We start from the raw sequence: 288,358 nt of genomic DNA, 5'->3' as shown, positions 1-288,358 counted from the left end.
TCAGATTTTTTTTTCTGTCATGGCAACATCCCTATTGTGCCGCTCCTCCTGTGTGCCACACCGCCTTGTTACCCTCGTGTGGAATCCTCTTGATTTCCAGCTGTTCCTAGTCTTGTCCAATCGAGTCTGTGTATTTAAGTGCTTCCCAGTTAATCTTTTCCCCAGTCTTGTCATTAAAGTCTTATAGTCTCTGTGCCCCCGATTGTATTCTCCCTCTAATAAACCCCGAGTTTACCCCTTATACTTGGACTCTCATGCTTCCCTTCCCATCGTGCCTCCTGACAAGATGGACAGAAAGGCTTTGATAAACCATACAATAAATGTCAGCCTTACTCAGAGGAATCCTTAGCTTACCCTTAATAGCAGCCTGAGTCGCCCAAACCTGAATCCATCTTCCAACACTACTGTATCTATAAGGTGTTCATTGTGTAGTACAGAAATGGTTTGGAATTCAGTGTTTGCCAGGATGACCTCTGTGATCATCCACTACCTACAGTACTATACCAATACAGACCAGTATAGGTGCTAGGATTTATCTGGGACCTCTGCTAAGACCTGCTGGTAACACTTTACTTGAGGGGACACAAATAACTTAGTTACTTAGTGACTACTCAACAACAAATCATGAATTAATAGGGTTCCTGCATGAAATACGTGAGCCGCCATGGTTGATTAATGACAAACACAGGATCAGTACATAACTAACACTCATTCACTGGGTAATTGATATATTATGTAAGCTTGTACAGCTACATTATTCATGTCTCCTCAAATAAAATGTTACCTGTTTGTCTCAAGCCGCCCTAGCAGGACCAGAATTCTCCAGGAATCATAGCTCTTAACTTCTCCAGTGCAACAACAGAGAGGTGGATGTATATATTGATCAGTTTAATGAAACTGCTCAGTCATTTGAACATACCTGATTACATATTTCAGGGTGACGTAGAAGGTCAATGGGCAGAACTGTATCTTCATAATTCAAGGGCTGTGGATTTGATTCCTGCCCCTATGTGAGATTTCCATGTTCCCTCTCTTCCCAAATCCAGAAATGTGTAGTTGGTCAAATAGGTGTTTTTAATTTAAATGGACTGGCATCTCATCCAGCATGCGCCCAGTGCACCCTAGGGTATGCTCCAAGCTCACTGTGGTCCTGTCCTGGATAAGTGGTCTGGATAGATAATAATTATTTACTTTACTGTTATTAAAATATGCATAGCTGAGTAATACTCAGATATGATAAATAATTCAAAAATTGACAAATTAATGAATGAAAAAAAATTTAACATACCAAAAGTTGACAAAAATATGGCCTATTTTTATTTGTACATAATATAATCCATTACACACACACACACACACACACACACACACATAAAGCTTTATTTTGTAAAAATATATGTGGAAAGAGTTATTAGGGAGCTCTAAATAAAAACATCATTCTTAATTATTCATTCATGCGAATCGTATAGTACAGCTATTTTTAAAAGTCATTAAACAAAAACCATGTACTGAAGAATAGTGAAGGGTGGGTTCATTAGTGGTACCACGATGAAGTTGCCACTTTCTTTCTGCGTAGCCTAACATTGTTGGAAACAAACGTGCATTTGTTCGGCCTGATCGTGGAGGAAGCTTGGTCGGGGGTGGGGGCGGCAGTGGACCGGACTGGAGCGGTAGATATGCAAAGACAAAGCCGTCTATTGGCTGCAGCTGTCTGGTACCCAGAGAGGAGGATGGATGGAGCTGAGACCAGGGGGATGTAACAAGGAGTGGAAGAGCTCCTAGGCTGGTGTGATACGGCACTGCGAGGATGTGATCTCATTAGTACGGGCTTTATGTAAACCTCCAACCCCCAGCAGCTTGACATTAAAAAAAAAAAAAGTTGGCAGAGTGGAGGATGATTCACCGACAAGCTATATTATCCCAGGTAGGTTGCGTTTCTTTGTGGACGGTGGACGTGGGAGGTGCTTCCGTGCGGCGGAGGGGCACTTCTTCGGTCGGTGATGGAGCGGAGCAAGGGGACGCCGTGTTGCGGCAGACGCAATGGGGTCCTGTGCATGGCTTAGCGCTCCGCGATGCGGAAAACGACACGTCCGTGGCCGCGTTTGAGGCATGCATGTGGCGCCGCCTCACCGCGCAGGGCCGACGGAGGCTGCCGATGGAGGTTCTTTGTGTCAGGGGCTTCCCTCGGCTCTAGCTAATCCCGGTCGGCCCTTTCTGTCTCAGCGAGAGCACCTATTACGGGCGACGCCAAAAAGCCCAGATCGAAAGGGGCTGAGTGGATCGATTATTATGAAACCGAGGTGAATTCCAGTTTGAGAGCAAATGACGAAGGAATGCGTCCGATGAGTGATCATGCTTGCATGTCGCATCGGTAGTGAATAGTAGGAATAATAATTCACATGGTGCATTGTTTTCAAAATAGAAAGCAGCATGCACTCATCTCGTTATCACCAACGATCAGTCAGGCCTTATTTGCGTGTATATTTGCGTGTGTGTCTGTGCGTTTGTTTTCGTGTGTGTATGTCTGTTGTTACATCTGTACTTTTTTTGATCTGCAGCACTCCCCAGGGACTATAGGCTAGCCACAACTTTAGATCGTTCAAAGTTTCCTAGCATGAAACATACTAACCGCGAATGTTTTGTAAATAAGTTGTGCAGTTGTTTTTTTACGGGATGCAAACATCCTTTATTTTATGCATGGCGATATACAAACTTTCATGTATAGGCATAGATTATATTATATGCTACTTTGAGATATTGTATGGAGTTATTGAATCTTATTTTTTTGTACGTTGCTTAGTAATGCTATCAATATCCCGGAAATGGTTTTCTTAAGTGTTTAACTGTCTTATTTCCTAAATCATTTACATAAGGTAATATCCTATTTTGGACTTGTAAACTCATCAGTCGTTGATTTAAAAACAGTGAGTCATTGTGCCGAACATGTCGTAGTGTGACGCAGAGGAAATTTTGTCAGGCGAGGCTTAAACTATACACTAAATTGTTATCAGTTTAGACTACTCAGTCTGTAAGTTGCGGACAGTCAGGACACCCAGAAGCAGGGGGGTGGTATTGACCATTGGCTCTTCTGTCACCGTCTGTCATTGCAGCATTTAATTGCATCGATGCATAATTTAAATTACACTGGATGTAAATGACTGAAAAAAGGCACATTGAACCTCGATATGTATGGGGGATCTATGTAAGGCAGAGACGTGAATTATGGTTGTAATGATTAAGGCCAAGGTGCCGATATATATATGCCGGTATAGTAACGCTGACTACATACCTCGCGTGACACAGTGTTAAATTTTTAACATAATTTACAAAATCTGTCCTGGGCAACAGCGTTAATACAGCACTGAGCAAATGGACAGAGGTAAGAAATGAGAACTCTGCGAGTTGCATTTTGTATAAAGTTAAACGCGCTTCCCAAATTTTCAAAGCTTATATTTTACGCTGTGACCTCAATAATGATGGGTTAGTTAAAGAGGTTCTTCCAGTCAAGAAATGGTATGGTAATTACTCTGACAGAATTACTTCTATGCAAGCACTCAGTGTATGCAGTGTAACCCAGACTTGTAACTTGTGAACAGAAGTAACGTTAAAATGAAATTCTACTGACCTGTTATTCAGTAAATCCTGCTAATCATTATGAGTTTTCAAAGCACAGTGTAATGATGTGATCTATTTATCACTCCTCAAACTAGACTTACAAAACGAGGCTCAATGTCATTTAGTTCAGTTTATTCCAGTCAAATACTTGCATTATAAATCAGAACAGCGTCAGTCCTGTACATTTTATAGTGTAGAAAAAAACATCTGAATTTTCCTGACAAGAAATGTATTCATCTGTCCTGAAACTCATTTCTGTCCAATAATACCCCTGTGTCATGGAGTTAACCTTTATTTTTGGCTGCTTTTCCTGTGCTTGTACAAGTCAAGCAGGTCTTTAATGTCATTTTTAACCAGACACAGTTAGTACAGTACACAGTTAAAAACGAAATAGCATTTCTCTCTGACCAAGCCACTACATAAATTAACACAAGACTAACACACAACCTATCAACGTAGAGCACAGTGTGCAATCTGTGCAAACGCTGCAGGACAGTGCAAGAAAGAGCAGGACTGCTGACATCGACAAGCACAAACAGGGCAGTAAAGCCAATGCTGTTACCTGTACATGTGTGGATGGTGTGTGTGGAGTCCGTGATACACGACATTCCTCCCACAGTCCAAAGACATGCAGTTGGGCCAAATGGCATCTCAGCACTGCTGCTGTTGTGTGATTGTGAGTTTGCATGTGTTTTTTCTCTACGATGAACTGGCATCCCATTCAGGATGTACCCATAGTGTCCTGTGCTGCAAAATATAGCACCCTCCCCCCACCCGCAACCCTGACCAGGATAATCGGCTGAAAGATATACAGGCCAACATTATCATTCAATTTGTTCCCGATAGTCAGTTTGACTTGGATAGTCTGGGGCTGTCATTGTGATCAGCTAAAACACAGCAACATTAAGATCTTTCTGTCAAATAGTTAAGATAATATCGGCCAGCAGCATTTTGCTGTAGAAAATTAGATTTTTGTTTTCCCAGTCTAATGAAAATACATTAGGCTTTAATATATTTCACAATTCTTGCCCAAGCTCAGTGTAAAATGCCGAATGTGCTTTTTTCTTCTGATATTGCAGATTAAGAATTCTCTGTAACTAATGCAGGTGTCAACTAAAATTGAATTAGGGTGGCGTCTGATTCAGTTTGGCCTTATTAACCTTATGTGATATTTATAATGAAAGTAATTTTCCCTCTGTAATAGGTGTATCATTACCTGACCCAGAGTAATTAGGTGATTGCACTGTCATATTTCTCTGCCACGCCGTGACACTTTGGAGATGATTCTGAATGGCTACACTGTCATGCATATTTAGTGCAGGAATTTCAGTCCACGTTGTTCCTGTGACACTGGATTTAGCCTCGGGGACCTTGAGGATGGAAATTCTCGCACAGTGGTGGTCCAGGGCTCTGAGATGTTACCTGTGTATTACTTGTAGGGCTTTGTTAATGATACATCCGACTTTGATGCTCAGATAGTCCCAGAGGCAGCTCACGCAGGTGTGACACGTGGACATTTTCCCCACATCAACACATCAGAAAACCCAGTTTTAAAACAAATTTTAATGCTTGTGGTTGAAATTCATGCAAGTAGTAGATCATTGTTCCCTGAGATCTTCAAGGATTTCGGAGTGAGCTATAGTAAGATTCTGTACTTGCTCTGCACTCTGGGAAATTTCAGTAAAGACCCATCCCTGTCGACCTCAGATCGGGTACCTCATAATGTACCAGAATGCTTTAATGTGTGCATATAAGGCTGGACATATATTCAGAACTTGTATCAAAACATCACAAAATATTTATTGTTTTGATTTGGGATATCTTTAAGATAAAGTCCTTGAAAGAAAAAGGGTTTTGGTGCACAGAATCAGTATTGTTAGTGATAAATGCCTGTTGCGCTTTCATGATATTTTAACGATAATCCCTTCTGAATTTGGGGGGCATAGGAAGAGGGGATATGTGTAAGTTCCTCAGCATCCAGGATGTCACACTGACATTGTATGGGGGGGGGGTCACATTAATGATTCTGGACTGAAGGATCCAACTGACAAGCTACTTGAACCACCAACTTGAACAAGCCCTGGAAGTCGCTATTTGCTTTGGTGCCAGGAGGCCTGTTGGCAGTCAGGTTCGGCCTGAGGGGGAGTTGGGGGCGGCTGGGTTCTGTAATAGGGGAGCGATCTGTCACAGTATAGCAGGTATGAATGGATGATGGGATCATTCAGGTTTCTGCGTGTCTTTGAATGCTGACTATTAGTTTGGCTTTAATGGTCAGATTAACAGGTAGTAGTAATACACCCTATGTAGAATTGAAAATATAGTACTATGGCCATGTTAAGCTTGGCTAATAAAATGTACTAACAATTGATGTATGATGTTAGTAATTTGTTTAAGCAGCACGGTTATGGATTTGGAATATAAATCTGTATAAAACAGCTTTCAGAGAATTAAATTTCAAAAAAAGACTAGAAATTGTAGTACCTTGAATGCATAAATTAAAAATAACCAATTATTTATGCTGTTTAATGAAAACTCTATAGGGAATAGGCCAACAAATTATACTGATTGGAGAAGTAATTTTCTTATTTTTGATACTCTGCTTTAGGTAATTTGTTTAGATGAAGCATGTGTTACATCATTATATGGGGTTTTAGTTTGTTTGCTTTCGTTTGAACATTTAGCCTGTAACCTCACTGATATCAAAGCCGAGTTTCTGTATGTTTCCGAAAATTGCTTAAGGCTTGAGTTCTTCACACAAGGAGGAGAAAACATTTGGGAGTTAACAGGGAGAACATCCTCTCTTATACTGCAGTGACAACGTAGATAGAATAAGACAAACTTCCGAAACTTGTAGCGTACAATGAGTTTAGCTAGTAAGTGTGTTGCTGTCGCTATATTTTGATATGTATTTAATGGCAGAGAGAGTGCTTGCATTGGGTGGATAGACCCAGTACACATGATTTGCAGAACAATGGTCCTGGTTATGAGTGGGTGGCCTAATTAGTCAACAGTGGACAGTAATGGTGTTAGCAATGACAGGCTTTGGGACAAAGGTGGGACAGAGGATGAGACAAAGGACAGTGAGCGTCAGTCGGATCATAGACAGGATGGACTAAGGGGACCATTACTGCGCCTGGCTGAACGGCTCAGAGATCATTCTGGCAGATGGACTGAGCAATGGGACGGCATAGAGGTCAGAGGTCAAAAAGTCAAACAAAAGCTGTCAAGAAGAACAGAGCAGATGTCCTATGGCGATGTGGGTTTGTCACACAATGAAAGAGAGGGAGGTTCCCCCTTTGTGGGACATTTGTAAAAACGTGTCTTTCTCAGCTATTTTCCTTTTCCTGATTATGGGTAGTTCATGGAAATCTAGGATGGAAGACCATATTTTTTTCCGGTAGATTAATCAAAACTATTTTGCAATTGGAGGCAGTGTTATATACTTAAAAGATCCTGAAAAGAGTCAATAGAACTTTTCATTGTTTTGTTTAGTTTCTTTTGTTGTTTGTTTGTCTGCTTGTATGTTTGTAGGAGCTGAATTCCAGAGAGCACATTGGATGTGTAATACTTGTACATGAATAATGATGTAATAATCTGTGGATATTTATAGGGAAGCTTGCAGGAATATAGAAATAGACACTCTAAGGGTGTCTTGCTGAAAACGAGAGCATCTTCCAACAATAGTAGACTTTTTTGATCCTTGTAGATTTGTGGAGCACAACAATGTGGGAAAAAATGATATAATACCTCTGCCCACAGAAACACTTCTCTTGAAATTGAGCCAGTTTGTTTCAGGTAGTTTAAGAAGAACACATTACGTTTATTGCCAGAATCGCAGGACAGCGTGTTATTATAGTAAGTGAGTATCATACCTTCAGTGAAATACAACAAGACTGTCATATCAATTTTTGGAACAATAAGAAACAAACACTTGAAAGGAAAACACAGCAGCATTAAACAGAAACAGTATCTGTAATGAGCAGTGTGGCGATTACAGCGTTGTGGAGCACGGTGTTAATGTCTCTGTGTACGTTTGACTGCATGCACCATCAGAAAGAAAAGGGCAACCAGCCAGGGTCTCCATGTGGGCACAGCTGCCCCAAATATCCAGCAGGCGTACATGCCGAAAAGGAAGGAAACTCGTACATTTTCCTACGAAGCGCCTCTTACCATGAATCTTTGTGATTTTCTATATATATATATATTTGTGTGTGTGTGTGTGTGTGTGTGTGAGAGAGAGAGAGAGACATCTCCGCCTGGGTCACATGTGTGTGGAGTTTGCATGTTCTCCCCATGTCGTCGTGGGGTTTCCTCCGGGTACTCTGGGTTCCCCCCACAGTCCAAAAACATGCTGAGGCTAATTGGACTTGCTAAATTGCCCATAGGAGTGCATGTGTGAGTGAATGGTGTGTGAGTGTGCACTGCGATGGGCTGGCCTCCCATCCTGGGTTGTTCCCTGCCTTGTGCCCATTTCTTCCGGGATAGGCTCCGGACCCCCCGCGACCCAGTAGGATAAGCAGTTTGGAAAATGGATGGATGGAGGGATATATATATTTTTGTTTTTCAATTTTTACATACATTTTTTTTCACATGAATCTTTCATAGGTATGTATCTATGTTGGAGGTGATGTTACACAAGAATAGTGTTTCATGTTAGTTGTTTATTGAGGCCAGCTTGAAGTGTTAACAGATGCAAGTGTTTTTTATACAGGGTTATTTGTGACCATACCAGTAAGTCTCCTTTAGCGAGCCGGAATTCATTTCTGTCATTTTACCGCTCCTCTAGAAGGCTCTCCCGATCTTTTTAGGTCCGGCCCGTACTCTCCCCTCTGTTCCAGGCTTCGAATAATGCTTGAATTTGACTCGTAACGTCAGTTAAATGAGTCAGCGAGGCTTTCCTAATGGAATGCAACATGATATATTATTAGTGCGTAGCCAGATGGGGAACATCTCTGTGTCCCTGAGGGTTAGAGTGGGACTGAAATGGATGGAAACATTGTGAAACATCAGGATGCTAAAAGACCTTCTCCTCTCGGCTGTGTCATCACTTTAAAAGGCAGTTCCTCTGTCCAGACATGGTTAAAATGTAAAGGCATCCAGTTGTCTACAGATGGCCTTGGTTCCACTAAAACCTAATCAGCAGTTTAAATTACGTTCCGCTACATTACTGTGTTTTATGGGACTTCCTGTTCACAGCCTGAACACCTCTCCTCTGCCCTTATAAGAAATACATCAATTTTATTGGCTGATGGCAGAGAGGGATTCTATATTGTGCCCAATCACATTCCTGTTTTTTACACTTATACAGGCACCACAAATCAGCTGTGCGATTTTTCTCTATTTAAATGGATTGTAAACATCTACATTAATTTGTTAGTCTAGCGGACAAGTTAGTCAGGTCCTGCTCAATCAGAAAGCTAAGAAGAAGATTTCAGGCTATTTTTAGGATTTTAGGACATATGTTAATAACTTCTGATGTTGTTTTCAAATAGTCATAATGTAAGCAATCTTTTGTAAAGTAACGTCCTCACGTTTCAGTGATAAAAGACAGAAAGGCATTATTAAACTGAAAGTACTGGATGCAAGCAGCTAGATGATTGTCTGACTTCTCTTGTGATATATATATTTTTTTAAGAATTCACTTTATGTTTACTCTCGTGGGACAGAGCAAACACATCTCCTCCCAGCCTTACGTGAAGCGCTCTGCCTTCTTACCACATTGAAGGTCTTGTTTCTTTGTGACTAATTCCTCAGTAAATGAGAAGGACGCGTAAGTGCTATCTTCTGCTGGCCAGAAGATAGGGAGTCGGTTTGTTGACAGTGGCTGTTTGAACACTTCCTGAATTGGAATCTTCTGCCGAATTCCTGCGATGTTCTGGGTAAATATACACTTAGCTGGTGCAATAAAAGGAGCCCAGTCTTTGTGGGTGATTCACCTCTGAAGCGAGATATAAAGTAAGGATATATAAAATAACAAATCAGAGGGAATTAATGAAATATTCAGGGACTCAGGCTGACATTGTCTGAGCTTCCGTCATGCCAATGGAGTGTATAACGGGAGAATGAGCTTCTGATGGCTTTCACCGGTGTTAACAGACATCTTCTTGTATTTAAATCAGATTTTCTACAAAAAAAAAGTCAAAAGAGAGTTTCAGGATTTGGCTTAGGGTTTATTTCCCCTGCAGTGTGCACGTTTGGAAGTGTTCGACTGATATTTTCGCCTGTGGTTGTAGGTAGATCCCTTCGCGTTGGTGTGTATGTGTGCATGTTCATGGTGCTTGATAGCATGTAGAGCTGAGGGTGGGGGGGATTTCCACCCGCTACATATCCGCGTCACACTCTTTGGAGCCTTGATTCCCGCTGTGCTCATGCGAGCTCTAACGTAATTAGAATCCTGCCCCTTTAATTGTTCCCCGCCGTCTTGATAGCACGTGCAGAATCTCTTTGTGAGATGGTATGTCATCCTTTTTGGAACAACCCAGGATGGGGGGGCAGCCCATCGCAGGGCACACTCACACACCATTCACTCACACACCATTCACTCACACACTATTCACTCACACACCATTCACGCACACGGGCAATTTAGCAACTCTAATTAGCCTCAGCATATTTTTGGACTGTGGGGGGAAACCGGAGTACCCGGAGGAAACCCCACGACGACATGGGGAGAACATGCAAACTCCACACACGTGTGACGGAGGCAGAGACTCGAACCCGGGTCCCAGAGGTGTGAGGCAACAGTGCTAACCACTGCACCACCATGCCGCCCCTTATTTTCTATAATTCAATTATTTTTTTTATTCCACCTAATTCTAACCACATGCCTCAGTGGTTACTGTAAATAAGCTTTAGGCATTTTATACGAAAGCACAATATGCATATAATTAAATATTCATTTTACAATATAATAGAGAATTGCCCAAATATATTCAGCACTGCAGAAAATATATAGTACGCATACATACATTTATTTTGCCATGCAGTCTTATTCAAATGCAGGCTTTGCTTGGCTCTAATGATAGCAGCAAGTACAATCTTAAGAAAAAAGATAAGAAATTTGTCAGGACAGTCACATAATAACTTGCATTGAGCACCTGCAAGCTTCTAGGAAGGAAATGGTAACAGGGATTTCCTGTAGTTATACGGACATTCGGGTTAAGAAGTTCAAACAGGAAAACTGTTTCTTTTTTGTATTTCTAATGTCTTTCTAATGGGATTATACCCATAAAAGAGGCATTTGGGGGAAATACTGAGAGGAAATGCATGTCCTAGTGTGAGATTCCCCTAATGATTCAGTTTTCGATGTTAAAATGAGTAATGCTTCGCTGTCTGAAACAGATTTTATGCAAATCATCCTGCTATGTTTAGACTTTCCAAGACATATTCCAACAAATACCATTCCATCCATCAATTTATCTTCCCACGGCTTGTTCAGTACAGGGTCACAGTGATGCTGGAGCCTATTTAGGGCAGCAGGGGGCACTAGGCAGAGGGCACCCAGAGTGGGATGCCAATTGAGTTACCTTCCAAAGATATTATACTGGCTACTGTGTAAAACCTGATATATGCAATATAATTAGCTACCCTTTTGTTCTTCCTATTCAGTGTGGACCTTTTCCCTTTATTGTAATAGAAATTTCTGACAAGTTCTTAATGCAGCCTTAATTATTCAGTGCCTGTAAATCTGAGTGAAACCAAATCTATCCATTACTGTGTAATCCAGTCCACTCCGTGTGACTCACTTCCATTTTGTTTTTTTGCTGGTGTTCCATATCTTTTAAAGCAAAAAGACTAACAAAAATAATTTATTTATTCAATAGTTTATACTTGCTTGTGGGAATTTTACTTAGACAAAAATGTTCTGAAGGTAGAATAAAAAATAATTGGTTCAGAAAGATAACCAATCATACTGTAGAGGAGGTGGGTCCAAGACATCTGATTAGTTGGCCCCGCCTCCTCTAGTTGCTTAGCCCCACCTCCTCTACAATCTGATTGGTTATCTTTCTGAATCAATCATTTTTCAATTCTGCCTTTAGAACATTTTTATGTAATTAAAACTCCCATGAGCTTTATACTTATTCGTAGATGTCAGTGTTTTTATGTAAAGTCAGTCTGTTAAAGCATCGGGTGCCAGTTGTAAAACAGGCACAAGTGAAAGAGTCAGTAGTTTATGTGGAATTTAATTAGAATTATTACTTAGTTGTAATGTTGTCACAACATATTAAAGTTTACTTGGAAGTTTTGGTGGTTTGAAATTTAAGGGCGGGCCAAAATTGACAGACCTGTGATTTTAACAGCAAACAGCAAAGTCTGCCATCCTGATAACATCGATTACGGTAAACTCGCTATGTGTGGGCTCTGATGAACCTGGTAAGATGTTCCCCTGACAGCTCTGTGTGAGCATGTCGAGCCAGAAGATAATTACGGTCCGCAGCTGCTGGTGGAGGGACGACATTGCAGTGTAGGCAATCTGCAGGATCTGGACGTGGCGTCTGTGTTCTGAGAGAGACCAGAGCTGTGTTGACAAGAATCATTAATCTGTGTACAGGCTCACTCACTGGATTAGGAGTATCGGCATTTTGGGCAGATTGATGTTACTGATGTTTTCTGTTATTCTAGATTATTATAAACCTCCCCAGAGTGAAATATTTAATAATATGACCTCATGACTTTATCAGGGGTACCGAAGCTTATATGAATATCCATAAATAAGAACTAAAAAAGTTTTTTCTTAGCGGTAAACGAGCTGGCTAGCAACACGAAACTTCAATACAATAAGCCATAAGGTGTAGTTCTCACACAGTGCTACAGTCACTGAAAGGCCAGCACTACAGTTCAGCTGATATCTGCTGTACAACACTGAGTCTCTGCAGAAGAAGATGATGGATAGGGGGCAAACAAGACCCCAAAAGCTTCAAAGGTCAGCTAACAGTAATACCGTGAAGTAGATGGTTTTGCAGCTGTGTCGAGTCAGGTGTCGAGGAGTCATCAAACACAGGAGGGGGATGCACCTGAATATCACCTGGAGATCTTATGGCTTAGAGAAGACATCTGCCCGCTGCTGAAATTACCTTCAAAAAATACAGCAGATTGCAAGGTGTAGACAAGGGTGATTAATGGACCTACTTTAAGTGTTACAGGTCTTCTCAGAGGGGGAAACTTTTCACCTGAGTTCTTTGGACTGGATTCTGGAACCTGGCGGATATTTCGGGATGCCCTGATCCGGGGGAGTAGGGCTGGAAAACGGTAACCTGAGCCGCTCTGAGATCCCCCAGAAGCCTTTGAAGCCTCTGCTGATGTCCCTCAAGTCTTCAGAAGGCCTTGGCTGATTCTGCCTGTCATATCCCGTAGCGTCTCCATATTTCACGTCGAACGGTATCACAGTAAGAAACGAGCATTATGTCTGTATTCATACAATCTTTTATGCAATTCTTAAAGAATTAGGTTACGCTTACGTAACACAATGCGGGATGTATATATACTGGTGAGTTCCCAAGGTATGGAAGTCTCCACGGTGGGATTAGATATTTAATGAAGGCAGTAAATCGATTCCTAGGAAGCCTTCAGTTAACTTATTGATCGGGCCATCTGTTTGTTCATTCAGACTTTATCAGACCTTGTTACTGGATTTAGCAAGTCTTTTGGTTATGAGGTATCAGTGGCATCAGTTGAAAAGGCCATATATAGTAATAGATTTGACATGGAGATCCTTCTGGAAAGAATATGGTGATGTTCTCTGCTGAGGTTTATCAGACGGTAGTATGTTGGCCTCTGGCCTGTACAGCATAAAGCACAACATCACATTAATTCCATTCTGAAGTAAATAGTGTTAGGTGGCTTGGTCCTGCAGTCTTGTTCTCCAGTTATTGTTTAGCTAGTGAGCTACGAATTAGCGACTCAGAAATGTCCCGAGCTGTTGATGATTCAGAAATGCACGCGGAGCAGCCTTGCAGTAGCGATGACAGAGGAACGGTTTTGCTGTGAATGCAAGGTGAGTAGCAGAGACAGGCATGCAGCGTAAGGATTATTGAAGCTGTCGGGTCGCCCTGCCTCTTCTGGCTGCGATCTGAACCCGTATGACTGGCATGGCAGCTGATCCACCTGATGTCGGTAAGAGCGGCTTGGGAGAGACCCTGCTGTGACACGGAGCTCTTCGCCAGCACATTCGCTGCCTCGTTGTGCTGGGCGGCACCTTGTAATCCTACAGCAGTTATGTCATAAGGCATGCTACTCTTCTGCTTGACTTCTGCTTGAATGTCGAATTGCCGTCAAGTTCTTTAGTCTTTTCAGGCTATACTTAAGGCTGCTTTGGGGTGTCCTCATTATGGCTGTCCGTAATCTTTTGTAATAAGGCTGAGAACGAGGGACAGGGGGGCTTCTCCATTGTTTGGCTCCATTAGGCTCATTTGTTTGGGGGTGGCTGTCAAAGACTCAGGCCGCCAGTTTACATAAGATGCCAAAAACATGTTTTCGCATTGAAAACCCAATGAGCTGTGGGCTTCGTATGAGGGCTGATAGGCTGATTAACTCATGTAGTGTTCAGCCTAAGAGCGAATCAGGATCGAAATGATGCAGACCTGCATGGATCTTACCTTAAACGAGCATATTCACAAGACAAATGCCATCTAAGTAAATGAATATGTATCTCAATTATTCCAATTGCAATTATTTGGTTTTTTCTTGTAGAGGCAACACTGAGTCTAAGTGATGTTGGGGGTGAAATCCTACCTTCTGTGTGTGTGGAGTTTGCATGTTCTCCCCACGTCATGTATATTTTCTGCCAGGTACTGTGGTTTTCTTCCACAGTCCAGAAACATGCATATTGGGTACTGGTATCTCTGAATTGCCCATAGTGTAAACCTGTGTGTTTGTGCCCTGTGATTGACTGGCAGCCCATCCAGAGTGTACAGTAGCCCATCCTGTGCTGCTTGGGATAGGTTTTAGGTCCCCTTCGACCAGCATCAGTTAACTGCTTAGGAGATGGATGGATGGATGGATGGATGGAAGAATGGATTTCTATTTACATATCAGCTTCAGACAGTCTAGACTTTAAGTACTTCGCAAAGTATCAGCAAACTAGAAATCATGCAGGTCAGATAAATTTAATTTGTTAATGAGATCTACCATGATAATCATGCAAATGCAGGCAAACGAGAAAATAATTAAAAGAGTCCAGCAGGGTTTCTTCTGCTTTTTGAAGTATGAGGTGACGCCGACCTGGACATTGGTTTGCACGTCACAGTGAGGCTTATTATGCATGTTATGAAACTGTTTTCTGTCTGTCCAGCCACGCTCTGCTTTTCCCTGTCTGTTTGAGTGTGTGTGTGTGTGTGTGTGTGTGTGTGTGTGTGCGTGCGTGTGTATGTGTGTTTTTTATGCTGTCTTCACTTCTTTTGCAGGATTTTTACTTTGGCCAACATGAGATCATCAGACGATGCACATGCCACCAGCCTGTCTCCATGTATGTCCCTTTTCTTTTGATATCTTCATGCTTTGTCGTCTATGATGAAGATACCAATGAAAAAAAAAGCATTTAGCCATCCATCCGAAACATCAAAAACAGTCATGACGTCTTAAATGTATTTAAAGGAAATGACAGAGTGGTAACATCTGTCGGCCATTTAACTGTAAAGCATGACAAATTTCTGGTATGTTAAGAATGATTGCTACATTAATTCCTCTTATTTGTGAGCTTTACTGCCAGAACTGTCTTGACCTCTGGTTGAAGTTTAATCTCCAATTAGCCCATGAATTGCAGAAAGAGCATTGTTTCAGTGACAAGTATCTCCCCGGTCTTAACCACATTGGAATAATGCTGTTCGCTTTTCCTCAGGAATTGAAGTGCTTTCAGTTGACGAGTCATTATGCTACTGCACCTGTGTAGTGTTAAGGTCAGTGTCCGTCTCCTGTATAATAACAGCTGCTTGTCTCATCATCAGACTCCATCAATGCCATTCATATAAATGTTTGTGACTATTTGCACCATGACCTTACCCTGATCTCAGCCAAAGACGTTGCTTTTCCTGTTTGTGATTGCCCCCTTCCTGCGACTAAGTTTTTACGTCAAATGTCTCTTCGTTCCAGTAGGGCTACCTACAAGCTTCAGCGCTTTAGCGTCCTAATCTCCCTAACATAGCCATGTCCCTCGGAGAGCTGTTAAAAAGGGCCCTCCAGGTCCAGCTGTGAAGATCTCCCTGACTGCCAAGCTTGTGTGACATCCTATATCCACCTCAAAGTTGTCATTCAACATCAAAGTTAATAATTCATAACTGAAAAACACACATAAGGGTAATGCTAAAATGGTATTATTGGTGCTGCATTAAAGTCATGGATATTTCACAAAACCTGAATTAGGATCCCAGCATACATCGACCAGACTTTTCAAGTAGAACATTACATGAGGTACATGACCAGGGAAAATATATGGGTGGTCGACAGCTGACAATGGAACTCATAAAATAGATGGCTAAAAGTATCTGGACACCAGCTTGTCCAACATGTCATATTGAAATCAAGGGTATTGATATGAAGTTGGTCGGCTCCTTGTAGCTATAATAGCCCCTGCTCTTTTGGGAAAGCTTCCCCTTAGAGACTGGTGGGATTTGCTGCCATTCAGACTGGGTATTGATATCTTTCTGTTTGTGTGGCCTATTGTTTTGCAACCACACTTCCTCATAGATGTTCCATCTTCACAATCACTTCACTAGTGGTTGACCTGCAGCTGCAAAGGGGGGACCAGCTCCTTACTGATGCCTATGGATTTAGAATGGGACGCCATAGAAGCTCCTTTAGGTGCAATGGCCACATGTCCCAATGATTTTTTCATATAGTGTATGTAATTCACTACAGTCACCTTTGTGTTGGTTTTTATCACTCAGGATTCATTCACATCTTGCACCGGCAGTTCATGGTTTTTCCCTCCTCGGTCCACTCTCACTAGGTACTCACCAAGGCTCACTGTCAGCACCCCACAGGGCTTTCTGAGATGCTCTGACCTAGTCATCTGACCATGATGATTTCGTCTTTATTAAAGTCTTTCAGATATTTACCTCGTCTCATTTCTTCTGCATTCAGCATGTCAACTACATGTACCAGATGTTAGTCTACCATCTAACATATCACAGACTTTGACACACACTACTACCCTACTATATAGATAACATTATTGGCTTTACCTGGGAGTGTCCTTTGTGTTTTTGGCTCATTGGTGTTTGTAATGTATGCAAATACACCTTAGAAGAAGAAAATCATATTTAAATGCATAGAGTTGGGGGCTTGAATTCTGCTTCTATTCTTTCTGTGTGGAGTTTGTATGTTTGCATGGGTGTTCTGTAGGATTTACCCTACAAGCTCGCAGATGTGCGGTTAGCCGTCTCTGAATTGCCCATGATGTGTGCCCTGCAAAGGGTTGGCCTCCCATCCAGGGTGTTGCCATGCTGCTCGGGATCATAAGCCCACCTGTGGTCCTATACTAGGTCTATGTAGAGTAAAATTCCTCCTACCAGTGCCTCACATTTAAAAGTAGTTATTGAAGAATGTTTCAGCAGTGTTACCATATGGCCTGATGAACTGTAGCCTCCACTGTATTTTGTCAGCTACAACAGTGGCTGTCTTGGCTAAGCAAATCAAAGTGTATTATGGAGGATTGAGCTTCAGTCCCCAGGCAGTGTGAAAGTAACCCAGAGTAAAACTGGATTTGGAGATTGAAATCACTTAGTCTGCTGATTCTTAAACTCCCATCTTATGAAAATAATTCACAGGGGTGATGTACAAGACCCCCTCCCCCAGTCGCAGATCAGTAAGAAGCCTACTGATTAGTTTTTTTTTTACTGATTCAAGAAATGCTTAAAGGCACAGACAGTGCTACACCACTAATATTTGTTAATAAATGCTTAAAGGCACAGACAGTGCTACACCACTAATATATGTTAATAAATGCTTAAAGGCACAGACAGTGCTACACCACTAATATTTGTTAATAAATGCTTAAAGGCACAGACAGTGCTGCACCACTAATATTTGTTAATAAATGCTTAAAGGCACAGACAGTGCTACACCACTAATATTTGTTAATAAATGCTTAAAGGCACAGAAAGTGCTACACCACTAATATTTGTTAATAAATGCTTATTGTTGTGCTGCTCAGTCTTAATGTAACGAATGTTAACCAATACCTAGCTTATAATAGCTCATAAAATTAGAATATGCTAGTTTATATAAAGACAGTCGTCGTGTGATGTAAGGATTCTCAACCTTTTGATGTCTGTGGTTTATGTCGTACCAAAAATTTCACGGGGTGGTAAAACGAGGGCCGGTGAAATTTGCCAAGGGGGGCACGCAATATGCATGGAAATGTGGGAAAGATCTCCTATTTTTGTAGTTAAACATGGGACAGGGCATTTTATTTTTCAGTACCACACAATCCCATAATATACAGGACAGGAGGTAACTCTACCCCAATTGAAACTGGTCCACGGACTGGTACTGGTCTGTAGACTGGGAGTTGGGTGCCTCTACTGTAGCAGATAAGTGGTTGTGGAAGATGGATGGATTTGTATTTACTGTGAAATTGAACGAAAAAAGCGCATTGAAAAAAGAGATGGATTGATGGATGGACGGATGGTTTATGTTTTTTCTTTTTTGGTCCTTCATGAATTTTTCAAATATATTTATAAATATGGCCCAAGCGTTTCAGCACTGAATAATTGATGAGAGGTTGACAGGACACCTCCCTGACTGTTTGCCTTGAAAAGGAAGAAGTTTATTCTGAGTGACTTTATGAAAACAACGCAGTATGACGTCACAAGATGACATTCACTTCGCTGAGCTCCAGTAGGCTCTTCTACTAATAAAACAAATAGCGCATCTATGGAGAGGCTGATATTAAGATGTCAGGACTTAAAGGAGCTCTCCAGGTTGCTCCAGGTAGGTCTCTTATTGCACAAACACTCAGGTTTGAAACCTATAATACCTATAATATTATATACAGATGTTGGTCCTTGGGCTTTCAGACAGACTATTGCAAACGACTTGGTGATGTCAGTGATTATGCATTTGAAACCATCCATGCATCCATCCAAACATCTTCCATAAGCACCATGTCGCGGTCAGCCTGCAACCAGTCCCAGGAAGCACAGAGAACAACGAAATAGGGCACCCTGGATGGGGTGCCATTCAAAGCCTTCTAGGTGCTACTTTTTCGTTTCATTTACATGAAGTATAGATTTACCTTCGAATGAAAGCTTCCTATAAATGCTCTTCCATCCACAAATGGGCACAATGTCCACATTACTTTCTGAAACCAACCATGGTTTGGAAATTAATGCAAAGTAACTCTCATTAGCAAGTTATGGCATCTAGAGAAAGGTAATGCAGTTCCCTCGGTTGTTGCTTTGTCCAGTTGTTTTAGCTGACATTAGAACAGTATGCCGGGTTGCTGGTTCAGACAGTAACATTATGGGATCTTCTTACTTGAACAATTCTCATAGAAAGTGGCAAAATAGGATGGATTGCTATGTTTATGCAGTGAACAGTATAAGCAATATAGAAGTATGTAAGCACGGCTCAAAATCAGAGACAGTGATTTTCTTACTGGAAGAGTTTTCAGACCTCAAAGGAGAGAAGATTGTGTTTTCCCTTCTATTGGGAATCCAAACAACCTTTAAGTAACACTGAAACCATTTGCATTGACCTTTAACACAATTCATGTTCTTAGGCAGAATATACTTCTCGAATGTTTTTAATATTTATTCATAAACCTTGCCCACACATCACATGTGGATCGCTGGTTCTGGGTGGATTTTTTCTTGTAGTTTGGATGAATTCTGCTAAGGATAGACATCCCACCCCCCACCCCCCCTTTCATTGTGTAATGCTAGCAACTGTAGGCTCAGCCAGTTACCGTGTCCAAAACCTTTCTGGAAGACTGGAAGAGTTTGTTCTGGGCCGACTCATTGCTCATCTAGATGACTTATAATGCGCGAGTTGCACTGTTGCCTCGCCCCTCTACATGTCTGCCATTTGCATGTTCTCCCCATGTCGTGCAGGTCTCCCAAGGTATGTCTCTGAATTTCCCTTAGTGTATGCTGGGGTGAGACCTGTGAGGGACTGGCTTGTATCCCAGCCTTCTGCCCTATGATGCCCGAAATAGGCCCCAGACTCTCCTGTGTCCCTGACCCAAATAAGTAGTTTGACGACAGATACTATGCAAATTTAATGTTTCCTGAAAAATAGCATTTTTGCACATTTCATTTATAAAACATTTTAGTTTACTGAAATACAGATCTTACGAAGCACTTCAGATGCTCAGCCCCCAGCTGAAAGCCAATTGGTCCCCAGAGTCAGCCCTCCCTGTTGCTCACCAATTCAAACCATATCATTGACTAATGACAAGGTTGGCCCCTCTCTAAGAATTATGGTCGTTAAAAACGAATAGAGCTGCCCCTGCCCCTACTGATACATGCTTAGCTAAGCATATCATACCTTTCCTCTCTTTTGTTTGACGTTGTATTATTTTGTTATCTTACGTTACAGAGAAGAAAATTGACTTATTTTCTAATGTGTTGTTCCTGTCGGTTTCAATTATGGCAGCTGCTTGCTCTTGTTGAGTGGAGGTAGGTGGGATAGGCACAGTCGGGGTCATGGAGCTTAATAAGTGACAGTAAACGAATCCAAACACAGGCGAGACAGTCATTTATCTGGGTTTATTGTGCTGTGCTAATGAAAGTTTATGGGGGAAGGCTAAATTCGTCCTGAGGGTCATGTGACGCTTCCTCCCGCCTCTCTTTGTGCGTATCTTTCTGGCGCCATGCCCCGTCCTGCAATCTCGTGGCTGCGTCTTTCCCTTCATTTGCATTTTCATTTTTTCGATTCCGCCAGTGCTGGAGGCCTCCAAGCAAAACCTGTCACCTTGTCGGCCATGTGTCATGAATTTACATGGCTGTTTCAAGTTTATAAGAGCATGTGCCGTACAGGAACCCCCCCCCCCCCCCATCAGCATCTGCCGCAATTTGGCACTCTTCCAAGCTGCTGGGTGCCTGGCTTAATCTTTTTGAGGCTGTTGAATGAGAACCCACATTATGGACAGCTAAGACGGTCTGTAACCCTTTCCGAGAATATAACCGAATGTAAACTCCTAGAACTGCCCGGACGCCGAGTGACACTTGCTTCGCTGAGCAAATTGTATCTTTCCTGTCTTATTGTTTCTGACTGTTTTACGTTGTATAATAATACATTATGCCTAGTGTTCGATGTCTGGTTACCTATTATACAGAATGTATTCATTAGACAGGACAGTTATCTGCGTATCCTGGGCTGCATCATTCATTATTTCATAGTTAGACCATGAGTAGCCTGACATGTGAGCACTGGTCCCATGACAGCTTATCATTTTGGGCCCCCAACGCAGACCAGTCCAATCATGTTCAAAATTTAGGGCCCTGACATTCAGGAATCCCCGTGGAATCATCCTAACCCCCCCCCTTCCACTTAATTGTAGCCCTGATTCCATTTTGCCTGACCTGCGACTCCTTCCCCATGGTCTCTACCCAGAACTTGTACCAGAACAGGTTCCTGGGTCTGGCGGCTATGGCGTCCCCCACGCGGGGCTCCCAGAATCGGAGGCGCTGCAAGGAGCCGGCGCGCTACAGCTACAGCACCCAGCAGTACCACAACGGCGAAGCCCACGGCGGTGGGGCCGCTCTGCCGCGCTCCACCAGCGACGCCGACCTGGTGACCTGCGACAGCCGCTCCACCCTCACGGTCAGCAGCTCCGTCTGCACCATCGGCCAATCGCAGGACATCGTGCTCTGCTGGGACATCAAGGAGGAGGTGGATGCCGGTGACTGGATCGGCATGTACCTCATCGGTAAGCCAGCGGATCATGGCCGGCTTTGCAGCAGATTCACTTGAAAAGTAAGACCCCTGGGGGTGGATTAATGCACAGGCTTAGGCTGTGGTCTGGGGCCATCGCAAAACCAGTGGACCCCTTTCCTTATGAAAGATGGATCGGTTATTTAAGTACTACATATTTATTGTCATTCTTGTAAGTGCATTTGTTGGCTTACTATGAACACCTTAATTTGTATTTGAGATCTTTTTTGGTTAATTTGTATTTACCGGTAGCCAGAAGGACAAGAAGAGTAAGATTTTCTTTGCATACTAGAACTGCCTGTTTACCGTGCATATGACATACGTGGGAGTTTTCCTTATGCAAAATTGAGGGCAAAAAGAAAAATGATTGGTTCAGAGAGATAACCAGTCAGATTGTAGAGGAGGCAGATTCAAGCAACTAGAGGAGGCAGGGCCAAGACATTGGATTGATGCTTCCTCTAGTCACATGGACCTACCTGTATCTCTTTCAAGCAATCATTATTCCTTCTGCCCTGTAAACATTTCTGTGTAAGTAAAACTCCCACGAGCACATGACAATAAATTCTTGAATCTTGAAATCGGCAACATTTGTGCTGATGTCACCCTAGGACCCCCAGATAAGTTAATCCGCCCCTGAAGATGCCGAAGAAAAGGCACAAAAAACTAGAGTGTGTACATTATAGTAGTCCTCCCCATCTATAATCTATTTGACTGTTCTCAAGCAGATTAAGGTCAGTGTAGTTTTCCTCATTAGTGTACCCCTGTCTGGCTCATATCGTGCGTTTTGTTGGAGCCCTTTCCCCACCGCAGATTCAGCTTTGAGTCTGTCCCTGCTGTTTCTGTGTGAACCGTTTGTAGCTAATGAGCATCCTTCCTGGTGGTAACGCCACACTCCAGCAACAGTGATAATAGTCCGGGGTGAGAAGGAGCTTCCTTGATGTTCCCCGTCTTCGAGTCATTAGTTATCTGAGCCTCAGCATGACAGCGGTTCTGCAGAAGACCTGGGTGTATTTCGGAGGCATCTGCAACATTAGTGCCTCTGAGTTTATTTTTCATATTAGCCACGGACTGCATTCCCTTTTTATCGCCAGGCTTTAATATTCTGAGTGTCTCCTCAAATGAGAAACAAAAATAGACAATTAAAAGCACAAGGCAGACAGATGGGGGCTCTGAGTCAGTGTGTGTGTGTGTGTGTGTGTGTGTGTGTCCTGCTTTCCAGATGAGGTTCTGTCAGAGAACTTTCTGGACTACAAGAACCGTGGGGTGAACGGCTCCCACAGGGGCCAGATCGTGTGGAGGATCGATTCCTGCTCCTACTTCTCAGAGCGTAAGTGGTCACGTCACAGCTTGTGTGAAATCCCCGGTGCCGCATGGTTCTGGTTTGTTAACATGCCATCTCTTGGCTGCTTTCTGTGCTTTACAGCGCAAAGTGAGGGTGAAATACTCAAAGGAGAGCGTGCTATATAAACAGCCTTCTGGCTGAATCAAGTGAAACTGACAGTCAGTCTAGTGTCCTCCACTCCTTTGTTTTCACCTAAACACAGATCTCCCTGGTTCTAGCTTCGATTATATCTAGCCACCTTTCAGTCATATTTAAATATGAAGTATGCCCTTGTGAAAAATTGATTAAAACAAGTTGCAGACAGACTGACCGCAGTTAAGAAGTTAAGAATATTAATTCATATTTATCACCGTGCGTCTTGATTTAGGACCTGGTGGATTGATAAAAATTGTATGGAAATAACCCAGAATGGGGAGTCAATCCATCACAGTCTCTGCCCTGTTGGCTGTGCAGACTGTCAGGTCCCTGGCCATTGCATGCATCTGTGTGTGACAACTTGTTTCAGTTATTTTGCACAAGGGTGTGTTGTGTGTTTATGTTCTAGGATATTTCCATGAGAAGGCGCAGTGGATTTCTGGGTAGCCTGGTGACCTTACACTTCTAGGGTTGATGATGTTTGCAGTTCTCATGGTCTTCCCATGTCATGCAGATTTCCTGTACAGTCCAAAGACGGATGTATTGTGTGATTGTGCTGAGTTAGTGCCCTGTGATGGACTGGCACCCCATGCAGGCTTTTCCCTAGCCCTGTGTAATGTGCTGCCTGCCATTGGCGACTGGAGTCGCCATAACCCTGACCAGCAAACTTAATTGGTTTTGCGGGTTTCCTCCGGATGGTCTGACCTCCATCCACCTTCCAAAAATATGATGGGCGTGTCCCGTGCTGCCTGGCATCCCATCCCGGGTGTGCCCCGTGCTGCCTGGCATCCCATCCTGGGTCTGCCCCGTGCTGCCTGGCATCCCAGCCCGGGTGTGCCCCGTGCTGCCTGGCATCCCATCCTGGGCGTGCCCCGTGCTGCCTGGCATCCCATCCCGGGTGTGCCCCGTGCTGCCTGGCATCCCATCCCGGGTCTGCCCCGTGCTGCCTGGCATCCCATCCCGGGTCTGCCCCGTGCTGCCTGGCATCCCATCCCGGGTGTGCCCCGTGCTGCCTGGCATCCCATCCCGGGTCTGCCCCGTGCTGCCTGGCATCCCATCCCGGGTCTGCCCCGTGCTGCCTGGCATCCCAGCCCGGTGTGTCTCCCTAGTAATGGGTCGTTGCCCCATCCTTGGTTATTAACTGCTTTGTGCCCGTAGCTTATAGAACTGGGTGAAGACCCCTGTAACCCTATGTATGAGAAGCAGGTATAGAAGATGGATGGATGGATATTTTGTTTCACAAAGTCATTTAAAATATATGTGACGCGAGTCAGTTTTCAGTTACACTTCAATGTGTACTGGTATGTGTCCTGTGTGTCCAAAATAGCCTGAAATTATTTCAGCCTCACCACGTGAACCAGTATGGCGATAGAATAAGAAACATTGCCCAAATTTCAGTGTGCGTGCTCAGAAATACTACCAGTGATCCCAGCTCACCAGGCTGCAGGTACAGGTGACTGTCAGAAGTTGTAAAAGCTTCTTAGACTTTCATATTTTATTTATATCCTGTATAAAATCATTCCTTGTTTCCCTAGATGTGATGCAAGATGAATAAGATGAATAAGACCTAACAACAGATTCCCCCGAAAGTCTCCTTGCTTAGATCCATAAAACCCCAAAGCATGCTGGGTAGGGTAAAATTCCATCAGAGCCTCAGCCTTGAAAATGTACTAGAAGGATCTGTATTGTCCCTGTTTTTTTTGGTCAGATTTTCCAGCGAGAGCTTAAATATATATTTGTGCAAGTATTGTGGCAAATCTGACTAACAAATTTAATTAACCTGACCCTCAGGATCTCTAGTTTGCCTAAACTTTGTAAAGTGCTGGGAATGTAGAGTGTCTTGAGCTAATATTGAAATAAATAATACCATCCATCCACACATCCATCTCTAATGTGGTTATTCCCTGGAGATTTGAAGCCTATTCCAGGCACCATAGGGCACAAGACGGGGATATATCTTAGAGAGAAGGCCAATCTGTCACAGGGCACACACAGCCACACTACAGGTGATTCAGAGATGCCCGTGTGTCGAATGCAATAGTGGAGTTTACGGTACGCTATGAATAAATCATTAAACTTGGTCAAAGATGTTTGCATGAAACATGTCTCCGGGAGTTTCGGTGCGTAAGTGAGCTGTCTCAGGAGGACAATGGCATTTCTCTCAGACGGGTCCCCGTTTGTAATGTGACAGTATGCCGGCTTTGGGTTATTCTGAGAGACGGAGAAACTGGAGCAGTCAGGATCGCAGCTTCCTTGAGCCTCCCCAGAATGGTTACATGTCTATTTTTGCAACTCCATGAGTTTTATTTAGCATATGGAGTTCACACTAGAATTCTGTACTAAAAACACCCACATCCCTATCAACAGGATCTATTCAGGATACGGATATTCGTTTCTGTGATCCGGAAGCTGGCTTTATTTTTCACTTCCACTGCAGAGGTTAGCATTTGCCAGCTGGACCAATACTAATAATGAGTATTTTTTGTTGGTGAGAGGTTTCTTTAAAGAAAAATGTATCCCTCCATTTTCTGTAATGACTTTTTTAATACAAGCTCGAGGCAAGCTTTGAGCATGGATGAGGAAATACAGGGGACAGGACAGGGGACACCCCAGAAAGGAGGGCACCCATACAGAACCAGAGGGAGCTGCCGTAAGCATCCCTAAATCATTGGTCTTTGGTCACTAAGAGGGGAACCCAAGAGAGGGTAGGAGAAAGCATTGAGCCCCGCAGCCCTAGAGGTGTTAGCTTACAACACTGCCCTCTGTAATGGCCCACTGCCCAATGGCCAAGTAAAAGTCAGCCACCACACTTTATCCAGGTATATGTGTTACATATTAGTGCACATCTTTGTGTATCCTCCTCCCAGCCTATAGGTTGCTCTCCAAGCACAGGTTTTTTCCACCTAAAGCACTATAGAGGTTGCTGGGAGACCGTTTATGATGTAATCATAATAATGATATGATGTAATCATAAATACTTTTTTCACCCTTTTGCATTGGTTCTCTGTTTTAAGATTAAGATGGACATTATTGATCCCAGGGGGACATTTTGGAATGTTCTCCCTTTCATAACCAGTAGGACTAGAACTTACTAGTTACTGTAATAGTAGTTTTTCCAATGAAAGGACCATCGAGCACCCAAGACCACTGGCCTCTCCTGGGAAATCGCACTCCAATCCATTTCCTCGCTGTTGCGCCTTTGTCATCCCGAACCACTTGTCACATCCTGGAAGCGAATCGGACACCTCTGGCTAAATCTGATTCTTCTTTCTCACGCACGTTTTCCAGCAGAAACGAAGATCTGCTTTAAGTATTACCACGGGGTTAGCGGAGCTCTGAGAGCGACCACACCCAGCGTGACGGTGAAGAACGTCGCCACGCCGGTGAGTATCACCCCCCACCCCCCAGACGTAACTTTCTGGAAGCCAAACAACCTGTCATCGCTGCTTCATATTTTGAAGAATGAACTGTGTATTCACTGGAATCCACCTGTTAAAACTGTCTAATGTTGAGATGAAAGACGAAATAACTGATAAAATTTTGTGTTGGTAGCCGAGTGCTTTACTTAAAACACATTTTGGTAGCATAATACCTGAGGACCTTGGCTTGTAATTCCTTCCATTTTTTGTTCAAGCCCCAACCTTGTAGGACTGTACTATTATGTTTAAGTATAAAATTCCATTTAACTAAAGTGTTTGCTAAGTGCATTGATTATCACATTAGTCATCTGGAGGAAGTTCCTGAACTCAGGGCCTTTTAAGAGGTGACTAGCAGACGAAGGCTATTGATTGGTGATCCTGGCTATCTGCAGCTGACCAGGAGGATTCCCAGAACTCTGGAGTCTGGTGAAAGATTTACATGAATTGCTCCTTGTTTTTAGGTACTTGGTTTTGGGAAGGTTGTTTTTTGTAGGTTTTTTAGGTTTCAACCAGTTTCCCCCTGGTTGAAAATGTGGATCCTAGTGGGAGAGTTCCTCTGGGTCAGGTTCACTTTACTGTATGATCTCATTGCTCTTGATCAGCTTATTCCAGGCTTAAGGTAAATGAGCTGTGAATTGCCTCTTGTTCTTTCAGTTCAGAACATAAGAGTGGTCTACTGTGGAGAATATAGTCTGGAAGTTGCTGGTGTGTAGTTTTGTAGTATCAGATTGTATCTGGGAGAAATGTCAGGGCCATATTAATAGTGATGTACTCTTTGCCTCAGCCACCTGACTCAGTCCCAATTGAGATTCAAGTTCAACAAACAGAGACCACCTTCTTTTGGCTTATTAATGTCACTCTTAAGCGGATACCTAAGGCTCTTGTTTCTAACTGCTCAAGAGTGGCTGTTTACCTCTAGCAGCTGAATAATATGTGTTTCCAGGGGTCAGCTCTGATTGGCTACCTCTGCTGTGTCTCAGTCAGCCAATGCAGAAAATGAGTCAGTGGTTTGAGTTGCTGTTGCTTTTCAACGGTGAATGTACCAAAAACATTCAATTTGTAATTTTAGCACAGAGGTTTAGACATTTTTAATCATATATATAAATTTGTTAGTTTAAGTATTTAATTTTGCTCTTAAATTTTCTCATGTTCTGGTGGCATGGTGGCTTAATGGGTAGCAATGTTGCTTCACACCTCTGGGGTTGTGGGTTTGAATCCGAACTCTGCTCTGTGTTTGGGGAGCTTACATGTTCTCCCTGTATAATGTGGATTCTCCAGCTTCCTCCCACTGCTGAACAAGCCCACTGTGTGTGTGTGTGCACCCCATAATGAACTGGACTGTGTCCCAGACTACCTAGAACAGGCTCCACCCCATTGACCCTGACCAAGTTAAGACATTCTTTCACTCTGAAGTGGCTGTATTTCAGATAGCACGCATGGTTGGACATTTATAGGAGTTATATCTTGCAGTGCACGTGAGAGCCTGTTTTGTCGACTCTATAACCACAAGTAGGTAAAACTGGTATACATGAGATGCTAATCAGTAAGAACTACACAACAACAACTTTTGAGATTCAAGAACCTAATGTCTTACTCCCCTCTCTAGATGCTTAGTGCTTATAGAGGTGATCACTGCTATAATATTCCTGAGAGCCCACAACAAACAACCAAATAAATGAATGTAAGTGTGGCCTAACATGCTAACATCAGGGGAATGAGTGTGAATTAGAACAAATGGAATGTACCATGAGAATCAGGGGGTTGGGGGGGGGTGTATTTGCATTCTGATATTGGGTTCCGTGTCCCCTCTGTAATAGACAAGCCTTAGGGTAAATCCTTAGCTCCAGGTGTTTGTCTGTATTTATAGTATATTTGTGCTTGCACTGCCTGAGCTTGAAGCCAATTTGTTAAATCTTAAGATGGAATTTCAAATACTGTACCTTTGTTGGTTTTATATTGTGTTATCATAGAGCAACGGTTTTATACAGTTTCACCGTTTTAGGTGTTTCTCTTCCTCTCAGACAATAAGATATGCATCCAGATACTTAGGTTATGATACGGCATAAAAATACAGATGAAGTAAACTTAAGAAATAGACATGCGTCTATTCAACAGTTATTCTTTCACGATCTGATGAAAATATCATTCAGTTCAGATCTGATTGTATGCAATATAGATTTAACATGTTTTGAAGTATCCTATGTTTGAAGTAACCATCTGAGACTGTAGGTAACTGAAGTCAATCATAATATCTTAACATGAAAAGGTATTACCTAAAATATGCAGTAATAGTACCAACACTGCATCAGTACAGCTCTGTCAGTTTTTGGCCAGTTTCCTTCTAAATTTGAGTTGTTCTGAACTGATGTCATCACCTCAGGGGCACTTTGACCAGATTTTTGAATCGGTCCGCTTTTTCGTTACACAAATAATTATTCTAATGTTTTATCAGAATGTCACATAGCTATCAAAGACACACATGTGCTTAGAACTCTCGTTGATTGCATATCTGTGTTGATGCTTAACACGCATATTACTTGCAGTTATGATTTCACAGGAGGCGTGTCGGCGTGGGTATCTTAGCCCTTAGCACGCACTGGAGCACCTCTGACTGATTCTGTCTAGTCAGCTTAAGAGGGAAATTCCCGCATCCTGCAGCTTCCCTGGGAAAGTGCCCCGTCTTCCCAGGGCTTCCCTCTTCTGAACGATGGCTTGAGATGCTCCCGGTGGGAAATAGCTGCTTTATTTTTATTTGTTGGTTTCTTTTTATTGAATTTTGTTGAGAAATATTGTGAAATATTGTGAAATATTACTAATAAGATAAAGATAACAGAAACTTTAACTTTCTCCGAGGGAGAAATTCAATATTTCACACCCGACATAATAAATATAGTATAATAAATTAATAAATTGTAATGAATTACCATAATGAAATGCATCAGGAAAGTGAGTAACAGTATTATATGCTATATAAGCACAGATTGCGATTCTATGTGTGTCTTTTAATGTGTATGTGTTCAAAGCCCCCGTCTGACCGTCCCCAGTCTTGCCACATGACTTTGCCCCCCCCCCCCCAGCTGGGCATTTGGATCAGTGTGGAATCTACACTGTTCTGCTTTAGAGCTTGTTGTATGGACATTGTCCACCCCCCGCCCCCAACAGGAATGGTACACTCCAGAAGGGCTTCGCTTTTCCGCTTCCAATAGGTTCCTCCTTTGTTGAGTGGATCATAAGTAATGAACTAGGGCTGTTATGCAGATGCAGATCAGTCTGATCACTTAATTATACCTGTTTGATTTTACTCCTGCATTATTTAGGGGGTGTTGTGTATGGAGGAGGGACATTTTTGTTACTTTTTTTTTCCTAAATAGCCATAATCCGTCAGAGTAAAAATGTAAATTAAATGGAGAGATGGAAAAGCAATGTGTAAATTAGTCATAAGAACATAAGAAATTTACAAACGAGCGGAGGCCTTTCGGCCCATCAAGCTTGTTTGGGGAAAACTTAACTAATAGCTCAGAGTTGTTAAAATCGTATCTAGCTCTGATTTAAAGGAACCCTGGGTTTTACACTAGCAGGAAGACTATTCCATACTCTAACCACGCTACCTCAAATTTATTTTAAAATGTTCTCCCGCTAATTTCCACTTATGGCCACGAGTTCTAATATTGAAATAGTCATTTCATTTAGCCAGTGAACAGCATCCCAACCTGTTAGAATCTTATACACCTAGTCCATCTGTAAATTTAAATTATGCAAGGTGCCACCTTAAAGACCACCTAAAGCAGTGTATTGCTTCATTGTCTGTGTGCTTGTCTCTCCTGGGCTAAGAAACCTGTGTTCTGCGTGGACCACCCTTGCAGAATTAAATTTGAAGTGGTCTGTAGTTCTGTGAAAATCAGCTGATGGAATGTGATATTATTATCTGGTAAATAACAGCTCTTCCCTGAACGCACGTCAGTTTAAAATGTATTTATTATAATTTTTTTTTTTTTTAATCAAACGCATAAATTAATGTTGTCAAAAGAAATCACAGAAGCATTTCTATCTCTGCGCTTTGCATAAACATCACGCATGTGTGCTGGGTTCTTTGGATACACCGTATTTTGGCATTTAATCAGGAAGGTAATTCGAAAGCGGAGATGGTTTATTTTGCAGTGAGAGGGCTGAATTGTGAGTGTTCTGTCCAGGGCCAACCCAGCCGCTTTTGGGGCCCTAATCAAAATTTGATTAACCTACTTGCCATATTCCTTCCCATTCAGACAGGGTGACCAGATAGGCTGCCCCCTAGTGGCTGCTGGACCCTTCGCATCCTCTTAGTTCCTTATGCCTTTCGCCAGGCCTTGCTCAGTCACCCACTCCCTCTTGGATGCAGAATCCCCTGTAGGAATATCTGTGTTGGACATTCAGAAGAGAAGGCAAAGGTGGAGCTGTGACATAGTTTAGTTGTGCTGTCCTTCCTTTGGGGGGTCACACTACAGAACTAGGTGGTGTACAAACTCAACGCTCTCAAGGTTAGCCTGCTCACATTGGATCAGAAACAGTATCCATCTTCTGGGAAGACAGAAGATTCCTGGACAATCAATCAATAGCCCCATGGATCGGGCTGTTAGCCGAGGCCCCAAGACGCAGCGTTTAACGAAGATAATGGTTTTCATAAGTAGCCAGTCACAGGATGTGGGGGGTGGAGCAGAGCGGATGCCACTGATTGGTCTGTCGGTGTCTCCTTTGGTCTCTCTCTCCCCTCCTGCCTCATCACGCCCTTTACGGCCCACTCAGGTGCTGAAGCCTGTGACCAGCGGGGATGTCCCATCCAACCACGGCAGCCGCAGACTCATCAGCTTCTCCCTGTCAGGTGAGCACCCATCCCGCCTCACTCTTCACACTTCCGTCTGGGTCCTCTACAAGGTTCCAGGTTGTGCTGCTCCAAGGCTATTTCTCAGAGCAGGGGTGTCGAACTTAAGTAACTGGTAACTTAAGTAGCCCCGGGGGATTGTACAATTAGTCATCTGGGGGATCTCATCGTATTTGCAAATTAGTATAAATTAGCAGAATGAATCTTTTTTTTCTTAAGAAAATGATTGATTGGCGGGCAGGATTTTTTAATGATTACAAAACATGTCGTGGGCTGGACCAAGCACTAGGCTGATATTTTGAGACCGTTCCCTTGCAAGCTGCTCTGTGTCCATGGTTGCCCTGTGCTTACTGCTGTGTGTTATCTGTGTGTAGTTCCTGTGCATATGCTACGTTTCTTAGACGATGTAGGAGACTAAAAGGAATGAGCGGTGATGATTTACTTTGGTATTTTCAAAGCAAAAAAGCAAGATCTGCCCATTTTTATTTGTTATGTAGTTTATTTCATCATCCATCTTTCTGTAACTATCTATTTTGTTTTTTTGTAGCTCATAGTTTGCATCAGTGAATCAGTGCTGAGAGACCTATATAAAAATTATTTTTGGCATTAAGATTATGCCATGAAAATGTTTCCTCCTAAGTTTACAGCTATTAATTTAAGGGAATGATTAAACACATGTGGCATTATCTGTTGCTGGGGGTGTACGAAATGGACACTAATGGCTTCAGAAAGGCTTCTGAAAAGCATTAGGATCGCAATAGGTGATGTAAGATTTAATCGGTGTCACGTCAACATTGAATGCGGCTGCAGGCTTTTCTCTGCTTCTCGGGTTTAAGTTGTGCTATTTGTTGTGCTCTGTTTCTAAGGCAGTGTCGTATCGTTACCATGGTATTCTCCCGGGGGGGTGGGGGGGGGCACTCTGTAAAACTTCACGCCCCCAGCCACAGATGGAAGCTTGGTGTTTCCACATACTGCGTCAAAAGAGCAACTTATTTTCGTCGCACCTTCACAGGATTGACGGACACTCAGATGCTCTTCTCAGTTATAAACATTTGCTAAAACCCCATACTGTGCATTTCTCACTTGACCATCATTATAGTAAAGGAAAAGCATCTCAGATTCATAGTCTGGGGTATAAACAGAGGTGTGGCCACAAGGGCATTGATCCCAGCTGGAACCTGATTGGCTTCCTCCCCTGTCATTCAGTGATTCAAAACATATCATTGGCTAATGATAATAAGAATCTCTGTATGAATTCTGACCCCCCTTGTGCCCCACACCATAAAACATCCTAGATTCACCCCTGTTCATAGTTACTTATGGCTGCCAACCAGCGTTTACAGAGAGGAGGGACACTCACTCCTATATAGTGCTGCCACCTGAAAATGCAGCATAACTGAATCATTTGTTCCTCTCAGCTACCTCTGTTTGCAGTTTAATGAGGGAAACAGTGGAAAGGCGACAAGGGGAGAGTGGCTGTACCACAGGCGATGTGTCGGCCATTTCTCGTGATTAGTCAAGGTTGCTTGTCTGAGTGTGGTGAATTTACAAGCCTTGGGGTGTTTGGCCTTCCTAGCCTGCATACCAAGGTGCTCTAACAAGCACTCCTGTGTTTTCTTTCCTGATTTCACCCTCTAGTGGTCACCTACCTGTCCTTTGCCATCTCTTTTAGTTGATGAGTTTCTGGGAAATTAAGAGGATGCATCTTTCCTATCAGCAATTGTTATGCCAGCCTGTCAGCAACAATTTACCAATCAGCTCCATGACCAACCACCCTCAACCAATCAGCTCCATGACCACCACCCTCAACCAATCAGGTCCATGCTCCATTCTCCCACATTGCGTACATCTTCATAAAAAAAAATGTTTGTGGGCAGCTTAGTGATTCATATGTCCCCTTGAAAACTTTTGATCTGCTCCCTGTCCCACCATCAGTCACATGGTCAGGAACACAGAAGGAATCATAACCCAGAACACGATTTCTGTGCTTTCAAGTGCAGCATTTGCCAAAAAAACAAGTTTAATTACAGCACTTACGGCCTAGAAGTAGATGAAAAACCCAATGTTATCTAGACTGAAGTTTATCTGCAGGTGATTAATGTTAAATACTCTCCCAGTTCATTTATAATTCAAAAACAAGAAAAACAGTCTTATTATGAATTATGATGAAAGGCAGCTCTCTGAATTTTACATTTTTTTGCAAACAAAATGTGGTGTAAGGTATTCCTTCAAATGAATTTTTAAACGGCGCTGAAAGTGGCTCTGTCTCTGCTCGGCTGTTTGATGAACTGGCCGGCGTGCTCAGAATTCAGCATGTTCAGGATCCTCCGTGCCAGGCCGTTTCTGAGCGGGCTTCGGTGCGATCAGACAGAGGCCAAGCGGCGTCCCATAGCTGCTAGAATTCCGAACTTCAATAGACGTGCCCATGATGCTGGGCTCCTTTCTTTGTGGCTTCCTAGGCCGGCTTATTTGGGAAAGGCTCCTTGGTAGCTCACTGGGTAGCACGTTCACTGCTGTGGGGCTGCAGGTGTTTCTCACTCTTCACTATGTGTATAGGGCTTTCATGTTCCAAGTCATAGGGTGCTTCACTTTCCCCCAGATTAGGGGGATAGGCACCTGGGATAGGCACCTGGGATGGACTCCTGGGATAGGCACCTGGGATAGGCTCCAGGTGCAGTGTGACCCTATACCTTGTAAACAATCATGGAAATTGGATCTGCTTCCCCCTATTCCTGCATCCACCCTCCCCTCGGCCCATGTGGCACGAGAGCAGAGAAGTGTGAGCCTTTTACTGTACATGTCTTGGGGGGGCAGCATTTTATAAGAGAGGTCGTAGTACATGTCAAAGCTCTGTTCATGCTACTTGCTATGTCCATTGATGCAGGAAGCCTGTATTGTACCACTGCACAGCGACGTGACATCTGACTGCTTTTCATTATGTCCTAGGATGCCTTAGTTACCTTTACTTGTCTTTCCTTTTTTCCCACTACTTAGCAGTGTTTCTCAGGTCTTGATATAAGCCCCATTTTTTATTTCCTTTTTACAGATCATCTCCAGATGTTAGGGTGAGGCTCGTGAGCTATCACAGTAATACGGCAGTAATACGGCATATCGTGATATTTTTTTTCAGAAAATTTTATCGCCAAGATTTATAAATATCATGATAGCATTGTTTTTTGAATATACCATCAGAGTTTCATTTTCCGTGGTGTAATTTTTGGGCAGTATGATGGAATGAAAAATTTGATACCACCCAAGCCTATTTTTCATATATTACTTATTTTTCATATATTTCATATACTACGATGGATGTGTCCTCGGTTAACTTACAACTTCCAGGTTTCTATTTTTACTTACAATTTCATTGTTTTGGTAAAAAACATCCCTGTTAGTGCAGTATCTGGTTTTTCCTCCTGGGGGGGCGGCAACGTACTCATCCGGGGGAATGGCTCTCATATTTGTGGAGTGTAGCAGTTATGAGAACGATGTAAGGGCTTGTCTTTTCAGTGTTTGCGTTCCCCCGACCTGCCCCGCCTCCTAATGCACCATCAGGTCATGCTGAGACCTTCTGCTCTCTGTCCTCTGTCCAGATCTCCAGGCGGTCGGGCTGAAGAAGGGCATGTTCTTCAACCCCGACCCATACCTGAAGATCTCCGTGCAGCCTGGCAAGCACAGCATCTTCCCCTCCCTGCCCCATCACGGTCAGGAGAAGAGGTCGGGGGTGGCCTGCAACACCATCAACCCTGTGTGGCAACGGGAGGTGGGTGTTCACCTGTCATTCGTGCTTTGCTCAATCTCTGGCACTGTATCGGAATGTCGCCTGCATCACATACACACTTCCGGTGCATAATAATTACACAGCTGCTGCTTAATCATCTCCTCTCTGCTGTCCGTGCGCGTAAAACCATCCGTGGGTCTCGCCGGTTCCTCCCGCGTTCGCATCAAAGTGTTTTTGTGCTGCACTGCAGTGAAATTTAATCAGCCGAGACGCCCACACCTTTCCAGGGGACCAGAGAGCACTGAATGAAATCCGCATCCCAGGGAGTTTTCCAGACTGGCGTGCTGCCTCCATGCGTGACGGATGGAGTCGGCACTGAGCCCGCCGCCGTGCGGTGTCCACGAGTAAAGAAAAATCGCACTCTGTCGACCATTCTTTGACCCCAGCAGGTTTATGCAGATAACAAAATGGACATCAAGCAGTGAATGATGCCCGGGTCACGGGTGACTAGTCTGTGAGTGGCTTGTCGATACTGGGGAGGGTCTTCTCCAAGTGGCCCCACCTGCCTCCCTCATTGGACATCGGCCTATTTGACTCACACTTTAGGAACTAAGTGCTTTGAGATTTCAGTAAGCAGAGTGCTGCCCCAAGGATAATAGGAGTATGCAGCAGATTTCCCACGTCAGGTCCATTAATGCGAGAGCTTAGTTGGTTTTGAAAAAGATTACAGTATGAATCCAGAACTGAATGCTAAACATATCAGTTATTAGATATCAGCTTAATAATTTATATATTGTTACCATATTGTAAAGCCTGCATGTAAATTATTGTTGTTGTTGTTGTTGTCATCTTTGCTATGGTTGCTGAGTGGCTAGCAGAGTAGCCTCAGAAGTTTAGAGTTTGGGGTGTAAATAGTGTGTAATAGTGGGTGTGCTTCTATCAGCATAAGAACTACTAGCTCAACTACTAAGGTTAAGACGAGTTCTGCTCTTGCTTCTGCTACAACCCTAAGATTACTTTCTGTTCCTTTGTATGTAGACTTAAGACTTATGATGCTACCTTGACCTCCATTCTAGTGATATTCACAGTAATGGATATCCGTTGCAGTTGCGTGAATTTTTAGCGTGCCTGGGCTTCGTGCAGCAAGCTAGGATGTTGTCTTCTCACTGCATGGAAGGGGTCTGCAGGCAGAAGGCCCACCTGGCATGATGGCATCATCGGCTTTCCGGCAGAGTCACGGGTGGCAGGCCGTGTGAAAGGTGGTAGGAGCAAGGTCTTTATGAAGGTGAATGTGGTGAATAAAGTCCAGCTTGTTCACATGGGCAGTCGTGCACTTGCGATGCAGCCTGGGGGGGGGGGGGTGTAAATATCGTACCTGCCATTGGAGGAATGCAGTTTGGGATTTGGATTGTGTGCAAGCCCTTGGTAGAGCTTTCATATCCACACACCGTCTCGCAAAGGTTGCTTTAAAAAATACCGCAAGTGCGAGGTACTTCAGATGCCTCGCTGGGTAGCTGAAGTTCTCGTCAAGCTGATTGCCCGGGGGTGTCTCCGAGGGCAGTGAGCGAGTGAAGAATCCGAGAAGTTTGAGCTTGCCGTGGGAGGCAGAGTTGTTTTTCCTGTGAAGACTAAAAGTAGATGCATCGTTGCCTGTCATCGAATACGGGACCGCCTGATCTCGGGGCGAATGGTTTCACCGCACGCTGAATGACACGTACGCTGTTTACAACCAGAAAAACACACCCCCCGTCCCCAAATGCCACACACAGGGACATCTCAGAATTATACTGCTGTGGCTTCCTCTTCATTATCACATAGCAACAGATGATAATAAATTCATGTGGTTTAGAGCTGGACCTAAAGTCAGGATGTGTGGAACATAAATAATTAACTTTCCAAAAACGCTGCAAAATGGTGAACAGCGGGTGTTCGGATGGTGAGAGTGGGCTGGTGTGTACATCTGTATTTGACGGCGAGGTGTGTCTTTAGCTGACTCACATAAAAGGGGAAACCATAAAGCTTTATAAGGAATTTGGTGCAGCATAAGAATTAGGGCCTCTGGAGTGTGGGATCAGGACAGAAAACCCACAAGGTAGTCAGCGTTCCATAAAGGTAAAATAAATCCAGCCTCATTTATAACACACAGGTTCATAAATAGCTCAGGGGGACTGAGGTCAAAGGTCACCCTCTATTACTCCAGCATTGTTACATTCTGTCCTATGCATGCCTATACATAATTTTTATGTATGTTTATGGTTTATGCTAAATAGGTGCATTCTGTTTATCTAGAATTGAAGTGTTACTTTGCAATTCTAAATAGCTTCATTTAGTAACAGGACACAGCTATATAGGGACCAGCTTTTATTAGTTTTTGAATGGATTCTTATATAATTAGAATTCATTTTTAACTTTGTGCCGGTCGGTGAGAGAATAGCCTATTGGCATGCAGAAACAAAGTGTCCCGGGTTCAGTGTCTGAATTGATCAATTCCTCTGTCCCTCTTTGTCGTTACTGGCTGTTATCCTCAGGATCGTACCTCATAATAATCCCTCAAAGTAGGCGGTCATTTGGATTTGTCTCAGGTCCCCCGACGGTACCCGCAGTTTAACGAGGAGATGACAGCGAGACAGAGGCGACTGGCACTGCCCTCCTGGGCCGGCTATGTGGATAGGGTTAGTCACATTTCGGTCGTCCTGGGTTGACTGTTTGTTCAGGAAAACAATACCGGCCATAAGCCCTAACGGCTTTAGACATCTGAGCTTAGCTAGTTTAGTTTACATTAGTTTAATTGATGGAAAAATAATATTTGCAGTGGGTACACTGCCAGTGAGAAGGGACCAGAGAGCAATATAAGGCCGTTAAGGCACCCTTTCGGGGCACTTTCTGGGGACCTGCCTGTTATTGTCATCATATGAGAAAGATCCTAGTGTATTTGCATGGTTCCTTCTTGTCTTGCGGTGTCTCCAAAGGAATATTCCAGGCACCTGGAAGGCAAGGGTACAGTCATGTAGCCACATAATAAAATGGTGGGTTTGAACTCCTACACCCCCCCCCCTCCCCGAGATTTTTTAAAATTACCTATCAGGCGTACGGTCAGGTAGTAAAATTTCATGTTTAAACCTACCTCCAAATTTGCTTCAGTCCTCTGTTCGATGAAATCTACAGAGGGGGAACCCTCCCCACCCCCACCCCTAATGGGCAAAATCTACCAAGGGGAACTGTCGGTAGGGTTACCAGACCCATCACAATATTTATTCCTGGGTACGGACCTGAAGAGGTGGTGCTGGGGAACAGGCTAGCTTCCATTACTCGAGACTTCAATAAGAAACACCTCCCCTCCCTGGCCCTGCATTTACTGCCTTCCATCTCAGGTCACCTTGACTCTTCATACTGTCCATTCACCCAAGAAGCATTTCAACGAGACACATTGGAGTGCACAATGTACCGGAGGACTCTGAAGCAATGCCTGTCCAGGGTTTTGTCATGTAAGCCTCCTCACGACACGGTGTTGATGTCCCAAGGTAGGAAAGGAATTGCAAGTCTTTCTTTCTGTTACTGGTGGTATCACAGAGGGTGATAGTGGGTTGTGGATTCGAATCCCACAGATAGATGTGTTGTGTCTTAACCAATCTGTTCTGGCTTTATAATATGAGCACTGGTAAAATAGTGAGCAATTTCAAGCTTTTTCGAATAAACCTATTTAAAACACTTACAGTGTAATGTTTTGACCTCAGGCAGAGTTAGTCAGACAGGCTGCAGAAGTTGTGAAAGGAGTTATGTCTCCACGGCAACCGCCTCCAGATAATGGCACAGTGATGCAGAGTCGTAGGGAGTACCATCCTGGCACCGCCTCCAGGGTCCCTCCATCGGGCTTGTGCAGAGAGCTGTGAGCCCCCCCCCCCCCTTGGCGGTGCTCAGAGTGGACACGCCCTTTGATTGTCACAGCCCAGGATCATTGGAGTCGGCCCCAGCATCTGGCCTCAAGCAAAGAGCAAACGTTGTCGGATTTATGGCCTTAGTTTGTAAGCCATAAAACTAAATGAAAAACATATATCAATGTAAGCAACAGTAGGCTTAGTCTCAAGAACCAGAATATTAGTGGTAATTATAATTCATAGAAAATATATGAATGGGCCAGGCTCTAATGGTTGTGATAATGATGATGTTAAATTATATATTTTCTACAGCTATAGAGCATTACTTTTAGTGGAATTCCATTGATCAGGATAAGTGTTTAGGAGTATATATGGATGCTAGGGCATAGGAGAATGATTTATAATGGGGGGGACACAACTTAATAAATTCAAATGCAGAGGTATATCTTTGGGGGAAACAAATGAAGCCAAAATAAATATCTGGGGGTATTCTTCCCTCCCGGTGTCTGCGGGTGGAATTACTGGAGGGACGTATAACCCCCAATATTTACTTTGGCCAGGTAATCCCCAATAGTACCAGGATTTGAAACCAGATGAAATCCAAACTAAAAATGCAGTATTTCACACCAGTGAGAGCAACCCTTTTCTCGGTTTTCCAGTTGTAAAACGCCCTCCCCCTCATGTTCTGGATGCTTCTCTCTCTCGCACTTGGGGCAACCAGACATCTGGCAGCTACGAGAGATCGGCAGCAGTGTGTTTGTGCCAGTGATGCCCAGGTTACCCTAACTCTGCCACACTCTCTAGGCAGTACTTTGACATCGCATCCTGCTGCTTAAAACTGCCTTCCTGTCTTAAAGCACAACTGATGGATGTTCCATCAAACGCATTAGGAATGTTGAGTTTTCCCGGGGTTCTGTTCCGCTTGAGTCTCTGCATAACATTCGCAGCCTCCCGCATATTAAACACCGCCGGTTCCCTCAAGGAGCTCGTCCCCCCTCCCTCACTACCGCTCCACACTCTCCCTGCCGTTCAGCTTTTCACATCCATACGTTTCATACGGGAGACGGAAACAGCCCTAATGGAGCGCGTGCCGTTTCACGTTGACCTTCCTGCTGCCAGAACACCTATGAAATATTCATCAGCAGAGGGTGCCAGAGTGCCTCTGGTGTAGGAACACATTCTCTGATCTCTCTCACCCGCAGAATGCTGGTTCTATCCCTCGGCTGACTTCTCTTGGGGCGGAGCTTATTCTGGGGGGAGGTCCCGCTAACCCCCCCCCACACACACACAGCTGTGCCCACCTTTCCCACATTTGTGGTCATTTTTCAGTTCCCAGATGGCCAATTCATGGCTTCGTCATCTTCCAATGGGCTGCTAAGACTGTGCAGTATTCTGGCTGTATTTTGTGTGTAGTTCAGCACTGTATTTGTGACCAGAAGGTTATTGATTCAAATCGCAATGTTGCCTCGGTGATTTAAACTGTTAGGCCCTGGAGCAAGTCCGTTAACCCCCAATTGCCCCAGGGACTGACCCTGTATGTCTCTGTGGATGAGAGTGTCTATTAAGTAAATAAAACATATGCATGAGGAAATGGAGTTGCGGTAGGAAGTGAAACTCAGGTTGGATAATGGATCTGCTTCATGGTCGCTGTTATTGGGAATAACGCAGGTAAGTGATGGACAGCAGCCATTAGTGTAAGAGCGCTTTTAACGAGAGATCAACATGAATATTTAAATTTGAATCCATGTAATGGTGCTGAACTCAAAATAGCTGCAGGTTATGGAGAAAGCTGAAGCAGACATTTACATCGAGAAAATATAGCAGTGAAGAGAAGAAAAATATCTTTTAATGGAAAATAAATGTGTGAAAGGTGCACATATTGGCGTTTTTAGAGGCTTAGAAGGGCAGAGGGTGAGGTTTGTCTGCAGTCTTTCTGGGTTCCGACCCGGCCCGGCCTGGCCAGCTGCTGTCCCTCTGAAACCCTCACATGATTTAAGGCAGTCTGTCCTGCCTGCGGGCTGCTACATTTCCCCTAATCCCTTTTCCTGGTTCAGTAAGGAGTATTTCCTGGAATTGTCAGACATTGCAGTGGTGTCAGATTTATAGTCCAGTTAGAGGCTCTGTCTGCCTTGGCGTGTATGCTGGACGGGAATGACTTGGGGGGGGGGGGTGTCTTTCAGCTGCTCTCTAGAGCATCTCCTTCAGCCGTGGCTCATTTGGGTGCCACTGCGATCCCCCCCGCCTGGCCTGGCAGGAGGACCATCTCATCACTCTCAGTCCACGTGAGGGTGCAGTACATTTACTGCTGTGCTGGGAACAGACTGTTACTGTACTTTAAGTCAAGTTGTTGGTCCCACAGCCATGTTGGTAAGGCAAGTATTGATGTACAGGAGTCCAGGTACATTCTTGGGTGAGGGGCCGCTCAGCTTGGGCTCCATCTCAAGGGCTCAAACACGGGGCAGGTGGGGGTGGAGGATGCCTTTGGAAAAGTGGAACTAATAAATTTGCTCGCAGTACAACCCTTTTCAGGGGCACCCCCATGTTTTGTGCTACGCATGAAGCAAACATGAGCAACACATACAAGTGCAGGACATGGGTGTATGTGTGATGCCCATGTGCATGTGATATAGAAGCATGTTGCATTGTGTTGCACTATGTAGAGGTGATTGGATCTCTGCTTCAGAATATGAGGGGTGGCACAGCTTAGGTTAGGGTTTTCACTCTTTCCTGAAGACTGAGAGGGATATAAAATGCCAGGAGAACCAGGAAGCCATTTTATTACAGACACTCTGGCATCGTACTCTATCGGTGTATATTCATGGTCCAGGGAGACTGGAATATTGAGAAGCTTTTTCTGGGTCTCTGTTTGTCAAGATTAACACAAGTTTCTCCCTCTGGGCACTGCGGAGAAGCAGGTGGAATGTGAAGTGTCTGTTGAAGGGTCTATTTTATCACGTTTGTCCGTGAACAGCGTTTGAGTGCGTGTGGATAAGGTGAATCTTCAGGCCATTTTTGGATGCTAATGCCTGTTTCCATGGTGCACTTGGGCTATAGTCTTCTATGTATACGCCTCCACCCTGTCATTGTTGTACTTTTAGCATAAAGGATCCAGAGATGAGAATCGCCGGGGGACCACAGAAGCGTTTGGCAGTGTACATTTTTACATTTACATTTTTCCTAATTTAGCCGTCACTTTTGTCCAAAGCGATGTACAAGCCAAGCATATAGCACAGGACAAACTTAAGGCTGTCAAGGAGTCAGCCAGGTATGACTGCGGCGGGGTTGAGCTTGCAGTGAATGCCCAGGTATGAGGGTGAGCAGTATTGGAGCAGGAGTTGCATGATGTCTTCCAAAAGATAAGCTAATAAGACAATTCAAGGACCAGTGTATTTGTAAGCAATGATTGGTCTTATCTATCGAGGAATCACATCATCACATATAAACCATACAGTATGAAACTATACGGCACGATTGTCGCCCAGTGCACAAAGCAAGGTCCATAAAGATATGGTTGGGTCAGACTGGGGTGGAAGAACTTAACTAATCGTCACAGAGCACCTCTGGGATGAACTAGGATGGAGGTTGAGAGACATGCCTTCACATCTAACATCAGTGCCTGACCTCACAAATGCTCTTCTGGATGAATGGGCAAAAATTCCCACAGACACACTCCAAAACCTTGTGGAAAGTGTCACCAGAAGAGTGGCAGCTGTTATAGCTGCAAAGGGGGGATCGACTCCATATTGATGCCTATGGATTTAGAATGGGATGTCATAAAAGTTCCTGTAGGTATACTGGCCAGGTGTCCCAGTACTTTTGTTCATGTAGTCTATGTATGTAAACTTATTTTAATATGCTTTTATTTCACGTTCCAGTTTTCAGCCAACATGAAATCACAGGGCTGTGAAAGTTTGTTTTAAGCAAAGAAATCTCATCACATCAGTTCACAGCGAGTGTTTATTTTAATTTTTCCCATGTCTGTACGGGATGCTGGGTGTTTAATCCCACCGCGCGTCTCGTGGAGGATTGCACCGTGGCATGACATTCGCTGAGAAGGCTCTTGTCGTGATGCTTATCAAATCGCCGTGTGTCTGACGTTTCTACAAGCGGATGTTGGATTTATGAGGCCGGCATTGTCAGGGACAGGGTCACGGCAGCGGTGAGGGGCCGGACTGGGGATTTTGGGACCTTTCGGAGCAGAGGCTGCATTTCACACAGTGACCCTGCGCTGCTGCCTGATGTCTGATTTGATTTGCAATGATCCGTTTTATCATCCGTCTCTTCAGTCCTGCGTTACATATTCAACACAAGCTAAAACTGGAATCCCTGTAAGTTTCTCTGGTCCCGTGACTCCAAATTTGTCCTGTAATATTTTAAATAAGAAAGGAATATATATTAATAATGTTGTGTTACCTTTGAGATGTAGTTATAGGCTCTGTCAGTGAAGATGTTATACATTTTTCAACAGCTTTTCTGGTTGTACAGTAGGAGATGAAATGGATTATGCATTAAGTGACAGTGAGTGACGATTGATGGAATGAACCTCTCACCATTGTTACCACGCATCCTTTAGCACAAATAACCCAGGTCTTATTTGTACACCCGTGCATTTCATTGGGCAAAGGAAGAACAAGGACAGGAGGAGGATATTCCAAGCTGGTATACCTGTCTGCTTGCCCCCCCCCCCCTCCAGTTAGTGGATCCTCCCAGGAGTAGACAGAGGGGCGTGCTGTGCTATTCTTGGCCATACCATGTTACTGGATGAGGAAATTTGGAGGTGATTTGTCAGTTGTGTTTACTGACTTTAAAGATTTCACAGATGTTATTTAAGGGTTGAGGACCTTCAGCCTTACTTGAGTCTCACGGTGACATCATTCCCAGGGCCCTGTTTTCCCAAAAGCCCATCCTGCCATGGTCAAGCATTGGATCAGACAGGGGACCTTTAAGCACCTTGGACAGCAGTAACCATGGGTCTGGTGTCTCAGTACCGTGGACAGCGGCTGGAGTAGGCTGGATGTAGCAGCCAGCAGAGAGCTTATCTGCCATGCCTCTCACGTTGGCCACTTCCCCTAGGCGGGGCAAGCGAGGCTTTCCTCACACTGTTATCCCCTTACTGGGATTTACCAAACAAAACAGAAAGTCCCCATGTTATCAGCTGACCATTTGGCTCCTCCCTCTCCGGCAGCGCTTCAGCTTCGTGTCCCTACCTACGGACGTTCTGGAGATCGAGGTGAAGGACAAGTTCGCCAAGAGCCGGCCTATCATCAAGCGCTTCCTGGGCAAGCTGTCAGTGCCGGTGCAGCGTCTGCTGGAGAAGCACGCCATCGGGTGGGAGTGGGCGGAGCCAGGGCCGGGGGGTAGGGGGAACACTGGGTGCATTGGGAGGGAGTAGGTGGAACCTGGGGCGGGGGGAGCTCTGGGTGCATTAGGTGGGAGTGGGTGGAGCCGGGACCAGGGGGTAGGGGGAACTTTAGGTGCATTGGGAAGGAGTGGGTGGAGCCAGAGCTGGTGGGAGGAGGGACTCTGGATACTTTGGGTGGGAGTGGGTGTGGCCTGGGGGGGGGGGGCGTAACTCTGGGTATATTGTGTAGGAGTGGGCAGGGCTAGGGTGGCTCATGTATTATGTGAAGTGGGCAGAGCCTGAGCCAGAGGGTGAGGGGAAGTTCTGACTGGGCAGGGCCAGGGTAAGGGGCTCTCAAGGCATTGGGGTGGAACCGGGTCTCAGGATGCATGCTCTAATCGGCTTAGAAGCTGTAATATTGGCCTGTGCTCGAGCTCCAAGCACAGCTTCAATTAGAAGTAATTAACCAGTCTGAGGCTCTGCAAGGTGGCTTTTTTCCTGTTAATGCTAATTATCTCTGCTGAGAATCACAGTTATTCACTTATATTGTTTTTTAAACTGTTTGGATGCACGGTAAGGAGACTGTGGGAAGGTCAGAGAGATATGTGTATGACTGACTGTCTGTCTCCATAACACCCACCCCCCCCCAGGGACCGCGTGGTGAGCTACACCCTCGGCCGGAGACTGCCAACGGACCACGTCAGCGGGCAGCTGCAGTTCCGCTTCGAGCTGACCTCCCCCATCCACCCAGGTCTCGGACATCACATTCTTATGAGATGGGGGTGCAGCCTTATTGGGGTGGAGACATGGAAAAAATGTGAAGATTTACTGAGAATCTCTGTAGGTCAGAGGCATTTGCGTGCTGCCCCCCTGTTGGCCACAAACAGTCACTGCACTAGGAGGCCCCAAGGTGCCTTTTTTAGTGGGACCCCAATAAGAGCAACCCCAACCCAGTAGGGGCTGCATCTCACGCTGAGATTACGATAGATGTAAAAGATATTCATATCTAGTGGCCTTCAGTGAGGGCTGTTTTGGAGCGATAAACACAAGCGCAGAAAGAGCTTTTTTTAGTGATGATATGTCACGCTGTTCGCATTTTTAGCACAAAATTCACATTAAATTTAGTTTCTCGCAACACAGTGTTCTTTGTTTTGGAAAAAAAATTATGCCTGTTTTGCTATTAAGTAAACCAGTGTCCTCAAGTCATATTCATGTTTAATATATTCATGTCTTAAAGAATGTTGACCACGCATGAATAAATTAATGGGTAATAGGAATATGATAAAATGAAATGGCTTGTTAGGATAATGAGTCACTGAGTGTATGTTGGATTGCATGTGGCAGACATTAATAAATGTTCATCATCTTTCAGTGTCTGAGTGCCTTTAGGTAAACTGTCCTCCTCTCTGGCAGATGACGAGGAGGTGTCTGTCTGCTCGGAGCCCGACTGTGCGGTTCCCTCAGGCGAGCAGGTGGAGGAGCATGCGGAGGAGCAGGTGGAGGTCCCGGCAGAGGCCGATGAGCACCCAGCCAGTGATGTGCTGAGCCTGGACCCCGAGATACCTGATCCCCCTGCCAACGAAGTCACTTTACACGTCGGTACCACCATCCCACCTCCGGATACTCTGCCGGAGGAGGTCGGCCCTGTGGGGCCCGCTGAAGAGGATGTGGCCCCAGAGGACACCCCTCCGGAGGAGGTACAGAAGGAAGGAGGAAGCGATATGGAGGCTGAGGCCCTGTTATCACCAACTCCACAGAATGAGGAGGATGATCAGGAACCAGTCAGACAATCAGAGGAGTCAGGAGAGGTGGGGTCTACGGAGCAGGGGTCAGAGGTCATCTCAGACCCCCTGGCTGAGGACACTAGCACGGGAGCCGAGGTGCAGGAGACCAATGAGTGTACGACAGCTGGACCAGTCTCTGAACTCGTGACTGAGGGGGACGAGGATGGGGAGCAGAGCTCCCCTCGCATGCGGGACACCCCTAAGCGTAAGAGCCGGCCGTGCTCACTCCCGGTGTCGGAGCTGGAGACGGTGATTGCCTCATCCTGTGGGGAGCCTGAGACGCCGCGCACCCACTACATTCGCATCCACCGGCTGCTCTACAGCCTGCCCTCTGCCCAGTGTGACATGGAGGCCCCCGAGGATGGCACCGAGCTGGGCCCTGAGGAGCCCACGCTGAGGCCTGACGCGGACGAGGAGGACGGAGGCTCAGAGGCCACGGATGTTGCGGAGGCACCCTGCGGAAAGGGACTTCCCCGGAGTCTGTCCGTCAAGCAGCTGTCAGAGCTGCTGGAGAGCGAGGGTGAGGGCACCTCCCCCAGGCTGTTGCGGGATAGCGAGTGTGAGTTCTGCGACACCTCCTACAGCACCTCCTGTTACAGCACCTCCTGCTACAGCACCTCCTGCTACAGTCCATCATGCCACGAGGTTCGCGGTCACTCCTGTGGACATCCGCGCTTCTCCTCGGCGGACAGCGCCCGCCTCTCTGAGAGCAACGTATTTTCCTCGCAGGACGAGGAGGATGAGAGCAGCGCTTTTGAGTCGGTGGCCGACTCACAGAGTCCGGGGGGGCTAGGGGACAGGGCCCCCTGCCGGCGGAGGGAGCTAGGCTCAACTGACAGCTATCCCAGGAGCGGCACGGAAAATGGGGAGTCGCCTGTGGCCGGGCCCAGCAGTCAGATAGAAGGTGAGCCTGTGTGTGTGCATGTAACAAAAGTGATAAAAATAGTTAAGCTCCCAGAAGTAGTGGTTTGATTTGGATGTAATTTGCTACACATGCACACCAGCGATGGCTATGTAAATAATTCGATTTGCAAGGAGCTGGCACGTCTAGACACAGGGGATGCCTCGTAGACGCATTAGACAGCACTTGATGGAGTTTGATAGTGGTCGCATTACGAGTTTGCCGGAGGCCAGGTGGTTGGATCATGGAATTGCCCAGCATGTGGGGCATGCAGGTGTCACAGTCATCCGCCGCTGGAATCAGTGGGCATGTCAGGGCACGCATTCACACTGTGAAAGGTCCAGTAGCCCCAGACAGATCATACCAAGGGAGGATCATCGTATTGTGCACCAAGAATTACAGATCCCTAAGACATGTACCTGCCATCCAGACACAGGTATTGGACTCTCTACAACACGCCTGGCATCAAGCAAACTACGGGTTGTCCGTCCCATGCGTAGGCTACCGTTAACCAGCACAGGGAAGGAGTTTGGAGTGGTTTCCGTAACTGGGTGGCATGGACTGATGACCTGTGGCGTTGTATCATGTTCAGTGATGAATCTCTGTTGTGCATTACCACAGATGACTGTCGTGTGCGCATATGGCGCCACTGAGGGGAGAGGACCAATCCTGTCAATGTTGTGGAAAGACACACTGGTGTTATTCCTGGTATCATGATGTGGGGAGCCATAGGGTATGACATCATGGTGTGGGGAGCCATAGGGTATGACATCATGGTGTTGGAAGCCATAGGGTATGACATCATGGTGTTGGGAGCCATAGGATATGACATCATGGTGTGGGGAGCCATAGGGTATGGCATCATGGTGTTGGGAGCCATAGGGTATGACATCATGATGTGGGGAGCCATAGGGTATGACATCATGGTGTGGGGAGCCATAGGGTATGACTTCAGGTCATCTCTTGCAGTGATCTGGGGAACCCTGACGGCATAGCACTATGCCAGTGACATCCTGCGTCCGCATGTCTTACCCCACCTGTGGGCCGACTTGCCGCAGGAGAGGATACAATGGCTCTACGACTCCCTTCCACACCGTATCGCTGCATTTACCCAGGCCTGGCTGCATATCGCACCCTACTGACATGGGACCAGCAGTGTGCCCATACTGCCATCTCTGATATTATAATCATTGCAATTCAGTCACAGACCTTTCATCACATGCACATGCATTTCATTTCCACCACTCCGTCTGGGTGCTTAACGCTATCACTGAGTATATATTATATCCATCCTTCTATGATCTAGCCATTTATCCGACAGACAGTCATGATGAGCTTGCTGCCTGTCCCAGGAAGCACAGGGCACAAGGCAGGGGACACCCTACATCGGATGCCGACAGCAGCCATGTCTAACACCACTCATTTGCATGTCTCCTGTTGGCCACAAACAGTCACTACACTGGTGAGACAGGGGTGTCCCAAGGTGGGTTTTTGAATTGGGCCCAAGAAACAACACACCCAGTCTTGGATGTCAGTGTGTTAGGTTAGATCACCTTAGACTAGATGAAACTTTATTTTCATTGCGCTGAGTACAGGTACACAGCCAAATAAATTCCACTATTGCAGGCCACACACACACACTATACTCAATCTAGTAACAATATACCCTGAGGCACAGCACAAATGGGAAGAGAACATGCTCACTGCCCAAACATGTGTTAATTTAGCAGGTGATTTCATCCAGAGCAACCTACAATTGGGAACGCAGGGTCAGTCAGTTCCTGGAGCAGTTGTGGGTTAGGGGTCTTACTCAAGGGCCCAGTGGTGAAATCACTCTGGTAACTACAGTCACTGGAACAAAGAATTTAAACATCTTGCTGTCCTGTCCTCTGATTTTCTATTAAGAGCCCTGATGATTTTTCTCCCGTCTGTTTTTTTACACACAAAAAAAATATCTTTATAAATGGAGACAGAACATTGTGAAGCCCCGTTCGTTCACTGCAAGTGGGTCATGAAGGGCAGGGACCTCATCTCTTGTCGTGGCACCGGAGAGAAGCAATTAGTAAAGAAGCTCGCAGGCTGGCGGTCTCTTCCTGGCAGACGTGTGGCTGACTTCTGTCACCTTGCGCTGATTGAATCCTCAAACTCCCTGACCCATTTCATATGAAATGACCAATATCTGCACCGTGTATTACATGTATTATTGTTAATGAAATCTAAAATGAACAAAATAGGTTAAAATACGAGGTAAGACAAGCATTTGAGTGAGGTCTTTGGTGTACAGCTGCAAGGAAGGACTCCTACCCCGAAAATGCTCTTTAAGTACTTTTTAAGTTAAGTGACACTCTTATTTTTGATGTACGCAACTCAGTGGCATTACCAGGATGCCAGTATATCCAGTCCAGGGTGGCAGGGATGCACTGGACACAAAGCACGTGCCAGTCCATAACAGGGCACACACACAGTCATACACTGTAAAACTGAACCAAATTAGCAACTTACAAATGGAAGGAAGAATAGATATAAAAAGTTAAGACAGGTAAAAGACTTGGGGGAGGCGGGTGAATCGATCATCGCTGTGGAGTTTATTACCCCCCAGCAGCCGCTCTCGGCTCTGTCTCCATGGCAGCATCTACGAATTGCCGCACTTATCTGGCTACTGCCTTAGTTGGTTTGTTAGTTTTGAGTGTTTTTCTCCCAATACATAGAAGAAAAAACCAGGGTCACGTTTCATCTTCATGACCACTTTGGAAATTTTCAGTGGAAATACAAAGCCAATGGACTTTAAAAGGGTGGTTTCATGTTTTAAATGAACTTTAATCTTTTCAGAGGACGTTATGTCTTTGTTCAAGCTATTTGTCTTGATAAATTATATGAAGGAATATATACACCGACAATGTTTTGGCTCATGGGTGTATTTACACCAGGCAGAGATGGATAGTTCAGGTCCAGAAATGACAACTCCAGACCAAGGTTTTGTTTCAGCCAAGCATTTGAGTACTCTGACTGTAACTCTTTACATTCAATTGGTTGGTTGAAATAAAACCTTGGTCTGGAGTTGTCGTTTCTGTACCTGAACTTTCCACCTCTGATGCCAGGGGAATGCAGGTAAAATTCACGTTAGGTCTAGTGCTTGCGGTAATGGTAATATTTGCCAACAGGGGTGGGGGTGACTTTGAAATTTATGGTTTGACAGTGGGGAGGACCCGTCGTTACATTTGCTGACCAAGTGGGGTGGGGGGGTTGCAGCAGTAGCATTTTTCTTCTTGGCAGGATATTTTACCGCTCCTGAATAGTGGAACAACTTTACATTGTCTTTAATTCCCTGTGGACGGGGACGGAGTATTTTCTGGGACTTTGCACATTATTCTTGGATGTCAGTGAGCTGTTGCTTAGCTCTTCGGATTCAAAACGTTCTTGTTCCAGGTTAGGGCCAGAGTCCGCCGGTTGGTGACCACAGATATGTCCGGGTAAGTAGTGAGTGGGGTAGGGAAGTAAGGAAATATGGATGGATGGAGGAGAGCTACCTGTTAGGATGTCATGATGACAGACCTGGGGGGGTTTCAGCTCCTGTTCCTACAAGTCACATTGTATGCAGCCTGCATCTCCAACAAACATCATCATTAGTACTAATTGGAAAACTTACACCATGAAAATAAGTGCTGCTTTTGCAAAAGTAAGTTAAAGATGTTTTTTATGAAAACCAGTGAAAACTTGACAGAGAATGGTGACTGAAATAGTGACTGAAAATGGTTCAGTCATGTGAGTTTAAATATGTGAAGCAGATGTGGTGTGGAAGGTCTGCCGGGGAGAAAGTTTCCCTCATTTTTGGGGTTTTCAGGGGCTGGATAATACCGAGAGCCACACAACATGAAAGAACCTGAGCTGTCAGAGAGTAAAGGCGTAGGAGTAAGCAGCAGGAGTCAAAGAGTAAAGTGAGCAGTGGAAGGAGTCAGGGAGCAAAGCGAGCAGTGGCAGGAGTCAGGGAGCAAAACGAGCAGTGGCAGGACTCAGGGAACAAAGTGATCAGCAGCAGGAGTCAAAGAGTAAAGTGAGCAGTGGAAGGAGTCACGGAGCACAGCGAGCAGTGGCGGGAGTCAAGGAGCAAAGCGAGCAGCGGCAGGATTCAGGGAACAAAGTGATCAGCAGCAGGAGTCAAAGAGTAAAGTGAGCAGTGGAAGGAGTCAAGGAGCACAGCGAGCAGTGGCGGGAGTCAGGGAGCACAGCGAGCAGCAACGGGAGTCAGGGAGCAAAGTGAGCAGCGGCAGGAGTCATGGAACAAAGCAAGCAACGGCGCAAGTCAGGGATCAAAGCAAGTAGCAGCAGCGTCAGGGACCAAAGTGAGCAATGGAAGGAGTCAGGGAGCAAAGCGAGCCACAGCCGGAGTTTGGAGGGTGCCCCAAAAGAGACAGCCATGCCCACCCCATTCCGAAATATGGCTACATCTCTAACGAATGGCTTGAAGCAGCTCCTTCATGACAGCTGGCACACGGGCCTGCAAACAGCGCTTCCTGCGCAGATGAGATTGTTTCCCATGTACACTGTCCTAATTAACACTTCCAAGGCATTTTTGAGAGAGTTATGGGACATTGCAAGGAAGCCAAACCTTCTGGCTGTCGCTGGAAACAGGTTGCATGATAATATATTTAAAACCACGAACCAGTAAATGGAGATGTTTGGTGGTCAGACTAAAAATGTTGGGCTTGAAGCCCACTTGCACGTATACTATGAAAGAGCCCTTTTTACATCTTAACCAGCTGGATGTAGTTTTAGCTCCCTTACTGCTGCATTTTCCCCACTGGACCTCACAGCCCTGCAGTCCCCTCTGCTGATCACAGCACTAATCCAAGAGCTAATCCAGCTGCTATAGGTTTTACTCCAAGTGCAGATCTAGGCCCTGATCCAGGCATTGAGCTGACTGTTGCCCCCAGTATTGATCCAAGTGTCACTCCAATTTCTGATCCAAATAGTGATATAAAGTCTGATCCTGGTTTCGATCCCAATGTTCATCTGACTGTTAATCCTGGCAGGGTTCCAGAGGGGGATTTATCTCGGGGGATTTAAAACCATAATGTATCACACCACCATATTTGAATTTGGGCAGCATTCACTCTGGAAGTGAGTCCTGCTCAGGTATCTGTTCATGCCTAAGAGGTAAATGAGCATAAGGTCCCCTTAAACTAATTTTTGGAAGGATGCAGCATTCGTTCATTCATCCTGAACAGGTGATTTCTCTTCTGATTTTGGTTTATTTACACATAATCTCGTTGGCACTGAAACAGCACCATGTGTGATCCTATGGGTTAGAGATCTGTGCTTGTGACCAGAAGGTTGCTGGTTCAAATCCTGCGGTTGGTGATGTTACCATTAGGCTCTTGAACAAGAGCCTTAACCCCATTTGCTGCAGGGACTGTCTGAGCTTTTATTCTTAATTATGCTTTCGATAAAAGCATTAGCCAGTTAACTAAATGCATGGTAGTAAATGAGCACCTATCCTATAGTATATTCTGCTGGCTCTGTTGTATCTTGTCATGTGAGCCATGCTGTATTTTTCTATCCTGAATTGCCTGACCACTTGCTGGTGTTTCTCTCGTTCCTGCAGGCAGTTGTCCCCTCCCATGTAGCCACCCTGCTGTCAGTCAGCTTCCCACGCTGCGACCAGATTCTCACCACTACCCCATGGTCGACGAGCCACTGCCACCAAGTAAGCGTTGCCATGCCGCCATCAACAAAGATGCGTTTAAGTGATGTCACAGTGGTGTCACAGTGATGTCACAGTGATGTTACAGTGGTGTTTCGAAATTTTGACTCTCCTCTTCTTTCACATATTTTTGAACTTTGGATCTTTCCAAAGGCCTTCTAAAGACTTATTAAAAGTTTGTTATTGGGAAGGGGAGGGGGGTGTTCTGATGCTCAAACCTCTGAATCACCGACTTGTCACATTTCACTTCATCCCTTGACTGCGGACGATGGTGTTAGTCATTGTTTTCATAAGTATTGCATAGTAATAACAGTATTCAACCTATAGTGTTATGCTGAACTGTGATATAAGCATATCTGAGAGAAAAAAAATCTCTGCATTGCAGTACCAATTATGATTCATTTCTTCATATTTACAACTCAGGTTTACAGCATTTAAAAAGCAAGGAAATACAGAACAACATGTAATACATGTCTTCCAACCATTTTCTATAATGACTTATACAGTACAGAGTTACAGTGAGCTTGGAGCCTATCCTGAGACACCCTGGATGGCCTGCCAGTCCATCACAGGACGCAAGGCAGGGGACACCCTGGATGTGATGGCAGTCCATCACAGGGCACATGGCAGGGGACACCCTGGATGGCATTAATATTTTCAAATTAGGTTTAGATGCTTGAGATATGTAGTTACGGGTGCGAGTGAATTCGGCAAGTGATATATTCTTAAATGATTTAGGGAGTGTGCGACTATCCCCTAGTGAGAGAGAGAAGGTGAAGGACTCTATAACATGAGCCATCCTCGGGTGTCTCAGGCTCTGACATGACATGCCGTTTATTCAGAGTGAGGAATTCAGCTTTCAGCATTATTGTAGATAAGGACCATTAGACAAGCGCTTTCTGAAGTCCCGTTGCCCGGATCCCTCTCCGGAGCCCGTCCTCTCTGGATGAGTTGGACTTGGCCTATCTATCACATCTGGGACCTGGGTTCTCAGTTTCCATGGTGACAGGCAGTTGAGAGGCAGAACAGGGGCCGCGGTCTAAATATATAACAAGTGGACTCAGGATCGATTCCGGCAACGAGTGGGACGGGGCCATCCCGGACCTGACCTCTACATGGGCCGTAAGCCATTTAGCGATCGTTTGGCACCCCTCGTTTAACCGTTTGGACCATCTCGCATCAGAAGCGGAGTGCGGGGGAGCGATGGGCTTTTTTTTTGTTATAACTATGAATCTGGCATCCAGTCAAAGGGCTAAAAATAAAGAACCAACCGACAGCAGCATCCTGAGGACACTGACAGCTGCTGACCGCAGAGAAAGGGAAAGGCTCACTGCCGCGGCTTTTTTTAGGGGAAATTACGGGCCTGTGCTGTAAGTGCTTATAAATCCTGAATGAATCATGAGGGGAAGTCGACCCGTCTTCCTTTGGTGCTTGACAGATTGTCCCTTTCAGTGCACCCCTGTGAGGGCATTCGACTTTATGCCACGATGCACATGCCCCCCATTTCCCATCATCCTCTGCATCTCCTATACAATCAATCACCACATCATTGCAGTATTTCGTTTCTTGGGAATCTGAGATCGCAGAGATCATCACGACAGAGCGCTGCCTCTTCATCCACTTCCCCCAACCCTCAACAGTCACACCACCCAGCAACACTACCGGCCACATTAAACGTCCAGCAAATTGAAGGCCATTGGTTTGGGTTCAGCATTGTTGGAGACGAAATTAGCCCCAAACCCTTGCTGGCCCCCTCAAAACACATACTACTCCCACAATAGAAGTAGGGACATTTCCCTATCGTCCCAAATCTAAGCCCTTGGGCAAATGCATCTTTTATTGGCTGGCTAATAATGATGGCCATTTACATCCTGCCTGTCTACAATCCCCCAGCCTCCTGAAGACCCCCGTTCATAGCCAGATTAGACCACACTAATTGTGCATTTCTATATATGGACTCATTCTTGCTCCGCGTGTCGAATATTGAAACGTCCGGCCGAAGACAGCATCTCTGTGTGGCTTAGGGGAACAAAATGGAACTGAATGGAGTTTCTGATCGCCACTGAGCTCTTCTTCATGCCTGACATAAGAAGTTAATGCCGTTTTTTTTTTCCGGAGTCCGGTAGAAAGGAAGCTTTCAGAAAGAACAATACGTCCTCCCTGCATGATGTAGAGGAAAATACAGAAGCACTTTTAAAACTACGTTTTGGCAATTTCTGATTCCGACAAACTTTTTCCCCACCGGCCGTAATAAATGGAGGCATTGCGGGGGAGTTCGTAACCTTGTTTCTTAGTTCTAAGAGCCATTTCTCCTCCTCCTCGTACCAGCTACGCGTCAGATTTTTAATGGAGCATCCAGGCACCCCGTGGTGTCTTGGGCTTCTAACCCAATTTGGCACAACCCAACGGGGTTCTCTTTTTGCGGGTGAGCCTTCCAACGGTTTTCAGGACACATGCTAGTGGCGACCAGGCTGGGGATCGACAGTCAGGAAAGGCGGCCTGGCGCTGTGTTACATTTAACATTTGCATTTGGATAATGGCAGACCTGCAGTGGGTTGGCACCCCATCCTGGGTTGGTCTCTGCCTTTGCCCTGTAGGGTTTGGACCGCTGTGACACTGAATAGGAAAAGCAGGTACAGAAGATGGATGGACGGATGGAGAAAGGCAGACATCTTTACATTTAGATGAAAGCTTTTGTCCAAAGTAACATACATTTTTAAGAAGGCAGGGTCAGCCGGTGCCTGGAGTAATTGGGGGTTAAGTAGAGCAGGCTGCAGTAGTAGCCAGAATGTGTCTAGGGGCCCTGAATTATCTGCATTGTGAATAAAGTGAAATGATCATCAGTTTCCTTGATAGGGGGGGCCACTCAAGTAATGCTCTACTCAGGACCCTGGCAAACACAGAGCCACCCCTGCGGTGACATCATTCTGTCGAGTTTGGGATTTGAACTACCAACCTTCCAATTACAAGCACATCATGCTTAACCTGCTGAACCACACATTCGCCCTGGCACCATTGTGCTGAAATCCTGAAGTAAATATCCAATTGTATAAGTAGATTTTTAGTGGAATATCCTCTGTATGGTTAGTTGTTTACTAACTATACTCTGTGTGTTTCCTTTAACTCCATGTTGGCAATGTCCCCAATTAGGTCCAGAAGTTTGATTCTTTTATTTTAAAGTTTCATTTTTGCCTACACAGGACATCTTACCAGAATAATTCACAGTTTTGAGCAAGGGTACCACAGCAAAACCAACATGAGAATCTGAACCAGCTACCATCAAGTTGCTGGCACATTCTTTAACTGCCGCACTGCCTAGCTACTGCATCGGTGTGATGTGCGTTGCAGACTGTTGACCCTCACTGGGATCTCGTACCCTGTCCTGTTCCTGCAGACTGGGAGGCTCGGATCGACAGCCACGGGCGCGTGTTCTACGTGGACCACATCAACCGCACCACCACCTGGCAGCACCCCAGCATGGCCGGCCAGTCCAACAGCATCCAGAGATCCGGCTCCGTGCAGCAGATGGAGCAGCTCAACAGGAGGTAAGGAGGTGGAGATGAACGCAAGGGGGAGCCACAAGAAGCTGAGGGCAAAGTTCTCAGGTGCTGCTGCAGGGTCAAGGCTGATGCCTGTAGGGTTTCCTTTAAGAGAAACCTTAAGACCCATCTGTTCCATGAATTCCTCTACTAACCTAATTGTTTGTTGAATGTTTCTTGAATTGCATTTACTGGTACTTGAGTCTTATTAAGTTCTTACATTGTTAAAGGTTACGTAAAGTTGTGTAGTTGCTTTGTAGCTCCTGCTCCAGTACTGCTTACACTCGTACCTGGGTGTTCATTGTGAGCTCAGCCTAGCTACACTCTGCCTACCTCGTACGCTGCTTTGGACATAAGCGTCTGCGAAATATGTAAATGCAATGTTAGCTCAGTGTTGTGTTGCTGTCGATAGCATAACCCTTCACTCTGTCTGTGAAATTATTTGCTGCTATAGCCGTTCAACCAAAATCTAATAGGGCCACTGATAGGGTGGCTCAGTCGGTAGCAGCATTGCCTCACACTCTGTGTGTAGAGTTTGCATGTTCTCCCTGCGTGGCATCAGGTTCTCCTACAGTCAGTTACGCTAATTGTTAAATTGCCAATAGTGTGTATGTGCTCTGCCATGAACTAGCATGCTGTCCAGTGCGTACCGCTGACTTATGCCCTAGGATGGCTGCGATACAGTTCAGGGTAAAAGGTTGCAAGAGGAATGCTTCCTTAATACTTGTATGAAATGTAGCAGTCATGGTTGTGCATATCCATTTCGAATGTTTGTTAGTCTTGAATATCCAGCAGAATAGGTGTTGATTTATAACGTATGTAAAGACTAATATCCATCCATCCATTTTCCAAACCACTTATTTCCTGGGTCGCGGGGGGTCCGGAGCCTATCCCAGAAGCTGTGGGCACAAGACAGGGAACAACCCAGAACGGGGGGCCAGCCCATCACAGAAGACTAATATTTAAACTAATTTATTTATTTTGTGCATTTAATACAAATACATACACAAATCAGCCATAACATTAAAACCATGACAGGTGAAGACAATAACATTGATTATCTTGTTATAATTGCACCTGTCAAGGGTGCCATTATACATTATGCATTTGAACAGTCAGTTCTTGAAGTTGATGTGTTGGAAGCACTTTATCGTGTAAAGATCTGAGGGCCTTTGCCAAGGGCCAAATTGTAATGGCCAAACCACTGGGTCAGAACATGTCCGAAACAGCAGGTCTTGTGGGGTTTCCGATATGCAGCGGTCAGTACCGACCAAAAGTGGTCCAAGGAAGGCCAACCAGTGAACCAACAATGGGGTCATGGGCACTTAAGGCTCACTGACGCACTTGAGAAGTGAAAGCTAGCCTGCCTGCTCTAATCCTACAGGAGAGCTACTGTAGCAGAAATTGCTGAAAAAAGTTAATGCTGGCTATGATAGAAAGGTGTTAAAACACAGTCCATCACAGCTTATTGCATATGGGGCTGCATAGCCACAGATCGGTCAGAGTGCGCATGCTGACCCCTGTCTACTGCTGTAAGCACCCACGACAGGCATGGGAGCGTCAGAACTGGACCATGGAGCGATGGAAGAAGGTGACCTCGTCTGATGAGTCACGTTTTCTGTTACATGATGTGGATGGTCAGATGTATATGCATCGTTTACCTGGGGAAGAGATGGCACCAGGATGCACTATGGGAAGAAGGCAAGCTGCTGGAGGCTGTATGATGCTCTGGGCAATGTTCTGCTGGGAAACCCTCGATCCTGGCATTCATGCAGATATTACTTTGACACGTACCACCTACCTAAATTGTTGCAGACAAGAACACTCCTTCATGGGAACAGTACTCCCTGTTATCCACCCTGCTGCACTGCAAAAATTGTTCAGGGATGGTTTGAGGAACATTAAAAAGAATTCTAGGTATTGACTTTGCCTACAAATTCCCTATATTTCAGTCTGACTGTGTCAGATGTGCTGGACAAACAAGCCCAATCCATGGAGGCCCCACCTCACAACTTGCACGACTTAACGGATCTGCTGCTAATGTCTTGGTGCCAGATACCACAGGACACCTTCAGTGGTCGTGTGGAGTCCATGCCTTGTCAGAGCTGTTTTGATGGCATGAGGGGGAGCTACAGAATATTTGGCTGGTGGTTTTAATGTTATGGCTGATTGTTGTAAATAGCAGTAGTTCACAAATCTTCAATGAGTACAACAAAATAATGGGGTTGTACTGCCATCTTTAGGTTGCTTGTGAGAATGCAACCTGTTCTACAAACATTTTTTTTTCTTTGCCATGGAAAGTTTAATATTGATTTTTCTTTTATGTTTTAGGGGAGTATTTTTCAAATCTTTAATATTTCAGCTGTCTCGTTCACCAGCATTACCTTCTCCGTCAAGCACGGCGGTAACTGGATCGCTCGAGCTGCCGAAATTGGGTTGGTAATATGCTTCCCCTAAGATGCTCTTCTCCCGGGCTGTCGGTAACCTTGAGATTAGATAACACAGCACAACAGCCCAGACAGCGCAATATTGTTTTTTTAGGAGGCAATAGAAAGTTTAAGCAGAAAATATAATATTTATAATACGAAGCAGCATTTATTAGCAGTTGGGTGATTTTTGAATTCCCATGATGCACCTCTGTGACCTTCTCTGCACATCAGCCCTACTGAATTTGACAATATTATGACTTCTGCGAGCCCCTCCCTTGGTGGTATGGTCATGTGATCTGCTCGATAAAATAAATTCTTAAAATATCATCCTGCTGGGGGGAAATGCTGCTGTTGCTGCTGTTGTTCAGCTGGGCATTCCCAAAAAAAAGTTACCCTTCATTTGTTTTTGGCAGCATTTTTCAGTGTTTTTTTAGGCTAGGATTTCTTAAGAGAAGGTTGACTTAAGACAGCAGAGTTTGGCAGAAAGGGGCCAAGAGCGCCCCCTGATGCCTATCGAGTGGCTGACCTTGAGGAAATCGCCCATGCTTGAACGTGCTTGACGCCTCCCAGGGTCACTGTGCTATGCACAGCATGCTTCCCCATGACATACTAACCACTGCCAGAAATGTACCAAGGTCTTTTTCATGGAATATACTAAAATGAGAACCTTGGTAATCAGTGAATTACTGTATGTTTTCAGTCAGTGTTCAGTCAGAATCTGCTGTTCATCTGAACTTTTAACCGACAGACCATCTAACTTATTTTTAGCTTATTATTATTTTCCTGTTTATTCAGTTCCGCTGTATTTGTTCCGCCCCTAATGCTGGTGTATTAACTGTTTACATGCACAAGTGCGGCATGGGTGTGTGCATGCATCCGTGTGTGTGTATGTGTGTGTGTGTGTGTGTGTGCGTGTGTGTGCATGTGTGTGTGTGTGTGGGTGGTCCAGGTACACCTTACCTTGTGGGGACCAAATGTCCTCACTATGTGATGGAATCCCAGGGCAGCATGGTGGCGCTGTGGTTAAAACTGTTACCTCACAACTCAGGGTTTCAGTCTCCGCCATGACTCCATGTGTGTGGAGTTTGCACGTCCTCCCCATCTGGTTGTGGGGTTTCCTCCGGGTACTCCGGTTTCCCCCCACAGTCCAAAAACATGCTGAGGTTAACTGGAGTTACCAAACGTGTGTGCCCAATGATGGGTTGGTGTCCCATCTTGGCTTGTTCCCTACCTTCCAACTGCAGTCTCCAGGATAGACTCCGGACCCCTTGCAACCCTAGGACAAGTGAATACTGAAAATGGATGGATGGAATTACTAGCCACTGAACCTTCTGGAAAGCACAGCATTCAGATAGAGGACAGTCTTGTCTTATGTGCCTCATTCTTAATTTCTTAAGCGGGAAGGAACACTCCAGAGTCTTGTGTAGGATCTGTAGGAAGGTCTACACTGGAACACTAAATAAAGCTGTCTCCCTGAGCAGGTACCAGAACATCCAAAGGACCATGGCCACAGAGGACGAAACGAACGGGAGGCGGCTGGAGCGAATAGGCAGCTCCGATGCCGAGAATGACTCTCCACCACAGGTCAATGGTATGTCAATACCACCCCGGGGTGCTTGCAAATAGCTTGACAAGAACATAGAACATTTCACTAACAAAACAAAGGCCATGAGTTTGAATCCCAAGGAACATGTATAAAAAAATTGAAATCTCACTCCTATTAATCTCGAGGAGCTTTGGCTAAAAGTTCTGCTATATGTAAATTTCCCATAATGCCTTTCTGTTGTTTTTGTTTGATCTCTGGCACCTGCTTGCCAAATGAAATAGTCCACTAGAGTTTCAGTCTTTAATGTAGAACCTGCAAATATTGTATACATTAGTCAAAAAGTAAAAATCAGCCAAAAGCAATGATTAAACATTAATCAAACATTATTCATTATGAAGAAATTGTAATTTTGATGAGCTGTGTGATGGGCTTTTGACCTCTCCATCACTCCTCATGGCTATAGAGCTCAGAAGAGAAGGCCCCACGTCCCCAGTCAGCAGCCAGAAGGTCAGCCTGCTTCTCCAGTGTCCAGCAGTCAAGTTCATTGCCCACCCAGAGTTCTTCAATGTGCTCCATGCTAATCACGTGAGTATCCTGTGCAATAGGCCAGTCTCTGGCATGGGAGGGGGACACTTATTAGTTTCTATGTCTCTCCAGCCTGCCATCACCTTCAAGGCAGAGAGAAACATCCATCCTCCATAACCATGTCCCAGGAAATACCTGGGCTTAGGGCACATTCATGCCTTTATTTTAATATGCTTTTATTAAGGACTCTATAGTGAAACTATTCTGCCAGTGCTGGGATTTAAACCAACAACCTTCTGTTTACCGACACAGCATCCTAACTTGCTAAGCCACACAGCTCTCTAATGCCCACACTTATAGTCCCACATTGTGGGCATTTTGTCTCACTTCCCTGTGGGAGTTTGCTGCATGTTTCCATTTGCAACTGCCTGACGAGGTTGAGGACTGTGAGCCTTAAAGAACACGCAGTGCATGTTGTCATCCACACTCTCGGTGTAGGTTCACAAACATCCCTCTCCCTTTAAGAAAGTGTGTCCAAGTAGGTAAGCAGGTAATCTGATTCCGCCTCCCACATCAGCCAATCAATGACCTGATAGAGCTTCCTGTGAAACATATTTGCTACCCTTGTTTATGTCTGTTAATTTATTAAGTTCTATTAATCTGTGTATATTTTCTGAAATAATTGCATAGCCAATGCTTAAAAATTGAATTGACTAGTCACTGAAGCATTTTAAGTCAAAAACCTAATTTCCGTAAATGCACCAATCAGTGATTTTACTTGAATTTGTCACCAAGTGCTTTACTGAGGTTTAAAGGTGGTTTTAAGGTGGAATAGAAACTCTAAAGACTGTTTCTCTTGGTTCAGGCTCATTAATTTTTCTCCTGCCCCCCATCCACACCAGGGCGCCTACCGCACGTTCACCAACAGCACCTGCCTGAAGCACATGATCCTGAAAATCCGGAGGGACACGCGCAACTTTGAGCGCTACCAGCACAACCGTGACCTGGTGGCCTTCCTCAACAAGTTCGCTGACACACAGTTGGAGCTGCCGCGAGGCTGGGAGATCAAAAGCGACCAGCAGGGCAAGGTAGAGGCTCCCAGCGGAACACGCCGGCTGACACACCGGCACATGTTCATTGATATACATTTAAAGAGGGATTTTATTTATGTGGTAGTTTCTGCTTCAGGGACAGTCACATAGAATTAGAGCGAGGAAGGTTCATATGGAGGAGACCTATCGGGACAGGGGTTAAGATCCTGTGCCTATGAGCAGAAGGTTGATGGTTGAAATCCCAGGATTAGCACAGTGATCTCACAACTGAGCTCCCAATCAAGGCCCTCAACCCCCAAATTCTGGGCCCTCTAGCAAAGTGTGTCCTTGGGGGGCCACACAATTTTGACCCCCCAGAGGGTATAAAGTGCTAGGCCCCTTGAAGCTGCCAGGGTATCCATGGCCCTCCCCTGACACTAAGGATTTTTCTACCCCACTTTCTATTTAGATAGATAGACAGAGAGACAGACAGACCGGCAGGCAGACAGGCAGGCAGGCAGACAGACAGACAGACCTTCAGCTCCCACTTTCACAAAGGCACCTGGAACCTCCTGCTCATCTGCACAGGCCAAGGGGCCCAAGATACGTGCGAAAAAGCCGAGCTTTAGCACAAAAAACCTGAATGTTCACCCCTGAAGACATGTAATTAAAAAGAGGATTTGTTTTCTTGAAGAAGTGGCTTGAGGCTTTAGTAGCACGAAAAGTATGCAAAATGTAAAGAGCGAGAGCCGGTTTACAATGTGTGTTTTTCCAAGATGTGCTGGTGTTTGAACTTCCCATCCCTGCAGTTCTTCTTCGTGGACCACAACAGCCGGGCAACGACCTTCATCGACCCCAGGATCCCACTGCAGGACGGGCGCCTACCCAACCATCTCACCCACAAGCAGCACCTGCAGCGCCTGCGCAGCTACAGCGCGGGGGAGGTGAGCAGTGGGCGGGGCAGCCCGAGCAGGGCTGCAGACTGCTGCGTGCAGCTGAGGCAGTGCTGCGCTTTTCCCTGCAGGGGGCATGCTGCATCAGCTTTGGTGCAGCTGCATGGCATAGCTCAGATCCTGTTAACCATCCTGCATCGTCCTCATGTGTCTTTCAGCATGAGGACCTGCTAGGCAATGCTAACATAAATAAGCCCGGAGAGCCAAAGTCTGTGGACCCAACAAACTCACCTGAACCTCCAGCTCCAGATTCCTTAGGGCCTTCAGATTCCGGAATATTCTCTCAGGAACGAGGCGTCCCCTTTGCCGCCTGACTGACATGCCCCTTTGGTTCTCAGGCCTCTGAGGTATCCCGGAGTCGAGGTGCCGCCCTGCTGGTGAGGCCCGGGAACAGCCTGGTGGCGGCCATCCGGAACCAGCACCATCAGGACCCGGTGCCGCTGGGTGTGTACCAGATATGAGAAGCTCATCCACAAAATCGCGGTGTGAGATTCATGATGCACACGCCTGGGAATGTGCTTCACAGTGTTTAAGTGAATCATTCTAGATGTTTCTCCACCCATCTGGCAGCCACATATCCGGTACGGCGGTGAGGGGGGGGGTGCCTTACGTATGCTATGTACGCACACACTGAAGTATATTATATGCTGTGGCCAATTTAAAGGCCTCGGTCACTCTAACAGCGTTTTATGGACTGAGCGAGGAAACCTACACAAACTGGAGAGAATAAGAAAGTTCTACACGCATGGAGGAGGTGGGGCGGGTTTGTTGTTTCTTGGGCCCCAAAGTCACCCCCCCTACTCCAGTGTGCTGACTGCTTGTGGCCAACAGGGGGAGACTGGTGTTCCCAGCAGGCGTGAGGACAATGCAGCTCACTGACTGCGCCACCGTTTTGGGTCTATTTTTGTGAAAGTAGTTTTATATTCAATTTTTTATATTTTAAAATATATACATTAAAAATCTAATCTAATCTAGGATTTTCCTCTAGTATCAACAAAGTGAATTCTAATTATAATTAAATTATTTAATTTAATTACATTATTTGCAAAAAAAAACAAATGCACACACACAGAGGATAAATGTGTAATCAGTGATTATGTGTTTTTGTTTTTTTTTTAACATTTCTGTTTGTCTTATTTATCCAGTTTACTGTCTACCTTTTCGCAAGCGCCCCCCCCTGCCCCCCACACCCACCCCCACGCCACCAGGCTGATCACACCCCTCAGCTATTCCAGCTATGTGCCGGGGATATTCCCCAAACACGGCATCCGGTGCACGGAATCCCCTCCGCCGAGGGGGGAGGCATGTGTGACTCCGGCCCGAAACCCGAGAGGCCTGCTTTTAAAGGGATCTCCTAATTACACCACCAGCGGAGCCGGTACCAGCCGGCCCACAAAGGGAGGTTTATCAAGCCCCCTCGGCTGTGGCCTCCTAGGGCAGGCTGTAATTACACAGCACAGGAGCTTAGAGATGGACAGGCCCTTCTCACTGAAGACTCTTTCAAATCGAACTTGAGCTCAGTGAAGTTCTATCTGTCTGGGTGTAAATGCAAGTGATAATAATACTGTAGTCTCTCGTCATTTCTGCACTTTATGTTGTTATTCTTACATAGTCTCTTTATAATTCATCTTTTATACTCTGACTAACTCAATATATGTTTAGTTTTATGTATAGTTGACTTCTTTTGTATATTGTTTGCATCATTTACATGATTTACTTCTGTTGCATTGCATTGGCTTTGGAAGTCACCAGCGTAATCTCATTGTGTGTAACAATGAATCTAGACCATTCTGAAGTATTCGAGATTCTGGCAGGATTTGTTCTTAAATGCCATTTTTGGCTGACAGAGAATTGCCTTCACCCCAGAAAGGTCAACTGTGCTGTCTCGTCACCTCAGGGCTTCCCTGCACAGTGATCACTGGTTGCCTTCATCACTCTTAAGGAGAGATGTAAATTTGAGGTCCCGAAAGTGAAAATCCAGACAACAATTTTGTTTCATCCAACCAGTTAGCATAAGGAGTCACATTCACAGAGAACTCGACAGGCTGTTTGAAACAAAATCTTGGTCTGGATTTTTGCTTTCTGAACCTGAAACTTACACCTCTGCTCTTGAGTGAGATGTTTCCTTACGCTGCTGAAAATATGGAAAGCCGTATTATAGATTTTGACCCCCCCCACCCCTTTCCCATGGTGTGTGGCTTGCGTGACTTAGTGGATTAGGCTTCTGCGCCTGTGATCAGAACGTTGCCAGTTTGAATCCTGTCCACAGCTAGACAGTTTCGTCTCTGTTGGTCCCTTGAGTACTTAACTCTCCAATATGCTCCAGGAGTGCTGGACAAATGGCCTGACCCTCCCCTCTAGCCCAAAGTCTCTCTAACCTGTATATACGTGTATGTACGTCTCAAAGGAGAGCTGGATGGGATATGTGAGAACTGACACATTCCAGGGTACCTGCGCAAAACAAATAATGCATTGTTTCATTTTCATTTCAGCATACAATGACAAGATCGTGGCATTCCTCCGGCAGCCGAACATCTTCGACATGCTTCAGGAACGGCAGCCCAGCTTGAGCAGAAACCACACGCTGAGGTACAGCTCTAACTGGGCCCTTAGCTTTCCCTCTGGTGTACCCCAACCCAGGCCAGTGATGGAGATGTTTTTACCCCGAGTCGGGGTCACTTTGCGGCCGACAGTCGCAATATCTTTGCATGCAGCAGAGAAACACTCAAGACATGTGGTTCATATTCGGAGGGCGGCCCCGCTGTGCGGAAGCTCGATTGTTATCCCCACATCTTTCCACAGCTAAGTATTTATTGTGAACTCTACGCTGCTCAAAGAGAGGGCCTAATTCGGCAGGGTGACATGTTTCATGAGCACCTCAAGACCTCGCTGTTTCGACAACTCCTACATGTCAGAGATAAGGCTCTGAAGAATGGTGTCGCACAAGGGTTTAATTGACCAAAGAGAGGTAATCTTGTTTCCCCGGTCCTCAGGGAGAAGATCCATTACATCAGGACAGAAGGCACCCAGGGAGTCGAGAAGCTGTCGTGTGATGCAGACTTGGTGATGTTGTTGAGGTATGAGCATTATGTTGTCTCTGGTTCACTCGCCGTAGGCCCAACCCTCGCTAAAACAACACTTGTGCGCGTGGGTTGGGATGTTGGTGCTCTTTGGACCCAACGCAACTCCCTGAGGGCATACAGGTCCTGGGAGGAATGCTGCATAGCAACTGTTGGGGGGAAAATATCTGGTCGAGCTGCTCTGTTGTCGTTGCCAGATTAAATCAAACACCAAGATGCACAAGCAGAGCTAGTCCTGGGATTTGACCTGGAAGGCTTCTGGTCAGAACTTCAGGGCTTAAATCATTGTGCTACCTGTATGGTTATTGACAATGAACTTATTAAGCATATGCTCAACAATAATAAAGCAACATAGAATTGAAGCAATTGGAGGTTCAGGGTCTTACTTAGGGGCCCATCAGTGAAATAACTCAGCTGACCCTTCCATTCACAAGCACAGCATCCTGACCTGCTGAGCTGCACACCATACACCTTCCATGGAGTCCCATCCAATGTCCAGCACTATGATGGAAACTGAGAAGGTCTCATTTTTTAGCACCGCATAATTGTGTGTCTCCTAAACAGTGACCCTAGAACACGTTCGTTCTCCCCCCATAGCCTGTTTGAGGAGGACATTATGTCCTACATCCCACCACATTCCTTCCACCCTGGGTACAGCTTCTCGCCCCGATGCTCACCAGGATCCTCGCCCCAGAGCTCCCCAGGTACGCTACCCCGAGTCACAGCACTCCATTGTCTGATTGCTGAAGGGACCAGCCAGAAAAGCCCCCCCCCCCCCCCCCCCCATTTGCTGGTTTTGGTGTTTGTTTAGAAAAAGATGTTGATTGCTAAAATTTGCAGTTATTGTGTCACCATGGTTACATATTTCAAATAAAAAGAATAATGATAATAATAATACTTCAAGTGGTAAAATACTTTTAAGTTTTAATGCCTTCAGGCATAACTTTGAATCCTTTATACTTATAATGGAGTACTTTCAAAAGGTGGCTAATATATAGCAGCACACTAAAAAGCCCTATCTAAGAATCTGTATGTGCTGCATTTGTAGTGTTCTTTTGAATGTTTCTGTGAAAGTTTGTTTGTTTTGCACTCTGTTCTTTGTCTTCTAAGATAAGCCGTGTCTGATAGGCCCGATAAAACGTACAAGGATGTCAAACACGTCACCATGTTAGCACCATTTGAACGTTATATTTACTCTAAGTTAAATACGTAAAATCAGAGACGGTGCCACAAGGCATACTCCTGTTTTAGTTTCTGTTTACTCATTGTATCTGAAGCGCTTTGTTTAGCAGTTAGCACGTCCGCTAATCTCGGGCTGTTCGTTTCCACATTTTGCTTTCCCTTTGGATCAGCTTGACCCAGAAACGGAGCAAAGGCACCGTTCTGCTGGTTTTTTTTTTGCCTGTTTAATGGAGGTTAATGATGCATAGCCGGTTCTCATTCCCACCCCCTGCCATGCCACATCTGTCAGATGTTCCCAGCTTGGTTTCGGGTGAAAGCTCTAGCTTGACGTTGAAGGGCGGGGGCGCGCCACACCCTGCCAGAGGCCTCCGATTCGGCCCTGGCAGGCCCCGGTAATCCCCCACACGTCGGAAACCCTAATGGGACTCTTTGTGCTTGTTTTGGCAGCCCTACAGAGAGCCCGCGCCCCAGCCCCCTACCGAAGAGACTTTGAGGCGAAGCTTCGCAACTTCTACAGGAAACTGGAGGCCAAGGGCTATGGACAGGGGCCAGGAAAAATCAAGTAAATGTAGAGAGCAGATGTATGCCACTGATGTGTACAGTGTGTGAGGGAGAGTGGGATGCTAATGCTAACGGCTATGGAACTGGACCCAATCTCTGTTCCAGCATGTTCTGCCTCTTAATGGGTTATATTGATGAAAACCGCAAACCAAGACTTCTGATTTGTTGGGGGGGGTGGTGGTGGTTAAAAACCTCCTTCTCCCTCCTTTATTTTGATCAATTCAATGGCTGCTTGGTCCTTAGTAGATACTCCTCCGCTCAAGTGTTTTTGGCCTTGCTGTGTCACAGGCTGCTCATCCGCAGAGAGCACCTCCTGGAGGGTACCTTCAACCAGGTCATGACCTACTCGCGTAAAGAGCTGCAGAGGAACAAGCTTTACATCACCTTCGTGGGAGAGGAAGGGTACGGGGCCAAGACGCCGTTTAGCAGCGTGGATTTGAAGCAGGAGGCTTGCATGGGGCATTACCGAAAAAGCCCTTGTTTTTGCTACTATTTGGTTTTGCTTGGCTTATTATTATAGGAGAATGCGATTCAGAAAATGAATGAATGAATTTGTTACTATCTATGTTGATATTCCAGTGGCAGGGTCAGAATCCAAAGGCTGCTTTAAATCTCTCTGTAAGAATCAGTGTGACCTTGAATTTAAAAATGCTGAATATAAAACTGTAGCTTTACTGTATTTCACCCTTTAAGATGCTGGTTTGTTTCATTCTACATCATGAGCTCAAACTCCAGCAAGTGTGCTGGGATCAGCAGCGCATTCTCTCTGTTAAACGTCTCCTGCTTTGCACTTGCTGCCAGCACCTGACCCCCTCCCTGACTTCTGTGACCTCTCCCAGCCTCGACTACAGTGGCCCTTCCAGGGAGTTCTTCTTCCTGCTGTCCCAGGAGCTCTTCAACCCCTACTATGGCCTTTTTGAGTACTCAGCCAACGACACGTACACGGTGCAGATAAGCCCCATGTCGGCGTTCGTCGAGAATCACTTGGAGTGGTAAGGGCCTCGCCTCGGCTGTGTGTTTGGCGATAAATCAGTCACGCAAGGCTGCGACCTGCCCCGGCCAAATGCAGCCACCTACTCCAGCCCCACAGAGCATATCTGGGCTATTCTGATAGGGCCTCATTATTGTTATAATAAGTGCAACCACTCTCAGCTCTCCATTGTCCCAGCTATTTGCCTGTACCAGCAACAAACGACCAGTGTATCATGTTCTTTGACTGGATCTGTTCCATTTTGACCACCTGGCAATATTGTCAAGTCATGTTAATTTTCAAACCAGGCTTTATTGTCTTACCTCCCATATGCAGGTATACTGTACTGTGGCACAAAATAACGTCCTCCCAGGACCACGGTGTGACATGCAGTGACAAGGGAAGGGTTTTCTCAGTAATTAACGTGCAAAGGACAGTGTGAAACGTGGTAGAAAAGCAGCAGTATGACGGAGTGGAATAAATATCTAAAACAAGTTTGGTGCCATGTGTCTTAGGAATGAGAAGTATCTCCAAAGCTGGGCTGTTTGGGGAGCTCTCACCTGCGAAACCGGCCCTGCATGACGCCAGCCCAAACGCCGCCCCAGGGCTGAGATCCCTTCGTTATTCTGTAACCTGAGAGCGTGATTCTAAACACGGCTCTACCTGTATTTATCCGTATCGGCCTTGGCCGCTGTACAATACTGGTGATACTCCCTGTGCCTGACGGGACAGAATCGACCTTTACCGTGAGTGTCCTTCCCCGTCTGGAAGACGTGACGCGGCCCATTCGGTCACGCAGCCGGGTGCCCCGTAATCCCATTGGTCCTTTTCAGACGATGTTTTTACGATGTCTGCCTCGAAATATTTCCATGTACCCTGTTGTAACCCTGAAATGTATATGATTAAGTATCCGACATCATCACCCATGTATTTACACTTAATTTCTGTGTGTAGCCAACTTAAATTATCCTTAATATATGAAAAATATACAGAATGCTGAAAATCTGCCTGAAAATATTATGGTCTATCAACTACAGGTTTATTAATTTTGGATGTAGTTAATACTCTGTCATTTATAATTCCATCCATCTACCTTCCAACCACATCTCCAGTGCAGGGTCTCCGTGGGGCCTGTGGCCTATCCCAGGCAGCATGGGGCATGAACCAGGGTATGCCAGTCTGTCGTAGGACGTAAAATTTGAGCTTGAATTTCCAGTACTTTAAAGGTTTCGTTATCACCCTCTCTGTCACAGCCTCATTGTTGAAGAATGACCCTACAAAACATTGCTCTCTCAACTTTCAATCCCCATACTGTCCTTGGGTATCATGCTTCTGAACCACCGTAGAAAAACAGAGAATTTTAATGCAATTAAAATTCTGTCACTTGGTTACAGCCAGATCTGTGCATGTCTTATTGTATAACCATGCAAATGTACAGTAATATATAACTACAGAAGTGTTTACTTATAAAAAAAAAAATAAAAAATCTGTAACATTTGGAAATGATTAAATTATCATTAGTGTTTACAGGTATGTTGATATGTTGATATGAAGATTAATACTGGTGAACTGGTGAAGATCAGAAAACAAGTTATTTTGGATGCAAAATGACGGCTATGCAAGCAGAATTAGATTTATGTGAGGTTCTGGAAAGGAAGGAGATCAGAGTCCAGCCCACTAGCTTGGCTGCTTCAATCAAGGCCATTAATTAGGAGGCTGTGTTACAAAAGCAGGCAACAATGACCCCATTGATGGCTCTCGGTGTTACAGCTCCGAAGGTTGACATTCTCAGTCCCTGCCATCACTTTTTCCATATTTTGGTTTTCTTTTTTTCTTTCTGTCGTATCTTGTATATATGAACATTTCTATAACAACAATACCACACGCAATGAAAGACTTTGGATTGCATTTATCCAAAAATGTAGCATTTAAATAGCTGCTCAAAACGAAGCTTATCAGGCCCTGAGAGCCGCGTTTGTAGAAGAATTCCTTCTGTTGGAAGCCCCATCTCCCGAGGACCTGTAGGTGGTGTAGTGGTTAAGTAATCGCAAGCGATTCCGCAAGTTTCCTTGCAATTATGAACTTGGGCAGAAGGAATAACATCTGAAATGTTTCTGCAAACATCCGAATGTTTGTATGTGTGTGTGTATGGCGAGTTTGTAATCTGGATTACAGTTTAGTAATGGAATGAATGTGTTTCCCTGGTGTCCTATGCAGGGATTTTCCATCCAGAGAGTCAGTCTCGGGCCTGTACTTCCTGGGAGAAACTCTAGGCTCTTCATTACCTTGTACTGGATATGGAGCTATGAAAACTGGATGGATGGATGGATGGATGCTTTCTCCAGCATAGAAATCCCAGTTTAGCAGCTGTTTGTAATTGCAAATTTTATGTTTTAAACTCTAACAGAGTAATATTAAGAGTTTTGTGACTTTTGGAGAGTACCTTTTTACAAAGCTTGTGTTGACATGATTTTAATGCCCTTAGTGAAAGTCCTGACAGATTTATGAATCTCGTTGTTTTAAATCATGATGTGAACCATGGCTGTATCCTTGGGTCGTATGTCCAGTCCAACAAGTGATGGTAAAACGACGGTGGTTTTCCGTGAATTGAGGTGGCAAAGGCTACAGGCTTGTGTGAAGTATTTTCCCATCAGCTGGCTAGTTATGAGAGCTGTTAAGTCTGGGACATTGTGCTAGGGGCGCGGCTTTGCTAATTTGCTAGCTCAGATGCAGATATGCAAGGCATGCTGAATGTGTCCCTTGAAGGGCACGAGTGTTAAGTCGTATAGGTCCGGGGTTGTTCAGGACATTGGGTTGATGCCCAGTTGGGCTGAAACTGTAATGTCAGCCCAGAGGATTCAGCCACAGAGGTGTAATTTCTCATGGTGTCATCTGAGAAGTTGTCTCACTCTCTTGTGAACCTACTGTTTGTCTATCTGGACCACGCACCTCAACCAGAAATGGTTTAGTGTTACTGGACCTGTTTTTTCTCAGTCACTGAGAATGTCAGACATCAGTACAAAATGTTAGAGAGGAGGTGTACCACTTTATTTGGGTGGCCCTCACCAGTGTAACCGGTCCTCCACCAGGACAGGTCAGACTTCGCCTCAGGACTGAGAGATCCCCCATGCCTTCGTTTGTCTGCAACCTGAGAAAATTATTCTAAACGTGGCTCTGCCTGTATTTATCCACGGTGGCAGCCTGGATCGCAGAATCTGCTGTGTGGTCCCGGCAATCCTCCCTGTGTCTGACAAAATCAACCTTTACCGTGAGAGTCCTTCCCAGTCAGGAAGGCGTGACAGGACCCACTCCATCATGCAGCCTAGGCAGGACTCTCACACATCTGCTCTGATACTCCCTTTGATTCCCATGAAACCTTGTGAGATGACAATGATTTTTCATCTCCCGAGTAGCACAAACAATTTTTCTGGTTTTAACCTTGAAATGTATGTCATTTGATGACTTTATCTCACATGGTCATGTATGTATTTATACTTGATTCTTATCTGAAGACCAATGCAGTCCTCAGAGACGTCCAAACAGTCCGTATTTTTGCTCCCTCTGCAATTTTGCGTAATTATAAAGCCATGTTAAAGAGTTAGAGGTTTGCTCATCCAACCATAGAACTTCACATTGGATGGTCGGCAGTCAAGCGGTACCTTCTGTCGTCGTCTCTGTCTTCCTAAGGTTCCGGTTCAGCGGCCGTATTCTGGGCCTGGCGTTGATTCACCAGTACCTGCTGGACGCCTTCTTCACCCGGCCTTTCTACAAGGCTCTGCTCAGGCTGTGAGTGAACTTTTCTTCATGGTGCCAGCCTAGTAGGATGTAGATGATGTTCTCTGAGGGTGTATGTGACACTTGAAGGAAAACCCAATTATCATTCAATTAAATGTTCTGATATTAAGTAGTTCTGATGTTTTCAATGCATTACAGCCCAACTGACCTGAGTGATCTTGAATACCTGGACGAGGAGTTCCACCAAAGTTTACAATGGATGAAAGATAATGACATCACAGACATTCTAGATCTGACTTTCACTGTGAACGAAGAGGTCTTCGGTCAGGTAGGATTCTAGCTGTCACAGAACCACGGGCCTGGTGTGACATGATTAGTGCAGTTATCCCCTCACTCGCTTTTGCGGGATCCGACAGACATTAATGAACTGGCCCCAGCAGAAGAACAAGGCATTAAGTTTCAAGCACAGGGGTAGGTATATAAGAACGGGTGATGTAATTCTGATGTCATTTCCTGTGGTAGGTTACAGAGCGGGAGCTGAAGTCGGGTGGGGCTAACATCCAGGTGACAGAGAAAAACAAGAAGGAATACATAGAGCGGATGGTGAAATGGAGAGTGGAGCGGGGCGTGGTTCAGCAGACAGAAGCGCTCGTCCGAGGCTTCTACGAGGTGCCATGTGACCTGTCATCACCCATATCGTGATTCAGTCACTGCTGGAAACAATGACGTAGTGAGTTACCACACTGAACCCTTATTATTTTTCACCGTAGGTGGTGGATTCCCGGCTGGTGTCGGTGTTCGATGCCAGGGAGCTGGAGCTGGTCATCGCCGGTACGGCGGAGATCGACCTGAACGACTGGAGGAGCAACACGGAATACAGAGGAGGTACATGCATGTAGCTGTCTGAGAAGCAGACTAGAAGAAACATCAACTGAGTATTTGTCTTGGACCATGGAGCAAAGTCTTTTAACCACTATGTTACTCTAGAGCTAAACCTTACAAGACAACTCAACATCACTGATGTGAAATAACTGTTATCCGAACGTAAGAAAGTCGGTAAATCAGAAAAATCTCAGTGATCATAAAGTCAACGAATATGAAATAAGTATTAGCTGCCCTTATTACAGGCCATTACATCATAGGCAAGTATTCTATGTTACAAGTGTAGAGATTTTAATACAGATTACATATACAGAACATGTAAACTTCGGAACTTTTACATTCTAATTCTTGTCAAAGAGTGAACAATATATTGGAAGCACTGCATGAAAAATTACATATGCTTTGAAATAAATCATGCTGACAAAGGTGAGTCATATTAGGTTGAATGCCTATTAGCAGCATGTGTCAGCTGTAAGAGAAATCTGGCAATTAACACTTTGACATGTGAGTTTTAGGTGAGTTCCGATGAGGGAAAGCCGTCCAAGACGGAATTCCAGGTTCATCAGTCACAAAAATAGCCATATGACTTGTAAACGGTTTCAAAAGTCTCAAAGTCATATGTCAAACATGGATAAGCTGAATCACCAGAGGCACAGTTATAGCAAATGGAAGCTCAGTGGCAGAGATAGACAGACGCCTAACAGGTTGGTCGCCACCACAGAACTGAATCAGCAACTGTGTGACCCAGTCTAAGCAAAAACTGCTCATCGTGAGTCTGAGAAAGATGGAATTTATGGCAGGGTTGTTATTAGGAGATTACTGGTATTCAAGGCTGGTGTGCAAAGACACATAACCTGCTGTAAGTAGCAAGAAACTTGGACCCTTGAGCAATGGAATAAAAGTCTGTGGAGTCATCTTTCACCTGGGATGGGTTTACGTTTAGAGAAAGTCAAAGGATGCCTTCAGCCCTCGATGCCTTGATGAAGTATGGACAGCCATCATGGTTGTACCATATGCTTCAAACACTGTTGTCATAATAATAATGACACTTTACTGGACACCATGGGGAAATCCTCTTTTATCACTTACCCCATCTTGCTTTGCAAGTAGACAGAGCTGGGGGCTAAGGGCCTTGCTCAAAGGCCCATGAACATGTGACTAGTCTGCTGAATCCAGGCTTAGCCTGTTGAACCACGAAGATACACCCATGTACGCCATTGAACTAATTCAGTTGTGGCTGCATGAACATTAGAATGAAGTCAGATACCTTCCCTGGCTTCCCCAGCCATGAGATTTATAGATTTCCTGCTCCTTCATCCCTCAAACATCTGGAGACTATTCTTCTTGATGAATGCTCTTGTATCCCACAGCACACAGTTCTTGTATGACATCATTCCATGAAAGACTGAAGCTGTCCTTTAGCGTCACCCTAAGTTCCATTGGATCCTAGATATCGCTATGCTGTTAGTAGTTTGTCCTATTTTGTCCACTTCCTGTATGTCCATAAGTATAATCTTCTATAAAGCCTAAATTGTCTTGCCAGTCACTGGTTCAGGGTCAGGGGTTCAAGGAGTCATGTGTGCTTTTTTTTTTCTTTTAAAATTTAGTTTTAAAGTGATATAATTTTCTGCTTGGTTGGAGCAGGTCAAACGCCATCCCAAAACCTACAGTGGACGACCATTTGCTACATATGTAATGTGAGATGTCATTGTGGCCCCCAAAACAAATACCAATTTGTCTAAATGGGGCCAGCAATTAAAGAATCAGTGACAGGCTGTCTTGGTTAATGTTCACGGCCATTGCTAAAAGCTATGTTTTCATAGCTGCTCTGACATTCACTATTTATGTGGTATTATTTATGGGCACTTATCCAGCCGTTCTCTAGCCATCTCCATCTGGATGACACAGTGGTCTGTTGTTCTAGAAGACTGCAGTGCCAGTGTTAGCTTCACCAGTGCACCCTGCATCAAATCAGAAGCATTTTTCAAAATCTGTAGGACTTCCTGATTAGGACAGCATAAAATTCTCGGAGGATGAGGCTCAGGCCTGGCAGGACCATGCAAAGTTGGCAAGGATCCACTTATCTCCCCCCTCCAGGCTACCATGACGGACATATCGTTATCCGGTGGTTCTGGGCTGCGGTGGAGCGCTTCAACAACGAGCAGAGACTGCGTCTGCTGCAGTTCGTGACGGGCACATCCAGCGTGCCATACGAGGGCTTCGCCGCACTTCGCGGGAGCAACGGCATGCGGCGGTTCTGTATCGAGAAGTGGGGCAAGGTCTCCTCCCTGCCCAGGTGAGCTAACTGCTACATCACTGGCAGGCCACACCCACAGCAGAGATGAAACACAATGACTAATAATCCCCTAAGTATGGAGTGGTGCAGGTGTCTCAGAGGGCTTTTACTGGACTGTCGAGCGGCGTGAGGCTTTGCAGCTTAGCACTCTGTGAGCCAAAGTAAGTGATGTCACCGTTGGGCCATTGAGGCCCTTCACACCAGTTGCTCCAGGGACTGGTTGACCCTGCTTTTTGTGTCTTCCATGGGATAAAAGTGTCTACTCTATGAATAAATGTGACAATAACCTGGGCAGTCCAGTGACGAGTCATTGTGGGTTCTTCTCAGCTAAATTGTTGTTGGTAGTGGATTTATGTTAATGTTCCACCTTTTTGGTCTGGGTGGCAACTTCCTCAGAGCAGTTAGGACTATTGGGTGTGCGACTTGAAATCCTGCCTCCATGCTGTGTGCAGTTTGCATGTTTGTGTGGGTTTCCTCGCACAATCCTAAAATATGAAGTATGGAGAATCAGTGACTAAATTGCCCATAGGGGGTGACTGTATGTGTAAGTGTGTGTACTGTGATGGATTAGCATCCCGTCCAGGGTGTCCCCTGCCTGGGATAGCCCCCAAACTCACTATATAACATACCTACTTAATTATATATACAACTACCGAATTATGACAGTCATACATTCATATTACTGAGCTATATCTGTTAGCTTTCACGTTTTCAGCAATATTACTGCTGAAAAGTCTTTTTTCTTTGGTGGAAGTTCAGACACTGGGCCTTCAGTTCAGAGCTCCCTGATCTGCTGTCATGGTAACCACAACCATGTGCTGTAGGTTTGGCCTCTGCCAGATGGTTGGGATAAGCGTGCAAGTCTATCATTAAGCACATGACCCTGCTCGGGTCAGTCATGTGACTGCCTCGGTCTGGCTCTGCCTTCTCAATACGCAGAGGTTTTCCACCAGACAGATGGTCATGTGCATGTAAATTTGTTGCAGATGCTTCTTTTTCAGTTGATTTTGTTTGAATACTGTTAAATGTAGCTACTGTATTGTACATCAAGACGTCTTTACGAATCACATCATTTACAATATTTACATTATTACTTGTACATTACAGTTTTTTTATACCTTCCGTTAAAGGCCTAAATTATTTTCAGCTGATTAACAGGAACGCGCAGGAAATCTCATGGTAATGTTTCTGTAGTGCAGTCCAAGCTCCCAAGTGCGATAGATGAGCTACTTTATTTATGCATGCTGCAGTTTCAAAACTAATGGCAGCAAGAAACTGGTAGCCCTCCTGTTCTAAGAGGAAGTGAATAATATGCAAAATGTGTCTGTCGTCACCATGGGGACCCATGGGGAGATAAACAAGCAGGTGACACTGGTCGGGATTCACACGCAGATGAACCATGGCCTGGCCCCGTGTCCCGGGAGCAAACTGCACCTGAGATCCCAGACACAGTGCTTGCAAATGCATAGTTTGTGAGCCCCCCCCCCAGGGGCAAACAAATCAAAAGGTTCTCTCAGCAGTTTCCGTAGTAATAACTGTCTCAGTCATTGCCGGATGTTTCGCATTCCTCAGATTCCACTCAGATTTGAGTTTCTGTTACAGACTTGCAATAGAATAATATATGAGCAGCTGCTGATTGACGGGCTATTTCCGGCCCATGAAGAGTGCTCTTCTAGTCCTCCAACACAGATCTGCTCTGTTCCAGGGCACACACATGCTTCAACCGTCTGGATCTCCCTTCATATCCCTCCTACACGATGCTGTATGAGAAGCTGTTGATCGCCGTGGAGGAAACCAGCACTTTTGGTCTAGAATGATGACCCCAAGCGACCCGTCCAGGTGACGGCAAAGCCATTTGACATCTTTCTGAAATGAATGTGACTTTTTAATGGACCTGCATGTGCACTCATAAAATCCAATGTATGCAAAGTCTGTATCAGGTCACTGCCAGGCTTCTACTAATGTAACGCCTTTATGCGAGTGCAGTATACCAAGCCCCGCCCCCTGCAGTGATGTCACCAAGGACCCCTCCCCCATCTCAGGGGTCCCCTCATCTCAGTCATTGCAGAAGAATGTTCCATGACTGCAGACCAAACAGGACTTTCCAGTGTCTGTATATATATTTTTGTACAGAATGATGACAGCTTTATTTGCTAAATAATTACTCTATTTATACCATAGTAAACATTTTAACGCCCGTTTTTCACCAAGTACGTCTATGCTATATTGAGAATGGAGCTATGGCAAGGCAACATATGTAGCATACACTCATGTAGTGGTTATACCATGGAGGATTCACTAAAAGGCACTATGGATGACACCTCGGATGGTATTTTGGGGGAATCACTAGAGGACGCCTTGGATGGTACCTTGAACGGTCCATAAGGGCTTTCCTAGTGTCTTTCTCCAGACTGTTGCCTTAGATATACCATGCCAAGATGGTTCCCCTCAATGGTTCTCCCAGTTCTAGAAATGCACACATGTGATGGAGTAGAAGAGCTGGGAGTATGAGGAATCTGTAGAAACGTAAGGGTTTGAGGGCGACACAGCTGAACATGAAGTCTGTACATTTTAATTCTATGCCAGTGTGACATTTTTCCTCTCAATAATTATACTTAAGTGTTTGTTTAACCGCAGAGAGACTGGGGTGTAGAAACTGGTCGATCTCCATTCTACTTTTACTCATAATTTATAGTATGATATAAAAACCTAAGTGGCCCATTTGCAATATGCTCATTATAACATCTTACCTGTTTGCATTTGTTAATGCAATATGTTTACATTTATAAATCGAATTTCTTACTTATATCTGCACACGTGGTAGGGTCTAAGGGGACAACTGAAAAGTGTGCGGTATTCACACGGTGTTAAGAAACAGAGGAAACAAAATCCAATCAAATGTCTGCATGGGAAGCTGTAATAAGTGCTAATCCTCTGTCGTGCTTTATAATAAAAATTATTACTTTTTTATAAAAGCATTTGGTGTAATTATAAATGTTTACATTTTCCTATTTTCTATAATCTTTTTGATGTTAAAGGTAACGTAATAATAAGGGTTCTTATTTTTAGAAACACGTTTGCAGTCGGGATAATAATTTTGAATGTGTGATTTTGTAAAGTTTTGTTTTTTTATATGACTGTCAATTGTACAAAGTGTAACATTGAAAGGGAAGGTTTCTGTTAATTTTTATCATTGTAATGGTAAGAGGCAAAAATTCCACCATAGATTACTTTTGCCATAAATCTATAACCTCATCATTCCCATGAAAAAAAATGAATGGGTAAATTGTAAGTAGTACCACTGACAAGAACTGAAGTAAAAATGTAATTTATAACCTGCATTCACTACTGTACTTGTGTATAGGTTCTTTCTGTGAACAAAGAGAAAATACACAGATCTCTGGCTCAACATACACGCTATAGCCTGGAGAATTCTCTGTCTCTACCCCTGCCAAGTGTTTTGGCTCTACATAACACACTATGACCTACAGGATTTTCTTACCTTACACAACACACACCAGTCCAATTCTTTGATTCTGCATGACCTGCAGTTATCTGACTTTACGTGATACACTATGACCGGAGGAGTTCTCTTAATCTATATGACACACACACATGTGCAGAGTGCTTCATCTCTATGTGACACACTATGACTCGCAGAGTTCTCTTGATCTATGTAACATACACATGCAGAGTTCTTTGGTTCCACCTGCACACGATGACCTGCTGAGTGTTCTGATTCTGTTAAAGTGTTCCACTGTGAATTTACTTGCTTTTTTGACTTGTTCTTGCAAGTCAATTTCCTCCAGCAATTCAAAACAGTGCTGTTAATATTCCATCATATATAGCCATCTTCCTGGTAAAGACACTTTCTAAATGTCAGAGCATGACCAAGCACAACTACCATCTACTCGTTCAGCCGTTTTGTGTTTAGACTCGGAATGCTGTGTTCTCACTTCTGTCTAATTTTAACCTGTGTTGCCTGTTTGTTCCTGCTGTACTTTGAATTCTCACTCACGCTCTTTGCTGATGTATACAGATCATAACTGCTGGTTTCCAGTGTCTTGTTCAAGACGCTGTGATTGAAATTGCTTTCTGTAAATAGTAAACAAACTATGATTGCATCAGCTGGAGGGAAATATATGATCAAAATTGCTAAAACTGAAGGTAATTGAAATGAATGTAAATTTTTCTTTACAGCCTGCAGCTCATGTACATTAATAATGGGGCACAAATTGACTAATAAAACTGAACTGAGACCTTTATTGTAATAGTACTATTTATTGGAAGACATATTTAATCAATGCTGATTCAAAAGTTTAATCAGAATATGCAGTAACAGTTATGGTCAGAAAGTATTCTCTCTCTATGTATTGTTAAGTTTTCTAAGTGAACATTTTGTTTGTTTAAATTGATATATGTGCCCCCATCTCATATTGTATGAATAATATCCTCCAAAAGGCATGATTTGTTGTTGTACTTTTAAGAGAAATGTGAACCATTTTTTTGACAGAATGAAGAATATGTTTCAAACAATATATTCCTTCCAAGTGAACATGACAAAAAGAAGAATAAGAGACAGTGATGTTCTGGTGTGTTTATTGTATCCCACAATCCTTTGCTCTCTACTTCTGTTCCTTATTTTACATATCTGATCTTTCTGCTGGAAAAACTCTTGTCAAAGTTGTTTTCATATAAAGGCTGGTTTGCTTTGATTCAACAACAGGTCACATTTCCTCAGGCTGTGCTTCCTGTCTTACCGTTACTGTAGATGAATGTCAATAAACACACACTTGCACACGCTTGCTTTGCTATTTACAGTTTGTGCCAGGTTGGGTCTTTGAGTAGATCTTGGCATTTTGGATGCAGCATATAAATTGCTGTGACATATAAAAATGAGAAACGAAACAGTCACTCGGAGAAACAGAATGAGGATGTTTGCTCTGTCGAAGTACCAGCTGATAACATGCAAAGGCTGATGCATTAAGGCTGCTGACCAGGCCATACAGCGTTATGCAATCAGCACATTTTGGGGACATTAATGCAAACTGCTTTCAGACTTTGGGGGGTGGGGGGGTAACAGCTATTTGGGAAACTGTGACAGTAGCAAATTCTACAAGTTTTAGATACTGATGCATGGGAAGAAACCCCCTTTTTTAGATTTAGATGGTAAAGCTCAATCGTTAATATTACCTGTATCATTTAACTATGTTCCAAACCCAGTACATGTTACAACAACAGAAGGACTACTGGTTTGATGCTGGAAGAGGATTATGGAACCTGATTCATGTTGTATTATAATGGAGGTGTTCCTTGGTAGCCTAGGGCTTATAGCATTGCAGTTAGGAAATTTCTCAGAATCATTCTTTAAAATGTTACGCTATATAACTTTTGTATATACTGGCAATGTGTGGGGATATGCTGCAAATACTGTAAGAGGTACTGTGTATGATCATAATGCTTCTTGTAGAGGATCCAGCTTGTCAGGGGAATGGTTAAGATGGTATTCATTAGTGTGGAAGATGGCAATACCTTCTTTTTAAATTCAATAAAATTTGTTTTAATAATTTGTTTGGAACCAGCAGCTCCTGTAGTGGTTAAAGTCCTGGGTGTTTTTTTTTTACTAAAACGCTAAAGGTTCAAATGATTAACTGAACTGCCGTTCTTTTCAGTTTAACACAAGGTAGTAAATAACTACCGAACCAAACTATATCTTGCTTGGTAAGGGGCTCAAAATGTGATCTTGGGGGTTCGAGGTAACTTTTTTAGGAGATGTATTAACGAAGCTTCGTTTTTATCGTTTTGAAAATGTAGGAAAATTACTAACTAAAATTCTCACATCAGCAACAGAGGGTTGCGTGTCTGAGTCCCACATGCTGGGGAAGTAATTATAATGCGCCTCTTCACATCAACAAAAAACAATAAATATACTTTTAAAATACTGTTACAAAAGGGTACTCGTAAATATGCCAAGCACGTTTAAAGTAAACAAAAACACATTAAAGTAATTACTGTCAGACAACTGCTAAAGCAATTACTTATAAATGCCGACAACACTCCCGAACACCGCCAGCGAACAGTAATATTAATATTCTCAGTTTCCGCAGTATCGCGTCAAAGCCTAACCAATCAGGCAGAGCGGAAGGGGGCGCCGGAGTTTAGTTTCGTTTGGCTAAGTAACTTGTCAATCATCAGTGGCTGCCGGAGCCCTGCCCCCTCCAGCCGGATGAGTTGTCAATCAGACAAGTTACCACGGCGACCGGAGGTTCAGTTTGAAAGTGGCCGTTAATGAACCTCACCCTCAATAGGACGGATAAAGCGCGTTTAGACCGTGTGACAACCGAAGGAGTAGTTAGAGGACCGAAAACAAACTTTTTCTTATCTTTGTAATTAGCCGGTCTGCCTCAAACTTGCTCTTGGGAGGTGTCATTGACGGCTGGAAGTTTAATTCTTTTTCCTAAGAGATTCGACAGTCATGTCCGCGCGTTTAGACGTAGTTAGCCGCGTCGAGTGCTGATGTGCTTGCGAGCTAGCCAGCAAGTCGGACAGCAGTGAGTTAAAGCGCGGTTATCCGCGGTCGGTTATTGGACCGGCTGGCATAAACCATCGTAGGCAGCCAGCGAGAGCAGACGGAGGACCGCGATGATCCCCGAATGTCCACGGAGCGCTGAGAGCCGAAGCCGAACGAGGTGCTATGGGCAGGTCGTGGAAGCGAACCAGAGCCGCAGCGGCTTGCTGTCGGACATCAGGACTCCCATCAAGACCGATGCCTTCCACGACCACTACAGCCTTATCCCCGGTCGAGAGCTGGGCAGGTAAACCGGCTGATCATTTTTACTCCAACTGTGACATATACTAATACATTTCCATTTAACTTGCCCGCTTTTAGGTATTTCGTTCTGTCTGTGTCAGTTGCTTAGTCTTGGTTGGTTTGTAGTCGCCACTTCTACCAAAGTTTTGAGTGTTGTCGGCATTAAGATAAAGAATATGCTCTTTTAGCAGAACTACAGTTTTCCTTGCCGTGTACCCAAAGTCTTTCCAAATGGGTCACCCTCAGAGGCGAAGGCGGTCTCGGGGGATTGTAATTACAGTATTTTTACAAGATTGCATTTAAGGTTCTTTCCCTGGTTTTAGCCCTGTAAAAACAGTCCTACTGCATCTACGTAATTTCTCTGTTTATGGAAAAACCCGTTTTATTCAACTTCAGTAGCCGAAAGCCTGGTGAGATTCTGTTATGAATTGCCGCATAATATAAATGTATTGTTTATTGCGACTTGTCGATTTATAGTGATGTTGGAATACTGATATTCCACATTGGCAATATATATTATTAAACTTTCATATTCCGTTGCCCTCTTTAAACGGAGGCTCCACATACGGGTGAAGTATGTTAAGACGGTGTTGTATTTTGGAAAGCACACAGTAACAGTTTTTTTTATTTATTAAAAGGGACTTTTAGATGAAAATTTCCTGAAGGCCCTGTAAAAAACCATTTATCATATGGGGATTTTCTTTGACTAACCAGTGTTTAGGCATATTAAATGAAATGAACTGATCAGGTATTAGTCACACTATGAGGTAGGAGTGTTATTAGGTCTTTTGATTTTGTGTCTGAAATTAAGAGTCTTTTAAAGGCAGCCATATCCATACCAAATTTAAACAAGGGGAAACTGGCAGCTTATTGACACATACTGCTGTTTCCAAAAAGCATTATTTTGGGACTAACAATGTAGTCATGAGAGAATTAAAACTAACCATCCACTTTTTGTTAGACTAGCAGGTGGGTTGTTTACTACCCCACTAGTGCTCTATTCTCGAAGGTCAGCTTGATAGAGGTGTTATCTAACCTGTTCTTTTCAGTGGTGAAATTTTAATGATTTTAGTTTTGGTCTTCAGTTTGATTGGGGGTTAGTGTTTGCAGTTTAATAATATGCCATAAATGATTTAAATAAATAAATTTGTTTACTTGTGCATTTTGATTTTTGAATCTTCTCAGATGTTTTGCCTTTGGTCAGCTCCTGTAGACTTGTGCGTTCAGATGTCATATGCACAATACATAAATAATTGAAGAGTGCCTGCCACCTTTAGTTAAAGCTTCTTTGGCCTGAAGGTATTTCCAGGATCCTGTTTTAGAAGGGATTCATCAATCGTTTTGCAGCATAAAAGGACAAAGACAGTCGAGCTTTTTAGTTCAATGGACTTAAACTTCTGCTAATCGCAATATGAATATGAATGCTGGCCATGTCATCCAGATGAGCATATATTTTTCTTTCCAGTGTTAATTTTTAATGTAAGATCCAGTCTCTTAAAAATTCTGCCATAGTGATGGTGTTATTTGTTTAAGAGCAAGATGAAGACAGATCCAACATAAAATCATGTCTGCCATGTTTCTGAAAGACAACCATGTGTGTAGGCCATGAACAAGCATTGATGTTGTGATGCCTTGTTTCATGCTCAGCTTTGTGCTGTGACCTGATTTTCAGCATGAACCACATGGTATATTTCATACTTAACTCTTATTATGATAATTATTATTGAAGTTATTGGAGGGGGGGGGGGGTCTTGAAACGTTGCTGTGGCCTCAGCATTTATGGTTTAATGATCCTGACAAATTATGGGCTTGCTTTTAGCACTGGTCGCATTTGATGTCTGCCAGTTTTAGTGATTACATGTTAGGTTTAGAAGGGTGATTGTAGCAGTCAGCAGTTACTGAGAACCCATGGGCTGTAATTTATTACATTTGATGAGCTACCTGTCTGGTTGGGCACTATTATTGCAAAACAGTATAGCACCTTGATTGCCGCACAGAGAAATTACTGCAGGGGGATGATTGTGAACTCAGATCTGACCTCAGTGGATGCTGGTTCTTTGAATAATTTTAAAAATCAAGTCTGGATTTTGACTCATAGAGGGTGGTTTGATTGCAGCTATATAGCATTCCAATGTGCATGCCATTGGCATCATTCATCCACTAATTTAGACAATAGGGTAAAGCAAGCTGTGGGTTATATGAGCAGGTATGATATTTCCAGGTAATGAGAGCTGCATTTTCTTAATTAGTGCAGTGTGAAACTGCGTACTAAATACAGCCTCTTTCCAAGATAACTGCTGTAGGTAAATGGTTTGGTCGTTGCAGTGCATACAAGGAAGCTGTTCTAGTTTAGTGTTGCTCATAATCCATATTTATTAAATAACTTCTTAGGTTTAACCTGCAGCCGTGTCAGTGTATAAATAGCCAAATTAATTTTCTCTTCTCCTTTTTAGGCTGTGGTATGAGAAGCTACTCTGACAGTTTCCTAATGAGAACTGTATAATGATCGAAGTATAAAACCTATTTTTACATTATGGGTTAAATGCACTGGCTAAATGGGGTTTTATCGACTGAGCTGACAAAGATGCCTTCACACTTCTCACCAAGAAGAACGAGAGATCAGAAACAGGATAAATGACACTTAATAAGGTTTTGTGTTTTTATTTTTTGTCTGGGGAGTGAGGGTTCTTCAGTCCTGTAACTTGCATGACATAATATATAGCTAATTTTGCTGAATCCAGTGGTCCTTGTTTTGGACAAAGAAATAAATTGTGGTCGGGTCTGCCCCAAACTCAGCACTGAAACATCTAACAATAAACACTGACTAGGATGACTGGGTTTGGTTTTACAGCAAATAATGCCATAATTACCTTTTTAAATATATGTAAACAAAACTATTCACTATATTTTACAATATGTGAATGTTTTTATGCTTCTTGTTTGACCTGGAGCTAGTTGTGTGAAATTCTAAAGAACTTGATCATCTTAAAGTTTATTTAATTGGGTCATTCCATGTCAAATCATCACATTTTCGGACCTCAGCGTCACAGATTTTAATGAAACTCGCCATGCTGATTTGGTCACATGAGTAACTCATGAAATTGAAATTGGGAGTGTCTGGGATCAATATTGAGGGAGATTTAAGCAAACAAAGATTCAACTTTTTTTTTTTTTTTGGGGGGGGGGGGGGGGGGCATGATTTTGACTGGCTATATTTACCTTGATGTAAGCTGCACAGAAGTGGTTCTTATATTGTTAAAATATTAACAAATTCAATAACAAAAACCTATATTTAAAAATTGATCAATTTCTTTACTGAAATTAGCTCATAATATCATGACGATCTCTAGAAAATTTGGTCTTTGGTTTTTAAGTTGTTGTTTAGTTGGTCCAGCTATTGAAAAGGCCCACATGGCTAGTAAATATGGCTAATAAATGCCCTGCATTCATTTATTCATTCTTTGATGCAGCTATTGTGTCTTTGCTTGAAATTGTCTATGTCCGCCCTGTTGCTGTCACAGGTTCTACTAAAAAACAAATCCTGATGATTCATAACAAGTCTATCAGGATGGCATGGGAATGAATAGGATGGAGATGGTCCATGAAGATGTAAAAAGTTCAGTCTCATCTCCCCAGTGCTGGGCAGTAGTTTCTTCAACACAGTCTAGCCACCAATTATCATCATATGTAGCCACGACATAACCTTTGATTCTTGCAAAGACGAGTGATTCCCTCAGTGTGCACTTATACTGGACCGATTTGCACACCTCACTCACCATCATGTGGAGGCTTTTCAAAAGTATGGCAAGTACAGGTATCTGCAATGACATTAATGAAGCTTCCATTAAATTTCATTGTAGCATATTTGTAACCTTGAGTAATCTTATTACTTACACCTGTGCTTGTTATACTATTTCATGTCAGTTTGGCTGCCATTAAAAAGGACCATTAGTGATATGAAACCATTTGATGCTATGTTTACGTCAAGATATCATCAACACCTTAAAAACCCGAGACCAAATTTTTTGGAGATGTGGAGATGTTCACAATATTATGATCTAGCTTTTGTAAAAAGTTTATCAATTTTGAGAAATAGGTTTTTTTGGTTTATTAAAATGTTTAATATTTTGATCCCAGACACGTCTAATTTCAGTTTCTCATGTGACCAAATCAGCATGCCAAGTTTCATTGAGTTTCATTGAGGTCCGAAAGTGTGATGATTTGACATAGAATGACCCAATTTTATCAGGTGCCAACGTATACATAGAATGGACTGGGTCCCTGAGAAGTTGTTGAGGACCATTAAAACAAGAATCTTTAATTATGCATTGCTTTTGCAGAGCCCCTGTCATAGAGGACAGGAGTTTTCTAGGTTGAAATATCCCATGTAGAATATTTGTAAGACTCTCTGAGTTGTTTATGGCAGTAGATGGTTTGTAATTAGATTTTCTTCATAGCGGAATGGTACCATGTTGCTGAGCTCTTTTTTTGTGTTTTGTATTGATTTCATGTATTTTATGTGCAAATTAATTTATACATTTTGGGGAAGCAAGAAGCTGTGACTTTAAAAATTTATGTCAGTTCCATTAAGACTTGTTTCCAAGCATCACCTGGTACTTGTTTGCAAGAGGGTTGTGAAACAGACTTTGACTGGGTAATCAGCACAGTTAGCAAACATGGAAGAGTCATGCGAAAGCAGGTTAATACCCCAGGAACATTCCGTACAACACCCACTGTGTGCGTAGTGTCGCGTCTGATCACTGCAATATATATTATAGACTTATGGACGTCTGTGTAATTGCAAGATGTGTCCAACTTAATGTATCTGTAGGCACTCTTGCCATGAGGTAATTGTATATTGTTTGAAACCAGTATCTGTATGTAATGCAGTGGGCACAGCCAATAGTACCTTTGTGAAGCAGAAAAGAAAGACAGGTTATGTAACTTTTGGGAATTAAGAACATAATTACAACCAAATGCTTTAATTTGCTAGTCTGAATCAGACGGTCTTCGCTTACCTAAAACACAATTTGCTGTCCATATGCATCTGTTGAAATATACTGGGTTTTTTCGAACTATTACCACGTGGGTCCCCACAGACAATTCCAGTCAGGTGTTGGCTAGTTCCTGTTCCCTTCAGCACTTTTGTTGTTTGTTGATGCATAGAACATTGTCAGGGGCATTTTAATGAAGGCCTGGTACTATATGAAAGTCTGTTTTTGTAGATGTGTTTTGAAATTGTGATGGTAAATGATTCCTTTTGTTTCATTATTTTATTATAAACAAACATTAGCTGCTAACTCTGAAGATGTATTGAACTGTTTATCAGTCTTACATCCCACTTTGCTAGTTATCTTAGTTCATCCTGTCCTTTTAGGTTGCATAGTTGGTAATCTGAAACTGAAATGGTTCCTCATAGGATGTGCATACCACGGCTAACAGCAGTTGTAGCTTTTATCATGTCATCGGCTTAAAACTTCTCCCTCTCTTTCCTCTGGTTTTCCGCTTAGCATGGGATGGGTGTTGAGAGGTTGTTGGATGTTCTGTATGGTACTTCCCAGCCTCCCCCTTAACAGAAAGGAGCCCTGTGTTTCCTGGTCAAGCAGGATACCATGACATCACCATTCCGCTTTTCAATTAGTTTGTGCCTGTGCCCGGACGGCGATGGCGTCCGCTACGTGCCGGGCCTGCCTCTGTGTTTTTTTTGTCAGTCCCCTTTGCCTTCCTCACCAAAGGCTTTGGTTACAGCAGGTGACACCAAGGTAATGTGCTCCCTCTTATTCACATTCATTCAGACCAGTGGGGCGGTCCTGTTATCTTAGACGAATTCATTTAAGCTAGTGGGCAACTCAAAGATGACTGCATGATTCTTTAAAGTAGCACAAGAAAATAACTTGCTCAACGCAAAAGTGGTTTCAACTTTTTAAAGGTAGCACAGATATGGCTATGAATATAAATTCTAGATAGAGTACAACATTGTAGCTCTATCTGGTCTTGTTTGTTTAGGCGAAAGGCTATCAAAGTAGTTTAACATTGATTGGCCATTTAACTTTCCCACAAAGGTCTGTATGGTTTTCATCCTGAAATAGGGGGGTTTCCTGTGCCTTTGACCATGGGAATGAATGGCCTTGGCTAAGTCACATGTCTTTGGGCATTATTGTCTGACGTCATAGGCACGCAGAGTAAACAGGCCCTCACTTTCAGCCAAGGGGCTGTGTGTTTAAAGAGCTCTCTCTTCTAAGGCCTGGGGGTTTTCTACTCCAAAGGGCATGTAGTTTTCATTTTCCTAACACAGTAGTAACTGGTCCATTTCTGACAGGTGTAAATGGTCCTCTGCAGTTACAAGCTACTGATACATTCCTTCATGCTGAACAAAGCCCATATTTCACTTTTTGAAAACTTTGCATCCTTCTGTTATGAGGTTCATCATTTTTCGTCTTTTGGGAGCTCAGTATCCATGTTTTGGTTTTTTTTTTTGACATTTAATTCTGTGTATCTTCACAGGATGACCAGAAAAGTCTGCTTTAACCTCCTTGTTTTGTGTTGGGGTTATTTTAGCCTTCTGTTCATGCTTCGTTCCATACATAGTCCAGCCGTGTTCCAGCTGCTTTGCAACAGAGGACTGCTTAGAGAGGGGTCCCTGGACCTGAAGGAAAGGCTTTTAGTGGGCTCCCCCTGGTGAGATTTCTTAGAGATTGCAGTTCAGTTCATCGCCATTGTCTCTTGCTTACGCTTGATGTGGATGACCATAGTTTCTCTGGCATTAATTTGCACCTCTTTGTAGAGACTGTTTTAGAAGTGGTAGGTTACACAATATAAGACACATGCGTTATGGAATGAGGTCATGTGACTCAGAGGGCTATTTCCATTAGTGCTGGATCAGTATATCAGTGATGGATCGGTGATATTTATCAAAGCTTTTGTGTGAATAGCATGGGAAGAAAATAACCCTGGACATCGAGGTATCCCCAGGTAGCCTGGAAATGCTAATGAGTGTACATTGCAGTGTCATTGTTGAGACAGTTCAAGTCCACAGAATAGTGTTTGTAAGACACCTGTGATTAAGCAGCCCAGTATTTGGTGTCTATGTTTGTTGTGCAAATGTGTTAAGAGAAAATCTGCCACTTTCTAAACTTGATTTGAATTTGTTAGTTATTGCTGGTGAGATTGTGTTTATGAAAATTGCAATCTCACATCGTAAATTTTCTTGAGTCTAAGATATCAGAGAACCAAAGGCAATTGCTGTAATAATTTTAGCACGTAGCGCGCATAATTTGGGTCTATGCACTGATATTGAGTGTACAAGAACATATCTTTCACTAGCCTGTAGGAGCATCTCATTTGTTCCTTGCATTCTAGAAGAATAGCCAGTACTCATCGATAGGCCCTATTTCTTTAATTGAAATAGGTTCTTTCGGCTTTCTTTATATTTGGGCAATGACGTAACAATCAGTACTTTATAATGTGTTTCTTTGCTGGAGAGGCATGTTGGACTTTGTAAATACTTTATGGTGTCATCTAGGCTTTTTCTGTACAATAAAACTGCACCACGCGTGACATGGAAAGGCTTTAAAAGGGGATTTTCAAATCCATACACGCTATTGACTGGAACAAGAATTAACTTGAAATCATAGAGTTTTTGACCAGATGGCTGTTATACTTCTGGACATGTTAAGAATTTCAGAAGAGTCACTGTAATACCGGAGTGATGGTGTGCCCCCCCCCCCCCCCCCCCAAAAAAAAAAAAAGAGGTGGGCTGCTTTTGGCAAGTACACAATGACTGAGAAAGGCCAATTTGCCTCAATTTTAGGAAATACATTTTCTAGCTGGATGTCTGTACAGTTTTAAATCTATTAATTCCAGTTATTCTGGAGCAGGAAGCTTTCAGCAGAGCAGTTTATTAATAAAAAGGAAATAATTAACTGACAATGAGTACAGATATGGAAAGAAATGCCCCTGCACACACAATCTCAACTGTTTTCAAGTGAACATGCTGTATAGCTGTATTGGATGTCTGTTTTGCTCTTATTTACTTTTGAAAGGGCCATAAAAGAAAAGTCGCCTGCTTCCATTTGCACTGCTGCTCTCTGACATTGCCTATAAATTGCTGTTTATCACCACACGTGAAACTTCAGTCCCACCTCTCATTCTTGTGAAGCCACTAGCTTAGACACTTTTAAACTCCGGCAGTGTAAAAAGACAAGCCCTGCCTGAATAATATAGCTGGTTGCAATCTATAGCCCCCCAGGAATCACCTTAAAATTGGTAATTTGGTATTAAAATCTAATGTCATATTTGATTGCAAACGCTATGTAACATCTAACATCTGTATAACTACTGCATAATTGATATGGTAAAAATAAAATGTTGCTGTTTCTCAAATCTAATCGCAGATTTTCTTTAGCTGAATCTCTTACAATACTTAGTTTGAATAGTGTTTAAATTACAGATACTCAAAAATGTTTATTTTAATGGTAGTCCTAAACTAAATCAGATACAGTGTTGGCCTGAGTGTGTGTAGGTTAAGGTTTAATGTAGTCGTGAAATATTATTTTCTGTACTTCTTTGTAAATTATATTGCATTTAAGATATTCTAAACCGCTCCAACGTGTAATTTAGCAGCTGGCTAAATCTTCATTTATGTGACTCGACAAACTTCCCTGAGAATTAGACTGAAGGCATTTGCACTGGGAGTAACTAAAGACTGATGTTTACACTGAAGTTGATGAGCATTACTCAGGAGCAGACCACAGACTGGATTGCATTCTACATCCTTGCCTCATTTATGAATATATTAACATTAGTTTTCTTGTGTGTTCCTTCACATCTTTATGGTTGTAAAAGCCTTGTGGTGATCATAAATTTAGATGACCGAAAATGGACCATGTGAAAACTGGTGATACGTTATTCGATGGCTAAGTGTCCTTGTATATAAGGCATCTTTACATTTGTATCAGAACCTTACAAGTTATGTAGATCTGAATTAACTGAGTTGCCATGGAGTTCCATACAGGTGTTAAATTTTCCACTAATTGAATTTTCCATATTCCACAAGTAGTGCTGTAGTGCTCATCCATGGAGTCTTTAATATCAGTGTTAGGCCTGTCACGATAAGATTTTGCTGGACGATTAATTGTCCCAGGAATTATTGTGATAACCGATAATATTGCCGTTGTGAGACAATTTTCAACTGATGTAATAATAATGGCATATTAATACAAGTACACCCTTTCTACGATCAAACTTTAATTTCTAAAGAACATTTAATACTGAGACTGGAAGACTTTTTTAATATTCAAAATAAATAAACAAAACAACCAGAAACAATAAATAAAATGGATTACGAAGTCTCTAAACAAAATCGCCCTTAAAATATTAAACATTAGGCTCAGACAGGGAAAACAGGCAAAACTGCCAGTTAGGACCTTTGTAAACAAAAAGTGCGAACTAACAACAAAACACTCCATATGAATAAAAGCAGGTGCCTCAACAGGCCATATGCAAATCTGTAGCTACTATAGTCTGGCAAATTCCGAGCAAGAAATATAACTTATTGCAGATAATCATATTCATATGATTTATTGCCACATTTTACTTTACCGCTTATAGTGAACACGTCAGCCTGGGCGAAATTGATTATTATAATCGGATGATCCTCATAACTGATTTTTTTCTTCTTAATGCCTCAGTCTAACGCCAGCCACAAAGCTGAACGAATAAGACTCCCCTTCATATCCGTGGATGTAAGACAAGGCAAACGGCTTAAAGCCCTTCTCTAATTTTCTCGTTGGTACTTTGGAAAAGGATTTACAAAAGCAATGTACATCGTTGATCATAAGTTTGGGCACGTCCTGTAAACGGCATGTATAAACCAATGCCATTTTTCACAGACCGGAAAAAAGCGAGCCGCATTTCCATGAAAGCAGAAGCTGACGTACAAAGAGTCCACTGACACGAGAGTTCACGCCTCATTACTAATGATGTGTCGTTCGCAAACAAGATGGCTCCTGTTCAAGAGCCGTTTTATTAATCTTTATAGAATTGTTCGGGTTTTTGAGCTGCCTAAACATTAAGGACGACAGTGGCTGGAACACGTTTTCCAAAAAATCTCGCTTACGAGAAGCCGTCTTATTTTTAACATGCTCTAATCAGGTCACGCTAATCAGCATCAGGTTAAACGAAGAGAGGGGCGGGTTATTTAAAAAGAGCCGCTTAGGAGCCGAAAGAGCCGGCTCTTCTAGGTGAGCTGAGCCAAATGAGCCAGTTTGCTAAAAAGAGCCGATATTCCCATTTGGTAGAGAGAGACACGAGGAAAACAAACAAGCATGCAAATGAAAATTATCAGCCGGAAAAATTATCTACCTCATTTTAATTATCGTGCAATTAATTGATTTACCGTTTATCGTGACAGGCCTAATCAGTGTTTTATTTTGCCTGCGGACACCACACACATCAAGTAAAACATGCCTTGGGCCACACAGGGAGGTACCACCTGAACTCATGTGCATAATGCACCCTCCAGCAGCCTGGTGACACGCACCTTTTCTTTCATCTCTGTGAAGGTTCTCTGACTTTAATGGGCATTATCTGTTAAGGTAGGCATTTAAAAGAAACATTTGATACTAGACAGGATTAGTTTAGTGTAGTCTCTCATGTTTCTGTTCTTTATAAAATTTGCCCAGTTTTTCAGTCAGAACCATGACTGATACACTCAGCTTTGTATTACTTGCACTGAGGGTCCGGTGTGATGTGGCATGTGTTGTGATAGTGTGTAGTGCACTTTGTATATGCACTTAGTTTATCTACACCCCTATAAGCTGCTCATCTCAAATGAGATCCTGTTTCGGCAGGTCAGCTGTATGTGGTGGTCAATGACACTGGGCTCTGTCATTTTTAGCCTGCCTTAGTGCATCTTTCAGAGGTAAGGAGACAATGTTGGTTCCGTTTAAAAATAGAGGATGTGGAGTCCCAAAGCAACTTGAGACTGTGAATGTGGCAGCCCTGTCCCACATTCTAGCACCTCTGTCCTCTTGGCCCACAGACAGTCAGCCAGTATGTTCATGTTCCTGCTGCTCTCTAATGCCTAAACCTCCAATTCAGATATGGATGAAAGCTTTCATGCTGCTTTCTTTCCCACCTCAAGATGTGCTGTTGGTTGTGGTGGATGTGGAAATGGAGCTGGCAAGCTGTAACAATCAAGATGGAAGAAAAGCTCTGAGCTAGAACTACGAGGACCCTAGAGATGTTTCTGCGGGGTATATCTCTCAAAACACACACACCCCATGGTGCCGTCACTGTGCATCAACATCTCCCTGCCTTTGCAGTGATTCTGTAGACCTAACTCTCTGGATTACTTAATTCACCATCAAAGAGCTTCCACCCTCACCCTAGACATTGGCAATTCATGATTGCCCACCTGTGTGACCCTCAAAGCCAAGCAGGGGTCAAGGTTGGTGTGCTGTGTTTGAAAAGGTTGCTGAGTACCAGTGACCTAGGGGGCAGCTAAATGAAGTGTGAGGATATCTGGGTACAGACAGCGGGTGCTTGAGTAACATAAATATCTATCAGTCTTTCATAATCACCACAACGTTATCACTAAGTTGTTGTTATTGTGAGCACTCCAAATGAAAGCAATAAAAATGGAGGGTAAAATACAGGCTTCTGAATTTGTAACTGGTCATCAAAATTTCATTGCTGGTTACCTGGGGACTGTGGCCTGTTAGCATTGCTGTCGTGGACCGACAGACAGTTTGCTAACTAAATGAAAGGGTGTGTCACATTCTGGGCAAGAACATACTCATATGCACGCCATGGCCAGTTAACGTGTGTGCGTTTGTGTGTGCGTTTGTGTGTGCATTTGTGTGTTAGGGTACAGCGGACCATAATGCGGGGTTCGAGCTGGGGTTTGGGCACCACAAATTCCCTCACACTAGTCTGGCCCATTAAAGTGGGTCACCACACAAAGCAGGCATTTGTATGGGCCCAAAGGCCAGCCTGGTTTAGGGGATGACTTCATCTCTTAGAAATGTAGGCAGACAAAGAGATGTTCGGCTCTCATGAGAGTGCTGCTGGTCCCCTCCCCCTCTCAGTCGCGCAGCACAAGCCCCCAGGCCCCCCGCCCCATGTGTGGCGAGAATTCTGCAGACCGCCTCTGTGTGAGCATTTGTGTGTTTGTGTCTCGTGGTGGGGGAGTGACTTCAAGGGCAGCTCTGAGACTTCAGCTTTGGTAGCCTGTCAGGCGGACATTATTGAATTCCATCTATTTTTGTTTCATTTTCTTGTTGAACTAGTTTGCTTTTCTTGTGCTTGTGAAAGAAGTTTAATGCAGTAAATTTTGGTGATCCTCTGTACTGATTGCAGTAGTTATAATTTTTTTTATTTTGCATCTTTAGAATTTTTTTTTAAGAACCACATAAGGCCTTATAATATTAAATGTAAAGCTAAAACTCTTTGGTGAAGCACTATTTTCAGTTAATTGGCTTCCTTTCTGGTCCTTGAATGCATGGAAAGTGGGGCTCAGTCTTTCTCAAATTTGGTGAATAAGTAACTTTCTTTCTTTGTTCATGCAGGGGGAAGTTTGCTGTTGTGAAGAAGTATGTGGAAAAATGCACAGGAAAGGTGTATGCCGCCAAGTTCATGAGAAAGAGGAGGAAGGGCCAGGACTGCAGGCTAGAGATCATCCATGAGATCGCCGTCCTGGAGTTGGCCACTTCCTGCCCATGGGTTGTGGATCTACACGAGGTTTACGAGACGGCCAGTGAGATGATCCTGGTGCTGGAGTTGTGAGTACATGTTCCGCACATCCACATCACGAATTGTAAAGTCATGAGAAAAGGCAGAAATCCTCCAGAAGCATACTCCCACTTGGATTGATGTCCTGTTGCTTTCTGTGTTGGTTTGCTGGCACACATGTTTTCCTGTTGGAATCTCATCTATTGCGAGTCATTGCCATTCCCGGATGGCGCTGGTATACCAGCTCTGATGCCCCCTGGCAGATACTTCCGAGACCGTGGGATAGTTCGGTACATGCTGGCAGCAGATGTGGAGGATGTGTGTTCCCTGCCTTACATGGGGGAGGGCTTCGCGCAGCATGGCGGCATCACACCTTGTGTCGTGTTTCCAGCCATGTCACCAGCGGCCTTTCCAGTTTTCATCTGTGAATGAAGTTTGGGTGTGTTTCTTCAGTTCTCCACACATCCTGTGTTGCAGGGTGTCATTTTCTCAGTGATCTGAGCCGCAGCCACTCAAACCCTCTGAGATGTAAAAGGACAAATTGCCAAAGCTGCACCTGGTGTCATGTTTCCCCATACAAAGGGGATATGACTGGCTTTATAGCTACTGTGCTGCGTTTATGGCTGTTCAGGCAAACCGGGAAAAGCACCAGTAACAATATATTGCATCTGTAGTCACGTGAGAACCATGTGTGCAATGAAGCACCTAAATTTGTGTCGACAGAGCAAAGTCTTCCAGGCTCAGAGGGCAACTGTCCGGCTGTTGTTGACAGGTGCTAAGACACTTTGCATTCTGATCCTTTGGAGAGGGTTGCACAGTGTGAGAGAAGCTATTGCATCTGGTCCCTCAAGACAAGAGGAACCGAGGCAGGAGAACATGAGGGTGGGACTTAATCACGCTTCAGCCTGCTGGCATTCATGCTCTGTCTGTAGAATCATCTCTCTCCCCCTACTGGCCCCCTTCCAGGGAATTGAGTACAGTAACGTGTGGCTAAGTCATGTAGAGGATTTCGGCCCATAATGTGTGGACAGTATATGCAGAAAGACCATTCTTTTTCAAATTTAATGGATCATGAAAGGAATTCTCAATGACCCTGCGTGTCTGGTTAGGGCAAGCTTCAAAACTAGCAAAAATCACTAACAGCTACAGTGCTGTTTTCTCTAGGTTTTCCAGTTTCCCCTCTCAGTCCCAGAACATGCTAAGGTGAATTGGAGTTGTTAAATCGGCTGAATGTGTGTATGTGAATGTTGGGTCTGCTGGGCCCTGGATTCTCCCCTGCATTGCACCAATAGCTTCTGGGATGGGCTTCACGTTCCAGCAACCTTGCATGGGACAAGCAGGTATGAAAAATGCATGGATGTATGTCTCAAAATATTGATGAATTAAAGCTTTTAATAGCAAAAGCAATTCAACCAGGTGGCCTCTTGCAGCTCCATGTCATACATATGTACAGGATACTACTGGGTTGAATGTTCCCTGGTCAGAAAAGTAATCATATTACGGTTAGGCCCTTAAGCAAGGCCTCTAATCCCAATTTCTCCAGGGATGCTGGTTGACCCCAAGCTTTGCGCATCATGCTCTTTTACATCGCTTTCGACAAAACTGACTGCTAAATAAATGTAACTATCCAATGAAAGAGGGGAAGAACACTGAAGCTGATGACAGCAAAATCCAGGATAACGACAGTCTAACATCTCCTTTCACTCTGACTGAAAGGGATTTACCTTAGACAGAAATGATGAAAAACGTAAAGTCCTACTGCTATTCCCACAATGGTGGTTTGTACATCCTGCAGCAATCAATATATGAGGGATCAATAAACTGTATGGGCTTTGGTTGGGACTCAAGTTAGTTAGCATCTCAGACAGAGGAAACCAGTTGTTTTGTGGTCAATAAAATTAATTTGTTGCTGGGTCAAATCCCAAGAGAACCATGCTTTAGAGGGAAGGTTTAATTTGGTTAAGACAGTAGATAGTAATTTGAATGATTTAATCACATAAAAAATAACATTGTATTATTGAAGACATACGTTTCAATCAGTGGGGCAAAATTTAAAGTAAATAGATGGAAGGTATAAGCCACAAAATTAAACGTTAATGTCTGCCAGCCAAGACCAGCATTGTCCTGAAGCCTGTGTTACTGTTCCAGCCATTCATTTTAGACAAACTGCCTATAATTAAAGTCTAATGAGGATCAAGCAGCACATTAGCTGATTAATTTCTCTAACAGATTAGCCTCCTAAGCCAAGACAGCTTTATTGGAATCCACCCGAATGCATTTACGTAAACAAAGCGAGATCTCAAAATAGACTTGGACACTTCAGTGGGGCTGTTGCGTCTCTGTGTTGTCAGAATGCCGAGGCTGAATACTGAGGAAAATGCATTGTTCTGTTTATTGGACTTTTAATAGCTATTCAAATTTTAGGTATAAGGTCCAGAATTTGTCTTGTATTACTTGTATGTAAGTGTGGAGGTCAGCTGAAGAGTTTAAGCTCAAAATGTAAGGGAGCTATATGTTTTCTGTATTAATGTAGTTTCTTTTGTGGGGAATCCCTGGGCGTGGTTCTGGTGGCTGCCATCAACTCACTGATGGGAAAAAGATGGTAGGTTAGAGCGAGTCTCAAAGAGAGGGTCTTTCTCATGCGGAAGCTGTGGTATGCTAAGCGGTGCCCCAGGCCAGACTGCCCCGTGGTGTAATGGAAATGAGGGCGGATCGCGGAAACTCCTGTCTGCGCAGCACCATGAAAGCGTCCGCACAGCTATGGGGGGGCACAGTGTTATTCTGCGGCCGCACGTGAGCCCAGAGGACTGCAGCGGCTGACCCAATACATCGGAGGTGGAGAAAGGAAGGGGAAATGAAGCGGAGTGAGGGGGTTTTCTTCAACTACACTGTGATTCATTACAGATCCTGAGGGGGACACCCCTGTCAGCAGTCCTTACAGAGCTCCCTGGTGCCCGTCACGCACTACATAGGCTCCATTAGTCTCCTCTGTTAAAGCCTTTTTTGTTTGCGGCATCTTCAGTCTCTTAGTAGCCGCTGCTGACCAGCGGGATGCGGGAGGACGGGACGTCGGTTGGCTAAATCAGTCTCCGCAAAAGACCCTGATGAATCGCTTCCTCTGTTGGCCCAGAAATGGAAGTCCTGCAGTGTAGGATGATTTAATTGAGGATGTCATGTGAAACCACTGAAGTCCCCCACCCACTGCCAAGGCTAGAAGAGTGAAAGTTAGTACTGACACAGCTGCTCCAGTTAAACTGCAAAGAGGGCTTCAGTTTAATAAGGTGTAAGGTTCAGTGTTTCCGCTGTTCTCTCTATCATATATCTGAAATATAATAAAGTGTGTTGATCTTTATGGTGTACTTTACTGTAAGTCGTAAACCCTCTGGGATGTTTCATAAGCTTTTAAACCCAGCCTTGCCTTTTCTGCACACATGCCCAGTAAAAAACCTCTAAGTCACACATGACCTTGAAACGTACAGTATGCTTCAGCGGCTAAGGGAGGCCATGCTAGGAGAATAATAGACCCCTCCTTCCCCATGCTATGACAAGTTACAGTGCCACGGGCCCCTTCTCAGGGTCACCAGAAGGTTTTCATTTTCAACTTGTTCCCCCCTCCCCTGTCAGTTATAGGTTGTATCTTAGTCCGATGGTGGTAACTGGTCTTGAAAGCTAAGGGGTGTGACCATAAAGTAAAAACAGACAATACTAATGGGTCTAAGAGAATTGAGAGCACTTGAGAGAGCCAGTGCTAGGCTTGTTTTTTTGTGTTTTTAAATTTAATACCTGGAGTTTGTGGTTTGCTTCCGCAAAGTCTCTGCTTCTGTCCTCCTCTTTCCATTCTGTACAATCTGTACAAACCTGGCAGCGCTCGGCTATAATTACAGCTGTCCAGTGCAGAAAGAGAAACGTCCACATTTTCCTTCGTCCCAAGACTGTACGGAGAGGTACGGGGCGCCCTGACCATGAGCCATTTTCCAAGAGGGTGGCTGACACCCTGCAAACTTTCCAGGCTGTTGGTGTCTGCATGAACTCACATTTATTCAGAGAGCAGTGTCATTTCTGGTATTGTGGGGACCAGATCCTCAGGAGGTGCTTGGAGGTTTTAACTCTAACATTCTGTGAGCTGGGTTGCCATGTTGTGCCTGGCATAAATTCGTATGGTACTGGAATGTGATTTAAAAGGGTAGTGAAGCACCACCTCCGAATGAAAAGACCTTCGTCAAGTCACTGAGAAGCAAAAACTAACATGGCAATAAAATATTTTCCCAAGCCATCCTCATGTGCTTCTTCTCCCTGTGTAATTAGTGAGTGACCGCAGCAGTTGGAGTAAGCCAACAGACAGCTGAAACACACAAGGCTTTCCATTCTGGTGATCTCACTTGTCTGTCACCATACAGACACCTAGTGGTTATGTGGGAAACTGCATGTGATTTCCAAACTGCCATTTTACAGAAATTTCTTGGTGAATATATGGTCAATTGAATGTAGCATGAATCTCATTCATAGGTTTTTAAAACTTATAAAATCCCATTTTTTTTCACAAGCCCAGGAGACAGTTAGGCTCCAGTTGAACCAGGATGCGGTGCCCTTTGCACACCACCTGTCTGTCTGCCAGTCAACCACATGCACACTATCTCCGCTCCAAACTCTGTCAGACAGACTGTCATTTGCACAAGTATGTTACTGTGTGTATTTAAATAAAGATGGGAGGCTCATCCCCAACCTCACCCCACTGAAATACCACTTAGGAACCGGTCTGTGTGGCAAACCAGATTGGGGATTGGCAGCAGTAACGCTGACCCTAGATAACCTGGAGCGTAAACCCCCATCCCACCGCGGCAGTGACTCCAGCCCACACCATAAACAGTTTGGCTCTGAGCTTCTTTATTTTCCCTCGGCACCAAGCTTCCAGCTGGCTTTTAGAATGGCAGGAAGTGACCCTGTTCACCCTGTCTGCACAATCCATCCTTTTAATGTTTCCTAATCCCTATTGGGAATCCTGCCTAATCAGAGCAGGCAAGCACCTGCTTTTTCAGACATTTCTGTCATATTTAGTATGATTTTTATTATTATTATTGCAAGAAATGGAGGACTTGCAAGCTTTACACAAGTTTTAAGGGTTTGAAAATGACCACAAAACAATTATTAAAATGTTTAGCTGGTTCCTGTGATTTTTAGGATGTTCAGGAAGATTGAGATTAGTTTTTAAGTGTTTAGTGATAATCGGACTGCAAATTTCTTACCCTTTTCAAAGGGGGAAGAGGATTGGTCGGGGAAGTGAAAGTGCCAGCACTCTCAAAGTCACCTGCCATCTGCAAGCAAACTTGTGAACTGGTGGATGTGAAAAGGGAAATGCTGTCCATCATCATCCATCTGCTTTGATATTGAGAACTAATGACATACCCCCTTGTATCACTTGGTAGTGGCTCGGGGTGTGTTTGGAATGGGAAGACCATCTCTTAACCCGGCACCTATATAATCCGGATTACCCCACCATTCATGACCCCTTAGTCCCCTTCCCCTTCCCCACCCTGGACATTCAGAACTCAATGAGTGATTTTATAAATATTGAGCTTCTGTAATAGGTTCGGAGTCCACACAAGCCGCTGGTTTCTTTCTGTCTGGTGTACTGATGTAGTGTGTGTGTCTGTGTGTTTGCACACAGTGCTGCCGGGGGAGAAATATTTAACCAGTGCGTTGCCGAGCGGGATGAAGCCTTCAAGCCGGAGGACGTGAGGAGGCTGATGAGGCAGATTTTGGAGGGTATCGCCTACCTTCACAAGAACAGTGTGGTGCACTTGGACCTCAAGGTTAGTGGGTGTAGCCTCTAACACACAGGGATCTTCTACTAGTTAGAAATGTTGGGCCACCTAAAAGAGAGGGATTAGTCTTTGTGCAAAACTCTTACTGAGCTCTCTTAGAGGAACAGATGTTAAGAGAGTTTTGTACACTTATTACAAATCAACAATGCTGTATATTTTTTCTGAAATCCGTCTCATCGTTCTTCAGCCCCAGAATATCCTTCTGACCAGCGATTCTCCCATTGGAGACATAAAGATAGTGGATTTTGGGCTGTCACGCATGGTGAGCAGCAACCAGGAGCTGCGGGAAATCATGGGCACCCCAGAGTACGTGGGTGAGTTGGTGCTTACTCAATCCAGGAAAAGGGGCATGTTCTAATGACACAAGTCCCGCTGTGTGGGCTTTGTCTGATTTTAGTACATGACTGTTCTAGGGCTTTGCAGTTTTATAATTTTGTTTTAAAATGTAATGACCTTTTTCTGTTTATAGCTCCAGAGATTCTAAATTATGAGCCAATAAGCACAGCAACAGACATGTGGTAAGACCAGCATTTGGATACATATTTTTCCTAACTCCTGTGTCGAATGCTAATTAAAACCTCTGGAAGCCGACATGTAATTATAGCCAAATTGTTACTTTCTAATCAGTCATTCCTTGAATGTTTTTGCAGTAGTAACATTTGCCACGCACACGTGAGAGTGTTTGGGGTTCCCCGTTATGGTCTTTCTGCAGTTTCCCAACCTGTCATCATATTCTCATAATTTTCATCATATCCTCATAATAGATCATGACCCTGGCAGTTATTAGCTTGCAGCTGCTTCACAACATCCATCCATCCATCTATCTATAAGCACTGATCCAGTGCTTACAGTCACAGTGGATGAGGCACACATGCCCTGGATAACATAGAGACACCAGTTCATCTAGTGATGTGCAGACATAGGGAGAACATGCAAATTCTATACATGCAGGATTGTAAATTTTAAATTACAATTTGATTTTATAAAGCTAAAAAGATGTGCCTTATTTGTGGTCTCCAGATGAGGGATTTAGTATTATGCCGTATTAATACATGGCTGCACCGTGGCATCATTCTTTAAATAATGTGTTTCTGGTGCCCTGAGCCTCACTTCCGCTGCATCCCCGTGCCTCGATTGACCTCTGGCCTGATGCGGGACGTGCATCCCTCTCCCCCATCAGGAGTATCGGCGTGCTGGCTTACGTGATGCTGACAGGAACCTCTCCCTTCCTTGGTGACGACAAGCAGGAGACCTTTCTCAACATCTCTCAGATCAACATCAGCTATTCGACAGAGGAGCTACAGGGCATTGAGCAACCTGCAGTTGACTTCATGAAGTCCCTGCTCATCAAAGAGCCGCAGTAAGTCAGCCAAGGGATGACGTCCATCGGGATGCGCTGCTTCAACCTCTCAGTATTAGCCTGCAGAGTAACAGGGAGACTGAAGCAGTTTCCTTAGTGGATCTCGCACTGTAGCAGCACAGGACTGTATGTGTACTTGTGCAATTGGTCATTTTGATCCAACAGTAGAGTCTGGTGAGCAGCTAATCCTGCAGTACTGTGATGCTGTTCTGATGTGTAATTTGTGCAACGATCTGGACCTCACACACTCTTTCACACACTTATACAGTACCGTGCAAAAGTCTTGGGCAGTCAAAATAGATGTAAATTAATCTGTGTAGTAAGTGTCACAAAAATACGAAAATACAGTTTAACATTAAAACGGGTAACAGCAACACAATAAAAGCTAACAAGTGTTTCTTCTGTTGTTCGGAAAGTTATTGCTAAGCTTCCCCAGCCATTCCGTGTATTCCTTGCATTTCACCGGCAGCACAATTAATTTCCCTCTGGGATAAATAAAGTTAATCTAAGCTAACTTAACTAGTTAACTCAATGAGACATTGATTAGCTAAATTTATAAGGTGTGTTAGTTGTCAGTTGCTATTGAACAGTTGCTGCTTAAACTGGGGTAACTTTTTAGGAGATTTTTGAAATGGCTAATATGCTTTGACAAACATCATAGTTTTACACCAACGTTAAGATCACTTACACTTTTTCTTTGACTGCCGTAGACTTTTGCCCCATACTGCATGTACACATGGTCACTCATGCTAATGACCCAGACAAACTGACTAATCGTGTCCACAGGCAGCGCGCCACTGCAGAGGAGTGCCTTCAACACCCCTGGCTCCAGCCGCCCCCTCCCCCAAAGGAGGCAGAAGGGGCAGGTGACACTGCATCTGGGCAGGCCTGCCCCGTGCCACTCACCATCAGTGAGTCAGGCGAAGGCCAGGAGGGCCCCGTGTCAGAGGAGCTCATCGTCATGGCCGCCTATACGCTGGGACAGTGCCGGCAGTCGGAGAAAGAGAGCATAACCCCCGACCCCAAGGCGGTCTCCAAGCGCTTCAAGTTTGAGGAGCCCTTTGGGACCCTGCAGGAGGTGCCCGGGGAGTTCATCTTCTGAAGGGTCCTTTCGACCCACCTTGCCGTCCAGACTGAAGCCAAACCACCTTTTTCTTCATTTTTTTATTTGTGCTGCTTTAATTCTGCTGGATAAGTCAGAGCTGAGCCACGTGGGGCAGTGACGTCGTTTCTTCCATTGGCGTCTGGGGCTCCGCTCGTGGGCTAAGGCACGAGAGAGCAGGCCGGCGCCTTCCCTTTCGTTTGTTTCGTTTGCCATTTGCAAAAGTGAACTGTTTTTCTTTTGTTATTTACCAGTACAGAATTGATTTAAGGGATGTGTGGGGAGATAAATATGTATATAAAACAAAATGCTAATATTGTTTTAAAAGTAAGTTTAAATAAAACAGTTTAAAAAAGCCATTGCACAATTTAGACCCTAAACTTGTAGATCCATGTTTACGGTCAGCTCTTGGGTTTATATCTGTGAAGCAATAATTATATTCACCATATACTTTACTTTTTATGCTGAGTAAAGCTTTTAGCTGTCCTGTCAACTGGATCCTGTTAATCCGAGTTTGTCTCCATTTAACTACATCTTTTTATGGAACAGATTTGAACATGAATACCTTTGAATCCACAAATAAATGTTCCCAGCAACCCAGGGATCTTTCTTGGTTATAAGATTTTTTTTTTCGCTTACCCACAACACTGTGAAGCTTTTGCGTGAAATGTTTAAAGAAACCGAATAGTGTTTGCCAAAGCACAAAAACCAGCAATACATCAGGGATATTTGATTATAATGTTTTGTAATTGCATACTGGCACAGTAAATCTGAACAGCTAATGTGGAATTGAATGTTAATAAATTAGAAATATTGCTATTTAGTTGCTTGGCTAATACTTATACCCAAAGTGTCTCTTTCCTTTTCTGTTGATACAGCTGGGTTTTGTTAACCTGAGCATTTAAGAGTAAATTTCCTGCTTAAGTGGGACTTCAGCTGCCAGCTTTCTGGTTTATCCTCTTTTAGTAAAATCCTTCAAACCTGATAAAATTGCAATTTGCCTGTGTACCTTTTAACGGGATCTTGGTTTATTGAAAGAATAGATGTCAGAATGTTTTGACGTTTTCTTTGATGCCCTGCCTCTCCCAAGTGTCTCCAGCGATATTGTAAGGTGAGAAATGTCACCTCCAGGGTGACCTTAATCTTCACACTTAGTGCCTGATATCCATAGCAGCCTTCCTGCGTGTCTAATCAGGCACTGACTCGCAGAGTGTACGTCAGGAGGTTACCTTCAGATGTCCTGCTGTCGGCCCGGGGAGTTCGGCTGCCTCCCTCTGTCCCTGCAGGGCCTTCTCAGGTGTCCTGTCAGATCAGCACAGACGTGTAAATATGGTGGGAGGTGTGGGTGGCACCCTGGGGAAATGCGATGTTCACAAGTGTGGCATTCTGCTCAGGGACAGCCAGCCTTTCTTTGATACCAACCACGATCTGATGTGCATTGCTTAGTAAGAAAAACAGCTGAAATTGGTTATCTTTATGGAACCCTGTCCCCCCTACTGTGTAAAGCATTTTCCCGCAGTAAATGGACAAACTGTCCAATCAAAAAGTGTCTGTAGCTATAGCACAAAGCCACAAATGTGATTCAGAGGTTGCTGATGATTGTGATAGATGCATCATCTGTACCCTGTACGCTATAATGGCCTTACTCTGACTTTGTTTTATAATGACGGTGTTTTCATCATGGGCTCAAACATTCTGACTTTCTGTGTGCCACAATGCTGGTTACTACTGTACCTCTACTGATTATCTCCCTGTATGCAAAGCAACTCATGTTTTGGAAACACTGTTTAATTCATACATATGAAGAACAGTGTGGGTCTTTCTGACGGTCTGATTTCAATGTGGCTTGCAGCTGACTTTATAATTTGCATGTGAATTGAGGATACAGCACCTCCCTGTGTTACCGTTGGATGCTGGAAATAAAGCCCTCCACCATGACATCACAGAAAAGCTGATCCAGCATGCAAGAGTCTGATTAATAGCAAGGTAAACTAATCACCACTGAAATCCTCTTCCAGCTATATTCAGCATTTTCTATTCTGTTTATGTATTTTTAACTTGATACGCCCCCCCCCCCATTATTACTCCATACACTGCAGCTGGTGTTGAGATTACAGGTGCAGGAAAGAATGCATTGATGCTGCTGTTTTGGGCGGCTTTGGGAGCTGCAAGGTCATGTTCCAGGAAATGACCCCAGCCACAGGCTCCACCATGTCACACATGCCCTCAAATGAGACCTTGAATGGTCTACTGTCCTCTGCAGCCTTGTGCCTCCAGTCTCCTCTGATCGTTGGCTTTCGTTAACATAGTTATTCTCTCATTTTCTTCCAGGCTTTGTCTGCTGTTCTATACAAAAATAATTATATTCAACAAAAACTAAAAACTCATCCCTTTTGAGCTGAGACTGGGTGTTTTTCAAGCCATCTGCACTACTGTACTTGCATGCATCCATCCATCTTCCAAACCACTTATCCTACTGGATCACGGGACTACTTACAACATAGATTAAATAAAGTAACGGCCGTGTTTAATGTTCTCCAGTAAACTGCATAGTAGGCATTTGATGTCAGGTTTAGATAAAAACCATCTGTTAAGCAACAAAGCGATACTGATGGATTGCAGTATTTGCAGTTCGTTGGTGAATCAGACTGAATATGAAGACTTAATATTAATGTCCTAGTGTGAAAGTACAACTTCTAAGCATTTTCATGATTCTATTACCATGGGTTTCTAGTATTTTTAAAAGAAATCTTATAAGAATGAACAAATTATATCAATGTTAATATCCAGGCAAAGAGAATCCAGATATTGATCTTTATATATTATAAATATATTGGATATTTCTAAGCTGACCTGGATGATGGAAATTTAACTGAAGCGCTAGTGCCATCTAGTGTAGAAGATTTGTTATACACCTATTTCACATAAATGACATGCCGTGGAAATCCTGCCCTCACAACACAGGTCGAGTTTGCACACTCTTCCTGTGCTGCATGGGTTTATTGTGGATTTTCCAGTTTTTTTTCCTCAGTCTCAAAACATACATTCAGGCTATGTCTCTAAATTGGCCAAAGTGTGTGTATGTGGATCATGTATATATTGCATTGTGGGGACCAAATGACCCCACACTGTGATGATTATCTGTTCTTTTGACATTGTGGGGACCATTTTTGTCAGCCTGTTGACCAAATTTGACAACCCTGCACTATGCACTGGCTTAATGGTTGGAGGATGGAGGGAAGTACAGTATTATTGCTTCATAACAATCTGTTTTTGTAGCATTTTTTAATTTGTCTGACATTGTCGTATGACTATAATTGTGGCCTAATTTGCTCATCCTCCCTCTGACTGCTTTGTTTTAATGACCCTTTAATCCTTTAATGTATTGGGATTGAAGACAGACAGAGCTAGCTGTTCAGTTCAGTACAGTACGGGGGTGGGGGGGGGGCACTGGGAAGGGTGCCCATGGCAGGAAGGTGCCCTGGCCAGACGGAATATTGATGGTTTTTGGTGGTTCTCATATGTGTAGCTCAATTGGGCTAAGCCTGTATACCTGTGTTTGGAAGATTGGTTATTCTCCCTTGAACCGGCATAGGTCCCTTAACCCCCAGCTCGAGTGGCACTGCACACTGGCTGACCCTGTGCTGCCACCCCAAGCTTACTCTCACCTGTATATGCGTCTCATGAAGAGCAAGACGGGGTAGGCTAAAAGAGAATTTCCCCATTAATAAAACATTAATCTCTATTCAATTCAGGGTTTGAAATCGGTGTAGTGGGCCTTGCGAATCACTCCCCAGTTTAAGGCAATAAGAGCATATAAAATAACCAATAGGAAGTGGGTCATACCATTTTGTTAACGGTCGGAACCAATACCCATTGTATCACACTCATTATTCAAGATAATCTCTACCACCCATAGTTATCCAAATCATGTACAATATTTTAGGCAATTGTATGTATTTTTAAGGGTAGGTTATCGACTTATTAGCTATTAATTAGCAACAGCACCCAGCTTCTTATTTCTTTGTCACATCAGATGTTGTAGACAGACGGTTTGGTTTATCATCCATTGTCCATTGTTCTCAATATACACAAGGTATGACGATGTATCCTTAAATATAACTCAAGTGCACATTTAACTCAAATGGTACGTAGTAAGGCACAGTGAATGGAAAAGTAGAACTTAGAGATTATTGGTATTTTGTTAAAGTTAATGTTCTATGTGTCCTATTTCCTATTTTTGAATATCCTGGTTGATTCTCCCAGTATTAATTATTATGCAGTAGATTGAGTGTTGTTTCTAAATTTGGTCTTTTGTGTCCTTGCCTATCCTCCCGTGGGCATAGCATAGTAATGGGTCATGCCGCCCACACCCCAGTGGCGTGAAAAGCTTCAGCAAACGATGAACGGCAGATGAGAGACAGACGGGCAGAAGGAAGGATCTCCACAGGGGAGCTCAGTATGAGCATGTGCCATGGAGGCTGCTCGGCTGGGCTCGCGGGGGGGAGAGACTGGCGCTCTCGCTGACAGAGCATTTTATAGCTCAGACAGAGAGTGACTGAACACCCGCTTGAGTCGTTCAAAGCAGGCTGGGATTGAGCAGCAGGCCACATGGAGGACAGGCCCCTTGGGGAGGATCATTAAAGGGTTAGGGAAGTGTGTTTCCCTTTCCATAACCAGGGCGAGGATACAGCAACCTACACGTCATTCATTCTCCTTCTGATGTGACAGACGAGCTCCTTGGATGTTCTCCGCCTAACCATTTTCACCTCCATACTAGCAATGAGCGACGAAGCTGTTTGCTTGCCACCAATGCTGCAGTCCTGGGGGTGAAAGCCACCGTGTAGTTAGCGGGTAGCTATGGGGTTAAAGACATGCAGTCCAGTGAATACTGAGTACAGTTCTCTAAATACGCATGAAAGGTTTAGTGTGGTAACAGGTGGCAAAGAAGCTGCGCCCATGTAATGAGAGAACACAGCATATCCCATAATGCAGTTCAGCTGCTCTTATTCCTGTTTTAGATTTAATTTACCTGACTGATGATTTTCTATCATCCACTCGACAGGTGCAAAGTTCAGGTCCAGAAAGTAAAAGTCCAGACCAAAATTTTGTTTCAACCAACTACTTGAATCTAAAGAGTCACAGTCATATGGTACCCAACTAGTTGGTTGGAACAGAATCATGGTCTGGATTTTTCTTTTCTGGTCCTGAATTTTCCAGTCCCAACTCCTGCCCTGTGACACATAGCTGCAAAGTATTTTTCAGTTCACTTTCGACCAATTTGCCTCTCATCTTTCCATATCGGGAATAGCCTAAAATACACAAATCCCATGCTACTTCGTTTTTCTCCTCATCCACTTTCAAAGCACCCTCGCAATTACGCGTTTCCTTGGAGGAATGCAATACGCTCCGAAGCTAAATGTGAAAACTAAGCTGTAATAAGCTTCTCTCTGTGACCGTGACATACCTCTCTTTCAGTTGCCCTGCTCCTTCAGACCTTTCATGTGCTCCACAACTGCTAAAGTTTTGAATTTCCTGAATCATGTCTTGAAATGTGAGTTTGCCTCTTCTTCTATCACTATGTTTATATACGCTCTGGGGACAGAAACCCTCTCTCTATAATGGGACCCAGATACTTAGCTAATGCTAATCCCTTCCCCACAGGCTTACAGATGCCCCCCATTTATTGTAGCTCTGTATACTATGTAATATATCCCTTGTGTAATACATTTTTGCAACCTTGGCAATGTATTAAAAGCTTACCATCACATCCCTAACCAGAGAGAGACACTGTTTCCACCTGGTTAAATAATTTAGTATGGAGAAAAGTGCCGTATTCTTCCTCGTGGAGAAAATTGGATAGTTTTCACTAATCCCATCTTGTTCTTCATGAGACACAGAGACATGTGCATGTACAGGTGAGAGAAAGTTTTGGGATCAGAGTTTTCCAGCATCTAGTACCTCTGAAGAAGCTGGGCTCAAGGACCTAGCAGTGATAGGATTATTCTGCTGGTTATGGGATTCAAACCTGCAACCATCCAGACATAAGCACATTGCCCTAAACACTAGCTACTATGAAATTTATTTCTGTACCCTTGTGCAGAAAAAATGTTGTTTAAGTCAGTGTTCATTCTCAATGTTTCTTTTAATACAGAGACGTTTTATATTTGTATATGTTTATATTAATAGGGAAATCCATACTCTTACAGTGATGTCAGCCTTTGGGTGTGTTTGGGTTTCAGCATTTAGTTTTTGGCTGTTCTGACCCGTGACATCTGTCAGTATGAGAGCAGTGAGCATGACTGCTCATCCTCTATTTGTACGCTCTGACTGGGAGAATTTTCTGCGCATATTTTCCTAGCATATGTGTGCAGGGTCTCCAACGGAGCGGCGGCAGAGGCCGTCCTCGTTCATTACCGCCACGACGGGAGATGCCGTGATTAATTCCGATGGAAAGCCGCAGCCCCTGGGCTGTCGTATCTGGTGGGCGAGGCCCGTTTATTAATAGAGTTTATGCCAGGGATGAATTGATGTGATGGACCGCTTGACAGGGGGACGTCTGTCAGAGCTCCCGGGACACCCGCTGCCCCCAGAACCAGCTCGTACATCACTGTGCGGCAGCCACAAGCCATCGATCTGGGCCCGTTTGCAGCAAGCTGCCAGAAGAAAGAGGTTCAGTCAGCGTTGAAGCGGACACCACCACTGGCCTGTGGCAGGAATCAGGGGGCGCTACCGAGGCATGGATATCCTGGCAGATTCAGGGGCCCAGAACTTCATAGGGGCCTTTGAATGCATAAATTTATATGTAAAATTTGGCAAGGGGTGGGGGGTTAAGGTGACATTTTATCAGAGGGTCCAGAACTTCTAACTACGCTCCTGTTTGTCAGCCACCACTGATGTTGTGCTATTCGAATGCAGTACGTTTCCTCTGACATTAACACCAGCCTAAAGAGTTTATTAATTTAAAAATTGAAAGTAACATGATGAATGCAGAGTGGTTAATGAATGATTATCCCTTTTTGTTCCCTTTATCACCAGTGTGCATAGCCTCCTTTGTGCCTGACAACATTGCTATGTCACTAAGCCATATTGTCCATTCTGACCATTTGACCTACTAATGGTAAACTGAAAAAAGCCCCAGTATATGCAACAATCGGCATTAGTGAGAATTATATGTAAATACAAGGTGTTCTGAATATATCTGTTTGGTACAGTTTTCTGGGAGTGACCTTCCTTCATGAGCTTTGGTTGAGATATGATCTGTGTTAGAACTGAGTGTTTGAAACAAGGCCTTTATTGATATTTACTGACACCGTTGACTTGGTGACAAAATAATGGATAAAAGATCTGATTAGGTAAAATCTCATGTCTTTAGAAATTTGGCTTTACAAATCATACAGTAGGGGACAGAAGACTATAAAGAAGCGGACTGGCATTATGGCATTCCAGTGTATTAATGAGTGGGTAACTGGAGAGCAGACCTGTTTGGTGCACTGAAGTTGACTATATGCTCACAAATGTGTGAAATGTTAGAAATGTGTAAAAAGATTGCTTGACTGTTACCTGTTTAAAAGATTTCAAGTAGCGAAGAGCCTGAAGAAAACTGAAACAGGTAATATAGACTCGTCTCCAACAATCCGACAACTGGAGAAAGTTTTCGAGAATTCTCCACCTGTGGTAAGTATTTCATTCTTCTGAGCAGACATAATTAATATATAAATCAAACCATTTTGTGTGTAATATTCCCCATTTAACCAAAGATAATCCCTTCTATAACATCCATCCATCCATTTTCCAAACTGCTTATCCTACTGGGTCGCAGGGGGTCCGGAGCCTATCCCGGAAGCAATGGGCACGAGGCAGGGAACAACCCAGGATGGGGGGCCAGCCCATTGCAGGGCACACTTACTCCAATTAGCCTCAGCATGTTTTTGGACTGTGGGGGGGAAACCCCACGATGACATGGGGAGAACATGCAAACTCCGCACACATGTGACCCAGGCAGAGACTCGAACCCGGGTCCCAGAGGTGTGAGGCAACAATGCTAACCACTGCACCACCATGCTGCCCCCCCTTCTATAACATGTACCTAATATATATGAAGACTTTGAAAAGCCTACCCCATAATTTACTGGTAAGCTGTCATTTTACCAACCATTTCTTTGCCTTTCTCCCTTCCCATACATAATTTTTGTCTTTGGTTTGGTTTTATCTAGAGGAACTAAAAATGCCGTTGTTATATTCATCATAAATATTTATATTCTAGCCATTAGTACCAAAAGAACCAATGTCTGCCTATTTAGCTCATTACAAATTACAGAAGCATCACTTCTCATGTCTGTTTCTTCAAAAAAAAATGTTGTATAAGTTTTACCATATAGGGCTCCACTTGGCAAAGAAAGCACTTGTTCTTGTCAAAGGTAACCTGGAGGAGGGAACGATAATTGGTAAAGACTTGGGGGAATTATGGCGTCTCTGCCAGTCTCAGGACAGAGGATAGGATTTAAACATAATGGTGTTACATTGTCAGCACAGACCGAAGGAGAGTAAGTGGGTTTCTCGGTACATGGCATTCCAATGTATTAATTCCCCAAGTATCCAACATGAGGCTTGAGCTTCTGACTTTGCCCTGAGCAGCTGCCTGTTACAGCAGCTCCGTGATTCTGCATAGTGAAGGTGACTAAGTAGGGGCGGTCCAATGCCCCCGCAGATTACTGCCTAGTAGCGTTTTTACTCAAGGACCACCTGTACCCTCCGCAGTTTGCCTACCAGCTCTATATGAGGGTAAATGATTTACTGAGCTAAAGACTCCACAGAGCAGAGAGTGCTTTCGGGATCATGGGAAAATCAGCTACCCACATCTAACATGATTTCTAAGAGAAAGCTCGGTTTCCCGGAGAAGATGCCTGACCTGGATGGTGCGGGTTGCGTTGGCAACAACCGCTTTTGGCGATAAACATGTAGGGGCATAATGTGTAGCAGGATGTGTGTCTGGTACCTTTCTAAATCATGGGCAGGGGTGCTGTAAGGGGGGACGATTTTAAGGTCCCCTGATTGACAGGGGCCCTAAAAATTTGAGACACCATATGATTAATCTAGGCTGGGGGCCCAATGTGTTGTGCTTTCATGGGGCCCAAAATCTCTAGTGACAACCCTGCATATATCCTTTTTAAGCCTTAGCCTAGACATGTTGATAACTAGGCTATCTCAACTCATCCAAAAAGACTGGTTATTTATGTAGCTTATTCATTAGCTTGTCTAACCTAAGTAATTTTCTGTTCAATTCGGCTTTACTAGATTAATTGCTCCAGTCAAAGCCTAATGCTTTACATTTATCAATGTTTGTCCTCAGTTGATTTATTGATTGAAGTATAACTGATGTTTCACGTAGACATTAAATTACGTAGTGGGTGTGTCTTATAACGTGACGTTACTATCAAGTGAGCGTGTCTTTTGTTGGCCTTTGGTAGTAGTAAAGGCTATATGACTTTTACACTATAGATATTTTAGGTTCTTATTCAAATAAGCCGACAATACCTTGTCTGTCATTGTTCTGCAGCAAGTAAAAAGTACATTTGAATAAAAGGTTATAAAATTCAATTAAAAATTATGCTTGCTGAGCGTCATATATATTTGGTTTCGTTCGAGAAAACGGTGAACGTAGAGGATGGATACAAGAACATTTCGTCACCAGTCCGGCAGGGGGCAATGGCGACCCATTTTTTTTATTGCCTCGTTGAAAGGAGTTAATTTCCACTTCCAGGACATTCACCTGAATCACCACGCGGGACTCGTTTTGTGGAACAATGTCTTGTTTCTTTATGATCATCTAGAGTTACGGTGTTGTGCTATTTGTAACTTAGGATTTGGTTAATGTTTTTAAGAGGACCAAATTCAGCATTACAGCGGATATCCGTGTGCCTGCTGAACTGTTATAACTTTCATTGGCACAGATTCATGGTGTATTGTGTAGTTTTAGCTCTCCGAAATGGGATGCGCACCAAAATGCATCCTATGCTGCAACGCGTTATATTGGTGTTTCCGGACATCTGTCCTCAAATCCAATTCAGATCGAATATACGTGACGTGAAACCGAAGCCTGAACAAGTAAATTTGTTCATCACCTATCCCAACTAGAGTGATCGGTGATGTAAGTTTCAGTCGAATGGGGTTGAAATGCGCATTACTAGAACAAAAGACTAATTTGATTAAATATTCTCGAATAACATGTTTACAGATATGAGTGTGCTTCTTTTATCTTTAGGTGTCGCGTAAGATTGTTCTATCAAAACTGCTTTATAGGATACGTGTTTTGCCGTTTTCAATCACATTGGCCTTTGGACTGGATTGACTTCTTTGGTTTCCATATTATCAATATTTTATTGATCAGTCTATTTGTGCGATTTGTAAGGGCAGGTTGGTATATAAATAAAGGTAATGTAATGCAAACAGTGGAGCAGACGCATTGTTCTGATTGTTCATGTAGGCCTGTTTAGCCTTCGGCTAGCATTTCTTTCTTTGGGGTATAGCTTGTTTGGAGTGTAGTTTATATAAAATACGTAGATCACATTAAAACCGGTGTTGTAGTAATAAGTCCAAGGGGGTTGAACATTGCTGTCAGTTTTGGGATGGTTAGTGTGAATTTAGCGGCATTTAACATCATGGTGCAGATTTGATTCCCCAAAATCATTTTTGCTTTACCCATGCATAGTAGAAGACCCACGAGTATAGAGTAAAATTGAAATGCAATATGCATTTAAAAAATTAGTTGAGAACATAGGCATACATAATCAAACATACAACTTGAAATAAGAAAAAAAGTGTTTACGGAGGTATAATTCTGTAACGTCAATATAAATTTCAAAGATAATCCGGTGCATGTTCCCAGATAGTTGAATTATTCCTGCAAATTTGGTTTCAGGTTCCATGCCTAGAGGTTTGTTAATAATGGTTATATTACGTGAGACTACTGAATGGAGCTGCATATATGTTGCTGGTTCAAAATAGTTGATTTTCACAATGTTAGCCTCACCCTAAAACTTTGCTCCACTACCTAAACCGCCTGTCGTTCTTACAAAAGCGCTTGATCTTAAAAATGGTGCTAAGTGCACCTTAAAAAACAATCTCATTTCTGGTGGTTTCATTTGACGCATGTTCGATTTACGCAGGAAGTAGCATTCAAAAAAAGACTTTGAGGTAGTCGATTTACATCAGAAGAGCTGCCTGTTAGTCAAAGAGAGTACCCCTTATATGGATAATGATGACGCAAGAGAAGACTCCGTTACGTGTTAGATTCTTGTATTCACATAATGTTCTGCATACATAATTTTGCTGACAGTATTACAGTATTTAGACACTCATATTTGATGTGCATGTCATCTTACCTCATTCTGGCATTGTTTAATTGTACCACTGTGATTATTCATACATACTTGTGTTCTCCTTCTTTGCATTGCCATGGAAACCAGTATTATTCTCTCCCATAAAAGCTGTCTTGTCTCTGTCTAAAGACTGAAATGGTCAGCCTGATGGATTGCAAACTGCAGTCTAATTTACTTTAAAAAGATCAAATTTACGAAAAGTGTATCACAAAATATAGGAATCATTTTGATTTCTTCAACAAATTCGCATTTCACATCCCTAAGGGGAAAGTGTTTTGTTTTGTCCTGAACAAAACTTGTATTCATTGTGATACATTGGGGGTGTATCTTTTTTTTTCGATTGTTTATCGTGTGCTAGAGTGATGTGCTTTATCCTACCCTCTTGGTGAACCAGGACAAGCATTAGGATGAATCATGCATTATCATAATAACAAAGGTAAAGCACCGGAACCCCATATGGTTTTGTGAACACACACACATGCATTTAAATAGCTGCAAAAAAACAGTATAATGAATTATTTATTTACTGCATATTTTTAAAGGTAAACCCAGAGCTTGTATTGCGTATTCATGGTTATAGTAGGTTGTTGGGGGAAAGGTAGTACAAAGATGTAGAACAGGACAATGGAGAGGGACAAGGCCCCTTTAGAAGCAGCAAATTTAGCAGTCTTTTAAATAAACAAACAAAACCTTAATCAAGAACTCCACCAAGCAGCACCCAAGAGCGTGATACATCTAGAACATGCATTCTCTACTCTGAGCGTATATAAACCCTGTCCACACAATTAGGGAACATGGAGTCAGCTGGCGTTTATGAATGATTCACCTGTGGGCCCAGACTTGGTCAGTTGAAATACCAGAACCAGCATGTGCCTCACACAGACTTACAATGGACCTTTATAAATAAATGGCTGCATTCCCTTGCATTTCAAATTCTCCGCCTCTCCTCCGCACAATATGCTGCTTTTTAAGTATTTGTCTTTAAATATAGAATAAGCCAGATTGCCTAACTGTTATTTTTCAGCTCAGATCTTGAAGAAAAACAAACATATTGTACCGAGGTTTGCTGGGGCCCGTTTGGGGGGGTTTAAAGAGCCACACATCTCGACGACGTTGATGAGGGCTGGTTATTTAATGATTAACAGCCAACTGAATAAATAACGTGACTGTTGTATAAAGACTTTCCCCAAAACAGGGTAATTCCAAGGCGATTGGATTTCTATCTACTTTCACGGATAACTGAGCATGGTTTGTGACGGATCAAAGGTGGTTTCTGGGGGCCTCTAAAACCATTGATTCTCTGTATTGGGATGTTAGAAAGCAGTGGGCTTGTTTTGATCATGGCACCTCACAGGACCACACTGCTGGGTCTTTCAATGAAAAAATGAGATGGGCTGGCACCCCATTATCACTGTACTCTGCTGGGATAGCCTGGAGATCACTGGGGTGGGGGGGGGCATTTTTCTTAGGATTCCCCTAAGAAGGCTCTGGAGGGCCTGGTCCGTCGTCTGTTCACATGCATTGACAGCACGAACAGAAGGAAGCCTTTGAGTCTGTAAAAACAAACAGGGCCCTACAATAGGGGGCGAGATTAAAATATGTAATAACTGTTTTCAGAAGTTAAAATATGGCAAGTACAGAAGTGTTACTCGTCTAATTTGTGGCCCACATGGATGGCTACATGCGGCGTGAATTTAATAAAGGCATTATACTGTGAAGCAGCGCTTCCCATTCCTGTCAGCTTTCAAATACATTTGTACAGTGCCAAGCCTGTTCAGTGCTTTACCATTTCTTTGTGTAGCTGCGGTGCATATTAATAACTTGTGATGTTATATATGTTCATATGGGCTTAGTACATTGATAACATATTGATAATGTACTGTGTATTGATTCCATATATGCAATTTCAAAAAAATCTTGTATTCACTCCCACAAAATTGAAGAGCAATTTAGGATGTGGGGCAAGCAGATTTATCAGCATCTTGTGTAAATTAGGAACCCCGTCAACCTTTAAGATAAAAAATATTTTTTGCATCAAACAGTTATTTCATTCTAAACATTATATCTCTTGAATATAATAAATCAAATGTAATAAGTCACTTATATAAAATGTCTACCATATTGTGTGCTAATCATCTAAGCATGTAGTGTAGTGTAGTGTACTGTAGTATAGTATAGTTTCTGTATTTTTCTCCTAACATTATTCTCCTAGCATTATAGTCTTTCTTCATCCAGGTGGAGGTCATTCAGCAGCTAATGAGTCTGCAAAATACAGTCTAATATCTCTAAAAGAGGCAATCTTCAAGCACGGCAACACATACCTACTGTGTAAGTGCTATATAAAGGGCCACTGCTTTTCATTGTCTTGGCAGAGTTTAATCCAAAGAGTATAAATCACCATCAACACCTGCAAGAGCGATGATATTCTGTCAAGAAGAGCATACCAACAGAAAACAAGTACTTTTACAGCTGAAACTCTTGGCCGATGGATTTCTTTGGTCTGGATGAATATTTTCCAAAGTGAAAAAATATTGCCCTGTCAATGAAATATATGAGGGTTATGACATTGTGTTCCGGGGGTCAGTCTGCACGCTCTCTGTTTCTAAGATTTGTTATATTTTAATACTGTACTACAAAAGCCTTTTCATCTTCTCTAAGTCGCAGTTAAGAAACGTCCCATTTCATTTTTTCTTCCTCATTCTTTTAATGCCTGAGTCACTGTACGGGTGATTTGCGAAGCACAACATTTCCTGATAGTCTCACCAGGAACAGGAACATGCTAATTTGACACATTATAATGAGTCTGGCCTATTGCTCGATGTTTCGAATGCAGCAGGAGCGTCTTATGAAACAGCAGCTCCAGTCGTGCTGATTTTCGGACTGACGGCACAATTTACTGAATTCTGGGGTTCCAGCAGATGTAATAACTGACAGGCTTTGAATTTGAAAAAAAGAGCGAGTAAATGGAAAATGAATCGATGTGGCAACGTCTTTTAGTTTCACGACATCTGCCTCTTGCTGCGCATGTGTCTGCAAGTTGAGGAAACATCAATGGCCTTTCTGAAGTTTGTTTTCTATGAGACATTGATGAGAACAGAAGTGTCATCCTCTCCGCTCCCGGTTTTCATCCCTCACGCACTGCACAGGCTGCAGCAGTCATCACGCCAGCGATCAGCAACCTGGCTCCCAGGATTCCTGTGAGTGTTTGGTGCATTTCGTGTGCTTTTCCGTTGAGGCGGTCGTGGCAGACATTGCATCATACCAAATGCAGCAAAAAACAAATGATATATGCAAAAGATGATGTCTACAGTAGAACTACCAAGTGCATCAAAACCGATGGTGTTACAATGTCACCTGATGAAGTAAATAAATATATATACAAACACATACATATACACACACCCCACGCAAAGTCACAGTTACATGCATACATACATGCACACACAGAGGGTCCAGGTGAGTGTATTGGCTGGTTTTGATTAATGCTGGGTTACAATCCCTCCATCCCCTCATAATTTATGCCTGTGTGTGTGTGTGTGTGTGTGTGTGTGTGTGTGTGTGTGTGTGTGTGTACATGTATGTACATGTATTTAGTTAACTCTTAAGTGGTCCTTAATCAGCAGAACCTATAACCTGACCCTCCCCAGTCCTAGGCAATGGCCTTATTAGAAAATAATTTTTCCATTACAGACCAAAACTCCTGCTTCCAATAGAGTTCTGCAGTGTTTGAGTATATTCCCTGCTGGCTCATATGATATGTTAGCTTTTTGAAGACACTCTCCTTGTTAAGTCTTTTACGTTATGAATTTTATGATGTTGGCCTCTCCGTGGTCTCCTTGGATGCACTGTTTCTTAGTAATGACTGAAGACTGCATGTGTAACTATGCTTCCCTCACCCTGGACCTGTAGCCAGTCAGGCCCATGTGACTGATGTGTTAGGAAAATGGGAAGGCAAACTGAAACACGGACTGCCTTAGCGCAGGGTCAGCACCATTAAACAGGAGGACTCACATGGTGTCGTTTCTGACCCAGTTTTTAATCAACCAATCAATTGACCTCTAACGAACTGTCGATTGAACTAATCGCATGATTCAGGTCACTTCAAATTGCCATGTTGATTAATTTATTTCATGTCTGAAACATGACATATACATATTGTTATTATTTACATTAGTTGTTTAACAAATGAACGTAATAATGACTAATGGTACAAAATGCTGATGGGTTGGCGCCCCATCCTGGGTTATTTCCTACCTCCGGCAGCTTACGGGATAGGTGCTGGATACTCACTGACCCTACATAGGACAAGTATGGATAAGATTAGTTCTAAGATTAGTCTGAATAATTATTAATGTTACTATGGAAGAGCTCTGTGAGTATCAGGACATTAAACTTAGTTTCCTCCACCACTATAACAGGTTATAGTTAGCAAAACACTAAATTCCATTTGCTATCCTGATACAAAAGAAAAAAATTCAGCATTTTTTTTTTTAATTGACAGAACGCCCCAGTCCTGGCAAATTATTTAAAACTGCATCATTTTCCCCCCTACTCTAACTGTGCCCCCTCAGAATTTTGGCTTGCATGACACCCCAGTGTAGCATTGACCTTTTTTCCTGTTTTCCCAAAAACTACATTCTTCTTTGTAGTGTTTTTATTGGCGAGTTTAAGAACCAATACAGAAAGAGTGACCCAAAAGAGAGACTTGGGAAAACCCTGGATCAGACATACAATGGAGGATCCACAACCTAAAACCGGTGTGGAGGCGAGTATCTGTCCGTGGTGCTGAGTTCAGGTTTACTGGGTTTCTGTTGAATGGACCGTTCAGATGGCTACTCTTCCTCTGGCTGATTCCTATCATGGCCCGGAGATGAAACCCGAAAGGGATCTGCTGGTGGTTTAGGGGCAGAGGTGTGTGTGTGTGTCGGGGTGTGGGGTATATGCAGGTATACCGCTTCTAAAAAAGCTGATTACTGTATACCCACCTAATAATTACCAGAAGTGGGTACACGCCATTATACGGCAAAACAATATATCTACCTACCAAGACAGCACTACACCACACAGGTAAGGTTTATAAGAGTTGCCTAATATATGTTTTATATTTTTAAACAACCTCAACAGTAATCAGGGTCTAATTTTCCTAACAGGGGTTGAAGGTATCTGTGCTTGTCCTATGGTCACGGGCATCTCATGTGTGGCAAAAAATCATTTTAGTTATTTAAACATTTTCAATATGCATGCTTTCCTTGTCTCCACGTTGCTTTATCAAATGGAAGCCTTTTTGTTTAAAAAATAAAGAAATCAGCATTAATCGTATATATTAAACCACTTTCAACATACCGTACACCTGTGCACCAAAATAACCTAATACTGCTGAATCTTTTGCCCATTGTTTTTGTCGCATATTTCATCCCCCCAAGAGAAATTTCTCATACAGATTCATGACATATGGGTAACACTCGTCCTTATGATGTTTGCCAGTTGTATCAGATTTCCTGTTTGGGTACTGAGAACACTATTCGTTGTTTTATCATTGGTATAAAAACTCCATCTATTCAGATTTATATATAATATTTATATATATTTATATATGTCGTGCGGTGTTACTTTAACGCCCTAACCCATCTCCCGGTATCGCCCATGCAGTGCCCACCTTTTCCTTATTGGCATGATCTCCCTGGCCGCTGACACGCTCATTGCGCCCCAATGCACACACCCATGGAGTTCCCGATGAGTTCACCTTCGCCTTGTCACCCCCCTGTCCCTTGACTGAAATCTCGCTGCTCTTCTTTCCGATTTTTACCCATAATTTTCAACGAAATCGAGCACGGACTAATAAACCATTGATCGATATTTCCCCTTTATCTTCTTTGTCTTTGTGCGGACGGGAGGCTATGAACAATCCTTTCGGTTTTATACCCTAAGAGAGCACCCTGCCGACGTCCGTAGATACGGTAGAGGCAGAAGCAATCAGGCATTACGGTGATATTTAACAGAAAGGTAATCTTCAACATCTACTATCCGCCCGATCACCGGCTGTTTTAGACAAGCCCAACATGAACGGATAGGCGCGGATTCACCGTCCGTGTGCTGCGCCTTTTGGGGAGATGAAATCAACATTGTGACACACACGTACTTGTGTCTCTTTCGGCGGAGTTGAGGAATAATAACAGACATGAAAAACCAAATGTGTGGAATTATTTTATCTGTTTGGCTGTTATCGGAGGTAAGTTACACATTTACTTTTTTAGAAGATGTTTCTAGCCGTATTACCCAGCTGTGCATTTTACTCTAATCCATAATCTAAATCTAAATGTATAATTATACAATACATGCATGCATGTCTCTGTCGTATGCTGTGCATCGTATGCTGTGTATCGATGCACTTGCTTTTTGGTTTTTGTTTGTTATACAAGCCGTGCTCCATATCCCGCTATAAGCTTTTGGCCAAATGTATAACAAGACATGATCCGTATTGTGCAATGATTGTCTTTATACTTTTCTTTCTACAGGCGGTAGGCTATGCTCAATTCCCTTTGTTCATCAGGCAATGAAACTCTTTACAGTGTAAAGAAAATAAATTCAATACATGACTGACAATTGCTTTTTCGTGGAGCATTGAGATTAAACAGCAGACCACAACAGCAGCATTTAAGAGAAACAAAACAGTGAATCTGAGAAATTGCGTAAAGTTCCGTGAAACTCTCTCTGGCGTATCATTAAAACATAATAAGAAAAAGACCCCAAACTGCAATAAAGTTACCGTTCAGGTTATTTGTCACTTATTTCCCAACGGGCACAATGAACTGTGTTGCCTATTGGTCTCGTACAGTCGATATAGTGCGGAGTGGAGATGCAGTCGGAAGATGTCATGTACATTATGTGCAGTCTTGCTTTGTAACCATCCTTAATTTCATTACGACATTACGATCCGCTTAAGACACGCTTATGGTGATCTCTAAGTGGCCGGCTTGCATTTCATTTTAAAATTCCGTATGAAGATCACATATTTGTCATTTACCAAATAAGAATTATTCTCACATTTCCTTTCCCGTATACGTTTTTATACAGTATATCATTCTCATGACTTCATTCACTTCCCTTCCTTCCCTTGATCTACCAAAAACATAGGAAACAAAAATGCCATCAGCCTCTTAACAAAAGAAAATATAGAGCTGCCACAAGATATGAATACAAGTCAATTATTAGACGGGACAACACAGAAAATGCGTACATTTTCCAGTACAGTATTTGGAAGATGAGGAGTCTGGGCGTTGAAGTTGTGCGGTACTCTCACTGTTTAGCTTACCATGAAATGTACTATTAAAATGGGTTCAGGCAGATAAATTATTAATCATTTAACAGGATAGTTATTATTGTCTTAGTTACAGTTCTCGGTAAAAAACATTATGCATAGATACGCGCGCTAATCTTTCTATATTTGTCTTTGTAACCGAACAACTTCTGCCAGGATGAACAGAGCGGTGTATAGTTTTGTTTTCACACTCCCAGCTTCTTCAAGGATACGTCGCTGTTAAGGCAGCTATATTAAGGTCTTGTTATTTACCGTGTTTGTGGAGGTGTAGTTTTCAAGATGAGTTGTTTAAAGCTTCCTCTCATATATTATCTCTGCTTGAAATAAAAGGTGGGTCTTTAACAATGTAACATTAAGTACTTTAGTCTTTTTTTGATACTGCTCAATGGCGTTTCTACTTATCTGTCTTGCCTTACTGCTATTAATAATCCTGCTGTTACTTTTCCTGCTTGCACCTTTCCCATTCTACAATGGTACACCTTAGACTGGTCAATTACAGGGCTCTCACAGTGGTCAGGTGAAGCATACCAATTCTCCTAACTGGATGTTTATAGCAGGAAACCTTGCAGGGTATAAGGAGAGCATGCAAGTTCCACACACTCAGAGCAAATGTAGGATCCGAACTCACAGCCCTGGAAGTGTGTGGCAGGTGTTAACCCACAGTGCTACCAGTGTTTGACAAAGGCAAAATTAAAACATTATCTCAGGCAAATTGTTTCGTTGTGTTCTCTTTGGGGTTTTTTTTTTCAGTTTCCATTGAAATTCTTCTTTATATGTGCTCCAAATATAGCACCAAATGCTATATGCAGAGCAAGGACTATCAGGAGCTGCTGTTTCTAAGTCTGCTGCCAGGTGTGGTTTTAGAAGAGTGGTGGGTAACTGAATGAAGATTTGGTCTGATCATGAAATAATTGTTCTAATGAAAGCAAAAGACCTCCTAAATTGTGGTGTCCTATAGTGTGTCCAAAGACGGCCTCACATCCCCCACTGAAGGAGTACCCTGGCTTGTTCCCTGAGATTCCCACAGACCGATTTACCCTGCATTGGACAGGAGGTTATGGAAAATGCATACTGGAGATGACTACTGTTTGTAAAAGGCTTTCAAGAGAGGTGTCTTCTGACCCCGGCTGTGAGTTTATAAATTACGCTTCGCGGCGTTTGATGTTTTCTGGAAAAGGCTAAGAATCCCCATGCAGTTTTGCAGCGTTGTTGCTCTGGACCCTGGAGCTTAAGCAGACTGGATAGTGCCATAGGGGCAGGAAGCACATGTTTATTTAATAGGCTGCACGACATAATCATTTTTGTGCAAGGGCAAATGTGGGGTTTCATCACGCTATCTGGACAGTGCTGGACAATGTTAGAATTAAAAGTCAAACCCACAAAACTGATACAAACTAGGCTTAGCTTCCTGTGCTCTGTGATTATCACTATATGAGCTAACAGAAACCCAATAGTCTATATTGTTACAAACAGGCATCGGTCTTAGGTAGAAACAAAGCATACACTCCATAAAGCAGCCCTTAGGAAAGGTCTGTGTGGTTCCCAGCCTTGTCTTCTTTCTACTGCAAATCCTTCCATTCCATTTATGGAAGAAACAGGAAGTACATTTGGACATTAAGTTACTAAAGAGAGCTATGCATGCGGTTGCACTAATGGGAATTTCGATTGTTGCACCGTTGAGGTCGTATGGAACCTACTGTAAATACTTTTTAAAAGCATCCTGTCAATAGACTGTGTGAAAAACACAGTGTCTTAGTAATCTCCAGTTTCTGCTGCAGTCAATATTCTACCAGCCAACAAACATCAACCGTCATTGTTGAATTATCATTACCGAAACACCGATGTTAAGTTCATCAGGCTGACGCCTTGTTAGTAGCAGTAGCTCATGTTTACCCTAGTGTCCTGCAACGTCTGTGCTCTTCTCTGAATGGTGGCGCGTGCCGCTAGCAGCAGCTTGCTTTGTTTACATGTGTGTGTGTGTCCGTTACGGATACAGTCGACCTGCTCTGTCTCATTATCTTGAAAACCTCAATCTGTAACTCAGTCAGAAAGCATAGCAACTATAGATCAGGGTTGATACAGGACTTGCACCATATGAATTAAATTAATTTGTTGGCTAAATGAGCAGAAATTACATGAGTTTTTACATACACTTCTGTTTATGGACAGTTAAATCATTGCAGCTACATTAATTTCTAAAATGATCTTACATCATTCTTCAGTCTAACTGCCTCATTACTGGAGCGAGCAGCAACTTTTGAACTTCTGTTAGCAGTTTTCTTGGGAGTCCCACTGTGTTTTAACATTTGACAAATTCATTGATCAATTCCTCCTAATATGCCGCCTTTGCCTACTCGGGCTGGATTGTTCAGATAATAATCTACCACAGAACTGACGGAGGTAGGCGGATGGCAGTGAATGTGGGAGTTGTGTAAATTTTTGAGCATGGCTCAAGATTCGGGCATTGTTTGTTTGTTTGTTTGTTTGTTTGTTTGTTTGTTTAGAAACATGGCATTGACATCTCTCTGTTTCCCTGACATTTTCCATGACGTATGAGTGCCATGAAGTGTCTATCACACGCACAGCATACGTAAATAGGCCTATCTAATGACAATCGAAGTTAGTTTTGTATGTCTAATTCAGAAACGGCTTTTTGTTTCGGTAAATCTATTCAGTCTGTTGCGAACCGACTTTCTTTCTACTTTAAATTTCCTCCTAATCTGTTTAGAAGGATTGTGTACCAGTTAGCTAAGGATGAGCGAGTATGCTGGGATATGAATGATAGCTAGTTATTAAGGCATGGCTTGGGTACTGAAGCTGAGTTTTCTCATGCTTCCCGTAACCCACATCACCCCTGTCTGACGCCTATAGCCACGGCTCCACTCGAGTGAATTACTGTTTCCCTGGTAGACCGCCTTGTCACGCACGTGCAACGCTCCACATGAAGATGCTAGTATGCCTGGCTGTTCTAGAGTGAACTGGATAACGATCCTTCCGGGATTATCAAAATCCGTAGGCGGGGTCACCATCCCTGTGGCCTGGACCATTGGTTCAGTATTGTTGCTGAAGGACATTGTAGCGTGAAATGAAATCGTGGCACTGAAATGAATCTGCTGGCTGCCAAACTGAAATGCTTCGCTTCAGCACTTGAGTAATGAAAGCCAAATCAGATTAAATACATTGATTTAAATGCTGTTATCTGAATAGACAAGATGTCGCTCTGAAAAAGACATTTAACAGACAAAGATGTTATTTTTGTTCTGGATTTGAAGCGTTGCGACAGCCTCTTCCATAATCCCTACTTTCTCCATCCTCCATATGGATACTTGTGTGCGTGTCTGTGTTCGTACGTGTGTTATTGTGAGATCCAGTCGGTAATCTGGTATGATTTTAATATGTTTATTTGCAGCAATCATATGAGTTTGGTAATTATGTATTACTATCTGTACTTAAAAAGAGTGTTTTGATTGCTAATTATAAAATACATTATTAAGAGTCGTAAGTCTGATTGCGTGATTGGCGCTCTCTGGGTTGAGTTGTGGGGCGTTTAATATAGCTTGAAAAGTGGCTTATCATGATTGAAGAGGAGCCTGAAATCAGTTACTGGCAAATTTAATTTCAACACAGTTCACTGCACTCAGAAGATGTATATATGGTTATTATAGCTCCAAAATTGATATTTGGTCATTAAACGACACCTTGACTACTACTTGAATGCTACGAATTGACAGGAATATATATGTGTATATATATATATATATATATATATATATATATATATATAAGATATGAAATGATATACTTTTATGATGACCTTTCTTCATCTGTCGGATGGAATCTGTTCTGATATATAGATATATAATATAGATAGATAGATAGATAGATAGATAGATAGATAGATAGATAAATGTAAGGATATATTTTTATGATGACAGTGTAAACCCAGATTATTTGTCTCATGGTGACACAATGACCAGTTCTCCTTGCCTCCAGCGGGGGGCACTCTGGCTCAGCATCTGCACCCACTGCCTCCCATTGTTCATTCTTCCAGCGGCAGCTCAGGGGGACTGGTGTCCCTTTGTCGTCTCCTGCGTGTGTCCCGCTCTGGCGGTGACAACCTGTGCGCGTCTTCGGCGCCCACCACTTGTAAACAAAGCCGGCACCATTGTGCCCGAGCCAGCCATGACGGAGAGGTCCCCCCCCACTGTGGCTGTCGACGAGGGAACATGTCATCTGACGTGATGACCTTTCTCCATCTGTCGGATGGAATCTGCATCTGGCGTCTTGGCTGATGATGAGGCGTGGAGGTGTGATGTCTACGCTTCTCCAGGGAGCCATGTGCATTTATGTTGTTGTGAGATGTGGAATTGCACATATATATATATATATATATATATATATATATATATATATATATATATAGTGGTATATATCGTGCTTCTGCTGGCAGAAGGCTACACTGTAAGGCAGGCTACTTCCAAGAACAAAGAGAAGCAGGAGACACTGGGAATGACCAAAAACCAGTCAGGTAGAGGGCAAAAGCAACATTCTAGTGCCACAGGTGACCGTTAACTTATCAGACACTGCCTCATGAATCGGAGGATGACCTCAAGTGACCTTCAAAAGGAACAGGAAACATTAAGTGGTGTGAAGTGCACTGTTAGAACAATTTATATCAGGTTCCTAAAAGCAAGAATGAAGACCAAAGTCAATGAAGATCCAGGTAAGAGCCAGACTGGAGTTTGCAAAAAAGTAGTGTATATTTTACACAGAAGCATACCTGTAAATTGTGAAGAGTGAAACTGAAAATTGTGAAATATTTTTTATATTTAATATTTATATATGATTACACACATATCACATATACGTATATACCATGTACAGTGCAGTTCAAAAGGCAGTGTGTACTTGCTCAGAAAAAAAACATAATTTAACATCACAACATTTGCTAATTCCTTATAACACAAAAATCACTAGCAAGAATTCCTTCACCGACATCATGCTTTCACACAGTCATGTATATAATTTATTTGTTCAGAGTTGATGTGGTTGTTCATGCATCTGGGGAGTTTCAGTCTTTTCTCTCCATCATGTCTTGCTCTACCAGGGATTCACTTTTGATCAAAGCCATTTCCTAAAAAATTATAACTATTCTGCTATTTCCTGTCAAGGTCCTGGCTAATCACTTGTGAAAGAGATTCAAGGGGGGTGTTTTGGGGGTGGGGCACTGGTTTTATGGTCATCTTTGAACCTGGAAGGATAACAGCTTGACACAGTTACAGCTGAACGGCAGTCGCTCACAGCCGGGTGCAGTGAGAGGGTGATGTGCCACCATGCTTCGGGTCCACATGCCGTGACCTTGCTCAGTGTAGACTGCATGTAAATCAGTCCATTAGTAGCGAAGTATTTAAATGAGGCGCTTTTTCTTCAAGGACGCGGGAGATGCCTGTCAGAGACTCAGGTGGTAGATGATTACACATGCGAGTCGTAGAAGTGACTCACCAAAGCGGCTGCTATATTTGCATGTTGGTTGGTGAAGGCCATGTTGTCTTGGGGGAAGGATGAGCTGTGGTGTAAGTCGTTTTCTGTTCTCGTTTTATAGATAGCGGGAGGCTATCCGGAGTATGGACAACAAACAGGATGTTGGCAGTGGGTAGTGGGGGAGGATTAGCAGCGTCCAACTGGGGTCTAGGTAAATGGGGGCGAATAAGACAATGTCTATATATATCTGTATCCTGATGGCCAGTGACCTCATCCCCAGCCCCTTACAAGGCATTTTCCTGCTGTTGGTAATATGCTCATTCATGTTCTGTTTACGTATTCGTCCGATGCATTTATCCAAAGCAACTTCTAATAAAGGCCTACTGTTTATGTGTGCCCCTAGGGACTGGAACCCACAACCTTTGTTAGTGCAATGCTCCACTTGTTGAGCTGCAGGAGAGATCAGGGGGGCTTAGCACACATGGAATGTTCCTTCAAATTATATGCTACTGGATTACATAAACCTTATTGATCTGAGGAGAATGTAATATGTAAAGGTTAATATGGATCTGAATCTTTAGTCTGAAGGCTGCCTGACCCAGGAGGGAACACTGTTACTGTTGCCTTTAGGCAGTACGATTCACTTAAATTGCTTGGCAAACTAATAACCGTAAGTCCAACGAGGTGCAAAATTGTTAAAAATCACCATGGATTTGAGTGACTCCTCTTGGGCCTAATTTCCATCCTGTGCGAATATGATATCTGATAGCCAAAGTTTATAAGCCATTATTTTCCTGTCAGGAGCATCATGGGTAAGCCGGCACTCTTGTGTCCTATTCAGATGGACAAGGGTAAATTAACTTGCGACTGGATAAATGATAAAGAAGTACGAGAGAGAGAGATTTGCCACATCAATGAAAGATAAAGGGCTCTTTTTAATCTCCTTGGGAAAAAAAATAATGTTTCATGAGATAAAAAAAGGATCATGAGGATTTTATGCGTACAGCAAGCTGAAATTGTGTTACACAGCTGACAACACCTTACAGTTAAACGTTTACAGCACAATATACTATAAATGGGTAAATGGATGTGTAATTTAAGTATGTGACACAACATACCGCCAAGCAGATATCTTGGCTATTTTTTTCTTGTATATATAGTATTTTCCTTCCCTGCTGTTGGTAATGGATGTAAATTTACATCCTGCTATGTAGAGGAAGACAGAGCTGAAATTTCAGATCCCGTATGTGACCGTGGAGTGGTTCATTTTCAATAAGGAGCCCTGGGGTCTTTGAAGAGTGCTATATGTTCAATTCTGAGCATATGCTGTTTTTACCCTAATGTAAAATGCTTCATCTAAATAGCTGCAGTGAACTCCTAGCCACATAAATGGAAGGTAGTGCGAAACTGTAAAGGTGTAAAAATATCACCATGGATACGGCTGGTCGCCATTCAGGCAAATTAAACGCTCGCCTGAAACAGATCGCCTTCTCTGACCTGCCCGCATATAATATTACGTTTACATGGTATCCCTTGGCGACTTGGGCCACTACATGTAACCCGGCTTCCGTTAAAATGACAGGGACTGATGATGAGGCTGGGAGCAGAGGAGAGCAGAGGCCCAGTGGCAGAAAATCCGTAAACAGCGCTTTCGCAAAAGCCTGCAGGTGAGAGCGTAGCTTCACGTGTGGGGCAGATGCACTGGGTCCTCAGGGTGACGCTAACATGAGACAGCTCAGTGTAACCAACAAGGAGATGGATAGGTGATCGATTGATAGGCCTGGGCAGTTACACAGATGCAAAAACTAGAAGATGGACTCAATGACACATTGATCGATGAACAGACTGATAGACAGATACATCAGATAGTGAAATACAGAGAGATACAGACTGATAGAAAGAAGAGTGGATAAATAGAGAGATAGGTTAATAGATATACAGAGTGAATGAAAGTGAAGGATAGACGAGCAGATAGACAGGTTAATAGGTCAGATTGGCAGTTATATAACCAGGCATACAGATGAAGAGACAGAGAAGTTGGGCAGCTTGATACATAGACTGGTATGTTCATTTTTGCAAAGGCCGACATGGTGACCATTTTGGTGTTCTTGAATGAGTTTTCTATGACATACAGGAGCATATCAATCCACAAAACTGGCTTGTGTTTATAAGTACAGAATAGTTTGTGCAATCAGATGAATACATTTTCACTGTCATTAAGATCATATTTAACAAAACTTACTTTAATTACTAAAGATGTTACATGAGATAAACAAAAAATGCAATCTGTGATTGATATCCTATATTATTATGAATTTATAAATATGATTTGGATTTATGTGTGAATAACTGTCAGTGTTTCGAGTCTTTGAGTTTTTTTCCTACTTGTGTAAATTAGTTGCTATTCATTGATGGCTTTTCAATGAGAGCATTCCAAGTACGACATGGTCTTGGGTGTGTAGAGTCACCATTCAGCACATGATGATTACAGGTACGTTCAACTGGTAATGGATGTTCATTGTGAAAAGGGTTTATTTCACATTATTAGGTCAAAATAACTCAACTCAAATGCACCCAAAATCCCAAAAAAGATATAAAAATACCTGCAATTGTATCTGAATCAAACTGACTCTAAATATGTTCAATATAATTTTTTTTTCCATATTTATTAAGCTGCATAAATTTGTGTTTGTTTTGATTGCAAGATTCATATTTTAGAGCTGCTCTAAATTGTGGTTGTCACACAGACCCAAAGGCAGGAGACTGGACTTTTATTGAGGAGATCAAGTCCTCAAGGGGGGGATCGGCAGGGGGGGGATCGGCAAGGCGGGATCGGCAGGGCAGGATCAAGGCCGAGGAGACGAGAGACAGGGTTATCAGAACGCTCAGTACGGCACATTAGATGGTAATGATACTTCCCATCAGCTATTCAGGCTAGCTGGGTGTTAAACACTAGTGTGGACGGGATCACTGATTGGCTAGCCCTGTCTCACAGGGTGTAACAAAAATCACCAGTCCACCAAAATATGTGTTGTGATTTTACTTTTGATAAAAAAGAATGTAGCTGAGAGTGTGTAGTGGTCCCAGGTCACCCTGGATATTTACGGGATCTTTGTTGGGCTGAATGAGTTTGGGCCAGATCTTCGGCACTTCAGTGGAGGACCTCGACGCATGGAGCACTTTTCCGTAGCTTGCTGTGCATGTCAAGTGTTCCTGTGCGTCCCCATGTGTACACATGTCACCAGTCTGCCCAGTTTCATCTAAACTGGTTTGAGGATTTCTGACATTGATGTGACATACGGATTAACTTCATCTCCTTTTTCTCTCCCCTTTTGCCTTGCAGTGTATAGAAGCCAAGAAATATTGCTGGTATTTTGAAGGTGGCTACCCCATATATTTTATGTAAGTATGTGGTTCACAGGCAAGCTGAGTGTCTTTCTGTTTAAATCAACAAAAGTATGTCAAGCCGAAAGTCTATTTTCAACCTGAATGGCCAAGGATGGACCGTAAATTGGGCAAATTAGAACAGGAAAACTAGTTTTAAAAAGGCACAGTGATCCTGTTGTGTAAACAAAGATTGCCAGTTAAATCTAGGACAAGTGTGAGTTGATATATAGAAATAAATGATCACAAACAGAAAACCAGATAAATTTCAGAATTAATCACGCTCATCTCATGTGAAGTACACCGTCAGCATTTTCACAAAGCTGTAAGAAATACTAAGATCCAGCTAATATTTTGACTAAGGTGCCATGGCGTTTTTTTGGGCATTAATTAAATTTGTGCTCTGGAGGAGCTGCTGGCCTGCAGAATCTTCCCTGAACAAACCTCCTGTTCAGTGAGGATCGCATTGATCCTGAGGTGTTCTTGGCAAACACACATTGGGCTTCTCCACATGCCGGTCGCACACATACGTATTCACTCAATGAGTCACGCATGAAGGCACCGTGTCCAAGCACTGTGGTCGGATGCCACCATCCGTAAAACAATGATTGTTATTACAGGTCGATTATTTATTCGGCACCATCGTAAATGGGCAAATAAGACAGATAAAGACATATTGCTTGAAGTTATTGAGTAGCTCATTCTTTCTTTTTTTCCCAGTATAATTAGATGCAGTTCAGATTGAATCCCTTTTGGGAAGAGCTACAAAGGCCTCATGGAAGGGTAGCACCTCACAGGAAATCTCTCTGATTCGTGTTGCCTGAAAGAGCAATAACATAATGTTGCCAATTTCTAACCCTGGTCTGTGGCCAGGATGAAGGATGTGATGGTATTGTTGTGGGTCTGGGATCGCACCATTAAATTCTGCCCTCTTATGTGAACCCCCATTAATGATGGAGGGGGCTGCAGATTCCAGGTTTGGAAAGAGCTTTACGTGGGAGAATGGAGAATGGAGGCCCCCCAGGAGACAGACAGTGGTCTATTGCACAGGAACCAATTTTAAATAGAAGAAAACTACAGCGTGGCTGAATTGAGGGGAAGGACTGGCATTTTCAGAGCGGGTACAGATGGCCCCTAGACACAGCGCTGTGGGTGGCGTTTGTATTATGCGCCAAAGCAAGACAGTCCGGGTTACGACGCCCCCTGTCTATTGTGATGTGCCGATGATTGAAGGCAGGACTCCTGAAATGGCCGTGATGGAAAGCAGAGGATAAGAGATCGAGATATGAGTCGGGGTGGGCATGTTCATCGTCCTGATGTCATTCATCTTCACTGGGATTGGCTGCTGTTCTTAATCAACTTTTTAACTAAAATATAAATATAGGAAGTGGTTGGGAAATGAGGCTTGTGCCAGCCAACCTCCTTTGCTGGACTCCAGAATCCACCTCAACGTTTGGTGTGGGTGGCTCTCTCAGCTATCCAGGTCCCGGGAGAATCTCTGAATGCTTACCGTCTGAAACCTGTGACCTATAGCACACACATGTCGCTAGCAGAGTCCTCCCTGCCTGAGCTACGAATGCTAGATCAGCAACTCACAGGTTTAAATAGAACTGACCCCGGCAGCTCTGGTACACAAATTATTATTATCCTTGCTTCTATAATTATTTTACCAATATTTACATCTGCAGTGGGTAACAATTCAATTCGAGTCAAATTTTTGGCTGGGAAATTTACTGGAATTGTTCAGATCAAGCAAAGGAACTACAACACCAAATCTCTCTGGGCTTGATCCAGCCAAGTTGCAGAGAGTATATTTTTTGCAGACTGCAAGTGTATCCTACCTTCAGCTGCCTCACAAGAGGAAGATTTTCTTTGCTGTGTGAATGATGAGACTTTATTAGGAAATTCACCTGCATCTTAAATGATTTCAATTTATCAAAGGTATTGAACAAAGAATCTGATAAGTTCTTAAGTTGTTCCTGTGCAGTCAGTCAAACGAAATCAGGTTTATCCAGAAGCCAACTGACATCCCACTGACATTTCTTTCCCCGGATGGAAGCAGAATCACACATCCTGGAAACTTGGCAACAAGGAGTAAGTTTATCTGAGAAAGTTTCAGGATTAAGAAGTAACAGGTTGGGGCTGAACTGCGAGGAAAAAAATAAAGGATAATCAAATGGCAGGCTGGGGTACTGGGGTGGGGTGTGGCTCAGTGGGTTATGGTGTCTGTGATCAGGACGTTGCCATTTCAAATACCTGGGTCAGCTGAATGATTTCACTGTTGGGCCTTTGAGCAAGACCTTTAACTCCAGTTTTTTCGCTGGTACTTGTGACTAGTGACATGGTGTATTGCAACAGCAATAAAGGGTTCTCATCATCATCATCAAAACCTATTATCACTGTTTCAAACCAAACACCAACATTTTACGCCACCTTACTTTGAGTAAAAGAACATGTGTGAATATGAGTGAAACTCCATGATTCTGGATGATTCTGTGACGTATCTGTGTCTCCCCACCCCCTGCTGTCAGTTTGGTAGCCTTTTTCATTCCAGAAAGGATTTCATCTGATTTTGCATTGGTAGGGATCCAGTAGAAACCTCTGTAGCTATTTATGTGAGGTGAGCATTTCATCTCCATTTTGGAGTTGAAGGACAGGTCATTCTCAGTGCTTTCATTCCTTTGGCTATTTGTGCAAAAAGCAAAATAATGCATGGGAAATGATCTCAGCATAGCTGCTGTTAGGGGTTGTATCCAGACGCGAGTTTGTCATGTTGTCCCCCCCCCAGGGTAATGACTGCTTGTGGCCAACAGGGGGCCTTAAATCCTTGGGGGTCCCCACACAAATTTATGGTTTGGATGTTTGTTGTATCTGTTTCGTGACAGCTTAGCCTTGCTTTCAGCAGGAAGGGTTGAATCATAGCCCTGGGACTTTCACTCAAGGCATTTGGGGTGGGAGGGGTCACGTCAGGGTACTGCAGTGCAGTGGTGAGAAGGAGCCTATGAACCAACAGACATACTCGCAGTAGCATGGTGTTTAAGGGCCAAAATATTTTTTGGTCTCCAAAAAGTTTTGCTGTTGGACTCAAAGGAGGGTAGACATGTATTGTGGTACATGTAGTTTAAAATTTCTTTGAGGAAGCCATTGATCAGTTGCAGTAGGTGTTAAAACTCAGTCCTTTTGAAGTTATTTTAAACTGCTTGTTGGTAAATATGGATTGGCAGCCCTAGTGAATAGCACCCCCCGAGGCAGCAAGAAGCAATGCACAGAGAATCTGAAAAGGTCTTACTCCAGAATTTCATTTGACTGGTATTTGATTAGCTTGTCGTTACATGCCTGTGGCCTGGTGTGGACAGCTCTCCGGGGTGTCCAGAGCACTGCCTGTTTTAAAGTCAGGATGCCCACCTTCACGGCTGACCTTCAGTCGACAGGGCGCCTGAATGTTATGTTATTTTGCTGATGATTATGCTGGCAGTGAGACCCATGCCGCCAGCTCTGCTGACTTAGCTGGAGCGTGGGGCTCCGGCATGTGATCCAGGGCTGAGTTATGTTGAACTGCTGCTCTTCCATCACTGCTCTGACAGGACCTCCTCCAAATGCCCCAAGGGCCTCTTACCATGGCAAATTATCCGCTAAAAACTAATATGTGCACATCCAGTGGTTAGGGACCAATTAGGCCTCGCTACCTTTTCATATGTTTGCCACTTGTATGGAAAGCAACGTACAGTATAGTAATTTACTGTATTAAAATGCATTTTCAGCTTAAGATATTATGCCTTATGGTTTATCGGAACGTTACCCCATCGTAATCTGAGGAGAGGCTGTACTGTCTTCCAAATCAGTTGATATTGCAAATATAACATATCTTGAATGAAAACTTAGGCTACACTGCAACAAAACACAATTTATTTCTTCTAGTGATTTCCAGGAATTTCCAGTTCTGCATCAAGCTGCTCGTGCTGTAATCCAGACCAGGCCCCATTTCAGCGTGCTGTACACTGCACTGATGCATTGCACTCAGTCTGCTGTCTTTACACACTTCAAGCTACAAGACTTTGTGGCAGAGAGTCTGCCACTGTGTATCTCTAAGCCAAACCAGTCATATGGTATCTATGCATAACTCTCGCTCACTATTGGCTGAAATTTTCTCCGTTGATGAAGTACTGAGTAACACAGAGTCACAGAGAAATATTTAGTACATAGGAGTATAAGCAGAATATAAGAGCAAGCAGGTTACTGATGGTGTGAAAATAACGGAATATAACAGACTTATTTCCAGATGTTTTTATCTGTTAACCTTCATTTAGATAAAACATCGAAAGATCCGTAGGATATACCGTAAGACTCATTTCGCCTAATAAATACTATCAGCTATCTGCGATGCCTGCTGTGAAATTAAATTTAACGGAGCCACACTCACTTTGTGAATAACGATTGGATCTGTTCACAGACACGTCCTCCTCAGCAGGTAGCTGTGTCTTAGATAAGAATTTTACCCCTGAGCCGTACAGAGGCTTTAAAGCGTACTTCTAATTGTGGTCTTTGTGTTGTTTAACACCCGCGAATAAATTAGATTGGAAGCGGGTGTCCGAGGCCCGGTGTTCTGTAGGGAATTTAATAAATGGATTTCATCTTTCCCTTTGCTGATCGGAAAGGAATCGCGGATGTAAAAAGATGAATACAGGCTTGAAGGGGAAAATGACCTCGAAGCATTTTATTTAAAGGTTGAGGCATATGGGAAACTGTCAGAAGCATTTTTTAAAATATGAATTTAGATCAGAACTATCAAGTTTACTTTCTTCGGTGTTCAGATTCCAAAAAAAGACTCTTTGTCGGTTAGAGCCATTGGACAATGAAGAGGATGGGCATGTCTTCACTCGGGATGGTAACCGAACGTTTTTGGCTCGGAACCCCTCTCTACCGGAGCCGTCAAGTAATTAAAGCCGCATAAGCAGCTGATCTGTGCTGGGAGCAGAAAGCGAAATTCATGCCAGGGATGTCGCCCGCATGTACAAGCAGTCAGCAGACTCTCTATAGCCATGGAGGTGCCATTTATCCAATGCTCTGCCCATGGAGTCACGTTCAAGCATCTTGTCCTCAGAAACGTATAATTCATTCTTCATGACAGGGAACATGGTGAATATGAAAGTGATAGCAGCTGTTCTCATATTGCAGGGTCATGTTTATGTGTAAATGTCCTGAGCATATGCTTTTATTCAAAGGATTACCCACTTCTGAGAAAGCCAGGCCAAGGACCCCTGAAAGTAAACTCACTCTGTCAACCATGGGATTCAATCCTGCAACCTTCCGATCACAGACACAGCATTCTAACCTACATGGCCATACCCTCTGTATGACTCATGTACCTGGTGCATTAGTGTTCCGCAGGCTTCAGGACAGTGATTTTATTGGTGAATCACAGCAATTTAAGGTGTTTATTCCACTGGGTCAGTTTAGTATGTTTCACACACCCGGCACATCTGCAATTTATAGCAGAAACTGTACTTCAGGTAGAAGATTGCTTGTAAAGCGCCACGCCAGTCTACCACGGATCTCCACACCTATGTGTCATAAATTATATTCCCTTATACTACGGGACCGTTGAATGCTTGAATCTGATTGGCTGACGAACGTTCTGAGGTGTGCAATTATTTTCAGATAAACGCACGGCGAACGTAGTTCCAGGTAGCTCTCTTGACCGCATTACAGTTCCATATCACTTCGCATAGTTAACTGTAATAACGGGAATTAGCATACAGTACCTATACAGCACACAGGACTAACAAAAACAACATGACAGACGATTTTCCGAAAGTAAATTTTAATATTTACGGTGAATATGAAACTTTCAACAACTGGGCTGCAGCAGTATTAGTTAGCCTAGTGTACCAACTTAAAGGCTACACATGACATTTCTCACTAGCGAGGTAATAACAGCGCTGCATCTTAAAGCAGACTTACAGTTTAGAGACGGTGCTTCAGAACACTGTTGAGGGACACACAGAGGTAGCCTAATTCATACGAGCTCTCTCTCTCTCTCTGTTTCTCTTTCTCTGTGTCTCTGTCTCTCTCGCTCACTTTCTAATAACTTCATTATTAACTGCATTAGTCTGCTATCAACGGCTCAAGCCTCCATTGCCAGCTTTAAAATGACGTTTTGGAACTAGCAAAAGAGTCGTTGGATGAGATGCGGAAGAAATAATCCTACTCACAATAGCGATTTAAGTAGAAAAACCGGACGAATCCCTTGAAATATATCATCTGATCGATGTCTTGAGGTGTGGCAACCGTAGTATAAGCGGAATAATTGACTCCGGACCGTGTGAATTATTCCTTACTTAATTTCTTCATCTATTAAATGAGGTTTTTGAACATTCATGTACCTTTTGTGTCTGACTGCTCATCTTTACATTATTCATCTTGACACAAATATTTTGGTTCCTCGGGTGGTTTCAAGTGTTTGTATTTGCAAATTTGTCTGCGTCAGTCAGAACGTACTGATGCATTTTGGGGAAAATAACACGTAAAGTCTCCCTGACCGTTCAGGACGAAATGCTGCCTAAAGTCAAAGGAGTGAGGCATCACTGGGGAGAAGCAGCAGAAGTTGCACTTGGCTATTTAGCTGTCGGTCTGTGACAGTATGGGGCCGGTGTGCAGCTCGCATGTGGAAAGAGTGTTTAATGAGGCCCACTCACCTGCCCGCCATTGCCACCCATTCCTCATACTACTGACAGCACTTTAAAATAAACTCTCACCAGTGGTGGAAAGAGTCTGTGTGAGACTCTGTCACTTAATTCCCCGGATCGAGCATTCCGCAGCCGGGAGCAGTCATCCGAAAACAGTGGCAGTCAGCATGAGCTCCGGAGCCTCCGGAAGCCGCAATGTTCCTTTCAGCTGGACTTCATTAACACCGTCCCCCCATGGTTGGTGACAGGCCCTTGTCCAAGCTTAGAGTTCCCAGGCGACACCCCCTCAGTCACCCCTACCCCACCGTCACCAGACTTGTCTGCTTTTGTCCACCTGCATCTGGAGGAGGAGAGGTTGCCTCAGAGAAACAGGGACCTCCACTGTGTAGTAAACGAGCCCAGGAAAGGTGAAGGCCAGCCAACAATTGTGCTGAAGATCACTTTTAAGATCAGTGCTGGTGCCCTCGGTTCAGTCAGGGAGCCTCTACTTCCTGTTTCGTCTGAGATTTTGCCCCCTGGCATTTCAGGGAATGTCTTCAATGCAATTGAATGCAGTTTTCCTCCAAAGGGGAAATTCACGTGTCCTTTTAGCACAGGCTGCCTCGCCCTCAGTGCCACTCTTGGGGGGGGTTGATCAAATCGACAGCGTGTGATTAACAGCTGGAGAGACCTGATACGGCGGATTAATTCCTGCAATCAGTTTACTCCGATAAATGTATTTGAGTAAATTACTCCTCCTGGTTTGATTGTCTTGAAAGCAGGTGAATGAGGATATGGCATGTTTACCTTTCTGAAATCCCATAGTGCATTGCATGTGTGTCTCTTGCCTGCAATGGGTTGGCATCCCAACTAGCCTTATGCCCTATGCTATCTGGGATCGCTTCCAGGCCCCCCCTGCTCCATGACCCTTATTATTTTTTCTGGTGGGAACAGTGTGTAACTCAACCAGTTAGGACTTTGTGCCTGTGCCTACAAATCCTGGGGTTAAGGTCACTGCTGGGCCCTTAACCTCCAGTGGTTCCACTGGTTCAGATGCTAAGCTTCTGATAGAAAGGTCTTCGGCTCAATTCCCAATGTTGGCAGAGTGATATCACTGTTGGACCCTTGATCAAGGCCCTTAACCCCTAATAGGTCCTAGGGCTTTCTGACTCTGCATTCTCGCAAAAATATGTGTCACTTTTTATACAAGCAACTGCTAAATATATGTAATTTTTTTATATTCAGTCTGTGGGAAAAGCCCTCTCGACCCATGGAAGGAACCATTCACCGTTTTAGCAGGGTGACACGCAGGGTCTTGAACATTACAGAATGGGGAAGGGGGGTGTATCCACACTACAGATATCATGCGCAGTAAGGTGCCGGTCGAAGCATGTGGCACCCTAGACGAGCCTCATCGCTGGCGCCCCCCACCCCAGCAAGCCAGGCTGGGTTTATCAGACTGGAGGTAGAAAAATCTGGGTTGGAGTGCTGGGGGTGGAGCTCCTGAAAAATACTGCAGATACATCATACCCCAGCACTGCCGTGTTTTACTGAGAGGATGTTCACCTTTGAATTACCTGCCCATCACTGCACCAGCGGCCCGAGCCCTGGGACCGGTGTATGTACCTCAGTCAAGTGTCCGTCGGCCTGCCTGGGGCCAGGACCGATCAACGGGCTCAGACAGAGGAACACGTGACGCTTGTCAGACTTTCAAAATGCAGGGAACAATTCGCCTTTCAGCCGTAAATTCTGCCTGCTCTTTGGGTCAGTCAGCTCCTCCATTCATCTCACTGCCTACCTCTGCTTTTTTCATTTAGTTTTTTTCTCTCTCTATCTTCTGCATTTTCTGCTGCTCGTGAAGCATCTGGTTCTGACAGGGACTGGCTGTCACCACAGGGCTAATTTACAGGTCACGGGTACATCGGTGGCAGTTTTTCCAACATTAAATTAAAATTAGCATTATTTTAAACTGTGTTGTGTGGCCTTTTTAAAATTGCCAAGTGAAGTAATTAGCTACTGGGTATTTGTAGATAGTGGTGTTCCGTGCCGTCTTAGTAATCCCGGAAGGAACCCAGTCACTAAAGACAGTACTTGTGTTTATAAATCTACAAAATTTATGAATATGCATGTTTTTAAACACACTCACATAATATTTTTAGAAATATTTTTAGAAACAGCTCCACATTAATTTTTTTCTTGAGAAGTACCTTCAGATTAAAATAATCCACAAAATATTTTATCAGGCTGAAAACAGACTGCATATTTCTATTGTGGTGGAATTAGGTACCTCTAAATGACTTGGAGTGCTATGAAGGTGCAACGCAGTTCTTATGCAAATGACTGACAAATTCCACTCAGCGACCTTCCTGTTCTTAAAGCGATTCTGTAGATCAGAAGCCAAGCTGTTGTTGGCGTCCGTCTGTCTGTGGCTGGCAGTTGGAGGTCAGGGTGAGATGGAAGGTTAGGTACCATGTTTAGCTTGGGGCGATGGGGTGGTGTTCTGTTTTATGAAAGGATGACAGATCAGGATCAGGGATGCTGCTTCTATGTGCCCCCTTTGCCCTGCCGAAGGAGCAGAGGTGGTGTTTACCATCACTCAAATCACGCATTTGTGTGGGGCCCGGCATGTTTGGGGGCCCCCTGTTGGCCCCAAACAGTCACTACACAAAATATTAAATAAACTTCTTCCTTATTTAGGACAGCAAGTTCTGATGAACAGTTACCTAGCTGTCTTCTGACTCTTAACATCTTCTCTCTCAAACATCTTGGGGGCAGGTGAATTTTTGATTGGGGCTCCAGAACAACAACACCATCCCTCCGGTGAAGGATAACACTGCAAGACTCTCAGCAACCATTCTCCCTCAGAGAATTTTAATCCAGCATGGGGTGGCCGTGAACTTGGAGTCTATCGTAGGACGACTACAGTATGTGATGGGAGGCATCCTGGATAAGATCAGAGGATTATCACAGGACACACACACACACATAGATGGTCAAACATGGGCAGAACATGTAAACACCACACACACTGACGGGGGCGGAATTTAGCCCAACATTCTGGAGGTTTGAGGCTAACCGCACATGATTAAAAGACCATATCACCAAAAAAACATTTGCATGGGCACCAGCATGATTCAGAAATAGACAAATGTGACAAATGTCACAAAAAGAGCATTACAGTATAGGGGATGAAATGAGCAAAATCCTCTCCGAAAGCTATAGATGAACATCTTTCAGTAACAATCATGCCATAATCTTCAAGTGAAATTTTAAGTGAACGCAAAACAGATTGATTCAGCTGTATATAAATAGAGTATCTCTTTCAACAGTTCTCACTGAGAGATATTGTGTTATAGTGAAGATGTCACTTAACAACAGATGCGTTCCATGTTTGTGTGAAACCATCAGCAGCGAAGCGTCAGGCAGTTCGGAAAACAGGGATCTTACAGGAAAATCATCTGAATAGGAGCACAACCAGGACGTTAACGGTGAAGTTATGGCAGCTGGGATCAGAAGGGCACTCAGCGAATCACTCCAGACGCAGCAGAGCTCACAGTGATTATGATTATGACAGGTCTTTGGGTAGAAGACGAGGCCGTCAGAATCTTTGACATTTGTCTTGGGGGGTGCACCCTGTTGTCATATCCCTGCGGAAATGACAGTGCTGGGTCCAGGCTGAACCAAATGGACTTCTGTGGGTGTCTGTTATATGTCCAGGAAACGTCTAGGAAATGACAGGGCCTCATCAACCGGAAATCTGAAAAGGATCTCAGCAAAAGACTTAATTAGCACTTAAGGCCACAAATGCAGATGCTCATTAGTGAGGTACTTTGGTGGACAGATCTGGGGAGGCTTGTTTGTTCCTTGCAGGTGTGGATTCCGGCGACTGAGATTGCAGACTGATACGGACAGATAAATACCTGTAGCACTTGAATGGTAAATCTAAGCAGACAAGCTGGGAATGAAAGATCTGGCACATAGCTGGTGCATTCACTCTCTTTGATGATTGAGAAAGGTAAACAAGAAAGTGGTGGAAGTTACTGGGAATGCAAGAGAGGGAGAAGGTGAAGGAAACATGCATAATCAGTGTTGGGCTGAGAGCTGCAGATATTGTACAATGGCATTAATGCACAACAAACAGAAACAGGGGGAAGTTGGCCATTGAGTGTCTACTGCATTATTTAGTAGCCCTGCTGATTAACTATTCAAATACGGTTGGGATTCTGCACAGTTGTACCGATATAATCAATAGTGGGAATTCCAGTAGGAATGTGAATAATAGCCCAGTTAAAATGAAGCTGTTAGTGTTTAGCTATTATGGATGACGAACCTTGCAGATCCTTGACGCTGTTAACATGGGGGAATTCTTGTCTCGCTCTCTCTTAATATGTGGGCTATGTGTACAGTTAATTTTCAGATCTGTCTCAATTCCATTCATTTGTGTACCTATGGGGTAGTTTTTTTCTGAGATTTTTTCCTCAATTAAACAGAAAAATAAAATCATTAAAATCAAGTGGATTTCATTTATAATGCTTCACTGCAAACATTACACTTAAATGGTTGGAGAAGCAGGTGTCGTCACCTCCCGCCCCCGAACTATTCTGAGAGAAATTGCTGGAAAATGTTTAACAAAAGCGAATCAGCATGTTTTATGTGCGAACAGCTCCTCTACTGAACCAGTAGATTTCTGAGACAAGTTTCTGTCAAAGGCACGCGGTGACAGTGAGGAAGATCTCTCGTAAAGATGCAGATACACAGTGCTCGCAGTGGGCAGGCTGAACAGTTGCAGCACTGCACCAATCCATTTTACAGTGATTCCTCATGGGCTGAAATACCACATATGATTCCCAAACCAGAGGGAGCATCCGCCCTGGATTGCGGCCCCTGCTTCAGTCACCGCTGTGATATGTCCTTTATAGGACAATTGGCAACATCTTGCTAGCATTCAGCATTAAGTATCTAAGTCTCTGCCCTGCTGTGGAATGAATCACAGCCAACAGAGGGAACAGCCAGATTCTAGCTATTTTTTAGTCAGTGGCCTTTTGAGGTGCAAGAACAATATTGAATGTTTCCATAAGGACAGATGTTTGTGTGTGGCAATATGCTGGCCAAACGTGGCCATACACAGCAGATTATTTAACATCAAAAATCATTTTTAATGAAAATACAACCAACCTATATTTATATATTTGCATGTATCGCTTAATATACAAGTTTTACATTGCTATTGCTTTTTTGAGATTTTTTTATCGTTAGAAATGCAGGCTAAGCGTTTTGGTCAAGACTACTGCGGCAGATCTCCTGTCGTCCACACACAGCCTTAACTACTGCTCCCCCTGAAATTGTGGAGAATGATCACCAAGCGTATAGTTGGACAGTTGTATTTTTGAGCAGGTCGTGAATGAATTTTCATTCAGGCAGCATGTGATCTGGGCTCCCTGTGGTGGCTGTATATATAATCAAGACCTCAGCTTGTGCACAACTGCTGAGAAATGATGCAAGGAATCTTCAGCTCTGGGGAGACCCCCATGGCGATGCCTGCGGTCTCAGATCCGCTCTGCCAATCCAGGTTCCAGCTGGGCTCCATTTAATCTCCCTCCCAGACTGTCGCACAGCCATCAGGCACGCGAGCACCACCCAGCTTCGACCCGCTGTCCCTCGTTAACTGTGATGAGGATGGGAGCTTCGTAGGAAGTCCTCACTGAAAGCTAATCCTTACCAGCAGAGCCCTGACCATACTCCATTGCTTACACAAAGCAAAGCCTGCAGTTTGATGCTACAGGTAAGCAGATTGTAAGGCACAGAGATAGGGATTTAAGTGTGCAACCTGGACTCCACTTGCAAGACTCTGACTCCTTGACAGTGACTCGAGAAGCGTGAAGTCAGGCAATTAACACACTTTTTCTGTTTTAACACTAGTATAAACTGTGGGCCCGATCTGACAAAGCCTGGGGTATTCCGAGTACTTTTTTTTACATTATATTATTAGAAATAGGCGTTGCTTAACCTGTATCATAAATTATATATACGTTGTGTTGTACAGTTTCAAAATCTACATTAGAAAAGTGCTTACGGTCTTACAAAACTTGTATTGCTTCAAAGCCATTTGAAATAGCGATTACTTTGAAAATGTACATAAGCCTAAGGAACTATGAGACGTGCAGTTTTTGAACTGTTCAAGTCATTTAATCACAGTTACTAATAGAAAAAAAAGAAATAGGTGGTCACATTTTTGATTTTTGATAAATAGTGCTGTCAGATTGGAACCAGTATGGAGAATTGAGACTTAACTCGGTCTCTAATTTTGTGACTCGCGAACAACTCTGCTACAAAGCCCCAGAGGATAATTACCGTAAAGCATGTATGTGTTTTTAGTTGTATTTTTGGAGTAATGTATACCTCTTAAAGTGTACAGTTCTTAAATACTGGTGCAGTGTTGATACCCAGATCAAAACTTCTCCAGTGGACTAGGTTCTGGAAAATCAGTATCATGGACTATGTTTCAATGGGTCTTTTCAGCAGTACTGGAAAAAATACAGGTGGGAATCCAAAAAGAAATGCTGGTTTTCTACTCTGAGCAAGACATGAGGCTGCAAATTGACTATAACACATTAAAATTAGAGGGTAATATGAAGTACATGATCACTCGTTTTGACTAGTGCACTTGGCGTGGGATTTCCGCATTTATGCGGTACACCGACAGGCACGAAGTATAAGATAATCAGACGTGTAAGCGGAAACGCCCACATGCATCCCATAATCTCCATCACCACGGCGCTGTACTCTGGCTGGAAGCTGTAACTAGGCTTTGTTTTTGCAGATGCCGGTCATATGAGGATTGCTGTGGCACTCGCTGCTGCGTCAGGGCCCTGTCCATACAGAGGCTGTGGTACTTCTGGTAAGCACCACCCATTCCCCACCCAGACCACACCCCCTGACCCCATTCCCCACCCAGACCACACCCCCTGACCCCAGTCCCCACCCAGACCACACCCCCTGACCCCATTCCCCACCCAGACCACACCCCCTGACCCCAGTCCCCACCCATCCTCATCCATCCACCTGCAGTCTCACTCTGATAAAAGCTATGGTTCTCTCACTATCTCGTGCCATTACTCCGTGCGTCACCCGCTCTGCGAATCTTGCAAATCACTGTGCTGTAACTCTTCTGTAATAAATAGAGATGCTACAGGTGGTAAGGTGTTCGGATAGGAAAGACGGAAAACATTCCCATTTTAATGCAGTTATGCTACCAGTCAAACGTTTTTGCACACACACAGATTTTCTACATTTGCATGTTACTACATGTCACTTAACATTTACTAAAAAATACTCTCAATATTCTTGGCTAAATACAGTTACAGTATGTTCACCATTTGAGTACCTTTATTAGCAAGAAAATGTCATATCTTTGATTCACCAAAGATACCTCCTCTAGCAGAGAAAATTCTAGGCATTCTTTCTATAAGGGATATAGAAAGGGAAACATTGTGCATTTAAATTTAATGGACAGCCTAGAATTTGCCTATGTATCACCATACAACCAGTGAATAGGATGTCAGACATACACTGTTACATACTCTTTCCATGTTATAAAGGAGACTTGTTTTATTTGACTTGCATTTTCATTTATAGTTGTTCACTTAACGTTCCAGTGCTTAACAAGAATAAACATCTGCAGTTCATAGCTACATAATAAATGCAAAAGTGGTAAAAAACCTGTGATGTCCAAAAACTTTTGACTGGTAGTGTATGTATTCAGACAGTAAACAGCAAACATTAATTGTATTAAGTAATTTCTGTATGTATGTCTACTGTCAGTTGTGTAAACTACAAAATATTGAATTTCTTATAACTTGTAAAGATAAATTCTGGAGGAAAGTTATATATTACAGAGAGACTTTTGTTTTGTGCCCTTCATGGCTCAATTGGTGCTGCAGCCCACTGCCAGTCGCCCCGGTGTGGTTGTGTGACATTTGCAGGCTCTCGGGCTGCGCTGGCAGCTTGGAGTCTCGGTTTGGGGGGTAAGAGGGGGGGTCACGACAGCCGTCACCGGGCTGAAGGTGATCCCAACATATCAGAGCAGCCATAAGAGAAAGCGAGGAGGGCATAACATCATCACAGGTCTCACACAAAAGGGGATTTTAGAGTCACCTGTTCATGTAGGAGCCTGTCTTCAGACTGCAGGAGGAAACCCACGCAATGCAGGGGGCGAACATGCAAAATCCACACGCACAGAGCAAATGTGGGATTCAAACCCCCTCAATGTGCGTGCCTACGCTGCTACACACTGAGCCACTGTACCGTATTTGATTTTTTTTGGCACTATTTCCTGCAGACTTGTAACTTTGTATTTTGGGACAGATTTCAGTTTTCTGGATATGCAGCCGTGCTTGATAAGAGTGGCCCCCGCTGCTGGCTGTCTTTGTGGAGGGGCCCCGTGGCACAGCAGGTCCCAATCCTGCTGTCAGGGGTGTCAGTAAGATGGCGGTCTCCAGCCGTGTGCTCGCTTTGTGTGTGTGTGTGTGTGTGTGTGTGTGTGCGTGTGTGTATGTGTGTGTGTGTGTGTGTGTATGTGTGTGTGCACGCGCATGCGTACACGTAGGCAGTCTTCCGTCTGCAAGCTTCGCCCCCACACAGATGAGACGTGTCTCGTGCCGCCTGCTAATAGACCACATTAGCAATCCTGCAGCAAGACGGGACCAAAAATAACAGAGAGGAGACCGTAAATGCAGATTCTATTTATAGCCACCCCATCTCACTTAGTGTCTCACTTTGTGGACTGCGCAGAGGCAGCAGAGCCTCCAGGTTATTTTATGGCTGGGGGCATGGGAGGAGGGGACACAGGGGTTAAGAGTAAAATGGGGGCGGAGGGGGCATCTGAAGAGGATGGACTGTACGTGTATTTGCATGCCGGCCATCCTTGGAGCTACTAAAATTCTAGTTGCACACATACATAAGTAATTATGGGAAAACTGCAATTGGTATTGTATGACTGACATGGCTCAATGCCAATGAAAACGGCTTGGAGACCCCAGGGGCCAGTCCATTTAGCTCCTTGTCATCCCGCCTCTATGTGACCGATAGAGAGCCGCCCTGGAGGAGTTTTCCTCTTTGCTCCTGACTCAGCAGGTTTTTCAAGCTCTTACTTTGAGAACGATTTTAACACTGGCATCGCACAGAAAGTTAAGCGCAGCATGGTAGCTCAGTGGATAGCGACCTTGCCTGTAAGGGCAGTTCTAGGATTTTTTTTTAAAGGTGGGGGGACATAAGAGGGGCCATAATTCAGACAGAAGGGCCAACCTTATCATTAACCAATGATATGTTTAGAATTGATGAGTGACAGGGGATGGGGCACTCCAAGGACCAATCAGCATTCAGCTGGGGCCAGTACCCCTGTGGCCCTGCCTCACACCTCTAGGTTTGGGGCTTAAATCCTGCCCAGGCTCTTTAAGTATGAGTGCTGTGTGAGTTCTCTCCAGGTTCTCCAGATTTATCCCACAGCCCAGATATGCCTCGGTCAACTAGTTTCCAAATTACCCAAAATTTGGCTCACACCTCCTGGATTGGTGCAACCCTTGAACCCCAGGCTGCCTGGTATAGGTTCTAAGCCTCCACTGTTAACCTGTACTGGATAAGTATGTGCAAGAGATGCCATCCTTCCTGATTTGGCAAATTGCTTTTCAAATTAAAATACCCTTTTAATTTTTCGGTCACTTGAGCTGCAAATGACATTAGTCCTCTACACTGATCCTTAAAGAAGCCCTTATTATCAAGGGTTTGTTCAAATAAGAGACACGATGTACAAGCTATTGTGGAGTTAGCACCGAGAAACGTGTAAATTCTCCAAGGGATCAATGGGAATCTGTAAAATCATACATGAAACAAAGACCCCAGTGAAGCACGCTGGAGAAAATAGCTGGGAAAACCTCTGTAAACACATTAAATAGTGTGACAATCGGCAGCGTTATTGGCTCACACCTCCTGGATTGCGAATTCCATTCTTGCCCCTGGCTCTGTGTGCAGTTTGTGTATTTTCCTCTGTCGCCATGGGTTTCCTCTGACTACTACAGTTTCTTTCTTCAGCACAATAACAGGCACGTAGGTGGATTGGTGCATCCAGTTTTTATGGGTTCCAAACCCCCAGTCCGCAGAACGATGGGGGTAGAGGTCCCACCTATCTTGCAAATTATGGGATCGGCCCATACTGAAAAATAAAATGCTGTGTCCCGTATTGGTCCTCCAGGATGTGATATTTCTACATATTGTACCCTCCCCACCACCCAATCTAAATTGCCCAGAGCCTGGTGATGGACTGGCATCCCATCCAGGGTGTCTGAGATGCCTGTGAGCTCCAAGCTGCCTATGATTGTATACTGGAAATGCAGTAATGGATGGCTGCATTTCAAAAACCTGCTTCATGTTCACTTTTACAAGCTAGTGTCAAACTGTGCCTTCTAGAAAAATCTGTTTAGAGTTATGGAAAGGGGACAAGTTCTTAACGGAAAGGAAAAAAAAAAACATTTCTACTCCTGATGTCTCACCGGCTTGTTTAGAAACCATTATTGATTTACGTCGGCTGTAATGGTGCTCACCTTTTCAAAGCTTCAAAATTCCATTAAAAATAATGAAATCCAGCATGTCTCCAGGCTAAGAGGAGTTTATTAAGTGGGAACTCCAGTCTCCCCTCACTGTTTAACCTCAAGGATTTGTTTTGTGCATTACTGGCTCTTTCCTATGTATCAATTAGGGCTTCCCTTCCCTTAGGGCAGTGGTTCTCAAACTCGGTCCTCAGGCCCCACTGCCCTGCTTGTTTTCCAGCTATCCCTGCCCTACACACTGCTGATTACCTGGATCAGGTGTGTTCAGTCAGTCAGAAGCTGAAAGACAGCTGGGACTTATGTGTGGGCCCCAGGACCAACTTTGAGAACCATTGCCTTAGGGTTTTTATATACATTACTGGGCAAAAATCTTAGGCAGTCAAAGATACCTGTAATGTTTAAGGCTGTTTATCTGTGGAGAAAGTGTGTATGTGCTCAGAAAAAAAATATTCAACAATAGAAAATAATAAAATGAACAGTAACAAAACAAATAAAACAGAATTTCTTCTGTTCTCCGAAAAGTTACTGTTATCTTGTCCGATGGCTAGATCCCAGTTTCTAAACTTCTCCTTAGGGGCACCTCAGCCATTTCATGTGTTTGTTACATTTCACCACCAGTTCATTTAATTGATTAGCAATATTTGTTAAATAACCCAATGAGATATTGATTAGCCAAAGGATGCATGGGTGTATTGGACCTTTGCTTCAAATACGGGGTGACTTTAGCAGAGGCTCACAATTGAAACTTTGACAGTTATACTGTAGTTTTACAATAACATGAAGATCATCTAAGCATGATTTTCTTTGACTAAGACTTTTGCAGAGTACTGTAAATAATATATTTTTAATTATGAATGATATTTTATTACTCATTCAATCATTATTAGCCATCCATTTTCCGGAATTACTTGTCCTATTCCGGGTTGCGAGGGGTGCAGAGCCTATCCCGGAGGCTACGGGTGCAAGGCAGGGGACAACCCAGGATGGGGGGCCAGCCCATCGCAGGGCACACTCACACACCAGTCACTCACACAGGCACACCTATGGAGAATTTGGCAACTCAAATTAACCTCAGCAGGTTTTTGGGCTGTGGGGGAGAAGCAGAATACCCAGAGGAAGCCCCACAACGACACATGGAGCCTCGAACCAGGGAAGCAACTGTGCTAATCACTGGGCCCCCATGCTGCCCATAATTATTATTATTACCATTGAGCCCCCCCACTCACCAGTTTTACCTTCGCCACGCCCCCGACACAGTAAATTATGTGTTGTGAGTTACAGACCAAGGAATAATGTGAGTTTTCAGGTACTGGACTAGTGGTTCCTAACTAATAATAATAATTGATACTTTATTAATCCCTGTGGGGAAACTGCCTTTACACCTCCCTCAACTTGCTCTTTGTAGAGTAAGCTGTCCATGAAGGGCAGCCACCTGTGGCAGCACCCAGGGGTTAAGGGCCTTGCTCAAAGACCCACAGACATGCTGAGGTTGAGCTTGAACCGGCGACCTTGTGATTACAAACACACAGGCTTACTCCACTGAGCCACACACTGCTGTTTGTACAATACTCGCTGTAATGGAATCGTATTTACTTGATATTGATGATGGCATCTAGCAGACATCAGAAGCCCTCCCAGTCTGAATATTACTTATATACTCAGTAATTGTGTGTGTTTTTAAATCCTCTAAAACCAAATAATCAACCAATATATCATACAAGAGGAAGTGTCAGAATAGCTTCCTCTGTTCAATAGGTAAGACAGCTTGTCAGTGGCTTCTTGTGCCGTTTTTGTTGTCAGAATGGTTACGGTGAGGTTATGGGTCATGAGGCCTGATACCGCGGTATGTGACTGTCTTCTGTTTCTCAAGACACAGTAATTAAACTGAGACAGACTGATTGAATGTAAGCCTGTGTCAGGGGCAGCAAAAGTACACAGTCTGTAACCTAAGAGATGCTGGGGGCAGTGAGGTTTATTCTACAATGACTGAAATGACATTTTGGGAAATCAGCTGTGCCATTGAGTAAATTGCCTGGATTTCATTAGTAATGCTCCAACCGGATAACTAGGCATAATTGCAAGGCATCTTTTGATTTAAAACATCAGTGAAATCACTAAATAAGAGCGAGAGTGCAGGGGTACTGCTGGGCACTGGGGCTGGCATACAGGCCCCCTGTCCTCGGGCAATTTGAACCATAGAGCTTCCTGCCGCCGCTGTATCGGACTATGATTGGGGGCTTTCGGTTAACATTACACTGCTATGACATTCATTTAGTCATGCCCATGGATGCTAACTGCTCTCCGCTAATGGCTAACCCACGTAAGCATAGGATGCCCCCTGCCCCATTTTCGCAGGGGCCAGCTGACCATAGAGTCCCCTGAGGTTCATTTTTCATCTGTAGCCAACTCTCATAACCTATTTCATAACTTCTAGAATTACTCCCAGGGATCAATAAAGTCAAACTTATTTCTTTTCTTGTTCACTACCTTTTTCCCACTCAAATTGTTAAGACTGTATAAATGTTCTAAGTGGTCATCTTCCATGCTGTGATGCTTTAATCTTTGTCATTAATGCTATTTGTGTCTTCAGACATCCCACCTAAGGCATGCTGATTTCAGGGAGGCAGATGAGGGACATCCGGACAGGGATGCCGGCTAGGCTTGGCCAGTATGAGGGTAAAACCATAGATTTGATGACTCCATGGGCTGAAAATTTGCCAACCAGGTGGGGTGAGGTAACATTGGTAAAATTGCGAATGAATAGCAGAGCGACAGATATCCGGGATATTCCGCCTCATTCACAGGTGTCGCGGACCTGTTGTCAGTTTGAAAGCGACTCCCAAAACGTCCAGGAGAGACAACAAAGTACCTCTCAGTGCATTTTGCCCATCTTGAGCATTAATCATCTCGTTATCGAGTTAGGGACACGATGCCACAGTTGAGAGGTTGTGCAGCTCTGGTGTACAGATAGAAATGCTCCATATTTCGGTCCTATGCTTTTGGGAGGGGTGGCAATTGGGGTGGCCAGGGATTTACTAGGGGGGGCATAGCCACTTCTAACCCCAACTTTGATCTGCCCCTGGCTGTGTAGGTGCTGGAACAAAAGATAAATCTGTATTAGATGAGGGTGTGGGGGGTGTGGAGGATGGGTTTGGAGGTTGATCTTACAAACACTGACTTAAGTAAGAGGGACATAAGGCAGAATAGCATATATTCTTTAGAAAACCATGGCAAATTTATGGTCCTTTAGAAACCATCCACTTCTTATGTCACGTCTATTATATCGTTGAAGAAAAAAATCACACCTACGCAAAATTCAGGTATTGTAGGAATACTGCATGTGAATCATCAGCGCTTTTTACAGGGATTACGTTTACCTTCGATGGCAACATTCCCTTATTAGATTGTTCAAACGGAGCTATTTAACGCCCACAGAACAACTTGTGAGCTCTGAAAAATGTATAAGATCTCTATCTTGGTGCATGTACCTGTCGAACATAAAGACGTTTGTGAATGTCTTAGACCAGTGGTCCGGAATTGCGTTCAGTTCATTAAACAATGTGCAGGGCGGTGGAGGATCTTGGCAAGGGCAAGATGAGCAGTTGCGCAGGGCAGCATATTCTGAGAGGACATTGACTTACCGTGGGTGACCCTCCCTCCCCGGCTTTCTAAACAGCTTGGGGGAGGGGGTACCAAGTATGCCAGAATCACCTCTGGTGCAGAGTGAATCTGTATGCACATATATGATGCGCTGCAGCTTTAAAAATCAGATTGCTTTCTAAACCGGATCGGCTATCCCTCAAGCTGACAAACATCAGCAAATTATCACTGAATCCAAGCAACTGTTGTTTGGAGTAACAGCTGGACAGTAGCATCTTTTAATCTGCCTAAAAGCAACTCTGCCAGATGTAACAAGTGACAAGGAACCGCAATGTGTCAGGCAGTACAGCGTGAGTAACCATTACTGGATGAATTACTACACTGGTTAACCTGGTGATAGTGGAGGGAGAAAACGGGGTAATACTTATTGGTAGACCCCTTACTTTGAAGGGCCGTGCTAGATTCCTGGTGCAGATCAGGCGGTAAATTGGTGGTAGCAGACAGAAGAAGCAGTAGTACTAGCAGGCTAACACCGCTAACGGCAGTCTGCAATTTTTATTCAGTTCACATTCAGTTACATCAAGTTCTTGCTCTGCCATGTCTGGTCTTTCTGTCCCTTTTGCACTTATATAGTACAGCAGAGTTTCCCAACCCAGTCCTCGGGGAACCCCAGACAGTCCACATTTTTGCTTCCTCTCAGCTCCCAGTGCACCTGTACCAGGTATTCGGTGTTCCTGATTGGCTGGGAGCTGGGAGGGAGCAAAAACGTGGACTGGGTTGGGAAACACTGTAGTACATAATGTAGCGTATTGTCCTCTCGCTGTGTAAATGTGGTATGTGAAATGGATTGTCTAGTCACTATGTAAATGTAGTTTCTGAGTTATATCATCTAGTTATTGTGTAAATGTTGTATGTGAATTATTTAATCTATTTGCTGTTGTGAAGGTGGTGTGTAAAATATATTGTCTAGTCAATAAGCACATGTAGTTTGTGAGGTACATTGTTTGCTCGCTGTGTAAATGTCGTATGAAAAGTATGTTGTCTAGTTAATGGGTAAATGTTGTATGTGAAGTACACTGTCTAGTCATTGTATAAATGTAATATGTTAAGTATATTGTTTAGTCAATGTGTAAATGTAGTATCTACATATATATGAGATGATGTGTCAATCTTAGCATGTTGTAGTATATTTTTTTAGTAAATGTAGCACCATGGGGCTCAGGGAAATGGTATTTCATCCTGGGTGTATGCCTGTATATTGATGGATTGACAATAAAAATCTCTTGAATCTTGAATCCTCTGAAGGGCCCTGGTAGAATCATGGTGCAGAGCTGTGTAGCAGTCTCTATACTTTGGCTCTTGGTGTGGGCAGATGGATGCGTTAGCCGGCCAGCTATGGTGCACAGCTGACTACTGAGTCAGGAACAGCTGGGGGATAGCAGTACCGACACTCTCTGGCTCACCCCAAAGACCTTGAGGGTGTCGGCAATTGGGAGAAATTGCCTGTCTTTTCCAATGACAGGTAGAGCACTCCCTGCCGGGGTGACCCAAAGACACCTTGAAACCTCTGCGAAAATAAGTACAGGATCTGTAAGATGGTAACAAGGTGGAAGGAAAGGCCTCTGAACTTCTCGTAACATCACGTAATAGCAGAAACGCTATTAGTGTAGGTACTCAGCCATAGCCCTCAACTTCTGCAGCAGGAACATTGCCGTGAGTAGAGGCCTATTGGTATACCGCACTAGCGTGGCCCTGGAGATTCAGCTAGTCGTGATGATGATGCTTTTCTTATCTGGTAGTGCTGGTTATAGACATTAGGGGGTTCACTGGCCCTTTAGGGGATGTCTACATTTTCCATCTAGGAGTGAAAACATTTAAATTGAAGAACATGGCAGTAGAGAGTGGAAAAAAGTTTCACAGCTCTCTGTCTAGTCCTTATGAGCAAAGTTTAATAGGGTATTTATGGTCTAGGGGAGATCTTATGAGTAACACATGAACCACAGGGAGGGCATGGATGATTCAGGGAAACCCCATCTACTCATTATGTTTAATATCTAATACCTTTGAGATAACTGGATCAGCCAGTCCATGCAGCAACTGGAGGTTCAGGATTTTGCTCCTGGGCCCAACCAGGGCTGCACTGGCCATCTGGCATATGGGGCACTTTCCCAGTGGGATGATGGGTATGTGAGCTGGTGCACTCAGCAAAATCTGGCATGGGGAACCCCAAAGTCCAGAGCCAAATTTTAATTCGACTATAGCCTTGGGCTATACAGTAACACCCATGGGATTTGAATCACCAACCTTCTGATCATGGGCACAGTCCCTTAACCCCATGAGCCAAACACCATTGTACTCATGTATTTTTAATAATTAGGAGTGTAAAGTTCTCTGTATATCTCTCTGGATAAGATGCCGGGAGCGATGGTGCATTTTTTGCAACTTCATTATCTCAACTTAGAGAGCAAAATAGTTTAATTTGTTGCTTGGGTACCCCCCCCACCATCACACCCTGAAGACACTAATAAATTTCCTTCGTCTCCATGCTCCTGTGCCTCTGCTCGTCATCCAGAAGAGTTCTTACCAAACCTACAGCTGAACCTGAAATTCACTTTATTGTGCTTTTAAACACAAGCATATAGACATGGGTTTGGACTGCAGGCAGCCGTTGTGCTGTTAACAGACGTGTTTCCAGAAAGTGAACTACACTATTACGTTAATAGGCATGGCGGTCACTTTATAACCACATTGGGATATATGAAAAGGCAAGTCTATGAGATTAGGGTCACAGCAAGGATTTTTATTGCACAGCCTTTCAAATTATATTACAGTTTTGGATATTTGGGCAGCTTTATCTAAAGCTTTCATCACTGTGATCCAATTCATATTTAATGGAATAAATTATCACTTATTAAAGTTGTCAGACTATATCTATTGATGTGATAGGTCAACCACCAGAATTCTGATATGAAGTTCTCTGTAAGTTTGTACTTATATAGGAATGTGAATTTGAATTTTTTTTTTAGTTTTTCATTTATTCGATTTCTTGGTTTCTTGTAAACGCGTTAGGCAGCACGTAACAGGCTGTTGATTGAAAACCTGGATTCACAGGGCAGATGCCGACATATTTAATCATCTGCCATGTAGCCTCATGTGTCTCGAAGGGTGAGTCAGAGGGTCTGACCCTGACAAGCTTGAGCCACAGACTACAGCTCACTGACAGAATAGCCAATGTGCTTTAATTCCCAGGATACCACTGGGTCAACCAAAGATCATCTGTAAACAAAACCTGACATGAGTACATGATGTCACATGAAAGCCAGTTGCCTTTTACATCTAGGGGCAATTCTAGGATCTTTTAAGGTTTGGGAGGGGGCATCAGACAAACCGTAATTCATACAGAGGGGCCAATATTACCATTAGCCAGTGATATGTTTCAAAATAGTGATTGATAGGGAAGGGTGCCAATCAGCTTTCAGCTAGGGTGTGTCCCCTGTGGCCCTGTCTATTCCCCTGCATACATTGCAGAACTAAAGGAAAAGTAATAAGGAGACAAAGTGTCTTTACTGTACTATAAGGTCAAAATGATTTCAGGCGCTACCGGCCGCTCTGTGTGGAAGGTAGTTGATTAGAAGGTGCTGTAAGTTACTGATGTTATATTGTCACCATCTCCTACCATGCAGACAATCTGTGACAGTAAAGAATTGCAACTTTATTGCAGAATGTGGGAAATATTGACGATATTTGGATGTGGTGTAACAGGTGGGTTGAGGAGTGAATCATCAGCACCTCACCAGAGCTCCGTGTCAGTGGGGGGCATGCATCCTGCTCCCACCAGGTCTCCTAACCTGCGTCCCTCCTCACCAGGCTGCTTCTGATGATGGGGGTACTCTTCTGCTGCGGAGCCGGCTTCTTCATCCGCAGACGGTCCTACCCGTCGCCCGTCAGTGAGGAGCCTGCCTTCAACGTGTTCTTCACCAGACAGCCTGTCTCTACCCCAGGTGAGCAGGGATCCGGTCGTCACACCAGCCATGCATCTGACGCTGTGAAATCCACCCCCCCCAACTCACAACATCCTCCCACCAGTGTTAGTATACATTTTTTTTTTATTATTATTATTATTATTATTATCTCATTTGGAATCCAGTTTAATTTTCATTAGTTTTCACTGTGATGATATTAGCTTTTATTAGTTTTTAGTTTGAACAGTATATCTGTTCAGTTTTATATATTCTAAGATGAGGATATGTTTTATTAATCCCAGGGTGAAATTATTTTAGTCTTAATTTCAGTTTTAGTAATTTTATTTCTAAGGATAGACTGAAAGGGTTATTTCTATGGATATACTGAAAGAACCATTTTATGTGCCTGATTTTTTGAGAATTCTACGTGAATAAGCAGTGCACACTATGTAGTAATATCCTCAAAATGGGTGAAACGTGCTCCAGGTCTTATTAATGGTCATTAAAGATAAACAAATCATTATTAAATCTACATAGTATTCAAAGCGGTTTTCAAGGCAATAGTTTTAGTTTTTGTTTAGTTGTAGTTTTTTATTTGACTTTTGTATCTAATTTTATTTCAGTTTACGAAAATGTTTTCTTAGTTTTAGTTGACCATAATAATTCTACCTCTCGGCTGGATGCCTTGAAGCACCCAGGCCTTTGGTATCATCTCTGCGGTATCGTCCCTGCAGCATCGTCCCTGCAGCATCGCCCCTGCTTTATTTATACGCTAACATACACCCAGATAGCTCTGTAGCAGCTGCTAACTGAAGCTAGTTAATCTACCGTCACACTTAAATCCCTCCTGCGTGGTGGAATGACTCACGTTACCACGGCGAGACTCTGTCACGGTTTTCGGGTGACGTACTTCATCCCCCAAACTTTTTTGACAGTTGGCTGAACCACTCTGAAGAGCCATAACAGATGAAATGAGGACTCGTAGGTGGGGACTCATTGCGTTCTTATTTTTATAGCTGCCTGTCATCCCCGATTCTGTCCGTGCTCACGGTATGATTCTTTCGATCCAGCTCTGTCACGTCTGTGAATGCGTGGGCTCCCCGTCGCTGCCCCCCACCTGATCGACATGTAATGTCATTGAAACAAACCCCCCCCCCACCACCACCAGCTAAGGATATCGAGGGATAATTAGCATTCAAGGCCAGCATGCAATCACCCCCATTACTGTACCGCAGGCTGCGATTACATGATGCTGGCGACATCTCGACGTTTGCAAGATGCCAAGGAAGCTGAAGGAATTGCTGTTATTGGCTGTTAGCCGCGGTGAGGGGTCCAGACTAATGGAGAGGCCGAGAACAGATGAATAAAGGAAAAACAAGGTTTTCAGTCAGGACTGACAACTACCGACTGAGGGAAATCTGTTTCGTCTGTTATACAGTCAGTTCGGCAAGCTTGCGCCAGGTGATCACATTTGCTAGCGTGTAGAATACAAAACATAGGATTCACTTTGAGTGTGTGTTACGTATGAGAATGGCAGGATGATTATCTCGAGTTTAGGGAGGGTCCCACGGTCCACAGGCAAGTCTTCCAGAATAACTAGCAAGCCAGTTAGATAGACAACAGAGAACTTCACAGTGAGAATTTAAAGTTTCTTATAGAGAATATTCATCCACCCATCCTTCTCGCTTAGGGTGCCGCGTGGAGTCTGTCCCAGGCAGCTGCAGTACATGCTGGATGGTGCGTCAGTTCTGTGAGTGAAACACACGCACTGCAGACAATTCAGAGATGCCAACTGAGATAAGTGTATGGGGGCAGAACCCTGCATGGCACAGGGGGGAACAAGCAAACTCCCCCCCCCCCCAGAGCAGAGGTGGGACTTGAACCCTCAATGCCAGAATTAATAAGGTAGCACTATTAAACACTGAGCCACCTGAAGAAATAGTCATTTGCACTTTTAAACGCAAAGGCTATGGGTTCAAGTCCTATGCCCAACTGTCAGATGCAGAACGTAGATATTCCCAGTGTTCTGACATAGATTTGCTTCTATATTATAAGAATGAATTGACTAATGAATTGGTATCTGTACATTACCCATAGTGTGAGAGCCTTATGATGAACAGGCATCCCATCCAATGTGCCCCCTCCACTTCCTTGGACAGGATTCCAACTCCTCCGGATTCCCCTTTACAGCCCAAAAACATGCTGAGGCTAATAGGAATTATCAAATTACCCCTCAGGTGGGCGTGTGTGAGTGAATGGTGTGTGTGTGTGCCCTGCTAGGGGTTGGCACCCCATCCTGAGTTGTTCCCTGCCTTGCTCCCATAGTCTCTGGGATAGGCTCCAGACCCCCTGCGCACCCTGAGTAGGATAAACGGTTACAGAGGATGGATGGATGGATAGATGGATGGATGGATGGATGGATGGATGGATGGATGGATGGATGGTGTATTTTGGCTCAGTGCAACATATAAACAATAGACGATTAAGGACACCAGTCCATGTGGGACTGGAAAGGAACTGGAGAATATGCAATTTCCACACACACAAAGCTGGGGGGGTTAGGAACCCCCAACCCTGGGGGGTATGAGGCCATAGTGCTAATCACTGGGCCCCTGCATGCTGAAGTTCATACATTTTTGATACATAAATTATATTTGTTAATATACCGAAATTGTGATATTTTAGTGCAGGAGTCTCAAACTGGAGAGCTACTATCCAGTAGATTTTGCATCCCACCAGAGTTCTGATGAGCCTGGTATTTACCTGAGAGCAGGTGTGGTTCATCAGAAGCCAGGTAGGATAGAAAACCTACTGGATAGCAGCTCTCCCGAACTGGAGTTGGAGACGCCTGATTTAGTGAAATTTATATGCTGAAATTTTAATTTTCTTTTTGCAGATGGTAAATTTTTTATAAGAGCAAGCCATCATGTTGGAGAGCTGCCATAAATGTTTCCATCCTTGTTAAAACAGCAAAATTGATGAAAAAATACATTTAAAGAGACCAAATTGAAAGAGCTCGGGTGTTTCAAAAGCTATTTAAAAATATTTTCCCCAAAATGCTTTTCACATGCGCCATTATGTGAAAGCTGAGATGTTTGGGGGCGGCTCAGTGGGTAGCTCTGGTGTGTGTGTGTGTGTGTGTGTGTGTGTGCGTGTGTGTGTGTGTGTGTGTGTGTGTGTGTGTCTAGAAGCACACGGTTAGGCACGTTGCCCATTGTCTTTATGCCTTGTGTTGGACTGCCATCCCGTCTATCCTGTACCCAGTTTTATGTCCCCATCTCCCTGACTGGGATAATGGTGGATAAGACCTTCCTGACAAAATTGGATAGATATTGAGTCTCTTTCTTCATATACCCTCAAAACAGGCAGGGGGTGATCTCACCACACCAGTCCCTGTCGCCTCCTACATGGGCTGTTTATGCAGTGGTGTTTAATCTGAAAGGTCAGTCCGTACTTTTCCTGGCATAATTTTACTGCCATTGTAAGATTTTACTGGCCGTTTTATTTACACTCACTGTGCCCCTATTAAACAAGTCAATAGCATCATATCTCTGAAACGTATTTACTAGATAGTCCTTATGTTTGATCAGTGACTAATGTTCCACGACTCAGGAAATTGGGACGACTCAGGACTCAGTGTTAGTGGAGGAATGAATGGACGAATGGATCGATCGACGGACGGACGGGTGGAAGGATGGATGGATGGATGGCTTCCAATATATTGATTTGTGGCAAAATTAATATTATATACTTTAAAAGCATTAGTTAAACTATTCAACTGCAGTATTCTCATGGACAGATTATTTTCAATAAGTGTCCTATCCAAATTAGCTCAGTTTATCCCAAACTCAGCATACTATTGTCACAGCTGGAGGAGCAAATGACTCGAGGGCAGGCATTTTGGGTGAAACAAGGGGACTTTATCAGACAAAGCTAAGCAAACAGGGACTGGAAATAAACTGGACCACGAGGGATCAAAACAAGAAGGCTAGACATGGGAAGGACACAAGCTGACAGGCGGAGTGACATTAATGGCCAGACTAGCAAGGACGAGACAAACAGGTACTTAAACACATAGATTAAAGCGGGGCAACAAACATCAAGTGTGGAAGGAGACAGGAGAGTCAGGCAGACATGGCGGGCAGGATGTGACAACCCTGAAAATATTTACTTTAATCCCTGATCAGTAGCAGTGATGAGCTTTGTAGGGTACTGTACTGTATAGTATAACATACTCTGTAATGGCAGTGATGAGCTTTGTAGGGTACTGTACTGTATAGTATAACATACTCTGTAATGGCAGTGATGAGCTTTGTAGGGTACTGTACTGTATAGTATAACATACTCTGTAATGGCAGTGATGAGCTTTGTAGGGTACTGTACTGTATAGTATAACATACTCTGTAATGGCAGTGATGAGCTTTGTAGGGTACTGTACTGTATAGTATAACATACTCTGTAATGGCAGTGATGAGCTTTGTAGGGTACTGTACTGTATAGTATAACATACTCTGTAATGGCAGTGATGAGCTTTGTAGGGTACTGTACTGTATAGTATAACATACTCTGTAATGGCAGTGATGAGCTTTGTAGGGTACTGTACTGTATAGTATAACATACTCTGTAATGGCAGTGATGAGCTTTGTAGGGTACTGTACTGTATAGTATAACATACTCTGTAATGGCAGTGATGAGCTTTGTAGGGTACTGTACTGTATAGTATAACATACTCTGTAATGTTCTTTGTAGGGTACTGTACTGTATAGTATAACATACTCTGTAATGACAGTGATGAGCTTTATAGAGTACTGTAAAGTATAACATACTCCCCAGAAGTTTAAACCCATGTGGTACCATAGTCAAGCTTCACCACCACCAACAAAATCAGGGACCCTTCTTGGCAAAGCAGGGACCCCACCCCACCTCGGGAAAGATGTAATGATTAAACTTATTTTACTGATAAATCCGCCGATGTGATAATCCCTTCCCCCTGTCGCCAAATTTTACCACCAGCCACGGCAGCCTGCTGCTGATTAGCGGATTAATGACGTTGAATCATTTTTAATTGTCCCTCGTTTCTGGTCACGTGTCTCTTCCCCGAGTGGTCACACTTTCACCACGTATGACGCGGACAGGATCAGCCGGATTCCGCCACACCCATAACGAAGACCCGCCACCTCTATCGTTCCACCACCCCCCACCCCCGACTGCACCATCTGCACGGACGCTGTGTGCAGGCCTCGTCCACATGCTGCCGTGTGCTTTAATAGGAGGGAGCAGATTACATTCTGCTGGCGTTGCAGTACTGAAAGCCTGAGAGTCACGGATAAATTCCGAAGTGTGCTGTTTGATTAATGCTCGCAGCACCGCTTCTCCTGCCTTTATGCCCTCTTTGAGTTATGCATTTGGGTTGCACAGTTGATATGGATTAAATGCAGGACATATGTACGAAAAGTATCAATGGTTTATACTGTAACGGCGTGTATTTTCTGCGGGAAAGACCCTGGTCCTTAGGACTAAAAGACTGTCACGCTGAGACTTACAAAAAAGTGGTTTGCCTGCTACCTTGTGGCTTACAAACCCAAGTCACAACCTTGACTGCTTTTAAAAAGAAAAATATTTCTGAAGAAAATTTACCTACATTCGGCAAAAATGACAAATAGTTTCTGAATGACAGAAGAGTTTCTGAAAGAGTTTATGGCTGTCATGTCAAGACTTTCACAGCCAAAGAGAATAAACCTATTCTTTACTGACTATCCAGGGCAAAGTCAAACAGATGGGGAAAAAAATAAAAATACTGATAATCCTGTTATCAGAAATGTAAACATAGTGATTACAGCTTGTAATTGCATCCCATTGACTAAACTAATCACGATCCCCATCCGGATTAGCCGTCTTTAAGGAATATGGAGGTAAACCAAGACAGCAGAGCGAGCTATAGCCTCCTACCATGCCCCCCTGTGTGCTGCTATGTGAGGAACCAGGATGTACTGCTGGGAAGATGCTGAGGAACTGGAGAAGGATGTGTGAACGCAATATTAGCATTTCAGTCATATTCATGCGCAGACTGATCCTCTATCTGCCATCAGCAACGAGCGCCTTTCCCTGCACATAGCAGCTCCTCCAGCGGCACCCCCCTCTCTACAGAAACCCTGGATATGAAGAGGGGGGTTATGCCTGTACTGGGGGGGGGGTGGTTCTGATTTAATTGAAAGTGAAGAAGATCTCAGCATTTAAACCAGTGGCAGATCCTGGCAAGGGCAAGATGGGCATTTTCCCAGGGTGGCATCGTCTGAGGGGGCACCAACTTAGCTAACTGTGAGCACTAAACTGCACCCCCTCAAACAAGTTTAACTGCAGTTTGGTGGGGGGGGCACTGGTAGTAAAGTATGACTATGGTGCCACAGGGGTTTAGACCACTGATTTCAACTAATTAGTGTACATTTATTTTGGGTGGAGGGGGGCGCTAAAGTCTCCCTAAAATAGCCCTAGTGACAACCCCTGCCTGTCACTGCAGCCACCCAAGCAGTAGTCCCCCTCTCCTCCTCATATACCGGCCCGGCTCCGGGTTCGAGTCGACCCAAATACCCATCATCTTACTTACTACTTCCCACATCGTCTTTTGTGATGGATAGTTCAGTCTGGGTGCTGTGCCTGAAATGCAGTAACTATTTTTTTTTTGGGCGGGACACTAATAAAGGGGATTCATATTTTCCTGCTTCAGCACTTTCAGTGGCTCAGGAACACGTCTTAATATTACCTCTGAATAAGTGAAATACTCCAGAGGAGAAAATGCAATAAAAGGAACTGCCACGATCAGATGGTTCTGCAGTCCCACTCCTGCTTTAGGGAGCCTCAGCCTTTCTTGTGATCCTCCTGGAGGAAAACAGGGGCCTGGCGGATTTCTCTGGTTTCCAGTCTGCTGCAATGGAAAACTTTAATTATAACAGTTAGTCATGTAGAAAATTGCTTGATGGACTTATGTTTGATTTTTTTTTTTTATTATTTTCTATCTTAAAAATTTTTTAGTTTTAAAATCTGAAGAATACACTGGATTAGCTCAGGATACATTTGCTTGTAGTTGATTAATACAGTTATATACAAAATAATTTATTGGTGCCTGGTATTAAACAGACAAGTCCCAACTTTAAGAATCACCAGTGTTATTCGTGGCGATTATAAGGAAGAACTATTATAAATGCATATGAATTCCAGTATGTCACGCGTGCCAGTGACATGTCATTATGGCTGAAATTCTCGAGGACATCTTTGGCGAGGCAAAAGGAAGACTGTCTGCATGTCAACAGCAGGCACAACTCAAAACACCCGTCGGGGAGTATGGCAGAGAGAGAGAGTATTCAGAGTGATGTGTCCTCAAGGGGATTGGCTGTAATTGCTGATTGACATCCAGCTGAGCAAATTGACAGTACCCTGCATCTCTCAGGGGCGGGGAGATGCCATGCCAGGGAGATTGCCCATTTAAGGTTTCCCATCCACTATGGCAGCCTTCCATCCTCTGCTACTTCTCTTCAGTACCCATTAAGTCAATTATACTTTGTTTTTCTGGTGAGGGACAGCAGGGGCGAGTAACCCTTTGTCGTACTGTGACCTCTCAATCAGGAATGATTTAACACGGCTGACACTGTCTGTCCACCTCCCCGCTAACAAGCTAACGAGCCCAGCTCAGGCCCAGGGTATCGAAAGACCACGCTAACGACTCCAATGCCGCTTTCTCCCTGGGTCACAATTGCTCCCGTTTGTCAGAAAGCCCCCCCGCTTCTTTTTAGGCTTGGGGGGGCTCCAGTTTCCTGGGCTTCAAACACACTCATTGGGCGCTAACTTGACAGTGTGTTTCAAAATGTAAACAGGAAACGCCTTTGAAAGGTGCTTTAAAGACAACCTTACCTGAAAGAAATTGCTCCCAGGCCAAATTCACTTGTGCAAAGTTAGGCACAGTTAGTTTTTTTGTGTTTGGAGTCAGGGGCACCAAAAGGGGGGGGGGCACAATATGATATGTTTCCATGGAGCCCAAAATTTCTAGCAGCTCCCCCACCTGTGCTTATGTACAGGCTAAGATGGAATAGCCGCTAGTTCAGGGCCTTGAGTTGTATGGGACCTTGATTTTTTCTCCCCATTCATACAGCATAATTTTTTTTGCCCTAATTCAGCCCTGGATAAACATATAGATGAATTTGCCATCAAAATGCAGTGGAAGGAAAATAACCCACAAGTACTTTTCTAATCACCTCTAACCTTTTACTGTGGATGTCGTTGGCTTATTGCTTGTTGCTTGTTGCTCTTCAGCGGTGAAAAAAAAATGTGCTGCACAGTGGCGCCTGCATGACAGCGTGAGCAAATGGACAGGTGCAGGCAGCAGACTGTGAGCTGAAGTCCTCCACCATCACCTTGTGACACTGCTGATGCAGTGTTTTGTTGTTTTTGTTGTACTGTTGGTCCTCCTACGACAAACTTTCAAAGCCCTAATGTCTGATTTAAAGGGAATGCTCTTTTGTCGTAATGTAATCGTGGTCTTATATACCAATGCCTATGTACCTTCAACTCTTAAATGGCTCCCTATTAGAAATAAAGGTGTATTTCTTATTTATTTTTAATGGATATGAACAGTTAAGCTTTAAGGGGTGAAATTTTCTTGTCAATGAGCTACATAGAAGAAAAGAAAAAACCTGCACGCAGCAGGCGTGCCGATGTTCGAATATTATATAGAAAATTATATAGATCGCAATTCTAACCGAGATGAAAGGTCTCAGTAGGTGATTGATGGGTAGGTGGACAGATATATTGTGAGCCTACAAGAGGTAGAGAAATTGCATGGAGCTGGGTACAGGTGACCGCTGGTGTTCCCATGGCAACTGATCACCAGGCTGCCACACAGTGTTAATAAAACCCAGGTGACCCTGATTGGACTAATTGATTCATTAGGATGTTATATAAAGGATCATAGGGAGGATGGCGCCACCATGTGTTCAGCTTGCGTAGGGTTTAGTTCACGGTAGATATCTGATTATAGTTTTCAGATTAAACAGCATGTTGTCTTATAGCTTGAATAATAACATTCTTTTTTATCTTTCTGTCTTTCTACTATATACATCTACTGTCTGTTTTTTGCCTTTTAGAAATACATGTGTATTTCTTACCTATTTTTGATGGATACGTACAGCTTAAGCCTTAATGCAGCACACAGCGGGTGCGCTGACATTGGCCAAAGACTACAGGCTTATGAAAATAAATACAGAAAATTATAAAGATTTAAGCCATAAAAGCTTCTCACCCAGATTAAAGGTCTCAGAATGCAGTTGATGGAAATAAAAATGAATAGCAAATTATGATTAGGCTGCATGCTCACTTCATATTTCCTAACGGTCATTGCGTTGCTTAGACAACTGAAGATGCAACCAATTAATGCAGCCTGTGGAACTGCCACTGCAGATCGGCAAAATGGTTATTAAGAAAAGATGTATCTGATGTTAACTTACTAATTTTTAATAAAAGGAATATTTTGGTTAATAGGCTATTTTATGGCAACCTTTAGAACTATAAATAATTATTGTTGGTTAAGAAAATTAAACAGAAGTAATTATTTTATTTAACAAAAGGTATTTTTACGTAAAGAATAGGAATTTTTTTTTTTTTTCCCAAAAACATTGTGGGAGAACATTGAATCGTGAGCCCAATATTGTGAATCGAACCAAATGGTGAATTGGGTGAATCATTACTTGCCTACTAGCGACCAATTAGCTTAGCATGTGCTAAAGCACCCATACCTGCTGCCCCAGGCTGCTCTTAGTCAGCACCCTGCCTTGTAAGCTACATCTGCTACTTCCTGTCAAAAGGCAGGAAGTAACCTGGAAACTGTTCACATTGTGACAGCCCAGTTATTCTCATTCACTGACGGATCATCAGTGAAGAGCATCCGCCTGATGACGTTGTGTTCCATGAGGTTTGTGTGCTTGTTGACTGGCTGGTTTTTTTTTTTTTTTTGGTACACAGGGTCACAGCCTCCTGGGATGCAGACCTACAGTGACCCAAGCAACATCATGGTGCCGCCCCTGGCCCCCGCCTACCAGGTGCAGCCAAGCTCCGCCCACATGATGGCTTCTTATCCGCCTCCCCCATCCTACTGCAATCACTCACCCCCGCCCTACGAGCAGGTCTTCTCAACCCCAGAGAAGAAGTAACGTCTCCTCAGGCTCTGGTGATCGATCGACATGTGTCCCAGCCTCTCTCTCTTTCTTTCGTCTGATTGGATAGCTCATCGCCGGGAAGGAGGGTCGCGATGATCCCCCCAAATGTAACCAGTGCCTGTCACCCCCCCCAGCCTTCCCGAGCATAGTGCCCTCAAACACAAAGACCGGGAAAACCACCGGAGGTCACATGACGCTCAAGCCTGGATGTGAAATTCCTTCTGTGTTTACGATGAGACTGTTGAATGCATTTTTTTCCATTGTTCTCTTAATTTCACATTAAACCCAATTTAGTCTTTTCAAATCGGTGTGTTTCTGGTGACATCTTAGTCGATTTCTCACACTCCCGCTAACAAGCTTGCATCATTGTGTTAATGAGTAGGAATTACCTGGTTTTAGCTGAAGACTGGATTATTGCTTGGGTGAATCAAGTAATCTGCCGATCTCTCCTGTCTGGGTAGTGTGTACACACATCAGTATGAGTGTATGAGTGTGTGTGTGTGTGTGTGTATGAGAGTTGTGCTACTGTGTCTGACAGATTAAAATGGCAGGAAAACATGCTCAGTGCAGGATAGCGGTTGTGTCGAGGAAGACGGCAGCTCCAGTGTCGTCCAAATCATGGCGAGTGACGGCAATGGCGTTCCCACCGACGTGGCTCAGCCCCCAGTCTCTGAGCAGATGGCTTCGCTCCGGGAGGTGACCGCTGCGCTAGCAGCAGCTCAAATTAGGGCTGAAATTCTGCCTTTCGTCTCCACCTACCAGCAAGCGCGAGAAGGAAATTATCCATGGCGCACATTTTGGTGTTCTGAAGCAAACGATCATTCACCAAAAGAGGCGCGAATGCAAACGCCATTCGCCAGTGGGAGAAGCACATGAGGTTCCGAAACAGGCTATCTATAGACGGGGAGGAGGCTTATTTGGTGTGCTCCCCGCCGGGGGTTTTGAGAGTGTGCAGAGAAGACCATAGGTTGTGGGAATACGGGAACTATTTTACAGAGTGCACACTGCAGGATGCCAAAGGGAACAAGTAGGCAGGTCTCAGAAAAACACATAGTTTACGTAGTTAAAGGTCCCCGGCAGGTTTGGTGGTCCCGCTTGTCTGCTTGTGATTAAATGACCGACTTCTGAGTTCACAGGCCTCTGATGTACAGGAATATAAACTGAAATAATTTGCAGACACGGCAGAGTTGTAACAGTGTCTTTATTTTGCACTTTTGCTACAAGCAGAGTGAGAATTCTGGCATTTTTCAAAGGATACTGCAAAAGCTGAAAATCTGTGTGCGCTGGACAGTGAATTAACTGTGTTGCAGGATACTGTGGCCCGATGTCGTTATGTATTCAAATGCCTGCAGTTGGATCGTGTAATAAATGCAACAGTTTGGATGACAGTCTGTGACCTGATCCCTCTTAAAATTTCTAGGTTGTGTGTTTTAAGCTGAAGACAAAAGCTTCAATTAACAGAAAAAAGAAATGCAAAAAATCAACAGACAGTGTTGTTGATACGGTGGCTGTTTTTGTTTGGAGGAGATGGAAGGATTTCAGAGCTTTATAAACATTTCCTACCAGGGTATCTATCAGGAGTCAAACTTGTCCCACAATCCTCCCTGTGGTAGTCACCATAGCAATGATAACACAGCAGGGCTACAACTGCCTGTTTTAAAATGCTTTGTTTGCAACAATTTAGGGCCCATCAGAACAAAGACCCCTCAGGATTAAATGATTCTACTCAAATTCATACACCAAAATTACAAAAACACAATTAACCATTAGTCAGACAGAGACTGAATAATGCCTCAGTCTTATATTTACAAAGACAGCATGGGGATTAAAAGCATCTACATTTCTATGAATAAAATTACAGACCAGGGGTCCTTCCACAAAGCAGGATTTCTTGCTTAGCCGTGTAACTTGTTGAATTTAAGCTAGTATGGGCTAAATGAATTTTATGCTCCTCCGCTTACATGTTAATCAGACCTTAAATCCGACAAGTTATCTAGCTAAGCAACAAATCTTGCTTTGTGGAAAAGCCCCTTGATAAATAACTTTAACAGGAACTCAGTTAGTAGTTTAGAGAAGTTACAGTGTATATCATCTATTTCTTCTATAGTACAACATAATTTTTAAATTACATAAAAAAAACTCCAAACAATCCCATAATCCATTGGACATTAATCCAGAATTGGTCCTTTTAAAGATGGCAAATTGTGTGGCTTCTTTTATGATGGCAGAATATTCTTTAAATGTCTTTGGGAGAAGGATCTAGAGTGTTTATGAGAAATATGTAAAATCTTTCATTTTGACCACACATATAAGATGTTTAACTATGCAACCTGGAAATGGGTTTGGACGGAGGTACTTAAGATTCACCTTCTCTGCTGGTGGAGTGGTGGAATAATCATTGAATTTCTCTCTGTTTATAAACTAAAAATAAATCTAAATTCTTACAGGGAATAAAAGTCAGTTTGCAAATCTTTCATTTGCTACTGTAAAAAAAAAAAATAAGAATGAGAAGTGTTTATGTAAACAGTAGCTAATGTACACTCAATCATCAAACATAAAGAACTGCCGTAATGTGTGATATGAACTTATACACTCATATGCATGCAGTATTTTGCCATATTGAAGCATAATCTTTTTTTTTTCTTTGTCGTTGTTGACACACCACAGCACATAGTGCACAACAATGAAATTTGTCCTCTGCATTTAAACCATATGTGATATCGTAACATAGCAGGGGCGGATAATTCAGCGCCCAGGGAACAGTGCTTAGGGTCGGAAAGACCTCCAGACGGCTCCTATAGCTCAGCAAATAGAGTATTGTTCTAACGAAGTGAAGGGCATAGGTTCAAATCTGCTGAAACATGCCTAAATTGTAAGCCTTCCCTATACTGCAAGTCACTTTGGGTGAATGCATGTGGTAAATGGACATCATGTGCAGAAGGACCAGTGGTCATGCAAAGCACCTTGTGCTTCTCCACCCTACAGGGGCACATTTCCACACACCCTGCTTTACACCCCACCCCCAATATGACAGTTATGAAGATAATCTTTATTGTGATTATCACTTGGACAACGAAACTGAAAATGCAAAAGCAGTTTGCAGGGGAGATTCTGGGATTCTTGAAGGGCCACAATTCATACAAAAGGGGGCAACCTTATCTTTAGCCAATGATATGGTATTTTCAATGAGTGAGTGACAGGGGTGGGGGTACTCCGGGGGCCAATCAGCTTTCAGTTAAGGGCAATTCCCCTGTACATGTCTCTGCTGGTTGGGCCCATGTAGCTGTCTCTTCAGACTGGAGTCCGAAGGACGAATCTTGACTGACTCCCCAGGACAGGGATCACAATTACGTCAACAGCCGCAGTACGAGTTAATGATTATTATAGCATGATACTGACCACATGTTATATGGGGTTCTTAAAAGTTCTTAAAGCTAAAGACACTGTTGGTTATAAATGATCTGAGCTTAGGAGTGGTTATAAATCATTTAAATAAAAGTAAATCCGAGAGGGTAATGCAGTGTAAAGCAGCTTCAAATGTGTGTATTAGATGGTCACTTTCGATTTGAAAACCTGGAGAAAGATCAGGTATCAGTCCCAGCGTGCTGAGCTCCGTTCAGCTACTGCAGGTCTGTCAACAAAAACGGCTGGATCAAAACAAACAAGAACAGGAAAGACTTGAAAGCAAACGGATCGATGGCCAGTGAGTGGATGCGCACCGCAGAAAGAAGAGACGCCGCATGATCCAAGGACACGCGGCCCATAGGAAACAGGAGGAAAACAGGTCAAACCGTGTCTGCAAACAAAGGATGACAGAATGGAACGGCTTCGTCTCGACTGGTACCGGGAGTAAAGATATTAGACTAAAGATTTAAAGAAACGGCAATAATTACTAACAGGAAACAGCACCTTTCACTAAAGAAAATGAAGCAGACTACAATAGGCTGAAATTTACTAACTAGCAACAATAAATACAAAAGCCTTGGGGGTAGAGAAGTTAATTTGCAATGGGTAATGATGCAGAACCTCACTGTTTATGTTAGACATCTAAATGGTGAATACAAAAAATGTTTAAGGAAACATGTCATGCGTGCCACTCATGTGGTACATGGGAATATACAGCAGTCCCTCAAGCAAGGCGTTGCATACAATTAGTGGAAGGGTTTTGCATTTTGCTGGAAATAATGCGTCTACCTGCTAAAGAAGCAAAATAAAGCCATCAAGTCAGATAACCAGTTCCAACATGTGTTTATTTTTTCCCTCCACCAAGCATGAGTGTGCCGACCCAAAGATCTCCGACCTCTGGGATAGCATCTCATGTTAACAGTTTAATTTGGAGAATAGTGACGAGTTGGATGGAAGTACATGGTATGATGCAGCCTGGATGCTGCCACAATCCGGCTCGCTTTCCCCAATTTATAAAGAGGTTTGACCAAATAAGACGAGGCTCACGCTTCCCCTCGTCTGTCATCCTTCAGTCCCACCCACCCTTCATGCTTAATTAATGGCATCTGGTTCCTGACTGAATTACGACTGTTCAATCTCACCCCCACCGTCACTAGACCAGCTGTAAAATTCTCATCTTATTAAAACGTATAAAATATTCGCAATGCCCTCACAAACCTGCTTCTGGACATCACTGCAGCTACTGGAGAATTACCGGCTGTCTGCAAGTAAGTGGGATCTCATCCTTTAAAAGGGGGTTAAATTTCACATCAGCAGCGAGCGGACAGGTCCGGTACACATTTAAATTAAGTCCTCAGCCAGAAGCATGATGAACGGCTCATTAAAAACGCCTTTTGCGACTATCTTGCCATTCATATATCAGGCTGATGGATTTTTTCCCCGTGGTCTGAAGCTCTTTGGCTCAGCGTTATAAATCCAAAAGGTGTTGCCATTATGCTGCTTAAAACCATGCTGCTTACGCCACTCAACATCAGGACAAATTCACATTCAGGCTCGCCTCATACACGGGGTTAACATGAATAAATCATCGAGGCATGAAGGCGGAAAAGGCTGATCCCTTTACTGGACTCTCAGACTGCTCTGTTTTAGATCTGAAGATGTGTAAAGCGTTTGAAGAGGAGAAGGAAAAAAGCAAATGTCATTCAGTGAAATTTCAGGATTTTTTTCTGTCTTGATCCACCAACATTTGACCTTTTTCCATCTTTTCAATATCACATATTCCCCATGAACCAAATACTGTTTGGATTTGACTCACTGTAAACATGGGCAAAATAACAATGCACATAGACAAGTGCGCAGTGCTTGCAATTTTTTATGAGGGGGGCAAAAAAACAACAGGGTTCTGGTCGAGAGATTAATTTCCCTTTCCATTTGGATCCCAGATGCCTTCATCAAAAAGACCCCAGACCTGCAATGTTCATGCTTGTATATAAACAGAGACGAGGGATTGGATGGAAATGTGGCAAAAAAGCACACTAATGCGAAACTCTCATTTCTTCATATCTCCTACAGAGTGAGAAAGCAGGACACAAGTACCACACGAGGCTGGGGGGGGGGGCTCGCTTGTGACGGATGATTTCAACCGATCGCAGGAGGCGGCACAAGCCACGGTCCATCACGCGACCCCGCCGGCAATGCAGCAGTTCTGCACACACTGCAAAAAGCTGCCATTTGAACATTGGACATTTCTTTTTTTTAATAAATCCAATTATAACCATGCCGCCGCCGTTTCAATCCATCTCCGAAATGAGAGGCAGGCAGGCAGCCTGCACGACGCACGCTGACGCCCCAAACAACCCACCTGCCTCACTGGATCAATCCGGAAAAATGGCACCAGTGGGAACGGGCCGCTATTTAGAGAGACCAGTAACTCACATCATGGTTACACTGATCCTCTATCGTGAGGAAAGGCTTCGATGGCACATATCATGGGAACAGAAGGGGAGGTGAGTGCAAACAGCGGAGTGACATTCGTTCAGAGTGGAAACGTGGCGCGAGTTAATCGTACAATGAGTCCGGTTTTAAAATATGGGGGGAGCTTGTCGTTCAGCAAAGGAAAAGGTTCGTTTATAAAGCCGGTGATTTCAGCTTCATTCGTGACACGAATATAAAAAAAGAGCACAAAAAACCACCACATGTTTCAGCACAAAGCCGAGTTTGAGCATTCTGACTGCGTGTCAGCGAGAGCGGCCGCTCATGAGGGAAAGGCAACTGGTGGGCGGGGACAAGAGAAGCATGCGTGTGCAAGATGGGGGGCAGGCGGGGGGGGCGGGGTCAAGGCCGGAGCTGTGAGCCATCCCAACCAAGGCAGTCTGAGATCACCCAAAAGCAGAGATCAAAGTTCAAAAGCCGGGAAGCGGGAAGTTTCAGGCTCGGTCACGTCAGAGAGATAGTGGATGGTCCCCGCCATACCTAAGAGAGAGAGGAAGGGGCAGGTGAGTACGGTAACCAAGAAGAAATGTTAATGGTCAATAAATGCTCAGATTATACTGCAAATTATATTTGGAGGGCATTAGATGCTACTGGTTATACATGACTGGGGTGGGGGGTGTCACAGAAAGTGGCCACAAAGACCCACATGAAGCTCTGCCAGCCGCTCTCATCCGTCTTCTACATATTTCTTCCTTCAATGCACTTCGCGCGATAAACTGGCTCATCCAATCAGAGCCCTCGCCTTTGCCACGCCTCGGCGATACAGAATTAACCTGTGCAAGCTGTTGCAGCTGGACAGTTTGGTGGCAGAGGTGTAACAAGATCTGGCCAATCACACGCAGGATTCTCCTCTGCGTGCGTGTGGCAACCTGTTACCATGTATTTGGGACCCCTGAAGAAATTGGGGTTAAGGGCCGTAGGGTTCAAGTTTCCAGTGGTGATATGACTACCAGCTACCCGGCTGAGGTACTGGAGACAGAATCCAGCTGCTAGATGCATGTAATATGGACACTTGGACAGCATCTCAGGTTCCAGGAATTGGACGATGGTGAAGTTAATGAATTCCTGCGAACTGGCAGGAGAGGTTACGTCAGACACGCAGGCTGTGGAGAGGGAGCTCGTTAAAGACACTGAGAGCCCATGTGATGCTCAGGAGACGCCGGCGAGAGGATTAGGTCCGTTACCTTCGAACAGGGAGTACGGTCTGTCTGGTATGCGGCATCCGTGCGTCCCGTAGCCCAAGCACCACTCGGCAAACTGGAACGAGGTGAAAACAAACACTGTATGTTATGTTACTTAACTGCCCGTCCCAGAGTTCGGCATCATCGTCAGGCCAGACGCCCGCTTCACCACCACGCTCAGCTGATTCCCAGCTGCAGCTGCCAGCTACAGGGTGACACCCCGTGACCACAGCTCTGTGACGTGCCGACGTGAACATTGTTAGCCGTTAATGAACTGTTTCTTTAGTCACTGTGGCTCCTGTGTGTCTTAAATAGCTGTTCGTCAGAGTGTACCTGTCACCCCTGTCCCCCACCAAACAAAACTGAGGTCACAGACTCAATGCATGTAGATATCTGAACACCAGCGCCTTTCCGAAGCCCCAAAAAACGACCTCAGGCAACAAAACAGAAAAGGAGCATGCTGGGATACCCGGAGATGTTCTCTCTATATCAAATCTCACTATACGCCACATGCAGAGGCAGTCAGGAAAGCTGCAGGTAATGTAGTTATGAAATATTCAGCAGATGAGGGAGGGGGGAACCTCTCTGTCTATCTGCTTGTTACCAGGACATCCCTGCCCCCCCCACACATTGCAGCTGTGGAGGGAAATAACCCCCGAGGCATCCCGCCCCCATCCAAAACTCAAGGCTCAATCTAATAAACGCTAAATGTCCATTGAATATTGTTCATTATATTTCATCCAGTTTGTGACCCAATGACAACATACCCGGGAGAATGTACCCAAAGGTGTTCTCTCTCATTAGCGGTGACCTCCTCTTCATGTGTTATGCAAGTGCTGTTCATCAGGAGTATTAGATACCTGTTAGATGTGATTCTTAATATGCTGTGAGTAACTGTAGTATTGCAGAATAACATGCACCCCATTCTCGCTAAAAATTTTCTCTTTCCAAAATCAATCAATCAAATCTGCCCACCTGCCGATAGACAGACATCCTTTCATGCTATCTATCGTTTGTTTGATTTTTCTGCTTTCTTCCTCATTCCGAATAATTTTTGGTTCCATCATAAAAGGGAACTATACTTCTATTCCCCCACAATAAAAATAAGCTTTCAAATAATATAATTTAGAGTCACGCGTCACTTAACGACAGGAACACCTTCTGAGAAATGCATAGTTAGGCGATGTGTGAACATCATGGCGTGTACTTACACAAACCTAGAAGGAATGGCATACCACAAACCTAGGCTACAGTAGAAAGAGTACATTCTAAAATAACAAATGTACAATGTGGTACATATACTGAACAAAAATATAAACGCAACACTCTTGTTTCTGCTCCCATTTTTCATGAGATGGACTTAAAGACCTACAATTCATTCCAGATACACAATATTACCATTTCTCTCAAACATTTCTCACAAATCAGTCTAAATGTGTGATAGTGAGCACTTCTGCTTTGCTGAGATAATCCATCCCACCTCACAGGTGTGCCACATCAAGATGCTGATCTGACATCATGGGTAGTGCACAGGTGTACCTTATACTGCCCACAATAAAAGGCCACCCTGGAATGTGCAGTTTTTTGCTTTATTGGGGGTCTGGGGACTCAGAACCGGTCAGTATCTGGTGTGACCACCATTTGCCTCATGCAATGCAACACATCTTCTTCGCATAGAGTTTATCAGATTGTCAATTGTGGCCTGTGGAATGTTGGTCCACTCCTCTTCAATGGCTGTGCGAAGTTGTTGGATATTAGTGGGAACTGGTACACGCTGTCGTATACGCCGGTCAAGCACATCCCAAACATGCTCAACGGGTGACATGTCCGGTGAGTATGCTGGCCATGCAAGAACTGGGACATTTTCAGCTTCCAAGAACTGTGTACAGATCCTTGCAACATGGGGCCGTGCATTATCTGTCTGAGTGGCTGGTCTCAGACGATCTTGGAGGTGAACCTGCTGGATGTGGAGGTCCTGGGCTGGTGTGGTTACACGTGGTCTGCGGTTGTGAGGCCGGTTGGATGTACTGCCATATTCTCTGAAACGCCTTTGGAGACGGCTTATGGTTGAGAAATGAACATTCAATGCACGAGCAACAGATCTGGTTGACATTCCTGCTGTCAGCATGCCAATTGCACGCTCCCTCAATGCTTGTGGCATCTGTGGCATTTTGCTGTGAGACAAAACTGCACATTCCAGGGTGGCCTTTTATTGTGGGCAGTATAAGGTACACCTGTGCACTACCCATGATGTCAGATCAGCATCTTGATGTGGCACACCTGTGAGGTGGGATGGATTATCTCAGCAAAGCAGAAGTGCTCACTATCACACATTTAGACTGATTTGTGAGAAATGTTTGAGAGAAATGGTAATATTGTGTATCTGGAATGAATTGTAGATCTTTAAGTCCATCTCATGAAAAATGGGAGCAAAAACAAAAGTGTTGCGTTTATATTTTTGTTCAGTGTATATTAACAGCTAACATAGTTATCACTGTCAAGTATTGCATACTCTATATTATTGTATGCAAGGTAATTTTACACGCCTGGCAGAGCAGTAGGTTTGTTTACACCAGCATCACCACAAACATGCGAGTAATGCATTGCATAATGCAGCGTTGCAACGGCTACAATGTCAGTAGATGATTGGAACATTTTAGCTCCATTATAATCTTATGGGAGCACTTTCATATATGCAGTCTGTCATTGACCAAAACATTACTGTACTATAAAACCATCTAGGCAATTTACATGGACACAAGCCCATAAAAATGGACCAGCATCCTGTCCTCAGGTGACCCAAGAAGGGCTGCAGATCAGCCCCCAGCCAGAGGGGGGCAGCCTTACCTTGCAGGCTCGGTAGAGATACTTCTTCTCCTGCGTCAGGTGGTAGAGGCAGAGGAAGGCGTAGCCGTTGCCTGCTGTACCATGGCAGATGCCATAGCCCTTGCGAAGCAGACCCCGCTGCCAGATGACCTCACCACACTCCACCGCCTCCTTCAGATACTTCTCCTCCTTAAACACCTGGAGGCAGGGTCGTGGGGGGGGGGGAGAGAGTGAACACCAGACTAATTAACCTGGCTGCACTTCTAGAAAAGGGCAACTCCTGAGTTCATTGTCAGGGCTATGGGAGAGTTTAGCAAAAACAGACAGCATGAAAATGGACCACAAGCTGGCATTCAGGCTTGGCAAAGACGGAGGGATGGGAAGGGAATGCAGCACACCAGAGGGCTGCTCACCAGTCACTTTCTTATCACCCATACTTTTATATCGGGTGTTCTTAAAAATCCATGACCTTTTTGCCCATGTCGCCCATCAGAACAAAGCAGAGGTCGAAGTTCTACAAAGCTCCTCACAGTTGATGTACCCTTTCATGCTGATGGAGAGCAGATTCACACTTATATCCGCAGGGTAGTCCTGCCTAGTTAAGACCGAAATTATCAAACCGATTTCAACAGAAAAGGGAAGACCAGACACCTGACCAGTACCCTAGCACACCTTAAACATCTCTGACTGTAATCAGTGTGTAACCATACTGACTAAATCCCACCCTCTATAAACCCAAAACACGTCACCGTCATCTCAAACCTCATCTTGCCGCTCGTCTATGAGGGCTACTGGGACTAAGAGGATACCAGAAACCCATTATCATAAAAGCGGGCCGAGAGTAAACAGGAACTTTAAGTCAGCCCTCAAACGGCTACAAGATAATCTCTCCCCTCCGAAAAAAATCGAAAAGTACCAAAATGAAGCAAAACCACAAGACCCCACAGCCATCGACATGGGCTAGTCTGACAGGCAGAGTATAGATTTAACATCTGTCTGTTCATCCATCCTTCCATCCCTCCATCCTCTAACCATTTATCCTGGTCAGGGTCACAGAGAACTTAGAGCGGATCCCAGGCAGCACAAGACACAAAGCTGGGGTACATTCTGGACCAGACGCCAGTCCACGGAAGGCCACACAGACACACACACAGATATCTTTTTGTGGATTTCTATGGAGAAAACTCTAATCCCAACGATGACAACCCTAACCCCTACCCAGCCCTAACCTTAACCATACTGTAAGTAACCAAACAAAATACAAGACTTCTGCCATTTTTAGATTTTTGACTTCATGCACCGATTTTTATACAATTGAAGTCATCCTTGTGGAAACCCAAAAACAGGTATTCACACTGTGGGGACAAGGTAAGGTATTTCTGGACCACACACACACACACACACACACACATACATAAGGTCATTCATTTCTATGGGAAACCCTAATCCCAATCACAATACCCTTAACCCCTACCTAGCCCTAAATACAAGAGTTTTGGCGCTTTTACTTTTTTGATTGCATTGACAGATTTTTATAAAATTGAGGTCATCCAAATGGGGACCTGAAGAAGTGTCCCCAAAAGTAAGGAAGTTTCAGGTTTTACCGCACTTTGGGGACATTTTGGTCCCCAAATGTGATCTATGCAAACCCCCCCCCACACACACACACACACACACACACACACACACACACACACACAGGGAGTACCACTGAAGGACACCACTGCAGAACAGGCAAACTCCACACACACACACACACACACAGGGAGTACCACTGAAGGACACCACTGCAGAACAGGCAAACTCTACACACACACACAAAGTGGAGGAGGTAGATATAAACCCTAAAACTGCATCTTTTTACAGGTTTATTCATCTCAAGCAGACTTTCCTTGCCAACAACAAAATAAATATGTGGGGGCAGCAAATGGATTTGAATCACCTTGTCATTTGCCAGAGCGTAACACGCTGTCAGAAAGAAATTTTTCGCAAAATATGAAATTCGTTCCACTTTCCTTGGTGCTCCAAGTCATCATTTACCGGGGAAGTTATCTGGGAGGACCGGCACCATACACACTGGTTAGAGTGGATTCGAAAGGACAGATGATGCCACCAAGTGACCTCATTAAAGAAGCAGAAGGAAAAAAAAGAATCACGTTTCCTCCCCCTGAACAGGCATCTGAATGCAATTGAGCCGAGTGGCATTTTTAAAGTCGACTGGCAATACCCACTTCTACCACCTGGTGTCACTGCAGATCACTCATTTCTTCAAGGACACCAGCCTGGTTACGATGGACAGCAGGGGGAATTTCATACTCAGTTCCAGACATCTTTACCTACAGCATTGTGTTTAATAAGGTTCCTATGGGCATTTCATCTAAATTACATCAGACCCAAGGCTGGGCGCTGGGAGGACGCCAGTTGGGCTCCTCATCAATCTCCACCGACAGTGCCGGCTTACTTCCTTCTAAATGGCTCCAGCGCAACAAAGAATAAGAAACAACCGTCAACCCAACTGGGACAGCGGCAGCACGTGACCACAGAAGGTCGTCCTCTCCATGAGTCTGCACACATAAGGCCTAAAATGAGGTGAGCGCGAGGATGGGTTACAATGCAGGGTAAATATCAATGGCCGTTAGCTAATTTTCATTAGCATGATGTGAAGCAAGGCCTTCTGGGTCAGGCACGTGTCACGACCCCGGAGAGCCCATTAACAGCTACATGGGTACCAGTGTGCCCCCAATTCCCTGTTCCAGTTACTCCAGCTGCTCTGGCCGGAACATTTATGCCCAGTGGCTGGCCAACAGTCCTCAGTCAGCTAGGGACCACCACGGCACCCCCTAGAGGTAGGTCCCCAGAATATCTCCCTGGCACAAGCTAAGGGAAGCCAAGTCTTAGACAAACAAATGGTGTTTTTTTTTTTGTCTTATTCAGAGAGGGCCGGGATGCAGACAGGCGCATAAATCTTCCTGGACCATCTACCATAAGGGGGACGGATTTAGAGCACAGCCCGGCCTGCGGAGAGTCACCGATTGTGTCTGGGCCGCACTCTGCGAGGACCTCGCTGCATTACTCACCGGCTCTCCTCAGAGAGGCGGGAGGCTTATTTTTAACCACAGAGGGAGCTGTGAGCAGACTGGGGGGGGCTGGGGTCACAGCAAACATTCACCTTATGGGCCATGATGAGCATGTGGATGACCCCTGGGCTGCCGTGGCACCAGTGCACCAGCCGGTCTGTCTCGTTGCTCAACGACGACGGGTAGTTCCCAGAACGGAACTTCTTGTGCCTCACGTAGTCCACACTGGGCTTCACCAGCTCCGTCAGAACTTCCTGGCTCAGCTTGGCCCCCGGCTGTGAAGATGCAAAGAAACATCAGTGCGTGGGGGGGGGGGGGGGCGGGATTGTCTCCTAGGGGCTCAGAGTCCAGAATGGTGCGGACTGCCACCACCGTTTACGCTGACCATATATCATTCCAGCGTTCAGTGATCTGGAGGAAAAATTACCGGCGATCAGAATTGAGGTAGGGAGTACTGCGCAAACACCCGTACCAAGAGGAAGACTTCTAATATTTGAAACTAATGGCTTGGTGGAGATTTAGCTATATGTCAATAAAACACCAGATTTTTCTGACGGGGTAAGACGCAAAGCACCACTTCCAGTCAGAGGAAATGGCAAGATTCTCAAAAATATACTGCACTCATTAAAACACATTAAGAAAGTGATTATGTGTGATTCAGTATATCATCGATGAAACTATAATCAAAACACAGTCCTTTGTATATGCCAGAGACACGCAGGGACCAGCCCAGGCACCCCTTGGACGTCCCTGAAACCCAACGTCAGCTCAGGTTCTCCAGCACCACGGTCCTGTCCCAGACAGACCTATTATTACCAAGCTGACCAGTCACTGAGCGGCTCACTGCCAGGCAAACTTCCTGACCCACCAGTGGCAGTCTTTCACAAACCGTTATGTCCTTGTTTGTGTCGGTGTTGATAGCTGCTCGCTCAGTTAGACACCGTGATCCAGAGCCATGCTGGGGATAGAGGCTGCGGGTTCTGGTGGAGAAACAGGATTATCCCAAGCTACGCGTGTCATACATCATACGTCAAAGACGGCGTGGGGCTCAGCGGGATGAGACTCCATGTCTGTGATCACAAGGTCCCTGGTTCAGATCCTGTGACTGGCAGAGTAATTTCACCATTAGGCCCTCGAGCAAGGCCCTTAACCCTAACTGCTCCAGGGACTGGTTAACATCTGCCAGGACACCATTTCCAGGTTTACAGCTCGGTGACCTTTGGGGCATTACTGGGACAGAATAACATATGAATGCTGGGGAGCAGAAAATGATGAAATGGTGGGATTAGATGCAGGGAGTGTGATGCAGCACAGGAACAGGCCTCAAAAACCCCAACTGGTTTACTATGCTTACCCTGAGTCTTCACCTGCTTAAAAGGATGAATGAGATTTTTTGTGTCAAGTTAGATCAGCATATCTCACACGGGGCATACTACTGTTGAAGGGGAGCACCTTACTGTTAGGATGTCAAAGGAGTGGGGAAAAAAGGCTGAGATGTGGGGGAGGCTTTTGGTCCCTGAACGTGCCTAGGTGTGGGTCTGAAGCTCCCCTCCTTCTGCACACTGTCCATGTTAGTCACTAAGAGCTACGTAGCTGCAAGGATTTAAAGAGGACAGTGAAAGCGGCAAAGGGTATAGAGGGCTGGCCTGGCATTACGATAGTCCATAATTTTCCGGCATGTGTGAGTCGGAATCTTCGCAGTACTCAAACTTTCATGTCTCAATTTAGAAATGCTCCGGGGGGGGGGGGATTCTCAATTACCAAGCCCCCGCTGGATACCAGGTGCAATGGAAAAGCTCCTGCTTCAAACGGCAGTAATCGAGAATCCCAGACAGCAAACCAGAGGCCCGAATCGATTCCGAGGAAAGCGTTTAGGGCAGAGAGAGCCTCGTGAATAATGCATAACCCTGGTGGCATCCGGCCACGCTCCGCAGACTGCGGCCCATTCAGCATCTGACGACATCACACATCACGCACTTCAGAGAGCTGAAGGAAAGGATCTCACGCGAGTCATCGCCAAGCACCATTCCGAAAACGGCAGAGATTAGAAAGGGTCTACAACATTCCCGGCCAAATTAAGGTAAGGCAGTACAGCTCTTTCCAGAACACAACGCAGGCCACAGATTTGCCGTCACTGATCCACACCTGCAGCTGTCCCAAACAGCGAGCATCACGCCCAACTCTCTGCCTCCGATGTTTACCGAGCTGCAGGTGTCCACACAGGAAACGTGTTTCCCTGCTTGACTGAGTGAAGCAGATGCTCTTCTGGCAGTGTTGGGAAGCCCCTGGCACCAGGTACTAAACAAAGGCTCTGCAGGCCCTCCAGGGTCCTATTGCAGCCTGGGTTCTGTTCGGCTTATTTGATTTGAGTCAAACACACCCCCTAATCCCCTTAACAATACCTGAGCTGGTTGGGGTCACGTTGCACTCAGAAACATGTCAATCACAAACACACATACATCCCAAGGTGTTTATACACACTACATGAAAATGAACACCTAAAGCTAATTTTGGTAAGAATATACCCAAATCTCACCCCCTAGTACAAGTTCACACATTTTTGCTGACCCACTTACAGATGAGTTTCTGCGGCAGTGACCCAGGGAACCTCACCAGTAGGATGAGTGCGGGACTGGCACAACTCTACCCCACTGGCACAACTCTACCCCACTGGCACAACTCTACCCCACTGGCACAACTGGAAAGTTGGATGCACAGGAGCTTAATAAGAGCATCGGGCTCATTTAAAGGCAAGGAGATCTGGTTTATGGCCAAACAGCAGAGATGATTCATCCCTTAAAATACTGATCCAGGGTCACTTGACGCTCCAGACCGTGACCCAACTTGCTAAACTAATGTGTAAAAGTTATCTGACAAATCACAGTGCAGCATTATGCATAGATTAAATATGAAACAAAACGACACTATATATAAGGCGTCCTATTCAGATGTAAATTGTGTATGAGGAGATATCCCCAGTTTTTAAGGACTGATCACAACGTCAGAATGATGCGACTGAGACTGGGCGGGCAGCATCCCCGTGGACCATACTCTCCCAGGCATGTCGCTGCCCCCACTGGCCACACCCCTTCACCTGTCGCTGCCCCCCACTGGCCACACCCCTTCACCTGTCGCTGCCCCCCACTGGCCACACCCCTTCACCTGTCGCTGCCCCCCACTGGCCACACCCCTTCACCTGTCGCTGTCCCCACTGGCCACAACCCTTCACCTGTCGCTGCCTCCACTGGCCACACCCCTACACCTGTCGCTGCCTCCACTGGCCACACCCCTACACCTGTCGCTGCCCCCACTGGCCACACCCCTACACCTGTCGCTGCCCCCACTGGCCACACCCCCAGAGATGGTCACATCCCCATAGATCACACCCTCAGGTGTGTCCCCACACCCACTACTCACCTGCATCAGCATGAAGTATATGCCTGCCAGGCCATGCGCCGCACCCACATACTGCTTCCTGTGCCACTCGTACAGCAGGGGGCAGCGCTCAGTCTTCTTCTCCGCCTTGGACAGCCTCTTCCCTGACTCCAGGATGGCCTCCACCACCTAGGGTGAGATAAGACCAGAGTTAGGATGAGCTGACAGCTGCAAGGCTTCTCTGGACCAGGGACTGCATGACAGTACAGGGCAGGTCGGGGTGCACGCTGGACAGGATGCCAGTCCAGACCCAAACAGAACCAGTTTAAAGGCCAATAAAGTTACGTCAGTTATTTCAGCTTACATCTAAATCAGATTTAGTACACAATCACACTCTGGTGCTCCTGTGCTTTTTAGCTGAAGGTAGTTATAAACTTCATAAATGTGAGATTTAAGTTTTGTGCTGAAAATGGGTCAACCAGAGTATTCTAGTTCCAAAAAACAGCTCGTTTAAATTCACTGAACGGCGGGTCCCTTTGATACGTTTCCAGAGAAGTGTGCTTGTCTGTACTCTCCATGTCCGTGATCAAGCTGGAGAGCTTCACTGCTCTCCCTGTAAGATACCCACCATGATAACGACAGCAGGTAGATCAATTTCAAGAAGCTGGATCGCAGCATACATTCCACCCCATTTCACAAGTGTACCACCCCCAGCAGAAAAAGAATAGTGGTCTCACCCTATTTCCACTGGAACAGAGTATTAGCTACTTTTGGATTTCCCATAATCCCCTGCCCCCCAGCCCAAACCAACAGCAGACTATAGGAAGGCTGCTCTCGATGCCAGCAACCACACAGACAAACCAGGCAGCGAGGGAGACTGGGAACACCAGAGAAATGTAAACCCCAGTAAATGCATTGTTTTTAGCTCTTCAGGTACACTCCTGTTGAAATGACAGATGTCTAGACCAATGAGGCGGCCGGCTGAGAAAAGTGGGTGGGGCAAAGGGCAATGCCTCAACTGCAATTGGTATCTAGGACATAAGGGGAGGACCTTGTCAATATTAAGGAAAGCTAAATTATGACAAAATGTCATCTCACCTTTTCACATGCAGAGCTCAGGATGATACCTGTATTCTCTGTATTCTGCATTTGTATGAGTATAGGTGCACAGTATTTTTTTATTTTCACAATCTAGCTCTGCTATGACAGACACACATAGATTAGAGAGTCATCCGTTGGATCCATTGTACAGGGTCAGCCATTTTTCGTCACTCAGGGCGATTATTCTGCCGACCTCAAGAGGCCCCAGTGGACAGCAGGATTCCACATATATGCCTCACACTATCACACCATCATGGCAAAATCACACTACAGCTTATTCAGCATCAAAAGGCTGACTGGCACAATTCTAATAGCTGGTGCTGACACTGAAACAGAAGAACAGCTGGTGCTAACGCTAAAACAGAGGAACAGCGAGTGCTAACGCTAAAACAGAGGAACAGCGAGTGCTAACGCTAAAACAGAGGAACAGCGAGTGCTAACGCTAAAACAGAGGAACAGCTGGTGCTAACGCTAAAACAGAGGAACAGCAAGTGCTAACGCTAAAACAGAGGAACAGCGAGTGCTAACGCTAAAACAGAGGAACAGCTGGTGCTAACGCTAAAATAGCTAGTAATAATACTGAAATGTAGGAACAGTTAGTGTCAACACTAAAATAAGGCAACAGTTGGTCTTACTGTTGAAACAGCGGACTAACCAGGTATTAACAAAGCTAGCACTAGTGTAGCATTCTTCCTGTCAACTACAATTCACTAGAAAAAAAAGGCATTTGTGAACTAATGATTTATCTTACATGTGGACGGACACAGGGAGAGATCTGGGACTGCAAAAGCAGCCAACAGCTTCGCTATTGCATATGATCATCACAACAAGCATCAGTACACACTTAATGCCCTTCGACCACATTCTGCTCTTCCCCCACTGGATCAAAGGGGCAACCATCAATTAGCAGGGTCTCATTAGGAGATCGCTGCCACCTCCAGACTGTGGTGAGCTTATGTATTGATGACTGCCGCGTTAAAAGCCTCCTTGTTGATGGGGTTTACAGGACAGATCACCTCCAATGCATCAATGAGTCACCAATGAGGACAGCTGTGGAAGGGGCAGTGGGAGGGGCTTACGCTCTCCACTATCATCTGGGGCTTGAATCCCATAATGTCAGTCTAGCCGCGCTCTTAAGTCACACCCATCCAAAGAGCACATCAAGCTACATGATTGGAGCATCATGACTGAAGGTGTAGACAGGAGCTACGCCAGGAACTACGCCTGGAACTACGCCATATGCTTCCACCCGCAGCATAACGTTACTTCAGGACTCCATAAAATAAAAATTTTACTTCAGGACTCACTAAAATGGAATTTACTGATGCTAATCCCTAATGCTAAAACCAGCCCGCCACAAATAACTAACACAAAGACAGATGGATTAATTAAAACGAGCATTTCAGTTAATAACTCGTATCTAATTAAAAGCAGCGTGCGCTGTGGATGGAGGGGGTAGAAAACATTGGTCCATACCAAAATGATTAAGTGTATTTAGAGAGCCAAGCAATTACTGCATGCATTTAAAAATTTACTGTAGGTGGGAGGGGAGGCTTTTCAGCTTGATGACTGACAGGCAAGAAAAAAAAAAATCCATGGATCAATACCGGTTTGGACCAGCTTATCGACAGAAGTAAATGGCTGTGCTTTAATTGCTTTGCAGATGGCCTGACACACTTAATTCACGCAAACAAACACACACACACGATTACAGTCTTTCTAACATATGCCACAGAAACACAGCACCTGGTGCTCGAACCTGCAACCAGGGAAAGAACCGTAAATCAAGTAACGTGACAGATTTCACCTCCTGTTTAATCCTAAGTACCGTCTTCAGTTAGGGACGTCCCAACAGATGGCTGGTATGAACTCAAGTCATATTTTGGCAGAGGCACCATAAAGGGGGGGAGGAATCAGATGATTCTAAGAGGTCCTTAGTAACAGGGGCCCTAAAAAACGGATTGGAGTATAACTGGATTGATCTGGGTTTGAAGCCCAATATAATACACTTTCATGGGGCCCAAAATCTCGAGCAACACCTTTGGATTTAGGATTTAGGTAGGGACATGTCCATACTGATATGGTGGGAGTGCTGTGTGTGTTCAGGAGGCGGGATGTTGGGGGCTGATTTGGACCCCACCAAACCTATGCCTTTGTTTGAACTTCTGCAGCATTAGAAGGATGTTCTCTTCTAGGGCTGTGGAGGAAGGGCAGGGGGGGGGATTCACACAAAATGGGCATAGAAGAGACGCGTTGATCCCCCTCCCCACAAAAGACGGGCCATAAATATAGAACCTCGGGTCCCAGCCCGTCTGCAGTACTCCAGCGTCAGCAACCCAAGCGTCTGGATGAGAAGCAGGCGAGAGACCGCCACAGCGAAATGGGGGCGTCAGCAGAATGTGTAATGAAGCCACACGCAGCCTAAGACAGCACCATCGACCAGCAGTCGCCCATTATTCTCTGCAAAGGCCGACTGAATCCAACAGCTTCTTCGAAGGAGAGAGTGGAATAAACGGCTGCACATATAAATAACCGGATAAACTTTATTAATTCCAGAAGGGAAATTAACATGTACAGAGCAGCAAGATCAAAAACATCCGACAACTACGGGATGAAAAACCAGCAACACAGGGTTAAAAGAGGAAGAGAATCTTCCATAGGGAAAAAAAACACAAATACGGGAGAATGAATTTAATGTAAACACATAAATGGACAGGTACTAACCCTGCCTTTCCCAAAACACCCAATTGTCATTTATATGCATGTGCAAAAGCCTGCCCACGTCCAGCAGAGGACGCTCACCTGCCTACCGCACACGCCTGTCAAGCCTGCGGCACGCAGCATTACTCCCGCCCACGCCGGCCGGGGGGGACGAATTCAAAGCGAGACACGTTTTCGTGATGAGTGCCAGGCACCAGCCCCCCCCCCGGACACCAAGCCGAGGACGTCTCCATTTGAATACTGGGGAGCAGCGGCTTGCCAGCATCACAGTGTAAGGCGGGGGGGCGGGAGCGTGTTGCATGGCAGCAGGAATGCGTTGCAGCAGGCCAAATCTCCCAGTAAGACCCCCCCCCCCCCCCCCCATCTGGTACCTCACACCACCTTCCTGGTTTACACAGCACCCTCTGGCGGTAGTGACCGCAAATCGACAAATCAGACTTTACGCGTGTACTTACACACAAGGTAAATATGCTTTAATGGGGCTGAATGAGACCTAGACAGTCAGGTCCTTTGGCGTCCCACTGAACCCAGGAATTATGGGTAGTCGACCCTGTATGAATATCACCTACCCCTTGCCACACCTGATGCCCTTCTAATGGGATCACTGCAGTCGCCACCTGGAGTTCCACATTATTCATTTGCCACACTAGACAAGCATGCTGCTGCAAGCTGGTGACATTTAGAGTGACTGGGAGCTGCAGTCCCGAATAGCGACACAGCCAAAGCAGTGTCGGACAGGTCTGATGGACACTTACGCGTGTAACCACTGATACACGACCCGATCCGTCATCAAGGCAACACCAGACTGGGCAAGATCTGCCAAGGAACCCGTCAGTAACCCTCTCAGACCACTGAAATTGCCACGATGTCACAATGCAGTACAGCAAAATTAAAAAGACAATTCTGGGATACAAAAAGGCAATAACAGCAAACAAAAAAAATAAATGTCAACAGTAGACATAACCGACTATGACAATATATCAGATGTTTGTGGAATCGTGCGCTGCTGGGTGTGGAGTTACTGGCAGCGAGCTGGGTGTAGGCCAGTGTAGGTGGATGAAAAAGCCCATCAAACAGTCTGTCGGCAAGGGTGCTTCTAGCAGCCTCCTGCTTCAAGGTTGGATTCTGAATCTGCAAGGATTTTTCACCCGCTGGATAAGGTCAGTGTTTACAACGTGTTCGGCAAGCATCTTTAATAGCTAGAGCAGGGGTCTCCAACTCTGCTCCTGGAGAGCTACTACTCAGCTACCCTCAACTTAGCCATAAGTAACCAAATATAAAAATACAAATACAAGACTTCTGACATTTTAGTTTTTTGATTGCAGTCACAGATTTTTATTAAATTGAGTTTCCCCTTTTGAGGACTAAAAAAATGGTCCCCACTACATCAAAATAACAGAATTTTTCACATTGTGGGGACATTCAATGTAACATACACATAACACATAAACACGTGGTCCACAGTACCACACTCCCCTACTGGTATCACTGCTGTACAATGGACTCCTGGAATGTAACATAATATAATATGGACAGGATTCCCCCATTCAAGCACTCCACAGGGGGAGGTGGTAGAATGAGCACCCAGGGCCATGGCTGACCTTGGAGATGACGGCCTCCTCCACTGTGTTGGGGCCGATCTCTTTGTTGACAAAGAGGAGGGCGTAGAGGTACCCGGCACGGCCATAGAGCAGCTCGTCAGGAATGTCCGAGTCTAGGGTGACAGAGCGCTGGAGCTGAAGGAGCCTGGGACCAGGAGGGACATAGTACACATGAGATACAACAGGTAAACCCTTCACCAGCCATTCCCGACACTCACTGATTGATCAAAAAATAAACAGCAGTAAGGACAATGAAGATCCGTCACTGCCATTCAACACAGGAGTGGCCATTCTACCCAAAGGCCAGCCACTTTCCCATAATGCTTTGCCACAGTAAGGCAGTTTCATCACAAAGTGCCAGAGGAAGAAAAATTGTCAGTTTCTGCAAAACTGAGGGAGCACAGAGATGTGGGCCTTGCTGAAAGTCTTAAGAGCTGTTCAGGAATCATACTAGCAAAGGCCTCCACCAGCTCAATGCACAATTTAACTGCTATTTAATCAAACTGCTTCTGAAAGGTATAAGCATTTCACAGTGACTTTCACTGCCAGAAGGCCTCCGCACAAAACCATTAGGAGCAGAAATTGACTTTACACTTGCTTTCGGGTTAAGGCACTTTGTATTCATATCATTAAATGAAAACTCTGATGTTACGCACGGTAACACTCAGAAAAATTAAGTCGAGCATGACTTACAGTCAATACCCAATCAGAAAAACCACGGCGGGTTTCCACAGATGATGATTTTATCTCATTCATCTGATAACACCAAGAATACGCTCGGTGTGAAACCTAAACAACTACGCCCCCTGCTGTTTGCAGAAGGCAATTTCAGGAGTGCTAAAGCTTCTTTTAATGTGGTGATAATTAACAGGATATACATAAGAGAAAAAGAGACATAAGGAGAGCAGAGCCAGACGGAGCTTTGACACGTAATTCCTACTATTATTACGGCTGTTGCTATTATTATCATAGTAATATTACGGTCACGCGGCAATCAGCCCACCCCACAGCCTAATTCAGGTTACATCCCCCCATTTAAAATCCTGGAAAGCCAAATGGGCAAGATGTTTCGAGATTATCTGGAGAGCACACCCCTCAGTATTTCCTGATTTAATATAGTTGATTCACTTACTACGCATCCTAACGCGACTAATAAATGTGCCGGTGGAAAAAAAACGCAGCGTTAATCTCCGCAAAATGTTGTGAAAACGGCTACTTGGGAACGGGAGGCTAAATCGCAACAACATTAATTAGAGGCATAATATTATTCATGATCTGCACCCTCCTTGCCCCCCGTACCAGGACTGCGGAAGCATGTCACTGAATTATTCACATCTCTGACATCGGCTCATTCACAGAAACCAGCAGCCCCTCTAATTAAGCACGCCACTCGGAGAAAGCCGCCCCCAAAAGGCTAAGTGCTTAATTAGGGGGGGAACAGGGATGGGAGGGGGGGGGCGTACTTGGCAATGCAGTCCTCTGACTCGGTGTGGTTGTTCAGCTTGTGGTGCACCACGGCCCCCACTGCGAGTGGCCCCGCGTCGCCGCACAGGAACGTCACCCGTCGGCCGTTCAGGTTGCGCAGGGTCCGCTTGACATGGTCCAGCGCCCTCTGCAGGTGGCCCGAGTCGTGAGTGAGGCGATGCAGCTGGAGGTAGAGAAGCGCGATCCCTGTTGGGAAGGGCAGGACCAATAAGACCATTAAGATCATTGACACCAATCAGACCATATCCATCCTTCTACTGCACCATTCAAAGGAGCCTCCAAAATGAAGATTAAACAAAAAACACTAATGCTGAGCTTGATGTCAAGCTGAAGATACGCTGTGTTATATACTGAATCAGAGAGACAGACAAATGGAGAGCAGTGCACCACCCAGATAGCAGTGCACCACCCAGACAGCAGTGCACCACCCAGACCCCAGCTGACCCGTCCAGCCAGTGTAGCCTGAGAAGTCATGTGGATCGGCAGTTTTCAGGCCTTCCTCCATCTGTTGCAGCAGATCCTTGATTTTGTTCTCAACCTTCTTCTTGAAGGCCTCGCTGATCTGTGGGGAAAAGATGGCACACACCAGTCATCAATGCCACAGACATGACGGTGGATACCTTCCTATCCATCCCCCTCAGAAATCTCAATGCATCATTGTTTCGTCCACAAATAGTTCTCCTCAGATATCTAAACCACAGTTTCAGTCATTTTCAGTGACAGTCCCTGCCATTTGCCAGGAATCTCTATGGGTTCTCCAGCAGGCGCCTATCACCAGGCTATTATCCGAGTCACCCTTCAGTTCAACCGCAGAACCATAGGCCACACCCAAAGCACTCATTTCTACACCCCACGGTAACATCTTACCAGCATACAACTGAGAAAGCAGAGTTAGTCAGTTCCTGGAGAAATTGGGGATCCTCAGGGCCCAACAGCCCAACAACTCAGCTAACACAGGAGTTCGAACCGGCGACCTTCCAATCCCAGGCACAGCATCCTAACCTGCTCTGATCGCCCAGGTCCTTTCACTACATTCATAAACACCTCACAACACACAGGGAGAACGCAGGTTGACAACTACACTACTGTGACAGACACAAATGATGTCATAGTAGCATTTCCGCATAAACCAAGTAAAGGGGGCAAAACAGACCCAGGAAAAATACATAAAAAATGGACAACAGAGAGCCTAGTATTTGCCGGCTGCTATGAGAACAAAGGATGCTGGGAACGTGAGGGTACGGCGGCGAAGGAGTTCACGGTAACAAAGGGAAGCTTACGGCACCCGCCGAGATCATACAGCAGTGCCTTTGACAGGCTGCCCAGCCTGGGCCAAGGGACGTCTGATCAAAACACGCCGAAACAAAAGGGAGTCAAGAGCAGGCACCCCCCGGCACGCCTGACACCACGGGGGCACACAGGCCGAGCTTTGTTTGATCAAATTCCTGCTCTGGCAGCCGCGGGATCAGAGCACCGCAGGACGGAGGCAGACCGTCACATTCTGCAGCTCTCCTACCAGCATGGAGGGCCTTTAACCCAGGAGCCAGCCATTAACGTCCTGCAATCGAAGATCACCATTACATGCTGCTAAAATAAACAACACATCTGCAGAACATTCTTCAGTGAGTGACAGGTGTGTACTTGTCATGACTAATCAAAAAAATTGGGAAAAAAAAGACTATTATAGATCCAATAAAATAAAAACATATGGTATCGCTTTACTTAAAGCAGTCATATGAATGCATTATACATACCTTCATAATGCATTATAATGCATTTATAAAGTATTACGAACACAGTCATATTTATAAAAAGGCATAACATTATAGCCATGTGTATTATGCATTATTAATACTTTATGAAGCTCTCATCTATAATGCAGTACACATACCTTTATAATGCATTATAATGGTCAGCATACGAATTAAGGATGCTTTGTACTGCATTGTGAAGGTATCTATAGTGCATTATAGATGAGATCTGCATAATAAACATGGCTATGTGTTATGCCTTTTTATAAATATTTATAGCTGCATTTGTAATACTTCATGAATGCATTGTAATGCATTGACGGAATGTATAATGCAGTTTAATGACTGCTTTAAGTAGTGTTACCAAAAATATCAACTACACTGTAAGCATAAACAGGAAGAGCTTCATTTAAATACGGCTTTAAATACAAATAGATCAATACACTTGAATTTACACTTTGTACCATTTCAAGGAAAAATGACAAATTTGTCCATGTCATCAACACCAGTATTTAGCATCATCTTCCAGTGCCAGCAGATCAACCAGCAGGTTACAGACACATATCTTCAACTACTGCGCCATCTGCCGACAGGACACTCACAAAACGATGAATGAATAAACATTCAGCAAGGAAAGGTGGAAATGACATGGTAGATCAAGGTGAAACATTTGCCTGTAAGACAGCATTCATTACCATCAGAGAATAGCGTGCATTTTAACAGTTTGCCATCAAACGCCTGTGCAGATCTCTTTGCTTTGATAAGTGACACACACATAATAAAACTCCCCCATTAATGGGGAAAAGAGTTCGGCTAATCCGAAAACAAAATGAATAATTTATTCATCTCTCTTGACTCAGTAACCGCTCCAACTTCATTCTTAATTGTGCTTGGAAATACACATATCACCATGGTGCTCCCGACTGACACTAATAAGGACCTCCGACACAGTCACACTGGTATTACAACATTCCCACTGTCACTCGATTTCAACATCTCTGTACAATCGCAATTACGGGGCTCCGAAAACAAGAACACACCTCCACAACTGTCCTCCGAGTTACGGGACCGTAGCGAGAACGCGGCTCTAATGTGAGCCAGTGTCAAAGAGCAATTTTAAAAACGTAAAATAGATCTCACCAAGACTGCTATGTATGGGGATGATACCATTTAACAACAAGATCTTCACTGCCCCTTAGAATATCCTCCCCAAAATACCGGAATCAGGAGACATCAGCTAAAATCTCTCAAGTAAAACACACGGAGATTCATCAAATTCCGCTCACTGTGAGCAGGCCAGCTAAACAGTGAAATAAACACAGTCATGTCTGCCTGGGGTCTGAAGTTATGTTAATGCATAAAAACTTTTACAGAAAGCCACACACACACACACAGTTAAAGCTTCAACTCCACACACTTACATGTACATTTTAGAAGAGCTTTTAATTAAATGAACGATTTATGTGCCTGTAATCGGAAGATTTGCAGAAAATATTGGGTAGAAAGCCAGGGGTTTGGCGCAGGTGGTAACTAGCTAATTAGTCTGCGAAACATCTGTATTTCCCACAGCCATTATGTTTCCCATTAAAGCAAATAAAGTCTTTGCATCATAAGTCAGCAGGCAGGTTCCACACTCGAGTAATTAATGCATAAACAGTGGATCACGTCACGGATCGGTGGTGTGAGAGATGGCAAAGATCGTTACGGCTTTTGGTCAGAATCACGAGAAATTTAAAAAGGCGAATACCTGATGGGTCATGTGACGTGCACAGACCTTGAGGAACAAGTGCTCAGATGGGGGGTGGCATGGGCTAAGGGTACTATTTGCCGGCCTGGGGGGGAAGGATCCTCAGTAAGTTTTGCACGATCATCAGTTATCAAAGGGGGGCACTTTCATTCCTTCACCCCAGTGATGCACCGGATGTCAGAATATGACCACGATGTCGGCTTCAGTTGCAAAGTGAAGACCAAGGGGATACTGCGGTGGTAGGGGCATGGAGCAGGGACCTTGTTGGGTTTGCACCATGAGGAAGGAAACTGAGATGCAGAACAGACTATGGTTTTGACAGGGCAAAACGGTCTGTGCTGTTGGAATGACACATATCTGATTAATATGACCGACACAGATAACTAGCTTCTTCTGAGCTCCGCAAATGAGCAGTGAAACGACATATTACCTCTGATATAATGTCTTAAGATCTCATGAATGTGTGTAGCAGCTACGTCGCATCATGCCGGCAGTGAGGCACCAGCAAAGCGGAAGATCGTATTGAGATTGCAAGCGGTTAATGAGCAGACAACATCCCTCGCCCTCCACTACGGGAAATGGCTGATCGCCCCACACAATTATCTCCATTATTTCTGTAGTTGTCTTTAGCGCCGGTGTTGCCAACTCTGAATACCGATGAAGTTTAAACAAACATCGGCCAGCAATATCTGCTGCTTACACTTGAACCTGGGCATTCACTGGACGGTCAGCCTAGCTCCACTTATGCCTCGTCAAAATCCTTGACAGCTATATGTTTGTAATGTGCTATTTGCCTCACTTTGGATGTTGCTTTGGACAAAAGCCTCTAGCAAATAAAGAAAATGTGAAATGTTAATTGTCAGTTAATTGGGTACACCTGTTCGCCAACACAAGCAGCCTGCTCTTGCAAACAGCAGCACAAAAGGAAGTGTTTCTAGGATTTTTCAAGGTGGGAGTGTAGGATGGGCCATAATTCATCCAGAGAGGCCAACCGTACCATTAGTCAATGATATGTTTCGAACCGGTGCGTGGCAGGGGAGGGGGCACTGCAGGGACCAATCAGCTTTCAACTGGAACCAGTGTCCCTGTGGCCCCGCCCCTGTATACACTCCTGGAGAGAAAGGAGGTTGTTACTCTGCGCATAAAAGTTAGAGCAACTAATCAACCTGATCTAAGACACTTTGTTAGTTGTTGTCAGTTATTAGTGCCTCACGTGGTGCTTCCCGCATCTCAAACAGCCACCCTCCTGGGATTTTTACACTCTACCGCATCACAGAGAATGGCATGATGGTCAAAAAAGTGAGCAGCAGTTCTGTGGGTGAAAACACCCAGCTAATGAGCAAGGTCCGAGGAGAACAGCCAGACTCATTACCAGGAAGGGCACCACAGTGTAAAAAAAAAAACTGCTCAGTACAGCAGTTACTGTCCACACAGAGTGATCATATATATAATGCATCTATGCCTCATGGAATCGACAGTGTTCAGGAGCCAAAAAGGTCCCTCATAGAGAGTACAAGACATTAGTTAATAGCCCCTATTTACAAAAAAAAAAATAAAAAATGTGGATACAGGAAGGGTGGTACCCATGATTGGAAGGTCGCTGGTTCAAATCCTGGAGTGAATAGACCAATGCCACCATTAGGTGCCTGAGAATGGCCCTTAACCCCCAGCTCCAGGGGTGCTGCATGCTGGCTGACCCTGCACTGTGACCCCCAAGCTTCCTCACACCTGTATACCTGTCTGTGTAACTCATGGAGAGCAAAATGAGACTGGCGAAAAGAGACCTTCCCTTTGAGGATGCATATAGTTTTACTATTCTATTCTAATCTCAGATCTACCGATGCCCAAATCCTCATACACATTCTGAGGGGGACATGAAAACCTTAAAGCACATTCTGAACACACTGAGCTTTTGAATGGAGTAAATTACATCTATTTCCTATATTCAGAGCCTTCAGACGACACCATTAGAATCACAAAACAGCCTGCAGCAACCGGCCTACGCAAAGCAGGTTTCCAGCTAATAAGAAGGCCGGTTTGCAGCTCTGTTCAAGCGTGGCAGGTCGCGGGAGGCTCCAGACCATGTCAATTCACACGGAGCTTGGATCTTTGAAGAAACACCTCCAATCTTGTGTCTGAAGGGACCCGAGCATGGGCTGGCAGGGAATGAGCTTGCAAGCACGAGGCCTCGATTGAAGTTAGCCCCTGCAGCCTCGTTACTCCAGCAAGGAGATCAGAGGACAGCCCGTCCAGTGCCGTGTCCCTCATCAGGGTCTGTCATTAGGTTGCAGTGGCAAATGACGGACCCAGCGGCTTAGGCATGTTGTCTCCAATTAAACCGTGCCCAGCCAATCAGCTTCCACGCCTCCATCAGTCCCTCAGGTTTGCTCATTTTCTGTCCGTTTCCTGTGACACTTTTAAAACTCCGCATCCTGACAGAATGCAGCGATTCATCCAGGACTCTACCTCAGATGAGAGGAATATCAGAGCGATGTGGAAACGCGATTCCTCCCACGCCTGCCTCGGCACCTGCCCAAGTGCGGAGAGTTGGAAGTCGCAGCTGCACTTTTTTTTTTTTTATGCTTTATGAAGAAACTCCTCTTCCCAACACAATGGCGATTCCTGTTGAGGCCCTGAAAGTGAAGCAGCCCTCAATCGCTGAGCTTACAGGAGGCCGAAACTCCACATCCTACCCTACTTTGGATCCTTCCAGAGGCAATATCAGCTGAAGATTCGATGCAAGACCTCACAGTGGCCGTGAGAACTTTATTTCACAAGCAGAAAATTAACCTTCCTTCATTGCCTCCAGAGTTCCCAGCGCATCAAAAACAGTAACCGATTTTTTTTGTTATTTGAAAGGTTGAAATACTGGGGCGCATTAGAACGTTAGAAGTTGGGACTGAGTTTGACCTTATAGCATCTATATACAACCACAAGGGCATAGGGTGGAATTTGATACAGGAGGGACACAACTTAATTTAAATGCAAAGGTCTATTTTTTGGGGGGATGAATAAAGCCAAATTAAATATTAGGGGATACAAGCCCCACCCACACCCCCTGGTTCCTACATCCTATGCCCTTGGATAATCACATCTGTCAAACTGCGGTAGCTAATATTTGACACTAACCCACTATACAGCACAGCCCCTGCTAACAACCTACATACTAGATTCCGGATCTTCTGTACTGGCAAACCAAGCGTTCAGAAGGATCTATCAATCCTCCAGAAGCCTTTCAATTGGTTGCCCCTTCTTTTTGAGATTCATCCAGGTCGAGATATGGGGACAATAATCCAGGAAGTGTAAAAAGTCCTCGTTTCAACCCTCCTAACCACCCAAAATAACCAAAGCCCATAAACCCAGGAATGATGCCAGGCCCAGCCCAAGGCAAAAGCAAACTAAGCCAAGTATACATTGCAGCAGCCTACATGATGGGGCGGGGCAAGATGTAGGCAGAGCAAGATGTGGGTGGAGCAAGATGTCACTCAGTTACCATATATGGGTGCAATGACATTAATGGTAAAGCAAGTGGATCAGGGGATTAGGGTTAGGATTAGGGTAATTTTTAATTTAAATAGTAACATTAATGTATATAACTTCCTAACCTCGAATCAGGGAATCGCGAAACGTTAATGTGTTTCTATACCAATGTGTTATGCTTAGAAAGCGATAAAGGCATGCACAGTTTTTGAGGACATTCTGTTACTTAGACTAGTAAGCACTAAGATCCTTCAGCTTTTAATTACCGTGACAACAAATGTGCACCATGTCACAAGTCATCTTTAAATCTTGTATCCTTATACGGTAAATGCGTGACATCTCACTCCGCCCACATCTCGCTCCGCCCCTACCCACAGGCTGCAGCAAGGACCCTCTCAATTAAGCTACTGCCTAGGGCCCAGTGGCCACCAGGGGGCACCCCATTCTATCAGAACAGGAAGGAAGATGACAAATGACATCTAGGTTGATCAAATTTTACCTAGAGCCCTGAAAAGGGTTGGGCTGGCCCTGCTTCATGTGATGAGGCTACCGGTCCATAGACTCCAACTAGCCCTATCCGTAAGCCTTCTCTGATTGGTACAAAAGTGTAGTGGTAGGTATATGAAGGTACACAGCGTATACCTACCTCAAAAAAAAAAAAAAAAGGATTTACCGTACACCCACCTAAAATTTGTTTGAAATGTGCATTAGTCAGAGGACAAGTGCACATACATAATTATATGGTATGTAGTATTTATGGTGAGGGTGATTACATTCCCTGACTGTCGTCTTTAAAATTCTTCTTCCCAAGCAAGAGGAATACAGCACTAAACAGCATCATTGTTTTCCAATACAAAGTTCTGCCAAATCCACGCTCTTCAAGAATAATTGTGCCAAAGTGCCTCACAAACAATTTTATTGGACAATGTTATTTCTTATTACCATGCATGTTAATACCTGCAATACGTGCAATACGTGCTGCCCTTTTTTTTTATTAAATTCCAATATGGTTACCTCAAAAGAACTGTTTTGTAAAACAAAAAAATTAATGTAACAAATTAATGTTTGTGTTTATTAATCTTGTATTGGTTACGTTTTGATTCACTTATGCATGTAGTAAGAGTTCACAGGTGAACACATCTCCCAACCAGCAAGACACCACTACACCACTTGACTGCTGGATAACAGATCAAGCTACAGTTAGTGGCCATTTTCAAGATCAGCACACATACAGTTCAGGAGAGAACAATCTGAAATACAATTTCATATTGCTGCCTTAGATTTATTTCAAACATCAATACAATTCACAGTATTTTTTTATATAATATTTTAAGCATAGCCTTAAAATTCTAAAATTCATCTTCACATATTGCTATATGTATACAACACTGCTAATTCTAATCATATGATTGCACTACTACAATTTATTGTTCTTTATATATGTATTTATATTTTTTATTCCATTTCATAGTATTGGTGGAGAACAGTTACAGAGTTCCATTATTTGTGTATAACAACATTATTTGTGTGTAATAAAGGATATTCCATTACACTCTATATTACAAGGGAAAATGTGAATATTTGTGGGCAGTAAGGCGACAAGCATGTCTGGCCAATGGAACAGGATAAATACACACAGCATGAAAGGCTGTGGCTTTGGCTATATTTGAGCAATCTGTTATGTGGGCCGTAGCATTCAGCAACACAGGGGAATGACAAATCTATACAAGCTCGGCCCAGCTGAGTGCAACAACATGACAGCGATCTTTAATTCCCTAAATTACAAACAAACAAACACTAAACTTTAATGGTTTCAGTAGTAACATTAACAAACAATGCAAAAACGATGAACACTAATAGACAAGAATCACAAAAGTCAGAACACACTCTGCCACACCACGAGTTACTGTCCCCTGCCAATTTACTAAAATGAACAACTTTGTCCTGATTCCACTCCTAATTAAAATTCATCAATACGAGAAAAAGCCAAGCATCTTTTGTGAAACATTTGGACAGATTTCAAAAGTCTTGATCCCACACAATGGTGGACACTATAACTCCATTTATTACACCCAGGATGTTTATTTTTCTTATAACAACAAATGACAATGACATAATATGCTTCTCATTTTCGGCTGAATGGAAAGAAATTGTTTTGAATACTTAATGATCTGCCTCAAAAGTTACATGATGTAGGGCAGATGCTAATTACCTTCCAACAATACAAAGGTAAAACTAAAAGGTGCTTGACAAAAATCAAAACAAGGGAATGGTCCGTAGTCCACAATTAAACAGACTTGGCTGCCTAATATTTATGAAATACTCGCGAAATTATTAAAACATGCAACCCTGTGACAGATGGTTACGTTATACGAAACATCATTCAGTCGAGGGCTGGTAACAGCCGCACACAGAGGGAATCAGAAAGTGTGTCAGAGACCTACATCAGAAATTAAAGAAAATAGCGTTTAACTTGTCATAAACGTTATTAAGCACAATACTTCAATTAATCTGAAGGGGGAAAATATAGAAGTTGCCTGCAAATGCAAAAACAATATTATTCATTGCTGTTTATACTGTTATTATAGCTATATAGTAACGGTATAAACGGCCTGGGCAGGTAACTTGCCAGTGCACATTTTCAAAACAAACACTTCGATGCAATTATAACAATAAACGTAAAGTTTCTCACCTTTCCATTTGCATCGAAAGGCTCGCCGGCATCATCCTCCGTCGCCGAATTGGGGGATGTGAGGACCCCTTGATCACAGTCCGGGAATGGGTTGACAAAGGAGCGCTCCTCCATCTCCGAGTCTGAGCCCGACACCAGCTTTAACCTCTTCGACATGTTCTCTCCCATTTCTACGGCGGCTCACCGGAGACAAAGTTACCGCGGAAACTTCCGTACGCCAGTCGTTAAAAAAACGCGTTTCCGATCAGAAGGATTTGAAGGGACTTCACGGTGGGACAGTCCTTGGCTCTGCGATACGTACGGCCCGAACTCGTAGATTTGCAGAATTTAAAGACCGGGTTAATGAAAAAATTCAACATTAAAGCAAATTTAACATTCTTTTGAATTTATTGGGTCGTAAGTCTGCATTTCACTTAAGCAACCGTCTATTATCTAGGTATTTTCAATCAAAAGGTCTCCCGATGTCCTCCTATGCGTTAGTCACTAATGTACCGTATAACTAACACTATGAATTCTCAAAAGTACTTAAATTTGTATCTGGAAAATATAGTGGTTTCAGATTTGTGTTTCTGTAACACAATGATGTTTAAGTATGCCCTATTTGGTATCATGCCTATATATATAAAATATAAGAGAATCACCTGTGAAAAAAGGCAGCTCCCATCTGTCAAAATTAATAATAGATGTTGAGTGGAATGGAAGGTTGTTGTTAATATGTATCTGCGGGCTTGAAACGCGTCCCCGTGCAAATGATAAAATCCACGTTATGACAATGACTCGAATGTGTAGAATGATAAATTAGCGAAATTCTAGAAATGCAAGCAATGACTAAGATATACATTCAGGTGTATGACTGCGCTATTTCGGGGCTGTATAACAATACTGGCATTTATATTTGCTGCCAGTCAAGTCGTTTACAGTACGCATGTACGCAAAACTATTCTCAATAATTTTTAAAATAACAGTTACAGTTTTTGGAAAAAGAAATCGAATTGAAAAAACGGAGTTAATGTTACATTCCCGCTTGCCGAGTAGGAACAACAAAACAAAAAAGTGTAGCACTGCTCACCGGTATTACGCCAAATTAAACCCTTGACCGTACAATCCCTTTCGTTTCCAAATTCAAAAGGTTCCATCAATTGAAAAGCAAATGCAGTTTCCTCCTCTATTGCTCTCGGCTTCTTGCATTCAAATTCATCATTTTTTGCACAATTCCCCACGAAACCACGCCGCCGACGAATGACACATTGGTTATTTATTATTCAGCCAGCGAAAGTATAATGCGGCCGGTTTACTTTTTTAAAATAGAGGAATCCCACATATTTGCGGACTTCAGCTTTGCTTCTGGTGGATAAAGAGAGTAGAGCTTCAGTCCATCGAAGCGGACGACAAGCTCTGGAGGGGCGCCGACGCCACCAGCCCAGCGCTTCAGATCTCTTTCGCCGATCTTAACAATATTTGAGTCACAGCTTCCAAGCTAACAGATGGCGTGTTACTGCTGCGTACTGATTTGCAGAGAGCGGATTATACACCACAAAAAAATCCATAAACCTTCCTAAATCGTTATTTTCCCATTGACAGGGCACGTGATTTTGCTGGACAATACCATCTACGTCCTGCATGCATTTCATGTCTGTTTCGGTAAAATAACGTGGACGTGATTTCCAGTTCTGTTTTATTTCATATACCATATTTTATTTTTTGTTTTACGGTTTTGCTTCTATGACGGTGACAGCAATTCTGTACTTATACCGTTTCATTCATTGCCGTGGAAAATACCTTAATGGTTAGAGTGAAACTATAATTACTAGCTATACGATAATACAGTGTTTTTGTTCTCACTCTAATGGGCCATATCTTTTAATTTCACAGACAATAAGTTACGGAAGTGTTTTTGAAATTATAGATGAGTGACCAGAGGTGCTGGTTTTATTGCAGACCCGTCAGATAACTCTAAACGTCGAAAGAGTCTGCTATATGTTTGTCCTTAAAAACAGCTCAAATGAACAATAGCGACTCCTCTTTTCACCCTCCAATAAACTACTGGTTGTTGACAGGTAGATACAAATAGTCTGGTAACTATGGACCCAAAATCAACACATGCTGCAGGGTCTTTGGACTAGGTCTGGGAGTGACTGATTTACTCGATGTGCAGGCAGCTTTTTCTCTAGACGATCATCATTCTGCAGTGCTTCCGAGGTAGTTAAGGATTAATCTATGATTGATCTGTTCAATTTTAACACATTACATTCATTTTCCAACTAATACAGGGCCTGGAGCCTTTCCCAGGTAGCACAAGGCATGAGGCAGCGGTACACTCTGAATGAGAGTCCAAAACTTGGCAGGGAACACGCACACACTCACACTAATGGTGATTTACAGCTGTCCATTAGCCTAACTGCATGTCAGGCAAACTCATAGCACACAGTGGGGGGGGGGGGGGTTGGGATCCAAACCCCTATCCCTGTAGGCATGAGGCCTCCAACAGAACTATGCACTGCACCACCCAACACATCGTATGTGACACTTAAATGATTCATTTCACTTGGCGTTCCAGTTTTTCACAACTGAACAGACACCAGATGCATCTCTGGCATTCTTAGAACATGATGGCTTACACAATTACTTAGAGTCATCTGCCATAGACAGTAGTATTTTTTAAATGTTCAGATAGTATTAGCAGTGATATTTGAGATTCGATATGCAGATAAACTTGCCCTGGGCTGATGCATACAGCACCGTCTTGCTCTGAGGCAGTTCGCACTGTATGAGGGTTATACTGAAGATTAAAACACAGTGGCAGCTGGTACATATTTAACCAAGTGGCTTCGTTGGGCCCTTTGTCCATAGTGAAAAAAGTCATTGGTAATTATAATGGAGTTTAATTCATACTGTTAACCTAACGTGATATTTACAACCAGTACATGGATTTTAGCCACATGTGTTTCGTGGCTAAAATGTTTGTGGTCTTCCTGAAGTCTTGCATAAATATAAATTTATCATAATTATCTATGACAGTCCTGATGATATCTTCCATATTCAGGGTACATGACGAACAGAAGTCTGAACATCTTACGCTACACGTTGTCACTATAGCAGAGTGAAGGACCAGCCCTGGGACCACTATAACCACCTATGTAAATATGACCAAAGGCCTTCACTTTCACCTACCACAAGTTTCGCTGCTGGTACATACTGAGAAAATTGCTCAACACTTGTCCTAAATTAGTGCAGAGACAGCATTGCTGTTAAATAGGTACATGTATCACTATCAGTGATTAAGAGCTATGCTCAACGTGTTTGCATCATATTCATAAATCGCACAATTCAAGATAAACTATCATTATTCTTCAATTAAATTTAAGGTGTTATTTCACTGTACAGTATTTGGCACCCCAACCTTGTACTAGAGAACAAGTGGGAAGTGGAGGCACATGGGTAGCGATAGCAGTATATTCAGTATATACATGAGCATAAATTATGGGGGTGTGTGAGGGGGTTTGTAACCCCCCCCCCTGATAATCAAAAGCAACCAGTAAAAACCCCTGAACCCTCAGACCTCAACCCTCCCCCAACCCTGCAGGTTTTCTCTCTGGTAGATTTCATCAGATTTGCATGACATCCTTCTCTTAAATTAATGATGACAGATTGAAAGCACAATATAACAGTGTTTGCAGTTCAGTATCTGCCAGCATGTGTCTCTGATTTGAGCATGCAAGGAGCAGACTGAGAATATTATTCTAATTTTCATTAATTCTTGCAAATAAATGCATCACAAAAAAAAACAGTGCATCTAAATTAGAAAACAAAATCATTTTGTTTGGTACAGTGCTGATGTGTCATTTTGCACCTAGATGCATTTTCAAAGCCTCTTCCCTATTAAACCTACGGAGTGACTCCCTCATAAATATTCATGAAGTCATCTCTCCTTGGTCTTTCCAAGACAGTGACTACAGCCGGTATGTAAGATTGCTAAACAAGATTTTATCTACGAAGGTGCTGTGCCCTTACAAATTGCCCTAACGATACACAGCTTCTGTTTAATCTCCAACAAGCAGCTGAGAATGCAGGAAGGGTTTGCATTGTCAAGTTATGACATCACAATGCAAGGACGCAGCAAAAGGCCCAACAGTAACACAGCACTCTATCCTGGTTCCCTGTCCTATGTTTCTGGGCTTGTCTATAGAAGGTAGGGGTGATTTGTGGCACTGAAGTCATGGGGGGCAACTCACACTATCAGGACCCTCCCAAGCTACTGAGTCATTTAAGACAGCGAGGATTTCAATTCTTCTGTTCGACAGCTTTTTAAAAGGCAGTTTTGAGGATAGTATAGGAAAGCATTGCCTGTGATTTATTTCTGTTTTACCAAATATTTCTTCCATTATATTTCACCATAATTGACCTACTTATTATTTCACAGATTAAATTAATATTTAATTAAATATTAGACTGTAATATTAATCATAGGCTTATCCTTTGATGTGCATTTATCTTTTTCTTCCTTTTTCAAAATTTCTGGGGTTTTTTTAGGGTTAAGCCAGGCAATCTGCTGCGAGATAGGTAATCAATATGTAAATAAATAAGCAAAATGAGCAGAACATTGAGAGGTTAAAAGGAAGAGGACGTTGCTTATTTTCTGAGCAAGACAGCTGTGAAGGAATGACCTACAGGGTCCTCATTGTTTAAATACAAAAATAATGTGAAAACATATAAACAAAAACAACCTATATCCAGAAGAGCTGACTGGCAAAGGCCGCTATGGCACCCGAGTTCTTTATTAAATGCACAGCGCAGCAAATGCACTGGAGATTTAGAGGTAGTATAATCAGCAGCACTTCAGCCAGAAGTGACAGGCTGATTGCGATAAAAAGCGACTTGGCCGACGGAAGGCTTGGGCGGAGCGTGAATGGGCCGTCGGGATCCCGTGAGCTTGAGCAATCCATGTTGGTGGGTGGGATGAGGTCAGCAGACCACGGGAGCACTGATGGGGAGGGGGACGATTGGGTGGGGCAATGGGCAAGGAGGAGGGGGTCTGGAAAAGCACAGAGAGGCAGCTGACGAAATGCTGCTTCGGCATTGCAGCCAGATCAGGGATAAAATAGGCTAAAAAAAGATTCACAATGATTCGCAAAGAATTAACGCCTTTTCTGTGGACTTCAATCCCATAAGCAATATTCCTGATTTAACATTTTGAATTATTTTTCATTTGACTACCCCCCTGCGATGAGTATACCAGTGGGCGGTTTTTCATATGTCCAGGTAATTTCCAACTGCTTCATTGATTGGTACTGTATTCATACACACATGCTCATGTACATGCCGACCAAATTCTTCGAATCAGAGATGCAAATTGCTCAATATGTTGGGCTCCTTACACGACTGTGAAGTTAGCATCACTCTTATGTCTCGGATGCATTTAATCAAGGCTACAATCCCATATTTATGGTTTAACTTGTCCTGTTCCATGAGATCCAGTTACAAGTACCATTACAGCTTTCTAGGTAATATGCACCATTTCATTATCATCTTATCATAATTAAAAAACCTCCTTCTAGTTGCACATAGGGCATGTCCCCTAAACACCAAAATAAAAACTATTAAGGCTTGCTGAATGTCCGTAAATTACTGTAAATTTAATTTAAAATGAGGACTAGAAGTGCAACGTGTTGATAAGTAATCACATTCACTGAATCTCACCAGAGGGGTAGCCAATACTCTCAGTGCAAACCTCGCTGCCACGCCCATCCTGCATAGTGCTCTGCTCTTTATTGCCATCTATGCTCAATATGAGGGTCTGCAACAAGATGCAAGCCTATTGCTGCTCTGCCCCCTCGGGGAATTTCGATGTCTGAATGGACACAAAACCACCTACTTCATATAAAAATCCCATTATCAAACTGCCTTTTCTTCCATTGCACCGAAGCTACATTTCAGTTTTATTTCCATTTACTTGTTCCATTTATTCAAAATGACTAATATCAATCCATATGGTAAAGGATCACAGAGAATCTACTGCGTATCTTAGGAACCACTGGCCACAAAGCAGGGGACACCCTAGATGAGATGCCAGTCCATTATAGGGCACACAATCACACATCATGGGTGAATTTAAAGATGCCAATTTGCAGTTCATCCATGTGTAGGATATAAAGTATAGGGTATAAAGTTTTCTGCCTTTGAGCTGGTCCTACAGCATCTACCACTGCAGAAGGTTGCTGATCTGTTATCAAAAGAATGTACATTACTATCAAAATGTCCAAAGGATTTTACATCTGTTTTCTGAGGTGTCCTACAATGCGATCAGCATGGCAGCTTTGTGATCCTCATAGGAATCAGTTGCATTTCTTGCATGAAATGCAATAAATGAGAGTCAAGAGTTATGTTTAAACTCAACATGTGATTTCAGGCATCCTCTCCTTCCACTAAACTCCTTGATAAAGGCTCACTTTCTAGACAGTGATTGATTATGTAGAGAATATCCCACAAAGCAGTTTCCAGACTGATTAATTTTGCTTTTCCCCACAAGGCTCTTGATATATTTCTCTTGCATATCCTTGATGCAGAAGCCTGGGATTTATATACTCAAAGGAATATGCAATGGGTAATATAAAAATGAACAAAAATCATTCCACTAAAACTGGTTCACTATCCTACTGATAACAAGTGGCCAATGCTAGAGAACAATATAATCCCAAAAACCAGGAGCAACCCCTATTTCTCGGTTTCTCTACTGATTATCTGTATCATTACAGGTGGAAAAACAAGCATTTTTACAATTGAATCTTTTCCAGAATTAAGTCCTAATAACGTTGAATGATTAATTTGATAAAGATCAAAGATGTTCACTGCAACATTGTATATAAATTGTAGTCTGAAAATCCTGACCATCACGCTCAAGTATCACACCGCAGTTAGCCTTCATATGTTATTCTTCACAATATTTTTTTATTTCATACATTTTTTTGCATACGACTAAATTTAGTATATTAATTTTCTGAAGACTCGAGAGAGTGGACAAGGTTGCAGGAATTATCTCCGTGGTAACAGGCAATCCATGGTGAGGTAGAACAGTACCAAGATATTGCACGCCTCTGAACATCGGAATAATACCGATACCCAATAGCTAAATGCCCAAATAAAATGACAGCAAATGTTACAACAAACACTAATCCACCATATTTACAGTTTAAAATCGCCATATCGCATTTCTTTAAAAAAAAAAAAAAAAACATAATAAATCAATGTTTCTCATTCATAGTGTTTGGTTCTCGTCACATTTCTCTTTGACTCAGCTGTTCTGAGCAATCTTTGGGGTTATGCTCGTGACTGAACTCTAATACTTAATTCTACATGTGATATTTCTTTCATAGCACAGAAATATGAGTGTATTTTTCGTTATTACATTGACTAAGAACCAAAAAAGTTAAAAGGGGTAACAGGTAGCTGACGGATGTTCTGACGCGTTGAGCTACCTATCTAAACGTGCTATCGAGCCTTTCTGTGCATGTGCAGTTCCACCGTTTTGGGATTAGGATTAGGTTTTACGGGGTTAGGTTTCGGGGTTAGGGTAAGGGTTTTAGGGGTTTTTGGGGGGTTAGGGTTAGGGTAAGGGCTAGGGTTGGGGCTATCGATTAGCACTACGGTAGCCTAATTCGACAAAGTAGCTCAACTCGACAGAACACTGGCCGATCTCATGCCCCGGCGGTATAAAATTATTTACGGTTATGTTATGACAGGCTTGCATGTATCAAAGGGATTACTTCTCACTGCGATATTACCAATTGATCCAGTAGAGTGCAGTATAACACTGCGTTTACAGGTTTCTCTCCTGATTGTGGTATCACAATGCCCGAGACAATTAGATATGAAAATCATGTTTTTATCAATTAATCAGTTATTTCGATTTCAACTAAGTTGCTAAGAATAGTTCGTTGATCTGTTCGTTTTGACAGATAGCCACTGATATTTTCAATCCCCATGCAGGTCTCCTTTGGATATACTCCAAATGGGGGTGGTCCTTTTTAAATAAAAATATGTTTAAAGTGTTTGCATTTATTAAATTGAGTAAAACTGATTAATCGCATATTTATATATCATTAAAATAATATATATATTATACATACATACACACATACACACACATACAATATATGTGTATATATCTATCGCCATTCCGCGTCTGACACACTTCTGTATGTAATTTACCAGTGGGTGGCGAAAGAGAGATGCTGTTTCGTAAACAGCATCTAGTTCACTCCTCAATGAACTGAACCATTGAAGCAGTCCGTGAAAACTGAAGGAACTGAACGACTAATCACTCAAGATTTTTTTTTTTTTTAATCGCCTATTTTACAGAACGACACAAATTTGGCCACATATTGTTTTATTTTGCATTACTATGTATACATTCATGACTATGTTATACGCTTACTATTTGATGTCAGGGGAACGACGTTAATTGAAAATGTGTTCTTATAGAAAATAAAAGCATTTATATTCGTTACATTTTATAAGAATTTCAGTCAGTTAAGTTCAGAACGTGGAAACCGCTTCAGTGATTATAAGCGACAGTCTTGCAGCCGCGAATGCAAAATTTTAGTACTCAAGATATCTTTCAATGAAAGGTCGAATTATACAAACTTGAAACTGACTATGGAGCATGTAAATAAGCCGTTTTACGCTTCGGTACAATAATATCTGAATAACTGAAATTCGAGTAGTTGTAGGAGATTACTGTAGAATAGTCTTACTTGTAACACCATACAAAACATTGTCCCAGTAGGGCAGTCGTCAACGATACTTAGCACTTTCAATGAGTCAGTTGATTCAAGCATTTTACGCTGGCTTGCCTCTCCTTAAATGCCTACATGCCACAAGAAGAACCGTAATTCGTTGGGAAATTTCTGAAGGTCATTACATTGCTCACCTGCAATCGGGTTCATCTAAACTTATTTAAAACTCTCTGCCACAAAACCTCTTGCTTTTTTATCGAGTAGGAATAATTGAACGTTACGAACTAAATGTTATTTCTGGACGACATAAAATTTGATAACGTTATAAGGTGTGCCCTCCGTTATCTGAAATGTTATCGTTATTGGGTTTAATACACGGCACGTTTGTCACCGTCAACGTGTGCCGTTTTACATAAATATGGAAATTGTGTATGCATTTGCAGAAAGCTTTGTGATTTCATACTGCTTATAATATCCAATTCATTTTCTATAACCGATTATCAAGTAGAGTCGCGGCGATCCATTCCAGGGCACAAGGACGGTAAAAAAATCTAATCTAATCTATTTTTTGGATCCTTTAATCTAGACTATTTGTCTAAAGTGGGTATACTGCACAAGTATTCTTTTATAAGTTACGCTGAAAATATATTGGATAAGCCTATATCAAACAGAACTTTAGCCTTCATGAAAAGAATGCCTCTTTTCCGAAGAGCTGCAGCTAATTATTCAATTACCCAACTATATCGACTGACGACGTTTCTGTATTTAGCACGTAGCTATGGCACGCCAAGTTCTCGTTTTAATGTAGCCAAGTATACCGGATGATGTCAGATAGATACACGTCCTTACATGTATTTTAGACCATCCGATTACGTCATGTCAGCTGGGGGGTGGTTTTTTAATTAGGTCAACATTCTAGTAATATCTAAAAGCTACAATGCAACTTGGGACAGGAAGAAAAAACTGCAAAATATAAGTAAACATACTTTATTTTTGCAAATTTCTACAGCACTGTTAGAACTTATGCATCAATCATCGCTATGTCCCCCATTTCTCATAATTCATTCCTCGTACACACCAAAGAACTCAATGCATTTACCCAAAGTAAACAAGACATTTTGCATTGTACTCTTTGTATTCGCCTCCACTCAGAAACAGCGTAATTAACTTAAGAAAAGCTTTCAAATACAGAAAATTGAGTATTCCGTAACGACTAGCCAATTCCGACAAAACAGAAACACAATACAATGCATGACTAGTGTTACCAGCTGATGTAATTTACTATTTAAGTTTCTTAGAAAAGAAAGCAAATTTCCAAAGTAAACATATGAGTATGTACAATGAGGTAAACACATAAGCCATTTTTTCATATTTTAAACATTGATAATATTTCTATTTACAACGTAATTATAAAAAGTGATGCAAACGTCAGAATTCGGTTCATGCAGTGCATCATTCCAGGTGGAAAAGATCAGTTAAAAATATAATCAAACTATAGGCACTAAAAATGTAAAAGCTTTCCTCTATCTGTACACAATGGTCTCAGTCAAAAAAAGAGGGAAAAACCTTGCTGGTTTAAAGCTAATTACACCCCCTTGTGACCTGAGGCTCATTCTTTCCTTCCTCACAATTATGCCGTTCAGACGGCAGCCGTTCCTTTTCCCGATCGGAAATATAACTTGGTCTCTCCGGCCCTGGGCCTCGATGACCAGGTACTTGAGCCTGCAAACGTCCGACAGAAGCCGACAGACGCATGCGCGGTGTCACGTTTATTTCCTCGTGCGCAATATGAACGAATCGACTGCGACCCGCTAGACAGAGACGCACCCGTGGGGTCGCCGTATCTCTTTTCGGATTTTGGGTCGCAGGCTGCCGGTTAATTAAACTGTCTGACCGTACCCTTTCCCCTCCAAAGAAATAGAATGTCGCTGCTGCACACACACTTAAGGCTCGACAAGCCTCCGCTAAAAAAACCAGAGGTGTACATATGGTTTAAGTCATAGCTGGTGTGCTGGTCCGATGAGGACCATATAGATACCTGCCGCTGAGGAATACCTGGATGTGTATGTTTCAGCTTGGTTAACTTTGATATAAAACAAAAAAGGCTGCTGGTGGTTAAGTAGTAGCACGTTGCGCAGAAATGAACTACCCGTGGCTGAAGTAGCTGGGTGTAATGAAAATGCCGTGTCCCAGAGCATTTGGGTTGCTACGGGCTCTCCCTCAAAATAAAAAATATATTTGCACCCTTGACCATTGTATGTTAATAAGGTAAGACGCAACACGGTTAGGATAAGCTTACATCTCCAGCTGCTGACCCATTTTAACACCAAAACACTAATGTGTAATACTTAATTCTGAGCGTATACATTTTCAACACGAATCAAAACAATATTCACATCATTTGAAGAGTCGATTTCGGGAAATTATCAAAATGGTACCATTCACACTTGTATACTGCTTAAGAATTGTCATTAACTTAATAACAATTCGTTATAATCGAGACCTTTAAAGTTGTGGCTGCCCCAAACCATTGTCGATTAACAGGCTCAGGACGAAATGTTAGTGGCACACGTACTAAAGCGCGTACGTAACAACGCAGCTGCCGATGAGGAGTGTTGTTCCCTCTTTGTCCTTGCTCGCACAAACAATAGCAGCACAGTGGCTTCAAAATATACATAAAGAAAAAGAACGATAACTCGTGGCCGCATGACTGCGCTTACACATGCGACGTTTTCCCCACAAGTGCACTTGTTGCCATTAAAAAAACGGTTAAAAATGAATGAACAGTGTTTTCTTATATGCATTTTCATTTGTTTGCCCGCTGAAATTTTAAATTCTTTACCAACAAAGTGAGGTTTTCCTTAAAGGGCATCCTGAATACAGCAGCGTGAGGTACCGACAGTAGCAACTTTCAAGTGTGCAGAAAAGGACCAGTCTTCAGTTTCAGTCTGCATGGCTATGAATACAATAATACGGTAAAAGTACAACACTTTTTTATTCTGTTTTAGTTTTACTTGTTTTCCTTACAGATCATGGTACCTACTTACTACTTTAAAAAAGGGGGAAATGAAGCCTTCCATTGGTCCCTTAAGGCTTGGTCAAATTAAGTAATTTACCATAAACATAGTTAATTTAAAATCTCTGTGTGTCTCACTCACACGCTCTCTCTCTCGCGCGCGCACACACACACACACACACACACTCCATCCTGGGGGGAAAAAAAAATCTAAAATGCTAGAACACCTATGGCACAACATATATGTCCATTTGTTATATTAATGTAATCATAAATTCATAATCTCAGCAGGTTAAAAAAATCATGCACATTTGTACATGCACATTTGTACAGCATCTTGAAAAAAATGTTTTCTTAAAGCAACGCGTGTCCGCGCCCCCATTCAGACAAAGCTCGGCGGCAAGAGAGCACCGTATCTCTCAGCCACACGGTAGCGCGCTGCCCAGGAAAAAGGGGTGGAGCTTCGAGCCGACCCAAGCTGATGTCAGACGAGGTGGGGCAGGGCAGAGGAGACAGGCATGGGCAGTCGATAATCGATACACTGCATACCATTTGCCGACACCTATATGACTCCGATGAAAACGCTTGTGCACACACTCTCGCACGCACACACAAACAAACGCATGGGGGCCAATGAGACTGATTCCGAAGTGGCACTTTCTGGTGTAAATTCATAAAATATACAGAATTATCTATAATTTTTGCATACGTCGTAGCATGTTTGCCAAGACTGAATGAGGTCATGTCGAGTTTGAGTCAAATAAAAAATGAAACAATGATCTATATCATATGGGTTAGGGGGTGAGCGCAAATCTGTCACTATCACTTCTGAAAAGAGACAATCCTGTAGCAGATGATCAACTTCCAAGCACAAAAAATAAACTAAAAACACTGGTTCTTAGCAACCAGGTAACAGACTTCATCCACCCATTCAGAGAATCAATTGTGTATAACATTCTGAGGGATATTTCTTCACACTGGTCAATGCAAAACACAGCTGCCTTTTCTTGCATCGGCTTTCTACAGTTTCCCTGGACAGAGCCAAAGGTGATTAGAAACAAACCCTGCTCTATGGCTCTTGAAGGAGGAGATGAGGAGGCTGTGTGTATTCAGAGGGGTGGAGGAAGGTGGTCCAGAGGCACAATGAGAAGTCCACGGAGAATCAGGAGAAGGGTGGAGGTAACACCTGTATGATGTAAGCCTGCCTATCAGTCAGTAATCCAGCCGCTGTTACCTCGGTGAGGTAGGAAAGTACAGCCCCTCCTGAAGCCTTGTAGTCCAGGCGCCGAGATGAGATGTTTGGGTGGTGGTGGGGGGGGGGGGGGTCAGACTGAGGACCCTCTGCCAAATGGCTCGTTCCTCTTTCCCAGAACAAGGAGGAGGCGGCAAAGGAGGAGCAGCAGCTTTGAAGAAACATGGGGGGCACTCTTCGACCCCTCCTAGCCTACATCTTGATGCCCTCCTGCTGGCTGAGTTGGGAAAGGGTCTTCTTGATGCGCAGTGCTGTCAGACGAGCTGCCCCATTGGCGTACCAGCACTCCCTCATAATCTTGGCCATCACTCGCAGAGCCTAGAGACACGGGGGTGGGTGCGTGGGTGGGGAAGACAGGCAGGTGAGGTCACGGTCACACCAAGCTGTCGGGCCCCCACGGCCTTCCCGGAGAGCCTGGCTCTCACGAAAAACAGCAGGCTGCTTCCTAACTAATAATGTTCATTCTTGTCTTCAAGCCCCCCCGAGCACTGGGCTGCGAGTCGTCTATTCTTCAAGGCAGCCCTCACAATACCCAGGACTGCTTGGTTCAATTCAGACCTGCAGAACTAGCAACTAGCATGTCATTGTTACCTTTTTAACCGCAGTGCTAACTGGAGAGCGGTAGCGTTTCTCGGGTGATGAAACCGAAGGAAATCACAGAGAGAGCGGGTGCCAGGCAAACACCAGTGTGCCTTGTTACAAATATCGATTTGTTGGTTCTGCCGGCTCTCTCCAAACCCCCTTCGCTTGATTTCCTTTGTTTTTAATTGGCCAGCAAAACAGCCTGCATAATGGCCAGCATTTCGCCACGTGAGTTTCTGCAGTATCCAGCAAATCGAAACTGTGAAAAATCCGAAGAATTCTTAAGAACATGAATGAAAAAAAAGGGTGGGGGGGGGGAATATGTACCACTGGAGACTGCTGAAAACCCAGTGTCTCACAGCTCACAATGCGTACAAAGGCTCCGGAATATCTCGGGGGGACAAAATATAGACAAGAACGGATAGGGAATTTAACGAGGTCGCCAACCATGCAAATGGGGCGGGGCTTCCACAGCCATAAATGACTTGTGTTTAAGCAGAAGCACTGAAATGCTTGATAATGGCAGGTAAGCAGAATCAATCACGACTAAATCGCTAAATAATTACGAATACAAAAAAACGCAATGTTACAGAAAAAATAAAATAAAACAACAGATCTGTGTAAAAAACCTCTTCTGCTTTGGGTTGGGAAGTTATAAAATAGAAAAAAAAATCTAAATATTGATAAAAATATTAAAAAATAATAATAATTAAAAATATCGGTAGTATAATAGATAAGAAGGATTTGAATGATGAACAAATTTGGCTCCTGAGATGTTCCGCAGAAGCTGCCTGCATTAGTTCCTGTACAGATCACGAACAGTTCCTTCGCTTAAGTGCACTTTGGATTCAGAGGAGCACCTGAGAATCGCACCAGCATTCTTACGAGAGGCTGTTAAAAGTGCATGTCGGCCGTCCACAGGAGGCTTGGATCCGATTATATCCGAGTTATATCCTGAAAGTGACCTTTAATGAACAGCATATCTGGCCATATGGCAATCAGAGTACATTTAAAAAAATTATTCATAATTTAAAAATACACCAGTGGCATCACTCTCCGTCAGTGTAACCACTGCCCTCCGTCAGGATTTCCCAAAAAAGCCCCCACTGTCGGGATGTAGACAGCAGAGTTATGGGGGCAAAAAAAAAAAGCCAGCGGGTCAATTTTTGTTCCCCCATCACACAAAATATCATCAGGAAAAGGAGCACTACAAAAAACACGCTCTTTATTTAGCTTATCATTTTCCGATAATATCTAAAATAATATTTAAATTTGATCATTTCGCAGCAGGAATCTGTTGCTCTGATTCAACAGTTCCAAAATATAGCCAGTCCACTGGCCTCCAACGCCAAACATTGAGAAGAACTCGGACGGCATCCGACCCGCAGACGCGCGTACAGCCCAGCTTCGCCGGGAGCTTCCTAAACGGTTTGCCGACTCTCGCTGCTCCAGCAGGTCAGAGATTGAATTACGGGATGTTATTACTGTAAAGTGGCTTCATTCTAATTCTAGCCTGTTTCTAAGGCACACAGATCACAAACGCCGGGACTCTACCGCTGTGATGGAATGGGGGGGACGGGCCTGGAGACACGTGAGAAGCAGTGCGGTCTAGCCACTGTGTCTCCATCTTCCCCAGGGGACAGGAGACCTAAATGAAGCCCTGGTAAATCCTCAATGAGATCTCCGTACCAAAGAGTTTCATTACGCACACGGCAGCCCGAAACATTAATTGCACAAATATATCTCCCAGGTGGCCTCTCGGTTTGGTAAGAAATGAGTAATTAAGAAATGAAAAGCCAGCAGTAGCTCTTGCTTTAAACACAAATTCCGAGTGGAATGAAGAAGAACGGCAGGGGAATAGCAAGGGAATCTTAGGGCATCTCTGTCGCCCCCTATAGGGCGGGCAGGAAAGGACACATACCTCACAGCTCTGCCACCTGTTGGGGATGTTCGGCCTGAGTTTCTGTTCACACACCACCTTCTTCATCTCCTCCACTGAGGGGTCCGACTGAACCAGGTCAAAGTAAGGCAGCTGATAGTCGTCATGGATACCTGTACACAAGGGGACCAAAGTTGGGTTCTATTCTGATTGTAACATGCCAGAACTTTGAGACAGGTGTGGTTCCATGTTTCCTAATGTGGTTCAGGGTTAGAGGAAAAACCAGACTACTGGAGAACACATTCAGGCAAGGCTCTGTGGAAAGCTGGTGAATAATTCAGAATTTGTGGATGAAATATTTATAATTCAGTGAATCATTTCCATAAAACATTATAATGACCTCTATGAACCTGACCAGGATAATGGACAGATGGATGAGTGATCACAGCCAAAGTAAGAAAACTCTGAATGAAAACTTAATGCTGCTTGAGGTCAGCAGGATTGAAAAAAGTAAACAAAGGAAAAAGCCATGGGATTCTTTTCAGAACTGGCTACGAGGAGTTCTGGAACGGAGTTTCTGGGCAGACGAGGACCGCGGCCATTGTTCTTACCACCAATGGAACAGCGGCTTGCGATCTCCCAGAAGACCAGGCTCATGGCGTAGATGTCAGCCCTCTTAAATGAGTCGAAATGTTTCATATTTATCGTATCGTCCAGCACCTCTGGGGCCATATATCTGTTTGGGGAGACGTTATACGGTCAAAGTGCTTTCAACAGATCTGGCCACAGGTCCAACTGATGGGCTAAATCAGTTCCCTTTATCAAAACTGAGTCCTGTGCTTTCACACTTTTTCGTGAGAAAATGTGTTTCGACTACAACAGAAAACGGATCAGCGCCGCAGACGGGTCAGCCGGTTGCCTCGCAAACGGGCCTGGCTCATTAAGCCAGGCCGCCCCCCGGGAATGAAGCATAGCCGCTGATCCCAGAGCTGTCACTCCTCACAGCACATTTCTCTCAGTCTTTATTCACTGCGGTATGGCCGTTATTACTTTTACCAACATTATTAATCATTCATGCAACTTTATTGTAACATTTATTATTTAAAAACAATCGCTGAACAAAGGTCCAAGGAGCGTCTGAAAAGATGTTTAACCCTTTCACTCCCGTAGGAGACATTGTGCATCAACAACAGGGCTGATCCCAGAGAGTCTTCTGACGAGGTCGCCACTGGGGATGGACCCCCCCCCCCTACATTTACTGGCTTGGTAATGGCACAGTCTCTCAGAAACCCCCCGCACAACCATTCCCAGTTCCGGCTGCCTGTCAGTCCTCTTCTGCTCGGCTAACGTGGACGGGTGACGGGGATAGAGACGGAGCAGGTGATGATGTCACAGGGCATGAGGTCACACATTGCTAGGGAACGGAGCACTGGAGACACGTCTTAAGCGGGGACACCGAACCTGAGAAAGGGACCGCTGACAGGGACGCAGTCGCCGTCCCAGGAGAGAAAAAGAGAGCGTCCTAAAATAAGAGGGTCTCTCAGAACCTGCGTTCCCTCCATCTTGCTGACAACGGTACCTAAGCGGCTGTAGAGCTGTACAGTGCAGAAAGAAGCAGGAGATCAAGGAAACGATACCCCCCCCCAGTTAATTTAAGATGGGGCTAAGGTGGTGAGTTGGGTTTCCCGTAACAGTGGCGTGCACCAGCAAAGGTGGGGGGGCAGGGGTACGACCAGGAATGTTGCAGAAATAGCAGACCTCTCAACAAATGAGATGAGTCCGTCACATACCTCATCGAGAGCAAGAAAGAGAAGCCTAGATCCTCGATGAATCCCCTGCTGAACCCACGCCCATGTGCCAGCCAATGACGGACAGGCACGACGTAGATCTATTTAGGACTGAACATGGCCGGCTGTCGCTCAAGGCCAGAGAAACCTACTTAAATTGCCCTGAAAGGCAGATTGTAGAACGTCAGCAATGCCTTCAAGGACCAGCTAGAAGAGTATCCTTGATCCCGCTCCCCTGCACCTTTTGGTTCCCACTCTGTGATTGGGAGCGATGTCTATGGTGTCTGTCGCCGAGTCGTGGCGGACCGCCAGCCCCAGGTCAGCAATGCAGCAGGTCCCGTTCTTCTTCACCAGGATGTTCTTGGACTTCAGGTCCCGGTGGGCAATGGCCGGCTTGCCTAGGTTGAGCAGACGAAAAGAAAAATTTTATAAAATAAAAAATTTCCTGACGGAGACAGCCAGCAGGGGGCGGTAGAGAATTAGATAGAGGGTTCATTGTTTTCCAGTGGGAGGATGCAGAAGGGACTGTCACCTTCTGAACCCCATGGAGCGAAACTGACCTACTGTCCCACAAACCAGCTCAGTACAAAAAAGAAACTCACACATCTCACTCTTATCCAAAGGGCTGCCCCAAACGAGAGACCCCGTCCCCCAAAACATGCACACCAACCTTGTGTGCCCACGATCTCCATGTGCAAGTGGGCCAGACCGCTGGCGGTGGACAGCGCCAGCTTGATCATGCCCTCTACGGTAACTGTGTACCTGTTCAGGTAGTCGAACAGCGAGCCGTGCTCGTGGTAGTCGGACACCAGCCACAGCTGTGTCCACGTGCCGTTATCTGGAGACGGGGATTTAAGTCAGAAGTCAAACCATGACGAACAATAGTGGTGGCTGGTCTAGCAGGGGGATCGCCATGCCACTCTCCATTTGTGTTCTTACGCCTACACTGTTTTTTTTGTGGCTGGTCTAAAATTAGTGCCCCCCCCCCCGGAAGATTGGAGGTCTTGGCCTTGGACTGCAAAACAGCCCCCCTTTCTAAAGCTTCATTCTCACTCTCTCTCGTTTCTCGCACAATATGTTACGTTCGCCCTTGGGTGAGGCTCGTAATTTGTTTCCAATCCACTTGTAAATGTCCCTAAATCTTCGTTATATGCTCTGGAGCAACAGTGTCGGAAATTAATTAGATTTTATCTCAAATTTCAACAAAAAAAAAGACCGAAGGTGAGGGAGTGAAAGTGAGGCAGCTACATAACAGGAGATCCGTAACATCAGTGTCCTGTGAGTCAGAAATACAAATAATTCATAATTATTCACAACAAGAATTTCGGATGCAGGATGCTTTCTGAAATCTCAATTAGCAGAGGGTCAAAGGACAAACATTAAATGTTCGCAGCAAAATTCAAGCAGTGTACAACCAAGCAATGCCAGCGTGCATAACACTGTATATGGATATCATACGAGCCTTTTAAAGACGTTTACAATATATTATTTATGTTGATATTAGTTTTATTTTATTATCCATCCATCCTCTACCTGCTTATCCAGTACAAGGCTAAAGAGAATCTGGATCCTATCCCAGGTAAGGTATACAATATAATATTATTTATAAAATGAGCAAATAAATAGTAACATTTCAGAAAAAATTACTATTACTAATTTACTATTTACAGTATCATCATTGTTCTAATTAATATTATCATCATCATTATTAGGCTCCTCCCTGTAGGTTGCCATGGTGACCCCACCTTTGTTATCGGCGGCGATGAAGCCCAGGATGTTCTCATGCCGCAGCATGACAGTCTGGTAGATCTCCGCCTCCCGGAACCAGGAACGCTCCTCGCGTGATGAAAAGATCTTGACGGCCACCTCCTCCCCCCGCCACTTGCCACGCCACACCTCGCCGAAGCGGCCCTTGCCAATACTCTCCTGCAAGATGATGGTCCGGGCTATGGTCCTCTGCACCAGCAGCGGCAGGCCTGATGCGATGGTCACATACGTCAGTACAAATCTATAAACCCATCTATCTTCCATAGCTACTTATCCCATCCAGGATTTTTGCAAGCCTGGAGCCCATCCCAGGAAGCACTGGTACACCCTGTACCAGATGCCGGTTTCTCATCGGACGCGATGCCTAAAGTGCATCAATGCATGGCAATTAAAACATTACAGTGCAGCCAGGAGCAATTTCAGATGCACTTTAGGCATCGCAGGGTTCACGGGGGCCCAAAACCTGTGTGTGAAAAAACAAATGATTTGGCCAAATTACAGGATTCGGAAAGCCTTGACCAGAGGCACCTAGCCATTAATTGGGGAGGGGGGGCTACAGGAAGACATAATTAAAGAGAAAGCAGCAGCTGGTCCCCAGAATGTCAAAACGAGCCATTAGCCTAGGAGCGTAAAGAACGCTGCAGAGCGAGTGGCCATACGCACCGCCGGGGCAGTGGACAGGAGACGGCGGCCATGTGGGAATAAGAGGCATGGCCTGAAACGGCCTTCGTGGGGCCCCCAACTCCAGCTTTCCGCCGGTATGAAGGCAGCAATTCCGAATTGCCCATTCAGAGCCGAGGATGGGGAGGCCGGGTGCCAGGGCAACGGAGTGGAGATGCGAGGATGAGTTTAATGGGGCCGCTTCAGGGGGGGGGGCCCTCCCCTCCCCCCCAATCCATGTTTCTCTTCACATGCTGGAGGGGCTGACGAGCAGACGCAGGCACGCTCCGGTGATACCTACCCGACCCGGAGCCGGACGTGGTCATGTCGTAGATGAGGTCCTTGAGAGTGGTGCCCATGGTGATGAAGGGGTCCAGCGAGGGGTCCTCCTCACTGGGCACGCGCTGGTGGATGACGGCCCGGCTGTGGCAGATGTAGAAGGCCAGCACCAGCACGCAGCACAGCACGCAGACGGGGGCCGCAATCATAGCCGCCAGCGCCACGGGGCCCAAGGGCGGGCTCTTTGAGGGGGGGTCTGGGGGGGGACACAGCAGTGGGGATGAGCTCATTCGCACGCACTGGGAGGGCAAGCTTTTATCATGCAGTCCACCAATAACCATAAGTTGTGGCTTTTCCCAAAATCAAGGCATTTGTCCTGTAGTTTAAAAATAATGCCTGTTTTTTCCATCAGTTAATGAATTGGTTAGATGACTAATTGCTTGATTTTTCCTTAATTTTTATCAATAGTTTATTCATGCTAATTAATTACATTAATTACAAAAGTTAATAACTATTGATTTTATCAGTGAAATTTCTATTTAAAATAATATTACTAATATTTATTTATGTATTTGTTCTACAGTAAATGTCTTTACGTAAAGTGCTAACGATTAACGGGAAATTGAAATCAGGGGGCAGGTGCAGCTGTATTTAAACACTTTCCAGTTCATCACAGGTCAGAAAATCACACTCTGGCCAATTCGGGGTCATACAGGTGATCATGGGCAACCGGAGAAAACCAGGCAGTACGAAGGACACTCATGAAAGGGAGCAGGGAAGCAAAGAAACTCAGAGGGGTGGCAGTATTGAAAGCTGCACAGCTGCAAGGACGAGGCTGCAATTTCCCTGTTTTAGCTGCCCATAACTTGGAGTCTCGCCATGAGGAGAATTAACGCAATATCCTGTTTTTTTTTTTTATTAAACTTTTTACTCAAACAGTCTGTCAAGAGATAGTTTTTCTGAGATTTGAGGTACTCTCATTGCACAGCTTCCCAGAGTCCCAGCCTAGCAGCTGAAGCCTGAGAGCAGTTGGTCTGTGATCATTAGCAGCAGAATGATCATGTGACACACGCCACCCAATCGGCGCCCATGTCACCGCTGGTCAGCCAATCAAGCAAGGCTTTGCAGGAAGACCGAACAAAAGGCAACACGATGGCATCTCACACCTGAGGCAACTAACAAAAAACCTAAACTTCATCCCTCCTCCTAAGTCGGCCACTGTCCCCCCACCCCAGCAAAGCATGTTCTGTCTGACCTTTCGAGCGCCCATGTTTTCATGGCAGACCGATCGACTTGGCAGGGGCGTTTTCACGGATGTGACAGCACTCACTGCAACCGTGACCCCGGCAAAATGTCAACAGTGGGTCTGGCGACATTTACTGTCCTGTAAGATGTGGCTTCTGGCAGCTTTAGTGACAAAATGTTGTTAATTTTTTATTTTTTGTTTTACTGGGGCATATTTGTGTGGGTACTATGCAGTCTGACTTGAGTACAGTTTGACATGCGTGACACATATAGTGACAGACAGACCAACCCCATACCTCTAATGAATCTCAAACAGGCTGACTATTAGATGCAGTAAAACGTCATTACCGTAGGCATGATGTCAGCACCATTCTTCACCATCACAAGCATAACCCCCCCCCCCCCCCGTGCAGAAAGTCCACCAATAACGTCAGTGAAGTATCTTTAAATCTCTAGTCAGGAGGTAACCGGAAGCTGGCCAGTGTAAAATGGAGCGTAGAAACAGGTAACCTGGGAGAGTGCCTGCTATTGTACATCTCCAGCGGGCAAAAACAGGCAGATGGTCCCAATATCCAGGAAAACATGGTTATTATCACCTTTCAACCCAGTTGTACACGTGTGCTGTCCGGGTTTTGAGGAAAATGCATGCGAGTCCCTAAATCACTGTCCATATTCGAAAAAGGCAAATCGTTCTTGCTCTGCCAACATTTCTTTCCTAACAGAGTCAAACACATGTTTAATAAGATGGAGGGGGTCCCTTTTAAGAGAAAAATCATACCCCCTACTGGTTGATTCGCTGTGGCTGGTCCTCATCCTGTTACCCAAAGCAAGACACTCCAGCCCAAGACGTGGGACTGCTCTCGCTGACTCTCCGGTCGGCAGAGAGAAGCCGGTTCCCCCCGTTTCCGCCCAAGGTGATATCGAGAAATCTTAAGTGGCCAGAGAGCTACAATCACGGCTTCTGCAGTAAGGTACTCTGAAGCACACTTCAACGCAACTCAACTAACATTAACCGCTAACAAGCTCGATTATCAGGCTCCTCCTCCAGGTGGATGCGGACCATCCTGTACGCAGGTGAACCAGCAAGTGATGTCAGTACAATACAAGGCATACAGGAGTAACATTGAATCGATATATTCCAGAGCTTCTGCTCTGACACATGTAAACATGCAGGTCCAGTACCCTGCCAGGAACACAGTGTGTGACCCCAAGCTATCAAAGGCAGGATGCAAGCCGAGGAGGAAATCTTCGAGTTCTCGGAAACAAATTAATCTTGCAAATTAAAAATACTTTCTGGTTGCACTTTACATATTATACTGATTTTTCATTTCCGGATGCATAGAAAAACCACGCAAGAAAAGAATAGGATCAATTAAAAATCTCAGCGGAGAACCAATTTCACAAATATTCAAGAGAATCAAAAAGATTAGAGCAATGGCAGTCTTAGAAAAAAAAACAGCTTTACTGCAGAACTTCTACCACAGGTAAAAACTAATTCTGACGCGCTATATTTTTGATATTTTCATTTGAAAATCAGCAGATGATAACACACATATCATGCACAGCCTTGACCCCATCAGGGAAAAAGAACAATAAAAAAAAAAACAGCTCTGATAAAAGCCAGGTAAAGGTAGGTAAAGGTTAGCTTTCAGTGGTAGTGTATGGAGAAGCCAATTTAATGGTTGTTAAACATGATGTCAAATTGTAGGACAGACATGAGGATTATGGGTGTGATATGTGGCTCAGTGGGTTAGGACACTGTGCCTGTCATGGGGAGGTGATGTCACTGTTGGGTCCCTGAGCAAGGCCCTTAACCCCCAATTGTTCCAGGAACCTTCTGCCCTTCTTTGTTAAAAAAAAGTGTCACTTTGGACTCGTCTTTTAAATGAATGAAATGCAAATATTATGGAAGATGAAGGCAAATTATTGACTGTGGACTGGAGGTGGTGTCCTAAACAAAACAGACCACCATAACCCCAACCCCCACCTCCAATGCCTACCAGGGAAAAAGCTCCGGTTGAGGTTTTTATTGCAGAGGTCGGTGCTGCAGCACACAGGGTAGACGGTGTCGTCCTTCAGGGAGGGGGCACAAACAAAGGGTCGGTCGCGCGGAATCAGGTCCTTCTCGGCAATGCACATGGTGCGCTGGACCGTCACGCCGCCGCCCTGTCGGGTGGCCGCCAGGTGGCACACGCCGTCCGTGACACAGGTGAAGTTGGCGCATGTGTGGCAGTGGCACTGTAAGGCTGCAAGAGACAAGGGGAGGGGGCAAAGCCAAAGGGGTGTGACATTAATACCTTTATAACTTTGGACCCAACCATCAAAAAGACTCATCTACTGCACCCAAACACAGACAGCTCTGAAGGTACCGGATTGCTCCACATCCATCCACGATTAAACATTCATGGGCGATGATAGTTTCCGTGGAAACCCCGACGACACGTCCTGTCAGGGGGTGCAGCAGCACGTGGCCCCGTCTTTGAAGGGAACTCTTTCCAGCTCCTCTCTTATCCGAGTGGATTTCAACACACAATACAGTCCCCCAACCCCAGCACTGTCCATCTTTAAAAACCCTTCATGTAAGCACACTTCTTATCACATAGCTAATTGTCAATGACAACGATACTCTTAATAATCAGTTTTAGTGATGCAGCGATAACTTCCGCACACTCCACCCAAATACATTTTTAAATAAATTAATTACATTCCAAAAACATGCAAAAGTATTTATTTTTTGGTAAGAAAACCCTGACTGTATACATCTTTTATATTTATAACATTTAGAACAGAGAAGGGCTGATCATCAGTTGTGATCATCAGAAACTGTAATTTTCTGAGTAATATCTTTTGATTTGCACTGTCCGCTTTGAATTGTCTTTTGCTATCAAACGCTTGCTTCACTGAAGGGCTTTGCGTTACTTGGCAGTACTGCAGGATTTGTGTTTCAGTAACTCTTCATACTCTTCCCTGTCTCACCTTAAAGTGAGAAATCAGATTTGTGGTGTTGAAATGTTTATTGGTACATCCTTCTCATTACAGTCTATCAGAACAATTTTTTGCAAAATGCATTTGTGGCATCATTTTCGCTGACATTAAAATAATTCTACATAGCGGACATTTTTCTAACTGGTTAATACACGGTTGTGCATAGCAATATAGGTCACCATTTTAAAGGGAATTATCGGCAGTAAATATCGGCTCATATTTAACTATCGGCTGATTGTTGCTATATCAGCTGATACCAATAGCTGGCCAATACAATTGGTACATCTCTAATCAGTTTCATGGGCCTGAGCTGACGCAAGATTTTCGGTGCCCACACTCAGCCACTACATAACATCTGTCGTACATGAGCGGATTCTCTCTCTCGCTCTCTCTCTCTCTCTCTCTCTCTCTCTCTCCGAGAACTCAATAGTGCCATTAAGTTACACCTCATTTCCCCAGGAAGCGGCCTTGGACTGTAAACATCAGAAAATATCACTTCACGCTCTTTATTTGCGTTGCGGCATAGCTTTACTGAAAAGGATCCGCACTATTTACCACTGAGTTATTTACCCAAGCTGAGCCGGCTCAAGGCCGTAGAGAAAGTCACCCACGGAGGACCTGAGGCTCCTGACAGCTCCGTTCTGGGAATTCTGATTTCAGCACAGAGCCGACAGAGTAGATTTAGACTGAAAACATTCAATTAATGCACGGACCACAAATCAAAACGTGGACCAGGACAGCAGGACAGCAAAGAGAGCCAGATACAATCATTCGGCAAAAAAAAGTGAAGAGAGGAATAAGGGAAATGAAAACATTAAAGGGAGAGAGAACGGGACAGGAGAGAATAGCGAGAGATGGAGAGAAAGGGAGCAGAAGAAAGAGGAGACAAAACGGAGATCAGCCTTTGAATTGGAACAAGGTCACGTCATTCTGTCATAACCCAGGAGAAAGGGGATGGCCATCCTGCAAAGGTCAGGGCGCCCACTCAAAACGCCCATGCAGAGGCCAAAAAAGCGCCCAGACATTCCAGATGGCAGCCCGTGTGTCCTGTTACCCAAAGACACTCCGTATGACTGACCCAGAAGGCCTTGGCCATGCCATGGTGGGTGGGGGGAGGGGGGGCAAGGACAGGAACCCAAACAAACCCTGCCCAAGAACAGTCCTATGCACATAACTACCAAAAGGGGGCGCTGTCATCCTGACCCGAAATTAGGCATTTCCTCAGTCCCATGGAGACAGGAGGAGGTGTTAGGGGGCAGAAAGAAGACTGATCTGGATTTTTTTTTTTCTCACTTGACTGAACTGTAGGATATATGAAGAAAAAGCAAATAATATTCACAATATGCCATATTCACACTGACTATCTCAAGCTGAACCTCCTCTCACAGATTAAACCCCCAAGCAATGTGTTATTGTTTGTTTAATTACAGTATGTGCTTATCCTCTGCCACAGAGGTGAGTTTCTCAACCTAGGTCCTGGGGACCCCCAGATGGTCTGCATTTTTGCTCCCTCACAGATTTCTGCAAGACAGTCCACAACGTCCTAGGTCATGTATGTAAGACAAAGCACCTAGAACAGTCAGGGACCAGGAATTCTCAAAGATTAGTGTTGCTTGTGGTAGCACTATATGCCTCTGCGTGGCATTTTTTACTGATGTTAAAGCTGTCCGGAGTCTGCATTGAACGGAACAGGTCATAAAAGGCCAAAATAAACAATCCCAGATTACAGGCATTCTCGAAAATTCGCAAACAGACCTTAGCTCAACACAGGGAGGAGAAACACTCAATCTATGCTGGTGCCTAAAGCCATGCTCAGCTGGCTCGGCATTGACACTTTCGGGACCAATCAGAGGCACATACACGGAGGTGTGCCATCATGGTCAAGGGAAAAGGGCCGGCCGATTTAACTGCAGACTCCAATTTTCCGCATAACTGCTAATCACCAATAACCCACTGCAGAATGTCGCTGGCGATGATTAAGAAAAATAAAAGAAGGGATGTAAATCGTAAAGATTGTAAGGCGGCATAACAATGTTTAGATGTATTCCGACGATTAACAGAATCCAGTAAAAAATGATATATATATATATATATATGTGTGTGTGCGAGTGTGTGTGTGAGAGAGAGCATCGACACATAGCACAGAAAATGGGCATTCCGGAGGATTGTTTTCGTTATTATGATCTTTGTCAGTACTCTCCTTAGTAAGTAAGAGATGTGTGGTCAATATCAGGAAATTAGTGCCTCTCTGCTATACAGGCTGCGGCTATACTTCTACAAAACACTACCCGGCACTGTTCAGTGTTTATTTGCATGTATTTATTAAAACGTGCTGTGAATAGCCTGTGGTAAGCACCTGGAACAAGAATAAATCCGTTCCCAATGGGAAAAGGAAACTGCCAACAAACAGACATTAACAACTTGGTCAGACACGGTTTCAATACATAATTCACTGCACGATCTTCGCATCCAAAACACGCGTAACGGTGGATCCTACAAAACAATACAGCCACATAGTGCCTCTGACCGCAATTGTGACGCATTACACACTGGCAATTCCACTACCGGAGCCCAAAATATGAGACACACCATTTCGAGTAGGAGAACTGTAAAAATATAAATATATTAAACGAAACTCACGCCGTGTGATCATACGGCAAACCAGCGCAGCGTGAACAGCCGAGAGAAGCAGGGGAAAAGGAGCCGGTGAAGCCGGCTGGGTTTTGTTTGAGAGTAAACAAGAATGAGGCAATGACGCCGCAACCATTTGGCCGGACTCTGCGTTACTTCCCGCTGCCACACTCGGATCTAATGTATTTCACTAAGCGCGTCTCAAGGGGCTGCTTCACGTGCGAAGGACCACGATGCCTGGACATTGCACCCATTTAGTGTAATATGCAAAAAATTAAATTTATAATACATTTACTGTATCCCCTCCCCCGAGACCCCAAAGGTAAAGAATGTAGTGAAAGGCTTGACCCTACGGTGTTTGAGGTCTGGAGCAGGTAAATTTAAAATAGTAAGAGGGTCATATGAATTTATGGCCAGCGAGTTTGCTGCATACTGGAGGAGCAGAGACTACCGCCCTCCACCCTATCAGACAACCCTTCAGCCACACTTCCACGGCGTCCTCTCGGGCTGAGCTCGCTTATCATTCAAGGACGATCTGAGGGTGACGCAAAAGTACGGGTGCCTTGGAAATAATCTGAAATAAAGGGGGTGGTGATTAACCACAATGCTGCCTTCTTCGAGTTATCCCCGTTCCACAATCAGCAGAACTGCTACAGTTACGTCATTAAAGGTTCTGCAGTGTTGGTGAGGTCCCCACAAGGAGCATCCGTCAGTCCAGACTCCGTCGGAGCGCCGAAGCTCCGGACAGGCAGCCGGGAGAGTTTGTTCAGTCTAAAGTACAAGTACACAACCCTTATCGCGGAACTGTGGGTGATGAAGCAGACAAACACGAAACAACAGCCGCTGAAATCCCAGGGAGAGCTGGGCCAGAGGCTGGCGTCAGTAGCGCTATTAGTTAAACCAGGAGCTCCCTGACAGTTATCTTAATAGTAAATTCATTTCGGTTCCAAAATACACACAAGAATAAATGTGAGGGAATTAGCATTTTCTCCCAGCAGGCACAAATGTGGAGAACACTAATCTGAGGAGTATCAGATGAACGGTCACGCATAAATTCATTTTAAAAGACGGAGGACGGCACGTGTGTCAATGAAATAAAATCGCAAAATTGTTAACAAGTCACGAAACATAGCATTTATTGGGGGCTTTCAGTAGGCTAAATTCCAATCAAAATGTTTCTGATTTATATTTGGGGGCGGGGGTACCTCTCGGTAGGTGTCGACGGCCAATCCACATAAGACAGAGCTACAATCAAGGGCGTAAATTGGGGGGGGGGGGGGGGGGCTACAACCCCCCATCCCCCTGTAATTTACGCCCATGGCTACAATGTAATAATTTCCCACAAATAATATCTCTGGTTTGTGGATATCACACCACAAAAAGTACTTAAAATTTCATAATGATATGCATAAGATTCAATAATGATATGAATAACATTTGCGTTGTATTGCGTTGTTGCCATCAAATTCGCTTACAAACTAAAATGAAAAATTTATATTTCTCACCTGTCAGTTTTATGCCAGTCCCCCCCCCCCCCCCCACACACACACACACACATATTCAAAATGCTTCTGACGCCCCTGGACAAATGCTTAAAATTTATATATAAAACACAGATGTTGCTGTTTATAAAATAAAACACGCCTTTAATTATATTCCGTATGCATTAATCCAATAGATTGCATTTCGTTCAGCAGGCTTCGACAAGGACCCGGGCCGTTTAAGTACTGACCTCGAAAAAGCAAAAACGGATGCAATTAGAGGTACCGGTACATCTCTTCCTGTCGTGTTCCTGTGGTCTGACCGAGAAAGAGACTGAAGTATATGTTCTTATAAAAAGGAAAAACAGATTTTGTCCGATTTTATGCACACGCACACACACGATTAAATGTAAAGACCCGTGACAAGTGTTACGTTTTGCCGTGTGCACACACGCAGCGATAATGCAAATACAGCCCTAATTGTTAAAATAAAAATAAAAAATGTAAATGTATATTTGACTGGTCTTCTTGTATCTAAGCAGTGCTGGGGGCTCAGTTTAAACGGTCTTCATAGTGCTGATTGCGTGTGACTGGAGGAGACACATTTCCCCCGAAACAAACTGAGGACAATTCATAAATTGCTTAGAGTGTTGTGCTTGACCTTCTTTGAAGTTTGTTAGTGCATTACTGCAAAATTACACCTCACGAAAAGCAAATAGAGCACAGTGTCCGCTGTAATTTAATCCTCAAAGCCTTCTCATTGTATGAGGAGGATTCTTTGTTAAAAAAATTCACACAGACTGCACAAACTTCTATAAGGATAAAAGCCACATACAAAAACAGAAAGCATTTGCTTTTGTGAGGATTCACCAAAAGCAAATAGCGCCGGATAAAAAAAACGCTACTCTAATGGCAGATGGCCCAAACACATCATTTAACATCGGCCATAAATATCAATGCAAAATGTAGAAAATCGGATATAAATGACAAGTTACACAATATTAAGCACTGCATCCTTTACCCCCCTCCACATATACCCAATTTAAAACCTGAATATCTTCTCCAAAGCAATTCAGGCTGACACAAAACCATATAGGCCTACAGTACATTCCTAACACAAGGTTACAAAGTTCTTTTAAACCTGTAGGTTTCATAATCGAAAAATGAGTTTTCACTTTTCTCCTCATAGCTTTCTCTAAAAAAATTATCATGGCTTCCTGTAAAGTCTCACCACTTCATTTGGGTACTGGGTACGGCTCAGTTCTTGCACGCCAGTGGAAAAGCACTGACAGACCCGACCTGCCGTGCTATCACTCTGCAAAAACCTGCGTTTTCCTTAACAAGCATTTTCACACCCGGTGTGTCTGCGTAAAGGTACCTAAACGTGCTTTCACATGTATGAGAATAAATGACAAACACGGACAAATGGGCCCATTGTTTCACTAAATAAATAAACAAACAAATAAGTAAACAAACAGAAAAAAGAAGACGAAGAAGAATAATGATGATGATAAAAATCCCGGCAGTTTTCAAATTCGCTAGCAGACCCAAATCACACAGGTGCCCCCCACTGCCTCTCCCGTCGAATTTGGCTTTCAGTTCCCTTGGTTTCCTGGGTTCGAGAGACTCCACGGGGATAGCTGAACACTCCCCGGCCCGATCCCTTTCCCTCGGGGGTGCATTGCACCATTAGAAGAGCAGTACCTATACAGTAACAAGAAACCTTAGCGAAAGAGACGTGAATCACGCTGCGCGAATGTAGTGAATAGAGGGATTCGGGTCAAGACCGCTAACGAGGTACACGCTCCGGAGGAGTCGCGGTGCAGGTTTTAGCCACGTGACGGAGTCCCGCTGCTCCCTCACAGCCATAATCAGGATCTCGCGCTTTTCTTTTCTCCTTCAGGAACATCGCAGCTGCTGTGCGATTCTCACACACCTTTGCCACGCTTCAGTTGCGTAAGGTGAGCATTTGCCTGGGAAAAGCCTCGCAAACACACACATACATACGCGTGCAGGCAAGGGAAAATATATTAATGTGACGATTTAAATGTGACAGGTCTGAAAAGGAATATACACTGAAGGAAAGCAGTTTACAAAACAACTGGCAGTTTTCTCTCTGGATGGAGCGTCGATAGAAGAGCATGGACACGCATTCCGGGAAGGGAGGTGCCCAAATGTCCAGGCAGCAGGTTGCCTCCTGGAAAAGGGCGGGGCTGAAATGGCAGAGATGGTGCTGATGCGAAAACTATTTCTGGATGGGGAGGGCAATAAGCAAGCCGAGACGTCCTCTTAGCGCAAACGCCGAGCGGACTTGCAGCGCCAGAGGTCAGAGTCGGATTCGTGCAAAGCAAATTCAGCAGGTGGAGATGGGGGTTTACAGACTGGCACCAGGAGCTGTTCTTGGCAGAAACCCAATGCAAAACCTGAATAATTAATCAGCTTGTCAGATACGAGAATAAATCTGTATTTGAAGCTGTCCATTGGTACTCCCACAGGTAGCAGATCAAATCACAACTGCTTTTACAAACGCAATTGACCCTCTCTTAACTGTACCCCCCAAACCCCCAATCTCTCCCCCCGAGTTGCTCACCCATATATACCATTAAAGTCAATGCTTCAGAGGCTGGGTAAACCAGACCAGAGAAGGTGTCAGAATGGGGGGGGGGGGGTGCCTCACCACAGGGCAGTCCAGCTGACGCAATTCCTGCCGAGAAGCGAGTGGCCCCTGGCAATGAAAGTTTCAGTGGTGGGGGAGGGGTGCAGACAGCCTTCACATCAAAATCAGCCTATAAGGAAAGACAGGAGTCACCCCCCTCAAACAGCAGATGTGGGGTAGAGACACTGGAAGGAGAATCACTCTCAGAACATACCCCTGTCCACCCTGTACCCCACCCTGCCCTCAAACCCCCATCTATCCAAATTCTCACACCTCTACCATGTTCTCACACCCCCAACCACCCTAACACGCACCCCCTGCCCCACCCTCTCCTTACCCCCCTGCTCCACCCTGCCTGTGCTAGTTGCACGTCTCTCCCCTCAGACCTGGAAAGCAGCCTGTTCTTCAAACCCCAGAATTTGAAACACACACCAGGTTGGTTTTCACCTGACAGACCCAACACGATTCGTTTAATATGTGTGGGCGGCAGCACTGTGCCCCGGGAGTGACCCCAATGTCAAAATGACTATGCTCTTCACCCCGTCATGTAATATCCATCCATCCATCCTTCAACCTTTTGCAGGTCAAGGGCAAAAGGCTCATGAAGATAATAATTATTTTGAATCATAACCTTATCACTGTCCCTAACAGGATACACCACAATCTTGTTCTGCCTGGGGCAGGACCCAGCCACAACCGGCGTTAACACTAAACAGTTTGATTACGATGCAAATGCAATCTACGGAAGGAGAAGCTGCTTCTCCATAAAACCCACTGCGAAATGTGCTAAAGATTCTCTTATTTAAAGAGGCCGTCAAATCAAGAAGATGTACATTTATTAAAACACTAGCCCATTAACAACCTCTGTTTTCTCACACGCCAGCCATGTCATTACTACTACATCACAGTAACTGTTGTTAGGTCAGTCACAAATGCTGTTTTTATTACATTTCCATGGTTGGACACGGGGCGGCATGGTGGTGCAGTGGTTAGCACTGTCGCCTCACACCTCTGGGACCCGGGTTCGAGTCTCCGCCTGGGTCACATGTGTGCGGAGTTTGCATGTTCTCCCCGTGTCGTCGTGGGGTTTCCTCCGGGTACTCCGGTTTCCCCCCACAGTCCAAAAACATGCTGAGGCTAATTGGAGTTGCTGAATTGCCCGTAGGTGTGCATGTGTGAGTGAATGGTGTGTGAGTGTGCCCTGCGATGGGCTGGCCCCCCATCCTGGGTTGTTCCCTGCCTCGTGCCCATTGATTCCGGGATAGGCTCCGGACCCCCCGCGACCCAATAGGATAAGCGGTTTGGAAAATGGATGGTTGGACACCATTTCTTAGGGCTGGGCAATTAATCAAATTTTAATTTCGATTATGATTTTGGCTTCCAATGATCATCAAAACAAAATAATCAAGCTAAAATGATTGTGCCACATTTTGTTTCGCAATTATGCTCCTGTTTTGTCTCGTGTTATAAACCCAGCACCACCCCCTATCCAACCCTCTTATTTGTTTCTCATTAGAATTATATTTAGGGTTTAAAAAAATCCACTGTTTAAAAGGGAATATTTTTTTAAGTTCAATAAATGCATGATACAAGTCAATGAGTAGCCATGCTAAATAATCGTGATCTTAAAACTAACCAAAATAAATCGGGACTATGATTTTTACCATAATCGAAAAGCCCTACTGTTCTGGTATACAAGAGTAATCTGAAACGCTGAAGGCCTTCCTGACCAAAACAGTCACTGGCACATGTGTACTCCACATGCTTTCAGAATCATATGTTGCATGTATATAGACTTGATTTACATTCAATAACAAAAGGATTTCATTTTGAACATATATGACTGTGTTTTCAGCATGCAGAACTTGAATGGTTTCCTGTTGTGCATCACAAGGCCTGATTTGGCAAAAGACAAACTGACACTAGCATTTCAGTCTTTGGTGGGGTTAACATTCTGAGTACACCAAAGTGCAAGACCACTGCAGACCCAGCACTCAGATCCACAGCAATAACTGGGCAATGCCTACGATTCACTGTGACTGGGGGAGGGGAGACGTGTGGTAAGCAGGGTCTCCCCAACAAAGAGCACAGCCCCTGCAGTGCCTCACCAATGTCCCCTAAACACAACATGACCTCAGAAGCTCACCAGTTCAGTAGACTGACTTCTTGGAACACGTGTGAGATCAGGCCTCTCCAAGGCCGCAGCAGTGGACAGCACTCGGGAACTCAGCAGTGGGGGTTGAGGGTGTTCCCTCACACAAGCCCCCACCCCATTTCCCATCAGCCCCCATTTGGCCTCAACTCATTGCGACATCACATAGAAGAATTAATTACTCCTGTCTCCAGGCAACAGCGACCCCCGCTTCCCCTCTCCCTCCCCCACCAGCCCATCCTACATCGCTGCCTCCGGATCAGAGTACAGGCACCACGAGGGGGAAAATGAGGAAGGGGGTGTGAGTCACTGTGACCACATGGCACAAGTCCCACCCCCCACCCCGCCCAAGGAGCCCCTGTTCCCAGCCTTTATTGGCTGTAGCTCTGGGAGTCTTTTGCATAGGTCATAGCCTTTACTCTGGGGCCCCCCATCCATTAATGCAGCCCTTTTGTCCTGACCAGATGTGGCCTTGGGTACAAAGGAGGGGGGGAATAGATCAGTGGCATCTGCCAGAAACAACCCCCCCCCACCCGCCTCATGTCCAGACCCCCCTAAAACCTCAGGGTTTTCGGAAAGAGTAATGGGCGGGGGTGACCCCAATGGCGGTCATCAGCTGATGCATTTCCATCCCAGCCGTCCACTAGTGACCTTCTTATCCTCTTAAAGAATGAAATTTAGGGCCCACTCAAATAATGGCACCCAAGCAGATGCTGCACATGAGCCACTTAACAGCAGATTACAACAAGCAGCCTCTTCATATGTTCGGCAGCCCTACCCATCATAAATGCCTTCTCACCCCGTCCAACAGAGCCCAGTTTACAACCAGCCTCCACTAGGAGTATAGCTAGAAATTCTGGGCCCCCAGATAAAATGTCACTTGGGGCCACCCTGTCCAATTTTTTTGTATATTTTATGTATTCAAAGAGTCCTGTAAAGTGCTGCCCCTGCCCCCCCCCACCACCACCGCATCTACCAGTGTGCCAACGCCCAAAATGTAGGCCCAAATGAATCTGAACTAACCCCCTAACAATTTGTTTAGCTGAGATATTTTAACAACCATGCTCCCAGTTTGAGAATACCACATACCACAACAGCCCCAGTCCAGATCTGCGTTTCCCTAAACATTCATAGTGCTGCGATTATCGTATCTTCAGAGAATTTAATATGATGAACCTCTTAAAAATTAGGTCTCTAGGCTGACCTATAGCTATTCGCCCCGGACAGGGATAACTGAAACTGCAGTCTTTCTAAGATAAGGGCACGAGTTCAGACGGTATGCTCAAAAGCACGGCCGAAATAAAGATGACCACAGGGGAACAGAAAAGCGTCGCCTAAGGGTCTCTAAAATGTGGTTGAAACACAAGACCTAAGCTCCTTTTCTGGGCAATTCAGACCCGGCAGAGCGGTGATTCAGATAGCAGCGCGAATGACAATTTAAACGGTAACTTTCCACCCCCTTATAGTAGGATTACAAGCGGTCTGTGTGTGAGCAAGAGACTGACTTCTTTATTATTACTCCGCAGGGGAAAAACTGCAGGCTGCCTCCTGGGGACGTAGGCCCTCCCTACCCCTGACAAACCGGAGTTTGAGCATCCAGAAAACTCTCTACCAAGACCCACTTACGCAGCGGCCAGCTTCCCAAATTCACTGCGCACATTTCAAATGCGGCTTTGCCTACGAGAAGGTAAGGCAATGCAGGGAAAACGCGCACAAAAACGCCGGCGTTATGACGGTATACAAGATCGCTGTACATGAAAAACGAATGAAGTTACGAATCCTCTGCCTCTTTGCAACACCAACCTGCACTTCGCAAATAAAAATTTAAACCACCGGCATTACGGGCTTAGTTCTTGCACCAGTGATAAGGAAAAAAACCGAAGACCCAAGGGGAACTGTTTCCTATACCCCACTTCTCACTTAGGAGAATAGATATTTTTTAAAACATTATATTACATATATTACTAACGTAACATATATTAACACGACGGTACCATAATAGCGATCATCCTTGGAGAAGACCAAGCAGATATACCTAATGTGTGCTTTTCTAACGCTATTAAACACAAAAAAGATTGTTACAGGTAGAATCGTCCCACATTTCAAACAAAGTTTCAAAAGTTACACATACAACTCTCAGTTAGTTACATGCGAAATGCATTTGGTAATTTTCATTCCAAACGCATTAGAGACCTGCACAACTTCCGCAATCGAGCATGGCTGCCCCGCATTAAAGTTTAGAGAATTTGTGTTCTTTTACGAGATACTGTACATTGGTCATTTTATACTGGCAATACCCTGTCTGTAACACACTGGTGCAGATCTGTCATACGACAGACGTTTTCTATGCTTATAGGAAGGTCTTCATGTGAGAGAATGAATCTTGATATATCAAGATTATCTTAAAATGGTTTAATCGTATAGTCCTGAAGATTCCAGTGATTCTTCGACTTAACATGGCTGCGGAGGTCGGTAATATTTGCGATAGAATTCCCGGAGATGCACCACCTAAATGACACACCTCTCTCACCTCCAAAGTCACAGAGTTATTGCGGCAACGGCAGTGCAAGGCGAGAAACGCCTTTATCGCTTCAGATCGCACATTTTCGTGTTTTCGAAGACACCAGCCCAAGACACAAACAGGTTGTGTGTGGAACAGCTGGATTCGTCTGCGCAGTTCTGCTTAATGCAGACCCAATGGCATCCATATATCTTTCGCTCCGACAATCCCAATTATAAAATCGTATATGTTGCACAAAATGCACGAGACTGTGCAGCGGTGCATCACGTTTAATCTAGCAAACTAAATAACTACATTCACTGTGCCTGTCGGAGAACTGCACGTATTTCGATCAGCCGTTATCAAATATCAGCATGGCGCATCTATGAATGGCAGGTGAAATAGTGAGTGTGAAAGAGCCATATATATATGCACACATGGCGCATTGCTGACACTATAGTAAACACGAAGGGAAAGGCGTCCCGCGCGGGGCTTTGTTCAGTCCGGTTAATTCGGCGCATTGTGACGCAAATGGAACCCGATTCATTCATGTTTGCGTCGCCAGGTTCACGCCGACCCCGCATCCCTACACCGGAGACCCCCTCCCCATTCCACCACAGCGATCTCCCGTCGAGATTTTCGCGTACATTTTGTTCCTTCGTTTGAAGTTGTGCCACCAAACCATCCTGAAATTTTTTGAAAGTTGTACTGCTTGCACGCCCATTAATCGATCTGAGTAGTGGCAATCTGTGGATGCTGTATACGCGTCCGATGCACTTATGTGCAACACAATGTATTCCGTTCTCCGTGATTTGCTATTTGCCACACACAACAAATTCGACTTCTCGTGGTCTCCAGCATGTATTCAGTATTTTAAAAGGGCAGTAAAATTGAACACTAATTAAATTAACATGACAGTTACTAGTAGGTGCACGATATCTTCGATGCCTTACAGAAATACGCGAATGGCATAACGGGTCTCTATGCGAAAGCTACTACTTTGAAACGTGACTTAAATGAGTTGAGATGTAGTACAACCAACGCGAAAAAGCTGCACGTTTTCTCGAAACGATCCAGAAATACTAGAGAACTCCAGCTACAGAGCATGAATGGCAGCGCGTGCTCTCTGATTGATCAACAACATATCAGATAGTGTTAGTTATACAGAGCGCGCATTTTCCATGACCTCCGTACATAATCGAATGAAAGACTTTAGGAGAAAGCCGCTACTATGTCAGATAAACACTGTATGATTTCACACGGGTTTTAAAGTAACCCTGACCGGTCATTTGCACGCATTACTATGTACTGAATAACGCGCTGCAACTCATGTTTTTAATTTTAATTCATTTGTTGTAGTTCACTGCTATTCTCCAAATATGCATGCCTCTTGGGACAATTATCCGGCCACAAGTACTTCGCCACGAAGATCTTCTGGGCGGGCGGGGGGCAGCGTCCTCCGTGCACCGAGACCCTAATTATTAGGTGCGATAACAACAGCCAGTGAACACCCTGGATTCCAGTTGAGTGTGCGCTCAGGAGAAGCATTAAATCCAACAGTGTTGAAGCACAGCAGGTTGCAAATGAATTGGCCACTGTAGATAACGCTTTCGTCACTGCCTTGGCTAAGGCACAGTTAGGTGCGGGTGACTTCTAGATCTTCCGCCACTGCTTTTTTTTGCTCCCACCCAGGGATATTCCCCCAACAATAAACATTCCTGACAGTGCAGATCTCTCTGACCTGCGCCATCTTTGGAAAGACTGGAGTCTTTTGGGCAGACGCATCTTGTAACAAAGACCAAGAGAAACAACGCAAGATCCGAAATCACGCCCCGTCATCAAGATGGAAAGAAGAATCCCCCATTCGGCTCAGTTCCCCTTTTCACTTACCTCGAGTTTCCTGAATGCCATTTCCCATTAACAGGACCATTAACACCAGAGCACAGGGTACCGCATCCATTGTGGTTCACACTTACTCCAGACTAGCTGTGCCTCTCACAACTTCTCTAGTCTTTGCTTGAGAAGAGCAGAGAGCGATCTGATTGGCTAGCGCAGCCACCTTGCCCCGCCCAGATCGAACAGCCCCGCTTCGAAACTCGCCCAGCTAAACTTGCCCCTGTACAAATATAATAAGCGTTTTATTCCGGTAGCATGTGTTTTCATATTCACGGTAACTTACTATTAGCTTTGTAATTATAGACGTGTGAAGAAGGCTGTGTAACTGCACTTAAGTTGAGTAGGAATTCCCATTTAGATCGCTTGTAATTAGTTTAATATTTACAAATTTATTAAGAATAAATACTCGTTGGATTTTTAAAACGCGTGTCAACTAGACAAACTTTGCTGGCAGGGGTCCCCCAGTAAACCAAACTTATCCACAGTTGCTAGCGAACTATATATCTACCAAAGTGTGTCTGCGCCGAGCTAGAATAAATACTGTCTGGAAATGGAAAGCGTAACCCGAGAAGTTAATGAAGGACACTCTTAAGTTCTCATCATTTATTGCACACTGTAAACATATCCTATTTTCAGTTTAAAATATCCGGGTTATCGGACCCACTCACAGCGTTCTTCGGGTGCATTTCTTTCACGGTCATTACTCAGCATTTTTTAATTTTAAAATAATGTATAATATAATGTAGCCTATGCAGTTGTCAGGTGTTCAGACAAAATAAGATATTTCAGGAGACGTGTACCAAACCCCAGCAAAATCGTATAATTTGGTATATAAAGCCATCTGCGGTGAGAATATATTCTTTTTATTTTAAAAAGCCATGTACATTTGATATAATCCATGACCAACGTAATGTCTTTCCGTTACGGGAACTTTGCACGACCATTATCCTCACGCCTGAGATCAGAGATTTACCGACGAAGGCATCAATTTTAAGCTTTTAAAAATTCTCGTTAGTTTATACTTTTGAAATATTCTACAAATTTACCATATCAGAGAGAACTTTCGGCAAGAACATTTTATCGCTTCCGAAGCAATACAGGAAGAAATCAGCCTGGCATTTAACCATACAAACAAGTACAATAGCCGAACCAGAAAACTGAAATCGGGGAATCGAGACAGATGCGGGTTTGGCGAGTGTTTTTCATGCAACGGACAATCGCGTGGATAAAAATTCTAATAAAATAAAACAATCGACAGCCAGCATTTCAAAATCCTAGTTGCAATTACTAAAAATATGTAACTGTGGAACTTTACATCATTGTAAAAGACGGTGTGACACGTTAGAAATAATGCGGGCAGATAACTGTCCTGTTTTGTCCCATTCGACTTTTCTGCTACTTATTTCCAGATCCACCAAGACCGAAAACCAAGACCCGTCCACACCCCTCCCCCCAAAGTCTACAGGCAGTGACAGGGACCAGCGTCCGAGCCATTGTCTGACCTCCTTCCCAGGCCCGTAGGCTTTAGCGCTAGTTATGTACACACGAGGGTAAAATATCCCCAAAGGCCAAATCACAACTGAACGCCACATATTGAAATATATAGCTTTAATGCCACACAATATTCTACGCCCTGATTTTGCTGAAAAATTGGCCAATGCTGCAATAGGCTTCCCTAAAACAGATCACGGATGACTGAGTAAATTATCTCCCACCCTATTTCTGGTTGGTGTGACTTTGTCGAAATCCCCACTCCTCTACGGGCAGCCATCTGGAACCCAGCCAACAGCAGTGACGCCCCCCTCTTTCTGGGAAAGATTCTCGGAGGGGTGCAGAGAGAGGACAGGTTTGGGTTAATTATGTTAAAAGCTATAAACCAGAAAGTGCCTTGCGTGAGTCATTGTAGTCCTGATTAGGTTATCATAGATACATCTACACTATGACAATAGCCTTCGAAGCTTTAACCATTGGTTTTGAATAGGATATATTTGATATTTATGAGTTTTAAAAATGATGTAAACATTTATCATTACATTTCGTGTTATGATTAACTGAACACAAGGGTGTTTTCAGACAGCATCTTAGCAACAATGACAGTGTGCTCTTTCACAAAATATCATGTGCCCGAAAGCATGACCTATTTACTTTCTATATAAGTAATTTCATTCACTCGCAGTGCTGCCATGCTGGCTTTATATAATGTGATCTGACAGGTCTCTGGGTATTTATATACTTCATAAACAACAAAGAAAGGAAACAAATAAAATATAGAAATAAAGATACTAATGATTATGGACTTGGTAACCTCCCGGGGTGCCCCCCCCTCATAGTCTTGAAACAACAAGAGATGATTTGCCTATTAGACATAGAAATACTATAAAGTCTAGAAATGCATAGGTCCTGCCATTTATAAAATTACAGTGAAATAAAAAGCAAGCCCTTTCTGCATAAATCATTATAGTTTCTCCTTCCAAGAAAGGTCCTTTATTATGCTTTACTATGACAACCTAACACTCATGAAACATCCAATATAAATTATTCTATAATTTTAGACATACGGCTTCTTTCCTGTTGAGATACCATCATGGCCTTGCATACTGTTTGAAGGAGGTTGTACTGCGTCTTGGGTGAAAAACTTCTTTGCAGAGACCTTTCAGCTGCATTCACGATGCTCATAAGCAAAGTTAGATGAGTTTCAAGTCACGCATAAAGCGAGTGAGTGATTCAGGCATGCAGAAAATATGCTCTTTGTTAGCTGAGTACGTTTAGTTTTCATTCGCCGGACATAGCTTACTTGAGTCTGGAGGGAAAAGGGTGCATTCTCCCGTGTCTGCCTTGCATTCTTCAGTTTATGTGAAAGAAGGAACCTTGTTATCTAAGAGGAAAAGACGACGGTCCAGAGCCACGCATCATCGTGACATGGCACTGAATGAGAAGGGTCCGGAATGCTTTTTGTCACAGAAATGAGAATTAGTCTTGTTTGCTCTATATCCAGGAACAGAGAGGAGATTTAGTGGGTAAATGTGGGTGAGTGAATGGAGCCGGGCAAATGAACGGTTAGATAGAAGAACTAAAGGGAGGTGTGAGAGGCAAATATCTGCACCAAAAGGCCTGGTCTGGGGTTGGCTTTATGGCAGAAAGAGATGAAGGAGGTTGCTCAATGAGAACAGGGCCAGGCGCACCCCATGGAAGGTAAGAGAGACACCAGAGGGGGAGACGTTGGCGAATTTGTGCAGGAGTGGGTGCGTCGAGGGCGACGTGCGGGCAGCTGACAGGTGTGAGAGCCGGGGGGGCCGTCGCTCGCTAATCATAGCGGACATGAAGGCTGCAGATGGGCTCCACATTGGAAGCTTTGTCCTCCTGACTGGAACGAGGCCTGTAGAAGTGGCTGCCGCCCTCGTGGCTGCAGGTCTGGGTGCGTTTTGCTATCAGACAGGTAGCGCTGAGGTCAAGAACGCTGATTTATATTTGTCGGTGGCATTAGAATGAGAGTCAGGACAACAGATGATTCCGGCCTTTAAAGGTTAATTGAGACCACGGTTGCAATTTCACAAACACTGTAAAAAGCTGAGTACATGAGTCTCGTGACCTTAAAAGGATCGTAGAGTGCTGGATTCTCACAGCGATTAATTCAGATTACTCTCCCCGCATCTACGATTGCGTTTGACATACGCCCAGTCCACTGCGATCGCCCCGGCTAATGCGTAGATCCCACGTTTGTCTCTGGCCATCATTCTGGGGTGGGGTAGCCTCTACGGGGCAGCGCGGGGACAAAAACATCAGGGCGAGCTCATCGTCGGGCTGTTTCTGGCGGCTCTTCCCTGGACACGTAGATGAGCCACAGTTAAGAGTCACGGTCACCTGCTAACGATCCCCAGCAGCTTAAAGGCTCTGTGACTCTGTAACGTGAAATACAGCAGTCAAAGTTGACCATGTTGCTGGACAACTAAGACTTCATTCTGAAGGATTAACAGAGCATGACTCCCTAAATCTGTACTCCTAGGATTTCCAGTTACCCAAAATGTAGTCAGGCCATTATACTCAATCCCCCACCTGTGATTTTGCGGCCACTGTGCAATTATAGGCATCATCCTTCAATAGACAGGTTCTCTTCCTAGAGAGCGTATCACAGCAGGCCCTCATATCGCAGCAGGAGGGTATCGGACATGGGCAGAAGGTCAACAGCAGCTGATTAAGAGCTCAGCCACGAATGACTGCTGCATCCACACATCCACCTCCTATTCCCCGTCAGTGCGCCATGAGAAGGATGTACAGCTTTTCATTTGATCATGGAATACAAGAAGAAAGTATTTGTGCATCTGAGCATGTAAATCCAAAGTGGATCAAAAGGGACCAGCAGAGGTTTAATCAGACACCTGATACGACTATTTGAGAAGTAGGTCTCTGTTGCAGGTCACAGTAGCAGACTGGTGAGATTGTGCACAAAAATACTGTTTTATTGCCCCTTTGTGGTCATAATATGTAATTGCAAAAAGAATGCCTTAAAAAAAAATCAAACTCATTGCATACTTTAAAAACTATTGCATAGTTATTTGCTAAAATGGAAGTCACATTTCATCCACTGTCCTGCAGTAGATGTTTTCAGGTAACAATGAAAGTTGTCAATATCTATTTATTCATGTGAGGCCCGTACTTTTCTCCATTCATTTGGTACGTCTCCTTCCTGGGAGAAAATGTGTAAATGGAGAGCAAAATGAGATCATCTGCAAATCCGGCGTGACGCAGGAGACAACAGACAATCCCTCTGTTGTCCCTCTACACCAGACAATCCGACTGCACACGGCAAGTACGCAACAGTGCTGTGATTTCGACGTACGCCTTTGACAGTATGGCAGACCGTGCGGTTATGTGTAGTAACGCGACACGCCGACACAGTTGGGCTTAAGTGCTCAGGTTACTATATTATCCGCACGATTGCATTTAATATCGAAAAACGGGAAATAGACCATTAAAAAAAACCAACACAACATAAAACAAATAAAGGTAACAGTAACAGTGAGACAGGGGAGCCACCTTAGGCAGAAGACTTAAGGGAACATGACAAACGACAAGATACGCACATCAGCATGCAAGAATAATGACAGTTACATTGATACAAGAACGTCAGGCTTGCGCCACTTTTCAAAATATAACCATTCGGATTTTCAACAACATTATAAAAATATTGCATTAAGTTATATAGATATTCAGCATATACTTTGGGCTTATTCGATAAATGCTGTTTTTCACTTCTATGAACATGACTATAGTTCTTCATTCCCAGATAAAATTCATTGGTATGGCATATAAAGATTAGCACGGATCCATTTTTTTCCTTCCAGAATATTGCGCTTCATGTTTCTGCCCGCCCCCGTTCCTGTATAGCGTTCCTAACCTTTATGTAAAACCTGAATGAAAGCTGGACCTGTGGGGGAGTGTCAGTCTGTCACTCAGAGGTGACCTCCCCACAGAGAGGCAGTGCTGCTTGGTCCCTCTCGTGGACAAAGTGCTACAATGTTATTTAAAAACAAGGTCTGAGACTCGGCCATTCTTTCTATTGGACCCCTTTGATTGCTGCTGGCACCAGCTGCTCTTTATACACAAAGTGATTGGTCAGCTTAGGAGTGATGCTGATTGTCAAGGGAAGGGAGAGCTTCCTGTCTGGATTGAAAGCATGTGCAGGGTTCATATTCAGCATCCAACTGCAGGAAGCTGCAGGGAGGTGATAGCTAGGTGCCTCCAAGGTCCAGGACCACCATCAGGAGGAGGCTGAAGACCTGGGCCCTGGCTGCATGAAGACCTGACGAGTTGATGGTGGAGACCTTCACCTCCGAGGTCAGGAATGCGGAGAGGGGTACGTGGGACATGAGGGAGGGGCTGCCATAGTTGATCAGGGAGTCGATCTTCTCAGCCTCCTTACTGCAGGCTTCGATCTGGGTGGGGGGGGGGGGGGGTGGTAGAGAGGAGAGACAGGACAGAACTGTTATCTCTCAGGTACATGCCTGGTAGAGCACAGCGCCACCTGCACGCCACAGAGAAAACTGACTGGTCTGAACTGTTAGGGTTTAGCTGTGCAAGGAAACTACATCTAAATTATTCTCAATGAAAAAAGACCAGCGACTGACAAATAACCCAAGTGGTCATTTAGATGGCAAAGGATGAAATCACCACTTAATGAGTCGCACAATACTGTTACAAACAGTAAAAGAAGTAGCACTTCATTTAAACATTTCTTGCAATTCTATTTACGTCCTTCCAAAATGAGCCACCCCAAAAGCAGGTAAAGAAAACAGCATCCTAGATTGACACAAGAGAAGGTAATATGACTGTAAGGGGGCCTGGCTATCTAGGGAGTTATGTGACCAGGTGTCATGACCTGCGGGTCCAGTCCTCGTGAGTTCCATACTCACCTCGTTACCCTCGTGTGAATCCCGCTTCTTATCAGCTATTTCTGGTTTGATCTAGTCAGTCCTATGCATTTAGTCCGTGTTCAAGTCTGTGTCCCCAGGTCTGTCATTAACGTATGTATCGTGTTGTTGTCTGTCTGCCCCGAATAAACCCCTCTTGTTCTGGAATACCGTCTACCTGACCCTGATTCCCCCCCGCTTCCTGCTTGCTCGCCCGACATGGATCATCACGCCAGGGGTGTTAATTTCCTCCATCGGTTCCTTGTTCCTGGCTGATGCTATGAAGTCATGTTCAGTCGTTCCAGCACTTGCAGTAAATCAGACCACACCCAGACACTCACCAAAATGAGGTACTTGGATTTTTGTGTTTGTTTTCTCTGTGGTAAATCAGCCCCGTCCCTGTAAACCCCAGTAGGCGAAATCCCATCCTTCAATAAACCTGCCCCCCCACACCTGTGCCTCCTCCTTATGCCATACCGCTCCAATAAATATCCTGAACAGGGGTCTGGAGAGAAAATTGTAGAAGGGAAAAAAAACTATTTTAAGAGGAAAATGAGACAACCCAGGTACACAACTATACGCCCAGGGTATACTTCAGGGTCAAACCTGTGACACCTGAGATCTGAGGTTACAAAGTGAACTGCCCACCCACCACAACCACACACAGTACAACCACATACAAACATGAAATTAGCATGTCATTAGAGCTAAACTGTGGGTTGAAATGATGGCCGTCTGTTTAGTGTGTTTGAAATCCAGCATCCAAAGTCCTTCCCTTTAATGTTCCTTAATGACTGTCAGCCTTTCTAATTGAACAAGCAGCCATTCATATTCCAGGCATCTCCAGACCATCTCATGTTTGGCACTGAAGCAGTTAAACTCTCTGACAATGGCTGCCATGCCTATTGGTGGCTTGACTCAGTCTTTGTTCAGATTACTGGATCAGTGTATGCCGCTCGTATGTGAGCGGTCCGCTGACAAACTGGGCCCATTCAGAACCTTTCATATAAACCCATCCCCTGGACAGAGGTGTGAAGGAAGATTTCATAAACAGAGGCACAATTTCTCCTCTGCTTCTCAAGCTGGGGGTGAGATGTTTATGATGCCCACAGTTCAGGTGGGGCGGTGCAATGAGCGGATCGCCACGGAAAATGATTCTCCTGCAGCCAAATATAATAGATGTGTTTATGGGCGGAGAGTAGAATGACCTCTCAGACAGAAAGGTATGTCCTGAAGTCAGATACAGGAGTGACATTCCCATAATGCACCAGCACTACTATGGGTGATGCAGTAATGTGATGGTTACATAATGCAACGTAAGCAGTAGTAAAAAATTGGCAGCTATCCACCAGGATGATATTTGCACTCAATAAAGTAGCTGAGGGGGCCGGTGCTATAAGTGGCTGGGTTTTGGGTCCAAACCCAAGTGTAGGTGCAGGCTGTGGAAATTGACTTTACTTTTAAAATGCCCACTGTAATGACGGATAAAGCACTTTAATGGAAGTGTCTCTTAACCAGCAGTGAAGATATCCATCCATCCATCCATCCATTTTCCAAACCGCTTATCCTACTGGGTCGCGGGGGGTCCAGAGCCTATCCCGGAAGCAATGGGCACGAGGCAGGGAACAACCCATGATGGGGGGCCAGCCCATCGCAGGGCACACTCACACACCATTCACTCTTACATGCACACCTACGGGTAATTTAGCAATTAGCCTCAGCATGTTTTTCGACTGTGGGGGGAAACCAGAGTACCCAGAGAAAACCCCACGACGACATGGGGAGAACATGCAAACTCCACACACATGTGACCCAGGCGGAGGCTCGAACCCGGGTCCCAGAGGTGTGAGGCAACAGTGCTAACCACTGCACCACCATGCCACCCCCCAGTGAAGATATTCAATTACATTTATTTTTATATAGTGCCTTTCACAACAGAGTCAACAGGGTGTGTGGAAATCCATTATTACATCATCTATACAGAAAGGTACGTGAAACAGGAAAAAAGGGATGATGGATGAATCAAAAACTAGCAAGGAAGGTGGTGGGTGGTTCAGTGGGTTAGGATGCTGTATATAAGATCAGAAGGTTGGTGGTTTGAGTCCCATGGCTGCTCCAGGGACTGTCTGACCCTGCTTTCTGAATTATACTTAGCTTTCGATAAATGTATCTGCTAAATAATTAAATCTAATTATAAAAACTGGCTGCGCAACCCCCCGGGCTTATACAAAAGGTACAACCCTCATGCCAGTGTATGTTAATGGAACCATACAGACAGCACAACAAACGGCGCCCTCTACCTGCAGGGGAGTAGGCTGCTGGTCCACGGGCACTATGAGGATCACGATCTCCGAGTCGATGCTCAGGTAGCCGAAGACGTCGCACTGCGGGACGGAGACGTGTAGCCTCAGGATCCGCAGGATGTCATGGACGGTGACCGGCTGGTCGTCGTTCAGCTGCAACGCAGGAGACCACAGTCACGTCAACAACTGCGCCCTGGCATGGTTATTTATACAGGGAACATTCTGGTTGCAACCAGCGGAAAGGTTGCAATTATTTTAGCGGAAATATTTGTTGACTGTCTATACAAACTTCAGCAATAGCTGAGAGTATATTTCATGAAGGATAGCCTCAGGTTGAGAGCCTCCTTGGAATTCTCTCATTTACTTATTTTACTGTACCATGGTGGGTGAATCAATCAGGCACTCATTCCACCACGCAAACAGGCAAATATGATTCATTTTTCCTCAAATACTCTTCAAGTGGATAATCAATCTTGTGCACCTGAGCGTCCGGGCTGTACTGTGTCAAGAGTGGAAGCACCACACTGCCCTCTTGTGGGCACTTTTTTACCAACAGGTTTCAACCTGACTGACGGTACAAACCGTAGCAGCAAACGCTGCTATGGTTCACAGAATTAAATGGGGCCTCAAAATAAAGGGTGAATCTCAATACCGAGAACACAAAGATCATCCTTGTGGTCTTGGTAAGTCCAGTCTTGCCACCTTGCCTTCCAAGAATGAGCTCGGGCTGCACTGAATCAAGGGATTGTTGTTTTGGCGAAGATGGAACTGACACAGTGCACATCATTTAAACAATTACAGCATGTTCAGGTAATTCCATGAAGTGGCGGCATGTAGAATTCAGCGGAGGACGTTCCCTCACCTTCGCGAAGACGTCCATCTGGCCGCTGTTGACCACGATCCGCAGCATTCCAGCGCAAAGCGGGCAGCAGGCCCCTGTGAAAACAAGGAATTACGGCCGTTACCTCCCAAAACAGAGACCAAGAATCCTCAGCCGGACCTGAAGGTCCCAGCCCACCGGGTCAGGGGTCCGAATGAGGCATGTCCTCCAGATCATCCCACCCGCTTATCATGCATTGGAACCGCTTTCTGAGCTTCCTAGCTATTCCTTCCCCTCCCATGAGAAATCAGGAACCAGACTGGAACCGAAACATCCCCAGAGGACAAAATCACTGAAATTTAACAACAAAGGGAATAATCTTATGGATTTATCTGCCCTTATGATTAAGTGTAAAGTAATCCCACAAAACCCTAGTACGTTATGTAAAAAGTACCTAAACACAAGGCCTCTGGAAATTACCCCCAGTTGGTTCCAGATCAACTAAATTGCATCTAATGTGCAAATACTGGCCTTTTGTTTAATATGGGCCTCTGAGATTTTGAAAATAAGTTATTTGTTCACTGGTGGACAGAGAGAATGTGAATGGCTGGCAGAGGGGGTGGAGCATGGACCACAGAATCATCGGAACAAATTGGGGGTGTAAAGTCTGTTTGCGTTTGGTCCGGTATACCATTTTGTTTTAAGAAACATGGATATAATTCTGGCTTTTATTTAATAAAGTTTCATTTGTATGTGTTGAATGATTTGTAGGTGACCATCTCTGCATTCTTAACCCTCTGAGGTCTACGGGTAGGGAACATACTTTCACTGACTGGGGCATCATCACACATTTCTTTAAATATCATAAACTTAATTCATGGCAAATAAATTATTTCTTATATAATTGATTTGGCATTAAACTCATCTTAATCTTAGTGTACTTTGTAAATATGTCAGATTTAAGCGAAGTTTGTAATTTGACATCAAATTATAGACATTGCAAAATGCAGTTTGGAACATTTGCAGAAACATTATAAAAGTACATAGCAAGCAATGGTGGCAGTTTGGTTTGATCTCAGATATCTGATAACCAAAGTCTTGGCTACATGAAGATGAGTAAATGGTGTAGTTGCAACATTCAGTTGGATAAATAAATAAGAAAAACCAAACTCATGTCACTATTTCTGGGCTCCTTTCATTGAATATGTACCAACTTTCATGTGTATGAATGAGCCATTCACACCTGGCCACACCCCCCCCCCCCCCCCCCTTTTTAAGGCACTGATGGGGATGTATCTGCGTCACATTTCACTATTGCATTGGTCATCTAATTACCATGCGAATGCAATTTGAATACGCAGAAATGAGGCTATTTACAATGCGAATAGCGATCTTCAGGTGAGGGCGGCACTACACGCCCCCGATGCAGGTAAAACAAAGAAAGGTGACATGGTTTACTTCTTTGCCGATTTAACCTAATTTTAAAAACTTTAAAATTTCTGACAATTGCCCTTTTGAAAAGAAGACAGATTACGGATTAAGTCGGCGTTTCTTTTCATGTTTCTACAATATGATTTCAGCGAGTTATGAACTGTATTACATGAGAAAGATACGCAGCATCGCTCCAGAGGGTTAATGCCACAAGGGGGACGGGGTGTACTTACCGGGGGGAGTGACCGGATTGCAGTCCATGGTGGAGAGGGGGGGACAGCGCACAGCACCACAGCCAGAGTCGGAGGAGAACTCAGATACCGTGCCCACGACATGGCAGCGCCCATGGTAGTCGACAGCCACACGGTCTGAGTAGGCCTCGCACACCGTGGTGTAGGTCTCGCCGTTGTGGCCGCAAACCGGGCGCGAGAGCCTGCAGGCGTCCTGTGTGCCACACGCGCACCACCCTGCGGTTAGTCACACTCCTGCACATCCTCCCTGCTCCTCCCGGCCCTTTTTCATGGGGGGGGGGGGGGGGCTTTCTGAGTTAGCTTCCTCTTCCTAATTTGGCACAAGCATCTCCGCAGAATTCCTGCTCATTCAGTAACATGACACCAGAGCAGAAACAATGTTTAATGAGTGGTCTGCCTTCAGAGGCATTCTGAAATCAGATATCTCCAATTTAAAGTGTCTCTCAGAACAAGCAGAGCGTAGCAACAACAGCTAACTGGAAGGAAACTTTATCTACCCCAAACGATAGCTTCTGTAAATGATAACAACTTCAAACAATAGCCACCCCAAACAACAGCTACCTAAAACAACAGCTCCTCCAAAGTGACAGCTGGCCCAAAGAGTACCTACTCAAAAAGATAGCTACCTAAAAATGAAGGCTATCCCAAACGATGGCCACCCAGAATGAGAGCTGTTCCAAACAAGATTCAAGATTCTTTATTCGTCACATAGTTATAAAAAGTACAACATGTAGTGAAATGAACTAAAACAACATCTATCCCAAATGACAGCTACCCAGTTACTCCAAACAATAGCAACTCCAATTGAAAGCTACCCTAAACAATAACTACTCCAAACAATAGCTATTCTAAATGATAGCTAGTCCAAAAAAACAGCTATTCCGAATGACAGATACCCCTACTGATAGCTATTCCAAACAATCGGTACCCCAAACAATAGCTAGCAAAAACAACAGCTCCACCAAACGATGCCCCAAAAGATACCTACGTTAAATGAAGGGTATCCCAAATGACGCCCACCCAAATTGACAGCTACTCCCAACAACAGCTACCCCAAATGATAACGACTCTGGTGATCCTGGAGTCACTTAGCCAAGAAGACACAGACAGTAGAGGATGGTAAAAAAGGGCAAGCAGGAAGTAGGGTGAAGATACACCTGACAGATCAGCAGATTAGTCGCTGTGACTAAATAAGACATAACATCTAGCAAAGGAGGAGAATGTGGAGGTCAGGCATTTCATCTTGTGTTTTAATCAGATATTTATTCATTTGAAATCCTCCACTGTAACTCGACAGGCAGTGTCGCAGAGATGCGCGTCTGTTTAACCCCACAGGCGAGGAAGTGGCCTTGCAGGGAATGACTGATGCTTATGTTCATTTTAAAAAGTGTGACTGAGATGCGATTATACACACAGACTTGGAATTGGTGGGAGCAGGGTATTTTGTGCTGATGTTCCCTCAAAGCCTTGTTACCTTGGTTAGGAGAAGGGGCTTCAGCCCTGAGTGGCTAACTGGTTTGTCTAAAGGAGACTAAACCTAAATCAGGGCGTGGTGCTTTTGCTAATTCCTCTCTGGAGGAAACCATTTGTCTCTCCTAACTTCTCTTGCCTCTCTTGCCACCCAGAAGAAAGCGTACTATGTAATGATTTTTACCTTCCTTTCACTGTTGAAATCATGTAAATCCAGGAGGGTGTCATTTTTATTTTTTTTTATCAAAGCTGCAAACTAAACAGTGAAAGCAAGCCACCTGTGCCAAAGGCAATCCACAGACCTCATACCACTGCATGCAAAAGCAGCCGATTTGATTTCTGCACCTCAAAACAAACATATCAAGAATCAGAGTGGCTTCTGAAATGCGAATATGAAACAAAAAAGTCAATGGAGCATGAAATTTGAAGCTGCTACTTCAGCTTTGTCTAAAGTAGGCTAGCAGTCACTGAAGCACATAAGGAACAGTGGTAACTGGAGCCCAGAGGGAACAGCAGTCTGTGAAGCACATGAAGAACAGCAGATAGTAAAGCACACGAGGAAGAGCAGCCACTGAAGCACATGAGGAACAGCAGTCAGTGAAGCTCATGAGGAACAGCAATCAGTGAAGCTCATGAGGAACAGCAATCAGTGAAGTTCGTGAGAAACAGCAGTCACCAAGTCTTGAAGCCCATAAAGAACAGTGGTCATTGAAGCTTGCAACTCATGAAGAATAGCAGTCAGTGAAGCCCATGAGGAACAGTGGTCTTTGAAGCTCAAGAGAAACAGCAGTCGGTGAAGTTCATGAGAAACAGTTGTCACTGTAGCCCACGAGGAACAGCGATCATTGAAGCTTGAAGCCCATGAGGAACAGCGGTCATTGAAGCTTGAAGCCCATGAGGAACAGCGGTCATTGAAGCTTGAAGCCCATGAGGAACAACGGTCATTGAAGCTTGAAGCTCATGAGGAGTAGTGGTCCCTGGGACCTGAAGCCCATGTGTAACCAGATTCACCAAACATCACACTGAACATTGAAGGTCCAAGACTGGTCCCAAACTAGCCAGCTTTCACTTAAGCCACAGAAGACACACATGTAGAGTCACCGTTGGCCGTGGGCGTACCTGGCAGTGGCCCATGTAGGCTGGGGTCTTCCCTCTTTGGTAGAGAAGGCAGAGGTTAGAGTGCTCCACATTGGCGGCATCGCACGCGGGGTCCAGCTGGGTCTTATCGCAGCTGAGCGGGCTGCTGACACACTCATACTGCCTGCAGGGGTACTCGGTGATGTTGGAGAGGCACACCCTCCGTTTTGGGATACATCTGAGGCGAGAAAGCCAGCGACACGCTGTCAGGAAATTTGCACTCAGCGTTGAATTCCATACTCCAGGGAACAACCAATAAAGAGAGGGAAAAAAACGCAGATTACTGTGCTGTCTGGGAGAGCTGCTTTTACCTAACGCAGCATAATGACAGGATTTAAAAACAGGCCGGAAACAAGGCAAAATACCCGGGATTTAAAGGACAGCCTCATTACAGAGTTTTTAATTTGAGTCATTTGCTGCAAAATATATATATATCTTGGCTTTTTCTGAAGAACTGCGTTAACCTCCAGACCTGTATGTCTCTTAGAGAAGAAGTGTAAATACTTATTTCACTGGAAGAAAGATTAACAACCTAAAGGGCAGATTCAAGGTCACTCCCTGCCTCACATCCTATATAATAACATGCTAATTATTTCTGTGAACACAAACCAGAAATCATCTCTCTGCTACTCGCGACAGCACGCTAAAAGCAAGCTTACGACATAACGAAACAGTTAATTAATTGAATTCATTAATGTAAATTAAGATCAAAGACAACAGCTGTAAACCATATTGTGTGTGTGTATACACACACACACACACACATATCCATGGCCCTTATTAAAAGATCTCACTTTTAACAGGCTTGTTTATGGAACAACAAATGTTCGCCATGACCTAAAAAGTCCTCCCTTTGGAAATTTAGCCACAGTAAACAGAAAGCAGGTTTCCCTTTTTGCAAAGCAGAGACATTATACCCGACGGCAGCAGCACAGCTTCCCAAGTAATGGCATCTTTTGCGAGGGATGAGGATCATTCATTTCCCCCGTTGCGGTACCCAATCATCTCCAAAAAGGCCTTCTGTTTGGACACATAGGGGCATGTACAGACCTCTCTGTACAGACCCCCGTCTCACACTGGCCAGCCTCGTTCATGAGAGCAATGTAAAGGAACACGTGTCGAGGGGTGACACGGTTTTTTATCCCTGTCTCCAGGGGCACGTTCACATTCATCTGGGGGCCCTAGGCTCACATCAGCATGGACACTCAGGTATTGCTGATTTAAGTATCCACTCCCTCTTTCCCAAGGTGGGGCCCCTGATATTTGCTGCGGCCCTAGGCTACAGCCCCCAGACACCACCAGTTCAAAAGAAAGTCGGGGGGGCTTTCTGCTTCAGGCCAGATAAAAACGTAAACGAAAAAAGGCAGGGAATTACTCCTTGAGAGCTCATGGCATTGAGGGACAGACCCAGAAAAGGGGGGGGGTATTTTGTGACGACCAGCAGGCCGAGCAAAACTCGTCAGGATTTGACGTGAACAAACAACCTCATACACTGCTGAGACAACTCAGCCGTAACAGGATCACCTCATCAGCAGAGCGGGGGGGGGAGGGGGGGGGTCCTTAAACACATGTAAGGCAAAGGCCCTGTGCAGGTGACATAGTAGGATCACAAGCCCCCTGCGGTTCCCCCTGCCGGGCAGCTCTGTCACACACAGACTTTCATCACCTTTACCTGACTGACACTTTTTTTCTGTACTAACACTTTTCTACCCATTTATACAGCTGGATATTTTTAAACAGAGCTTAGGTTGAGTACTTTGTTGCAAAAGCCTGCCCCTGGGATCCAAGCAAACAGCACACTACCTTATCGGTCAGGCGACCCTTCTGGTCTGCCTCATCTTACGATTTGTGGAGCCCCCTCACCTCTGGTTCTTTGGGCAGGGGTTCGGGGAACAGGGCCAGTGGTCCCGGCAAGAGCCGAACTGGAACTGACTGTCCTGAAGGCCCATGCACCGCGCCACGCAGGCGCTGGGGTAAGTGCGGCCGTTCCAGGCACACACCGGCACAAACTGGTCGGGACAGTGACACGGGAGGCCTGTGGGGGGTTGGGGATGCAGTTAGTGCAGTTAATGATGCCCCCTTGTGTTCGGAGGACCAAGGCACGCAGAAGATGCAGCTCTGACAGTAAGGGACATGAATGAGTCAAGACGTTTGCGGGTTTGTGATGCGTGAAGGGTGTTACTGGATGTAAAGTCTCAGATTCTCAGCCCCCAAAAGGTTTTCATTAGCAGTGGTATATTGACATACTCCACTGAAGTACATGTAATTATATAGCAATAAATATTAAAATTATATGCTTTTGCAGCCACTTATCCAATATGGGAAGCTGGAACCCATCCCAAACAGCAGAAGGCAGTAGGCAGGGGACACCCTAGATGGGATGCCAGTCCACACAGGGCATGCATTCAAACACAATGAAACAGTAACTTATGCACATATATTTTTCCTTAAGTTTAATTACATATGCACAGGCACACCGTGCCCCCACCTGTGAAGCGACGTCGCTCGTCCTCAGAGCTGTCCGTGCTGAGGCACTGCCGCTTGGAGCAGATGACGTCCCCAGCATAGCAGGAACACGGCTGACAGTCCACCATGAACGACGTCCCGTGATCTGTCGGAAAAGACAGGACGGGTGTCTGTCAAAAATGATGATCTGATAAAACTGGTTTGTATGGGGCGGCATGGAAGCAAAAATGTGAGACTAATTGCATTTTATTTTTCAATACGGGACGACCCCGTAGAATACAGGACAGCAGGCAACTCCAAACTATTACACAAGGTTCCTTTCTAGCCCCTGGGCCTCAACCCAGGTAATCCCATGCATTAAGACACCCCCTTTTACACCTGTGCATTCCCCCACTTCAAAAAAAAAATAAAAAATTCTTGTTGACTGAAAGATTTTTTCAAAAAAGGTACTCTGATATTTTACCACTAGGTGGCGCAGTTTCACAAAAGGGCAATGTTCCCTCCTGCTGTATTCCTCCTGCCTGGCAGCACACGCACACACATGTACGCCAGCGCTAAACAAGCAGCAAAGGGCTGCCCCCGGAGGCTGCTCCTTTAATGTTGGAGCGACAGCCATTGTGGGCGCGCCATAAAATCACCGCAGGAAGGAAATGCCAAAGTGCGGTTGCTTCTTTTTCGTTTTAAATTTAGTGTTTGTGTGCAAAATTGGTATAAATGATGGTGTGTGTGTGTGTGTGGGGGTGTTTTTGGTCCATGTGCCATGTGCCTGCTACAAAACACTCCTGACTGAAGTACCAAACACCAAATATAGCCCCAGTGGAGTGGTTTGGCTAGATAGGCCCACTGCAGCACTATTCTCATGGAGCGATTTTTAGGTACAGTTCTCATAAGCACAATTAGCACTAGCTGCTATTAGCACTACAAACGATTACTGCTAACTGCTACCACCATCGGCTACTATTAGCGTTAGCTGATTTGTCTTAGTGTTAGCTCACCAGACCAAAGAGAGTCCATAATTTTGCCAAATGATCCGCCAAGCATCTGCTAAATGCGCTTAATGAGCTTCAAGTTTTCAGACAGTAACCCCACAAAAGATAAACACTGATAAACACACTTTCGGGAGCAACTGCAATTGAATACAGGGTTTGAGACGAATCACAGAGGGTGCCGGTGAGTGGCGGGGCCCACTTTTTCTCTGGCCTCCCACGGTGCAGGTCCTGGAGGTGTCCACACAGGGTATCTCCATACAGCTCTCCAGCCGGCCGCTCTGCCCACAGACACAGAGTTCGTAGCAGCCGGCTTGGCCGTTGAGTGAGGGTACCTGGATCAGCGTCTCCATGTGAACCAGGAACTCTGAGCCCTCACACAGCTTGCAGCCTGTGGTGGCAAAGACCACACAGACACTTAGGGTGTCAGTAATGGGACAGTGAAACTCAAGGGTGGCATGTAGGTCACAGCAGCACAGGGGGTCATACACAGAGGCATGCAACATTATCATGACCTTTCCAGCACAGTTATCCAGACCTTCAGCACTTAATGAGATACATGGCACAAGTATAAATGGTTCAAAATATATAAAATGCATGCAAAACAGATGCATTTTAAAGCATATTTATATGCAAGAGTGCGGGATGGGACTGAACTTTGTAAGAAGTGTATTATATTCAAAATTACTGAGGACAACAATGAGCAAAAAAATCAATTCAAGTGATGAAAATAAACCTGCCAATACAACTAGCATATTTGTTTCGTGTTAAATGTGAATATTATATCTCAGATGTTCTTTATGAAATTCATGCACTAGCCTCCTCTGGGCTTTTTTTTGAGAGTTTAGATAATTGAACATCGGACTCATATTTCCTTGAGAACCACGCTCTTCCTCCCTGGGATGAAAGCCGGACCGGCACAGGAGAGGCACCTGGCACGCAGAGGTAGGGCAGGCACTCCTGGCCTGGACGGCAGCCCTTCCTGTTAACCTCGCACAGCTGGTTGAGGGGGCAGGGGTTTGGATTGCAGGGGTGTAGGACCTCCTCCATGACGTCCTTCAGCGTACTGGGGCCTGTAAGGCGGCAGTACACCCGCCCTTAGGCAACACCGATGTTCATCTGCCTTTTCCCGTATTATTACACCCTCTCCTCGTTTAGCAACTACCTCAGTAAGCGACTATTCGCAAACGCAATGGTAATAAAAAAAAATATTTTAGCCAATGTAAGCATTTTTTTTGTACACCTGACAACAACGTACAACAGAGTAAGAGTATCGCTAGTGTAACTTCACGAGAATTTCATCAGCAAGAGACAGCAACAACCAGCGATCTCTGCAGTGTGAAGCACAGTCATGTCACTTAACGACTATTTTGCTAAGCAACCTGGTTGCCGGAACGGAACCCAGTCACTAAACGAAATGATTATGATTCTGGTCATTACGGGCAGAAGCGGATCGCTCAGGTCCAGAAAGGAAAAATCCAGACCAACATTCCGTTTCAACCAACCAGTTAAATTTACAGAGTCAACTTCTTTGTTAAAACACAATTTTGGCCTGGAATTTGATTTTCTGAACCTGCACTATCCACCTCTGATTATGGGATACTACTACCCACCAGCCTTTTATATGCTTATCTGAGCCAAGAATGCATGTCCCATCAGGAAGTCTTATCCAAAAAGTCAAACGATGAGACATTAATGATCTGTTAACATGTTGTTTTGGTTCTTATTATTTAAATCTGGGGTCTCCAACTCTGGTCCTAGAGAGGGACTATCCAGTAGGTTTTTTTATCCTACCTGGCTTCTGATGAGGCACATCCCTGTGTTCCTGGTATTTTATTCTCCAGCACTAGAGCTGGAGATCACTAACTAACTGAGAAATTTTGGCTTAACAATCGGTTAGCTTTTGGGGCTGAACTGCATTTCTCATCAGGAGGAGAGTCTGAAATGCTGCAGGCAGCTTCCTGGGGACGATAGCTCAATACAAACTCACTGAGGTATCTCTCCAGCGGGATGCAGCGCTCAGGGTCGTCGGTGGGCGACAGCATGTCACAGATGCGTTCCGGAGTCTGTCCCTCCTGGAATCGCCGGCGGTCGCCGCACTGGGTCAGAATGTCCACACAATCTGACCTGGAGGGCATGATGTCAGAGGCACCCATTGACGTCACTGATTTTAACAAGGGCCCGACCAGGACATCAACCATGCACTGCATTTAGATTTTTTTTTTTTTTAAATTTCTTTCCTGTCTGAACGTTTGTTCTTCACTCAAAATGCACCCCCATTTCAGTGGGGAGAAACCTCTCATTTATTACGCAATGGCTGTGGCATCAAACCGTCACACAGCTGTAAAAGATGTCAAAACAAAGACCTCTTGCGTCTGAAGGATCACTGTAATTAGCAATCGCCAGCTCCTAGCAGAAATTCTCAGAGATCTGTTTAAATTTACTTTCCATTTCGGTGTTTCATTTAACATCTTGTCCGGCATGTGTTTTTATTTACTTTTTTTTTTTTTGAAAACTTGAGTATTATTGTGATACAGCCTATTCAAGGACTCCATCAGGGATTCCAGCAGTGGCATCAGAATGTAATCCTGTTAAAATTATAACATTATAACATATTAAAAACATTAGAGGGAGGGCAAACTGCAAATTTGGCCGGAGCAAAGACGCACACCCCAGGAAAGGATTCATACCATCCAGAGAAGCGCGTCTGTTTTTACAATAATCACAGCCGCTTCTCCAAATCTGACAGTATTTAGACGTCTTTTGTTTAGAGAAGCTAAACAAAGTATGAATGGTTTCACATGTATGCTACAACTGAGTGGTTTCAAATTGGTTGACCCACAAGCCAAGAAAATATTGCTGCTTTTCCAAGATGGGTGGAGAACAAATTAGTGTCAAGGTAATTAAGTAGAAAAGCATTCCCATGCAGAAAACTGCAGGAGGCGAGGTGGATGTTACCTTAATTTTAGAGGTGCACTGATCCTATATTCAGATCGGCATCTGCGCCAATCCAGGCCTATTTAACGGATTGAGTATTGGTCATCCATAACCGATTCCCATCCGATACTTAATTATTTCGTTTTTGGCAGTCTCTAAAAGGTCAGCTCCTATTTCGTGTTAAATCTATTTGTACAATCAATCGCATGACAGCTCTTTCCCATTTTACATGTGATTTTTTGCAGCATTCAAGCTGAACGCTAACGCTGCCTCTCAGTCTGCCATTAAGAGGGTGTGAGGGCGGTGATGTCATGCATATACCCTTTGAGGTACGAGGAGCGTAAGTACACCAGATAAGGTGACAATTTGGGAATATTCTACACTTTTAACAGCAACTAGTAGCACAGTGATTTGCAATCTTTGTAAAGGCAAAGCTTTGAGAGGCTGGAGTATAATTTAATGGAAAATCCCACTAAACAAAGAGCATGCAATTGTGCGAGACAACATGAGTTATATGAAAAAAGCAATGGATGGTTTGGGAGTCACTGGCTTGGGCTGACTTGTGCATTCACTACAGCTTGTGATATATAAGGGGCTGCAATGAAGTGTAGTGACACTGCTGCCAATAGGAGAAACATTGTGGGGCATTTTAAGCATTCGGCACTTGGAAGATATTCAAACTGAACTGCAAATGCCTCAAAAATGCTTAAAACAGGATTATACAAACGAGGTGGAACAGAGCATTATGTTTGTTTCTAGTAGCCTAATTAATGATTTTTTTAAATCTGTATTTTGATTTAATATATTTATTATATTAAAACGTGTTCCCTGCCTCGTGCCCATTGCTTCTGGGATAGGCTCCGGACCCCCCGCGACCCAGTAGGAAAAAGCGGTTTGGAAAATGGATGGATGGATGGATACTAAAACGTAATATTGAAATATTAAAGTAAAAAGAGCTCTTGTATTGGAATCTGGTATCGACAGTCGTGTATCGGAATTGAATCGGAACTAAAAAAATGTGGATCACCCCATCCCTACTTAATTTCAGTACATATATTACTGGAATAGTGTCTACATTGTCTCATAAGTAATACACAAGCACTATTTTTTAAAACAAGGAGTGGCAGGTACTATGAACTGAATCAAAAGTGACCCACAAATGACTAGTGATGGGTAAATGAAGCTTCATGAACCATTTGCTATTCTTTTTGACCCCACCCTCTCCATTTGCTTTGGGTCATGTGCCCTTTTATGAAGGGGGGGGTCACATCTAGTGGGGTCAGAAAATGCAGCAAATGATTTGTGAAACTTCATTTGGTTATCAAGACAAATGTTTTAAGGGTATGTTCCGGGGTTTGAGCCTGCAGTCTTTGTTTTGCTAGTGCAGACCACTACATTGAGAAAATGTGATCCTGTGAAATCATGTTTTGTTATGTATTATCTATTTTTAATAGCTTTTATATGTTTTCTCTGTTTTGTTTTATGCTTTTTCTGCATTTTACTTTTGTACAGCTCTTTGTGACTGTTTTGTCTGCGAAAGGTACATAATAAATACGTTTACTTACTTACTCTACATGTAGGGCCATAGAAGCCATTTATTAACACAGCTTTTGTCCAAAGTGATGAACAAGTGAGGATCAGAGATCAGTGTAAGACAATGTAACTGGAGATATAAGAACATAAGGAATTTACAAAGGAGAGGAGGCCATTCGGCCCATCAAGCTCGTTTGGGGAGAACTAATAACTAATAACTCAGAGTTGTTAAAATCTTATCTAGCTCTGATTTAAAGGAACTCAGGGTTTTAGCTTACACTACACTAGCAGGAAGACTATTCCATACTCTAACTACACGCTGTGTAAAGAAGTGCTTCCTCAAATTCATTTAAAATGTTCTCCTGCTAATTTCCACTTATGGCCACGAGTTCTAGTATTTAAATTAATATTCAAGTAGCCATTTGGCTGAACAGCATCCAGACCTGTTAGAATCTTATATACCTAGATCATGTCTCCCCTTAGTTTCCTTTACTCGAAGCTAAACATTGCCATTGGGGTTAAGAGTTAACAGAGACATCACTCCGCCAGCCACAAGATCTGAACCAGTGACTATCCAATCAGTGGTCCCTACACACCAAGTTAAGACAGATAACTACCACACGAGACACGAGAGCATGCCAGCTTGATTACGGCATATCTCTGTAAATCCTAAACTAAATCAATGTGGACTACAATGTAGAGTTACGAAAATTGGAATCCATCAGTGTGTAACGCCAGTACAGGTGGTTTACCGTACTTTTTACCCTTTCATCAAGCCCCTTTACAGCCCTGTAATTACAGGGAGGGGGGATACAACCACAGATCCATGCATAACGACTTAAAACCAGAGGCAGCGGGACTAGAACGTACTGGGTTTGGCCAACCTCTGGTCTCTTTCCCTGTGTTTACAAATGGCATCCATGATGTTTAAAGGACACAACAAAAGAAGCCTGTGGTTCAGGTTCTTTTTTTTAAAAGGTTGAATGTAGACTCCATACCCAGCTTAAGTTGATTAATTATCCTCATTAGGCTATAAAAACTATTTGAACATTTAATGGGCCTCCACCGGATATTCTCTCAGCCGCGGAGTCGACAAATCTGGACGGCATTAAAGATGAGAGCTGAGAAAAGATCAGAACACGTGGCAATTGGGGGCAATTCTCAGGAAACCCTGTAAAGGAAAAACAGGGCGGGGGGGTGAAAGGCCACCAAACCACATGATTGGTCAGCGCTGGGAGGGGGCATGGCTTACCTGCAGATGATGCTTCCGCGTGATTTGCTGTAGCAGGGCTTAATCTGCAGCGAGCAGGCCACCGCCTTCCACATTTCGGGCCGGCACCGCCTGATGTCCAGCACTGGGATGCTCATAAAGGGCATGTGGATGGAGCCGTTGGACCACAGCTTGATGTCGTTCATTGCCCCCTGGTCAGACTGGGCATTGCAGCTGCGGAACAGTTCCGTTGGCCTGCCAGGAGGGGGCAGAATGGAGGCAATGATGTTAGGATAGCTGGCACACAAGGGGGCCCTCAAGGACTCAGATCCAAAGGTCCAGCAGTTCGTATCTAGCATCCAGTGCGACAGCTCCAAAAGAGGCTGTGAAACACACTCCATCTGTTTTTGCAAAAGCCCAGAAGCGGATCCTCCCAAAGTGTGCATCTCCTCCAGGGCCATTTGCCCTCACGAAGAGCAGCCAAGCCGCAGATGCATGCCCAGCACGGAAACGGGGTTCTCCAGGAACTTGGAGCGCCAGGCGCTGTTTTCATAATGATTCCAGAGTCTTGGCCTTTCATAGCCATCCAGTGTGGCCCGGCTTGCGGGTGGAGGGGTATTTCCAGTCCGAGGTTGGTGTGGTCAGATGGCGATTTCCTAGTGACTAACTGCTACATCTGTGCCGTGTAAAACTCAGGCTCTGGTGAACTAGGAAGATACTCCTCAGTCCATAAAGACTAGAGCCTTTCAGTGAGCTCCCAGCCATGATGACCTCCTCACCATTGTTAGGGTGATGGATATGTTTTGGTCCTAATCAGATGGCCAGACATTTTCCTTTGCCTTAAACTTATTCATCGTAGCTAAAGTAATCATATTTCATAGTGTTTTTCTATCATATGAATGAGATTTTGACAAAAAACAAAGGCATTGCCATTCAGAGGACATTAGTAAAACTGTGAGGCCATTTGGCCACGTAACGAAAGTTTTCCTAGAGCAAATTACCACAGTAATTCTGGGTCATTGGGGGGACACATGTTGCCACAGAATTTGGGCATCATTGGACCATAACGCAATTCTATCTGCTGCAGACCTCGGCATGCTGCTAGAGATTTCCTCTCCGAGAACCGGACACCGTTCTCCAAAGTGACGGACCAGTATTGACTGGCAAATGTGCAGCAGGAAAGCCCTGAGACTGTGCCTCCCCCCGGTGGGTGGAATGTGAAAAACGCCCTGCACCACCTTTACATCAACAAAAGCAGCAGGGTGTGGAATTTATTTATTCAGCTAGGGGGCAGGCGAGGGGTGGCGAAAATCCCCGCTGTTAGTAGGGTCAGGATAGGTCCATAACACCCTTCGGCGAGGTGATCCCCCACTCTGGAAGAACGTAGCTGTTGGTACCCTGGGCCCATTTGGGCTCCACTCTGCAGCCGCCGGTAAAGACACCCCAGTTATGGCTTTGAACCCTCCAGAGGCGGCAGTTGGGATGACCTTCCCCAAGAGCTCTTCAAAGGCAAATCGGAGTCAGCGTTTGTTTGTCTGAACTCCCAGTGGAAACAGCCGTCCCGTCATATAAATAGGGGTTCAAAGGCATCTTCCAGTGAAAACAAAGGACGAGTCTCCGGACTGTTTCCAGGCCCTCTGTGAGCAGTCTTTGAGGGTCCAGACGTGTCGCTGATCAAAGCCGCACCCTCGATTTGTGTAAAGTAAATAGGGGAAATTTATTTTAATGTTAATTAAGCTGATGCATAAACAGCATCCATATAAACTCCATATATACAAATCAAGAGAGAGAAGAACACAGACGGATAAAGGCGAGAAACAATGTGCAAACAAGAGACCCAAACAAGATAAAGATGGGGCAGGGTAACTTCAGGCATGATCTGATACCTGGGCCTGTGTTTCTAGCCTGGCTTCGAATCCACATGAGTGACCATTGATAAAAACAGGTAGCCATAGATACCTGAAGAACCATGCGAGGTTAAAATGGTCTGTTGAGTCTCAGGCTGTATCCATTGTGTGATGTAGAGTTGTTTTGTTGTACAGTCCTTCTCAAGCTTTCAAAGGGTGCCCCCCGTGGGTTTGTCCAAACCTCCCCAGGTCATTCCATCACTGCCTCAGACCCCCCTCTCCTATCCATACAAATTACTCTCATGGAGCACGTCAACAAACCATGTCATGTTTGCTCAACCCTGTGATCGGCTCCCACACGAGGGCATGCTGAGATAGGTGCTCTGGCCTTGGTCTTCCCCAAGCTCGACAGCTCGCCCGCCCAGCCCTCTCCTTGACTTGGTGGCGACCCAGTTTGCTACAATCACATGCTGACCTTAAGCTATCCATGGGTACTCTAGCTCTACAATTCAAAGTATTCTGGAGGGCCCATGAAGACTTGTTTTTTCACAAAAACACGCTACCATGATCGACCGGACATGTCATTCTCCAACCACTCAAAGGCCGCTCCTTACTTATACCAAATACAGACCGTGTTGAGCTGCAAAGCTGGAGATGCCACCTAGTAATTGGAAGACTCACAGAAAGACATCAGCCAATGGAAATCTGGAGTGTAGAATGTACAGCGATATCTACTCATTAATAGGCCTTGGATAATCAGGCATTTAATTTACTGCCACGGTTTGTTAATAAGGACAGCTTCCCACCATTGCTTTCTGGCCTCCAAGTGTAGAAGGTTTATTGAATAGCTGAATTTATAGAAAGAATCCACCATTACACACAACAGAATCCAAAATAACAGCAAGGCGATGCCCCTCAGTCACACTGTTAGTGCCAAGCAAGCACTGGTCAAAGTTGAGAAAACAAAGTGTCCTGGCACAGAAAATACAAGGACCCATACAAATACAATCATACTATCCAATTTATGTATTTCTAGCTCAGTGTTTCCCAATCCGGTCCCTGGGAACCGTAGCTGGTCCACATTTTTGCTTTCACCCAGATCCTGAGAGTCCACATATTTGTACCCGGTATGGACCTGAGAGGGAGCAAAAACGTAAACTGTCTGTGGGTCCCTGAGGACTGGATTGAGAAACACTGTTCTAGGCCACTAGTACAAACCGAGGCCCTCAGGCTTCATTACCCAATGTCCAGCAGGAGCTGACTCAGCCGCACAGCAATCACCCTCCAGCGGGTATGCTTCGGTTGGTTATCGTCATTTCCAGAAGTCCCTACTCCTTTAAAAGCTGCACTACAAATCTGTACACATGACTATCTGTCAGGGAGCTGGGAGCAAAAACATGCACCGACTGTGCATCCCCGAAGACCAGATCAGGAAACACTGCTCTACTCTACTGCAACAGGCAACCACTTAATGTTTAAAATGGTAATGTGGGACTGACAAAGTATCCATCCATCCATTTTCCAAACCGCTTATCCTAGTGGGTCGCGGGGGGTCCGGAGCCTATCCCGGAATCAATGGGCACGAGGCAGGGAACAACCCAGGATGGGGGGCCAGCCCATCGCAGGGCACACTCACACACCATTCACTCACACATGCACACCTACGGGCAATTCAGCAACTCCAATTAGCCTCAGCATGTTTTTGGACTGTGGGGGGAAACCGGAGTACCCGGAGGAAACCCCACGACGACACAGGGAGAACATGCAAACTCCGCACACATGTGACCCAGGCGGAGACTCGAACCCGGGTCCCAGAGGTGTGAGGCGACAGTGCTAACCACTGCACCACCATGCCGCCCCCACTGACAAAGTATAATGTACAAAAAACAAGTTTGATTCAATGCAACAATATTCTCATGCAATCCCGATTGGTGCAGCAGCTGGTGCTGTGATCGGCAGCATCTCAGCTTCTGTAAGACCTTTCCGCCCGTCATATTGTGGCCCCCTGCACTGCTGAGGTGTGTGCAGCATGCTCTCACTGGGTTACCTGTTGTTGAAATTGGTGCAGTAGGTGAGGTCCTTGCAGCCCAGCTGGCATGGCTCACGGATGTCAGCCAGGCAGGTCACCAGCTCCGCCTCCACGGGGTTGTACTCGCACATCTGGTCGAATTCCTGCCAGGTCTGGCTCCCCCAGTTGGTGCTGACCTCCTGGCACTCCTCCCTGCGGGCACAGCACATGTCAGCGAGACCCCCAGTCCCACTGCACTGCTGTGGGTCACTTTGTCACCAGGAACACAATCCATAACCCCTTTCCACTGGTTCTAAAAAGTACAGATGACATTTTGGCTCAACAATGGACCGCATATGTGGAATACGGTAGTGGTCCTATAAGATTATGATGGAGCTAATGGAAATATTCCTATCACCTTGCAACGTCACAGCTGTCATAACATCGTAGCTGAATTCACTACTCACATGTTTGTGGTGATACTGGTGAAAACAAACCAATGCACTGCTAGTGTGTAGCACATACAGTTATGTAGTAGGGTTAAATAGTGGGGTACCCCAGGGCTCAATGTCCATTAGAACCACTGTTATTCCTAATGTACATTAACGATATCGACACCAATATGTACAGCAAATTGGTTAAATTTGCAGATGACACCGACGTGGGTGGTGTAGCAAATACTGAACTAGCGGAACAGAGGCTACAATGGGATCTTGATTTAATTAGTGACTGGGCTGATACCTGGCAGATGAAATTTAATGTAGATAAATGTAAGGTAATCCATGCTGGGAGCAGAAATGGGTACAGATATTTTATGGGTTCCACTGAAATAAAGGTAGCTGATTATGAGACAGACCTCGGTGTGTATGTTGATGCTTCCATGTCCCACTCTCGCCAGTGTGGGGAAGCAATTAAACAGCCCACTAGGATGTTGGGTTACATCTCTATGTGTGTGGAGTTTAAGTCAAGGGAGGTGATGCTCAGATTATACAATTCCTTGGTATGACCCCACCTAGAATACTGTGTACAGATTTGATCATGTTACCTTAAAAATGACATTGCTGTCTTAGGGTTCAACGCAGGGCTACAATAATAATTCCTGGTCTTAGAGGAATGTCTTATGAGGAGAGGTTATCTGAGCTGAATCTGCTCAGCCTCGAGCAAAGGAGACTAAGGGGGGGACATGATCCAGGAATCTAAGATTCTAACAGATGCTATTCAGCCAAATGGCTACTTCAATATTAGTTTAAATACTAGAACTCATGGCCATAGGTAGAAATTAGCGGGAGAACATTTGAGGAAGCACTTCTTAACACAGCGTGTAGTTAGGGTATGGTATGGTCTTCCTGTTAGTGTACTGCAAGCTAAAACCTTGGGTTCTTTTAAACCAGAGCTAGACAAGATTTTAACAACTTTCAGCTATTAGTTGAGTTCTCCCCAGACAAGCTTTATGGGCTGAATGGCCTCCTCTCGTTTACAACTTTCTTATAATCTTATGTACAGTACGGGTATCAAAAGTATAATCATTTCATTTTCATCTAATTTCATAATGACAACCGTGTTTCTGGTTTATTTATTTATTATATTATATTCTTTATTGTTATTTTAGTATGTACTCTTTCTACTTTAAGTTTACTGTAAAACAATAAATCTTGTTATGCATTGTGTGTAAGTACAGCGACAAAATCACCTATCTACGCATTTCTCAGAATGTATCCACCGTTAAGCAATGCAACTGTATACTGAACCTGCTTGTTTTTTAGGGTTTGTTTTTTAAAACCATATTCTGGATACAAGTAACGTATGAACAAATACAGTGGTACCTTGGTTTGCGAGCATAATTCGTTCCGGAAACATGCTTGTAATCCAAAGCATTCATATATCAAAATGAATTTTCCTATTAGAAATAATGTAAACTCAGATTATTCGTTCCACAACCCAAAAATATTCATATAAAAATGATTAATACAAAATATAAAGTAAAAATACATAAAACAAATGAACCTGCACTTTAACTTTGAAAAGAATCGTGGATGGTGTGAGGGAGACAAGAGAAAGGAAAAGAGGGTTATTTTGTCGAATGACTTTCACTGTAACTAAAGGAATCACTTCTGTCTGTTGGCTCACTGGAATCTTTATCTTTTTGTGCGACTTTAACAAGGATATAGTTTTCCTAAACCAATTAGTAATTTGTCCCAGATTTTTGTATAAACTACATGTTGTACCCCGGGCTTGGCAAATTGTGCGGATCGCCCCCCTCCTCATAAAAATTAATCATGGGGGTGACGTGCTGTATTTCTTCAGGGGGCTGAGCTGTGCTAAGGGTCAAATCCTAGAGTCACCCCTGAGTAGGAGGTCATTAAAATAGTTACATGGCAGGTCCATGCGTGGGCGATGTCTCCCCTAGGAGACAATCAAAGATTAAAAAAAATGTAAATTGAAAGGAAGTCAAAATTTTTAAAGACAGAACTTTTGACCACTTCACAACCAAACACCCCCCACCTCCCCCAGAGAATCCACGCTAGATCTTAGATCTAGATCTGGGCCTGTCATAGACTGATGCTGAGCTTGGCCCTATAAATGCATTTAAACCCACCATTATAACCACTCTCTGTCCATTATAACAGCGCCGACTTTGCTAATGCTCAGAAAATGAAGCCCCTACGTCCGTGCCAGGGGGAGCAGGCCGCCCACTGACCTACAGAATGAGGTATTGGCTTTGGAGCAGCAGTGCAGCTTGGCGCAGTCCACTCTGGCGGTGGAAGGGGGGTCGGGGTCGCTGATGGGCGGCGAGTGCGCGCTTCCCAGGAAGCACTGCCACAGCGGGTCCTGGGGCAGGGGCTGCCGGCGGCACTCGGCGATCAGTTCATCGATGATCTCCTGCTCCGTGGTGCGTGTCCGCAGGATGCGGCGACATGCGCTCTGGCAATGAGCGTCCTCCGCCCGGTCGCAGCAGAACAAACCTGGGGGCAGGGGGGGGGGGGGCGGCGGCCAGTGTGACAGCTGCTGCATCCAGTGTTGTTATAGTTTAGATATTTAATTTGGTTTTATGTTATTTTCAGTTTTCATTTGGAATTATTTACATTGAGTTTACTGTGGTTTTATTAGTTATTATTTTGTTGTTATATATTTTAGTTTCATTTTTTAGTTTTAGTAATTTTATTTCTAGGAATAGACAAGGTTATATAGCTATTTTATGTGTCTGATCTTTGGAGAATTCTACATAAATACACAGTGCACAACATGTTCTAGGTCTTATTAATGGTAGTTAAAGATTAGTAAAGCATTATTTTAGCTAAATAGTACTTTAAAGGGTATCAGGAAATATTAGGCGTTTAATTTTATCCATCCATTCATTTTATATAACCACTTATTCTTCAGGATAGCAGGGCTGTACAAGGCAGGGAACAACCCAGGATGGGGTGCCAACCCATCGCAGGGCACACTCACACTCCATTCACTCACACTCCATTTTGTATCTCCAATTATCCTTAGTATGTTTGGACTTTGAAGAGAAACCAGCGTATTTGGATGAAACCCCACAACGACACGGGGAGAACATGCAACATGCAAACTCCACACACATGGAGCCATGGCAGAGACTCGAACCCTGCCTCCACTGTGCCACTCAGCCGTCCGGTTTGTTTTTATTTCAGGTAATTTCAGGAGCACTATTTACAGTTTTCAATTAGTCGTAGTTTTAAAAAATATATATTTTCATATCTTATTTAAGTTTACAAACTTTTTACAAATAGTTTTAGTTTTACTTTTAGTTATGGACAATAACCCTGGCTAAATCCCACAGGAAAACGGAGCCTCAGCTAATCGGGAGTCATGGCTGAGAAGAAACATCCACTTAGAACTTACGATTTTCACCACGGTGTGTGGATGGTACAACCCATTGAAAACAGCAGTGGGTGGCTGATCGGAAAAGCGCCAGAGCTCATCAAGGCACTCCAGTGACTGTACTCACTGTCAACAGGGCTCCTGATTGGGTACGACTTGGTGTAGTTTCCCACACAGCCAATCAGCTGAGGGCTAACGTCCTGGCAATACTCCTTGACGGTCTTGATCTGGGAGACGCTGGGGGAGGAGTCAGTGCGGAAGATGGCCTGGCAAAACTCCCGGCAATTGGTGTGTCTTCCTGCGTAGCTGCAGCACACGGAGCCCACTGGGGATCCATGTGCATACACACACAGACACACACACACACACACACACACGAATACACAAAGAAGAGGCAACACAAACCATTAACTGTGCACACCCAGACCAACAATCTGAGTATACTATAATCAACCAAATTATTATACACTTAAAACACACGTCCAAAGAACGTAATAGTTTCAGAAATTTAAATATCAATCAATCCAACTTCCAGGACAAGGTCACCAGATCCTATTCCAAGCAAAATAGAGCACGAGGTTGGGTAGGATAACAGTCCATTACAGGGCACATATATGTACACACAAAATGGACAGTTTAGAGACACCATTTAGCCTAACTGCACATCTTTAGGTCAAAGATTAAGAATTTATTGATCTTAGGGGGAAATTCGGGTGCAAACAGCAGTAAGTGTGTAGTATACGAACGAATAAACATATACTGACAAACAGAGAAGGTGTAAAGACATTACATATAATGCAATCAAGTAAAATAAACAGAAAATCCAGAAAACAGTATACTGCTGTCTCTTGGTTGTTTACAGCTAGTCCAGAATGCTGCAGCCAGGTTCCGAGCAGGCAGATGAAAACATAATCACAGCATATCAAATTCAGCTGCTCTTCACCGACTGTCCGTTCGCTAAAGGATTGGTTTAAAAATCTGATCGCTTGCTTTAAAAGTTCTGAATGGCTCTGCCCCTTCCAATCTCACCGATCTCCGGTATCCCTGCTCTTCCTCCCGATCACTTAGGTCCTCCGACCAAAGGTTCCTGATCATGCCAAGGACACGACTGATACTCAGAGGTGACCCTGTCTTTTTGTTGGTTGCCCATAAGCTTTGGAATAGTCTTCCTCTTCATATTTGGTCTGCTCCAGCTGTGATCATTTTTAAATCTTTTTTTCTACTTGGCTTTTAATTTAGTATTAGATGGTTTTTGTATTTTTTATTTGTTCTATATGTATTTATCTTCAGTATATTTTTATAAGTTGTGCAGCATTTTTGACAGCTGCGGTTGTGCTAAATGTTCTTTATAAACAAATTTAATTTGATTTTATTTGACTATTAGAAATACATAAATATTTATAGATGATGATAAATTAATAATGGACTACGGCACGCCACTGGGAGAACATGCAAACTTCACACACACAGTGGAGATGGAATTCAAACCCCCAACCATGAAGGTAAGAGACAAAACAGCGATCCACTGAGCCACCACATTCAAACACTGCAAAATTAAATGTAAACATTTCCTTTCAAACACTTGAGTTCTTTAATATATAGAAAAGCAAAAACGTCACTAGAAATCAACAGGGTTTTTTTTTTTTTTTTTTACTTTTCTCATGTAAATTCAAGCAATTATCTCTGTTTCCAAGGCACACTGAATATCTCTTTGGCATTTCAAGGTTATTTAACTCTATCACAGGATTGGGAGAGTATTAGTTAGATAAGGACATAGTACAGTTACCACAACAAGGAAAAATTAATCATCTTAGCCCATGAAATGGTCGGTCGCAAAAAAAGCAACTTTAATAAACTGAGGACACATACAGTCATTCTGAAGGTTGATGGATGTAAGGTCTTACCCACCAGACATATAAACCGGGATTTAAGGAGAGGCTGACAACTGTAGTCAGATTACAGCAAGTCAAGGCAGAGAGCGGACATCTCTGCAGTGACAAGTTCAGACACAAGGACACACATGTCCAGCGTCCGGTTGTAGCTTTAGGTTGACAGATAAAAGGCGGAAGGACCAGGAATTGCAGTATTTTTAACTCTACAAAGACCCATAAAACTCTGCAGTCCTACAAAGCGAAAGAAATGACAAAATGGAAAAAAAACATACAACTTACTTTCATTTTTGGTGATGCAGCTGTACAGGGGTTTCTGAAAAATTAATACGACAAAGTAAATATATCATTCATCTGTCAGACATTCATGACATAAAACCGCTACAGGACATTTTTAGATGTCAGTTTCCTGAATTATACAACATAAATATCGTAAATATTTCACTTCAGTCAGGTTAAGAGGCTTTAGATACCCACACTTTTATATACAGCAGGTTTCTTTCTCTGACCTTGAATGACGTCCCACAGGCAGATGAAGGGCACAGATTTAGAAAGTATATTTAGGAAATGGCTGCATTTGTTAAAGTTGAGGGCATGATGAGGGCGGTTAAAGTGGATCAGGGCCGCGATGGTGGACTGAACTCACCATGTTTGTATTGGATTTTGTTTGTGCTGCATCATACCACAATACAAGCTCCTCCGTATAAACACTCCATGTTTCCATGACTCTAGCCTTTACTTATATAGCATATACCGACATGGTGGACTAACCTCTTCTTTACTCTCTCACACACAATCTGGAAATTAAAATGCACCTCCCTCTCTTCACCACTTCAGAATGAGCAGCCAAAATCACAGTAATGCCCTTGGTCACAATTCCAACTGGTCATGGAGTAAATCGGGGGAAAAGTAAAGTGGTCGTCTACAGTAAATCGGAAGGAATCTGATGAGAAGCAAATGTTTTGTCGGTTGGTTTCTTTTGTGTGACAATGATGTTAGCAAAATTGAAGGAGAAGATATAGCAGGGTAAATGTGTCCTCCTTAGGAGAGATGTCTGCATGGTAAGACAGCTAAGCATTTTCTTCTAAAGGAGAGTGAAAGTGATGTAAGATACCAGTCAGAAGCTGTAATACCAAAACTGAGGGCTTGATAATAAAAGAGGTCAGATGATGTTAGACAAAAAGTACAGAAAGCCTTGTAAATAGAAAAAAAGCAAAGGAGAAATTACACCTAAAAAAATTCAGCGTCTGATGAAGTGAAAACCCATCCATCCATCCATCCATCCATCCATCCATCCATCCATCCATCCATCCATCCATCCATCCATCCATCCATCCATCCATCCATCCATCCATCCATCCATCCATCCATCCATCCATCCATCCATGCCTGCAGCCCATTGCAGGCAGCAAGGGGCACAAAGCATGAAACACCCAAGTAAAGTAAAATCCCTTATTGGTTCAGTCTCTATTTACGATTCTCATTTGGAAAGAACCTAGAACCTCTGGGCTAACAGCATCTGTACTTGCGAGCATTCTGCCTCCTTCAGTGCAATCACACTCTGCCCTCACTTTTTTGTTTAACTCGTTTACAGGACACATGGTTTTCACAGGCCGTTTCACAAGAAAGCCAGAGTGTTTACCTCCGAGTCTTTTTTGCATACTTTAATGATGTCATTCTTGGATGATGCCTGCCGGTCAAGAGAAAAAAACAACCCATGTGAACATTAAAGGTGGTTACCCATTCCAAACAGATGGTGGCACCTGAGTAAAACATTAACTTAAACCTTTTCAACAACAAATATCTATAGCAATCAGAGGTTTTTCATAGACAGTGGATATGCAGACTGTGTAAGGGTCATTAGCATGTACTTGGCTACCAGTCTACAAAGACATATACCGACTCTCCCCAGGTTACGATGGCCCGTGTTACGATATTTTGACTGTATGATGGGTATTATTATTCAATAAATTGCGTGAGATATTCAACATTTTATTATAAAATACGGATTGCGTTAATGATTCTGCCCAATGGTAGGCTAAAGTAAGTGTTCTAAGCATGTTTAAGGTAGGCTTGGCTAGGCTATGATGTTTGTTAGGTTAGGTGTACAGTATTAAAATGCATTTTCGCTTTACGAAGTTTATGCCTTATGATAAGTTACAATGGAACGCAACACCATCATAACCTGGGGAGTGACAGAGAAAATGGGAAGGCCATTTATTTTTCATTTAGATACAAATTACTTTAAGAGGAACACAAAATTGGGCCATGGGTGTCCTTCAGTCCTCTGTGATGTCACTCCTTGGGCCTGGTAGGCCTTACCAGCGTGCATTGACGGCGACAGTCTGCAGAGATGGCCAGCTCGCAGCATCCAAGGCCCACCCAGCTGTCCAACTTCCTGGACGCCCCTACGAGTGATGAAGAGTGTTCGATTTCACATTTATCCTCCTTTGACTTTTATCAAAGCATAGCGTTGTGATTAGTGACTGGGGACTTTGACCTGGCGCCAAAAGGTCACCTTTTGAAGTTCTAGTGAGGGGGTCTGCGTTGTATCCTGCAGCAAAGACCCAAGCAACTTTCGTAATAAAATTATATATATATATGCACACAAACACACACCCACACACACACACACACACATATACAAACATATATGTAACCCATATCTCTTGGTGGTCCATTCAGAAACAACCTTACCCGGCAACGTGGAGTTGATGCAGATCCAAAGTTCATGCTGTTGAAACAACAAAAGCAAGTTCAAGTTCACCTCAAAAATTCAAGATATGTGAAGCTGCCATCCCCATACAGCTGCTTCCCAGTTATGCCACCTTGTGGTCTCAAAAATGCAGAACTCCAGTCTGCAGTGTGCAGTGTGCAGTGCTACAGCAAAAGAATCGATTTCATTCTATTAGTATTTGTTAGGCAATAAGCAATTTAACATGAGCTGATAATACTGCACACCGGTAAAGCACTAGTGATTATGATAATAAAAAGATATTTACTAAAAACATCTAGATCTGGTGCCGCGAGGACAGCGCACCAAATTAGCTCAAAGCAGATCTATACTATAAGGCAAATCTGAGCATAACAACTAATGGACAGAATATTGCTTGAAAATTATTTTCCGGAGCATCAAGATGCCACCTGGCACACGAAAAGAAGAACTGTATTAAGACGCCATCGTTGCCAGGCCTCCAAGAAAAATGATTTAGTTGAGGTGTAGGTGCAATTCAAGAGGATCAAGAGCCCAGCAGGGCATAAACCAGGCACTGCTCTCTAAAATTCCTGTTACAAGATTTTCACACCACTCTCCAGGAAAATTACATTCTGCAATTTGAGGCAGCTGCGTGAGACCCATCTGGGTGGGGGGAGGGGGTACTCAAGGTTTCCTGGATTGGACTGCAATGCTCTAAAATCTATAGGAAGAATCCTTTTCGGCCAGCAAGACTTGAGGTGAATTGGCCAAAGAAAATAAAAGCCATTGATTTGCTCTCTAATTGCAATGTGGTTTTAATAGATTGTCTACTGTTACAAATTAAAAGCAGCACAAGGTAATAGGTTTATAATTAGTGGTAAATGGGCTGGGAACTCTCAAACTTGCATGGAAGCCACCTTTCATATTTTTCTGTAGTAATGAGTATAGTGTTTTGCAAATAACGGATAGGCTTTCAAATCAATGATCAATCCCCTTGCGTATTACAGTATTGCATACATACCCTCGTATGACAACAAACACTAACCTTAGTCAATAACCAAGGTGTCATTGTAAGGTGCTTACCATAGACTCGGGGCAATAACTGGGTAATCGCTGGAGAAGGTGTTTCAAGCGGGATTCACTTTTTATCACAGGCAGCTGGAAATCATAAGAGAAGCATGATGAATGTTAGAAAATTTCAGTCATCATCCAGGTGGCGTAGATGGTCACCCTCTTCATCATCCAAATGGATAAATGATAAGTTAAACAGATCATTAGTCCTGCACTTACAAGTCCCCCAGGTACTGAAACCCAGGTGGGCCTGGTTAGGCTGTTAGTCTTGTCAGGACTTAAACTGAGTTACGATGGGTTAACTTAGTTGGAAATGATAAGGCAACCAGGTATGGTGCCCGGTTAGGGCTGCGGTTGGTTTGACGTTGAGTTGGGGGTTTTTCAACTTTTGCCTGTATGATTAGATATTAGTTTGTACTTTGCTTAATACAGTGGCCACTATCCTACCCTAGTCCTGCCTATCCCCCTACCACTGTATCACCTTAGAGAGAAGCCTCGCTTCAAAACGACTGTCTTTGGATCACTGTATCATGTGACATATGACTGTATCATGTGACATAGGACTGAGTCACGTGACATACGACTGAGTCATGTGACATGCGACGGAATCCTTCCCTTTTGTGTGCCCAACTCCTGCATCATACTCCTCTTAATTAAAGTAGGAAGACGTATCATCAGCTATAAGCCCCTGGAAATTGTGATTTTCATATAAATACTCTTCAAACTGGAATAAAAGGTTGGCCCACAGTAGGGCGGGAGAACAGCCCAATCAGAATTTGGAGGCAGAATGTGACGAGTGACAACTGAGGGAGTGAGAGCCCCCTAAAGGCTCGTGTGTGGATATGATTTAGGAGGAAACGGGAGTGTTTATGATGCCCTGGGTAACACTGAAACGGTGCGGTATTCTTTCTCCTCTTCTCCGCTTCTCCTGCTCACTTTTCTTTTCCTTTGCAATCCTATTACATTTCTTAATGATATCATAAATCCCTGTTAGTCTCCATTAGGGGATGTCAGCGGCCTCGCCAAGGCGGTGTGGAAGCCGTCCAGTGAAATGGTCACATGAAGCTTTAAGCGACAGACCAGTAAAAACCCCATTCACAGCTACGGAAATTAACTGCACATTCTAGAATATCTCTAGGCCTATTCCCAGTGTGAAGATTTTCCTGTTGGTTCATATCCAGTCGGTTGGGATACGATGAATCAGCAAAGTGGGATACGGCGAATATGCATGTATTGCCGTGCTTCTGCAAATGATATGCAGCAGAAGATACGCAGGAAGCCAAGACAGGAGACACCTTCATGTTGAGGATGCTCAAATTCCTGATCATTAGTACATGGAATAGAGCAAAAACCTTCCTATGTCTTCCATTTATCCATCAAAGTAAAGGTCAAAAATTACAAATGAATCGCACAATTGTATAGCGCTACAGGATTTACTGCAAAAATCACAGAAGCAGTAATTTCTTGGAGATCAGTCAGAAAGAGTTTCAGAACATTGCAAAACAAAAAAACCTCAGTTTGTCCCACAAAGAGTAACAGCCAATGCTGGCTATTTATCACATGTCCGCTGAGGGAAAAAAAATATCTGCTGAGATACAGACGAGTGGCCTTGAATTGTGGAAGACGGCACTGTCTGTTTGGAAGGAACGATCCCTCTGGGAGCTAAATGGATGGAGATAGCGCAGGGGTCAGCGTTCTTGCGGAAAAGCCCTGGGTTTCTGTGAAGGCTAACAGGACTAGCATGACGTGCTCTGTTGCTCCCTGGCAGGTCATGGCAGGGGGCGGAGACTGCCCTGGCTGGGGGCGATGAGGGAGGGGTCAGAAGGGGTTCTGTACTGTATCAGCTTACCCAGGGTGCAGCCCAGGATCCTCCACTAAAAAGTGGATCTCATATCACCTTGTTCAAAAAAAAGTTAAACCCCCCTCACCCCATCAACAATTACACCATCATAGAAAATAGTAGTGGGGCTTCTAATAATAAAATACCCCAGGGACCTCTGACCATGTTAATGTGCTTGTTTGCTGTGGGGGGTAGGCAGACTAATTGATAGGAATCTATGAAAGCCTTCTGGATGATTGAAAAGGGAGAGAGAGGGAAAAAGAATGAGAGAGAGAGAGAGAGACAGAGAGAGAGAAGCAGGATCACTTGAGACCAGAGGCATCATCGACGTTCTCATCAAACCTAACCAGAACCTTCCACGGGAACTTCTGGTCACAACACTGCACTCACTGCAGCTGGCTCCTCACTGCACTGCCCTTTTTGCTGCAGCTTAATGGACCACGGATGCAGTGGAGCTGCACGCCACTGGCAGTTTACCTTTCCCTGACGTGAACCTCGATGGTGCAACTCAACGATCCACTCTATTCACACTATTCATCATGAGAAAAAGGCCATAAACAGTCACTATTACCATTATTATTAGGGTTTTCCTTGTACAGACTGGATGAATTACTAAAAAAAAACTCTAAAAGTTAGTTATGTTTAAGGAATTCTCAAGAGTAATTCTTTTTGAAGATACTGAGGTTCAGGTGGCAGACTGAGAGATAAAGTTCCTGGGTAGCAGTCAGCGTTTCTGTATTATTGAGGTACTTTCCAGCTTCAGCTGGCCCTAAGGCTTAGAGAGAAGCCCCCCACCCCGCAGGCTTGAGTTTCCCCATGGCTTACCTGCTCGCAGGCTTCTCTACAAGGTGACAATTCTGCAGCATGGTGACAGCATGAGGAATCTGCCGGGACAGCAAAGAGAATAGAGAGGTGAGCACATTGCTAGCAGGACCTCAGAGGGTCTGCCAGGTCTGAAGGCTCAGCCATCAGCAGCTCAACCTTCCGTAAGTCGGAGACAGTCGACGCCGACTAGCAAATTCCACATCCTCCCAACTGGTGAAGATCTTTTCCTTTTGATAGTCATTATCCGCAAACAGCCTATCCGCAAAGAGGTAGGATCTAAATGCATTTTAGAGGATATGAACAGTTCATGGAAATCACCAGCTGTGGCAGGTGTCCTTTATTGTCCATCTTTTCCAAGGCTGAAAATACTTCTATAGCCAAGCAGAATTTTCAATTAATAATTTAAATACAAGACGCGTTGTTACTGATTCCAAATACTGAAAGCAGTTTCAGTCCCATTAAACCGAATAAGGCTATGCTGAGAGGAGCTCTGGAATGGATAGCAGAGTGACAGGAAGATCCTCCCAGCAAACAAGGCATGGAGCTTGGCAGACTGGGCAGAGTGTCAGCCCAGGGGGGCAGGAGACAGATCCCAGCCTGGTTCTTCTCCTCCGTGTGTTTACATTCGAGTTTCCGATCCACACCGACCCGACGAAAAAAATCCTAAACAAACTCTCCATGAAACAAACACACATTCACTTGCTGTGCCCAATCGTAACTTACACGACAGATATTTAAAAATAAAATAGACACTATGTATATATTTATGCCTGGCCGACCATTTATTTTACCTTCCCGGTCTGCATTTGATCATTTACCCAATAAATCATATAAATCCAGTCAATGTGGACCATATTACAATGTATTTATCCATACATTTATTCTTGTTCAGAAATGCTGGGAGTAGAAGTAGCAAGCTTCAAATTCTTCTTTAAAATGATTCCCATACACGAATTTCAGTTTACTGGTATTTATCTACACTGAGGTTCACAGAACATTGTGCCAGTCCTTTTACGATGCTGAATGCCATCGTTTGCCCGTTCTCTCCCAGCGACTGTGACAGAAAATCCATCTAAAGATCCCCGGTATGTAATTTCCATGCAGGGACTCGAAAAACCCTTTCTTCCAAAACGTTAAAATATGACACCTTCTTAAAAGGAGGACCGAATGAAAGAAAGGCAGCCATTTGCCCAGAGAAAGGTCCGGACTGGTGAATGATATCACAGATTTAAAACAGACAAAGCAGCGGAAAAATCGAAAAAGAAAATTCACCCAGGACATTAGAGGGATGTTACTCGAAATAATCACAGAGGAAGATAATTCCCCAATATATGTATTATCATCTGTTTATGTTTTTTAAGAATACCTCATCGTTATGGCAATGGAAGCCTCTTCGGGGCTTTCATCTGAGACCAGACGCTATCCTGTTCCATTTGCATCTGCTCCAAGCTGCACTCTTTCATCAACTTCATTCTACCCGTCCATCTAAACGTGGCCCCTGTACCAGGCCCTGCACTAAAAGAATAACAGCAAACATTGCTTCTTATGTCAAGATAAAACATTTCCAACACTAAGTGCTGTTTTTTCATGTCTAATGTATCCAAGTATGTCTGGTACAAGCCATTAGAGCAGAACTGGAGTGGGCGGTGAAGCTGTATTCAATCCGTGGGTAGGCAGGAGCATAGGGAACTTCTGACAACACGATAAACCAGGCCACGCTATTCCCTACGAATAAATGGGCCCAGTGACCCTCCTAGTGCTTGGTCACCCATCTGGAGCACAGCATGGGTGCAAGGGCTGGAATGATAGGCATACATATTGCTTTGTCTATACCAAAAAACAACCATGCAGAATCAGTGGCTAATCAGGAGTTGGAAAATTGTTTCATGAATGACATGTATCGGTACTGACTAGGAGACAATGCAGGCAATTGACAAAAGAATCTCCATTACAGAAAATAATCCCAATTATAGAATAGAATCTTAGTTACAGAATGCCATGACAAGGCTTGCTGCATTAAACTGTTTATGTGGACGACGCATAATCATTGTTTCAGCTCCTACTTGTAAAGACTCACAATCCAGTTTGTACCTTAGGGGCCAATATTGTGGAAACACTTCCAGTTTTTAGAGATTGCAGAACTTTAAATAAGCAACTGGAACAAGACTTAATCATTTAATCATCCAATGTACAATTTCTATAACATTCTTGTTTACAAAAATTACTGCCAATATTCATGTAGTCATTTTTAAAGCGTATAGCCAAAAATGCTAGGTGTTTCCACAATTGTCCACTAGTGCACACCCACTAACCAATTAATCAAATTAAGTAAAATGCAAGACAAAAATGTAATCAACCATGTATTAATTATTTGCATTTATGAGACTTCAGTAAGCACAGTTGCTCACAGGGAATACATACAGCAAGCAGGCAGGGTCAAAATGTTCAGTGCATTAGAATGGCTAAATTGTGTGATCTAAGCGAATTTAAACGTGGTGTGATTCTAGGAGCCAGATGTGGTTAATGGCTCCAGAATTTCAAACAGCCACTACGCTGGGATTTTCACATACTATAGTGTGTGAGGAACGAAAAAAAAATCCATTATGTTCTGTTGACGAAAACACCTTGTCATTGAGAGTGGTCAGAGGACAATAGCCAGATTCGTTAAAGCTAACAGGAAGGTCACAAGTGGAAAAAATACAGGCCAGTACTACAGTGGTGTGCAGAAAGGTTTTTCTAAACACACCACTCGTGTGGTTCTGGAGATAAAAGTGGGTCGGACCTGGTACAGTACAGGTGTATCTACACACTAAGACCAGTGACTACAGCAAAAAAATGTAGTGCGAATTTAGAACAGGGGTCTTCAACCTTATTTACAGAGAGAATTACTTCTGCAAGGAAAATAATCTCTGGAGCTACGTGTTTGGCAGGTGGCAATGGTGAAACTTGTCAGCTGTGTGTGTGGGGGGGGCGGTTAGGGTTGTGGTGACGATAAAAATGACCGACCGCTGATTCAGAGAGAGACCTTGGAATAACTGAGCTGATCTGAATTCTGTGCCCTCTGGGGCTCTGTTGGTTTTATATAAGTGCACTGTGGTCTTTTATGTTCTGAAACACTGCTTGCAGATAGCAGAATGAACCACAATGAACATCAGGGCAAAATGGGGGGGAGCAAGACCATTTAGACTTTTTCCAATATGGGGGCCGTCCTCAGTCTATGTTTACACAAGCATCCTCACCAACATGTGGTACATGGGGAAGGGTTACCACTGCACACTTCTCTTTCAAGAAATAAAAATACTTTTTTTACCACAGCAATGGGACCCCCTGCACCAAACCTCAATAACACCCATTGTGACCATCCCCTCCCCTGCAGGGTGAACGCTTTGGAAACTCTTCCTCTCAGCGCTGATTCGTGGGGGGGGGGGGGGGGGTATGAGTGCTCCATGAAAGGACACCAGTGAATCGTATGGCAGGAAAGGCCCATGTCCAGCGGACAACCGGGCTCAAGTGGAGCCCAGGCACTGGGAGCCTGGCTGTGCCGCATGGTGTGGGAGGACCTGGCCATCACATGACAAACGTGATGTCCAATCGCCTTTCTCTCCCTCCATCCCTCTCAACATGCAAGTCAAGGGAATGAAGGGGGCCAAGTGTAGCGCTGTTATTTGGGGTCCATCGTTGAAATCGTATAGATCGATCACACCATATTCAGGATCACATCTTTGCGGAAAACTGGCTCTCGCTGCGAGAAGCTTCATGGTCTTCTAAGGAGTGGAGGGCTCAACGCCAGGATCTGGAAGATGACACAGCATGGAAGCGTGACATTGTAGATGTAATTTACGAACCGTAACACTGTGGGTGAAGCCTTCAATCTGCCAAATCACACAGGCCGGCCTGGAGAACCGAATCATTGATGGACTTTGGCTGCAACAGTGACTTTCAGCTTACACTTCGCTTTTAACAAATAGGTCCATTCTTTATTTTTTCCATAATGTTAGCGTGCCCTGGGGGGGTTGTGCAGCCAGTTGACCTTACACCCCCAGACATTTTTTTTCTCCATATTTGGGATTTTTCATTTCTTCTTCCCTGTTCTCATCGGACTTTCATTCATTCATTCTTTTTTTCTTTCTTTCTTTCTTTCTTTCTTTCTCCCCTTTTCCCTATTTTTGTATGATTCTATATATATGGCTGTGGAAAAAAATAAGAGACCACAACACATTTTTTTGCTTCAGTCATTTCTCAATTTATGGATGTGTGTCTGTGAGTAATATATATGCATATTGTAAGCTGCAGCCTGGTTCCTCTCTGCTCCTCATTAATGAAGGGCTTCTTCCTTGCTTTATGGGACTTCAGTCCTGCTTCTAGGAGCCTGATACGAACTGTCCTAGCCGTGCACTTCACACCTGCACTTAATGTTCCCCATTCCTTTTGAAGGTCACTTGATGGCATGATTCATAAGAAACTGTCAGATAAGTTAACGGTCGGTAGAAAGTCACTTCTGCCCTTTACCTGGCTGGTTTCTGGTTGTTCCCAGTGTCTCCTGCTTCACCTTGTGCATGTGAGCCTGGAAGCAACGTGCTGCTCAGTGTAGTCTTCTACTAGCAGAACCACAATTAAACCAGGATTTAAAAATATTATTTAAATATTTTTTTAAATGTAGAGTATTCTCTTCATTTTTCCAGAACTGTAAATTGTAGCAACGGATTGCAGCACGCTATATGAATATGAATATGAATTTAACTGACAGCTGGGCCCACTAAGTATGTAAGTAGTCCAACAGAGGTCACTTCCATGATTCTCCTCAGTGGACCAATCCTGGCACATGTAGCTTGGACTTTGTGGCGATGGTGAGAAAAAAATCTGGCAGTCAACTGTGTCCTCCTGACGGCTGTAGCTGTGCCTCTTAAAAGCTAAGTGAGCTGTTGTTTTAATTACATAAGGTGCAGTGAACCATTGAGTCCTCCAGAGCAAGCCAAACACAAGAAACATGCTTTGGTCAAGAGCAAAATTCAAGCAAGGATCACAGAATAGGGTGAGATAGTATCCTTGGAGAAATCAAGGTTATGTTCCTTGGCCAAGGAACCAAAAGTGACATAATTACTGAGCTGGAAATGGGATCTGAACCCACAACCTTTGAGACATGGGCACACATCTCTAATCCCCTATCATCCCGACGTGTCTGTAATCAGTCTCAGGTTTACATGTGCTCAGTGTCAACATAACACGCTGGCAACTTAACTGAAGGTTGCCAGATTGAGTTTCCCGCAGTGTACTACCCTCATGAGAGGTACCTAACATAATTTACTGTTTAACAGAAATGCAGCAGAGTTATGGGAAGGAGCGCGAAGGGTGGTTACACACCTAACAAACGCACCCCATGTGGAGATATAAGGAAACATGATGGTCCCAGCAGGAGCCAAGCTGGCCAGACTCAAAATTTGCGAGGGAACAGAGGAATCTGAAGGAAAGGGTGAGTTAGAAAGATGCTGCTTGCTGCTTCTCAGATGGGCATGAAAAAAACACCATGGTAACGTCACATACCAGATGTAAACAGCTGTGACCAATCACATGCTGACACGTCGACCTGGAAGGGCCTGCAAACCTCTGTAGGACCTCATTCAACAGCCTGTTTCTCATCCTACGCTCACCATGACTAGAACTATTTGTCCAGCTCAAGACGCAAAGCTAGACATGAAAATAAGATATAAACAGACCATCAAAACCTTTTCATATTTTGTACAAGATGATTTGTATGAGACTTTAACGCTGTCCCTGGTTGAACTAATAGCCGAGAAATTACTCTTAAAACCGTATTTATATGGGAGCTGGTTTGTAGCCCAGCAGGTTATAATGCTGTGACTCTGGAAGGTCCACAGTTCAAATCCCAGCCTCACCAGATAGATTTCATTGTTGGGCCCTTGAACAAGACCCTTAACCCGCCCAATTACCCCAGAAATTGTCTGACCCAGCTCAAATGAAAAAAAAATATTGCTATGGACAAAAGGTAAATATTTATAAGTGTAGCAGGAAGCTTTTATGATAACTTCTATAAGTACTGTAGCTTCCTATAGATACTATAGAATATTAAAGCATTAACTGGATAAGCCAAGCTTTTTCTATTTCACCCTGACCATGGCTGACCATACTGCAAATCCTCCATTTTCCCCTCCAACTTCATGAGACAATATTTGAAAATGTCATATACCCTGCCCCTTTTGCAGTGGGAGATATTTCCGTCTATCACAGACTTACAGAACAATAAAATGGCATTTTATTTGTCCATTTATAAAATGTAAAGCTATTCAGCCATGATGAAGCCTCAAAAAGCAAAGTGGAAATGTTGGAGCAGAAGAATTCATCTGATTTCCATAACCACTTATCTAGCACGGGGTGGTGGTGAGCCTAAGGCATAACCCAGGAAGCTCAGGACACGAGGAAGGATTGATCCCGCAGGGATGACATGAAGTAATTTCATTTTTTATATGACCTGTATGGTTCTTTGGTCTATGTGAACCTTAATTATAACCCTATCCCTAACTAATACTGCATTCTTGTAGGGCTACACTTGTGGAAGTGTGACATAGCCTCAGCCCCGTGCATGTTACACAACTGTATCTAACAGAATAAGCCATTTCCAGGGCAGACAGTGTCATGAAAACCAATTTCTCCAGTAATTTATATCATCCCCACATTCCAGAGAGAGAACCTCAAGGGAACAGCTGAAACATACCAGTCAGGGATCCTGTTGTGTAATCAAGGTCAGCAGGTCAGATTTTACATGAAAATCTGACTGATATATTTCAAAACTACTTTAACTTGCATTACTTTTCCTCTCTTTAGTTTTATAAGTTTATTAAGCGAAGGAGTGTAATAATTTTGGATACTGACCCCCGTAAGATGTTCTGATTCACACGAGATACTCTGTGAGAGGACCTTTAGACGTGAAAGACGTTCAATCATCCATTTTTAATACCCACTGGAAAAACGAAGAACCTAAATCATTCATTTGGCACTTATGAACCACATTCCATTGCCTACAAGCTCATTCATAAACAAGTGGATCAACGCACAAGCTGGCTTTGAGATTTTAGGTCTCCAAATGCACATATACATCTCGGTAAGGGTCATTGGGAGAAGCTATAGCTAAAACCGTTGTAGGTTAAGCCAAGTCATAGTTTTGAACTGCACCCAAGACCACCTGCCGGACAGTACCACATCTGGAGATAGCGACAAAGTGAAGAACCTACACTCTTCCACAGCATTGGCCCTAATTAATCGAATTACAATTTCAATTAAGATTTTGGCTTCCAACAATTATAATAGAAAAAGAAATAATCAAGCTAAAATGATTATCGTGCTACATTTCATTTCGCAATTATGCTTCCATTTTGTCTTGTGTTACAAATCCAGTGCTTCCCCCTTACCTGCCACTTTTTATTTGTTTCTCAATTAAATTATATTTAGAGTTCAAGGAAATCCACCATCAAGACAATTTTTAAAAAAAAAAAAAGTTCAATAAATGCACGATACTTCCAAAGTCAATGAATAATCGTGTTAAATAATAGTGATCTCAATATCGACCAAAATAATTGTGATTATGATTCTTGCCATAACTGAGCAGCTCAGATATGGCCAAACACCAGAGCTAAAAGCTTCTCCAGGCAACATTTGCAATGAGAAACCAACACATTTCTCCATGTTTCTGACTGGATGTGACTTTTTTGTATCGTGTCAACAAACGTTCTTGTTATAATTTATAGATAGCTTTCATATCTGAAACAATAAACATTGTTGTTGTGAACCTTAACAAAGAAAGATTCGTTCTATACAGTAATATACATGGAAAAAAAGCAAATCATTTGCAGTGATTATGACCCAGGAGCCCATTTTTAATGATCCAAAGGCGGGAATGAGATGTTTCTTTCTTTTGCTCTGTTCACGTCTGAGCTCCCCTGAAATATTTTCAGAGTAGAAGCCTCTTTATCTTTATCTTGGGCCAAACCATCATCAGATGTTGGGTAGCCCTACCTCACACTGTGGTCCCTGTTTAGTGACCATCCAGCCATGAAGTAAATCACCCTACAGCCGCAATATCTACCTCCTGGTGCTTTGATGACGTTCCAGCACATGAACTGCCCACCCATACCATGCAACTGCTCGCATTTCTCAGCTATTATTACATAATGTAAGTAGTGTGAATTAAACAGTTAGACCAGAAAAACTCACCAATCTGTACTTTTGAGGTTACACTTACTTGTCACTAGTGCTGTATCCTCAAGGGCCTGGCAGTTGTACCCTAGCTTTCACGTTACAGAAATGGATAACAAGGAACATTTTTGTACCATTGTGGGGTACATTAATATTGTTTGAATATTGCTGTACCGTTTTTTTCTGGCTGTGTATAAACAGAATCTGTTGTGTTAATAGTGCATTTATACGCTCAAAAATATAAAAATCCACAAAGTCGTGTTTATGTTTAAAAACACTGAATTCTAATCATTGGCTTCCTTTAATAGGAGTCTACAACATTAAACAAATTAGTTAATTGGGATTTTATGTTGAAGTACGCAGAGGTCAAATGTCCTCCAGACACCTTCCATTCAAGTTTTTGTTTTCAGAACTGTAATTATGAAAAATTCAGAAGGCCCCTTCCCAACTCAATAGGGCCTGTACTAAAGAACAACCCCAGATGTAAATGTGCTCTAGACCCAAGAAAGCCTAGGAGAGACCAAAACAACACAAAGTCTGACAGAGCCCCCCCCCCCCCCCAAAAAAAAAAAAAAAAACTCTTCTCTAAAACAACAAAAAAATCAATGTAATGAACTGCACATGTTCAGGTGAATAGTGGAGGGGGTGAGCAGCGTCGGCTCAAATCTTTCTGGCCTTGGATTAAACAAAAACAATGCCCCCCTCCCCCCATTACATAACATCTGCTCATAATCCCCCTTCCCTGAGGTATGCTGTCAAAAGCCTGGCTTCAGATTGTACAGATTAACACCTCGGTCCCTGTGAAGGCACGATTTACTCCAAATATTACGTCCCACCAACTTTTCATGTTGTAATTCGTACTAAATTAGTCAAGCCAAGTGACCGTCATTATTTTGATATGCAACCTTGTAAAAACTGTTATTAATCTTCGTGTTGTTCTGAAATCGACGCCATATTTGAAGGTATACTTTCAATTTTGTATATTTTAATTAGACATGCAAATGACGTCCGCAGCTGAGCAAAGGTTGGTATGTCGTGCGAAACACGGCAAGACTTCAGCACAAAGATCAACATTGAAATGTGCTTCACAGTGCCGAAGTACGAGCCAAGAACGCGTTTTTTAATACTACGCAATATAACACGCCAGCTTCGATTTTTAAAAAAACAAAACACGCTTTTCTAAAAAAAGTTACTCGTTTTACAAGTTTGCTTTGAAGTCGGGTGCCATTAGTCATCAGCATCTTCCTCAGAACCAAACCGATTCCAGCACGTTCTTCAGGGAATGCATGCGAACATCTCACATATAAAATATTACTCAAATCATTTTACAGACAACAAAAGTGTGATTAGTTTGTGGTACTTACGTTTACATAAACCATATCACAAACAAACAACCTGACTACAAATTATTTATATTAACTTCTCCTAAGTTTAACTTAAAAGAAGTTAAATTGGTTGCAGATGTATAGTCTGCAAAAGGTAACTGGCCCCCTCATTACATAAGTAATGGCTCGCGAAGCAGTGCTCTAACTTTCAACTAAAAAGGCAACGCTGGGGATTTAAACGCGTCTTAAGAACGGAAACCAAACCCACTGAGGCAAAATATACCGCACGGGACAGAGATGTTAAAGGAACAGTTATATCTCACTTCTCTCATCGCTAAAGTGTACGTTTACATAAATTTCATTAAATTGTTTGGTAACTCATCCACATAGTCTCCGAGTTCAATAGTAACCGAGAATCGAAAATCGCGAATATTTGGCTATATTTAAAGATTTTTGTGTAACAAGTGTAGATTACAGCCATTCCCCACAGGCGCGCTGAAAACGCCACTATACTTACTTGAAACACTAAATATGTATTCAAAGTTAAATGTCAATCGCAAAACAGAGACAATAAAACGGATTAATGCATTTGTGTGATTAATGCATAATGTGCTTGACGCATTTGAAAATTGCATTTGCAGTTGGTGGCATCGCTTAGAACAGCGGAACTTACGTTATTTATCAAAATATAATCAATAAATAACGGGTTAATAATCGTGTTACCAGTAAAGCAGTAATAAGATGCTGCAGATGCGGTATTCTGGAGGATCACCTAAAAACGCAGTACCGGACTCATACAACAAAGCGCAACACCGTATAAATAAGTACTAAAAAGTTATACAAGTGCCAAAAGTGCTTCAGGCGAGACTGAACATCACACGTGTAAAATCGTGCAGTACAGTACAGAGGATCAGCTACTAAATTCTAAGGAATAGTGGATAACGAGACAGTGTGAGGGAGAATTTAGAGTTTAGAAAGACGCACACATACCACAGTAACAATCAAGGCTTTACAAAGCTGTGGAAGGGAAACATTGTTTCTCATGCAAATGTCGGTAAGACATATAGCCTGTTATTACGAGATGACAAAAAATATACAGAAATAAAACATGCGGACTCTTATAACTATCAGCTCGCTATAAATCGCTCAAGTCGCATAAATACTGTACTCCAGTGCAAATCGGTAAAAAATGAGAGATAGTGCTACCTTACAGGCTTAGCCTATAAAAGTCAGCGCGGGGCAAAACGTGACAGATGTAACACGCTGGCGCTAAACCGCACAAATTAAAGCAAAGTACTCCTTACCCTGCGCATACACAAAGTCGCAGACGATGAAGGCGAGGGAGAAAAGGATAATCTCAAAATACACAAACATCTTACTGAAGTCCTAAGTGCATTGTGAAAGGAAACGTGAGCAAAAGTGCGCCGCGCCGACAAGCTCCATGAGAACATCGCAGTCCGGCACCCCAGCGTCTGCGGTACTGGAAGCTCAGCTCCGGCCGGGCAGCATAAATGGACCCGGCCCGCGGTCACGGTCCCGACTGAGCATGTGCAGAAGGGTGGGGGGACTCCCCTGGCAGAACCGCACGCCTCGGTCAACCGAGGGCTGGGCCGCGGCTGACTTGAAAGGAAGCGGAACAGTTAATGTGATTCAGGCAGGTGAAAGTCAGTTTAAAAGCCTGTGGGTTTTCTCAGTCGCTTTGTGACAGAGAAATGGTAATTGTTAAAGCTTTTGATTTTAGGATTATTTTGAAATTATTTAAATTTCCAAGGATGTCCCATGAATACATGAAAATATACGTTTTCTACTCACGGAGTTGACTTCTTTCAGAGAATCTCGTTTAAAATATCTGAGATATCAGGCCCATGGCGTGCAGATGGTCACTGATGAAGCCGAGATTTTTTTGACATGCCTTTGACAGAAGAAAAATAAATAGTATAAATATATGTAATTCTCATTTTAAAACCACCTCTAAGTATGTAATTACTCTAATTTCTTATGAAGAATTTAACACGAGAATACCAAAAAAATGTATTAGATGTGTATATAGTTTGTTCTAAAGACTTGAATGTTTCGGTGCACAAAACTCAGCTGTTGTAAGCACCTTGCAGAGCCTGGTAATACTTGGTAAAATAAAGGTTAATGTACTCTATGCATACAAAAAAATGCAGTTATAGGATGTTAAGATAAAACTGTAATAACAGTGAATTTAATGTACCACTGAAAATGTTATGGAACACAAAATTGCTTACAACCATAAAGCCAGATACAGTGTATGGATGTAACATAATTTAACACTGAACTTCTGGGAAAAGCAACATAGTTCATCCAGTTTGTTTTGTAAGCTGAACGTTGTTGAATTTATTTCAGGGACATATTTATATCTATGGCATAACAGTAGCTTTGAATCCGGAGCCACTCTCTCTTGCCACAGGACTCCATAACCTCGCTTTGACTTGCCCGCTGCCATGCTGTCGATTTACTATGGTGCGGGTCCGAGAAAACAAGCGGACCCTTGTGTTACCATACGCCTGGCATGTCCCGCGCTCAGAAAAATCACATCCTGTGGCATTCTAAGTGCCGGTGGGAGAGATCCAGGTTCCCTTTGACCTTTGTACTGGGGGGAGGTCACATGACTGACCCCAGGCGCCCTGCAGATGTATGGCCTTTCCATAGCGTGGCATCTGGTGGTGAGTCACAACTGCAAAAACAGATGAGGGGGGCCACCAGCAGGCCCCCGGAGATGGAACACGGCCCCGGGGACAGCAGCTCTGAATGCCGTCACAGAATAATAACCTTGCAGGCGTTTCACACGCCTTCGTCTGAGGAACGATTCGGTGCCAGAGAGAGACGGGGAACTTGAAGCAGGTGTAATCCCCAGGAACATGGAGGCACAAGCGTTAGGTCAATCTGCCCTGTCCCTCTGGTGGTACATAGCATTTCTGCCGTTATAAGACACCACAGGAAGTGATGCAAACATGGCAACCGAAACCTGTGGATTCTAAGCAAAATAATCTAGGCCCATTCCAGGGGCAGTTCTAGACCCTCTTTAGAGGGGCTTCAGCCGTCCTGTTTACTTGACTCAGCCTCCCAGACAAATTATTTTTCTAATACAATTTAGCAATTCATCCTGTATTTTCACACACATTCTGTAGCCCCTCCCCTCTCAGCAATTTTTTATCACTCTTGGGAGTTTTACTCACGCTAAAATGTTCTGAGGGCAGAAGTAACAATGATCGTTTCAGAGAGGTGGGTCCAAGCAACTAAAGGAGGTGGGACCAGCCAATCAGATGTCTCCTCTACAATTTGATTGGTCATCTCTCTGAACCAATCACTGACCCTTCTGCCCTCAGAACATTTTTGCATAAGTAAAAATTCCATGAATTAATTTTATCATGGGTGGTGTTCTGTAATTCTTTTTAAAGAGTTGTTCCCACACTAGAGGACGAGCCCCCCTAAGAGTCACATTCTAGAATCGCCTCTAGCCCGCTGGATGTCCATCACACCTCAAAGAGTTCCCATGCAGGTTCATGCCAATCCGTGTTTTTGCAACCCGCTGCTGTACTTTCTTACTCACACTGCAAGTGCATTCTGGCAGGGCAATACCAAGGAACATGGGAATGCATCCACACTTGCATTATAGATGCCCTAAAAGAATCCACCATAATCCCAGGGCACTCTATCCTCCGGGCCTCGTTATGGAATATT

At 44.0% G+C, this 288,358-nt stretch overlaps 6 protein-coding genes across 15 annotated transcripts; 3 read left to right on the top strand and 3 right to left on the bottom strand.

Moving 5' to 3' along the window:
- Positions 1-1,583: 1,583 nt before the first annotated feature.
- On the top strand, positions 1,584-80,091 carry LOC125708931 (E3 ubiquitin-protein ligase HECW1-like). Of its 4 annotated transcripts, none has more exons than XM_048976856.1 (30): positions 1,586-1,924; positions 15,018-15,079; positions 15,452-15,509; positions 21,169-21,484; positions 22,709-22,816; positions 26,255-26,349; positions 31,165-31,240; positions 34,831-35,000; positions 44,019-44,161; positions 44,825-44,925; positions 45,588-46,862; positions 52,462-52,563; positions 55,955-56,105; positions 60,010-60,119; positions 60,538-60,659; positions 61,502-61,687; positions 62,440-62,574; positions 62,922-63,027; positions 65,076-65,172; positions 65,577-65,660; positions 66,261-66,367; positions 67,293-67,407; positions 67,695-67,808; positions 68,246-68,398; positions 72,064-72,162; positions 72,310-72,439; positions 72,634-72,780; positions 72,882-72,996; positions 75,091-75,289; positions 76,995-80,091. In XM_048976856.1, the coding sequence occupies exons 3-30, from the start codon at positions 15,483-15,485 to the stop codon at positions 77,104-77,106; spliced, it is 4,695 nt and encodes a 1,564-aa protein (XP_048832813.1). In that variant the 5' UTR covers positions 1,586-1,924; positions 15,018-15,079; positions 15,452-15,482; the 3' UTR covers positions 77,107-80,091. The 4 variants fall into 4 exon arrangements, with proteins under 4 accessions (XP_048832815.1, XP_048832813.1, XP_048832812.1 ...); XM_048976857.1 differs by lacking the exon at positions 1,586-1,924 and adding an exon at positions 1,981-2,300; XM_048976855.1 differs by lacking the exons at positions 15,018-15,079; positions 15,452-15,509.
- Positions 80,092-81,525: 1,434 nt separating this feature from the next.
- Positions 81,526-103,935, top strand: stk17a (serine/threonine kinase 17a). Of its 2 annotated transcripts, none has more exons than XM_048976883.1 (7): positions 81,526-82,104; positions 94,670-94,882; positions 100,498-100,642; positions 100,842-100,968; positions 101,124-101,172; positions 101,835-102,014; positions 102,801-103,935. In XM_048976883.1, the coding sequence occupies exons 1-7, from the start codon at positions 81,932-81,934 to the stop codon at positions 103,114-103,116; spliced, it is 1,203 nt and encodes a 400-aa protein (XP_048832840.1). In that variant the 5' UTR covers positions 81,526-81,931; the 3' UTR covers positions 103,117-103,935. The 2 variants fall into 2 exon arrangements, with proteins under 2 accessions (XP_048832840.1, XP_048832841.1); XM_048976884.1 differs by lacking the exon at positions 81,526-82,104 and adding an exon at positions 94,142-94,326.
- Positions 103,936-120,198: 16,263 nt separating this feature from the next.
- vopp1 (VOPP1 WW domain binding protein) lies at positions 120,199-167,093 on the top strand. Of its 2 annotated transcripts, XM_048976885.1 has the most exons (6): positions 120,199-120,726; positions 130,640-130,698; positions 144,166-144,243; positions 155,414-155,547; positions 157,199-157,258; positions 165,517-167,093. In XM_048976885.1, the coding sequence occupies exons 1-6, from the start codon at positions 120,676-120,678 to the stop codon at positions 165,702-165,704; spliced, it is 570 nt and encodes a 189-aa protein (XP_048832842.1). In that variant the 5' UTR covers positions 120,199-120,675; the 3' UTR covers positions 165,705-167,093. The 2 variants fall into 2 exon arrangements, with proteins under 2 accessions (XP_048832842.1, XP_048832843.1); XM_048976886.1 differs by lacking the exon at positions 157,199-157,258 and having other exon boundaries at positions 120,200-120,726.
- lancl2 (LanC lantibiotic synthetase component C-like 2 (bacterial)) lies at positions 166,895-200,164 on the bottom strand. Of its 3 annotated transcripts, XR_007382561.1 has the most exons (10): positions 198,646-200,163; positions 189,420-189,537; positions 188,954-189,161; positions 187,491-187,635; positions 182,110-182,256; positions 178,785-178,967; positions 175,637-175,813; positions 172,793-172,865; positions 169,430-172,088; positions 166,895-169,341 (listed from the first exon to the last, which is right to left on the bottom strand). XR_007382561.1 is itself a non-coding variant. In XM_048976879.1 (9 exons), the coding sequence occupies exons 1-9, from the start codon at positions 198,811-198,813 to the stop codon at positions 172,012-172,014; spliced, it is 1,296 nt and encodes a 431-aa protein (XP_048832836.1). In that variant the 5' UTR covers positions 198,814-200,163; the 3' UTR covers positions 166,895-172,011. The 3 variants fall into 3 exon arrangements, 2 of the variants coding, with proteins under 2 accessions (XP_048832836.1, XP_048832835.1); XM_048976879.1 differs by having other exon boundaries at positions 166,895-172,088; XM_048976878.1 differs by lacking the exons at positions 166,895-169,341; positions 169,430-172,088 and adding an exon at positions 172,095-172,680 and having other exon boundaries at positions 198,646-200,164.
- Positions 200,165-208,348: 8,184 nt separating this feature from the next.
- LOC125708939 (TGF-beta receptor type-1-like) lies at positions 208,349-236,274 on the bottom strand. 2 transcript variants are annotated; one of them, XM_048976876.1, is made up of 9 exons: positions 236,140-236,274; positions 221,845-222,090; positions 218,622-218,855; positions 217,639-217,869; positions 216,564-216,731; positions 216,135-216,291; positions 214,718-214,842; positions 214,149-214,279; positions 208,349-211,963 (listed from the first exon to the last, which is right to left on the bottom strand). In XM_048976876.1, the coding sequence occupies exons 1-9, from the start codon at positions 236,207-236,209 to the stop codon at positions 211,838-211,840; spliced, it is 1,488 nt and encodes a 495-aa protein (XP_048832833.1). In that variant the 5' UTR covers positions 236,210-236,274; the 3' UTR covers positions 208,349-211,837. The 2 variants fall into 2 exon arrangements, with proteins under 2 accessions (XP_048832833.1, XP_048832834.1); XM_048976877.1 differs by lacking the exon at positions 236,140-236,274 and adding an exon at positions 225,470-225,593.
- A 4,773-nt stretch (positions 236,275-241,047) lies between these two features.
- Positions 241,048-286,173, bottom strand: reck (reversion-inducing-cysteine-rich protein with kazal motifs). Of its 2 annotated transcripts, none has more exons than XM_048976872.1 (21): positions 285,955-286,173; positions 275,118-275,176; positions 272,465-272,539; positions 271,384-271,420; positions 271,009-271,094; positions 270,329-270,376; positions 268,969-269,002; positions 266,925-267,122; positions 265,650-265,914; positions 262,991-263,164; positions 259,139-259,351; positions 255,407-255,543; positions 254,349-254,489; positions 253,619-253,807; positions 252,453-252,575; positions 251,828-251,999; positions 249,947-250,142; positions 247,340-247,550; positions 245,718-245,791; positions 244,853-245,008; positions 241,048-242,078 (listed from the first exon to the last, which is right to left on the bottom strand). In XM_048976872.1, exons 1-21 carry the CDS (start codon positions 286,022-286,024, stop codon positions 241,875-241,877), a joined length of 2,862 nt encoding a protein of 953 aa, XP_048832829.1. In that variant the 5' UTR covers positions 286,025-286,173; the 3' UTR covers positions 241,048-241,874. The 2 variants fall into 2 exon arrangements, with proteins under 2 accessions (XP_048832829.1, XP_048832830.1); XM_048976873.1 differs by lacking the exon at positions 285,955-286,173 and adding an exon at positions 276,484-276,550.
- Positions 286,174-288,358: the final 2,185 nt, after the last annotated feature.

Source organism: Brienomyrus brachyistius, chromosome 15 (genome assembly GCF_023856365.1).
Source record: "Brienomyrus brachyistius isolate T26 chromosome 15, BBRACH_0.4, whole genome shotgun sequence".
In the NCBI taxonomy this organism is placed as follows: domain Eukaryota; kingdom Metazoa; phylum Chordata; class Actinopteri; order Osteoglossiformes; family Mormyridae; genus Brienomyrus; species Brienomyrus brachyistius.
Note: the sequence above shows the minus strand (reverse complement) of the source record. Positions and strands in the feature narration are given on the sequence as shown.

Bases quoted from the DNA above. Each gene is read 5' to 3' on its own strand.
- LOC125708931 (XM_048976855.1), top strand. From the start codon at position 1,895: ATGATTCACCGACAAGCTATATTATCCCAG. The intron at 35,001-44,018 runs GTGGGTGTTCAC...CCTCTCCGGCAG, and splicing joins ACCCTGTGTGGCAACGGGAG to CGCTTCAGCTTCGTGTCCCT. The intron at 67,809-68,245 runs GTACGGGGCCAA...GACCTCTCCCAG, and splicing joins ACCTTCGTGGGAGAGGAAGG to CCTCGACTACAGTGGCCCTT.
- stk17a (XM_048976883.1), top strand. From the start codon at position 81,932: ATGATCCCCGAATGTCCACGGAGCGCTGAGAGCCGAAGCCGAACGAGG. The intron at 94,883-100,497 runs GTGAGTACATGT...GTTTGCACACAG, and splicing joins ATGATCCTGGTGCTGGAGTT to TGCTGCCGGGGGAGAAATAT. The intron at 101,173-101,834 runs GTAAGACCAGCA...CTCCCCCATCAG, and splicing joins AGCACAGCAACAGACATGTG to GAGTATCGGCGTGCTGGCTT.
- vopp1 (XM_048976885.1), top strand. From the start codon at position 120,676: ATGAAAAACCAAATGTGTGGAATTATTTTATCTGTTTGGCTGTTATCG. The intron at 130,699-144,165 runs GTAAGTATGTGG...TTGTTTTTGCAG, and splicing joins GGCTACCCCATATATTTTAT to ATGCCGGTCATATGAGGATT. The intron at 144,244-155,413 runs GTAAGCACCACC...CCTCCTCACCAG, and splicing joins CAGAGGCTGTGGTACTTCTG to GCTGCTTCTGATGATGGGGG.
- lancl2 (XM_048976878.1), bottom strand. From the start codon at position 198,813: ATGGGAGAGAACATGTCGAAGAGGTTAAAGCTGGTGTCGGGCTCAGAC. The intron at 189,538-198,645 runs GTGAGAAACTTT...TTTTCCCCACAG, and splicing joins CTTTCGATGCAAATGGAAAG to ATCAGCGAGGCCTTCAAGAA. The intron at 178,968-182,109 runs GTGAGTAGTGGG...GCATCTTCACAG, and splicing joins TATACTTCATGCTGATGCAG to CCGGGGGCCAAGCTGAGCCA.
- LOC125708939 (XM_048976876.1), bottom strand. From the start codon at position 236,209: ATGGATGCGGTACCCTGTGCTCTGGTGTTAATGGTCCTGTTAATGGGA. The intron at 216,732-217,638 runs GTGGGGTCACCA...CCCCGTCTCCAG, and splicing joins CATCGCCGCCGATAACAAAG to ATAACGGCACGTGGACACAG. The intron at 211,964-214,148 runs GTATGTGTCCTT...CCGTGTCTCTAG, and splicing joins ACAGGTGGCAGAGCTGTGAG to GCTCTGCGAGTGATGGCCAA.
- reck (XM_048976872.1), bottom strand. From the start codon at position 286,024: ATGTTTGTGTATTTTGAGATTATCCTTTTCTCCCTCGCCTTCATCGTC. The intron at 259,352-262,990 runs GTAACCCAGTGA...CCCTCCTGGCAG, and splicing joins TGCACCAATTTCAACAACAG to GCCAACGGAACTGTTCCGCA. The intron at 245,792-247,339 runs GTAAGTACACCC...TTGTTTTCACAG, and splicing joins CAATCCGGTCACTCCCCCCG to GGGCCTGCTGCCCGCTTTGC.